The sequence below is a fragment of the Pelophylax lessonae genome, assembly GCF_965119305.1.
Source record: "Pelophylax lessonae genome assembly, chromosome: 5".
In the NCBI taxonomy this organism is placed as follows: Eukaryota; Metazoa; Chordata; class Amphibia; order Anura; family Ranidae; genus Pelophylax; species Pelophylax lessonae.
Genome location: NC_138772.1, coordinates 333,083,466 through 333,371,823, shown reverse-complemented (window position 1 = coordinate 333,371,823; position 288,358 = coordinate 333,083,466). Strand labels below are relative to the sequence as shown.

Genomic DNA, 288,358 nt, shown 5'->3' with positions numbered 1-288,358 from the left:
CGTTTTTGGCTGACGGCACCCCCGCCATCTGGGGTGGGAGGTTTCCCGTCGATGTGAGGCACCCACGCCATTGGGTACGGTAAGTACATTCTGTGTGGGGCCTCTGTCTGGGGCTGGCAGTCCTGTGTGTCTGTGGTATCCCCTAATGTCTGTGCGTTTTTGGGGCTCCCTTTCTCCCGGTCCCTGCGGGGGCTCTAACTCAGCTAGTTCGCTGTGTGGGTTTGTTTGTGGGGGTCCCTTTCCTATGTGACACATATGGTGTGTGTGGAGGTGCAGACACGTGCGGCGACCGCTGCGGGGTTAAAAACCACCGGTCCGCCATTTTAGGTGTGGGCAGCATGCTGGCTTCACTGTGGGCGCTTCTGCAGCGATGTGTGTAGTGTATTTTGGCGCCTTACGGCGCCATCTTGTGTGTGGCAACATGTTCTCCTGAGCACATGTCGGCGGCCATTTTCCCGGAGCCTCCCATTACTTTCTATGGGCAACTATGTTTCCTTAGTCTGAAGTCCTAGTTCAGCCTCCTGCGGTGACATCACTTTCTTTTTCTGTACAGAGGAGATCGGCAGGCGTGTGGTAACACTTGTGGGGTCTGTCTTTGCTGTTTTTTTGTTGGAATACCTCTGGCTGTCAGCTATTCCTGTTTGGGGGTCTGCTTGCAGAATCCTTCATAGCGGTGTACTGCGGGGGTTCACGGTGCGCTTAAAGGGCCAGTACCTTGAAAAAAAAAAAAGTTTTTTTTATTATGGAGTCCCAGGACAGCACATTTCCCCCAGCTTTGGTGGATGATTCAGGTTCCTCTGAATCTTCTGCTCTGCCTGCTCTGACTGCCGCACTTGCGACTTTAGCGTCCAAAGTGGATCTTTTGATGACTGAACGGGATACTAGAAAAAGGCCTAGGCTTTCTCTTTCTTCTGATTCTGACATGGTTGCCGTAGATAGTGTGCCCCTTGAAGGGTCTCGCTCTTCTCAGTCTGAGGGCGAGGCGGAGGTTGCAGCGGTGGATGATTCCCCCCCGGGACGGCCGAGGACCGCGCAACTATGGATGCGCTGATCATTGCCGTTAAGTTAACACTACATTTAGAGGATGAGCCCAATCCTCCGGGAAAACTGTCCTCTTTTGGTACCCACAGATCCTGTAAGGCGGCGCAGGTATTCCCTTGCCCCGCTGAGTTCCACGAAACTGTGAATGAACAATGGCGCAACTTGAAGCGCACTTTTGTGGTGCCAAAGAAGTTTCGACTCCTCTACCCCTTTGCGTCTCCTACGGATTTGCGCTGGTCTGTGGCTCCCAAAGTGGATCACACTGTGGCCAGATTGAACAGGGCCACTCTGGTACCCACCGAGGATTCTCCGGTGTTTAGGGATCCTACGGATAGGAGGCTGGAATCTCTTGCCCGACATTCCTACATGGTGGAGGGTTCCATGCTGAAACCTATTTTTGCCTCTGTCATGGTGGCTCAAGCCGTGGCGGATTGGACCAAGGTGCTCAGACGCACCCTCGTGGCTGATTCTGCCCCCCCTACTAGCTTGGAGATGGTGGACCAGATTTATCAAGGGATCATGTATTTGTGCGATGCGGCCTTGAATGAGGCCACATTAGCTGCGCGCTTATTTAATGTTGCAGTACTTAATCGCCGCTTGATTTGGTTGAAAAGCTGGTCGGCTGACCAGACATCCAGGAAGACGGTGTCTGACATCCCTTATGCTGGGTCTCGTCTTTTTGGAGAATCCCTGGATGAATTGGTAAAGGTGTCACTGGGGGCAAGAGCACCTTGGCTGCTCCGGATTCCGGACAGGTGGGTTCAGAAAATCATTTGATCAGGTTTACAACATCGAATTCCTTTCGCGACCAGAGGACAGATTCTTTCCCTCAACTCTTCATTTGACCCCAGATCGGTTGCAAGATCTTCATCGGGCGGTGCAGGATCTACTCGCCCAGGGGGTAATCGTCCCGGTGCCGCATCGGGACAGATTTCGGGGGTTTTACTCGAATCTGTTCATTGTGCCCAGAAAGGAGGGCAAGGTGCGTCTTAATTCTGGACTTAAAAGCTCTCAACCGCTTCGTGCGCGTTCAAAGGTTCCGCATGGAATCGCTCCGCTCGGTTGTGGCCTCCCTGAGTCCAGGAGACTTCCTGGCTTCTATCGACCTGAAGGATGTGTATTTACACATCCCCATTTTCGAGGGTCATCAGAGGTACCTCCGATTCGCTATCGCGGAGGAACACTATCAGTTTGTGACGTTGCCTTTCGGTCTCGCTTCGGCTCCAAGGGTGTTTACCGAAGTGCTGGCTCCTGTTCTGGGCCTGTTACGGGCACAGGGCATTGCGGTCTTGGGTTATCTGGACGATCTCCTGTTAAGATCGAGTGCCAGTCAGAGCCTGCTGCGCGATCTGTCCACTACGGTTCAGACGCTCCAGGAGTTCGGATGGACCATCAACGTTCAGAAGTCGACTTTGTCTCCTTTGGTTCTGCTCCTATATTTGGGAATGGTCTTGGACTCCGCCCAAGCGAAGGTGTTTCTGCCGGAGGACAAGCTCTGGACCCTGCAGAACGAGGTCAGGTCCCTCAGGGACAACGAATCCTCGTCACTCTGTATGCGGTCCCTGGGGTTGATGGTGTCAGCCTTCGAGGCGATACCATTTGCACAGTTTCACACACGGTCTCTCCAGGCGGAGATACTGGCCAGATGGGACAGGTTTCCTCAGTCCTTGGACCTGAGGGTGTCTCTGAATCGCCAAACCAGAGTGGATCTTCTGCGGTGGCTCCAGTCCCCGGCTGTAGCAGAGGGAAAATCCTTCCGGCTATTGCTGTGGATGGTAATTACCACGGATGCCAGCCTGTCGGGCTGGGGTGGCGTCCTGGGCAACCTGTCTGCCCAGGGCACTTGGTCGGTGGAGGAATCTTCTCTACCGATCAACATCTTGGAATTGCGAGCGATCAGGCTGTGCCTGCTCCATTGGTCGGATCGTCTTCAGGGCCGCCCTGTACGGGTGCAGACGGACAAGGCCACTGCGGTGGCTTACATCAATCACCAAGGGGGCACCAGGAGTGCCCGGGCGGCCCAGGAAGTGACCAGTATTCTGTCTTGGGCCGAAACTCACGTCCCGGCGATTTCGGCAGTTCACATTCCGGGTGTGGAGAACTGGCAGGCAGATTATCTGAGCCGCCAGACCCTGGACCAGGGGAAATGGTCCCTGCACCCAGAGGTGTTTCAGATGCTGTGTACGAAATGGGGATCCCCGGATGTAGATCTGTTCGCGTCCCGGCTAAACAACAAGGTGGGAAGGTTTGTGGCAAGAACGCGCGATCCTCTGGCGGACGTCTCGGATGCGCTGGTGGTGCCTTGACACCAGTATCGTCTGATATATGCCTTTCCCCCAATTCAGTTGTTGTCCAGGTTCCTGCGCAGGTTGGTCTCGGAACCGAAGTTGGTGATTCTGGTGGCCCCGGACTGGCCCCGCCGGTCCTGGTACGCGGACGTCATTCAACTGGCCGTCGAGCCTCCATGGTGGCTACCGTTGCGAGACGATCTACTGTCTCAGGGACTGATCTTCCATCCTGCTTTATAGTCGCTGGCTTTAATGGCATGGCTGTTGAAAGCCAGGTCCTGAGAGACAGGGGTCTCTCATCTGAGGGCATTCCTACTTTGCTCAAGGCTAGGAAAGCCTTGTCCGGTAAGATCTATTACCGTACCTGGAAGGCTTATTTTGCCTGGTGTGAATCCAGAGGCTTCTCTCCTCGTGTCTACTCGGTGGGGAGGGTGTTGGCATTCCTACAAACTGGTGTGGATCAGCGCCTGGCGTTGACCATGATTAAGGGCCAGCTGTCTGCGCTGGCCGTCCTTTTTCAGCGCCCCTTGGCGTCTAACTCTTTGATTCGCACCTTTATTCAAGGTGTGCGTCACTTGGCCCCTCCTCGGAGGGCGCCTCTACCTCCTTGTGACTTTTTTTTTAATTTGACAATTTTTATTGGGTTTTATTTTTTACAAATACAGACCAAGTAAACCATACAAAAAAAAAATACATACATCAGGATAAACAACAAGAAAAGAGAAAAAAAAAAAAAACCAACACCCCCCCCCCCCCGAAGTGTAAAAAAAAAAAAAAAAATTATTCATCATTATGCTCATTGTGAATCCAAACTCAGCATATCACACTTGTGGCAAATCCAAGCACACCCACAAAAAAAAAAAAACCCCACTAAAGAATAATCTAAACAAACGTGCACGTGTTCAAATAACCCCCCCATAGAAGGGGGTAATAAGTAAATTGAGAAGACCCTTCCTTGTGATTTAGTGCAAAATGTGTCTTTCCCCCTAATGGGAATATTGTGTATTTAGAGGCATAGCCAGACCTTGTAAGACCCCCTAGGATCTTACATAACGAAAAAAAAAAAAAAAACCCCCTTGAAAAATTGACAACATAAAAGGGTAAGGGTCGGGAGGGGAGGAGGGCACATACCCATGCAACGCAAAATCTACACCTCAATAGAATTGGAGTACACCTCTGACCCAGTGAAAGATACCCACGGCAGCCACCGAGCTCTAGTCACCTCCTCTGAATTTTTTAACGCCGATGTAATTTCCTCCATCTTATGAATCTCTTTAACTTTTTCGAACCACATTTTCAGAGAGGGAGTCTGAGTTTGTCTCCATAGAATAGGTATGCATGCCTTCGCAGCATTTAAGAGTCTAAGTGTCAGAGATTTTATATATTTTTTTGATGATCCCTTTGTAAGATGCAGAAGACATAGAGCGGGATCATCCTGTATCTCTACCTCTGTCAACTGTTTAATTATTACAGCGATTTTCATCCAAAATACCCTTATCAGGGGACATGACCAGAAGATATGGACCATAGTCCCTACTTCCGATCCACAACGCCAACAACTGTCCGTGTATTTCTCATCCATTTTATGTAGCACCTCAGGGACTCTATACCACCTAGTAAGTATTTTGTAGCCCATCTCCTGGATCTTACAATCCATAGATGTTTTATGAACTGTAGCCAAAATTTTGTTGACATGCCCAGGGATTAAGGATATCTCAAGCTCATGTTCCCACCTCTGTATAAACGAGAGGTGTTGATCTTCTTGCTCTTCTGACAACCATGTATAAAATAAAGATATCAAATGTTTGGGCGGGGCCTTCGAGATACATATCTCTTTCGAAGGGGGTTAATTTCCTAGGGACATACCCCCCTTTCTGATATGTCCTCAGGAAGTGTCTTAATTGAAAAATACTGAAATAATCCAGATCAACATCTGGCCATTCCGCAATCTCTTCCTGTGTAGGTATTTGCCCCTTCTTCCATATATCATATATACAAACTTTACTGACATGTGCCAAACTTCGTACCTTTGCGCTTACACATCCCGGAGGGAATTCAGGGTTCCCTAAGATCGGTATCAGTGGGGATGGGCTGGGGGATATCTTAGAGAAATGTTGAAACCTCCTTGGGACTTGAACTTGGTTCTGTCCGTTTTGCAACGTCCTCCCTTTGAAAACATCAGGGAAATTGCTTTGCCTCTGCTGTCCAAAAAGGTTGCTTATCTAGTGGCGATCACTTCTGCACGCAGAGTGTCGGAGTTGGCGGCCTTGTCTTGCCGCTCCCTTTACCTTTACCTGGTGGTTCATAGGGATAAGGGGGTCTTGCGACCCAACCAGTCCTTCCTTCCAAAGGTGGTTTCTGATTTTCACCTTAATGATGACATTGTTTTGCCTTCGCATTGTGCGAATCCTAAGCATCCTAAGGAGTTTGCCTTGCATTCCTTGGATGTTGTCAGGGCGATCAGGGTTTACCTGTCGTCCACTGAATCCTTTCGAAAGTCGGATTCTCTTTTTGTCCTTCCTGAGGGACCTCGGAAGGGTATGGCTGCGTCTGCGGCAACCATTTCAAAATGGATCAGACAGACGATTGTACAGGCCTATTCGATTAAGGAAAGGGTACCACCCTTCCCTGTCAAGGCGCACTCTACCAGAGCGGTGAGTGCATCCTGGGCCTTCCGGCATCAGGCTTCGGTGGTCCAGGTGTGCAAGGCTGCGACTTGGTCGTCAGTGCACACCTTTTCAAAATTCTACAAACTTGATGTTCTGGCATCGGCAGATGCCTCCTTTGGCCGCAACGTTCTGTGTGCGGCAGTACCTTAAGGGGGCCCTAGTTTTGCAGGTCCCTGGCTGTTGGGGTTGGTTTTCCCCCTTGTTTATTTGCTTTCCTGGGTTGTTGCTCCAGTTGAGCTTTTCTGTTGCCCGGAGGATACCTTCTGTTCACGTAAGGTTCCTTTCTCTGACGTGGGTGCTGCGTTGCCTTTGTGACGGTTACGTTTCCCACCCCTCATGTCTACACTGCTTTGGGACATCCCATTGGTGAAGACTGAATGAGTGGGCGGCGACTGTCAGAGGACGTAAGGGAAAACTGAATTTTTGGAAAATCTTACCGTAAAATTCCTTTCTCTGAGTCCTCTGACAGTCGCCGCCCCCCCCCCCCTCTATTTGGGGTTCTTTGGACTTTAACTGCTTGCTACCAAACTGAGTTGGGATGGCTGATAGCAGGGGGGTATTGGACCAGTGGGACAGCCCCCATAGGTGTGTTTATGTAAATGACTTTGTTTTTAACAAGTCTTATGCCTAGCTTGCTCCTATTGATAAGAGGTCAATACCCATTGGTGAAGACTTAATGAGTGGGCGGCGACTGTCATAGGACTCAGAGAAAGGAATTTTACGGTAAGATTTTACAAAAATTCAGTTTTTTTATATATTAAAATGTCTTCTGTCTACACTTGATTTGTGCCCTCTGTTTTGTATACCTTCTTGTCAGTTGAAGAATTTCCTTCTCATAGAGGAACTGCAGTGAAGGTGGTGGAAAATAATCTATTAACCCTGTATGACCTGGAGCACTCATTGTCATGCCTCCAATATACAGTTTATAATGTTTATTTGCCTGTAAAATTTGTCTTGGGCTCCACCCAGTGGTCAAAGTGTGCAATTCTTGTTTGGCTGTACTTTTCCTGTGGGTTACAGGAGTGCAGTTCATTCTGCATACATTTAATTAATTTGGAAGTAAACAGAAGAAATACTTTTTAGAGTGTTTAGATTTAGCTTGAAACACAATTACTTCTGGTACTACAAAAAATATTATAAACAACTTACAGGGAGACAGACAATGAGTACTAAATTTGCACAACATCTTTATGCCCAATGGGAAGAAAAAACTGTTTCAACATAAATCTGAACAATTAAAGCTGTAAAAAAAAAGTTTATAGATGATATTATGATAATTTTTGAAAGTGATGAGCCTAACAGAGTTCATGACAAAATTAAATAATAATAACAAGATCATAATGCTAACCTGGGGGATGAATAAGAAGGAGATAAACTTCCTGGGTTTGGAAATAGCTATAGAAGTCGGATAAGCACAAAGACTTTTTTTAATCAACAGATAGGAATGGCTATGTCCCCAATAACAGCTGCAGCAACCATGGCCCATCATTAAGACACTGACCCATATTAAAGGCAAATAAACATTTGGGCAGTGTGCTTCCTGATAAACTAAAATTGATCTACAGAACAGCACCAACACTGCAAAATCGTTTAGTGAAAAATTTAGTGGATCCACCTATGACCTATATCCATGGGCGGACTGAGAACCCTCAGGGCCCCCGGGCAAAATAAATCAAGGGGGCCCCACCCTTGCCCCGCCTCCAGACACACCCTTGCCCCGCCTCCAGACACACCATTGCCCCGCCTCCAGACACACCCACATCCCGCCCCCAGACACACCCTACACAATCTTTAGACACAAGGAACAAAAGTGCAATAATTTATGAACAAGTGCAATATAAATAACGAATGTAAAAACCAAACTGGTCAAAATAAATCACAAACCAAGACCAGTGCATTACAAAATCATAAATAAACAAAACCAGAGCATTACAAATCACAAACAGACAAAACCATAGCATTACAATGGTAAATTGCCAGGTCTAGGTGGGGTAGGGTTGCCAGGCTATATCCACCTACAAAGAACAAGGTAATTCTTTGAAAATAATGGCTTTTATGCTTGTGGAAGGTGCTATAGTTGTAGTAGGTTAAAAACAATATCAGAAGGAGGAAACAATTTAAATATCATGTAACCAATAAGGAGTACATAGCTAGAGATTTTCTTGTTCAATATTATTTATTGATTTTGACACTTGGAGTATATGAGACCATAGTAAGCTGACATCGGATGATACAACTACAATATTGCAAAACAATAAAAGATAGGATATGAGAAAGTTAAATGATCCAATGGATTGTGTCCAATGATTTAGGCATAAACAAGAGCCATCAGCCCTTAATGAAGGGCAACAGAAAACATTTTATATTTTATACCTAAACATCAGGTTTATCCATGATGTGTAGGTATAAACGTGATATTAGGCCAGAAGAATGTGGGTCATGCCTGTAAACTCGCTCAAATCGGGACATCTGGTCTAAAGGAGAACCTAGCTCAATACAGGAAGAGTAGAAATGTTAAATCTGCAAGTAAATGAAATTTAAAAACATGATTTCAAAACTGATGCAGTGGTCATTTTGTGCAACCTGATCAATTTTGTGGCCACCTAAGCATGAAAAGACAATGGGGAAGCTAGAGCTGGGTAGAACAAGGAATTTCTAAGTAATGACTACAGCGGGTTATGAGGTGAGATAAGCCCCACATTTAAAATATTTTATTTGGCCACAGTGAAGGTATAATTTATGCGTTACATTTCCCCTGTTTACTACAATATAAAGGCCACACAAAAAGGCTCCTGGTCAAAGAATAAATGTGTATAATACATATACAGTATATATAATATTTCTATAGGTTTTTAAGAAACCATAAAATATGTATCCAAACTTTTCCAGATATATCACAATAAAGATCCTACACGTCTGCAATTGTTGGGCAATGAGAAATTAAAAAAGCATTGGTGAGGAGGAAATAAAATCAAAGAACATAGCCAGAAGGTATTCAAATGGATCTATAAGTTACATACATTAATGCCAAAATGTTTAAATATGGAATTTGACCTGAATTGTTTAATTAATGATTTCTAGTAACCATATTGATGCTAGCATGTAATATGGAGCTAGAACACTAGATGGTAGTCGAATATAAGGGGACTAAATTAACATAAAACTGTACTAGGATTTTATGTTAATTTTATTTTACCAGAGTTCCTACTACAGATAATTTTATTAATGTTTTATTATGTATTCATGTAAATGGTTTATTAGTTTGATATGTGCAAGTAAGTAGAAAGTGTTGTCATAGTAACATAACAACAAACTGTGATGATAAGTAGTAGCCTTATGTCTCGTACACACGCAACGATTGTTGGCCGTGAATTTTCAGCCAACGTCCGATCGGCCGATTTTCGGCTTGTTAGTATGATGCTTCCGACAACCAACTGCGACTTTTTTGGCCGAACAAAATCTGGTTTGCATGCTATAAAATTTTTGTTGCCCGTCAACAGAACGGCCGATTGTTCGTCATTCAGTACAGATTTCGGCAGACAAAAATCAGATGAGCAAGACTGGGCATGCTCAGAGAAGAAAAAACACACGGAAAGCAAACCAGCACATGACATCACTTCTGAAGTTGGTTGTTGTTGGCCGAAAAAATTTGTGTGCAGTCTAGAGCACATTTCAACCAACACAACAACACTGGACAAAAGACGGCCGATCGTTTGTTGTGTACGAGGCATTTAGTCACTGTGCTCTAACCTCTGAAGAAGTGACGTGATTTTGATGCAACACATAGGGCGGACCCAGTGACATCATCATGCAATCCAGAAAGTGAGCAGGCACCAGGGAGGGGGGTTCTGGTTGCTGATCAACTCTTAAGGGGACATATACTTAAGCTGCTAAGTAGTTTACTCAGTGCTGCACTTGTTGCCAACAAATGACAGTGTTCGATACAATAACAATTGAACCATGTATGGCACCAATCTAGTTGGAATTGTCCATGTATACAGGAAGACCAGACAGTGTGAATACAAGTCTAATAATTATTAAAAGTGAATATAAAACTGAAAATAGTCCTGGAGGAGAGCCAAATAAATGGATGGATAAAATCAAAAGTCTTTAGCTGACACTGTATGGTGGAGGTGAGGCTGCCTCTAGAGTAGACTGGGAACCCGACCACTGAAACAACAAGAGGGGATAGGGAGAAAGAGGCGCCAAGCCGCCAATAGTGTAGCACCATTTATTAGGTAACTAACATTGAAAACATAAGTAATGCACTCACAAGATATCCAAGGCGACAGGCATAAGGCTTTCATGTACACTACAGCTGCTAAACTGAAGTTTAGGAACAGTTGGGTGTTTTTTTCAGCAGCCCCTGAACTCTCCTCTATATTATCTTATGTGTACATGTACATCCAGTCATTTATAGTAGTTTCAAATGAGGGCTCCAATTCCTCTCTAGCACTCTCTGCGGCAGATGCGGAGGTACCCACCTGTATACTCCTTATCCACAGAGCCTGAGCGACACACAAAAAAAAGAAAACAGGTCAGAGTGGGTACCTGGAAGAAGCCAGGACACGTGATCCGACAGCTCCTGTGTAAAGAAGTGCTCAACAATGGCTGGGAATTCAGGAAGCTGTGACATCACCTATAGGCTCCCATAGCCAATGCCGGGACATGGTCAACTAGAGCTCATACAAAATTGCAAATCAAAAACATACAAAATTTCACCCCCCCCTCCCATGATGTATGAGCATTATGTGTCAGTAAACCCCTCCCCCCCAAAAAAAAATCGAACACTAACCTGCATGCTTACCCCCTAAGTATAAATTCCCCCCTCTTCCCAGTAAAAATCTGCCCCCCCCTGCAAACGCAAATCCTCTTCCCCCCAATCTGAATCCACCCACCCAGCACAAATTGCCCCTCCCCCAAATCCTTCCTCCTAGCAAAATCCCCCCCCAACTTTCTTAGCATAAATAACCAACAATCATCCTTACTAGCTTAAACCCCCCCCCCCCCCCTCCTAGCGCAAATTTCCTCCCTCCTCTACCATGTCACTTCTTCTAGCAGAAACCCCCCAAATCCCCCCTCCAAATCCTCTTTCCTCATCCCCCCTTTCAATACAAATCCCCCCAAAAAAAACATACCTAGCACACACCTGTAATTTCCCCTCCTAGAACGTTTCTTATCCCCTGCAACCTGCCAAATTCCCCCGCCCCCCAATCTCCTTGAGGTGCCCTCCCCAGGGCAGCCTTCCCTTCTGCCCACCCCTTGTCCTGGCCCTTCCCATAGCCCAACGGTTTTCAGGGTGCTCCCTCCTCTCCCCTGCAGCCACCGTTTACTGATACAGGGTAAGCCAGAACTGCGAGATTATACGGCAGGACTGAACTAAAAAAAATGTAAGTGTACACATCTTTTTTTTACACAAAGAAGGAAGGATATGTAGCAAGAGGGTGGGGGAAACATCTTTAAACATAATTAGTGCTAAGCAGCAATTCCACTTTAACTTCTCTAATCGTGACAGTGCTCAGGCCTAGAAATTGGCTGCAGTGTCTGGGTACAAGCTCACATGCTCTCGCATACATAGAAGTGCTGGGTATTTAGGCCAGCTGTGGAGGAGCATGGGGGTGCTCCTAAGTTTTTTTGGGGGGATGCTCTTCTACTCTGTCACTGTGCCCTACAAGGACAAGTTAACAGTATATATCTAAGCTGAGATATGTGAGCTATCTAATGATGTTTGTAAGGAGATGACACGTGCCCTTTACTGACTTGGAGGACTAAAATTAAAAAATTCTTTCTGAGGTGCCATATGCAGTGGGGGCACAATAGGAAACACATCAGGTTAGAGACAGGCATGAGTATGGAAGTGTGCAGTCACCTAGAGTCAGGGTTTTAGAAAACCAGACCACACGAAGATGCAAGTAAAATAAAGCAGTTTATTAGAGCAACAACAATAAACGCACAACAAGAGTGAGGAGCAAAATCAGGAATAGCCGGTGTCAAGTCCAGAGCGGGTAGTCATCCAAGCCAGGATCTAGTCTATAAGGGTAGTCATCCAAGCCGGAGTCGAGTCCAGAGGCGGGAAGTCTGCCAATGCCGGGTCCTCTGCCGATGCCCAATCCTCTGCGGATGCCGGGTTGTCTGCTGATGCGGAATCGAGAGCCAGGAAATTCGTCAGCCAAGCCAGGTCATGCACGGAGGAACACAGAGAACAGAAGACTGCTAGCAGTGATGCGACTTGGAGCACAAACACAAGGGCAAAGGACTGCAAACCAACAGGTAATATATATTGTCAGGTGCGCAACACCATCACTGAGCGACACCCAGGCAGCAGGCAAGTGATGATGCAAACAGAGTGTAGCAATGTTTCCAGGCCTTGGGCTTGAGGTGGGTCTGCAATCAGTACCGGTAACACTTCCAACATATTTAAGTTGTGAACCGAGGTGTGAGAACTGAGACAATGACCATTCCGGCATCTTTATTTGTTTTGTTTATTCTATATATGGGGATGGGAGAAGGGAATGAGTGGGGGTTCTCCTCTGGCTTTTCTAGGTAAAATAAATAGAAAAAAAATTAAAGTGCCCCGTCCCCGTTAGTTTTCGTGCAGAAGCGAACGCATGCGTAAGTTGCGCCCACATTGCCCACATATGCAAATTATGTTTAAACCACACATGTGAGGTATTGGCGCAATTGTTAGAGTCAGAGCAATAATTTGAGCCCTAGATCTCCTCTATAACTCCAAACTGATAACCTGTAGAAATTTTTTAAATGTTGCCAATGGGGATTTTTAAGTACCAATGTTTGTCGCCATTCCACAAGCGTGCACAATTTTTAAGCAGGACATGTTGGGTACCTATTTACTCGGCGTAACATTATCTTTCACATTTTAGAAAGAATTTGGGCTAACTTTACTTTTTTTTTTTTTTTTCAAAAAAGTTAATTTTTTTCCCAAAATATAGCGCAAATATAGTGTTATAAAAAATATTGCAACAATCTCCATTTTATTCTCCTGGATCTCTGCTAAAAAAAATATATGATGTTTGGGGGTTTTAGGTAATTTTCTAGCAAAACAACCTGATTTTGACTTGTAAACAAGTGTCAGAAAAAGGCCCGGTCCAGAAGTGGTTAACCACTTGCCGACTGCGCTAGTTCTGGGAGGCTGTCATATGATGGCCTCCCCTGATTGCGCCCACCGCAGCATGATCTGTGATTGCAGTGTCCTCCGGACACTGCTGATTACAGATTGAGGTAAAGAGTCAATCAGCGGCTCTTTACCACGTGATCAGCTGTGTCCAATCACAGCGTGAGGAGAGGAGAGCTGATAACCGGCTTGTATAAAAGAGACATATATGGCACTTTTCCACTGCAAGTACTGGCTCGGCTCCACTTGGCCCTGCTTGGCTCGGTTTTCCACTGCATGGTACCGCATGGTACGGTGTTGGAGCGGTTCGGTACGGTTTGGTACGGTTTGCTTTTCCACTAATAGTAAGTGGGTGGGATAACAATGGTTCTCTGACCAATCAGTGGCTAGTAGTGACAAACAGTCAAGGCTGCATGCAAAGGATTGTGGGATATGGTACCGGTACGGCCCTCTTGGAACCACAACCGAGGTGGTACTGTTTAAGCAAGCCATGCCATTAGGTTCCATGTAGTGAAAAAGTGCTACCGTACCGAACCGTTCCAACACCGTACCATGCGGTACCATGCAGTGGAAAAGCGCAAAAGCAAGCCAAACCGCTCGGTTCCATGCAGTGAAAAAGCGCCAATACACTGATAATCAGGGCACTGATTATCAGTGTCCTGATTACCAGTGCAGTCCCAACTGTGCTGCCAATCTGTGCCCACCAGTGCTGCCAATCAGTGCTTTATCAGTGTCACCAATGAGTGCCACCTATCAGTGCCCATCTGTGTTGCCTATCAGTGCAGCCTTATCAGTGCCCATTGATGCCCAACAGTGCCACCTCATCAGTGCAGCCTCATCAGTGCGGTCTTTTATAGTTAATTTAGCAAAAAAAAAAACAGTGGTGATTAATAACCACCAAAAGAAAGCTCTATTTGTGTGAAAAAAAATTAAAAAAATTCCATATGGATACAGTTTTACATGACCGTGCAATAGTCATTCAAAGTGTGACAGTTCTAAAAGCTGAAAATTGGCCTGGGCAGGAAGAGAGTCAAAGTGCCCAGTAGGTAGGGGGTTAAAGGAAATTGAAAAACTTACTGTCTGAATCACTAGGTGAAAACAAAAGGCAAAAAGCTAATAATGAAGAGGTATTCCACCACATCTAGGAATTTGTGAGCTGCAATTTATTACATTTTTGTGTTTGGATTTAAAAAACGGTTAAGGGAAAGGAAATGCTCTATGGGAGGTCCGAGTTTAGGGATTAGTAGAAGAGGGATCAAGCAAGGAGAGGTTTATTACTGTCTAACTGTGCATAACTGTAATCTCTGTTACAGGGGCAGATCAGAGTTCACATTGGATAACTTTCCCATTCAGCAGAAATCACAAGACCAAATGCCTTCAGATGCATCCCCAGTGCTGAAGGGAGCACAAAGTATCACTTTCTCCATGGAAGGTAAGTATTTAAAGGGTTTGTTCACGTTTTTAGGAAAAATGAAAAGGGGAAACAACTTCAAGTATCCTGGCCATATTCCTGGAACCCTTTGCACTTAGTGTTGGTGATGCCCTTTGCTGCCAGTGTAGCCGTCTACTCTATACACTGTACACTGCAATACACACCCTCAGAGTGAGTATCCATCATAGTGTTTGCTTTGACCTTTGCATCCACATGACCAATGAGAAGCACTTCTTTCTTCTGGGACACCTTACCAGAAGTGCTTCTCATTGATCATCATGGTATGTGGCTGTGCTAACCAACAAGCACTTACAATTGCAAGCATTCTGACGGATACTCACTTCAGGGCTGCATGTTGTGTTACAGTGTACAAACCATGACGCCGGCAGAAAAGGGCATAACAGTCACTATGTGCATCCGAAGGGGTGGCCAAGATATCTGGCGTTAGATCACTTTTTCATTTTTCGTGAAAAGATGAACCTACCCCTTAAAGCGGAGTTCCACCCATTTTTAATACGTTGGATTACATAGATGTATGTAATCCCCTTTAAAACGACTTTTACCAATAGAAACTTTTTTTTTTTGCTAGTAAATACCTTATTTTCTTGTTTATTCCTCCTCTCCTCACTTCCGGGTCCGATCGGCGATGACGTCATTCAGCGATTCGCAGTGTGTGCTGGGATGTATTCCATGCCAGAAATCTCGCAGTATTACCCAGGAGCTGAGCTGTACTGTGTGTATTGAGGCCGTGAGGTGCCCCGCCTCCTCTCAGTGAGTTGTACTGTATGTATTGTATTCAGGCCGTTCTCTGCCCCGCCTCCGCCCCGCCTCCTCTCAGTGAGCGAGGACTGAAAGCATTATATCCTCACTGAGCTCTCTGAGAGGAGGCGGAGGCGGGGCAGAGCACGGCCTGAATACAATACATAAAGTACAACTCACTGAGAGGAGGCGGGGCGGGGCGGAGGCGGGGCGGAGGCGGGGCAGGTCACGGCCTCAATACACACAGTACAGCTCAGCTCCTGGGTAATACTGCGAGATTTCTGAAATGGAATACATCCCAGCACACACTGCGAATCGCCGAATGACGTCATCGCCGATCGGACCCGGAAGTGAGGAGAGGAGGAATAAACAAGAAAATAAGGTATTTACTAGCAAAAAAGTTTCCATTGATAAAAGTCGTTTTAAAGGGGATTACATACATCTAAAGTTACAAAAATGGGTGGAACTCCACTTTAAGCACTTCTAATACTCTAAAAAGGGCTGTTAATGAGACTTTGTTGTTAAAAATAGGCCGGACCTCCAGCGGTCCAAAACTTTCCTTGCACAGTGCTCCAATCAACAATACTGCTCAGGGAACACACATGGAGTACCCTGCAGGGGGTTTGCCAGACCATTGGAGAGTCAGATCAATACACTCTGTATGAGAACAGTGGTTCACTCCCCAGCATGCTGCCTGCATAGAATACCTTTTTACTGTCTTTATAATGAACACATACAGTAAATATGTTTTTAAATGCCCTATTTAAACAAGATTTGAATTGGGCTTTAACCATGTTGCAACCACCTTGTCCTATTCCGTGTACCGTGGACCAAAACCTTCCTTTATGAAAAAAAAAATTTGACACGGTGTTATTAATTCTTTTCTATTATAATCAAATATTCTACAACACACATTAACAATTTTTAGCTATAGCATTAACCTTCCCACACCTTTAATAGTAATAATAATAAAAAAAAAAAAGTAAAAAAAAACATTTTTAAGTATAAATAAATGAGACCCTAAACCATTACAGATTCTTTACTTCTATAGTGTAGTGAAAATGAACTCTTTGTGTAAAATAAAAATACTGCAAAAAGTACCCTGTCCCACATTTTTTTGCACTGTCCCTCGCTTCGGGTCTTTGGGTCGGAGGTGCGCAGGATCACCCAACTGATGACGGAACATGTCATCCCAGATGATCCAGCATTCTTCTTGTTGCATTGCGTGGGCATAGCCCCAAAAGGGTACAAACGCTCCGTGGTCAGACACCTCACGGATGCGGCAAAGTCCTGCATTAGCCTCTGCTGGAAAAGCTCATCCCCCCCCAACGATCTCACTCTGGCTACGCAGAGTCAAATGGATCAATGACTTGGAGGACCTGGTACTCACCGCACAGGGTAGAAGGGAACAGTACGCTAAAACATGGGCATGCTGGAACACGTTTATTCTGTCTGCTGAGGGTCAAGCCCTAGGAGTTTCCCCTGGATCGCCTACTGTCTGACTGGCGGTGGGGTCGCCCGCACGGGATGAATATGCCTTTCCCTCCCATCACCCTCTTGGGATCCACTCTCTGCACGCCAAGCGTCCTCCCCATTGCTTTGCTCTCCAAGGTATTTCCTGCTGCCTTCCCCCCCTTTTTTCTTTTCCTCTCCCCTGTTCTCCTTCTACATGTCACTACACATGTTTTCCTACATATGAACTTTGTGGTCCAGTGGCCGTGAGCACACCCCTTCATGTTACCATAAAGTTGATGATATGGATACCCATGATCTTTCCACACACGGTTCACATCTTCTGACAACTTCTACTTTGGGTTTTTCACTTCAGTCATGATGAATATACTGCGGTTATGATTCTTACATTACGGTTTTTGTATGGTTCTTGCTTATGCACTGTATTCGAACGTATCTTGTGCTATGTTCTGGATCTGTTTATACACTCTTTGTATTTTTCTCTTGAATTCAATAAAGAAATTTGAAAAAAAAATACTGCAAAAAGATATTTTATCAAATTTTTTTCACTTTGTCTCATGTGTATCATTAGATAAACAGAACACCATATGTGACAGAATTGAAATCCCTTAGAAACCGTATAGTTCATTCATATTTCAGATAAGAAGTGGTGTTTCTAGCATGATAAGTTCTGCGTCCTTTGAAGTTGGCCTTCTGTTTACAAGTGACACAATCATAAAAGGGTTTATTTGCCCCACTTGCTATCGTTTTTGTTAACAGACTGTAAAGCCGACGCAGCTTTTTATCATCTCTTCCTCTTTGTGAGGTCCTTTGATAAAACCTGTGAAGGAGTGATTAAGAACTAATGTGAAGATAAATTGTCCCTATACTGTACAAGGCAAGCCAGCTACAACACCCAGAGTTCAGCTTCTAAGGCTGGCCATAGACTGAGTGATTTTCTTTCCTACATGCACGGTGGGGGGGTTGAGGAAGGGAACACATTGGTTAATGCTAATGGCTATAACAGTTGCTGGCAATACTAGCATGTAAAAGACGGTAGGCTGGTTGTACCCAAGGTCATCAACTTGGGTACGTTTGCCCATGCAAAGTTCAAATCTTGGCCGGTTCCTGCTGAACCGGCCGAGATTCCAACCATCTATGGCTGGCTTAACTTCAAAATGTCTGTAGAGTTCTTCTACAATAATGATATGCTCAGTTGAAGGTATACAGCATGTTCATGTGTTTATTCATAAATAAAAGTTTTTTTTAATTTATTGGGCTTTCAGGAAATATTGTCATTTGATAACCGTCATGTATATAAATACTATTTTATTTCATAAGCGTTCATATTTATTTCCAGTGAAAGCCCTAAATTCTAGAGATGTTTTCATAGTTAGCAGTTGGCTTTGTGATCCTTTGTGGCTCTTTTGCGATAAGTGGACTGGTTGAACAATCACATTGCTTTTCTAACCCTACATGTCCTGGTTTCTGTATCACGCACTAAGGATTGCAGTTTGGAATCAGAACTATACAAGTTGAAAAAACAGCTCTGTTTTTTAGGGCCATGCAATTGGACTGCTAAACGGAGAATTTACTTCTAAATAAGGCAACACTTCCTTGCTTGGCAAAACATTGTAGAATCTCACCAGCTAAGGAGCAAGGACAGAACACCATTTCACTACTTTGTCCTGCCAGAGAGTAATGCTATAAGAGTGGGAAACTTTTCCCTCTGCTCTCTTAGCATTTCTGTTGCTGGAGAGCTGTCACCAGCAGAACAGGTAATGGACCATGGGATTAAAGCCCTATTCAAGGGCCAAAATCAGCCGGTACCGTAGATACTGGCCGACATTCGAACCCGTGTGTACAGGTTCTTGTTTGGCAGAAACTGATCTCACGACTAGCTTATGTCGATCAAGCTTGCTGAAAATGGCTGTAAGTTCTGGCAGCGGGCAGTCCCAGAACACAATAGCACAGCAGGGAGATAGCTGTACTAACATTGCATCGTTAGTACAGAGACCTTCTCGTGAGCGCCTGTTTTTGTGTGTACTTTAACTTGCCGACCGCATACTGTATATATACGGCGGCAGAGTGGCTGTCCCAGGCAAAACCACATATGCATATGTCATTTGCCTGGGAGGAGCTAGTGGGCGAGCGCGTGCCACCGGCCGCGCGCCTCCGTCCCCCCCTCGTCAGCGGGGAAGCCAATGGGTGTGTCAGGCGGCTCCGATTGCCGCCTGACACTCTCGATCGTTCCCCGCTGAGAGAGGAGGACGGTCAGCTGTTGTAAACACAGCCGACTGTCCTCCTCCCTGGGATGATCACAGAGCTCATGTGATCCTGCTATATAGGATCACATGTCTCTATGGTAATCTCAGAAGCCCAACCCCCTACAGTTAGAATCACTCCCCTAGGGTCACATTTAACCCCTTCCCTGCCAGTGTCATTATTACAGTAACAGTGCATATTTTTAGCACTGATTACTGTTGTAATGTCACTGGTACCCCCAAAAGTGTCAAAAATGTTAGTTAGGGGTCCGATCTGTCCGTCGTAATGTTGCAGTCCCAAAAAAAATTGCAGATCGCTGCCATTACTAGTAAAAAAAAAAACATTAAAAATGACAAATCTTTACCGTAGTTAGTAGACACGATAGCCTTTGCGCAAACCAATCAAAATACGCTTATTCCGATTTTTTTTTTTACCAAAAATATGTAGCAGAAAACAAATTGGCCTAAAATGTTAAAAAAATGATTTTTTAATTTTTTTTTTGAGAATGTCATATAGCAGAATGTGAGAAATAGTTTTATTTTTTTCAAAATTGTTTGTCACTCTTTTTTTTGTTTATAGCGCAAAAAAAAAAAAAACACAGTTGATCAAATACCACCAAAAGAAAGCTCTATTTGTGGGAAAAAAAGGACGCTAATTTTATTTGGGTACAGCATCGCACGACCGCGCAATTGTCCGATAAATTAACACAGTGCCGATCGCAAAATAGGGCCTGGTCATTAAGGGTGCAAATCCTTCCGGTCCAAAACTGGTTAAGCAGAATCAGTGCTGTAGGACAGTGGTTCTGGTACACTGCAGGCGGCCGTGCCGGCTTGAAAACGTGTTTGTTTATTCTTCGTTATATGCAAGTGCAGTTTTCAATAAATCCATGTTGTTTTAAAGATAATGCACTATTAGTCTGCTTCTCTCTGTTTGACCCCCCCCCCCCCCCCCCCCCTGTGAGGACCCAATTTCCTTTGATTGGTATCGGTGGTGGAGCAAATGAGAGGACTGACCTTCCATACTGCCCTTCTGGAGTTACTATGGGAACTACATCGTAGGCAACATATATACACACGTTTAAAGTCTAATATAGATGTCATTTCTGGTAAGGAGCCATTCACTATATTTTCTTCACAAGCAGAAGGTGTATATGGAAAGGAAGGGATGATACACTGAGGATACAGGCCGTTGATTCACCTTGACTGCCAATTATTGGTATCTTTTTTGTAAGGAGCCATCCACAGTGCATGCCCCACCCTGTCCTTGGGTGAAAATACAAGTTTTTTGGACACATTGAGGCTCGGTTCACACTGATGCGATGCGGGAAGGCTGCGAATTCGCAGCCTGTTCCCGCATCGCACACGCACCCCTGGCAGTTCACACTGCCATATGCGATCCGCTGGGGGTGTCAATGTAATCTTAACGACACCCCCAGTTTGATCGCATATCGCAGTGCGATCGTGCACTTCGCACAGGATCGGATCGCACAAGTGTGAACCGCTGTGCGATCCGATCCTGATGCGGCAGCAAAAATGCCTCCTGTGCGTGTTTGCTGCGGGTGCGATGCGAATTTAGCCATACAAACTGTATGGCTAAACTCGCACCGCACAGCTGATCGCATGTCATGTCGGAGCAGTGCGCTCCGACATGACATGCGAACCCCGCACACGCAGTAGTGTGAACCGGGGCTCACTCTTCACGTGAAATTTAATTTGAAGAAACCAATGGACTTGTGTCCGAAAGGACTTTCTTTCCCTATTTGTGCAAACTTTGTGGAAAGTTTTTGCCATTTGTTTCTTCTAAGTGTAGGATATCTACACTTTATGGGGTGTTACACTAATTGTCACCAAACACAGCTTTTGTGATAGTAGTTTTTTCTTTGGTGGATTTAAAGTTATTTACACCTTGCTATTTCTTATATAGCATTTTCTTTTTTGTCACTTGCACAAATTTCTGGAGAGTGCGCTTATTTTATTCCCATTTATTGCATTCTCTAGTTCTTAGAGTTTAAGTGCTGTCTCCCCAACACACAGGTTAGCGCACTCATAATACACACTATTTGCGCCATTTAGTGATGCCTGTTTTAGAAGAACAGAATTCGTCACTCTCCCCAGGTCACAAAGAGGCCATTCAATATTGTAATGTTCTACAGGTTTCAATGATATGGAATATTACTTGCTTTCGTGTAAAATTCAAAATATTTCTCTCTCTATATAAAGTTATTGGAGTTAAAAAAAAAGAAAATCTGCTTAGCCACCTGAATTATGTGGGCACACAGTTCCAGTCAAAATACAAGCACCCTCAACCAGAGGTATGGCTGCATCTTGGGCAGCTGATTCAAGTGTTATACAAAGAGAATACATGCAAGGAGGCAACCCGGCCATCCTTTATGCGGAGTTCCAGACATTTTTTATTTTTTACAAATAACCCCCGTGACAGTCACCCCTCGTGCTTTAAAAAATTGGCAATCCTCAAAGTTGTGCTATTTTTGTTCTTTGTGCAGAATTATTTACTTACTGTTTTGCCCTGATTCACAATGCGCCCAACGTGACTGTGGGCATTTGAAGCCTGCTGGGACCCTCTTCGTGGATTGGGTGCATCATGTCTACCCAGCATGCACCTTCTGATCTTGTGCATATGCAGTGGCAACGAAGCGTGCCCCACTGTGTCAGCCAGGTTTCCATTCCCAATTGAAAAATGGTGCCTATGTCCGCATGACGTTATTTCTGGTTTTGAAATGCTAGTGATGCTAGCTGCAGGGGGATTCCCATTGACTCCTATGGTAGGATTGATGACACTACTATCCCAGGAGCCAATGGTAAAGCAGAAAGGACATATCTCGTAGGATGGAAGTACTGCTTTAAAAAAAATTAAAGTCAGCAGCTACAAATACTCCCGTCTAGAGATTCAGTGATGTCCTCAACAGGGCCAATTCTTCAATCGGCTTCGGATGCAGGCGCCAGCATCTCAAGTAAGGGAAACAGGCAGTGAACCCTTGCAGCTTCCTAGCTTCTTTCCTATTACAAATACGCATGTCGCAGCCCCTCTTGTGAATGGTCCGAGGGGGTAAAAGGTTCACATATATAAATAAAAAACTCTGGTCACACAAAGGTTAAAGAAACTGCAAAAGATAAAACAGGCCAGAAAATAAGCCCTGTGACCTACTGACATGTTTTCACAAAGGTTTGGGCTGTACACAACCTTACGCTGTGCTATCCTCAAAAATTAAAACAGAATGGACTTAAGAGAAATTAAGTGAACGGGAGACACCTGTTACAAAATAAAACTTTAATCTGTGCATGTCAGCAAAGTGGATGTGACACCAACTTGTAGAACACAATATGCTCAATGTTGAGCTCAGTCCGTATTTTGTTTTTTCTTTTTCTTTTGTTTATCCGTAGGTTTTGTCTTTTTGTTTATCTGTACTTTTCCTGCTTCTTCTGCGTCACTGTTCTCATCCTTGTCCTCAGGGACTTTCCTTCTCTTCTTGGTACATTCATCCTTCTCTGGAAATCAAATATTTATAGCAGAGTCAAACAAAAGCAGAATATTTTACAGAAATAAATTCCAGAGACACGTACTGCTCGTCGTCTTTCGATCTCTGGAAAATAATTAAACTTAAATGGCAAGCAAACCCTGCAGTAACTGATTCAGCAAGTACTGGTGTACAGGTGAGCGGAATGACTCTCCACATCTTTCACCTGTGCCCTTAACCTTCAATCCTCCAAAAGATCATGCTGGTCTGATTTATGCTAACCTATCCCCCCTTTCCTAATCTTTCCTCATTGTAGATATCGCCTCCAACCAGAAAAGAGGTTCTGAATATGGATTTCCTGCTGGTGAAATACTCTTTATTTCGCCAGCATGAAACGCTGAGTGTTTTGAAAAGGAAGAGGAGTAATTTCTATTTAAAAAGAACCAATGTTTTGGCCATGCTGTGCAAATGTAATAGGTTCACCCAACTTTCCCCTCTCCAGCTTCACATACAGGTATTAAAGAAAAAAAAAATACGTCCCATGGAAATGGTTTAATTTTTTTTTGTATATTTGCACAGGCAAACATTCGATCTTCATTCAAATAGTGCCAAGAGATGAAGATGATATAATTTATTGACACATACAATTTACATGATGGGTTCATTTTCATGATCTCAATTGCAGATCTGTCATATGGAAAAAGTATGCCCGCCATTTAGTGAAACCAGAATCCAATGTTCTAAATTAGGTGTCAATGATTAGAGCCTCCCTACGGAGTATGTTGGTAGAACCAGTCTTCTTTAACCACTTAAGCCCCGGAAGATTTTACCCCCATTCCGACCAGGGGGTATTTTGCGATTCGGCACTGCGTGACTTTAACGGAAAATTGCGCGGTCGTGCGATGCTGTACCTAAACGAATTTGGCGTCCTTTTTTTCCCCACAAACAGAGCTTTCTTTTGGTGGTATTTGGTCACCTGTGCGATTTTTTGATCACGCGCTATAAACAAAAAAAGAGCGTCAATTTTGCAAAAATAACATTATTTTTCACATTTTTTTTATATGAAATTCCCCCCCAAAAAAAATGTAAAAATCAAAATTTTTTAACATATTCGGCCAAAAAAAAAAAAAAAAAAAAAAAAAAAAAAAAATCGCAAAAAGCGTATTTTGATTGGTTTGCGCAAAAGTTATCGCGTTTACTAACAAAGGGAAAGATTTTTGTCATTTTTTTTTTAACGCGTAATGGCGGCGATCTGCGATTTTTTTGCGGTACTGCGACATTGCGGCGGACAGATCGGACCCTTGACTGACATTTTTGACACTTTTGGGGTTACCAGTGACATTTCTACAGTAATCAGTGCTATATATATGCACTGTTACTGTAAAAATACACTGGTAGTGAAGGGGTTAACTTTATTTGGGAGGGAGGGGCTGTGTGTGTCCCTAGGGGCGTGCTTTCTACTGTGATTGGCTGTGGCTTCAGCTGTAAGGACACTGATCAAAGGATCTACATAGTAGATCCATGTGATCAGTGTCTTTGCAGCGAGGAGAATGACAGGCAGCTTGTTTACACAAGCTGCCTGACATTCTCCCTCTCCCCCGCCGATCGCCGAGTGGCCGGCGGACATCGGGTCCGCTGGTCACACGCGCGGGGGGGGGGGGGGGGGGGGGTCCGTGACCGCCCGGGGGCGCGTGCTCGCTCCCTAGACCCTCACAAGCAAGCAACGTAGCCCTACGTTTGTTTGCCTGTGAGGGGCTGACCGCCGACGTAGATAGTCGTGCGGCGGTCGGCAAGTGGTTAAACCTCTGAAACCTAGGATCTGGGGTAGGGATGCACCGAATAATCGGCGGCCGAACATTATTCGGCCGAAAATAGAAAAAATAGCACTTTCGGTGTTCGGCCGAATAAGTCAAAAGGCCGAATAATTTTGTGCCGAATAATAGGGCTGAACGATAGTCGATATGATATTGACTATCGTTCTGTGGCTGTAGGCGATATTCATATCGCCGAGGTCACGATATTTACAGGGGGAAGGGACTCGGAGGAGGACAGGAGGACTCACAGACTTCCGTGTTAGGCAGGGGAAGCCGGGACACTTCAGCGGTGAGCATACATACATTACTCACTCGTGCACTGCAGCCCGCCCCACACATTCAGTGAGTCTTACTCTCCTCCCTAGTTTTTTCAATGGCACATTCAGGAAGCCAATCACGCCGTGATTAGCTGCACAGCGAACCAATCACGCGTGCCTGCACACCTGATTGGTTCCGCTGTGCCGCTACTCACAGCGTGATTGGCTTCCTGAATGTGCCATTGAAAAAACTAGGGAGGAGAGTAAGACTCACTGAATGTGTGGGGCGGGCTGCAGTGCACGAGTGAGTAATGTATGTATGCGGCTGTGCTCCTTTCCAGGCTCCTACTAGTCCACCTCCAGCCTCCTACTACTACCACTATGAGAGACTGCCTGTCACTGTATAATCTGATCGAGTCCACACTGACACTGACTGACTGTCACTGAGTAATTGATGTTACCACATTAACCCTGACCTGCCCAGTGCCCTGAATCTGCAATTAAAATTTACAAGGCTGCCTGCATGCTTCCTGATTTCCATTCCCAGCATCCTTCCCAATCCCTACAGTGTCACTAACATTAACCCTATGGTACAAGGCTGCAGTGTGCACTGAATCCCATTCCCTACAGTAACATTTAGGGAGAGAGACATGAGAGGACAAGAGAGAGAGAGTGAGAGAGAGTGAGAGGACAAGAGAGAGAGAGAGTGAGAGGACAAGAGAGAGAGAGAGAGAGAGAGAGACACGAGAGGACAAGAGAGAGGACAAAAAATTGGCAAAATAAATGGAAAAAATGCAAAACACCGCGTTCGGTATTCGGCCTTCGGCCAAACATTTTATTATTATTCGGCTTCGGCCAAGAATTTCATTTCGGTGCATCCCTAATCTGGGGTCATCATGCCAAGCTCAAAAGAGATCTCAGAAAGCAAGCCGACTGCCTAGGAGTCTGGCAGGGAATTTAAAAAAATTGCCAAATGATTTGACATCAATCATTTCACTGTAAGGAAAATAATCCTAAAAGTGGCATAGATTTTTAAACAACTGCTAACTTATCCAGGACTAGCCAGCCCAGCAAATTCAACACAGGTGCCAACCTATTATTGCTAAAAAGTCTTCAAGAACCCCACATTTTCATTGTGGGGCATTCAGGTAACTCTTGCGACACTGAAAGCGGTGTCAAGAATAAGCCTTTACTGTCCAAAAAAAAAAAAAAAACCTTACAGCAAGATTACAGTTTGCTATTGAACATAACGTGTATAGGCAAAGATGAAGCCCTCTGGACTAATGTGCTGAAGCCTGATTAGTCAGAGTAGATAGAGTGGTTTTGTCACAGTAACAGTAGACATTTGCTGCAAACCAAGGGTATTTCATGTGAAGACCCTTCTAATAACTGAGGCATGGTGGTGGAAATAATATGGCTTGGTGTTGCTTTGCTGGCCTCAGTGCCTGGGTAGGTTGCGATCATGGAGTCAATCATACAGTCAGAATCATATGAAAGTGTGCTTCATGAGAATGTAAGGCCATCCTTTGACAAGTTGAACCAGCAATAAATCTTTCAACTCGCTAATCATCCAAAATCACACAAACAAATTCACCAAGGAATGGCTCAAAATAAAGATTATAGACTGCCCTAGACAAAGCCTTGATTTAATTCCCACTGAAATTTTGAAACGGCAGTTAATTCAAGGAACTCCACAAACAAATTGCAACTGAAGGAATTTTGTATGGGGAACAGGCCAAAAATGTGTAATATCAGACTGGAGGGCAGTTATACAAAATGCTGCGGTAATGCTACAGTAATATCTGCTACCGGCAACACCAGCTTCTTAGGCCAAAGGCAAACTTAGTTTTTACATGTTATACCATTAAAATCTATTAACGTTTTTGTTGAATAAAAGGCAAATTATTCAAGTATATCACCTTTATCTGTAGGCACTGTTTGAATAAAAAGGTAATGCTTGCCTGCTCAAATGTGTTGAAGTCATAAAATTCAATGAGGTGTACATTATTTTTCACACATCCTTATCTTCCCTTTGCCTTCCCCAATGTATCATTTAGCTGCACAGAGCAAAATGTAGTACTCGGTATTCCCTTAGATTATGGGGAGTATGTGACCCACTCCCCTTTCTTATATACAGAATCTCACAAAAGTGAGTACACCCCTCACATTTTTGTAAATATTTTATTATATCTTTTCATGCGAGAAAACTGAAGAAATTATACCTTGCTACAATGTAAAGTAGTGAGTGTACAGCTTGTATAATAGTGTAAATTTGCTGTCCCCTAAAAATAACTCAACACACAGACAATGTCTAAACCGCTGGTAACAAAAGTGAGTACACCCCCAAGTGAAAATGTCCAAATTGGGCCCAATTAGCCATTTCCCTCCCTGGAGTCATGTGACTCATTGTGTTACAAGGTCTCAGGTGTGAATGGGGAGCAGGCGTGTTAAATTTGGTGTTATTTTCACGCACTCATACTGGTCACTGGAAGTTCAACATGGCACCTCATGGCAAAGAACTCTCCGAGGTTCTGGAAAAAAATTTTTGCTCTACATAAAGGATGAACAAAACTATAAAAAGATTGCCAAGACCCTGAAACTGAGCTGACGCACAGTGGCCAAGACCATACAGTGATTTAACAGGACAGGTTCCGCTCAGAACAGGCCACGCCATGGTCAACCAAAGGAGCTGAGTGCACGTGCTCAGCGTCATATCCAGAGGTTGCCTTTGGGAAATAGTCATATGAGTGCTGCCAGCCTTACTGCAGAGGTTGAAGGGGTGGGGGTCAGCCTGTCAGTGCTCAGACCATACGCCGCACACTGCATCAAATTGGTCTGCAATGCTGTCATCCCAGAAGGAAGCCTCTTCTAAAGATGATGCACAAGAAGGGCCGCAAACAGTTTGCTGAAGACAAACAGACTAAGGGCATGGATTACTGGAACTATGTCCTGTGGTCTGATGAGACCAAGATAAACCTATTTGGTTCAGATGGTGTCGTGTGGTGGGAGTGTCATGGTCTGGGGCTGCATGGGACCTGCCGTCACTGGGGAGCTACAGTTCATTGAGGGAACCATGAATGCCAACATGTACTGTGACATACTGAAGCAGAGCATCATCCCCTCCCTTCGGAGACTGGGCCGCAGGGCAGTATTCCAACATGATAATGACCCCAAAACACACCTCCAAGACAAACACTGCCTTGCTAAAGAAGCTGAGAGTAAAGATAATGGACTGGCCAAGCATTTCTCCAGACCTAAACCCTATTGAGCAGTGATGGGGAACCTTGGCACCCCAGATGTTTTGGAACTATATTTCCCATGATGCTCAAATACGCTGCAGAGTGCATGAGCATCATGGGAAATGTAGTTACAAAACATATGGTTTGCCATCACTGCTATAGAGCATCTGTGGGGCATCCTCAAATGGAAGGTGGAGGAGCGCAAGATCTCTAATGTCCACCAGCTTCATGATGTCGTTATGGAGGGGTGGAAGAGGACTCCAGTTGCAACCTCACTACTTTACATTGTAGAAAAGTGTAATTTCTTCAGTGTCGTCACATGAAAAAGGAATAAAAAAATATTTACAAAAATGTGAGGGGTGTACTCCCTTTTGTGGGATACTGTATATGACCGTGCTGGTGCTACGCAACGAACCTAGAGCTGTCATAAGTATTCAAGAGGTAGTTGTAGAGGGGCACGGGGCCTGGGTTTAAGGGGTATCTAAACAAGGCCCCCAAAAACAGTTGTCATTTAATTCTGCTTGTTGTACCAGTTGAACAGTAAGGACTTTGATTTCTAAGGATTTTGCATTTTGCGCTCTTTTTGACCTATTACACATGAAAGTATTCAGCACTGAGTCAAGTCACGAGGCTGATGCTTAAACAGGACTTCATCTCTTCATTTAGCTGCCAGGAGAAAAGTGACAGGGGATAGAAGGGGAGAACAGGCGGTCCCCAGGTTACAAGCAAGATAAGGTCTGTAGGTTTGTTAAAAAATTTACCTGTTACAACTTGAAAACAAATTCAACTTAGGTGTAGCTCCAGCCGAAGAAGTATAAACGTTTTTTGGATAGTATATGGAAGTGTTGACACCCCTGTAACATTTGTTTTGCTATCTGTGCCCCTGTTCAGAAGATTTCACCTCATTTTCTGTCCCTGTGACTATTGGATTTTGAAAATGTTGGATTGTTGTGGAAACAAGGATTGGTGATAAAGCTTCACTGGAGACACCCATTTCCCATGATATCTCTTACAGGAGTGAATTTCCTTTCCTAGGGGGAGATTTCCTCTCACTTCCTGTGGTCTCCCTCCGTTTGCAAGTACGAGTCATATGTAACCCCCGGGGACCACCTGTATCTAAGGTTTTGTAAAATTTGCCATCTTCTGCCCTCTCCCGATAGCCCCACAGTTATGATATTCTAGTGCTGCGTGGGCTAGTACGAGTAGCCTCAGTTGTCACAGGCACTGGTCAAAAGTGCTGACTATGCCCACCATTTCGGCCCCCCGCTCCATTTATAGAAGCCGTACTACTGGTTCTCACAAATTCAAAGCGCTCTATGAATACAGGCAGCAGACCACCCATCCTTCAGTGCTTTTCATTGTGGGACACAAAAGTAGGGCTTGCAAGAATGGAGCAGTGAAGTGGGTGAAAAGGGCAAGCATAATCAGTGCCTTTGACAAGTGCCTGTGACTGGTGAAGCTGCTCTTTTTAATCCCCACAGCACTGGAAAAAAATCACAGCTGGGGCAGTAGGGGTATCCAGGGGTCAGAGGGTGGGGTATTTAAAGGGAAACAGCAGCCACCAGCATAGGACATTCTTCATTCACAATTAAACCTATACGAGGCAAAGCAATCCTCACCAGCAGCGGTATGTGTGCTTGGTTTTTCTTGATTATCGACTTGTTCTGGAAGCCACACAGAAAGGCAGGTAAGTCTGGCTGATGTACTAACTTCACAAAGTAACACTGGTGCTGAATTTACCTAAAAACAAAAAATATAATTAGTCACCTTTTAACACAATTTTCATCACATGGAACGTAGGGTAGGTTTATGGAAATACAGTGGGTACGGAAAGTATTCAGACCCCCTTAAATTTTTCACTCCTTGTTATATTGCAGCCATTTGCTAAAATCATTTAAGTTCATTCTTCTTCCTCATGAATGTACACATAGCACCCCATACTGACAGAAAAACACAGAATTGTTGACATTGTTGCAGTCTTTCACACCTGGATTTGGGGATTCTCTGCCATTCCTCCTTGCAGATCCTCTCCAGTTCTGTCAGGTTGGATGGTAAACGTTGGTGGACAGCCATTTTTAGGTCTCTCCAGAGATGCTCAATTGGGTTTAAGTCAGGGCTCTGGCTGGGCCATTCAAGAACAGTCACGGAGTTGTTGTGAAGCCACTCCTTCGTTATTTTAGCTGTGTGCTTAGGGTCATTGTCTTGTTGGAAGGTAAACCTTCGGCCCAGTCTGAGGTCCAGAGCACTCTGGAGAAGGTTTTTGTCCTGGATATCCCTGTACTTGGCCGCATTCATCTTTCCCTCGATTGCAACCAGTCGTCCTGTCCCTGCAGCTGAAAAACACCCCCACAGCATGATGCTGCCACCACCATGCTTCACTGTTGGGACTGTATTGGACAGGTGATGAGCAGTGCCTGGTTTTCTCCACACATACCGCTTAGAATTAAGGCCAAAAAGTTCTATTTTGGTCTCATCAGACTAGAGAATCTTATTTCTCACCATCTTGGAGTCCTTCAGGTGTTTTTTTAGCAAACTCCATGCAGGCTTTCATGTGTCTTACACTGAGGAGAGGCTTCCGTCGGGCCACTCTGCCATAAAGCCCCGACTGGTGGAGGGCTGCAGTGATGGTTGACTTTCTACAACTTTCTCCCATCTCCTGACTGCATCTCTGGAGCTCAGCCACATTGATCTCTGGGTTCTTCTTTACCTCTCTCACCAAGGCTCTTCTCCCCCGATAGCCGGACGGCCAGCTCTAGGAAGGGTTCTGGTGGTCCCAAACGTCTTCCATTTGAGGATTATGGAGGCCACTGTGCTCTTAGGAACCTTAAGTGCAGCAGAAATCTTTTTGTAACCTTGGCCAGATCTGTGCCTTGCCACAATTCTGTCTCTGAGCTCTTCAGGCAGTTCCTTTGACCTCATGATTCTCATTTGCTCTGACATGCATTGTGATCTGGAAGGTCTTATATAGACAGGTGTGTGGCTTTCCTAATCAAGTCCAATCAGTATAATCAAACACAGCTGGACTCAAATGAAGGTGTAGAACCATCTCAAGGATGATCAGAAGAAATGGAAAGCACCTGAGTTAAATATATGAGTGTCACAGCAAAGGGTCTGAATACTTAGGACCATGTGATATTTCAGTTTTTCTTTTTTAATAAATCTGCAACAATGTCAACAATTCTGTGTTTTTCTGTCAGTATGGGGTGCTATGTGTACATTCATGAGGAAGAAGAATGAACCTAAATGATTTTAGCAAATGGCTGCAATATAACAAAGAGTGAAAAATTTAAGGGGGTCTGAATACTTTCCGTACCCACTGTACATTACATGTTTGCATAACACTTCCCTGGTTTATACTTACTACAACTGTGACTGGACAGGCATGCATATCCATTGCTCTCAGTTTTTAAAAGGATTTTTAACTTTCTAGAACCCTTATGCGTAGTAAAATGAGGCAATTTCCACCTTTCACATCCCCCCAACACAACAGTTCACCTCTATACTATGAAATGTCAAGCTTAGAGAAATCTATCCTCGGTGTTTGGTAAATGTAACTGCCTGAACCACTGGGCTTTTGCTGCTCAGGACACAAAAAAAAAAAAAAATAGTGCAATTTCAAATATTATGCAAGAATGCATTTAGATTAGGGCTTGGTTCACACTGCCACGACCTGGAAGTTGCGTGACTTACACTGCGAATTTACCAGGCGACTTCCTGGCGACTTGAGTACACCCGTCAACGAGAAAAAAAAAAAAACAAACAATGCATCTGCGCTGGAGATGCTCTAATAAGTTTGAGAAAGTTGGTTGGGAATACAGGTTTGCCCTCTCTCCTCACCAAGGCCCCCACCTCCAACTCTACACCACAGAAGAGGGCATGTTCTGTGGAAGGTAGTGCTCCAATTAGTTGCTTGTGTGAGCTGGCAGCACTGGTTGACTTCTTCTGCCCAAGGAGACTGTTCCATGTGACAGGCAATTTCACTGCTCTTATTTGCTTTTCCTAGGACTAGGAGGCATGGAGAGCAGGTGAAACTACATTGAACACTGACTAGACTGTTCAACAAATTTAGTTACTCAAAACTCACCTTTTGTAAATTTAGCTTCCACAGCTTAACATAGCCATCACTTGAAGAAGATGCAAGCACATGGGAGCCTTCATGTTTAAAAGAATACAGACTCTTTACCCTGGTACAAAGGAAAGACCATTAAATAAGAAAAACAACAAAAACTCACCAACGTAATAGTTTGACATAAACACAAGATCTACTGTAACTGAACAACAATCAGAATAGCAAAACGAAGGCTTAGAAATCCAACTAACCTTGTCTCATGGGCCTTAAATTCACACAGACACTTCTGAGATTCCACATCATAAATTCTAATGTGTTCCTCATCTCCTGCTACAACCAGCAGAACATCCTGTTGATTTACAATAGAAGACATCCATAAATTGTATTACACTTTAATATCAGTGCTGAAAGCCTTCTCCAATCAAAGAAAACATTTCAACAGTCCTATAATTAAACATTTACCCAATCTAAAATAATGAACGCCAAACACTGCAAATAAACAGGCTGCAGACTGACAATTTAAATTTATAGCGGAAAAGAATTTTCTAACAAGGAAGAAAGTAAATAGGAAAAATTCCAAAACATTCACTTCCTTTTTTTGAAAACTGGAGTAGTCAGAATCTGGAACAGCTCTGCACGGCAACCAATCAACTTCTCCATTTCATTTTCAAAGCTTAATGTCTAAGGCTCAGTTCACATTATGCAATTCGGATGCGTTTTTACCTGCATAACATGCGAATTGAACCCGCTTTCAATGGAGCTGGATCACACATGTCTGGGGGCAGCCACAGACCATTTCAAAAAGGGATCCTGTGCGATTCTGGATCCGGTTTAGGTGCGAATTTAAGTAAAAATTCACACCTGAATCGGTGAACAAAACTGCAGCAGACTCCAGACTGCAAACCAGTCAGACATGTTTTTTTTTAAATCAGCACATGGAACAGTACTCATTATCAATCCAAAGTATCCTTTGGCTACTGCTTTATTTGAAATCTTCCATCCTTCAATCCCCCTCCTACCCTTGTTCTTCAGATGCTGCGCGAGTTTATAAAGCCAAGGGACCGGTGACACCTCCTCCATTCATAGAAGCTGTACTATAGCTTCCATGAATGGAGGAGGTAGACCTTTGATCTCTTCCCTCCATTCATAAACAGCTTTTAAGTTATGGCTCTATGGATTTAAAAAAAAAAAAAAAAAAGGTTTGGCTAAAACTTAGGCTTTAACTGAACAAGCTGAAAATAAAAGCAGACTGATTGCTATGCACAGCTGCTCCTCATTCAATCTGCCCCAGTTTTGACAAATGCCCCCCCCCCCACCCCCACTGCCTTTTGATAACAGAAAGTCATACCTATTGATTTAAAAGGAGGGGGAAGTAGTATCAGCGATCAATAAAAACATAGGGAAACTTGGTCTTTAGGAGAAGCACAAAAGCATTTAGGCCCAGTTCACACCATATAAGGTAATCTGAGCTCACAGTACCCTGCATTTTGATGGCCGCAAATGCATCCCCATAAGCTAGATGCGCAAGAATGCCATTAGTTATTAATGGCATCTGTGCAGGTCTGTGGAGGACAGCACGTTTCCATGCAGTATGGAAAAATGTGTACTTCCTGACCTGCAACGGGTGTGAACCAACTCCTAAACCGAAGGTGTATTTTTTGTATTTCGTTTTGCCTACATCATTTTGATAGAACAGAGAAGCGAGTTAAATGAAGGTGACAGAGACACAAAACATTTGGGTAAAACCGTCACATCTGCATAGTAAATATTTATTGCATCATTTTCAAAATAGACAAAAAATGGCAACAGTTTCAAGCAGTATACACAGGTCTTCTCCTAGCGTCACTGACAACCATTCCTCCCCAGCTGCATCAAAACACCAACCTCCACTGGAAACTATCTCCTTCCAGCAACCTCCGAATCCCCCACCTCGCCGAGCCACTGTATTGTATCCCCCCCCTGAGCCGCTAGATTATACGCCCCCCAAAGAATGATAGCCACAAGCGATAATGCCATGTACAATCCGGCAGGCTGTTTGTACTCAAGGTGATCAACTTGGTACATTTAGCCTTCTCATACAGGGTTTGAATCACAGCCGTTTCCTACTGAGCCAGTTAGTTGAGATTGGAACAGTCTACGGCCAGCTTAAACTCCACTGTTGCACATCAGACTCATTAAAACAGCTACACTATATTACCAAAAGCATTGGGACGCCTGCCTTTACTCGCACATGAACTTTAATGGCATCCCAGTCTTAGTCTGTAGGGTTCAATATTGAGTTGGCCCACCTTTTGCAGCTATAACAGCTTCAACTCTTCTGGTAAAGGCTGTGCACAAAGTTTAGGAGTGAGTCTATGGGAATGTTTGACCATTCTTTTGGAGGGGCATTTGTGAGGTCAGGGCCACTGATGTGGACGAGAAGGTCTGGCTTACAGTCTCTGCTCTAATTCCTCCCAAAGGTGTTCTATTGGGTGGAGGTCAGGACTCTGTGCAGGCCAGTCAAGTTCCTCCACCCCAAACCCGCTCATTCATGTCTTTATAGACCTTGCTTTGTGCACTGGTCCAAATCATTTAGTGGAGGGGGGATTATGGTGAGGGGTTGTTTTTCAGGGGTTGAGCTTGGCCCCTTAGTTCCAGTGAAGGGAACTCTTAAGGCATCAGCATACCAAGACATTTTGTACAATTTTATGCTGCCAATTTTGTGGGAACAGTTTGGGGATGGCCCCCTCCTGTTCCAACATGACTGCTCCAGTGCACAAAGCATGAAGACATGGGATGGGCGAGTTTGGGGTCAGCCTTACAAGTCAGTCTCTTCATTTATTTTCGGTCTGTAACAAGGACTAGGTCTGCAGCATGACCTGCTCCTGATCAGGAACTCTTTCTATGGAACAATGTGTTCACCCAGCAGGTCTTTGAAAGGTTCATGGACACGACATACCATTTATAGAGATCAGACCTCTGTTATAAGAGCAATACATAATAACAAAGCAGTATTTTTTAACTACACTACAGGGCTAGGAATACAAAGACTTGTTGCCAGGATGTGTTACGATCTAATTTACACTGCCTGTAAAATACCCAAAACTGCACTTGGATCCATCATGATATCCTGTTGTTTACAAAGGTGGACATATTTACAACCCTTGATTCTGTTTGTGTTATACAAGTATTTGGACGCGCTGTGCTAAAAAAAGAAAAAATTTCCATTTGATGTTTCCAGATGAGACATTGCATGTGTCTGCAGCTATATACTCATTTTATATTGTAAAAAAAAAAAACAAAAAAAAAAAAAAAAAAAAAAACACAATACTGTAATTCAACACTGACTACAAGTTACACAATACTGAAAGAAATTTGTGTGAATATTCTGGGAAAAAAAAAAAATGTATAATCAGACTCCTAATATAAAATGTAACCAATCCAACTAATGTAGCTGTAACTCAATGCAAGTATGTCAAAATAAATATATACATTATATTGAAAAGACATTGATTTTAAAAATAGTTGTCAACTATTTTCATAATCAATTAGTTGGTCACCCGATTAGTAGGCCTGCATACAGATTGCATTACAGTATTTGTTTAAATATCTGGAAATACAATGAAGCACACATACAGCCCAGTACACCATTCATACAGTGCCTTGCGAAAGTATTCGACCCCCCTTGAACTTTGACCTTTTGCCACATTTCAGGCTTCAAACAAAGATATAAAACTGTAATTTTTTGTGAAGAATCAACAACAAGTGTGACAATCATGAAGTGGAACGAAATTTATTGGATATTTCAAACTTTAATAAAAAACTGAAAAATCGGGCGTGCAAAATTATTCAGCACCCTTAATTTAATACTTTGTAGCGCCACCTTTTGCTGCGATTACAGCTGTAAGTCGCTTGGGGTATGTGTCTATCAGTTTTGCACATCGAGAGACTGAAATTTTTGCCCATTCCTCCTTGCAAAACAGCTTGAGCTCAGTGAGGTTGGATGGAGAGCGTTTGTGAACAACAGTTTTCAGTTCTTTCCACAGATTCTCGATTGGATTCAGGTCTGGACTTTGACTTGGCCATTCTAACACCTGGATATTATTTGTGAACCATTCCATTGTAGATTTTGCTTTATGTTTTGGATCATTGTCTTGTTGGAAGACAAATCTCCGTCCCAGTCTCAGGTCTTTTGCAGACTCCATCAGGTTTTCTTCCAGAATGGTCCTGTATTTGGCTCCATCCATCTTCCCATCAATTTTAACCATCTTCCCTGTCCCTGCTGAAGAAAAGCAGGCCCAAACCATGATGCTGCCACCACCATATTTGACAGTGAGGATGGTGTGTTCAGGGTGATGAGCTGTGTTGCTTTTACGCCAAACATAACGTTTTGCATTGTTGCCAAAAAGTTTGATTTTGGTTTCATCTGACCAGAGCACCTTCTTCCACATGTTTGGTGAGTCCCCCAGGTGGCTTGTGGCAAACTTTAGACGACACTTTTTATGGATATCTTTAAGAAATGGCTTTCTTGCCACTCTTCCATAAAGGCCAAATTTGTGCAGTATACGACTGATTGTTGTCCTATGGACAGAGTCTCCCACCTCAGCTGTAGATCTCTGCATTTCATCCAGAGTGATCATGGGCCTCTTGGCTGCATCTCTGATCAGTCCTCTCCTTGTATGAGCTGAAAGTTTAGTCCTCTCCTTGTATGAGCTGAAAGTTTAGAGGGACGGCCAGGTCTTCGTAGATATGCAGTGTTCTGATACTCCTTCCATTTCAATATTATCGCTTGCACAGTGCTCCTTGGGATGTTTAAAGCTTGGGAAATCTTTTTGTATCCGGCTTTAAACTTCTCCACAACTGTATCCCGGACCTGCCTGGTGTTCCTTGTTCTTCATAATGCTCTCTGCGCTTTAAACGGACCTCTGAGACTATCACAGTGCAGGTGCATTTATACGGAGACTTAATTACACACAGCTGGATTCTATTTATCATCATTAGTCATTTAGGTCAAGGTTGGATCATTCAGAGATCCTCACTGAATTTCTGGAGAGAGTTTGCTGCACTGAAAGTAAAGGGGCTGAATAATTTTGCACGCCCATTTTTTCAGTTTTTTTATTTGTTAAAGTTTGAAATATCCAATAAATTTCGTTCCACTTCATGACTGTGTCCCACTTGTTGATTCTTCACAAAAAAATACAGTTTTCTATCTTTATGTTTGAAGCCTGAAATGTGGCAAAAGGTCGCAAAGTTCAAGGGGGCCGAATACTTTCGCAAGGCACTGTACATGTCAGAAGACCCTGCAGCACATACAGCTCAGTACACCATACATGTCAGTAAGTGCCTGAGAACTTGTGAATGTGTGAGGAGCAGTGCCTCATAGGAAATGTAGTCCTGGGCAGGAATTGAGTGGTCCTAAAAAGGTAGAAGTTTTTTTTACCTTGCTATAGGGCACTCTATACTATAATTTGCAGTTTGCTATTGGGGCACTCTAAAGGCAGGAGGAGCCAGAAGAATTGGTGGGGGGACCCCAGAAGAGGAGAATCAGGGCTGATCTGTGCAAAACCATTGCACAGAGCCAGTAAGTAAAACATTTTTGGTGTTTGTTGATCTGCCCAACAACAAAGAGGCCAGAAAAAAAACCAAATGATGCAAAACGCAAATCGTAGCAAAATGCACAGCAAAAAGCACTGCAGAAACAGATCAAAAGCAAACTGCACAGGGGTGAACAGAGCCTTATGCTGCCCATACACATTGATTTGCATATACCATATGCATTAGCGTATAACACGCACCTCAATTTTAGGAGAGAAATTTCAGGCAAAAAGCTTACATTTAAAATAAGCAGCTTTGAACTCAGAACGTTTTTTTATTTAAAATGACATCTCACCAGTGTCCAGCAATGCAGCCTCACCAGCGCCATTGACACTATCTCCTTGACACTATCCAAATCAATTTAAAAAGGCCAGGAAGCAGTGCCGAGAGCAGAAGGGGGCGGGCCGGGCCAAGGAGAAGGGAGGACGAGCTATCGCTGTCATCGAAAGTCCTGGCGCCTATGATAGACATCACACGTCTGGGGATAGGAGACGGGACTTCCTATGACAGCTTGTCCTTCCTTCTCCTCGGCCCGGCCCGCCCCCTTCTGCCTCTCGGCGCTGCTTCCTGGTCTTTTTTTTTTATATATCGGCGTATAACACGCACTGTTGTTTCTTCCTCCGTTTTTAGGAGGAAAAAGTGTGTTATACGCCAATTAAAACGGTATATATATATATATATATATATATATATATATATATATATATATATATATATATATATATATATATATTTATTTTATTTATTTTATTTTTTTTCCCCCACATATGAAAAATCTTTGTACATTTGCTGAATGAAAAAGAGTGTCGTTTAAAATCTTTACTTGCTTTTAACATGGTTTTAAAGTGAATGTCATTTCTGAATGAAAATCAAATACACTGTCTGAAAATTCCTTTGACCAAGAAGTTTTCTATTCAAAAACCACAGTCCATTTGACCCCACCAACCATTAGAAAATTGAAATAAAAGTTTTTAAAATGAAAATGTTTTTTTGAAAAAAGACATTGTTTTTATATCGCCAGCATAAGTGACAGAAGGCGCAGGTAGCTTTTATCAGGCCAACTGCCTATGACAAGGGAGTCTGTCATATATCCATATATTACAGTTCTGTCAGAAAATCGTCAAAAAAGTGTCTTAATTTTTTTTTTCTTTACATAAAATGTTTTTTTTTTAATCTCTGAGTCTGATGATATTTGCCAGATTGAACCTCTAATAGTATATACAGTATATATCTTCTGTCTGTTGTTCTCAGAGTGGATTAGAGATTTTGCTCCCTAACCATATAGTTGGTTATTTAGATTTACCACTGCATATATTTAGGAAAAATTACCTTTTTCTTAAAACTTTACATATTAACTAAATTATATACCACACTTTTTTTTTTTTTTTTTAAGGTTATTATCCAAATAATCAAAATAATAATTGGCCAACTAATCAAATTATAAAAATAATCGTTAGTTGTAGCCCTAATATATTATATATATATATATATATATATATATATATATATATATATATATATATATATATATATATATAAAATCTGCATAGCTGTCTATCCAGTGAAACTGCATATACAATGGGTATAGAAAAAAAAAATTTACCCCCTTTTAAAATAATCACATTTTGTTACTTTGCAGCCTGCAATTAAGACCAACACGGTTTATGTTTTATCCAGCTGTATTTACTAGTGAAACCTATAACATCCAATCTGCAGCTCTGAAATTTTCTGAAAATTCAATGCAATATGGCTACCTGGGGGTGTTCTGTACACAGACGCTACCGGAGAAAACACTGCGTTTTAGCCTACAAGTGATAAGGAATCAGTTGGGGGATAAAACCCTGAAATATGGAGTTTAGATGTATATCCCAATTTAGGGGAATCAATTTAGGACTTTACTTACTGTAATAAATCGCACAGAAGAGATCCTCTTGGAATTGCTGATTGTGCCAATAATTGAAGCGGTTTCAAGTTTGAACACATCCACTTTGTTCTGTACAACTACTATATATTTTTCTCCACTGGGGGACCACTGAACTATATGTGCATCTGTAAGCAAGGAATTAGATTGATACATCATGGGATCTTAAAAATATAGAACAGAATTTTAAATATGTCAACTTACTTTGCTTTATATTTTTGATAAATGCAGATCGACCTTCAACAAGGTTCCAGGTCCTAACAAAGAAATGAAAAAAAAAAAGATTTTGCCCATGTAAGTCACTTATAAAAATGATAGACTATGCTGAATAGCAAAATTTGGCAGTCAGCCCATTGATCTAACCAAAGAGTCCAAAACACACAAGGAAATCGATTCATAAATCTGGTCATATCACCTAAATGAAAAGCAGCCTTATGTAATCAATATTAAACAATGTGTTGCAATTCATGTACAGTAAAACCTTAGATTGCAAGCCAATTCGTTCAGGATTAGTTTTGTTCATCTCTAGTCCACATTATTGCCCACCTGTTGCTTTCTTCATTTAACCCTTTCCCTGCTAGGCCCTGAAATAAACCTTAAACCTCAGGTGGCCAGACTGTTTTTGCTATTTTTCACTTACAGTTTTCAGAGTTTGTAAAAGACACCCCAAACTATAAATTTTCAGAAAGCATAAGACTAGAAGGTAGACTAAAAAGCTGGTGTTACTGATTTTGTAGGTCCTGTCATAGTTGTGCAAATGTTTATCGAATACAATATTTCCAATAAAGATTTAGATTCAGGCCTCATTCACATGGCCACAAAGGCCATACAGCATCAAGGAGAAACGTTTTTCTAAACCTGGGAGTCACAAGCGCTTTGTGTACAACCATGGTCAGCAGCCTGTACAAGCCAATGAAAAGCTGACAGAAGCCATGGCGGTACGCAGGCAACTGCACATCTGACCGGTATAGATGAGCGGTCTAGTTTGTATCCAGAATGTGTGGTCATGAGTAAAGCTGCAGTGTCTGCCAATCTGTCATTGATTCATACAGGCTGCTTTACATGGCTGTAAGCAAACACCTGTGACTCCTGGGTACAGAAATAGCGTGTTTGTGTGTGAATAAGGTCTGGGCTTATTCACACAGGTGATGTGGCCAGTACAGCGTGATAGCATGGTTTAGGCAGCTGCAGCCGCTGGGAGTGTGTGCACAGGTAGCCTATGTTACTGTACAGGGATGTAGCAGCTGTACAGACACAGTCACAGGTCCAAATTTGACAGGCACATTCACCCGCAAACAAAGGCAGGGCAACCATTAAAGCCTTTTTTTTTTTTTTTAAATAAACATGTTACACTTACCTGCTCTGTGCAGTGGTTTGCACAGAGCAGCCTATGTCGTCCTCTTCTTGGGTCCCATGCTAGTGCTCCTGGTTCTTACCTCCTGCCAGGTGCCCCCACAGCAAGCATCTTGTTGTGGGGGCAACCAAACAGAACGCACTCCCGACTTGCGGCTGTGTGTCTATTCACGCACACAGCCGTTGCTCGGGTCCGCCCCCCTCCATCACCCGATTGGCCCACTGGCTGTGACTGACAGCAGTGGGAGCCAATAGCTCCTGCTGCTGCCAAAAGCCAATCAGGAGCAGGAGTCCACGGAGAAGCAAGGCTCTCATGGACATCGCTGGTTTGAAAGGGGGCCTTAGGTAAGTATCAGGAGGTTTTTTTTTCTTTTTAAAGTGGTTGTAAAGGCACAGGGTTGTTTTTTTTTTTTTTGTTTTGTTTTTTAAAAAAACCTTGTGCCTTTACAACCACTTGAACTATGTCATATTAACCAACAATATCGGCACACAACAGCACTTACAGGTGCCTGCACCTAAGGTCCCTCTTCAATGTCTGCACCTGGGTACACAGAGTGCACCGGACCCCACTTCGCACTGGCCACTAAGGCTACACATCATAGTAAGGAGTTTCAGTTCTGTGGCTAAAAAGAACTAAAAGCAGACACAGCCAGGCAGCAAGCATTTGCATAAGAACGCCAACAATGGCAACTTCCATACTCCTCTCTGTACATGTATTTAACATCTTCCCAGCATGTTACCTGTGCCAGGAGGGCATCAATTAAATTCCTTTCAGTTTCAGGCTTCAGAGATCACTTTGGTCTCCTGGAGACCACTGTACAGTCCAGCTGGACACCCTGTCTGACTGATCTGTAGCCACTCTGAGTGGTGACAGATCATGTGATCAACAGGATTAACAAATCATGGGGGGGGGGGGGGGGGATTTACTACTGGTGCAATTGTGCATAGAAACCAATCTGCGTTTAGATTTTATTGCCAAGGTGAACAGTTACTATGTGCACTAGTTTTAGTAAATCTCCCCCACGGTGATCAAAGGTATGTGCGTGCCCAGCACATAATGCTTAATGCTATCCTAGACCAAAAAAAAGAAAAAAGCATTTAACCCTTGCATTAACAGGGGATAGCCCCACTGGAAAGGTAACAAACTTCCCTGTAGCACAGCTTTAAATTGGTTACTATGCACAGCTGCTCAAAATCCTGGCTTTTCTAGACCCATCATCCCAGGAAGCCGTAGGGTGTTTTCTACATTAAGTCTTTAGATTGAAAATTTTTAACTTAATTTGGAGCACACAGAATCTGGCACAACTGTGTATAGTAACCAATCAACTTCCAGGTTTTTTTTACTATGAAAAACCATAGTATAACAGCCAAAAAAAAAAAATGAGCAAGTGCCTTATTTTCAAAGAGACAACCAACTCAGACTTTTAAAGAACAGCAAATACTAGAAGATTTTTATCAAGTTAATCTGTTTCAAGTAGTTATGCAAAAAAAAAAAAATAAATAAAAACAGCAAAACATTAATTCAATATGTTGGTGATCAGAGAGAAACTTTGTAAGATTACAGCTTTTTCACATAAAACAACACTGTAACAGCTATACCTTAAAGTCTTGTCTGTCCCCACGGACAACGCTATTTTCCCAGAAGGATGGATTGAAAGAGACAGGACTTGACCTCTGTAGAAAGATCAAACAAAAGTTTTCACTTGACTCAGCACTTTATCTCCTGCTATGGCCATTTTGATAACTTCCCACTCTCCTTGTTGGATTTGACACTAGAATAATGTTCCCTTTATTAGAACAGATAAGTCAGAATGTTGTGTTTTATTAATGCCATTAATTTTGTAGCTTACATAGTATTTTATAATACTTCAAAGTAAACAATGTTTATAGTAAAAATTTAGTAAACATGGTGGGGACCAGTTGCAAAAACTTGTATCACACAGGGGACTTTTTGTCCCCCTGTGTGATGTAAAGTTTTAATGAGAAAAATATCAGTGCGATGTTTGGATCAGAAATTAAAATGTCTCCATTTGGCTACCACACTCTTCTAGTGTATGTGTGCATCTCTGCCCTGACACTGTGCGTGCTCTCCATTTGATGTGAGCTTTATAGTAGTATTAAACCCTCAGTAAATTTTAGCTCAATGCATTGAGCACAATAAAAAAGGAGCAACCCTAAAACAAAACCTGGGGGCAGCAGTTACAGGACCATCCTTAACTGAAACACAGGCAAGGATTAACTCTTTCGCTGCACCAAAGTAGGTCATACATCCGAGGAAGCAGTAGGGATGATTACACGCACTCCAGCCTCGCTGCAGCTGAGCTACCTGCTGGGCTAACAACAAAAGAAAGGAGCATGCATACCACACACGTGATGCAACTGCGTACCATCTTATTTGAGGTCATACAACCCATTTCTTTTTTTGAAAACAGTGAGTTTTATTGAAAGTTTGGTACAATACAAAAATAAAATATACACTGAAATTTTTTCCTTGTTCTCATTTTGCAAAAGGTACAAAAAATTAACCAATAGAGCATAGGAAAACTGTACATACAACCCATTTATATTTGAAAGAAAGGCAGAGGAGAGGCAGGGATGGATAACCTGAACACATCACTTACTTATGTGCTTTAAAAGTCTGTTGACACTCCCACTTCTTAGTATTCCACACACAAATCAATCCATCTTCAGCTCCACTTAACAGATGTGTATTGCCATAGAACTCCAAACATGTAACGGTGCCTGAATAAACAATATAAAACTGGTTAAAGGGAACCTGTTAGTGTGGCCATTACCTGGAACAGCTATGACTCTTATTTAGTGGTGCAGGAAACCATTGCCCAACTCCTGTTCTCCACTCCAAGTTGTGCTAAATCTGGAACAGGCATGTACGATACTGCAGTGAGCAAAAAAAAAAAAAAACACTACAAGAGTTGGGCACTGGCAACCTCTGCTGTGATGGATATAAGCAGCCCTGACGGGTATTTGCCATGTGAGAGAATGAATTTTAAAATGCAAAATATTTTAAGAGTAGTAATTCTTTTAACACCAAGTTCTCTTAAATGATATGCAGTCTGCGTTTGTATCTATGCGCCCTTTATGCAAGTAGTGGCACATACCTGTATACAGCTGCCCAAAACCTTTTCATGTCTATGAGTGGCTGTACACAGCTCCAGGGTCCCCTGGGCACCAAAGTATGTCAAAGTGTTAATGCTGTAGGAAGGAACACGCTGTGTGTAAGAGCCCTATGAGCGTAGCAACTATAGCATTAACAAAATACTGAGCATCCGACAATGTGCTTTACACATACATACTCCAAATCGTGTGCCTGTCAAATGAATTTTCCGTAGCCTCTTGTTAAATACTTGTGCAGATATCGGCTATCTTTGCAAAGTTGTTTTTCCTGTATGCTGTTGAGCTCATTGTGCACCCTCTTGCAGACTGTAAAAGAGGGAAAGCTCCCACGTGCACATATTATACATGCAAGAAGAACATCCCAAGGGGAAAAGAGGCAATTCTGCCATGCAGTTCTGACAATGCTTACTAATTGGTATTGTAAATGGATTTAGTCTTCAGATTGTACATGCCCTGTGTTCTATGTTTATTGCTCTGTGTCTTCTCAGGCTGCAGGTGATCCATTTGCATGTTGTGTGTGTTCTGTTAATAGTTTGACAGTGCGTGTGTTCTGACTGTACAGTCAGAGTACTCCAGTGGGGCCCAGCATAAGGGACAGAGATGCGTCTGCACTGAAAAAATCTAGCTAGCAGAACCAGGGAGGAAAAGCAATGAGCAGGAGAGCAAATAAGAAGGTATTTGTTTATTTGTGACAGGAAACTGGAGGATCTTATCTCTCTTTATGTTGTACCAGATGTTTCAAGCACTAAAGCAGCTGGTAGTCCTATATGGTCTGCATCCTTAGTACAATCTGATTGTAAAATCGTTTTGCATCTACTACCAACTAGATAGTGAAAGGGCTTGTCTGACTGAATACAAATTGAATGCAATGTTTAGGTGGGTAATCAGAATAGATAGTTTTGATAAATCTTTAGAAGACTGTCATACTGCTTAATCATGATGTGTTATGTATGGCCATAAATGGGCAGATCTAACAGAACTAGTCAATCCCAGAGAAGCCTATATAAATGTACTGATTTCCTAGCAACCCACAGAGCAGTGCTCAGGTTCCATAAACGGTGCAGGGGAATCAAAGTGCTGTAGAAAATATGATTTTTTTTCTTTTTTTTTAAGCAAACAATCTTTCCCTTAGAATCTACAAAGGTTAGTGTAATACATCTTGCGCTCTCCCTCCATCGAATCTACAAAACCCCACTTTATTCTGTTCCTCTCTAAATGTACTGGTTATCTTCCACCAAATAATTACACACCTCTTCTCACCCTATAATACAGCTTCTCTGAGAAATCCTAAGAGTCGTAAAAAAAAAAAAAAAAAAAAAAAAAAAAAAAAGAAGAAGTAATGAAAACCCAAACATACAATCCCATTTACACAATACTATACCCGCAGTTTATCCAGAGGAAGGCGAAAAAACCCCAGCAAAGCATGATCCAATTTGCTACAGCAGGGGAAAAAAATTCCTTCCTGATCCCCCGAGAGGCAATGTGATATTCCCTGGATCAACTTTACCTCTAAATATTAGTACCTGCTTATATTAAGTCCACCCAGGAAAGAATCCAGGCCCTTTTTTTAAAACAATCTACTGAGGTGGCCAGAACCACCTCTGGAGGGAGTCTATTCCACATTTTCACAGCTCTTACAGTGAAGAAACCTTTCCGTATTTGGAGACGAAATCGGTTTTCCTCTAGACGTAAAGAGTGCCCCCAAGTCCTCTGTGTTGACCTTAAAGTGAATTCAACACCAAGTTCACTATATGGACCCCTTATGTATTTATACATGTTGATCATATCCCCCTTAATCTCCTCTTCTCAAGAGAGAATAAAATCATTTCCTCTAATCTTTTCTCATAGCTGAGCTCCTCCATGCCCCTTATCAGTTTGGTTGCCCTTCTCTGCACTTTCTCCAGGTGTCCGATATCCTTTTTAATAACTGGTGCCCAAAATTGAAGAGCATATTCCAGATGAGGTCTTACGAATAATTTGTACAGGGGCAAAATGATATCTCTCTCTCTGGAGTCCATGTCTCTCTTAATACAAGAAAGGACTTTGCTTGCTTTGGAAACCGCAGCTTGGCATTGCGTGCCATTATACCAGAACACCCAGATCCTTCTCCACTATGGATTCCCCCAGTTCTTCTTTTAAGGTGTTCAACCACTTTCTTGCATATTTTCACAGTAAAAGTTTATGTGTATCCTACACAGTTCACGTCATATCCAGTCTATTTCTGGCGTTATCTCATGGTACATACCGTTGTGGTGTAGCAAAGCTCCATGCTCCACCTTTTTCTTCATATCATAAATTTGAATGGTTTCATCTTTGCTTCCAGAGGCAACAAATCTTTTATTCACAGCAACCACAGATAGGGAAGCAGTGTGAGCATGGTTTGTGAAGTCAGCAGTGGCCGTCCATTGCTAAAAGGCAGAAAAGAACATTGTAAACGAATAATTAGTATAGACAAAGGCACCATACTACAGCCAATAAGTCACAGTGCTTTAGTACCATAAAACCACAGCTATAAAATAACAAAATTGACAATTTCTGTCACACATTTCACAGAGCCTGCCTACTAAACTACAGAGGTGCAGAGAAGTTCTGCAGGAAGTTGAGGAAAGAGATGGCCAGCAGACAGAGAACTCATAACATGAAAGGAAAATTTGCAAAAAAGCCTATATTGTATTGTCAAACAGAACTTTTGCTTTTATTGCAATGTTGATGTTATCAAATGAAAGGCTATGATGTGACCATAGAGCTCCTTTAATGACATTTTTTTAAAGTGTTTAGGCACACTTTAAGCCCCACGGCTCTCTTGTCCTTGGAGGACTTCAGCCCTGTGACTGGTGTTCTTTGGACACAGCTAACCACAGGTCAAGGAAAGTGGACAATCACAGCAGTCCTTTACCATGTGATTAGCTGTGTCCAAACACATGTAAACAAAAGGCATTCCTTTCCTCACACACTTTCACTGTGTGTGGAAAGGAGAGACGATAAATCGGCAAGGTTGACAGGGCACATTTACACTTATCAGGGCACCAATCATCAGTGCCGCCTATCAGTGCCTCCTCATCAGGGCAGCAAATCAGTGCCCATTAGTGCAGCCTCACCAGTGCCACCTATCAGTGCAGCCCAAGAGTGCCCACCAGTGCAGTCTCATTAGCACACGCACAACAGTGAGGAAACATTTTTTTGCAAACTTTTGTAACAGAGACTAAGAAAAACTTTTTTTTTCCATTTGTTTAGGAAAAAAAAAAAACTCACACTTGAGCGCCCTTTCGTGGACTTGGGACTGCAAAGTCACTTTCAGGTCGCACCTAAATAACACCAAAAGAAAGCTCTCTGTTTTAAAAAAATTGATTCAAATTTTCATATGGGTAGTGTCACATTACACTGTCACAACTGTCATTCAAAATAGGATAGCTCTGAATGCTGAATATTGGCCTGGGCAGGAAAGGGGTGAAGGTGCTAGGTATTGAAGTGGTTAAACAATGTTTACAAAATCTGACACTAGGGAAGATGAGGGTCTTGTCTGAAGCTTACAATCCTACCAGATGTCAGAGGTAAGAATGCCTTGAGCTTAAGGCGGAGTTCCACCCTAAAATATAACTTCCGTCCATCTTCTTGCTCCGGGTCACCTGAAAAACAAATGGATAATCGCAATTTTTATTTTTTTTACTTACCTTGTTTAGAAGATAATATACTTACCTTACTTCCTCTTCCTCCCTCGGCGGCCACGGCGATTCGTCACTTCCTGGCTTGCAATGATTCCTGGGAGCTGAACGTCATCGCTCCCAGGAATCAATGCGACTGCACCGGCCCCGACGTCAGTTCCGGTGTAGGCGCCGTCATACCTTGCTAAACAGCTTCTGGGCATGCCCAGAAGGTGTGGAGGGATGACGCTGCAGCCCCGGAAGTGATGGCGGGGCCGGTGCAGGGCATTCTGGGAGAAGAGGACGCAGAAGAGGATCGCGCTGGCTTCAGCTGCCCACACCTGAGATGGCAGCGCTGGACAATACATTTTCAAGGTAAGTATTTCTTCTAAAAGGTAAGTGCAACCCGGGACAGATCAGAGGCCAGCCATTGTGGAATGTACTAGCCCTGACTGTCCTGGGGGTATTTTTTTGGGTTTTAGGTGGAACTCTGCTTTAAGCTACACTATAGAAAGCCCTAGGTGAGGCAATAAAGCACAGCAGCATGCTCGCCATTACAACATAGTGATAGAGCAGAACAATGATTACAAGTGTGAATTCTCAGTAAGTAGATCACTGGCCATGCCGGCTGCAATCCCATAACGATTCGTATGCCTAGTATATAAGAACAAGCCCCTGTCCATGCTGTCCGCATACCTCTGATGCTGGCTGTACTTGGTAACCGAACAGTATTTGCTCATAGCAGCCGCACACAATCTCTATCCGATCCTCCATGCTGAACACACCGGAAACACGTGTAGACAAAACACAGCTTGCCGACCCTTCCGGGGTCCTCCAGTAGCAGGTTAGGCGTCCAAAGGAGATGCCAGTTCGGTCTCGCCCTTTCTTTTTTCGCGGCAAGACAAATTCTTGTCTTTTTTTTTTCTTATTTCTAGTGTTATTTCAGACAGGTTAAGTGAAGTACGAATCAGTACTTTGTAGCTGTACAGTACAGGTTGAGCAGGCATCACGAGGACAGCTATTCCTGATATTTGCACAGTGACATAGTATACAAGCAGAAGGGTGGAGGCTAGATTGGAGAGGGGCGGGGTGGTCACATGGCTTACCAGTGTCATCACTTTCCCACATGATTACAAGAAGGAGGGAGCACTGCCATGCTTGTGTGGGAAATCCATGAATAAACGCCTCCGGAAAGGCTGCTGTGTTACAGGGAGCAGGATGTGCATAAGGTGTGAGGAGAGCACATGGGGTCACCCTGTGTTATAGGAGGTCACACTAGAGAAGTGTTTCTAAACCTTTTTTCAGTCAAGGCACCCCTTAAAATATGAACAATATTAAAGCACCCCATTCTAAAATGTAAACAACAATTCTAATAGCTTAAGGCTGCATTCACATGTCAGCTTATAATCGCGGGCAGAACCGCCGCGGTTCCGCCCGCGATTCGGAGATTTATTGCAAATCGCGGGACGCCTAGCGTTGCCCGTTGATTTGCAATAGCCCCCCAAACGCCGAGCGATGTTGCCGCGATTTACGCCTGCCGAATCGCGGCAACATCGCGCAAACAAAATCGCGGGACGCAATACGCTCCAAAGAAGCTCTTGTACTTTTTTGGAGCGTATTGCGTCCCGCGATTTTGTTTGCGCGATGTTGCCGCGATTCGGCGGGCGTAAATCGCGGCAACATCGCTCGGCGTTTGGGGGGCTATTGCAAATCAACGGGCAACGCTAGGCGTCCCGCGATTTGCAATAAATCTCCGAATCGCGGGCGGAACCGCGGCGGTTCTGCCCGCGATTATAAGCTGACATGTGAATGCAGCCTTACAGAATGCAGCAACATCCACACGTAGGACACTCCACGTTAGAGGGGATTTATTCTTCCAAAGCAAATTAGAGCTGCAACTAACGATTAATTTGTCTGTCGACGAATCTATCGATTATTTTTACGATTAGTCGACTAATCTAACGATTATTTAAATTTTTTCTTTTTTTGCTTAATTGTTTTTTTGATTAGCTAATTAATCCTGTAATTAATACAGACCCCCTCAGTAAGCCCCCCTCTCAGTACAGACCCCACAGTAAGCCCTCCCACCTAGTACAGACCACTTAGTAAGCCCCCCTCCCAGTGCAGACCCCTCAGTAAGCCCTCCCACCTAGTACAGACCACTTAGTAAGCCCCCCTCCCATTGCAGACCCCTCAGTAAGCCCTCCCACCTAGTACAGCTGGCAGACCCCATGAACCCCAATAACAGATCCTATACACCCCCAGCTGGCAGACCCCATGTACCCCAATGACAGATCCCATGTACCACCAGCTAGCGGACCCCATGAACCCCAATCAATGACAGACCCCATGTACCCCAATGACAGATCCCATGTACCACCAGCTAGCAGACCCCATGAACCCCAATGAGAGACCCCATGTACCCCAATGACAGATCCCATGTACCACCAGCTAGCAGACCCCATGTACCCCAATGACAGATCCCATGTACCACCAGCTAGCAGACCCCATGAACCCCAATCAATGACAGACCCCATGTACCCCAATGACAGATCCCATGTACCACCAGCTAGCAGACCCCATGAACCCCAATGACAGATCCCATGTACCACCAGCTAGCAGACCCCATGAACCCCAAAGACAGATCCCATGTACCACCAGCTAGCAGACCCCATGAACCCCAATCAATGACAGACCCCATGTACCCCAATGACAGATCCCATGTACCACCAGCTAGCAGACCCCATGAACCCCAATGACAGATCCTATACACCCCCAGCAGGCAGACTCCATGAATCCCCAACAACAGATCCCACACACCCCCCAGCTGGCAGACCCCCATGTACCCCCCACTGACAGGTCCAATAGACTCTAATGACAGGTCCCATGTCCCCCCCAGTATTAGATCCCATGTCTCCCATGCACCCCAATTCCAATCCCAGCATATGACTCCGGACACTCACTTAGTAAATGCCTCTCCCAGGTCTATGACCACCGCGGTCTTCTCTCCCTGCGGTCTTCTCTCCCCACGTCCCCAGCCCCTCGTACGGCGGCATCTCCTCCTCCCCGGGTCCGGTGTTCTGCTGCGGCGCACTGATTTCTCCCGGCCGGAAGCGGCGCTGCGGCCGGCCAGGGGGCGTGTGACGTCACACGTTGACGCTTCGACGCCTTTCACGCACGTCGACGATTTTTTGTAGTCGACTACGTCGACGCGTCGTGGCAGCCCTAAAGCAAATACACTTGTGTACACTGGTACTGACTAGTATACCTATGTTTCTCTTCTCCCTCAATTTCTCTCAATCAGCTAATGTCACCCCAGTGCTGAGGGAGAGGGGGCATAGGAGGGTCAAGCAAGGATGCTATGGGGGTAACGGACATCCTCCTTATTAACTGATGACGTCATTGGTTGTTAGGATGCCGGTGTCTAGAAAGTTGTATGGTGCATAATAAAAACCTGTGGCTTTGTGTAATTAAAAGGTAGGCTTGATCCACCTGTTATATATATAGTGCAGCGCTAAAGTGGAAAAAAATCGAAGAAAAAGGAGGTTGGGCGCCTAATAGCAGGGGACTTTTAGATTTGGGTGCCAAGTATTTATACTTGGCACCCAAATCTAAAAGTCCCCCGCTATTAGGCGCCCAAACTCCTTTTTCTTCAATATTCATGTTGGGACGTGGTGCTCTTACTCTACAATTACTTTGATGAGCTGGTCTTCCCCTCTTCTTCGCAAAGTGGAAAAAATGGTGCACAAATAAATATACATATATACAGTGCTTTGCGAAAGTATTCGCCCCCCTTGAACTTTTCAACCTTTTGCCACATTTCAGGCTTCAAACATAAAGATATAAAACTGTAATTTTTTGTGAAGAATCAACAACAAGTGGGACACAATCATGAAGTGGAATGAAATGTATTGGATATTTCAAACTTTTTTAACAAATAAAAAACTGAAAAATTGGGCATGCAAAATTATTCAGCCCCCTTAAGTTAATACTTTGGTGCATCACCTTTTGCTGCGATTACAGCTGTAAGTCGCTTGGGGTATGTCTCTATCAGTTTTGCACATCAAGAGACTGAAATTTTTGCCCATTCCTCCTTGCAAAACAGCTCAAGCTCGGTGAGGTTGGATGGAGAGCGTTTGCGAACAGCATTTTTCAGTTCTTTCCACAGATTCTCGATTGGATTCAGGTCTGGACTTTGACTTGGCCATTCTAACACCTGGATATGTTTATTTGTGAACCATTCCATTGTAGATTTTGCTTTATATTTTGGATCATTGTCTTGTTGGAAGACAAATCTCTGTCCCAGTCTCAGGTCTTTTGCCGACTCCATCAGGTTTTCTGTATTTGGCTCCATCCATCTTCCCATCAATTTTAACCATCTTCCCTGTCCCTGCTGAAGAAAAGCAGGCCCAAACCATGATGCTGCCACCACCATGTTTGACAGTGGGGATGGTGTGTTCAGGGTGATGAGCTGTGTTGCTTTTACGCCAAACATAACATTTTGCATTGTTGCCAAAAAGTTCGATTTTGGTTTCATCTGACCAGAGCACCTTCTTCCACATGTTTGGTGTGTCTCCCAGGTGGCTTGTGGCAAACTTTAAACGACACTTTTTATGGATATCATTAGGAAATGGCTTTCTTCTTGCCACTCTTCCATAAAGGCCAGATTTGTGCAGTATACGACTCATTGTTGTACTATGGACAGTAGAGCTGCACAATTAATCGTTAAAAAATCGCGATCTCGATTCACCCCCCTGACGATCTTAAAACTGCAAAAACTGCATGTCCTCGATTCTTACTGAGCCGTTTTCTGCTCACTCACAGCTGTAAAAAAAAAAAAAAAAAAAAAGTCTTCGGCAAATGTTTATCAACAATATTAAAGCTGCTAGATAAGTATAAACAAAATGCTTTACAAAGTATCTTTTCGTTCTTTAGATCAAAGTAATGAACTTCCGGCTGTAAGGGAAAGCAGTTTAACCTCTTAGGTCCGGTGTTCCGTGAGAATTACCTACCCGTGAGAAAAACCTACCCCCGTCACTTCCGGTTCACGGCAGTCTGTGTAACGCGAGTAGTTACATTAAAACAGCTGTGCTGCACTATGAGTCATCTCCGCTCCTGTCCCGGTCACTTCCCTGCTCTCGGCTACTAAATATAAAAGCGGCGGCGGCTGTATGAAAAGATAAATCACGGAGCCGCCAGCCGCTTTTATATTTACTAACCAAGATCAGGGAAGTGACCGGGACAGGAGCGGAGATTACTCATAGTGCAGCACAGCTATTTTATGTCACCGCCGCGTCGGTAGGTTTTTTAACGGACACCGAGATCGTTTCAGACTAGTGCGCATGCGCACTAGTCTGATCCTCAGCTCTTCCATTAGGTATCCGGGGCTGTGAGCATGCGCACTGCTGCGCTGCTCAGCTGTTCCTGGCCGGAAGTGACGAGGGGTAGGTTTTTCTCACGGGGTAGGTAATTCTCACGTTACACCGGTTCACACTTATGCGATGCGGGAAGGCTGCGAATCCGCAGCCTGTTCCCGCATCGCACACGCACCCCCAGCAGTTCACACTGCCATATGCGATACGCTGGGGGTATCAATGTAATCTTAACGACACCCCCAGTTTGATCGCATATCGCAGTGCGATCTTGCAGTTCACACAGGATCGGATCGCACAAGTGTGAACCGCTGTGCGATCCGATCCTGATGCGGCTGCCAAAAAGGGTCCTGTGCGAGTTTGCTGCGGGTGCGAATTTAGCCATACAAAGTGTATGGCTAAACTCGCACCGCACAGCCGATCGCATGCAATGAAGGAGCAGTGCGCTCTGACATTACATGCGAACCCCGCACTCGCATAAGTGTGAACCGGGGCTTAAAGTATTTTTTGCTAGAAAATTACTTAGAACCCCCAAACATTATATATATTTTTTTAGCAGAGACTCTAGAGAATAAAATGGCGATCATTGGAATCTTTTATGTCACACGGTATTTGTGCAGAAGTCTTTCAAACGCAGTTTTTTGGGGAAAAAATACAAGTTAGCCCAATTGTTTTTTTATATATATAATGTAAAAGATGATGTTGCGCCGAGAATCGTGAGAGAATCGCGATCTTTATTCTAAGCAAAAAAAATCGTGATTCTCATTTTAGCCAGAATCGTGCAGCTCTAATGGACAGAGTCTCCCACCTCAGCTGTAGATCTCTGCAGTTCATCCAGAGTGATCATGGGCCTCTTGGCTGCATCTTTGATCAGTCTTCTCCTTGTATGAGCTGAAAGTTTAGAGGGACGGCCAGGTCTTCGTAGATTTGCAATGGTCTGATACTCCTTCCATTTCAATATTATCGCTTGCACAGTGCTCCTTGGGATGTTTAAAGCTTCGGAAATCTTTTTGTATCCAAATCCGGCTTTAAACTTCTCCACAATAGTATCTCGGACCTGCCTGGTGTGTTCCTTGTTGTTCATGATGCTCTCTGCGCTTTAAACGGACCTCTGAGACTATCAGTGCAGGTGCATTTAGTGCCGGTTCACATTAGTGCGATCACAGAGATCGCATGTAATTCGGAGCGTACTGCTCCTAAATTACATCTCTTTGCGGTGCAAATTTCAGCCATACAGTTTGTATGGCTGAATTCGCACCGCAATCGCACTAAACACGCACATGACCCTTTTTTTTATCCGCAGCAGAATCGGATCGCATGGTGGTTCACACTAGTGCAATCCGATTCTGTGCGAACTTGCAGATCGCACTGCGATATGCGATCTCAACTGGGGGTGTCGTTAACTTTTAATTGACACCCCCTGCGTATCGCATATGGCAGTTTGAACTGCCAGTGGTGCGGATGCAATGCAGGAACACACTACATATTCGCAGCGTTCCCGCATCGCAGAAGTGTGAGTCGGAACTTATACGGAGACTTGATTACACACAGGTGGATTCTATTTATCATCATTAGTCATTTAGGTCAACATTGGATCATTCAGAGATCCTCACTGAACTTCTGGAGAGAGTTTGCTGCACTGAAAGTAAAGGGGCTGAATAATTTTGCACGCCCAATTTTTCAGTTTTTTATTTGTTAACAAAGTTTGATATATCCAATAAATTTCATTCCACTTCATGATTGTGTCCCACTTGTTGTTGATTCTTGATTCTTGATTGATTACAGTTTTATATCTTTATGTTTGAAGCCTGAAATGTGGCAAAGTTCAAGGGGGCCGAATACTTTCGCAAGGCACTGTATATGCATGATAATTCAAAAATAATTATTCAAGAAAGAACAAAAAATGTCCAATAAGTCCATAAAGGTGAAAATTGTGACTTAAAATAGAAGAAAAATCCCACACAGGAAAATGTTGACTTGAAAAGGTGATAGATCCCACACCACAAGAATACAAATGTGCTCACCAGATGGTATGGACCCAAAATACTGTACAGCAAATGGGTCATACGGGTAAATGTATAGATGTCCTCGGTACCGAATGATAGGAACCTCTACAGCGTCTCTGGATCACAGATGTTGGTAAATGTCTGTCACGGAACCATGAACCAGACGTACAACAACAGATAAGTGAAAATAAGAAAGCTTTATTGAAAAACAAGCTGTAAAGCAAAAGTCCAAACGGTAGGCGAAACTGATGCAGAGTCCTTTGCGAAGCCAGGGGTCTGGAACCAGCAGGGTAGTCAGACGAAGCCAGGATCAGGGACCAGCAGGGTAGTCAGACGAAGCCAGGATCAGGAACCAGCAGGGTAGTCAGACGAAGCCAGGAACAGGAACCAGAAGCAGCAGCAGTCTAGAAGCATGTGAACACAGGAGGACCAAGCAGGGAACTGAAGCCACAGACCTCCTATATATATGAGCTAGGCATCCAGCTCCTCCCAGTGGGAAGGAGGAGCCGCAGGGTGGGAGGCTACAAGAAACCCAGAAACCAAGATGGCCGCCAGCACATGTCAAACGAAGGAGAACAGCAAGAAGGTAAGACCATGACAGTACCTCCCCCTCAAGGGCCCCTCCTCCGCGGAGTAAAGAACGGTTTCTGAGGGAAGCGTGCGTGGAAGGCTCGGAGCAAGGCAGGAGCATGGACATCTGCGGAGGGAACCCAGGAACGCTCCTCTGGACCATAACCACGCCAATGAACCAAAAACTGCACCCGACCGCGGACCAGGCGTGAGTCCAGGATATTGCTCACCTCATACTCCTCACGATTGCCCACTCGGACCGGACGAGGCCGAGGAACCGAGGAAGTGAAACGATTACACACCAGTGGCTTCAACAGGGAGACATGAAACACGTTGGAGATCCGCATGCCAGGAGGAAGCGCAAGGGCATAGGCTACCGGGTTTACCCTGCGAAGCACTCGGAAGGGACCAACAAAGCGAGGCGCCAGCTTGGGAGTGGGCACTCGAAGGTTGAGGTTGCGGGTGGACAACCATACACGGTCTCCGGCCTGGTAGGAAGGAGCAGGCGCTCGTCTGCGATCAGCCTGGAGTCTCTGGCGCTGCGCAGAGACCTCAAGGGACCTCTGGATCTGTACCCAAGAAGCACGTAGGACGGAAAGGTGATCCTCCACAGCCGGAATATCCTGGGGAGAGAATACCTCCGGTAACACGGCGGGTTGGAACCCATAGTTGGCCATGAAGGGAGACGTCCCAGAGGAAGAGTTCACCGCCGTGTTCCTGGCAAACTCAGCCCAAGGCAGGAGGTCAACCCAATTGTCTTGGTGATCGGAGACATAGCAACGAAGGAATTGCTCCAAGGCCTGATTGGATCGTTCTGCGGCCCCATTGGACTGAGGGTGGTAGGCCGAGGAGAAGGAGAGATGAATCCCCAACTGGGAGCAAAAGGCGCGCCAGAACCTGGACACAAACTGACTCCCCCGATCCGACACAATCTCCTTGGGCAAACCGTGCAACCGGAAGACCTCCCTGGCAAAAATCGTGGCCAACTCCTGTGCAGAGGGTAACTTCTTGAGAGGAACACAGTGGCACATCTTGGAAAACCGATCCACAATCATGAGAATGACCGTATGGCCTCGGGATGCAGGGAGGTCCACAATGAAATCCATCCCCAGGTGTGACCATGGGCGCTCCCCGGTGGCTAAGGGTTGCAGAAGGCCCAACGGAAGGTGCCGAGGAGACTTACTCTGGGCACAAACGGAGCATGCCGCTACATATGCGGCGATGTCGGAACGTAGGGAAGGCCACCAGAACAGACGTGAAACAGCCCAGGACAGCTGATTCTTTCCAGGATGCCCTGCGGTCTTGGAGTTATGGTAGGTTCGCAACAACCGAGTGCGCAACTCCTCAGGCACAAAACATCTGCCGTTGGGTCTCCCAGAGGGAGCACCAGATTGAGCCGCCAAAATCTGCTCACCCAGGGGAGAGGTCAGGCTGGTGCGAATGGCGGACAGGATCTGATTCGGAGGTATGACCGAAGTCGGAATCGACTCCTCCCTGGACAGGTCGGAGTACTGCCGTGATAAGGCATCCGTCCTGATGTTCTTGGAACCGGGTAGGTAGGAAACCACGTAATTAAAACGTGACAAGAACAGAGCCCATCTGGCCTGACGTGGTGTCAATCTCTTGGCCTCAGAGAGGTAGGTCAGATTCTTGTGGTCCGTCAGGATGAGGACCGGAACCACCGAACCCTCGAGCAAGTGCCTCCATTCTTTAAGAGCCTGCACGATGGCCAATAACTCCCTGTCACCAATCTGGTAGTTGCACTCCGCGGAAGACAGTTTCCGGGAGTAAAACCCACAAGGAAGCAGAGGACCCTCTGGTGTTCTACGCTGAGACAGAAGGGCGCCTACTCCCGTCTCAGACGCGTCCACCTCGAGGACAAAGGGCAACCCAGGGTTGGGATGCGACAGAATCGGAGCTGAAACAAAGGCGGACTTTAGAGCCTCAAAAGCTCGGATGGCCTCGGGCGGCCAGACCTGGGAATTACTGCCCTTCCTGGTCAGATCCGTGAGAGGCTTGGCTAGCATGGAAAAGTCCCTGATGAACTTCCGATAATAATTGGCGAAGCCCAAAAAGCGCTGCAGGGAGCGAAGACCACTGGGCTGGGGCCACTGTAAGACAGCCGAAACCTTCTCAGGATCCATGGAGAACCCCTCAGCGGAAATGATGTAACCTAAGAAGGTTACCTGGGATCGGTGAAATTCGCATTTCTCAAGCTTACCGAACAGCTTGTTCTCTCGTAACCGTTGCAACACTCGTTTGACATCCAGAATGTGGGTCTCCATGGACTCAGAATATACCAAGATGTCATCCAAATAGACCACCACACACTGCTGCAACAGGTCACGGAAAACATCGTTGATGAATTCCTGAAAGACTGCGGGCGCATTGCACAGCCCAAAGGGCATAACCAAGGATTCATAATGACCGGTCCTGGTGTTAAACGCGGTCTTCCACTCATCGCCCGCCTTGATCCTTACGAGGTTATATGCCGCCCTCAGGTCGAGTTTGGTAAAGACCGTGGCCCCTTTAAGACGATCGAACAGCTCGGAAATCAAGGGTATCGGGTAAGCGTTCTTGATCGTGATGCGATTGAGACCCCTGTAATCGATGCAAGGCCTCAACTCACCGCCCTTCTTTTTCACAAAGAAAAATCCAGCCCCTGCCGGGGACAAGGATTTGCGAATGTGTCCGCGTGAAAGCGCCTCCCTCACGTACTCCTCCATGGCCTCATTCTCCGCTACCGACAGTGGATAGACTTTGCCACGAGGAGGAACGGCACCAGATTGTAACTCGATGGCACAATCGTATGGGCGGTGCGGAGGTAGGGCAACCGCGCGCACCTTATCGAATACATCCCGGTACTCCTCGTATTCAGGGGGCAACAGAGAGTCCGAGGAAGTACACAGCAACTTGACAGGCCCATGGATGCAACTAGCCCCACACTGCGGTGACCACGAGAGGATCTCGGCCGATCTCCAATCGAAAATCGGATTATGCTTCTGGAGCCAGGGGTACCCCAAGACCACCGAGTAGTGTGGAGACGAAATAACCTGGAAGCAGACCGACTCTCTGTGGACGGCACCAATGGCTAACCCCACTGGAAGGGTCTCATGAGTCACGTGTGGCGGCAGAAGGGGTCTGCCGTCTATCGCCTCAAGAGCCAGAGGAGAACCTCGAGCCTGCAGAGGAATGGAATTGGCGGCAGCGAACACACTATCAATGAACAAACCACCAGCACCAGAGTCCACCAACGCCTGGGTCGTCACCGAGCCCCCGACCCAGGAGAGGACAACAGTGATCAGTGGTTTGTCAACACGGGAAACCGGGGACGAGGAGACTCCACCCAAGATCTGCCCCCGACAGGATCTCAGGTGCGAGCGTTTCCCGGACGGTTCGGACATGCCAACCGAAAATGCCCACCGAGACCACAGTACATGCATCGGCCCTCGCGTCTCCGGAGTACCCTCTCCCCCTCGGACAGGCGAGCAAACCCCAGCTGCATGGGTTCACCCCCAGACAAGTCATCCCCAGGAGGCGTGGGAGGAGAGGGAGGCACGGGTGGGACAACAAAGGTAGGCGCCAATCTGTTAGGAGGCCTCCGCAGACTCTCCTTAAAGGAAGGTCTCTCCCTGAGTCTGGTGTCAATCAAAATCAGGAAAGAAATAAGAGACTCGAGCTCCACTGGCAGGTCCTTAGCTGCAACCTCATCCTTCAAGGCATCCGAGAGACCATGAGAGAAAGCAGCGACCAGAGCCTCATTATTCCAGCCCACCTCTGCTGCCAGGGTACGAAACTCAATGGCGTATTCAGCTACGGATCGTGAACCCTGTCTGATGGACATAAGGAGCTTCGCAGCAGAGGCAGCACGAGCCGGCACATCGAATACCTTCCGAAGAGAAGCAACAAAACCGGAAAACTCGGCAACCACCGGATTGTTGTTCTCCCATAAAGGGCTGGCCCAGGCCAAGGCCTTGTCCGAGAGCAGCGAGATTAAGAAGCCCACCTTTGATCTCTCAGTAGGAAAGGCATGTGGCAGCAACTCGAAATAAATGCCCACCTGGTTAAGGAAACCTCGGCACTGAGTTGGCTCTCCCCCAAAGCGCTGTGGAAGGGGGGCAGAACCGGACATACCCCGAAACACCGCAGGCGCAACAACAGGTGTCGGGGTAGACTCTGGCGCAACAACCGGAGCGGCAGTAGGAGCGGGCCCAGGAGCGACAACCGACCCATCGGCAACGGGAGCGAAATGAGCCGTGCGTTCAAGCAGGGTTTGCAACGCCACGGCGAACTGACCCAACAGGTGATCCTGCTGATCAAGTCTGGCAACCAGCGTGGGTAGCGAGGATGGCCCTGTACCATCAGAATTCATGGCTTGGTCCTAATGTCACGGAACCATGAACCAGACGTACAACAACAGATAAGTGAAAATAAGAAAGCTTTATTGAAAAACAAGCTGTAAAGCAAAAGTCCAAACGGTAGGCGAAACTGATGCAGAGTCCTTTGCGAAGCCAGGGGTCTGGAACCAGCAGGGTAGTCAGACGAAGCCAGGATCAGGGACCAGCAGGGTAGTCAGACGAAGCCAGGATCAGGAACCAGCAGGGTATTCAGACGAAGCCAGGAACAGGAACCAGAAGCAGCAGCAGTCTAGAAGCATGTGAACACAGGAGGACCAAGCAGGGAACTGAAGCCACAGACCTCCTATATATATGAGCTAGGCATCCAGCTCCTCCCAGTGGGAAGGAGGAGCCGCAGGGTGGGAGGCTACAAGAAACCCAGAAACCAAGATGGCCGCCAGCACATGTCAAACGAAGGAGAACAGCAAGAAGGTAAGACCATGACAATGTCCTCAGACTGCTCCACATGGAAATGCCTAGGAATCCCCACTCATGGAAGTATATGGAGGGATAAACCAGAAAGACACCATAGCATAATACCGTATGGGCAATTTATTGGAAAGTAAAAGAATTGCACTTACAATATATCAGATGGTAAGAAGCATTCATTAAAAATAGGCACTCATGATATCATATTGTTAGCAGCACGCAACAATATACTTAAGCACTTGGGCTCACAAGACTACCTGAATGTATCAGATGTTAAGATTGCTGTAAATCATAACCACACATTTGAAAGCTTGTTAGCAATTAACCAAGGTTCCTGCAAAACTTTCGATGATAGATGGACTATGTGGAAACACTCAACTGGTAAATCTACATGAACTAACGTAAGGTATGTCATTATGCCTGTTTTCATGCCCTGACTCAACCCGGCAGGGACCCGATGCCCCTCCTCTCTTCACAGCATGTACCCAGTTGGGGTGCGGGGGGAGAGGAGTGTTGGGAAACAGGCCTGGATCTCGCCATTTTCGGTGTTCTCAACCCAATACTGACATATGTTCTAAGTGGTATAGTATACTTGCACTCTCCTGTGTACTTGTTGTTTACTCTTGTTTGTACTTTGAAAATTCCAATAAAATTATTGAACTAACAAGAGTGACAAAAGCTTATAAGTATCAACTCAACACACTGTGTTTAGTTGACCGGCAGGGGCAAGGGCAAACAATCATCACAGACAGTGAACCTGGAACATTTTATATTTTTTTATAGCTTCTCTAGCACTGGAGATGGAGAATGGCTTGTTTTCGAAGATTGTCCATTTTGAATTTTCACACTAAAGTGTCTAGGGGTAAACCCTCAACCAAATACTAAAAGTGTATCTAGACAACTGAAGGCAAGCCACGGTAGAGGAAGGAACATCCTTGAAAGAACAAATCATAAATGGAAGCTTAAAACCTTGAGTAAATATTGGATCACTAAAAAAAATAAATACAAACAAGCCTGACCTCATGTGCCTTGAGTTGTACCAGTTCCAACCTTTCTCATGATTCTGATTCACAGACAAGTGTGTGTGTTTTTTTTGGTATTGTGTTTGTGTATATTTGTGATCCAATAAAGATTTACTTAAGGTTTAAGCTTCAGTTGACTATTTACTCTTTCAAGGATTTTCCTTCCTCTAATGGTGGCTCGGCTTGGCTTTGGTCACACGTGTAATCGTGGTAGAGTGCAGGTAACATTTCCTGTAAAGTGACTGAGTGACGAGAGCTTATAATGCCACTCTAGCATCAACTCAACACATTGTGTTGAGTTGACTGGCAGTGGCAGGGGCAAATAATCATCTCAGTGAACCTGGAACATTTCATATTTTTTTTTTAGCTTTTCTAGCACTGGAGATGGAGAATGGCTTGTTTTCGAAGATTATCCATTTTGAAGTTTCACACTAAAGTGTCTCTAGGGGTTAACCCCCAACCAAATAAATACTAAAAGTATATCTAGAAAACTGAAGGCAAGCCATGGTAGAGCAGGGACATCCTTGAAAGAATAAATCGTAAATGGAAGCTTAAAACTTGAGTAAATCTTTATTGGATCACTAATACACACACTAGAAAAAAAAAAACGAACACACACCTCACCTGACCTCATGTGCCTTACGTTGTGCCAGTGCCAACCTTTCTTATGATTCTGATTCACTGACGTGTGTGTGTGTTTTTTTTCTTTTTTTATTATTGTGTTTGTGTATATATTTGTGATCCCATAAAGATGTACTCAAAGTTAAAAGCTTCAGTTGATGATTTACTCTGTCAAGGATTTTCCTTTCTCTAATGGTGGCTTGGCATCAGTTACAGGTGTAATTGTGGTGGAGTTCAGGTAACGTTTTCTGTAAAGTGACTGTGTGACGAGAGCTTAAAACGCCGCTCTAGCATCAACTCACTTGAGTGGACTGGCAGTGGCAGGGGCAAGCAATCATCACAGTGAACCTGGAAGTTCTGCAACACTGTGTTCCAGGTTCACTGTGATGTTTGCCAGTCAGGAAGTGCTTTGTTTTGTAGATGTTGTTTACAGGTTATAGCACATCTGAAATTTATTGCACGGCGTATAGGATTTAAGTCTTTTGTGGGGAAGGCCATTTTGGCAAGAATATTATAGCTGGTAAGCTTGGCCTCTATCTTGGCTTTAAAATAGAACTATAGGCAAAACTTTTTTTTATTTTGGATAGAGTAAGGGAAGGTTATTATTACACCTGTAAGGCTTATTTTTTCCATCTTTGCCCCATTGCGAAGATTTACCTTCACTTCCTGTCCCAAACAGAAAGTGAGTGGATATCCCAACACAAAATTAGTTTTTTGTTTTTTTGTTTTTTTTAACCTTTAGACCCCATTCACACCAGCGCGACTTGTCAGGCAACTTGTCAGCCTGACAAGTCGCGCTCCCACGCGGTCCATTGACCGCTACAGGAACCGTTCTAATAGGAGCGACACAAGTCGCTCCGACTTAGAAAAAGGGTCCTGTACTACTTCGGGGCAACCTCGGAGCGACTTGCATAGACTTCCATTATGTGAAGTCCCTGCAAGTCGCTCCGAAGTCGTGGTGCACGGGACTGCACAAGTCGCCCCCGAAGTAGTAAGGAGTCGTGGCGCCTCAGTGTGAACCGGCTCTTAATGATAATGGTAAACACAGCACAAATAGAGAGGGAGGATCTCTCCAATGGGGACACAGACAGCAATAAACACTGACAAATGTTCTAATCCATCTCCACTCTATTCAAAACCAAAAAAAAGTTTTGCCTTTAGTTGTACTTTAATTTAAGGTTTAGACATTTATGTTAATGTTTACATTTTAATATTTTCTTTAATGAAGAAGTAAACTGCACTACTACAACAGTTTGATGCCATAGTATTTACTGTTCTAAATAAATACTGCTGTCTGCTATGTTCACTGTTCAGACTTTGCTATATGCAGAAAAATGTGTCCTTTTGCAGATGAAAATAAAAATGGTCCTTCAATTTCTCACGGCTTGAATTTTGATGAAAACCATTGGGCACTGGGCAGTAATTGTGATGCATTTCGGAATTGAATCGAAACATTCACATGATAATCGTAATGGAATCGTGAGACCAGTGAAGATGCGCACCCCTAGTCAATAGAAAGGTAAAGATGCCCCAAAAAATCAGATTGTGGAAATCAGACAGGAACCGGATTGCATGGGTTTGAACACCCATACGCTCCGATTCCAGTGCGGACCAAAAAAGGACCTGCATTATTTTGGTCCGAATGCGATGAAAATTCAGCCATACAAACTGTATGGCTGAATTCCCATCGCGCAGGCATTGCATGTGATCTGCACAGCAATGTGGTGCAAATCACATGCGATGTCCGTCATTACATATGTGTGAACCCAGCTGGAAAGTTGAGTGGAAGGAGAAAGTGTGGTAGAAAAAGGTGCACAAGCAACAGGGATAACCGCAGCCTTGAGAGGATGGTGTAGCAAAGTCTATTCAAGAATTTGGGGGAGATTCACAAGGAGTGGACAACAGCTGATATCAGTGCTTCAAGAGCCACCACACACAGACCTATCCAGGACATGGGCTACAACTGTCGTATTCCTTGTGTCAAGACACTCCCAAACAAAAGACAACGTTGAAAAGCATCTTACCTGGGCTAAGGAGAAAAAGAACTGGACTGTTGCTCAGTGGTCCATAGTCCTCTTTTCGGATGAAAGTAAATTTTGCATTTAATTTGGGAATCAAGGCCTAGAGTCTGGAGAAAGGGCTGAGAGGCACAGAATCCAAGTTGCATGAGGTCCAGTGTGATGTTTCCACAGTCAGTGATGATTTGGGGAGCCATGTCATCTGTTGGTGTTGGTCCACTGTGAGTCCAAAGTCAGCGCAGCCCTCTACCAGGAAATTCTAGAGCACTGCATGCTTCCCTCTTCTGACCAGCTTTATGGAGATGCTGATTTTATTTTCCAGCAGGACTTGGCACCTGCCAAAAGTACCAATGCCTGGTTTAATGATCATGGTATTACTGTGCTTCATTGACCAGCAAACTTGCATGACCTAAACCTCATAGAGAACCTGTGGGGTATTGTCAAGAGGAAGATGAGAGACACCTGACCCAACAATGCAGACGAGCTGAAGGCTGCTATCAAAGCAACCAGGGCTACCATAACACCTCAGCAGTGCCACAGGCTGATTGCCTCAATGCCACGACGCATTGATGCAGTAATTCATGTAAAACTAGCCCTGACCAAGTATTGAGTGCATATTATACTGCACATTGACATCATTTTCAGTAAGCCAACATTTCTGTATTAAAAATCCTTTTTAAATTGGTCTTATGTAATATTCTAATTTTCTGAGATTCTGAATTTTGTGTTTTCACTAGCTGTAAGCCATAATCATCAAAATTAAAAGAAATGCTTGAAATATATCACCCTGTGTGTGTTGAATCTATATAATACATTAGTTACACTTTTTTAATTAAATTACTGAAATAAATTAACTTTTTGATCATATTTAAATTTTTTGAGATGCACCTGTATATTCTCCAAATTATTGCATACACATTCACCACCTAATCCCTCTGTAATCTATTTTTAATGAAAATGTCTCTTAGGCTCCATTCACACTTGTACGACTCCAAAGTTGTGTGACTTTTGATGCAACTTTGTGAATGATCAGGAAGCTGTGTAGAGAGCTATTCCAGTCCATTTTTTCTGCGCAGCTGAGCCTGCAGAGGAGATTGAGGACTCTCAAAAGTGAGATATCAGAGGTCTGATATTTCACCAAAGCCCCCCAACAGAAATGCAAAAAAAAATGGTTAAAAATAAAATAATAAAAATAATAAACTACTGACACCATCCACTGCTCTACTGACATCATCCTCTGCCCTACTGACAAAGCCCACTGCTCTACTGACTGACACCAACCTCTGCTCTACTGACACTGTCCCCTTTTAAGGTAGGCTGAGGTAGAGGGCTGAGGACCATGTGGCAATGAGGCTCTGTTTCCATCCCACGTAATGGAAACCACAGTCTGTAACTTACCCCTTCTGTCAATACTGATCACTGTGCAATCTGTTATACCTTCCCCCCCCCCCCCTCATTATACTGAACATCGGAACATTCTGTAATCTGTGACTATCCCTCCACCCCTGACAATTTCATTATGATCCCCCCTCTATTCCCTCCGTACTAGATACCCTGCAAGCTGTGATTCCTCTCCAGGCTGCATGCCCTGCAATGTGTAACCCCCACCTTTAATACTGATCACCCTGTAATCTGTCACTCACCCTCTGCTCCACTCTACTGGACACCTTAGATTCCTGGAATCCTGTTTTTCTTAAATTTGGCCTTGGACCATTATTTGGCCTACTGACACTAACAATGCAACACTATTCCTCCCACTGACACCAATTATGGGGCACTATTCCTCCCACTGACACCATTGATGAGGCGCTATTCCTTCCACTGACACCAATGATGAGGCACTATTCCTCCCACCGACACCATTGATGGGGACACTATTCGTTCCACTGGCACCAATGATAGAGCACTATTCCTCCTACTGACACCAATGATGGCGCACTATTTCTCTCGCTGATACCAACAATTGGGGCACTATTCCTCCCATTGATACCAACAATGGAACACTGTTTCTCTTGCTGATACCAATGATGGGGCATTTTTCCTACCACTAATCACAGGCCCTAGGTAATTTGCACTCATGCTGCTCACCAATCCTGATCATTTTTACTGCCTGCTTGCTCTGTACAAAATGAGCAAGGGTTGACTGGGTGAAAATGCGCCAAGCAGAATGTGGTAAAGTAAATGTAGCAAAGTGCTGTCCTTTCGCTCCCTCCATTCTAGCCTTCTATGTACAGAATAAGCTAGGGTAAGTGAAAGGATAACAAGCAGAATGCTGGGCAAAGTCTTGCCCTCCTTGCACCCACTCCATTCTAACTTGCTCTGTGCAGAAACGCTAGACTGGAGTGGATCTAAAGCAGGGGTGTCAAACTCAATTTAGTCGCGGGCTGTATCAGCAGTATGGTTGCCCTCAAAGAGCCAGTTTTTCTGGGGTGTTCTACAAACAAAGTGTAAGGTTCAGGAGTGTATTATGTACAGAATGCAGGGTTTAGGGGTGCGCTACATACAAAGTGCAAAATTCAGGGGTGTGCTGTGCACAGAGTGCAGGGTGTGCAACAACTCCTCCCCACCTGGCCTGGCTCTAGTACCTCCCTGTGTAGGTGGCTCTACCTCGCCTTGCAGATTCCGGAGATTTGTCTCCACTGTGTATGCGTGCAGGGATCCGTTAGATCCGAGGGCTGCTGAGAGAAAAGCTGTCCCTTGTAAACACAGAAGGCTTCCAAGGTTTACAAGTAACAGAGGGGATCGTGAGCGTAGGGTGTGACCTGAGGGTGGCTGAATGGAGTTCCACAACGTTTCAGCAGCAAAACGGGATGCCATTGCCACATGACAAGGCCTGGAGGGCCGGAATCGGCCCGCAGCCTTGTGTTTGACATATGTCATCTAGAGGATGCCAAGCAGAATATGGTAAAGTAATAGAGACAAAGAGCTGACCTTCTTACATCCCATCCACTTTAGACTGTTCTGTATAGGACAAGCTAGAATTAAACTGTTTGTAACTCCCCCCCCCAAAAAATAAAAAGGACCCTGTTACCTTAAAGCATGTATGCAGCCCAGTGCTTGTGCTGTGTAATATGGCCCCCTGTATCACCTAAAAAACCTGGTTGATATTGCCTGTTTCTGCTCTTCCCGCTGTAAACTGACCATGGTTTATCATGGCTGCTGAGCCCTGACACTGTGGTCAGTTTATGTGCCTCTGTCATCCATAGCTCTCCTGTGTCCTCTCCTCTATCCTCTCCCCTCTCCCCTCCCTGCCTGTCAGCTCCGCTCGCTCCCTGATCCCCCCCTCCTACTGCTTTCATAACAGTTTAATGTAGCTACAATGAGCTCTGTTAGTTAACAATATGTGCCCCACTGTATGTCCTTTATAAAAAAAAAAAAAAAAGCAGATATCTACCTTATTTCAGAGCGCCTCCCAGCGCTCATGTGACCAGACGCCTCGCTCCTCCTCTCCTCCCGGCTGACGTCAGCTGCAGCTACCAGACGAGGGGAGGAGAGAGGCGGCCGGTCAGGTGAGCGCCTGGAGGTGCTCTGAAAATAGGGTAGTTATCGGCCTTTTTTTAACAAAGGACATACAGTGTGGCACATATTGTTACCTAACAGAGCGGATTGTAGTACAACTACAAGTGGCTTTAAAACCACTTTAAGTAAATAAGGACTGCCAAGCAGAATGTGGTAAAGCAATAGAGGCAAGATGCTTTTCTTATACCCACTCCAGAATGCGGTGAGATAAAACAGGCAATCAGGCACTACCACGCATACATGGGATATCACCACCATATTGCTTGCAACATTGCAATTATACATTATCGCCAACTTATAAAGCTTGTATAACACTGTGCATGTGTAGGGATATGGGTATACAATACTGTGCATGTGTGGGGACATTTTCTGGCCTGCATATAGCAGTTCAGTTTTGAGCAACAGTTCTTTTTTTGTTTATAGAGCAAAAAATATAATTCCACTAAAAGAAAGCTCTATTTGTGGGGGAGAAAAAACATAATTTTATTTGGGTACAGTGCCGCACTACCGTGCAATTGTTAGTTAAAGCAACGCAGTGCCATATCACAAAATATGGCCTGGTCTTTAAGGGGGGTAAAACCTTCTGAAGTGGTTAAGGAGGGATATAATCACCATGTATGAATACAAAAGTGGCCTATATAGTGAACTTGGTGCAAATGTTTTGATTGTTTTCACTTTAAGGCCCCTTTCACACTTATGCAACGTGATTTTACCGCGATTTTGCCGCGATTTTGCCGCGATTTTGAAAGCAATGGCTATGGCTCAAAACACAATCAAATCGTGGCAAAGTAGTGCAGTAACTACTTTGAAGTTGGTGCATCCCCTCTCTCTCCTTATAGGCTCACTGACTTTGCTTGACAGCAGTGGGAGCCAATTGCGCCGCGCTGCTGTCTCAGCCAATGAGGAGGGGAGTCCCAGACAGCTGAGTCACTCGTGCAACATCGCTGCATCTAGATGGACCTCAGGTAAGTTATAGGGGGGTTGAGGGGTGCTGATGCACACAGAGAAGGCTTTTTATCTTAATGCATAGAATGCATTAGCATAAAAACCTTCTGCCTTTACAACCACTTTAAAGTCTTTGCAAAGGACATGGGGGGAGGGCTTCTCTGTTCTGCACCTCAACCCCAAGAACAACCTCAGCCTCTTAGAGAACTTATGACCTCAGGCATGAAACGGGAAAAGTAACAACTTCCTTTATGTCAATTTACTCCCTTAAAATCCTGAGACCACAGGTTCAGAGAATAAATGGCACAGTGTAATAAACAACAATGTGTAAAGATTGCAACTTTAAACTTTTAAGTAAAGTTCCCCCTTAATGTGTGCTAATATTTTACACTTTGAATTGTGGGATAAAGAAGTGAGGGAGTCCTTGCAGTGTAGATATCCGGCATCTTCAGCTAGGTCAACAAGGGCCCTAAGGTTTTTCTGTACAATTATGCCCAGCATCAAGGGGTAACTTATGCAAAGTGTTTCCTCTAGAAGCTGTCATGTAATGAGATTGGATAAATATATCTGCATGCAATGTCCTTGTTATGTGTGCACAGGATGGGCTTCCACCCACTCACCAATCCCGATGATACCAAGGCTCCAAGGATAGGGGTGTCCCTGAAAACAAGCTCCAGAAGCATCTGCAGCCAGACTAAAGATGGCTAGCCGACAACCTGATGATTCATGGACTGAGTGATATTTGAACAGGTCCCCACACTGCAGGGAAGAGACACAAATAACCGCTCAAAGGCTGTCAGCTGAACAAAGGATGCAGGGTAGGCTGTAGTAATCCTAAATTACTGGGTGCTCGCCGAAGGTCCGCAACCTTGAAAGTCCATGTATAGAAAGAGAAGCGGCACTTCCAGTAGTAGGAAATTATTGCAATGATTAAGCACATGGTGTGAAACGCGTCTGCTGATCCAGTTTGTCCTGTATGCTTTGATGTTGGACCTTTGATTTTGTAATAAATCGTTTTTCTACTACTGGAAGTGCCACTTCTCTTTCTATACAGGTCCCCACACTGCCAGTCGGACTACATGTCCCAATCCTCCATTCCTCCTCTTCTGATCGGTTTCCATCCAGTGTCCAATCAGGAGCTGGCATTGGTGGGCCGGCTACACAAGCACTGCTCTCCGGTGTAACAGCGTGACGAGGAGAGGGAGGAGGGAGAGAAAGAGCCCACAGCTGCTCCGGTCTCTCTCAGAGTGGCTGTCCATGCGGGGGGGGGGGGGGGGATTTGGCAGCCGCTACAATAATAACACCAGAGAGTGTTGATCCAGGAAATATCCGATTGCCTTAGGGGATTAGGAAGGATTTTTTTCCCCAGTTGGAGAAAAGTTCATGTTTCTTGCATATATAAACGTGAGTGGCAACATTTGCATATGTATAGCAGTGTACCCTGTCTTTTGAAATGCATGATTATGGGCAAAAACATGAAGTATCTGTGGCTTTCAGGCACCACAACTACAGCTTTTATTTACTCTGCATACCCATGTGCCATTAAGACTCAAGCACATGGAGCTTAAGATGCTAGATGCGTAAAGCGTATGCATGTTGTTGCTTTCCAAAGGGCAGAATACATTAATTTAATTCTCTGTCCAGGAGAATGCATTTGAGCTCAAACTCTATACACGCTATAATGTGCATAAGCGTGCATGCAATACGCAGCTTTTTTTTTTTCAGTCTGTGCAGTGTTGGCCGTTCATTGGGGGCGCAGGGGCGTCACCCCCCCCCATCCATGCGCCCGCCCCCCTAATCTACATGCAGGGCGCTGGATGCATGGATTCCAATGGGGTTTTTTTTTTTTTTTAAGCACCTCATTAGAGCCAGAGGTTCTAATAGGCTTCAAAAAAGGGTGGGCCCAGGGCGCAGAGCACTGTGCCCTGACCCCACCCAATTGTGTGACAATATTGAATGAATATTCGCTATTGCCACACTGATTCTCCTCCCAGCCAATTGGGAAGCAGGTCCTGAGATCTGTTTCCTGATTGGCCGAAAGGAGGAGGCATGCTATTTGCCAAGAAGGGGCGAGGAGACGGCCGCCGAGAAGGGACATGAAGGAGCCTGAGGGGGAAGTCTCCGCCTGTCATTCCGGGGGAACAAGGTAAGTAAACTGACTGACTGATGGCAGGGGGACGGGCGGGGGAGAGATGTGGTGGTGCAGGCTGGAGTAATATGGGAGGGAGCATGTCTGTCTGCTGCCCCCCCCCCCCCCGACTGATGGAGCACCAGCCGCCACTGAATTTGTGTTCATTTTTTTTTTAATGGACTGGCTGATTTCGTATGCTGCAAATGCTAGTCGCCTGGCTGTAATGCAGAGCTTCTGACCTCAATAATTTGATTCACCTTCAGAAACACATATTGTATACACTGAGAAGGCTTCTCACTTGTTTCTACCTGATCTACATGTATGTATAAGTCAAATGACTCAGAAAATACTAAAGCCAGAGGGCAAGCAGGCAGGTAACTAACATTTTCTGAAGTCATCTGAAGTGACAGATCTCATATTTCTTTTGCAGAACATTTACTGTAAACTGACATTTATAGAGGAACATGAGTCTGGAGAGCTTCCAGCAGCAAAAAGAAAGCTTGGCAAGTTCTAAAGAAATGAACACTTTATTGTCAACATTTAAAAACTTTACAATAAAAATGTTTGTCTTTATTTTTACACAATCTTTAAATAGTAAGTGTGGAAAGCAAAAGGTAATTTGAAAGGCTTTACTGCCAAAACCTAGAATTACATATTAACATTAATCTTTAGAAGGCAAACGCAGAATGTTAATTTGTACACATTCCCTAAAAGTATTAACCTACTAAATCACTGTCGGTAAGACACCTGAATAAGTTTGTTGTTTTGCATTAGATTAATTGAATTCCTAATGTTAAGATTTGCAGTTACGCTTGTAAGCAGGATTGTGTTTACGCTGAGTTAATACAAGCTCTGCATATTTTCGTTACAAGGCAATTAATGAAACCTCTTACAGCCCATTCAGACTGGCGCGATCCGACTTCAAGGGGCGACCTGCAGGGACTTCACATAATGGAAGTCTATGCAAGTCGCTCCCAGGTCACCCCAAAGTAGTACAGGACCCCTTTTCTAAGTCGGAGCGACTTGTGTCGCTCCTATTAGAACGGGTCCTGTACTACTCAATGGCGACCGTCTGACCGCGACTTGTCAGGCGACTTGGTCGCCTGACAAGTCGCGCTAGTCTATACATTTTTTGTTTTGTATCAAACAGAAAAGCACACTATTAGCTATTGGTAAAGTTTGCACTTTCAGTTAACTTTAATGCAGATGATCACATTTATTCAACTTTTTTAATGATGATGAATATATGCAAGTTTGTTTCTATTACTTATTTTATAACCACATATAAAACACACAAAAGAATGGAGCTCTGTAATTATTTATAGCTCTGGTCTGCAGCACCAGTAAAGGGGCGACCACACAGGGCTATTTTTGACTCTTGTCTCAACAAGTTCCCCAGCCCATGCTAAAGCTGGATACACACTATCCAACTTTTGTGGTTAGATTTCCTTCAGATTTACCTTTTCTATGTAGTGCAAGGGCCTGCCAGATTGCATACAAATTGAAAGTGTTTAGGTTTGACCTCATATTATATGGTTTTGGTAAGTCTAAAGGAAAAAGTCTTCAGAAAATCTTATAGTGTGTATGGCCCATTAGGAAGATGTAACAACGCTTTATCCAACAGCAGAAAGCCACAGCAAAAGGACTGGGAAAGCTATGGAGGCTGGACAAGGGTGAGAAGGTACTGCAGCCAGGAGAAATTGCAATGAGCTTCAGTCAAGTTGAACTGAGACCAGCCAGGCCAATTTGTTGCCCTTAAAGCCGATTTACAGAGATAGGACACATGAATAGGGCACTGGGGTGGAGCTAATCCCTGAAATGGTGTTGACAAAAGGCTTGCAACAAACCCAAGGAAGAGTTCTTGTCAGCTTTCGCAATTTTTACCATCTTCCCAGTGAAGTCATGGGCACATATGCTGATAGGAAAAGTGAATACTGCTACCCCCATCAGAGCTGATTTGGTGGGGGGAGTCAAAAATCAGATTCCAATAGAGGACCCGAAGAACACCCTATTACTCCTAAATGAAAGGAGAGGACCCAAGCATAACTCTCTTGAGATGGTTGGAAATATTCTACAAGAATGAGAATGATTTTGATGTGGGGTGCACAAAAAGTACCCAGCACTGAATTCGCCATCAGGGAGACAAGCGATTTAGGGAAAGATCTCAGATTCCCCTGGGTGATTTGGAAGACTTCCAAGAAGATGAGAACATCCAAGAGTCATGGAGTCCATATGCCTCTGCCATAATGGTGGTCCGGAAGAAGAACAGTTCCCTGAGGATGTGCATTGATTACTGTACCCTCAACAGGATTACTATTCCTGACAATAGACTTCCACACAGATAGAGGATGCTCTACAATGCCTGTCAGGGACAAAGTGATTCAATTTGTTGGACCTAAGAAGTGGATATCATCAGATTTCCATGCACGGCCGTCATCTAAGCATTGGGGTTCTACAAAATTTGACCGGATTCCTCAAGCTCTTTCGGGAGCTCCTGGGACCTTCCAGTGACTGATGGAAGTGGGAGACATGAACTTGACTTAGGTGCTGGTATACTTGAACAACATAATAGTCTTTAAAAAAAAAACCTCAAATCGCATGAAGAGTGCTTAGATAGGGTCTTGAAGAGACTTCATAATGAGGGGTTAAAGCAGTCAGTTTTATTAGCCTTCTGTGACCTATCTTTGGCAAATCGTGTCTGTAAAAAGAGTGGCCTTGACCCCATGAAATTGGAAGCGGTCACCCAGCCCAGGGCCTTGCAACATGAGTGAACTGAGATAATTCCTGGGATTCTGCTCCTATTATCGAAGGTTTGTGGAGGGATTTGCCAAAATAGTCTGATCCCTCAATGAACTGCTGCAATGTGAAAATGAGGGAGATGAATTGGAATTGTCAATACCCGTTAGGTCAAGAAGCTCAGAAACTTTTGAAAATGTATACAGGATGAATAAATCGATCAGTGTGATCAGGTCTTTCTCCAACTCAAGAGGAGTTTGATCAATGCCCCTGTTCTGGCCTACACAGACCCAGCTTGATCCTACGAATTACATGTTGTATTAGGAACATAATGGACACCTACGACCTGTTGCCTATGCAAGCCAGAGCCTTACCCCAGCAGAAATAAACTACCCCATGCACAAGCTAGTGTTCCTTGCCTTAAAGTGGGCGATGGGGAACAAGTTGTAAGATTATCTGTATGGTGCAGACTTCAAGGTTAAGACTTATAATAATCTGCTCATGTATATACTCACCATGGCCAGCTGGACTCCACAGGATATCCATGGTTGGCTGCTCTATCTGGCTTCCACTTTCTCCACAGATACTTAAAGTATCTCCCAAGAGTTGGAAATACAGAGTCCCTATGATCCTGAGGTTCCCCAGAAGAGGGGACTCAACTGACATCAGAAAGAGTCAAAGCCTTATGTCAAGAGATTGAGCATCATGTCAAGGGAGCGACCAGGGCTGAAGGGGCTGGCGTCACTGAGGTATGGGTCACCAAACTCTACTGTAACCACACCCAAATGAGAGAAGGAGGCCTGCCTACTCTATTGAAGAAAGACCTGAGTAAGGGTCAAGCAGAAGACACTCTATGTAATCTGACCTTGTAAGCTCTGGAAAGCAGTCGTCTGGAACTTTTGCTAGTGAATTCCCAGAAGGAAGAGCAACTAGTCCACAAGGATTGGGATGAACTACAGCTACATGATGGGGTGGTCTACTGAAGGGGCCCCTCTGACAATTCCGAAGACAGGTGGCATTGTTTTTCTCCCGGAAAAACACTAGGAAACCAGTTCTAGCCATGTACGCAGACTGATGTTGAGAGTGTACTAACACTCCTGTATACACTACTTTCAGAGAAAGACATTGCACTTCAGAGCTGTCCCAATGATTCATCTTCAAAGTCAAGGACCAATGGATTTGGTGTGCATTGACTTTTTGTGGCTAGTACCCAATTCAAGTGGACAGGGAAATGTCCCTGTGGTGACACACCATTTCAACTGCTATGCCTAGGCTTTCCCTCAAAAAACAAACAAGCATCCACAGTGACTAAGGCATTGATCGAGAAGTTCTGCGTCCACTACGGTCTGCCCCAGTTCATTCACTCTGGTCAGGGCAGAGTTTAAAAGCCATTTTATTAAGCAATTTCTGAATCTTTTGGGTGTTAGGAAGTCCAGAATGACCCCCAATTACCCACAAGGTAATCCACAGCCTAAGAGGTTCAACTGCATTCTTCTTGACAAGCTTGGGACTCTGAAAGTGGAAAAGAAGCAACACTAGAGAAGGAACATCTCTGCTGTCATACCTGCATATAACAGCATGGAGAAGGATGCCAATGGTTATTCCCCAAATATGCTCATGTTTGACAAAGAGGCCCACCTTCCCATGGACTTAGCACTTTTCACCTCTTTTGACCAGATGTCTGTTACATCCCACTGAGAGAATGTGCATTCTCTTAGGAAAGGCCCAAAAACAGCTTACAAAAAGGTCCAGGCTGCATCTGATATCCTAGGTCAATGGAGCAAAAGGAACTTTGACCTGATATTAGGACCTACAGTTGGGAGATTAAGTGCTTGAGGGAAATTTGGGCATTTCCAAAAGTATGCGGCTAGAATCACCTACTACCCCAGAGTGAGGCTGTTCAAATGTCTCAGCTGAGTGAACCATCCTCTACAAGGGCAACATCCTTGAGACAAAGTCCAGTAACCCACTTAGAAGGTAGTCTTTTCTACCTGCTGAAGCAGAGGAGAATGACAGTGAAGAGGAAGAGGAAGAGTTCTGCAGGGCTGGATGTGGCCATCTAAGCCAATGGATGTTGCTCCATCTACTTCTACTACCAAGACTTATTCAGGGACATCCGTGGCTCGTTTAAGGAAGAAAGAAAGGAGAAGTCTTCCATTCTGCAAATCGAAGAGCAATAAGCCCATGATCCCTGAATAAGGGTCATCGGAGCCCAAGGAACAGAAAACCAGAACAGAAAACAGAAGACTATGATTCTTTAGGGCAAAGTTCAGACATAACTTGGAAGGAGTTTCCAATGTTTGCTCCAGTGGCGGAGCCAGAGGGTTAGCTGGGGTGGCAATTGACACCCCAGAAAAAGTCCCTGCCACCCCTGTTGCCACCCCGATCCTGGACAGGTGCATGGCTGGCAGCGGAGGAATCACAGGCAGTGGTGGGATCAACCGGCTGATCCCTCTAAGCTGGCGGCCAGGGTCAGGGAGCAGCAGAGCAGTGCGTCCCGAGGCCGAGCCCGCCCATTCTGTGACAATAGCGAATGAAAATTCGCTATTGTCACATGGATCCTCCTCCGGCCAATCAGGGAGCGGGTCCTCCCGCTTCCTGATTGGCCGAATGGCAAACGCCGTGCCATTGGTCGAGGAGGCGCCGGCGGGAGGACTGAGAAGATGCAGGGAGCCGCGGACCGATGAGAAGCTGCTGTGATGACCGTCCGTCCGTGAGGTAAGTAAGCCGGTCTCACAGGGGGGGGGACGGACGCTGGCACTCTGCAATGATTGCGGGCAAATGCTGTGGCTGTGGCACTCTGCAATAATCATTGGGGGCATTGCTGTCTCACTCTGCAATAATCATTGGGGGCATTGCTGTCTCACTCTGCAATAATCATTGGGGGCAAGGCTGTGGCACTCTGCAATAATCATTGGGGGCATTGCTGTCTCACCCTGCAATAATAATTGGGGGCATTACTGTCTCACTCTGCAATAATAATTGGGGGCATTACTGTGGCACTCTGCAATAATCATTGGGGGCATTGCTGTGGCACTCTGCAATAATCATTGGGGGCATTGCTGTGGCACTCTGCAATAATCATTGGGGGCAAGGCTGTGGCACTCTGCAATAATCATTGGGGGCATTACTGTCTCATTCTGCAATAATAATTGGGGGCATTACTGTGGCACTCTGCAATAATCATTGGGGGCAAGGCTGTGGCACTCTGCAATAATCATTGGGGGCATTGCTGTCTCACTCTGCAATAATAATTGGGGGCATTACTGTGGCACTCTGCAATAATCATTGGGGGCAAGGCTGTGGCACTCTGCAATAATCATTGGGGGCAAGGCTGTGGCACTCTGCAATAATCATTGGGGGCAAGGCTGTGGCACTCTGCAATAATCATTGGGGGCATTGCTGTGGCACTCTGCAATAATCATTGGGGGCATTGCTGTGGCACTCTGCAATAATCATTGGGGGCATTGCTGTCTCACTCTGCAATAATAATCGGGGGCATTACTGTGGCACTCTGCAATAATCATTGGGGGCAAGGCTGTGGCACTCTGCAATAATCATTGGGGGCAAGGCTGTGGCACTCTGCAATAATCATTGGGGGCAAGGCTGTGGCACTCTGCAATAATCATTGGGGGCAAGGCTGTGGCACTCTGCAATAATCATTGGGGGCATTGCTGTGGCACTCTGCAATAATCATTGGGGGCATTGCTGTGGCACTCTGCAATAATCATTGGGGGCAAACCTGTATCCTGTCTGTATCCTCTGATCGCCACCTGTATCCTGTCTGTATCCTCTGATCACCACCACCTGTATCCTGTCTTTACTAGTAATGGCAGCGATCAGCGATTATTAGAGGGACTGCGACATTGCGGTGGACGAATCTGACACTAAATTACACTTTGTATATTGACCCCCCAAAATAATACCTAGCCACCCCTTTGCCACCCCTGTTTTAAAAGTCTAGCTCCGCCACTGGTTTGCTCCTTTTGTAAAGCAATGCCACAAAATGAGCCTAACCTTCAGGGTGGAATGTTTGTTATTTCTAAAGTGAAGGTAATGTTGTACCATGTTTACTGAGTCCCTTTGATTCTTTAAGGGACCAAAGACGTTTAGTGAGGGGGCGTGCAGCCCCAGTTTGCAGCGCCAGCAGAGAAGCTGCCACACAGACCGGGCTGTCAGTGACTGCATCCGCTAACACACACAGTCAGCCCTGCAGCTGTTCTCTCTCTCCTTCCCAGTGAGGGAAAAAAAGAAATGGCCACCATGAGCCGTAGTAGAGCCCCCTACCTTCCTAAGACCTCAGAGAACATTGATCAGCCGCTGTGTGGCCTGGAAGGAAAGAAGACTGCTGGGAAGTACATGCGACTATGGGAAATGTAGTCCCCAGAATACGTCTTTCTATTAAGCTAAAGATGGAATGGAACTGCAAGTCCCATTAATAAAGGATCTGGAGAAGGAGGAAAAGGAAGGAGAAGCCTGGGGGTCAGGACAATCATGTGAAGGACTGTGAGAGTGGACCATCTGAGTGGGCTACTGTGCTAGAGATAGACACTGCTGCCATGTTTACACAGAGGTCACAGCTGTGAGTGATTGCCACGGACACCTCCTGAGTGCCTGCCAAAATCGAGCTGCCCACTTTGAGAGGGACAGTGTCACCTCTTTTTAAGATACTGTTTGGATAGTGCTCCAACGGAACTTTGGGCCCTATTGATTACTGAAACACTGGCCAGTATGAGGGTTTGGACAGACTAACAGACCTTTCCTTTCCAGTAATGTCCTTAGTTAGGATCCCCCTAGCTTTAGAGTTCAGGGGCAGAGACATAGGTTTCTTCAATTTTTTAGGGTGGTATAGAAAATTAGGGGGCAGGATCTGGTCCCAGTCTGAGATGGCTGCTTAGTCTTTCAGCTCCGACACCTTGTGGTCCTGCTTTTACCCTGCCAGACAAGACCTACCTCCTAAACATGGAAAGAACTCCTGCTCACCCGGAGACCAAGGGACACAATTAAGTGGTAAAATACAAGGGTTATTCCGGTCGCAGCTGCAGCGCGATGCCATGTCTGCCTCACAGGCCTCCTCAAAGGGGATCCCGCTCGCCAAGCAGAAGCCCGATTCATCCAAGGGACTGCAGCCCGGCTACCTCAGGTACCCCAACAGCACCTGCCCTGAGTCTACATAATCTCTGAGGGGTAGCTGCTGACATTTAAAACACCCTGTCAGCAGCTATATCAGATCTTCGAACGGACATACGAGCCTTATCTAACAGAGTGGGGGAGGTGGAAAAGACAACAGCACGTCATGATGCCTCACTATGCCATGTACAGCAGGTCACTGAATCTCATGCAATTCATCTTGAGGGAACTCCAGCGCCACCAAAAAGACCTTGACAAATGGGGACGACTTCATAACCTAAGGATAAGGGGTCTACCTGAAGCTATAGAGCCCAACTACTTATCCCAGAATGTGGTATCTATTATTAATGACCCCCTGGAATGCCTGCAAGATAAACCTAAAGAGATGGAACATATACACAGAGCGTTGAACCCCAGAGGCAGGGACACAAACCCTCCTATGGATGTTGTCTGCTGCCTTGTTAACTTTCTCTTAATAGAAGAAAAACTAAAGAAAGCACAAAATAGAAACTGACTCCTACACCAAGGCCTGGAAGTGAAAATGTTCCAGGATCTCTCCAATATCACCCTACAGCGCAGAAGGGAACTAAGACCCCTGCTGGATCTCCTTTGCTCCAGAACCATCACATACTGATGGAAATTTAATTTTTGCCTCTCCGCTTCAGCCCAAGACCGCACAGCCAATTTAAGGGTTCTGGAGGACCTGGAACACTTCTGCAACACCCTTGACCTACCAATGATTGACCTGCCCAATTGGTATAGTGACTTTCGTCTTCCACCACTGAGAAACGCAATCTCTAGGTAAGACATCCGGGAAGCTAGCAGACAGGGTTCTGGATGTCGTCGCTCCCTGCAACCAGGTTCTCCCCCACCAGACGCTCAAGGAGCTCCATGAAATGGCAGCCCAACAGCCTCCCCTGCCCACCGCAGGGCCTGTCACACATCCTGAAAGGCCGACAACAGCCCACATTGCTTTACATGGAACAAGGTCAGCAAGATCCTCTAGCTGGTTATCAGATCTCTCACAGACACTTGCATTTACTTTAACTTACCTCCACTACTTCTTTACCCCCATACGATATACGCTGTACTTTACCAACATTTATTTTTTCCCCCCTGTCCTAAAGATTACCAAAAGAGACTTCCTATCATTGCCACACCTCTATGATGCCTTGCAGCCTTCAACCAGAACTCTTCCAAGCTTGACTCCCTTCCCCCTTGATACACAAATCTCTCCATCGATGGGAAAGGGGAGAGGAAGGAAAGGGGGGTTAAAAAAAAAAAAAAAAGGAATAACGAAACACACCCACCTCTGTACTATTCTCTCCTATAGAGTCAATTGGGGCAATTTATTTCTTCAATACTTCTACCTTGTAAAATGACCAGTTAGACGTGGACCTTATCTGCCCCAACTACTCATCTTACTGCCGGCGTTCAATTTCTGGATCTCTAAATGCTTAATCCTGCCTGAATTCCTGATACTCGAGGTGTCACAAGTTAGCCTATAGTTTTTTCTGTATATTCTTACCTCCTTGCTGCAGTGCTTCTGTTTTGCCTCCCTTCACATGTGGTGTTTGGGCTTCTCTGTTTCCTATGGGTGTCGCCTGCTCCACTGTGGGTTATATCCTGTTCCTGTCAATTACTTCCTGGGTCACCTCCCTGTTTGCTTTCCTATATATACACATGCTCAGTGCACTCTTCCTTGCTTGAGCAACTTCGCTGTTCTCTGAGCTCCCATCCGTGTATCCCTTGGCTATTGTATCTGATCTCCTGTGTACCGACCCGGCTTTGTTTCTCCGTCTACGTTTGTCTGCTGCCTGTCCTGACCTCGGCTTGTCTCTTGGATCTCCTTATAGTCTCCTGTTTACCCTGCACACGCCAGCGGTCTCCACATTCTCAGCTGGGCCTACCTGGGGGCCGCGACCTGGTTCCAGTCTGCTGCAAGTCCATCCCCACCATCAGGGGCCCTGGTGAAGAACTAGGCTGGGGCTTAGACTCCGCGCCCTGGGGAATCCTGAGCTGGGGATCTATAAGCGCTCACTACCACAGACCCGTTGACACAAGGTCTCTTCCCAAGCCCTAAGAACAGCGTTACCTACGCCACCTTACACTCAGACAAAAAACTGTCACCATTTCACTTAGTCAACACCTAACTACTATATCCATGTGACCGACTGACCTTGGCTCTTTAAACAAGTTCATCCAACAATGGTTTGTCCAAAGTATCTGGTTATTTTTTTTGTATCTAGGTCTATCGCTTCCCCCTGCTATTTGATCCTGCCTCCTTATATTGCGATTTTAACCTCCACCTCACCCTCCTGATTGCCTCTCCCATATCTCGGAGAAAATGAGGAGGAAAGCACTGGTTTTTATTACACGCAGATAAACTACCTACCCACCACAGATCTTATCAACTTTCTGAGGCCCCACTACCCTCACATGTATTATAGCTCCTTCCCCACTCTTAACATACCCTCTAGCCTCCCCCATGTCATATAACCTCCTCCTCTAGCCACATGCAAGTATACAGTACTGTAAATCTGGTATTGTTTTTTCCCTTTATAAACCACCCCCCCCCCTTTTTTTTTTTATTTATTTTTTTGTATGACCAGCTAGAATGAAGCCTTTCTGCTATACTATGCTAAAGGCCATAAGCCTTCGTGCTGACCTCTCCACACTCTACTCTTATTGGTTGAATGTTCAAGTTTCTGGTTCTGATTTATAAGTGATAAAGGAGGCCTCAAGGGGATATGTGTTGTAGCAACATTCTCCTTCCCTTTCTTTTTACGTACTCACTCCCAACATTTTTTTCTAATGTATCCTATTCCAACCACTGTACCCAATAATAATAATACCTTCAAACATGAAACCTCTATAAATCACTCATGCATCCAACCTAATCTTGATACTCATCACCCTCCAAAGATGAAAATTAATACCCAACTAACTCCCATTGGAACCCTTATTTCATGGTTTTGATTGAATGCTCTCCTTCTCAAGTTTTTCACACATGTATCTGTCTCTCATAGATCAGCCGCGGAGCTGATCTGTGTCTTACTGTTTGCATATGTTTTTTACCTTTTGCTGCTGTAGGTCTGCTGGCACCTGTGGTTCCACAAGCCTGCGCTCTGCTCTTGCTGCACTGACTTAGCAGCTATGGGTGTCGCCCGCTCCACCTGATGATTAATATACCCTCCTTTCTGCTACTTCCTGTCCAGCCTCCCATGTGTCTCCCTATTTAAAACCCAGTCAGACCAGTTTCTGGTTGCTTGAGCAACACTTGTTCTTGAGCCCCTTCCGTGCTATCATTCCTACCTCACTTCTCGTGGCCTGATCTCTTGTGTACCGACTCGGCTAGTTCTCCTGATTATGTTCGTCTGCCTAAACTTGTACTGGAAGCTGGGAGACCCTAGATTGATGGCCCCGGCCTCCTCCTCGCTACTCACACTGGCCAAAGGAGTCCTGACTGCCGCCGGCCATCTTCTCTCCTTGATCGGGATGGGATCAGACATCTTTACTGCTGCGGGCTCCTTCGGTGCATCAGGTGGCCACTTCCCGGCCCCCACTACCTGTATGCATCCTTTATCTGGCAATCGGGTTCCCGGTGATGCAAGAGCTGAACCACTGCCAGGTTGCATGGCTGTTATGGATGATATGTTTCTTTAAATGCAACTCTATGGTGCATCTCTGTTGTACTACTTCCTGTGTTGTGTTTCCTTTTCCTGTTGGTTTTACTTCAGTAAAGCATGGCTTCTGTACAGTAATGGCTTGTGCTGTCTCCTTCCATATATCACATCAAACATGGTGTCAGAAGATTTCTGGATCCATACTCCTTCTACACATTTGATGCTGAGAGCCTGCTAGCCTTGATGTGAGTGTTCTTAGACCTGATTGTGCTTTCTAACACTTGCAGTCCTGTCCTGGATACTGAGTATTTGCAGCAAGGAGAACAGCATCATGGCAGCTAACAGCATTCCACTGCCTGAGACAATGAGGGTGAGTGGAGATGTCAGCAGTAACTGGGACAATTTCAGGGCTGAATTTGAGGACTACTCCCTAGCCACAGGGATGAATGAGAAGCCTGCAGCAGTGCAAGCAGCCACACTGAGGAGGGTGATGGGCAGTGAATGCCTCCATGTGTACAAGCATAATCTGAACCTCACAGAGGAGGAAAAGAGTGACACCAAAACTATTCTGAATGCATTGGAAGCTTTCTTCAGACCCTCTAGAAATGTAATTTATGAAAGATATATATTTGGCTGCTGTGAGCAAGAAGACTGTGAATCAATAGACAGGTTTGTCACACGGCTAAGAGAAAAAGCTGCAAGCTGTGAGTATGGCTCTCTGAGAGATGAACTTATTCGTGATAAAATAGTTTTGGGTATCACCAGTGAAAGCACACGTCGCCACCTGCTGAGGAAACATGATTTAGATCTACATACAGCAATTGAGATATGTCGCACTGCAGAAATTACTGACAAACATATGAAAGCTATGGAGCAGGATAAACTGGTTGACAATATCCATGCAGCCTCTAAACAACAGCAAAACTTCAGAAACCACCAGCATAAGTTTCAGCACAAGGGTCACCTACACAACTCACCTGGGAGGAAGCCTGCATCATGCAAGTATTGCGGCAATGTGCATGTACAAAAGAAAGAAAAGTGTCCTGCATATGGGAAAATTTGTACTGCATGTGGTAAACCAAATCACTTTGCAAGGGTGTGTCTCTCCAGTAAAATGGAAGCAAGGAAGCTGCACATAATTGAGCAAATATCCGATCCGGAGGACGCACACCTGCTTAGCACTGATATGGTTTACTCCTCAGAATGCATTGGTGCTGTAAACACAAAGGGCAAAAAATGGTTTGTAAACCTCAGATTAAACAATATAATCCAACCATGCCAGCTGGACTCGGGTGCAACGTGTGATGTCATGAGTATAAAGGACAAAATGAAACTGGCACCCAGAACACCCCTTCAGCCTAGTAGCACCAAACTAAAATTGTATTCAGGGGAACTAATGGAATCATTGGGGCTATTCCAAACAGAATGCAGCATACGTGATTGTATACACAAACTGAACTTTGAGATTGTAGACGCGGATCAGCAACCTCTATTATCGGGTTCAACATGTGAGCGCCTTGGACTGATGCTGTTCACCATTCCTGCTGAGCTACATAATGTGGATAAGCAGCCTGCAAAATCTCTGACTAGGCCACTGACAAAACAGCAAATTCTTCACGCCTACAGTGATGTGTTTGAGGGCCCGATAGTCTCTGTTCCAGGAGAGGTTCGTTTTGAACTGGATCCTACCATTCAACCTGTACAATGTGCCCCTCGCAATGTGCCTATCGCCATTAAGCCACAGGTTAAAGCTCAACTAGATAAATATGAAGCTGAAGGACATCTAACTTCAGTATCAGAGCCTACAGATTGGATCAGTAACATGGTCGTTATCAGAAAGCCTGAGAAGATCAGAATATGCATTGATCCCAAGTTTCTGAATATGGCCCTGAAACGGTCACACTACTTAATGCCAACGCTCGATGATATTTTGCACAAACTTCCTAAAGCGCGTGTCTTCACACTTGTTGATGCTAGAGATGCCTTTTTGCAGTGCAAACTGGATGAAAGGAGTAGCTACATGACCACGTTCTGGACTCCTTGGGGCAGAAAGAGATGGCTCAAACTACCATTTGGAGTCTCTGTAGCACCTGAGGTATACCAGCGAAAGCAGCATGAACTATTAGGTGGTCTTCATGGAATTGAGCCAATAGCTGATGACATTCTTATAGTTGGCTGCGGTAATACTGATAAGGAGGCTGAGCATGACCATGATGAAAAGTTAATAGCGCTACTGGATCGTTGTCGGCAGGTGATGCTGAGGCTTAGTGTAAAGAAATTGCAGTTCAAGGTGGGAGAAGTTCGTTTCCATGGACATATCCTGTCTTCACAAGGCTTAAAAGCTGACCCGGATAAGATTAAAGCCATTGTGGACATGCCACTGCCTGCTGATGCCAAAGCGGTACAGAGATTTATTGGCTTTGTTACATACCTGGCAAAATTCCTCCCACACTTATCTGAGGTGTGTGAGCCATTACGACGACTTCTGGACAAAGATGCAGTTTGGCACTGGCTTCCCAAGCATGACCAGGCAGTAGAGGACATAAAACGCTTGGTCACCTCTGCCCCAGTGTTAAAATACTATGATGTCACAAAGCCTGTTACGATACAAAGTGACTCCAGTAAAAATGGTCTAGGTTGTTGCCTTTTGCAGAAAGGTCAACCAGTTGCATATGCATCCAGAGCTCTTTCATCAGCTGAGCAAAATTATGCTCAAATTGAGAAGGAATGTTTAAGCATTGTATTTGCTTGCCAGCGTTTCCATCATTATCTTTATGGAAGGGATTCAATTACAGCTGAAACTGATCACAAACCTCTGATAACCATATTCAAAAAGCCCCTTTTGTGTGCTCCCAAGCGTTTGCAGTGCATGATGCTTACATTGCAGCATTACAACCTCAATGTTGTCTACAAGCCAGGATGTGATATGTATATCAGCGATACCCTGAGCAGAGCTACGTCAGATGATGTGGCGCCTGGAGGTGAGCATGAGCATCGTACAATTTGTCTGCTGCAACGGGAACAAAATTTCTTTGCTGATATCAATCAAGCGGACTATCTTAATGTCACAGATCAGCGATTACATCAACTCATACAGCACACTGACAGTGATGCAACTTTACAAGCTTTGAAGTCTATTGTTTTGAGTGGGTGGCCGGATGTAAAAGAGGCAGTACCTGGAATTGTAAGGGAATATTGGTCCTTTAGAGATGAGATCAGCATACAAAATGGTATCTTGTACAAAGGTCCAAGAGTCATCGTGCCAAAGTCACTGAGAGCAGAAATGTTATTGCGCATACACTCCAGCCATATTGGTGGTGAAGCATGCTATCGACAAGCTCGTGATACCCTTTACTGGCCCAACATGCATGGTGAGATCAAAGACTTTGTCAGTAATTGTCCCACCTGCAATGAATATGCCCACTTACAACAAAAAGAAACCATGATGTCACATGAGATACCTACACGTCCGTGGCAGATTATCAGTATGGACTTATTCAACTACGCAGGCAAGGAATACCTGCTATTAGTTGATCATTATTCAGACTTCTGGGAAATAGACCTTCTTCCCGACTTATCCACGGAATCTACAATTAAGAGGTGCAAGGCACAGTTTGCACGTCATGGCCAACCAGATACAGTGATCTCCGACAATGGCCCTCAATTTGCAAGCCTACAATTCAGAAAATTTGCTACTGAATGGGAGTTTGAGCATGTTACCTCCTCACCCCGTCATCCACAGGCTAATGGCAAAGCAGAATCAGCTGTAAAGATTGTTAAAAATTTATGCAAGAAAGCACAAAGTGATGGTAAAGACCCATGGAAAGCCATTTTACATTGGAGAAACACTCCAACTGAAGGCATGGATAGTAGTCCGGCACAAAGACTTATGTCAAGGAGATTGAAGACCTCCTTACCAGTAGCAAATAGGCTGCTTGAACCCGCTGTCATACAAGGTGTCCCAGAAAAATTAAGGATTAAGAGACAAGTGTCTAAGGCACGATATGACACGTCGGCCAGAGATTTGCCAGAATTGAATCTGGGGGAACGAATCCGTATGAAGCCATTGCCTGGCGATCGTACAGGCCGTTGGAGAATAGGTACTTGTCTGCAAAAGGTGGCACCACGCTCCTATCTTGTGGACGTTGACGGTACTCGTTATCGCCGCAATCGAGTGGATTTGAGAGTGGCAGAGCAGCCTGAATCTCAGTATCCCGTTGGTAGTTCAGACTCACCCATTGACAGTGAGGAGTGTACAGAGGCACAGCCTCATACCAGCGGCAATGACAGTTCTGGGCAAGCAAGTATGCCTGACGACCGTCAAGCGCAGAGCATACCAGTACCTGATGAGAGAAGCCCAGTAAATTCAGAGAGGGCTAAAGGAATCCTTGCACAAGGGCCAGTCTTCACCCGTAGTGGTAGATGTTCAAAACCACCTATGAGACTTAACCTATAGAATGTGTTATTACTGTGTCTCTATCGAATTTCACATGTTCATTTATTAATACTAAAAGGGGGAGATGTTATGGATGATATGTTTCTTTAAATGCAACTCTATGGTGCATCTCTGTTGTACTACTTCCTGTGTTGTGTTTCCTTTTCCTGTTGGTTTTACTTCAGTAAAGCATGGCTTCTGTACAGTAATGGCTTGTGCTGTCTCCTTCCATATATCACATCAAACAATGGCCTGCAGCTGCATCAGTATTCTGAAGACTCCCCTCCAGGGGCCCTGATTCCATGACCGTCATGACTCGAGTGGTCCCTGTCTCCTGCAACACACACAACTGTCTGGGCTGACCCTCACTCTTCTCCGCCCGCAGCAGCAGATAGCCGCAGTGCCCGAACTGGCTCCACACTCGCATCCGCATGGTTACACTCACACACTGGGGACATACCAGGCCTAAGTGCTCCATGCCTACTCCAGTGCACAGCACCAGTCCTCCTTCGGGCACCATTTGCACTCCTGTATCCAACAGGACAGTCGCCTCCGGCTCTTTGGTCTGCTCCCGGGTCTGCCCAGCAGGTTCTCCGCCAATGGGTGGAATAGTTGCGGCTGCGCACTCTTGCTCTCCAGCAAAGTCCATAGTGCTTCTCCTTACACGTGTCTCCCTCTCAACCACACCTAAAGGGGGAAGTAATTTATAGACTTCCTTAGTCACTCCTGATTGGCTGGGCGTGACCGACGTCTCCACCCATACTCCTTGTTTGGTGGTGGCTCCTCCTGCTAGTTAGAAACCTTTAGCTTTCTGCTAAAAAAAGGTGCAGTAACCCCTTTCTGCTAAAAAAAGGTGCAGTAACCGCGCTCTCTCACCTCAGCCGACAAAGAAGTTGCTGCAAAGTGGACCATTTTGATCTAACACCTCCAATCACTCGGTTCTCACAGCTCCTCAAGCAGTCACCAGCTCTCTGCTCTGCCCTCCGTGCTCACTGGAGCACTGGGCTGTGGTCGGGAGAAGCCGGCTGAGGCTCTTAGGGGCTCACTGAGTGGCCAAACCAGGTCCTGGTCCAGGCATGTAGGCAGCTCTCCACTCCATTGTTAAATTCTTGCCGAAGCCTGGCCCAGCTCTGTGACATCAGCAGACAGAGGACTTCAGCCTGCTGTCTGCTGAAAATGGGTTACAGGAGTGCAGAACGAACTGCACTCCTGTGATCCACAGGAGAAGTACAGCCAATAAACTTTGGCTGTACTTCTCCTTTAATCTTATCAGATATCTGAATGGGTTTAGTCATTTTAGAAAGTTTCTGAGATTGGTGACGATATGCGATTGCGGTAACCTACGTTATGCGCATTGTGCTTAGTGTACCTCCACAGTGCACATGCTCTGCAACCACAACAGCCCACAACAACCCAAGTTATGTGCGTTACAAAAAATGCATATTTTTAGTTTCATTCAAGGACTTTGCAGGTCATACATTTTGAATGGACTGCTAATGTACCACAACACACCTCAACACACAATTAAAAAATATTTATATGCTATATATCTACTGTATATTTGTGCGCAGTAGCTCAGGGTCTGTGCCAGATGACTGTAATAATTAGGATATTGTTTAATGGCATTTTTTCTTTTTGTTTAAGGAGGGGGCCCTATAAAACTTTTGATATGGTGTAATAACTACAACCAAAATATCTGGTTTAGCTATACTAACCCTGGGAAGAATCACGGTTAAGCAATCATGAAGAATACAGTGCATTATAACCATTAATTGCTCAAAAAATGGTTTTCCTTACATTGTAGCTAGTAGCACTTATTCACATTCAACTGGATACGTTTTGGCATTTTGATGACTTTGTCAGTCAGTAGTTTTTTGAGTTACATTGACTTTCAGGAACATTTGCCAACATTTATAGCCACATGGGTAACTCAATCACCTTAATCATATCACTATAGTGTCCTATAATGTGTCAAGGCCATAGGTTATGTAGCAGGTTTTCCAGGCCTGTTACCTGATGTGGGTCTGCCATCGGTACCGGTTACCTCTCCAGCCCATGTGGGCTGAGGCCCTGGGTGTGAGCACTGAGACATAGACAACTCAGGCATCTTTGTTTTGTGGTTTTATTGTACAAAAGGGGATGGGAGAAGAAGGGAATGAGTGGGATACTCCTTGTAGGCATCAACTGTATACACTTGGGACTTTCTCCAGAAAATGTCTGTCAATGATGTCCTGACACCAGCCGACGCTACCCAGCGCTCACTGACGCTTAGTAACACACTGTAACTTGAAATAAGTGCTAGATCCCCGACTTTAAGTCCAGAAGATCCAGGACTGCAGAATAAAGAGGTTCTGACAGTGTTTGACTTGCAGAGTCCCTGACTTTACTCCCCAGCCTTGCACTGGCTTGTAGTAAACTGCTAAAGGTTCCTGTATGAATGCAATTCTCAACCAACACTCTGTACAATTCACGGCCCTACCGCAGGCTCCCCCTTTACACTTGTTACTCTTCAGGGTCCACTGCAGTGGCGTAGCATGGGGGGTGCAGGGGGGGCCGGCCGCACCGGGCGCAACATCTGGGGGGGGGGGCGCGCTCGCACTCGCAGCTCTGCCCTGCCTGGCTCACTCATTCTCTCACTGCAGTGCTGGCTGTGGCGGCGGCGCTGTGCGAATCCGATCCGAGCCGCCGGGTCGCCGCCCACTGTGAAGGGGGGGGTGGTGCCAGGCGTGCGGAGAGCGAGGGACCATCTGGGGGAGGGACAATGCACTGCAGCGGCCGCCCAGCGCAGCGCTGAGCGCGGGAGCCACACCAGACCAGCCCAGGCACGCAGCAGCAAGAAGAAGCTGGCAGCGGCGGCAGGTGACACAGGCCAGAGAGGAGAGAGCCAGTGGTGACAGACGCATGAGGAAAACCTAGGAGCCGGAGGACCTGGAGGAGAAGACATAGCCTGCTGTGATCGGGTGCACCTGCAAAAAAAAGGTAGGAGTCACGAGTGACACAGGACAGGAGTCAGGACTGACTGGACTGTGACTGGAGTTGTACTGGGCTAAGTGGGCTGGCTGTGTACAGTGCTAGTAGTAGTGACTAGACTGAGTCTGACTGACTGAGTGTCTGTGAGAACTGAAGAAGAACACTGAATAACTGTATGCATATGGGGGGGGGTGTGTCAGTGTAAGAGGGTCAGCATAGGTGTCAGTGTAGGTGTCAGTGTATGGGGGGGGGATCAGTGTGGGGGGGTCAGTGTATGTGGAAATGTAGGGGGGTCAGTATAGGTGTCAGTGTATGTGGCGGTCAGTGTAGGTGTCAGTGTATGGGGGGGGGATCAGTGTAGGGGGGTCAGTATAGGTGTCAGTGTATGTGGCGGTCAGTGTAGGGGGTCAGTATAGGTGGGTCAGTATAGGTGTCAGTGTATGTGGCGGTCAGTGTAGGTGTCAGTGTATGGGGGGGGGATCAGTGTAGGGGGGTCAGTATAGGTGTCAGTGTATGTGGCGGTCAGTGTAGGGGGTCAGTATAGGTGGGTCAGTATAGGTGTCAGTGTATGTGGCGGTCAGTGTAGGGGGTCAGTATAGGTGGGTCAGTATAGGTGTCAGTGTATGGGGGGGTCAGTATAGCTATTAGTGTAGGGGTCAGTGTAGTGGGGGTCAGTGTATGTGGAAATGTAGGGGGGAGTCAGTGTAGGGGTCAGTGTATGGGGGGGGTCAGTGTATGTGGGAATGTAAGGGGGTCAGTATAGGTGTCAGTGTAGCTGTCAGTGTACGGGGGGGTCAGTGTAGGTGTCAGTGTATGGGGGGGGTCAGTGTAGAGGAGGGTGTGTCAGTGTAGGGGGGTCAGCATAGGTGTCAGTGTAGGGTTCAGTGTAGGTGTCAGTGTATGGGGGGGGATCAGTGTAGGGGGGGTCAGTGTATGTGGAAATGTAGGGGTGTCAGTGTATGTGGCGGTCAGTGTAGGGGGGTCAGTATAGGTGTCAGTGTATAGGGGAGGTCAGTATAGGTGTCAGTGTATGGGGGGGTCAGTATAGCTATTAGCATAGGGGTCAGTGTAGTGGGGGGTCAGTGTATGTGGAAATGTAGGGGGGAGTCAGTGTAGGGGTCAGTGTATGGGGGGGTCAGTGTATGTGGGAATGTAAGGGGGTCAGTATAGGTGTCAGTGTAGCTGTCAGTGTACGGGGGGGGGGGGGGTCAGTGTAGGTGTCAGTGTATGGGGGGGGGGGTCAGTGTAGAGGAGGGTGTGTCAGTGTAGGGGGGTCAGAATAGGTGTCAGTGTAGGTGTCAGTGTATGGGGGGGATCAGTGTAGGGGGGGGTCAGTGTATGTAGAAATGTAGGGGGGTCAGTATATGTGTCAGTGTATGTGGCGGTCAGTGTAGGGGGGTCAGTATAGGTGTCAGTGTATGGGGGAGGTCAGTGTAGGGGGGGTCAGTATAGCTATTAGCATAGGGGTCAGTGTAGTGGGGGGTCAGTGTATGTGGAAATGTAGGGGGGAGTCAGTGTAGGGGTCAGTGTATGGGGGGGTCAGTGTATGTGGGAATGTAAGGGGGTCAGTATAGGTGTCAGTGTAGCTGTCAGTGTACGGGGGGGGGGGGGTCAGTGTAGGTGTCAGTGTATGGGGGGGGGGTCAGTGTAGAGGAGGGTGTGTCAGTGTAGGGGGGTCAGAATAGGTGTCAGTGTAGGTGTCAGTGTATGGGGGGGATCAGTGTAGGGGGGGGGTCAGTGTATGTAGAAATGTAGGGGGGTCAGTATATGTGTCAGTGTATGTGGCGGTCAGTGTAGGGGGGTCAGTATAGGTGTCAGTGTATGGGGGAGGTCAGTGTAGGGGGGGTCAGTATAGCTATTAGTGTAGGGGTCAGTGTAGGGGGTCAGTGTATGTGGAAATGTAGGGGGGAGTCAGTGTAGGGGTCAGTGTATTGGGGGTCAGTGTATGTGGGAATGTAAGGGGGTCAGTATAGGTGTCAGTGTAGCTGTCAGTGTATGGGGGTGGTCAGTGTAGGGGGTGTCAGTATAGGTGTTAGTGTAGGGGTCAGTGTATGGGGGGGTCAGTGTAGGGGGGTCTGTATAGGTGTCAGTGTACGGGGTGTTAGTGTATGGGGGGGTCAGTGTATAGAAATGTAAGGGGGAGTCAGTGTAGGGGTCAGTGTATGTGTCAGTGTAGTGGGGGTAAGTGAAGGGGGGGTCAGTGTAGGTGTCAGTGTATGGGGGGGAGTAGGTCTGTGTAGTGGTCTAGTAGGTTTGTGTAGGGGGCGCAAATTACTTGCCTTGCCCTGGGTGCTGACAGCCCACGCTACGCCACTGGTCCACTGACAATGTACCCCCTCTGTAACTTCAGGGTCCTCAACCTAGGCACCCCCTTTACTGCTAGCTGGCACTGGATAACAGAACCTTCTCCGGAGTGGTCTCCTCTAACACTTCAGGCAGACCCCCAGGGGCAATCCTCAGTACTCATGACCTGTGTAGGCTTTCCTGGGACTGAACCCCTCTCGCTCTCTGCTGGTTCTCGGCACACCGGATCCTCCTCAGCTCACTCAGCACTCTCTGGATTCTCAGGCGACACCCAGAGACATCCGCTTCCTCAGACAGGAGGGGAGACAGCCGTTCTCTCCCTCCTGGGACTCGGCTCCCGCCAAAGACACCTGCGTCACATGCTCCCCCAAACTTATACCCACTCCCAGAATTCCTTGCAGAATAATCTGCCTTCTGGGGTAGCTACAAGCCTGGATGTGTCCCCTGATTGGGCTTCCTCCACTGCCCTATGAGAAGCCTCTCACACGAGCCAGTGGGGAGACTTCCCCTTCAGCTCAACACATCTGGAACTCATGGCACCTTACTACAGAAATCATGGCCCTGCTGTTAGGCAGACAAGGCCCACTATACATTTACCTAGCACCTACCTGTAGAGTGCTACAGTTATAAATGCTGGGTACATGCTTTAAATGCTAAACATGATGATATCTAATTTAATGAAATCTGGTATAAAAAAAATACAGCTCAAAACAAAACAAATGGGATTGACTTGCAGCTGTATTTGTATACTGTACTAGGAAAGCATAAATGATGCACCATATTCACTAAAGATTTAACTTTTTTTCTAAATGTGCAAATTAAAATCAAGTGTTCTTTACATACAGAACTTGGATACCTCATGAATTTACAGCCCATTAAAGTCCACCCTAAAACGAAAATCCCTGCATCTATAGACATCCACGATCTAACATTAACCTATCCAGCCCTGTAAAGAAGAAATCAATATACATACATATACTTTTTTGAAGCCGATCTGATCTGGTCTCCAGCGGCAGAAGCTCTGCAGAGGACACGGCCGACAACTGCTGTGAAATGAATGTGCAAGTGACTTCATCCATAGACTTACTATGGGGCTTTCATTGTCAGATGTGTCCTCTTCTCCCGCCTCCACAGCGAAGCTGACAGCTTAGCGTGGGTTCGGGTCAGATCAGCTTAAAAAAAGATATGTATACTGATTTCTAGATAGGTTAGTGTTAAGCCCCGTACACACGTACCGATTGTCGGCCGCAAATATTCGGCCGCCGACCGATCGGCCGATTGTAGGCTTGTTAGTATGATGCTTCCGACAGCCGACAGTGCATTTTCGGCCGAACAGAATCTGGCGTGCAGACTTTAAAATTTTTGTTGGCCGTCACCAGAACGGCCGATTGTTCGCCAGTCAGTACAGAATTCGGCCGACAATCAGCAGATTTGCAAGACTGGGCATGCTCAGAAAAGAAAAAACACACGGAAAGTTAACCATCACATGACATCACTTCTGCAGTCGGCTGTTGTTGGGCGACAAAATTCGTGTGCAGTCTTTTGCAGTTTTCAACCGACAGGACAGCCCTGGACAAAAGACGGCCGATCGTTCGGCCGATGATCGCTACGTGTGTACGGGGCTTTAGATCGTGGAAGTCTGTAGATGCAAGAATTTTAGTGTTAGGGTGGACTTCTACTTTAAGAAAGATGAGGTTGTGCAACAACCCCCCCAGTGCTCTCCCTCCTTGTCCTCCACCTCACTTCTGAGCTACCTTCCCCCTCTTTCTCAACTCTCCCCTTCTATTCTTCCTTTCTCCTCCTTTTCTCTCTTTTTCCTCCACCTTTCAGCTCTTCTCGTCTGTAAGTGAACTTCCCAGCTTGAAACAATCTATCAGCCCATCATGCAGAGGCTGGACTTCAAACGCTCTCTTTGTTTATCCTGCACATTATCCTTTTCAAGGACTCTTATGCCTCGTAAACACGCATCGATTATTGGCCGGGAATCTTCGGCCAACGTCCGATCAGCCGATTTTCGGCTTGTTAGTATGATGCTTCCGACAACCGACTCCGACTTTTCGGCCGAAAAAAATCTGGTGTGCAGGCTATCAAATTTTTGTTGGCCGTCAACACAACGGCCGATTTTCCGTCAGTCAGTACAGATTTCGGCAGACAAAAATCTGAAGAGCAAGACTGGGCATGCTCAGAGAAGAAAAAACACACGGAAAGTAAACCAGCACATGACATCACTTCTGAAGTAGATTTTTGTTGGCCGAGAAAATTCGTGTGCAGTCTAGGCACATTCCAACCAACAAAACACCACTCTGGACAAAAGTCGGACGATCGGTCGGCCGATAATCGCTGCGTGTGTACGAGACATTAGAAACCTGTTTGTTAATCTCGGGGCAATTCTGACTGGAACCCTCGGTAACTAGCCTCTGTTTATAAGAATTATATCGGCTTCTGGATTCCATTTATCAACAATTTCCTGAATGTCCTCGAACTAACTCACACGAGTAGCCTTAATGACTTTTTATGCTTTGCTATTCTTGATGTTTTGTTACAAAGGGCTGTGTCCCTACCTTTGCATTATGTCACTATACTACCATTGAACCCCCCCCCCCCCCCCGCTTGAGGGGCAACTTTTCTCTGATGCATTATATTGAGACTTATTTGTTCTTTCTTTTACTAAGTCTTAAAAGATGAGATTGCTGCTGTTCCTTGATCTAACAAGTTTTTTGGCTTCTCCAAGCAAAACCTATTCCATCCTCCTCTTTGAATCATTTGCTGGATTTACCCCTGTGTGACCAGATGTGGCCAGACAAATAAATTAAAGGCATTGATGGTCTTTTAAATTTGTTATTTTCCCAGCTTGTTAAACTATTTTAATGAATACCTTTCCAACCCCATATAAATGTTTCTAAATTCTTCCCGGTCAGTTACCCATGCAGGGAGGGTCCTAATTAAAGTTCTTTCTCTGCCGAAGCAGCACACTAAAAAGATTGCTCTGATTTCCAGGAGTCGGCTAATCAGGGACACCACAGCTTGATTGGTAACTAATCTGATTGGTTATTGATTATGTGATCATCACAATTAGTTGATCATAGTGACCACGTGATCAGTAACTACTTGAAGGAGTAGTTACCCTGCTGTCTGTTACATTGCATCTTCTTTCCTCTCAAAGAAGTTACAGATGTGAGCAGAGAAGGAGATCTATGCGCGACAAGCAAACCTCTGGTAAAAAAAAAAAAAAAAAAAGGGAAAAATATTGTTTAATATAATTGTTGAAGTTGTTTAATTATTATTAATAGCAATCTAATATATGAGATTATATTAGGTTAGCTGCTTAGGTAGTAAGTGTTAGGTTCTTTAAATAATACATTTTTAGGGCTCATTCACACTGCATTACAACAGCAGGACATCTGAAGCGTCATCGCACTGACATGTCCGCTGACACCCGCTGCCATCCGCATCCGATCCTGTACGTGAAATCCGGACAGATGGAAACCCTATTTTCCATCCGTCCTGGGGATCGGATGGGATCGGATGAGAGCGGACAGGCGGTCCGCTCTCATCGGATTCCCCATAGGGAGCAGCGGGGCTCTGACACCTCCCTCTCCGCACAGATCCCTCCGATCCCCGCTGAGCAGAGAACAGTCCGCAACGGAAGGCGGACCGTGTGAAAGGGGCCTTAGGCGTTTCCATCCGTCCGGATTTCACGGACAGGATCGGATGCGGATGGCAGCGGGTGTCAGCGGACATGTCACCGCTGACATCTGCAGCTCCATAGGGCTGAATGGGGCATCCGATCAGATCCGCCTAAAAAACTGACAGGCGGATCTGATCTGAACGCCCGTGTGAAAGAGCCCTTAGGGGGTTTTTTTTCTGTCATCTGGGAATTCCAGCCAGTGAACTCCAAATGCAGTGTTATTATTGTTAATATCAGTAGTAGTAGTATTGGAGAGTACCTAATATCTAGAAATAGAAAGGATATTAGGTACGAATTTGGTTATTGACCATACAGCATTGACATATGTATAAAAACCTATCCCTATATGGGGCTTCTGTTTTCTGGATAAATCAGAGAAAACAATTTACAGAACATATATCTGAAATAATATTTATTATACAAAATAAATTACACATTAAACAAGCTAAAACTGCATTTTTTATACATTTTTTTCATTTCTCTGATTATTTTAAAAAATATAGTTAAAAGATAGTTAAAAAAAAACAACAAAAAACAAAACTACCGGTAATTACCAGATTAAAAAACCATATGGGCTAAAATGGTGTGCAAATCTTTTTTATATGCAAATTGTTTTTTCTGAGTAAACCAGTACATACCAAATCTTTTAAATTTCAGTTTGGTCACTGCTTTAATGAACCCTGGACACAAAAGCGTTAAGGTTGATGTAAAATCATCATCAATCAATCATTCATTAAATCATCAATCATTACAATCCCTTATAATTGTTAACATTTTAAAATTTGTAATAACAAAAGTCATTTTAAATCTTAAATCAACGTTCTTTTGTTCTCACACATTGTCCCTGTTTCTTGATTGCCCTTACTGTGTTGTCACCCTGTTACAAGCATTTCCAGTGGTAACAATAAGTGGCTGCACCAATATTTGTTGTGCAGGCATGCTCTATTGTTTAGCCCCGTACACACGTACCGATCGTCGGCCGACAGAACGTCCTACAAATGTTCGCGGCTGGTGTGTTTGTTGTTTGTCTGTTGAAAAGTGCTCAAAACTTGCCCAGGACATTTGTCTTCCGACAGAAAATGACGTCACTACGTTCCACGCACGTTCGCCGCTACAAAAGAGGAAGTGAGTGTTTGGCTGTGACCCTTCTGGGCATCTCGCGCTGATTTCGGTAGCATTTGTTTGGTTGACGACATTTCGCTATTTTCCGAGACATCGTTCGAGAATTTATTATGGCGACCGTGAATTCGTCCGTTGCTGTCGTTAGTGTTGGAGTTTTGGCTCTGAGACGACGTACGAGCAATAGGAAGAAGAAGCGGACCTCCTGGACGAAAAATTGGTTGCTTAACCGTGATCAATTTTCTCATATGTCCTTGCTGAGGGAGCTCCAGGAAAATAATCCTGATGACTTCAGGAATTATTTGAGGATGATGGATCCCATCTTTTACCGTCTTCTTGCCCTGGTGTCCCCCTATATTCTGAAGCAGGATACTTGTATGCGGCTTGCAATTACTCCTGAGCAAAGGTTAATTGCGACTTTGAGGTATCTTGCAACAGGGAGAAGCCTGCAGGATCTGAAGTTCACCACAGGCATCTCCCCCCAAGCTCTTGGTATCATCATCCCTGAGACCTGCTCTGCCATCATCAAGGTCTTGCAGAAGGACTATATCAAGGTATGTTTGATTTTTTACATTACATGTATTAGTAGTTTCACCCGAATTATGTTGTTTTTGGATGTACAGCAATTGACACAGGCCATTATTTGTAAACTACCCTCTGTCCGCATGCACATAGTAGTAAAGATGTAGATTATCTTTAACCATTTGTAAAATTACCCACTAACCACCCCACCATTCTCTCCTATGTGTCCCTAAACGCATTGCCTGTTAACAGTATGTCGAATTTTTCAAATTTTATTGCTTTCCCTCAAACAATTATTCCTTGGCCAATGTTTTAGTACCTAGTTAATGATTTATCTAAAATACATCAGTCCATCCATTCCCACCTATGATTCTGTATGTTTATGTAATGATGTTAAAACCTTCACTGACCACAAGCCCTTATTGATGTATAAATGCCCAGTTTTACTTACCCATCCCCCACCCACATGCTAAATCTCAAAGTCAGCATATACCAAAGCTCAAGTTCAGAGGTCTTCAAACTATGGCCCTCCAGTTGTTCACGAACTTCAATTTCCATCATGCCTAGTCATGTCTGTGAATGTCAGAGAATTACAAGGCCTCATGGGATGTGTAGTTCTGCAACAGCTGGAGGGCCGTAGTTTGTGAATCTCAGCTCTAGCTGGTGAGTATAATGGGCCATACACACTAGAAGATTGTCAGAACAATTTATCCTTCCGATTTACCAAAACCAAATAATATGAGGTCCAACAAACACTTTCAAATCCTATGCAATCTGGTAGGCCCTTGCACTACATAGAAAAGGTAAATCTGCACGAAAAAGTCTTCAGAGAATCTTCTAGTGTGTATGGCCCTTTACAATATAAGAACACTAGGAGGTTGAAAATAAATGTATGTAGATGTTACATCCCCATATCCAAACCTTTGCCTTCCTGTTGTTTATTTTTTTTAGCAAGTTGCATAAGCATTTAACAGACAACTGTGTGTGTAATTAATAATGTGATGTGCTCAAGCACTAATTTTTTTTTTTGTTATTTTTTCCCCACAGTTTCCTTCAAACGCAGAGCAATGGCTGGAGATTTCTGATCAATTTCTGGAGAAGTGGAATTTTCCCAATTGTGGGGGTGCTATTGATGGGAAGCACGTCCGCATTGTCCCCCCTCCGAATTCCGGCACATTTTTTTATAATTATAAAGGTTTTTTTAGTATAGTCATGCTAGCCATAGTTAATGCAAACTATGAGTTTATTTTTTTGGATATTGGCAAAAATGGCCGCAATTCGGATGGGGGAGTTATTGATCAGACGGAGTTCGCTCGTCGTCTAAAGAACGGCACTCTGAACCTGCCATCCAGGGAGCAAACTGTTGAGGGTATGAGCTTTGTGTTTATCGCAGATGAGGCTTTTGCGCTTGGGGAGCATCTCATGAAGCCCTACCCTCAGAGGAACCTCACCCCAGACCAAAGGATTTACAACTACCGGTTGTCCAGAGCTCGCAGAGTTGTGGAGAATGCCTTCGGGATAATGGCCAACCGGTTCCGGATATTCCTGACGTCCATAAACCTGGCACTGTACAAAGTGGATAATGTGGTCTTGTGTTGCTGCATTTTGCACAACTTCCTACGCAGGAATGCACAAAATTATGTATTGCAGCAACTGGATACTGACCCTGCTATGCCAGGTACAAGTGGAGAGGCCCAACCTTCTAACCAAGTGGAGTCCATGACGTCAATGGAAGTTGGACGGTCAGCATTGGCATCACACAGGGCCCGTCAGATCCGCCAGGAATATCTGGACTATTTCGTGGGGAGAGGAGCTGTGTCCTGGCAGCAATCACTGTCACACACCCATTAATCTTGTTAAAGATTGGACACACAAGATAAATGTCAGAGATATATTATTTTTCAACACATAAAAAAAAAATTGCAATGATTCAGTATTGTGTATTCTAATCATTTGGGCACATATGCCAAACACAATTATTTGGGTTAATCATGTGTTATATATGTGTGACTTTGGAAGGGTTAATACATTCATCAGTGTGTTTCTTTACTGTAGTCTCTCACCAGCTGATCCAAAGTGATGATGGCCATGTGTTATTTTTGAGCCAGTGGTGTAAATACAAGGGCCTTCTGCACCCCACAAAATTTACACAAACCCTGTCACATTGAGAACTAGGTCACACCCATGGTTCATCTAATGTCACCTTACATTGGTGGTTCTTGTCCAGAAGTTGCCCATAGTATATATTTAATATAATACATTAGGGTATTAACAACGTACCTACACCTGTTATGTTGTGTTCATTTATGACATCCTTCTCACTGCCCACCAATGTTAGGATATGTCAGTGTTATGTGAAACTTGATCATTGTTCATCTCAAAGTGTTATATATATAAGTAATGGAAAGTGAACTAGAGCAACGAACAAGCAATACACTATAGATTACACTGATCTCCCTACACTGCCAATATCAATGCCATATTGAATCCTAGGACTGCTAGTACCTTGAGTGTTGAGTCACACTTATGCAATGTGGGAAGTCTGCGACTTTGCATCCTTCCTGCGTCGCATAAGGGTGACCCACCACTTACTTTTTCCACAGGATTGTATTACACAAGTCTGAAGAACTGTGCCATCCAATCCTGATACATCAGAAATAAAGGGTCATGTGCGACTTGTGTGCGTGTTCAGTGTGAATGTAGCCATACAAAGTGTATGTCTCAATTCGCACTACACTCGCACAAAAGTCGCTCATAATGATGCATTTATTCAGCTGCATCAGGATAGGATTGCACAGTCGTTCACACTTGTATGATCCAATCCTGTATGAAATGTCAGATCGCACTGTGATATGCGTATAAACGGTTGGGATCTTTAACATTTCATTGACACCTCCAGCAACTCGCATATGGCAGTGTCCAAAATGCTTTCATTAACATGTAAATGTGGGAATAGGACAGCCATCATACATGTAATGCTTCTTTACACAGCTTTAGATCTCGACCCCCCCAACGAAAGTCAAATAAAGAATGGAACACACATTGTTGAATGTACAACATTTTTTTTTCCAAACATTCACAGGGTTAGGGTTAGGGTTAGGGTGTTTTCAAGTTTTTTTCCCAAACGTGGGTACACTCTTAACAACTGAGTGCCATCAAGATATCATAAAATATTAAAAAACTTTTGTAAGAAAAGGAACCAATAAAAACATAAAAAAAAACGTTTTAAAATTTGGCAATCATGTCGACAAAATCTCGCATTTTTGATTGCAATGCCGTTGCTGTTTCCTTGATTTGCTCGAGGTCTGAGCAACATTGGAGTGCCTCACGGGTTAGTTTTGCTAAAGTGCAAGTAGGTAAATCATGATCTGTAAAAAAATATACAACTGAGTCAATGTGAATCACCTACATGAGGTCATAATAGAGAAACATTTGGTGTCCAGGTTATTTTTAATTACTCTCGAGTTAATACCTACCCTGTTCTTATGCTCTTTTGCCCTAGGCTCTTCTTCTTCCTCCTGTCCTCCTCTGATCCTGTTGCTGATGATTCTGCCGGTCTCCTGAGCTTACTATATATTCATTAGGGGTGTGAACGCATGATGACGTCATTGTGAGGGCATAGTCGTAATGTATATATATTAAGCTGCAGAGACCAGAGACGGGCAGAATGCACGGCAACAGCATCAGATGAGGACAGGAGGAAGAAGCAGAACCTAAGGCCAAAGAGCAGACAACATAAGAGCAGAAGATTGCACAGCAGAAGAGTGGAGAGGAGAAGATCCAAAGAGCAGAGTGGAGAAGACCGGATGAAGATATTTAAGAACATTTCATAAACGTCTCCTGTCGTTATTCACATACACTTCCATTTATGTGGTTAATGTGTAGGGGTACTATGTACCCCATACCCATTCACACAGTGATTGGTGTCCGGGATCTGGGGGCCACCCTTTGTTGAAGGTTGCTTCCAAAGTCCTAGGAACCCCCTGGCCGCATGACCCCCCAAAACCACCAGACAGGGTTGTGGGGATGAGGCTCTTGTCCTCCTCTACATGGGAGTAAGGTGCTTTTGGGTGTGCGGTGCAGAGGCCCCCTGGCCCAAAGCAACAAAACCCCCCCATGTTGAGGGCATGTGTCCTGCTGTGGTCCAGGGGGTGTTTGGTCCGCTTGCTCGTTCTCTTTCCTGGCCTGACAAGCTGCATGCTTGTATAAGGGTCTGGTAGGGGTTTTGGGGGTAACCCACGCTGTCTTTTTGTTGTGGGCATACCCTCAAACTCAATACCACACACAAAAGGCCTGGTTGTGAACTTGGGGGGACACCCACGGTGGGTTCTTCAATTTTTTGGTGTAGTTCCCCCTCAAAAATCTTCACAACGCAAGTGGCCCCGCAAGTCAGAGCATCCTGATCCGACTTACGGTGCGACTTCCATTCAAATAAAGAGGCTCCCATAGGGAACTAGTGTTGTAAATTGGAGGCTAAAAATAACACTGATAAAAATCATTCTGAAAAAACCTACGTGGGCACACAATTGGCTCTTGGACACTTGGTCCTGGTTCCTCCACAGTTTCGGAAGTGGCTTCCACGCTGCTTGCCAAGTTGCCAGGAGATCGGGGTTCTGACATGGCTGGGGATGCCACATCCTGGCATGATGCAACATCTGCAATGTAAATTTGTAAGGGAATACAAGAATATAAGGTTAAACAATCTTTGCAAATACACATATTTCTATGATCCCACTACACAAAAATCTGGGACTACCAACCTTCTTGTTGTTCTGGTGTCTGGTCACTTGTTGGCTCCACCAGAATCACCTCAGGCATAATGTCTTCATCTACATAATACAAAACATTGGCCATATCATAAAAGTCACAAGAGGTACATTTGTTAGGACATGGTGCCCTGCTTGATAGCTCTTTCAGTAACAAATATGAAGACATGTACATGGTTATCTACGAAAAATATGGTACATTAATGTTTGACAGTGCATAGGAACCAATTACCTTTAGTCGAATCTGTGCCACCATCTGGGCCCATGTCCTCCTCTTCTTCCACAACTGCCGATGGAGCTGCCAAACTTCTCCTCCTCCTTTCCCATTGTTTGGCACGGAGTTTACGTTTTTCTCCTATTTAAAGGTTTGAATAATAATCTGTGATTAATAGGAATGTTTGCTGAGAAGATTCGTGCAGGAAAGAACGTTCGTTGCAACACAATACATATATTTTTAACTATGGCTTCCTGACTTTTAATGTCATATACTAAAACATCAACAATAGATCGATCTAATCACGACATGACAACTAAAATGAGTAATCTAACTTTTTACATAGACATTATAATCTAGACATGTTAATACAACATACACCAAATTATAAAAAACATATTGCATGATTAAAAATAAAAAAAAAAAATAAAACTTACTTTTTTTCAAAATCCTATGGATTTGGGAAAGCTGATCCTGCTCACGGTGTTTCAGGTCAGACCACCGTTTCCGAATCTGATCTTTCGATCGCTCCACACCGAATTTTTTTACCAAACAGGCCACCACCTTATCCATGATGCCATCTTTCCTGGCATTGGGCCGATCGTAATTTGCCAACTTGCCATCATAGTCCATTTTTTCTAAAATGGAGACCATCTCCACCATTTCTGGCTTTGACATGGGTGTAGCCCTTGATTTTCTGGTGGCCCAATCACTTCGGCCCACACTAATTGAGCTCCCAGATTGTTGAGACATTATTCTTGATTACAAGATTTTTCCACTGCTTCAGGTGTGAGTGTCGCATGTAGGCCTGATCTTCGGCACGTACACACCCCTGCACAAGCCCGCCACTGGAGGAGGAGTTGACGCCTGCGCTGTATTTAAAGGACGCAAGTTAGTTCGGCCGACGATTCGCTAGCGGACATATCGAGGGTTGGAGCACGATCGAGCGGCGAATCACGACTTTTCCCCACAAACAAAGGTACGACTCTTTTAATAGAAAGTGTGTGTTTTGGGCCCTATACAGCTTTTATTAGGAATATCTTTATTATGTGCCAAAATACATGCTCTTTTAATATGTTTTGTGTTGTGTTGTGTCTTGCAGGCATATACTGTCCTGCAATATGGTGGACAATTACACCACCCACAACTTTCTCATCAGTTTCATTGATGAGTACAGGCAACTGCCGTGTTTGTGGCAAGTCAAGTCGGCAGAATATAAAAATAAGAAACTAAAAAAACAGGCCATGGAACATTTGGTGGCCTTCTACAAGCCCGTCTTTCCTGGGGCAAATTTTAATTATATACGCAAAAAAATAAACAGCATTCGCACTGCCTACAGGCGGGAGGTAAAGAAAATAGAAGATTCCACCCAGTCTGGAGCAGGTGCACGGAATGTACATGTACCACGGCTGTGGTACTTTGATAACCTGCGGTTCCTGGCAGACACCTTGGAATCCAGGCCGTCAATTTCTACGCTGCCTTCGACTTCGGCAGAGGGCTCAGTGTCTGTAGATCCAAGCCAGGATGAGGATTTCCTGGAGGAGAGTTTTACTCAGGTATGGCATTTCACAATATATTGTCTGCTAAAATGTAATCATGTAACAAAATTATAAGCTAAACCATAATTGACCCTTTATGTAAACGGGCATAGCAAGGGGTTGGCATGACAGGCAACCGCCAGGGGCGCAGGCCAAGGGGGGTGGGTCACAAAAACATTGGCATTGTTTTAGTGTTTATTTTAACAATCCACTCAGCCTGCACACCCCAGAACCCCCAGTTTGCAGGCGGATTCATGCAGGTGTAAAACATTGAGAGCTGCTTTATGCAGGTGTAAAACATTGAGAGCAGCTGAGCCAAAAGACCAGGAGACTGAGACTGCCTCTCACTGCATCCCCAGCACACCTCTGGTCTTACAAACACTGCTGCATCCCCAGCACACCTCTGGTCTTACAAACACTGCTGCATCCCCAGCACACCTCTGGTCCTAACAAACACTGCTGTAGCCTCAGCATTCCTCTGGCTCAACCTTTTTTAATACAAAACTAACAGCTCCTGCAAATGATCCATCCATCCTTGCTTCCATGTCTCTGGTCTCTCACTCTGGGTCAGCAAGCCAGGTGGCTTCCTTATTCCTGTTTCCCTGCACTGCTTCACCCTCAATGCCCTACATCAAGCCCTCTGCAAGTTCAGGCCCCTCTCTCTCTGCAACCCCCTCCTCTCTCTCTCACACCCCCTCTTTCTCTCCCTCTCTCTAGCTCTCAACCCTCTCTTTCTTTTTCACACCTGAGACAATGATTGCCCACTAGAGAGCTCTACACTGGGCAAACAAGGGGCAAATTAGAAACTTTTAATGCCCTTTAATTTTTTTTTTGGGGGGTGGGTTACAGTTTTACATTGATCTTGGGGGGGGGGGGGGGGTTGTTGCCAAATACAGCTCCTCAACAAGGGCACTGGAGACCCTAGATACGCCACTGTATGTAAAGTCTGCTATTTGTTCACAATAATATAACAAACATGACTTTTTATATACACTATAACATTCTAATCAATTGTTCATTTCATCAACAGGGAAGTGTCACTGAGGAGGAGCCAGGTTGCAGCCAGGAGCCTGGGGAGCCTGCGGAGCCTGAGGAGCCTGTGGAACTATTTCCACCACCACCTCCTCCTGCCAAACGGAGGCAAAAGAGGAAGCACGTGGATGATATCACAGACGAATTTATCCAGGAGGCCACCATAGCCCTACGTCGGAAACCGGAGGCCAATGAGTCCTTCGGCAACATGACGGCAAAAATTTTGGATAAGGTGGACCTCAGGCAGTGTCAGTATGCCAGAAAAATTATCCTCGATGTGCTGCAAAAGGCTGAAAACGGGATCCTTAATGAGCACAGCCATGCATGCCAGGAGCACCCGTGCCCTCCACCTCCACCTCCACAACACCCACCACCTCGCCAAATGCCACATGGCCAGTGGCAATATGGCCAGCAGGATCCAAACCTGCCCTCATGGCAACCTGAGTTACCAGCAACTTTAATTTTTGTAACCCCCTATTATTTATTTTACCCCTGTTTGCCAGTTTCTAGTTTAATTTTGTCCAAATGGACCTTTTTTATGTTTAGTTATACGGAAAGTATTGATGTTTTCTTTGTTTTTTTTTGCTGAGATACAAAAAATAAAGAAAATGAAAATAAAAAATGGCCTATCTGAATTTGTTAACATGTTTAATATTGTGCATAACCTGAAAAATATGTTTTAGACATTAATTCATACAAGAATAAAGGGTCATATCAATAGTTAGATCTTTGCTGTTTACAAAATAATAATGGTGAAGAGTTCAAGTTATTTAATTATAAAATTTGATAGAACAGATAGAATAGACAAACATTATCTTCTTCATAACAGAACACATGCCTTTTGATTAGAAAAGTATGGCATTATGAGCAGCATCTTCCTTCTTCTCACATTTATCAAGATGAGCATGTGCTCCGCATTTCACCTATTTCTTGGACTGCCGCGAGCCGAAAGTTCTTTCTGAATAAAATGATGAGTTTACTAGAGAAAATTCTTCCGGGAACTCATTTGGTTTGATCATGCGTGTTGGGATTTGTAGCTGTGTGTCGGCCGAATTCTGTACTGACAGGCGAACAATCGTCCGTTCTGGTGTCCGCAGACAAAAATTTTCATGTTTGCAAGAAAGACTTTTGTCCGCGGACTGTGCGCAGACAGCTGTCGGAGGCACCATACTAACACGCGTACAATCGGCAGATCTTTCGTCCGCCGACGTTTGTATGACGACGATCGGTACGTGTGTACGGGCCTTAAGTCACCATCACAAAGTCCATCCTAAGCAACAACATGCAGTTATCTCTAAAGCACATACATGTAGACAGGATGCGGCTGCACAGAACCTGGAGGAAGTTAACAACTTTTTAAAAGTAAAAACATGGTAGGTGTTTATGGTACATAGTGCTGTAGCAAACCTAATTAGAGGTTGGATCTATTCCTAATGCCTCGTACACATGCAACGATTATCGGCCGACCGATCGTCTGACTTTTGTCCAGAGTGGTGTTTTGTTGGTTGGAATGTGCCTAGACTGCACACGAATTTTCTTGGCCAACAAAAATCTACTTCAGAAGTGATGTCATGTGCTGGTTTACTTTCCGTGTGTTTTTTCTTCTCTGAGCATGCCCAGTCTTGCTCATCAGATTTATGTCTGCCGAAATCTGTACTGACTGACGGAAAATCGGCCGTTGTGTTGACGGCCAACAAAAATTTTATAGCCTGCACACCAGATTTTTTTCGGCCGAAAAGTCGGAGTCGGTTGTCGGAAGCATCATACTAACAAGCCGAAAATCGGCCGATCGGACGTTGGCCGAAAATTCACGGCCAATTATTGACGCGCGTGTACGGGGTTTAAGACTGGTACACACGATGTGATTATCGGACAAATGATAGCCTGTTGTTTTTTTTTTTTTTTGGATGCTAGTCTCCATATTGAAAAGGAATAAAGATAGAAAGTATTCTCATGCTCGGTGCCCAGTGACAGCGGCCATCATCCCTGATCAATATATACAAAAAGAGTTCCCCTTAGTGGTATGGGACTATAAATGCCGCTAGACACTGTATACTATATAAAAAATAACTTTATTGATACAGAAAAACATATAGTGAAAACACAATATTGTGAAAAACACAAATACACATACAGGGCATTAAAATTGCATGCATTTGACAGACCGAATACCGAACCAAGATATGGACACTCAGGTACATAGGGCAAACATGGAACCGGAACCGACCCTACGCGTTTCGGGCGTGGAAGCCCTTCCTCAGGGGTCACCCAAAGTTACCAGATAGAGCACCTATTATATCTAAAAAAGTAAAGCGATTTAGTAAATTGTAAAGCAGATATCTGTGTAGTTGCATATCGCCTAGTATATCTAGGGAAACAAAATTGCTTCGATATATTTTCAAACAGACATTTGTACAACTATATATTCACAGGCCGACAATTGTGAACTCTGTCTTCTAATATCAGAGCAATGAGGATCGACCTACCCTTTGTGTCCAACCAGTGGATTGGATCGATCTGTCGGATAAAAACGGTATTGCTACCGTGTGGAGGGATGCCCAAGTTTTCCCAAAGCCCGTACAGGGCATAGAACTCCGTGAGAATATCGAGAGTATAGTAGCAGTAGCTGCCCGGAGGGACCGACAGGGCACCACGATGACCAGTCAGTAGTGGCTCAACATGGACCGCTCACATGTAGGAGAGTATAAACATTTGTGATACCTAATGCAAAGAATATAAGAGTACAACACCAGAGTTGGAATAACTAGGAATAATAGTTCCCTGTGAATTTGTCCTAGACCCCTTTAAAGACCATGAAGATATTCACCTTGAGTATATGAAGTGAATGTGACCAAAGGGTCAAATAAAGTAGATATGGTATCGATCTTATGTTGGCGTAGTCGGCATTATAAAGGTGGTCTGAAAGATATTAAGGGGGGGGGGGGGGTTTTGTTATAGAGGCCATGAAAGCCCCAATAAATTGCAAAAGTGCAAATAAGAAAAAAAGAGAGGGAAGTGTAGTGAAATCAGCATCCCAGGTTCATGCAAAGAAACCAAGAGATCCATACACAACATATAATAGTGCAAACAAGAAAATAAAGTGCAAACAAAGTGCGTGAAATTCAGATGCATATGACATGTGCATAATGGAGGGCATGGACGTGCAAGTGCCTGAATTTGTTCTTAATATGCAGCATAACAGTGTGCTGTATTGTCACATTAATATGACTTACCGATAGGCAAAAAGAAAATTGACACAGGCTGTCCACATTAATGCATGTCATAAGCATATGGCCAAATAAACGTGGGCAATCCAGGTTTGAATCCCTGGCAATATGCATACATGGCCCCCTACACCTACAGGTGAAGCATACCACATAGCTGTGTGATAGTATGAGGAAGAGAGTGATGAATTATAGGTATGAGAAAAAACATGTGTAGAGAAGTGCCGAAAGAAAGGATGTGTGGTGAATGGGGAATTACATACTGAGTAATAATACAGGACATAGAGCAAATAATGCAGGTCAACAACATGCAGGAATACAATAAGAACCATAGTGATGAGAAACCAGGTTAGTGAGCCAGCGACATGCAGTAAAGAGAGTTCTGACACTTACCATCCCTGGGTATTCATGGGCTTGGCATCCTCTGCGGATAGCCATAAGCCCAGACTATTTAAGGATCATCGTATGACGCCGGCGCCTGCGCAGTGGCGACATATGACGTCAGTGCGAGCGGTCCTGGGAGCCTATCTGGTCATCCGCCCGGAGAGCGCGGGCCCCGCCCATCCCGGAAGGAGAGGCCGGGTCCGCATTCCACGGGCACCGACGCGGGAAACCAGCTACTCAGGAAGAGAGCTGGAGTGAGCGGGGAGCCAGAACAACTAGCGCCCCCTACCCGCGCCGGGGGAGCCTGCAACCAACAAGGCAGCAGGAGTAAAGCCAGCGAACCGCTGGTGAACACAAAGGAATGAACAGGAGGAAATGGGAGAAGGAAAGGAGATAGGAAAAAAGAAAGAAAGAAAAAGAAAAGAAAGAAAAGGAAAAGAACATAGGTGGGCAGGGAGGAAAAGACCCCAAAGGAGAAAATGTAAAAAATAATAATGTACTTGTCCATCGCAGTAGCACCGTATTGGTCTCTCAATTACATGTTACAGCCAATGTACAGAGACTACGCAGGGCTAATATACATAACTAGGAGCATGTTTATCCACCATATCCTGGCCAGAAGGGACCATAAAACCATCGTATAGGATAATATTGAACCCTGCATATAATTAAGTCAAACCATGTCAGTTCATACACAGAAAATACATAGCATATTATATGAATATATTATAATACATATGAAATATATAGTAGAAATTTTGGATAAGCCAAAATTAAGTCAAACCATGTCAGTTCATACACAGAAATGTATTTTCTGTGTATGAACTGACATGGTTTGACTTAATTTTGGCTTATCCAAAATTTCTACTATATATTTCATATGTATTATAATATATTCATATAATATGCTATGTATTTTCTGTGTATGAACTGACATGGTTTGACTTAATTATATGCAGGGTTCAATATTATCCTATACGATGGTTTTATGGTTCCTTCTGGCCAGGATATGGTGGATAAACATGCTCCTAGTTATGTATATTAGCCCTGCGTAGTCTCTGTACATTGGCTGTAACATGTAATTGAGAGACCAATACGGTGCTACTGCGATGGACAAGTACATTATTATTTTTTACATTTTCTCCTTTGGGGTCTTTTCCTCCCTGCCCACCTATGTTCTTTTCCTTTTCTTTCTTTTCTTTTTCTTTCTTTCTTTTTTCCTATCTCCTTTCCTTCTCCCATTTCCTCCTGTTCATTCCTTTGTGTTCACCAGCGGTTCGCTGGCTTTACTCCTGCTGCCTTGTTGGTTGCAGGCTCCCCCGGCGCGGGTAGGGGGCGCTAGTTGTTCTGGCTCCCCGCTCACTCCAGCTCTCTTCCTGAGTAGCTGGTTTCCCGCGTCGGTGCCCGTGGAACGCGGACCCGGCCTCTCCTTCCGGGATGGGCGGGGCCCGCGCTCTCCGGGCGGATGACCAGATAGGCTCCCAGGACCGCTCGCACTGACGTCATATGTCGCCACTGCGCAGGCGCCGGCGTCATACGATGATCCTTAAATAGTCTGGGCTTATGGCTATCCGCAGAGGATGCCAAGCCCATGAATACCCAGGGATGGTAAGTGTCAGAACTCTCTTTACTGCATGTCGCTGGCTCACTAACCTGGTTTCTCATCACTATGGTTCTTATTGTATTCCTGCATGTTGTTGACCTGCATTATTTGCTCTATGTCCTGTATTATTACTCAGTATGTAATTCCCCATTCACCACACATCCTTTCTTTCGGCACTTCTCTACACATGTTTTTTCTCATACCTATAATTCATCACTCTCTTCCTCATACTATCACACAGCTATGTGGTATGCTTCACCTGTAGGTGTAGGGGGCCATGTATGCATATTGCCAGGGATTCAAACCTGGATTGCCCACGTTTATTTGGCCATATGCTTATGACATGCATTAATGTGGACAGCCTGTGTCAATTTTCTTTTTGCCTATCGGTAAGTCATATTAATGTGACAATACAGCACACTGTTATGCTGCATATTAAGAACAAATTCAGGCACTTGCACGTCCATGCCCTCCATTATGCGCATGTCATATGCATCTGAATTTCACGCACTTTGTTTGCACTTTATTTTCTTGTTTGCACTATTATATGTTGTGTATGGATCTCTTGGTTTCTTTGCATGAACCTGGGATGCTGATTTCACTACACTTCCCTCTCTTTTTTTCTTATTTGCACTTTTGCAATTTATTGGGGCTTTCATGGCCTCTATAACAAAACCCCCCCCCCCCCCTTAATATCTTTCAGACCACCTTTATAATGCCGACTACGCCAACATAAGATCGATACCATATCTACTTTATTTGACCCTTTGGTCACATTCACTTCATATACTCAAGGTGAATATCTTCATGGTCTTTAAAGGGGTCTAGGACAAATTCACAGGGAACTATTATTCCTAGTTATTCCAACTCTGGTGTTGTACTCTTATATTCTTTGCATTAGGTATCACAAATGTTTATACTCTCCTACATGTGAGCGGTCCATGTTGAGCCACTACTGACTGGTCATCGTGGTGCCCTGTCGGTCCCTCCGGGCAGCTACTGCTACTATACTCTCGATATTCTCACGGAGTTCTATGCCCTGTACGGGCTTTGGGAAAACTTGGGCATCCCTCCACACGGTAGCAATACCGTTTTTATCCGACAGATCGATCCAATCCACTGGTTGGACACAAAGGGTAGGTCGATCCTCATTGCTCTGATATTAGAAGACAGAGTTCACAATTGTCGGCCTGTGAATATATAGTTGTACAAATGTCTGTTTGAAAATATATCGAAGCAATTTTGTTTCCCTAGATATACTAGGCGATATGCAACTACACAGATATCTGCTTTACAATTTACTAAATCGCTTTACTTTTTTAGATATAATAGGTGCTCTATCTGGTAACTTTGGGTGACCCCTGAGGAAGGGCTTCCACGCCCGAAACGCGTAGGGTCGGTTCCGGTTCCATGTTTGCCCTATGTACCTGAGTGTCCATATCTTGGTTCGGTATTCGGTCTGTCAAATGCATGCAATTTTAATGCCCTGTATGTGTATTTGTGTTTTTCACAATATTGTGTTTTCACTATATGTTTTTCTGTATCAATAAAGTTATTTTTTATATAGTATACAGTGTCTAGCGGCATTTATAGTCCCATACCACTAAGGGGAACTCTTTTTGTATATATTGAAAAGGAATAGGTTACTAAAGTACGAAAATTCTTGTAGGACAGAATACAAATTCAGAAAGTGACGTAATGTATTTGTATTGTATTTTTCGCATTAAAACTGTACTGATTATATGAAAGTCGTACCATCTGGTATTGTACAAGAAAAATTTTCGTGTTTGTCCCTTCGGAAGATTTCAGGCGACCGCTGTGTACTAACAATCAGATTATTGTACAATTGCTTCAAAAGCAGTATTTTTTGTACGATATTCTGATCATGTGTACGGGGCCTAAAGTAGAACTTCAGTATTTTTTTTTTATTACGCATTGGATCCCCCCCATGGTATATTACAATGTATGTATATATAAGTGCTCCTTTCTTGCATGGGCAAGAATGAGGTTGCACGCATGCCCACAAATGTGCTGAGGGTTCTGCCAGGCTTCTGGACCCATATCTGCACACACCTTGGTTAACATGGGAGAGCATACAGGGACATCGCATTGAAGCTCAGCATGTGTTCAAATGCGCAGCAGGGCTCTGCAAGATCCTGAAGGCCAAAATAGACAAACACGACACAGACGTATCTGCGCACGTGCGATACATTCAAAAATGGTGCTGGTGGAGGGAGCAGAGCCAAGATCAAGGGGACTGAAGTTCCTCTTTAAGTCCTCATATTCTTTTAAATTTTGTTTGTTCCACTGGATTTTATGCCATGGGTCCGTTAACAGTGACAAATTGTCCTTTTTGCTCCCAAAACAGTGTCACACCGACATTTGGGGCACCACTGGCCTAAAACTTAGTGCAACTAAAACAGGTAACAAAATGTTCTTGTTGCTAAGGTTTTGTTGCCAGATGGTTGAATATAGCATTCTGACTTTGACTTTTATTATGTAATTAATTTGAGGCTAATGATAACAATAAGCACATTATTTGTTAACTTAGTTTTTGTGATAGACTGGCTCGGCTTAGACACACCCGATAGATTAAAAATGTGGTACAAAGTTCTTAAATAGGCTGGAATGTGTCCTGCAGTTCCACTTACATCCTATTATGAGTCAGGAGTTGGCACAATCTCCATAGTTTGTGTTTCGATCATATGACATATTTAAGAGTAGATGTACTGTATGTGTTAGGTTTAAGTGGTTGGATTATTTTCTGCTAAATTACCATCATTGAATATGATTGTGGTTTCAAAATAAGGACAATGGAAATAGGAGACACCTTGTTTACCTATAAATGAAGCAAAACTAAAGTAAATATACTTACCTAAACTGTCAGACACCATGAAGAAGGTTCTCTAGTGCCTGCAAGCAGTGCTTTAAGTGGCCCAAAAGAGGTGCCGGTACTCTATTATAGCCTATAAATTTTATCACCCCCCCCATCAGGGTCCCCACAGAGCACCCCCCCTGGCCTGGGCTGGGACTCCGGAGCAGGGGGACTCACTGGTGGTGACTGGTTTGGCTCTGGAGTGGTAAATATTCTTGGGGGGGGGGGGGCAATTGAGGGCGCAGATGTCCAAAATGAGCGTATTGGTACGCTAATGGCGCTTTTCCACTGCATGGAACCATACCGGTTCGGCACGCTTTTGTGCTTTTCCACTGCGGTACCGCATGGTATAGGGTCGGAACGGTTCGGTACGGTACGGTATAGGTTTGCTTTTCCACTGCATGGAACCGAACGGTACGGTACGGTACGGCTCTGAAAAAACAGTACCTACTAGATTGTGGTTCCAACAGGTACCAAACTGGTACCATATCCCACAATCCTTTGCATGCAGTCACTACTAGCCACTGATTGGTCAGAGAATCACACCCACCCCGTTGTTATCCCACCCACTTAACTTTAGTACTACTTTAGTGGAAAAGCAAACCTATACCGTACCGTACCGAACCGTTCCGACACTATACCATGCGGTACCGCAGTGGAAAAGCAAACCGGGCCAAGCAGGGCCGAGTAGAGCCGAGCCGGTACTAGCCGGTACTTGCAGTGGAAAAGTGCCATCAGGTGCACAGAGAGGTGGCGGTATGCTCAAGAGCCAAATTTGGACGTGGCGGTACTGAGTACCAGTGCATACCGACCCACTTAAAGCACTGCCTGCAAGCCAGTTTTTCACTTCAGCTTCCTGAGACTCCCAAATACCAGGACTTTATGGCAAGTATTGGGCCACCACCTTCTGTCTTTTAAAACCTACTATTGCTCTTTTGGTGTCATGTGCAGCTTCACTGACCAATAGAAAGACTAAAGAGAAGGAAGAAGACAGGATTAGGCTTGCAACCCAGCTTGCTATTTATGATTTACATGCCAGGATGGTGTGGGATTTGGATGACCTAGGAAGCTAAAGAAGAGCACACCACAAGTGTTGTTCAGTTTGTTTTATTAGTCACAATAGTATCAGCAACTAGACATTGCATTTTGAAAGTGACACAGGCAAGTGTCAGGCTTTTCTGAGGCACATAGGCTTTTTGTAGCAGAAACCCCTACAATTCAACAAGGTGAAGGTTGGAATGTCTAATAAAAAATACTGTAACTGTGCAATTAATATTTGAAATATTTATGGCATGCAGGAGTGCTACAAAATATGTGCAATTTGCAACTCTTTGGAGATAAGCTTAGAGGTATACATAGTAAAAGCCACATCACAGTATAACACTCTATGCCAAATTGTGCTACAACAGTTTCAGTCATCAAAATTGATTACATATTCAGGCTTTGTATATATACTCTGTAAGGTCTTTAATGTCTTTCCTTCATACAACATGTAAACACTTTATTATGGTTATATTTTTTCACCATTATAAATTAATTAGGATTTACAGCATTTAAATAAATATTTGCAGATAACCAATAATTATCACAGTCATTTTAATAAAACCAGTCCTTTTATCACACAATACTTGATTACTGAGTGCAACACACAGTTTGGATTCTATAGAAGGAAAAGCTTGATTCTAGTGCATGATTGGAATATGTGTAAAGCTTTAAAATTTCACAGTAGCATAAAACTGTAGCAGGACTGAAAAAGAGAACAAAACGAAATGGCCTAATCAACTGAAATGTAATGTGGTGCAATAACCATGGTATGTCCCAACGGTTCACTTCAATTGTAACTGTTACTGTAACAAAACAACTGTTATTTGTTTTAAATGATAAACAGTGAAGACCAATTTGACTGGTATCAATGACTGGCAGCAACTAAAGATTGCCAATTTTGCCTTGCAGTCAATACAATTATGGGCAACACAACATAGCAGTGGTATGCATCAAATCTTGGCAACAAGATGTTTGGGTCTTATAGCCCAAATCCAGCCTTTCATTTAAATTGTGGATAGAGCCTGTCAGGTCTCCATATAGAAAAGATTCTGTCACTGACCCCACTGTTGAGATTGAAGCCACATCCTGTCAGAGCAGGGGCATCTCTTTAAAGCGGTTCCTCAGTTCAAAGACAGCAGCTACAAAAACTGACCTTTAATAAACAGATACCTATCCCAGGATCCGATGCTGTCCTTACTCAATCGGTTTCTTTGCCGAGCTTTGGTCTGGGTGCCACTGGCATCCTACGACTCCCCGCCCCTCCATTCGGGAGAACACAAGAGCTCTGCGGGAGGGATTCCCCCTTCAACACTGACTGGGTTGATGGGGCAATGGAGCAATTTTTTTCTTGCATAAAAAAGAGAGGTTTCAGGAAAGAAAAAAAATCACATAATCTATGGCCTGCCCTAGAACGTATAGCATGTTTTTTATTGTTGTCTGTACCCTCTTGGCCCGGTAAGGCCTGAATCCCCTTTTTTGGTATGGGAATCACAGGTACAGGAAGTAAAGGGAAATCTCCCCAGTGAGGTCACAGAAATGCAAAAAGTGTTTGTAAACCCTAACAATGAGCTCCTCTTATTCAATCCACTCGGGGCTGTTAAATATACTGTTGGATACATTTTATTATATAGGTTTTAAAATAATAGTAAAAAAATACCTGTTGATATTGTCAAAGGTTCAGAACTGTTCTATGTTCTTTATTATCAGCTAATGTTATTGCAAAGAGACTATTTAGCCCTCTCTGTTCTTATCTTGGACTACAAGTCAATTAGTCCATATGTTGTGGATAGGAAGACTGGGAGTGGACTGAAGTCACTCAGTCTAAACAATGCTGTGTGTTGTCAGCATACTATATACAATTAGGATCTTGGAGCATTTCTGGCAGATCGGATCTTCAGTGGGATAAAATATGAGAAAATGTGCATGTATATGCTCCGATGTCCGCCGGTCACCCGCGATCTCCCGGTGGAGAGGGAGATAGGCAGGCGGCTAATGTAAACAAAGCCGCCTGTCATTCTCCCTGATCTAACTGCAGAGACTACAAGATCCTGCTATGTAGGATCGTATGTCTCTGTGGTTACATCACTAGCCACGCCCCTTTACAGTTAGAATCAGGCCCCTAGGGACACACTTAACCCCTTGATCAGTAAAAAAATTAAACCCTTTCCTGCCAGTGTCATTTTTACAGTAACAGTGCATATGTATAGCACTGATTACTGTAGTAATGTCACTGGTACCCCCAAAAGTGTCAAAAATGTTAGTCAGGGGTCCGATCTGTCTGCCGCAATGTCGCAGTCATGCAAAAAAATTTGCAGATCGCCGCCATTACTAGTTAAATAAAAAACAATAAAAATGACATAAATCTTTCCCTTAGTTAGTAAACGCAATAACGTATGCGCAAACCAATCAAAATATGCTTATTGCAATTTTTTTTTACCAAACATATGTAGCAGAAAACAAATTGGCCTAAAATGTTAAAAAATTTTGATTTTTACATTTTTGGGGGGAATTTCATATAAAAATTTCATTGAAAAATATTATTTTTTCAAAATTGTCGCTCTTTTTTTGTTTATAGCGGAAAAAGTAAAAAATCGCACAGGTGATCAAATACCACCAAAAGAAAGCTCTATTTGTGGGGAAAAAAGGACGTCAATTTCATTTGGGTATAGCGCCTCACGACCGCGCAATTGTATGTTAAAGTCACGCAGTGCCGAATCACAAAATAGGCCCTGGTCTTTGAGCAGGAAAATCCTTGGGGGCTTAAGTGGATAAACCTAACACTATGTATGACAGCTGTGTGGCTGCATTACAGCAATGCTGCAAATCTAATTCAGTGCAAATTGTGTGGTTAGTTCTGAGTTACCTATCATACAATGAGTGAACATCATACAACCAGTGAATGCAAAGATCAGCTAAATGCTACTGATAATTGTGAGTATCACACTGGCTGTTTAAATACTGGATTCCCATGAAGCAGATTTAAAGAGTTGCGTAAAACCCTGTTTATAAGAATAGAGAAGTATAGAGAAGCAGAACCAACATTTATTTAGAGGCATAAAATTATGCCTGACTGCAAAGTCAAATAGTTGACAACATAACTGTCCATGCTTTTAACCCTGAACACAGTTTGAAAATAACACACATAAGGCCTCATAACGGTAATACTAATAAGCAATTTACAGATGCTGGGGGGTATAGTCACACTGTGTATACAGTTGGTAAATAATATCAGTGTCATGCCATGTTTTAATATTCTTCCTGATTTAGGCTGGGTTCACATTGGATGCGGGTTTCCCCACATCCAATTCGGATGACTGGAGAGTGTGACTGGCTCTCAATGACACAGGGGTCCTGTGCGTCTTTGGCTCAATTTCAGGTCTGAATTCACGCAAAAATTCGGGCCTAATTTGTCTCTGAAATGGAGAACAGGGACGCACCGAACCCCTGCTGTGAGCCGCATCCGTATTAAATGTGAACCCAGACTTATGTGTCTTTTTTGAGGCTGTTTCTATTTGCATCCATGGTTTAAAATTCTGTAGTACGACAAGTACAAGATGAACAACATATGGACAATAGGTTGCAGGGTCTGCTCCCACTATATATACAGTATAAGATCATAATGTATAAGATAATAATAAACTTTTTTTTTTTTTAAATAGAGTGTAAGGCTGGATTTACACATATGCAAATTCGATGCAGGTTTCCCCGCATCCAATTTGCATGACATACGAGTGTGACTGGCCTGTTCACACAGGTCCAGGGGGGCAGCCGAGTGGATTTCAAAAGGGTCCTCTGTGTGTTTGGTCCGAATCAGGTGTGAATTCAGGCAAAAATTCGGACCTAAATCGCACCTGAATCGGTGAACAGACACACACCGGACCCCAGGCATGAACCCGAGGCCGCACATATGTGAACCCGGCCTCACTGAGCAGAATCTGGATATGTCTACATATATCTGCAGGAGCCTCCTAAACTTTCCTGCCATTGCCAAATATCGGGCTGTTCTAACAGGTCTAGCCAGTCACTGCACTATGCACACTTTTTCCGCACCTGCCTCTTGGGACAGGCCTTTTGGCTTGCACCAGAGGAATTTTTTATTCCGGCTGGAAGGCCTGCCTTGGTTCCTCACATGGCACCATAGCACTTTCCCCACTTCCCCTCCCCCACTTTTTGTTTTGTTTGTCTCTTTTTCTTTGTAGTTTGTCACCTGCACTATCACCTTTGTCTTCTTTATTTTGCACGACTTGTAGGGTGTGGGTCCTCGGGCCCTACCTTAAGTCTTGGGAGGGGGTGGATATGGCCTTTTGGCTAAGTCCGCCCTCTCTCATGGGGTCTCCCTTCGGGGGAGCCCCACTTAGTACTCGGTGGGGGCTGTTTCGGCAGTCCCCCTGAAGAACGGGGTCGGTCTGGTTTCGGCCAGACAGACCATGAGTACCTTAATCCCTGTCAGGAGTCTTGCGCCTCGGGGGATCGAGGTTTGGGTCCTACCTCTTCGGAGGGAAGACCACTAGTTTCGCACACCCTGTGCACTTTTTGTGTTCTCACTTTGTGTGTGTGCACTTTTTTATGCACCGGGTGGAGTCTTTTGAGTGTGTTGCACACGCTACGGGCTTAAAAAAAAAAAAAAAAAAAAAAAAAAAAAAAGTCAGACTGGCCCGTGGCAAGAAGGTTTGGGAGCGTGCTACAGGTATGTTCGAAGTATAAGTATGTACCTGTAGCTGTTTACCCCCAAACACTAGTGACAACATCTCTTTAGAATAAAGTATACTCATAATAATTTATCTGTATTCGTCATAAATGTGCAGTTGATAAAATATATCAACATACCTATAGTACATAAATTATTCAAAAATAACGGTTATTTACATATGGATATCTTTTACTATTGTTTTAAGGAGGAAACTGCAATAACGCGTCACTCTGCCTCCTTTTTTTTTTTTTTTTGGAAGTTTGCAAGTAATTCCAATGCTAGCATTAGTCCTCTTGCACACTGTTGCCTGAAAATGCTCAGTGTGGTTTTTTTTTTTTTTTTTTTTTACTGATCTGAATGTAGCCTATTGTGTTCAAAGTGCCTGTACACACAATGCGTTGAGTATAGGTCTGTAAAAAATTTAAATACAGAGATCTGAGTTGCAAGTCAGTATTTTTGCATGTATATGCACAAATACATGTATATGCCACATTTCCTTCATTAAAATAAAGCTATAAGAAATTTTAAGCATGTGTGTGCATACTAGCAAACACGCACAAGTGGTATATAGTCCATTCTCGCATTTTTTGGGAATGTCTGGTCATACATCAGTACAGTACAGTGTGCAAGGGGCCTTAATGGCGCTTTCCTACTGCATGGAACTGAACGGTTCGGCTCGCTTTTGTGCTTTTCCACTGCTGGTACCGCATGGTACGGTGTAGGAACGGTTCGGTACGGTACGGTACGGCAGCGCTTTTCCACTGCATGGAACCGAACGGTGCGGCTCTCAACAGTACCACCTCGATTGTGGTTCCAACAGGTACCATATCCCACAATCCTTTGCATGCAGTCACTACTAGCCACTGATTGGTCAGAGAATCCCACCCACCCCGTTGTTATCCCACCCACTTAACTTTAGTACTACTTTAGTGGAAAAGCAAACCATACCAAACCGTACCGAACCGTTCCAACACCGTACCATGCGGTACCAACAGTGGAAAAGCAAACCGGGCCGAGTAGAGCCGAGCCGATACTTGCAGTGGAAAAGTGCCATAATTCTGTGTATTGTCTTCCTTGTTTAAACCCAAAACATGATACAGTTTTGATCTTGCAGTTTCCATTTCATCGTTACATTGTAATCACTGAGTATGGGGTACAGTAAACCCCCGCTCCATCGCAGTTCAGTTTTTGCGGTCCCGGTATATTGCGTTTTTTTTTTTGTAATGTTATTTTACTATATAAATCAATAAAAATGAAATATTTTTGTGTTTTTCCATAGCTCTTGCTATGTCTCTCAGTATCTTTTATGTGTTTAAATGAGTTTCTATTGTTTTAAAAGTGTGTTTAAAGACCTTAAAATGCTTTTACACGTACAGTGACAGTAAAATAAACATGACTACAATGCATTTTAATAGGGTTTTTCTATTTCGCGGATTTTCACTTTTCGCGGCTGGGTCCGGAATGTAACCCACGCAATGGAGGGGGGTTTATGTATATCTTTTATGTTGATGTTAATCAATTTCTGATTCCTTGTTACAATGCCTACTAACCTCTAAAATAAAAAAAATAGTAAAAGTGCATTCAATGATATGAGCACTGAATGAAAATGTATGCATTATTTTTAAGAAATATTAAAAGCACTTCCACCTCCATGGCAAGAGTCTTTATGATACTGTAATGTGCTTGCATGAACATTTTAGTATAAGTATAATTTAGTAAGTAATAATTTACATAATGCCCTAATAAATCTTTGCTAATAAAATACCTAGTAAATATTTCTGTCCATTCTCATAAATTAAATATATTCTCTTTCAGCAGCAATATCAGTGCATATGGTACTACAACAGTGCAACTTTGAATCGATTTTGTCATCCCATGAATGTCTTTTGTACAAAGCTAAGATGGAAATATTGTCCAGACAAGATACTGGTACTTCTTAAAATGTATGCCACTTTTCTATTTTCGCAAGGCAAACTCATTTCTGGAATGTTAAGGGAATGCAATAAACTAAGAATTGGAGTGACAAAAATCAGAAGAGCTTAGGTACTATTAGATGACGATTCAGGTGCATTGGTTGGAAAATATCAGAATCACTTTGCCTTACCAAACACAAACTACTGTACCATTTTTATTTGTCTTACTTTTATCTTCAGTAGTATCAGTTAAGAAAAAAAAATTATAAAAAATATATAAACGTATAAAATATATAAGGAAACAAACAGCTGCACTGTTTTTAAACCTACACTTATTAAGTGTGGTTACATTATCATGTTAAAATCTATTTTCCTGTGGCTAAAACTAGTACATTATTTTAATGAGTAAGGGACTCAATTTGTGTGCTTAAACAACATTTTGAAAAAATGAATGCCCCTCAATAGAAGCCACTGACATCACTGAGGCTTAAAGTATATTTCCACTTTTGCAGTCAAATTTGAGAAAACCCCATTGTATTTTTTTTTATGTGATCCCATTCAAACAGCATACCATTTTTCAGTATTTTTCAGGAGAAGGCCTCATTGCTGACTTTTTTTTAACAATCTGAGAGTGAATATGTCCTAAAGACAGGCTGAGTCAACTTATGCCTCGTACACACGCAACGATTGTTGGCCGTGAATTTTCGGCCAACGTCCGATCGGCCTATTTTCGGCTTGTTAGTATGATGCTTCCGACAACCAACTGCGACTTTTAGACCGAACAAAATCTGGTGTGCATGCTATAAAATTTTTGTTGGCCGTCAACAGAACGGCCGATTTTCCGTCAGTCAGTACAGATTTCGGCAGACAAAAATCAGATGAGCAAGACTGGGCATGCTCAGAGAAGAAAAAACACACGGAAAGTAAACCAGCACATGACATCACTTCTGAAGTTGGTTGTTGTTGGCCGAGAAAATTCGTGTGCAGTCAAGAGCACATTTCAACCAACACAACAACACTGGACAAAAGACGGCCGATCGGTCGGCCGATAATCGTTGCGTGTGTACGAGGCTTTAGGACAGGCTAGGACATCTAAAAAAGATAAGCTGCATTTTTTTTTTTTTTTTTTTAAGTTATGCTATGTTAATGAGAACATGTAGCAAATATAAAATAGGTGTTATCCCAATTTGGCTAAGAAAGAAGAAATATACTTTAAATTGAGACCCTTCATAAACATCAAATAAATGGATTAGGATACTTTCTGGCAACAAGAATTTTATCTTGTATTAGTGACTAGAAAACATCCTAGTGAACCAATGTATTTTCTCATGCAGGGAAAAGCAACAGGTTCTCTTTAACCGCATCTCGACTATCAGCTTATACATATGTTCTTCTTCTTCCAGGAGTGACCAGAGTGAGCCCTGCATACGTTCCAGGGGAGGTCCCCCACTCCATGGGGGAGCACCGGCTGACAGAGCAGTCAATAGCCAAGAGTCATCAATGTCATGTGGTGCAAGGAGCACGTTACATGCGCCACATACCTGAAAATACCAGGTCATTTTCTTCATTCCCGGAGATCAAACAGAGCATCGGTAGGGGAAAGAGAAGGCAAGTATAAGCTTCTGGTGAAGCTCAAGTTAAGTTTAACCTATTTTTAGCAGCATTAAAGCCACCATATTTTTTAGGAAAAATACCAATCACCCATTGGAGATAAAACAAGTTATGCCAACTCCCTCAGCAAATAACTTCTTCAGGACTATGATAGTATTGTTTATTAATCTCAAAAGGAGATTTTTTGGCAAATCCATGAGTGAACAACTGACATGTGATTCCAGGCAGTGTTTCTACTCTTTCTTGCCAACTACAAGCCTTTTTTGTTGACCAGTGGAGGGATGGCCTCTAGTACACAGCGTAGTTATATAACTGTCTAACATGAGTCTGCATATCTGTTGAAGTGCAGAGTGCATACATAGTTCATGCAGGCCTTGACCAACAGACAAGATACGCATCAGTTTATCCCTAGCACACACCATGAACGATAAAGCCTTACAGCTCAGATCCGAGCCTCTGTACTAACAATTCGATGTTGGTACTGTGATCTTCCTGCTGTACTATTGTGTTCTGACATTGACTGGGAGAACTGATCGGGAGCCGGTTGGCTGCTGGTTTTCTAGCATGGGGCTGGCTTCTGTTGGACCGGCTGCCATACACATGGGCCGAATTTCGGCCGGTTTTTATTGAACTGGCCGATGTCCTCCTACATTCGGGCTGTGTGCACTAGGCTTAAGGCTCTGAAGCAAACGCCCTGTGCTCTCTCCCAATGGTAATTCTGGTTCCTTGATGTGGGAGGAGCAATGTGGATGGAGCTGAAATCATTTAAGTTATGCCCTTATGGGCAAATCACAAAAATTTGTCAAATTGCTAGACTCACTGTTTTAATGTCATTAGCTAGCCTTTGATATAATGAACTGTTTGTTTGCTTTTGACCTTATATTTGTCTTTTTTTTTCTTATTTACGACAACTTTGAAACTGGCACATGTGTTATATATGCCTATGTTGTTACCTGGTTCTTTACAGTGATACAGAACAAGATTAATCATATTAAAAGATGAAACATACAAATACAATAAAATAAAGGGGTTGATTTAATAAAACTAGAGAGTGGAAAATCTGGTGCAGCTGTGCATGGTTGCCAATCAGCTTCTAACTTCAGCTTGTTCAGTTAAGCTTTGGCAAAAAAAAAAAAAAAAAATGGAAGCTGATTGGGTTCTATGCAGAGCTGCACCAGATTTAGTAAATCGACCCCCGTGTTTTAATGTTACAGTGTTTCTTTGATAGAAGCACTGTATAGACCAGTGATGGTGAACCTTGGCACCCCAGATGGTTTGGAACTACATTTCCCATGATGCTCATCTACACTGCAGAATACATGAGCATCATGGGAAATGCAGTGCCAAAACATCTAGGGTGCCAAGGTTCACCATCACTGGTATAGACTATAGAGCATTTGACAGCTTCTGCTACTTTTCATATGCAGCAGTAAACATATGCAGTTTATCAGTCTGTGAGCTCAGGTACAGCAAAATAAGAATTTTGCGGCACCGGGCAAGCGTTTATCACCCTTCACGTGGAGAACAGTGTTATAGCCATGGGTGTTTTTTTTCTTTTTTTTTTTTAAATCAAAATCTGGGACACAGTGGGGTTGATTTACTAAAAGCAAACTGACTTTTTGCTTTGCAGGGGAAACTTCCCCAGAGTTTAGTGAATTTTGCACATTTTCACATTGCAAAAAATATCCATTGATATGCACGAAAAATAAAAAAAAAACTGCATTTTTGCTTACACATGTTGGATAATGGAAGCCAACAGAGCTTTTCACTAAGCTCTGAGAAAAATCCTGTTGCACAGTGCACCTTTCTTTGCAAAGTGAACAGTCTATTTGCTTTAAGTAAGTCAACCGCAGTGACTTAGACAGCAAAGTTTGCAATATGACTTTTACTAAGTGCAATGGACTATAAATTTTGCAAAACAAAAATTCAATAGGTTATATATTTTTTTTTTCAACATTTGTTATATATGGTATAATTTCTATAGACAAAGGTGTGGGTGAGGATGTTAAACAACTCCCAAGAGGAGTTTATAATGCCTGTAAGAATTACAGTCTGTAGAATAGATGCTTTCCAGTCTGTTGGTCATCATAAGCCTGATACACACTATGAGATTTTTTTTTTCATCAACCTAGCCAGTTGAACTAAAAAAAAACCTGTCAGCTTCAGTTGGAGCCGCTGTACCAACAATCCAACATTAGTACAGCGATCTCCCCCGCTGAGCTGTTGTGTTCTGACAGGGGGATGCCCTCCCACGCCAGAACACTCCAATCAGTGCTCTCTGCCATTGGCTGAGAGCGCTGATTGGGAGCTGGTTGGCTGCTGGTTTACCAGCATGCATGTCCGACAGAAACTGGCCTGTACATCCGACTTCTGTCGGATCGACTGGCATACACACGGTTCGAATGTCGGATGGTTTTTATTGAACTGGCCGAAGTCACCCGACATTCGGCCCATGTGTGAACACTCCATTGCTATGCTTCTTTTGTAGGTCCTGTTTGCATACATAAAGTCTAACTACTAATATGTTCCTCTTCTGTGTGCAGGCAGACACCATATGACACAAATATCGGTATAATATAGATGCAATCCATTTCATAAGAACTGCATCTAATAGCAGCATAATGTAATCATAGCTTCTTAACACCAGTAGAAAAGATAATGGTACAAGCATTGTGAATAATAAATCCTTCACGAATGCTTAAAAGGATGATTCTTAATGGTATCTGCTTCTTGACTTCAAATTGCCTTTTAAGGACAGCGGTTAAGAGATAGTTGTGTACTCTCTGTGTCTTATCCATATTAGAGGATTTTTATCAATTCTTTTTTCCCGCAGAATGTACTTCTTAGAGGTACCAGTCAGGCTGCACAGTAACCTCACTCTGATTAAGTGTTCGCTCTCGTATCTTCATTTCTAGGCATTCCAGTGTCGGAGGATAAGATTTCAATTCAAACTTGTTGGCATAAATACTATTGGCATTATTTAACCACGGCAAGTCCCCTGTTCCATAGATGCAGATATCCCGAACATAATGGCCTGAAAGATAAGGAATAAGAGCTTTAAAACATGTTTTCATTTCCTGATGTATCACAGTAACATATCTTAATTGTTTGAAAGATGTTTGACATTTAGAATAGAGTTAAGTTTTAGCAAGTTATTTGCCATTCGTTTCTTCAAAGTTTGCTCCAGCTAGGTTTAGAGCCGGTTCACACTGAGGCGCGACCCGACTTGCGGGGGCGACCTGTGAAGTCGCGGTGCGCAGCTCGTGTGATGATTTGGGGAGCCATGTCATCTGCTGGTGTTGATCAACTGTGTTTTATCAAGTCCAAAGTCAGTGCAGCCCTCTACCAGGAAATTCTAGAGCACTTCATGCTTCCCTCTGCTGACCAGCTTTATGGAGATGCTGAATTCATTTTCCAGCAGGACTTGGCACCTGCCCACACTGCCAAATGTACCAATACCTGGTTTATTGATCATAGTATCACTGTGCTTGATTGACAAGCAAACTAGCCTGACCTAAACCCCTTAGAAAATGTGTGGGGTGTTTTGTAAGAGGAAGATGAGAGACACCAGACCCAACAATGCAGACGAGCTAAAGGCTGCTATCAAAGCAACCTGGGCTTCCATAACACCTCACCAGTGCCACAGGCTGATCACCTCCATGCCACGCCACACTGATGCAGTAATTCATGCAAAAGGATCCCCAACCAAGTGCATACTATACTGTACATGGACATACTTTTCAGTAAGCCAACATTTCTGTATTCAAAATAATTTTTTTATTGGTCTTATGTAATATTCTAATTTTATGATATACTGAATTTTAGGTTTTCACTAGCTGTAAGCCATAATCTTCAAAATTAAAATAAATAAATGCTTGAAAAAAACATATAGATAATGAATCTATGTAAAATATATGAGTTTTCATTTTTCAATTGAATTACTGAGATTATGAGATGCACCTGTATATAGAGAAATGCAAATCTTCAACCAAGATAACAAACTATGAAAGTCAAAGAAAAGGGAAACAGGTGCGTTGCGTTAAACTCTACAGGGTGGGGGCTTGGCCTGATGGCGGACCGAGAAGCACACTAGTTCCTGAGCCCCGCGCTTCATCTTCACATCCTGCACCAATTGACCTCAGGTTGGTACCATCTGACTCCCTGGGACTCAGGGCTCACACTACTTACCTGCTATGGTGAAAACCGGCCGTCACAAATCGGCTAAGTCGGCCGGCGCGATGTACCGGTTCCTCAGCCAAAATGACGCCTGTGACCCTCCTTCCTCTTTGGCCGTAACGGCCTCCCTGCTCCCGCCAGGCTCGCAGGAGGACTTCTTCTGCTCCACGGCTCCTGGTCTTCCTGACGCCCTGCGGTCTCCTGCTAGTGAGGAGGAGGTTTTACTGTCTCCGGAGGGACAAGGTGAGCCTGCACTTCCCCCTGCTGAACCCACGCTGGGCCAAATTATGTCTGCTATACGGGATGTCCAAAATCTGCGTGATCGCACAGGGGCTACTGAAGAACATATTAGCACTATGGAAGACGCCATAACTCTGCTTACTGTTACTGTGCGGGAAACTTTCAACAAACTCATGGCGCATCGCACCAAAATAGATGATCTCGAAACAAGATCCCGCCGCAATAATTTTTACGCTTTGTGGGGTTCCCTGAGCGCTCTGAGGGGAATGTCGCTGAACACTTTCTGATCTCCTGGTTATGAAAAACATTGGGCCATGATGTTGTTCCTCCTGCTTTTGAACAGGGGCACCACACCCCCCCTCGCCCTCCTTCTGTGGGTTCCCCTCCACACTCCATGGTTGCTCGCATCCTCAACTTCCAGGATAAAGTGGCTATATTGCGAGCTGCATGCCTGCAGGGTGAATTGCACTACAATGGTCAAGTTATTCGCATCTTCCCTGACTTTTCAGCTGATGTTCAAAAGCAAAGGGCTTCCTTCACCTCTGTTAAGGCTAGACTTCGGGATCAAGAAGTTCAATATTCCATGTTATACCCAGCTAAGCTCAAGGTCATCAACGCTAATAAATCCCACTTTTTCACCTGTCCTGCTGATGCCTCCACCTGGCTGAATGACACCTTTGGAAGCACACAACGTTCCAGACAGCGTTGATCATCATAGCCCTCACTGTTGCTACCCTGCCTTGTGCACCTGCACATTCCCTTTCCAACCATCATGATTCTTCCACAGAACTGGGCCCCGGCCTGTCCTGCTTGTCTTGTCCGTCCTTCATGCCTGATCTGGGCACGGTCTACCCGGGTCGTTAGTTTTGACCCCTGTCCCTGTTGGGACATTTATCCCTACTGTCCTCCATTCTGACAACTTTTGGGAGTCCTTGTGTATGTTCACACTACACTCAACTCTCCTGCACCATGGATGATCTTCTTCTCCTGAAGAGGTTCACATGAGATGCCTGACTTTTCATCTTTCTTCGCCCCCTACCCTCTGTTGATGTTCGCATCTTAGGGTTTGTTGACTGCTGTTTTCTCTGTTTGGGATATAAGTAGGGTTGAGCGGACACCTAGATGTCCGTGTTCGACGGGTTCGGCCGAACTTTAAAAAAAAGTCCGGGTCCGTGTCCCGGACTTTTACCGAACTTTTCCCGGACACCGAACCCCATTGAAGTCAATGGGGACCCGAACTTTAAGGCACTAAAATGGCTCTAAAACACCAATGGAAAGGGCTAGAGTGCTGCAAATGGCAGCAAAACGTAGTTAAGAGCATGGCAAGTGCTCTGCAAACAAATGTGGATAGGGAAATAACTTAAAACAACAAAAAAAAACAGAAAAATAAAACAATGTTCTTCATCTCTGAAGGACGAGGCCCATATGGAGTAGGAGGGAGGTTGAGGTGGTGGTGGATGTGGCGGTGTCATAGGCGTGCGCACAGGGTGTGCCTGGTGTACCTGGGCACACCCTAATCACCTAGGGCACATAGCATTATCGCTCTGTTTGCCAGTGAGGAGATGGGAAAGATCTCCCTCGCACCTGCTCTGCTCTATTTCTCTTTGCCAGCAGGGAGAGTAATGTATCGGGGCCATGTACATGTAGGCAAACACATGCATGTGTATTTCAACTTTGGGGTGCACACCCTAATGCAATAGGCTGCGCACACCTATGGGCGGTGTAGGTGGAAGCGGCGGTGGAGGAGGACCAGGGCCGGATTAAGAGCATCATGGTCTTGGTGCTGAGGATTTTGAAGGGCCTTAAGGGCCGTGCCTTGGCATGCACCCAGAGGAGGAAGGGTGCAGCCATGCATGCCTAATTCAACATGGGATGCTGTCTCTGAAGCCCATAAACACATCCATGCATCGGCAACTGTCCCTCCTTGTCCGGCCTTCGCGCTGTGTGGGGAGGTTCTGAGGGTGCTGCCTGGGGAAGCGAGCATAGAAGCCAGACTTCTGTGTTTACAAGTGACAGAAGAGCGGTCACAGTGAATATGGCCAACCCGGGGCCTATATAAAAGGTAGGGGCCTGCATGGAGCTGCAGCTCCAATAGCCCCTACGTTAATCTGGCCCTGAGGAGGAGGACGAGGTAGCCAACACTGCTTCTTTTCACAAATTTTAAATGAGGGTACACCCCAAAATAGTGAGAAAGAGCAAAAATGGAACAATGGCTGGGTAAGGTCGGTATCCATTGCTATTCTGCACAAGGTACGGAAAAGTCCCGTGGGATCCATGCATGGTTCATTTTAATGAACGTGAGCTTGTCCACATTGTCTCTGGACAGGCGGCTGCGCTTGTCTGTTATAACACCCCCAGCCGTGCTAAATACCCGTTCAGATAATACACTGGCTGCAGGGCACGCCAGCACCTCCAAGGCGTAAAGGGCAAGCTCAGGCCATGTGCCCAATTTGGAGACCCAGAAGTTGAAGGGGGCAGACCCCTCATTCACTACATGTAGGCGTGTGCACACATACTGCTCCACCATGTTGGTAAAATGCTGCCTCCTGCTAAGACGTTCCATATGAGCTGCTGGTGCTGCTGTTTGTTGTGGCGTGCTGACAAAGCTTTTCCACATTTCGGCCATGCTAACCCTGCCTTCTGAGGTGCTGGCGGTGCCCTGGTTGAGTTGGCGACCTCCTCCTCCTCTGCCTTGTGCTTCCACTGTGGCCCCGCTGTCAGATGGGAATGCCAGCAGCATCGCGTCTACCAGCGTGCGCTTGTACTCGCGCATCTTGCGATCGCGCTCCAGTGAGTGAATTAAGGACGGTACGTTGTCCTTGTAACAGGGATCCAGCAGCGTGGCCACCCAGTAATCAGCACAAGTTAGAATGTGGGCAACTCGGCGGTCGTTGTGGAGACACTGCAGCATGTAATCGCTCATGTGTGCCAGGCTGCCCAGAGGCGACGAAAGGCTGTCCACTGTGGGAGGTGTATCGTCCGTGTCTTCTGTATCCCCCAAGCCACGCACCAGTGATGGCCATGAGCTGGCCTGGGTGCCACCCTGCTGTGAACATGGTTCCATCTCCTCCTCCAGCTCCTCCTCCTCCTCATCCTCCAGAACTGTGCCCCTGCTGGACAATTGTGTCCCTGGCGTTTGTGTGTGCAGGAACCCACCCTCGGAGCCCCTTGCGAATGACTGCCCTGAAAGCCTTTGAAATGTTACCTCTTCATCCTCCTCCTCCTTCTCATCCTGTGCCACATCCTCTTCCATCATCGCCCGAATTGTTTTTTCAAGGAGGCATAGAAGTGGGATAGTTAAGCTGAGAACGGCGTCATTGCCACTGGCCATGTTGGTGGAGTACTCAAAACAGCGCAACAAGGCACAATATATGCAAATGTCAAATATGCAAACTATGCCGCAATTTAATGTTTTTTACACCAAAAGGGTGTGTATTGAATAGCGGAATAGGATAAAAAACTGTGTATCTCACACGTACAAACACAGACTAGGCCCGATTAAATTTTTTCCTACCCTAAAGGGAGGATGAGGAAGAGGAATATGGAACAGGCAGCACCCTCAAATCTTCAGAAGTATGAGATGAACCCCAAAAACTTGGAAAGGTGGATCTCACACGTACCGACACAGACTATTCCGCAATTTAATTGAGCCCCAAAGGTTTTTATTGAATAGCGGAATAGGAAATATGATCAAAAAAAAGTGTATGTTTTTCACACGTACAGAAGCACACTAGGCCCCAATTACTATTGTTTGTACACCTAAAAGGATGGATGAGGAAGAGGAGGAGGAGGAGTATAGAACAGGCAGCACCCTCAAAGCTTCAGAAGTATGAGATGAACCCCAAAAACTTGGAAAGGTGGATCTCACACGTACCGACACAGACTATTCCGCAATTTAATTGAGCCCCAAAGGTTTTTATTGAATAGCGGAATAGGAAATATGATCAAAAAAAAGTGTATGTTTTTCACACGTACAGAAGCACACTAGGCCCCAATTACTATTGTTTGTACACCTAAAAGGATGGATGAGGAAGAGGAGGAGGAGGAGTATAGAACAGGCAGCACCCTCAAAGCTTCAGAAGTATGAGATGAACCCCAAAAACTTGGAAAGGTGGATCTCACACGTACCGACACAGACTATTCCGCAATTTAATTGAGCCCCAAAGGTTTTTATTGAATAACGGAATAGGAAATATGATCAAAAAAAAGTGTATGTTTTTCACACGTACAGAAGCACACTAGGCCCCAATTACTATTGTTTGTACACCTAAAAGGATGGATGAGGAGGAGGAGGAGGAGTATAGAACAGGCAGCACCCTCAAAGCTTCAGAAGTATGAGATTGTGTTCACTGTACCCCACAAAGATTGTGTTCACTGTACCCCACAAAGATTGTGTTCACTGTACCCCACAAAGGTTTTGTTCACTGCACCCCACAAAGATTGTGTTCACTGTACCCCACAAAGGTTTTGTTCACTGCACCCCACAAAGATTGTGTTCACTGTACCCCACAAAGATTGTGTTCACTGCACCCCAAAAGGATTGTCTTCTCTGCACCCCACAAAGATTGTGTTCACTGTACCCCACAAAGGTTTTGTTCACTGCACCCCACAAAGATTGTGTTCACTGTACCCCACAAAGGTTTTGTTCACTGCACCCCACAAAGATTGTGTTCACTGTACCCCACAAAGATTGTGTTCACTGCACTCCAAAAGGATTGTCTTCACTGCACCCCACAAAGATTGTGTTCACTGTACCCCACAAAGGTTTTGTTCACTGCACCCCACAAAGATTGTGTTCACTGTACCCCCCAAAGATTTTGTTCACTGCACCCCACAAGGATTGTCTTCACTGCACCCCACAAGGATTGTCTTCACTGCACCCCACAAAGATTGTGTTCACTGTACCCCACAAAGATTTTGTTCACTGTACCCCACAAAGATTTTGTTCACTGCACTCCAAAAGGATTGTCTTCACTGCACCCCACAAAGGTTTTGTTCACTGCACCCCACAAAGATTGTGTTCACTGTACCCCCCAAAGATTCTGTTCACTGCACCCCACAAAGATTGTGTTCACTGCACTCCAAAAGGATTGTCTTCACTGCACCCCACAAAGATTGTGTTCACTGTACCCCACAAAGGTTTTGTTCACTGCACCCCACAAAGATTGTGTTCACTGTACCCCCCAAAGGTTTTGTTCACTGCACCCCACAAAGATTGTGTTCACTGTACCCCCCAAAGATTTTGTTCACTGCACCCCACAAGGATTGTCTTCACTGCACCCCACAAGGATTTTCTTCACTGCACCCCACAAAGATTGTGTTCACTGTACCCCACAAAGATTTTGTTCACTGCACCCCACAAAGATTGTGTTCACTGTACCCCACAAAGATTTTGTTCACTGCACTCCAAAAGGATTGTCTTCACTGCACCCCACAAAGATTGTGTTCACTGTACCCCACAAAGGTTTTGTTCACTGCACCCCACAAAGATTGTGTTCACTGTACCCCACAAAGGTTTTGTTCACTGCACCCCACAAAGATTGTGTTCACTGTACCCCACAAAGATTGTGTTCACTGTACCCCACAAAGGTTTTGTTCACTGCACCCCACAAAGATTGTGTTCACTGTACCCCACAAAGGTTGTGTTCACTGCACCCCACAAAGGTTTTGTTCACTGCACCCCACAAAGATTGTGTTCACTGTACCCCACAAAGGTTTTGTTCACTGCACCCCACAAAGATTGTGTTCACTGTACCCCACAAAGATTGTGTTCACTGCACCCCAAAAGGATTGTCTTCTCTGCACCCCACAAAGATTGTGTTCACTGTACCCCACAAAGGTTTTGTTCACTGCACCCCACAAAGATTGTGTTCACTGTACCCCACAAAGGTTTTGTTCACTGCACCCCACAAAGATTGTGTTCACTGTACCCCACAAAGATTGTGTTCACTGCACTCCAAAAGGATTGTCTTCACTGCACCCCACAAAGATTGTGTTCACTGTACCCCACAAAGGTTTTGTTCACTGCACCCCACAAAGATTGTGTTCACTGTACCCCACAAAGGTTTTGTTCACTGCACCCCACAAAGATTGTGTTCACTGAACCCCCCAAAGATTTTGTTCACTGCACCCCACAAGGATTGTCTTCACTGCACCCCACAAGGATTGTCTTCACTGCACCCCACAAAGATTTTGTTCACTGCACCCCACAAAGATTGTGTTCACTGTACCCCACAAAGATTTTGTTCACTGCACTCCAAAAGGATTGTCTTCACTGCACCCCACAAAGATTGTGTTCACTGTACCCCACAAAGGTTTTGTTCACTGCACCCCACAAAGATTGTGTTCACTGTACCCCACAAAGGTTTTGTTCACTGCACCCCACAAAGATTGTGTTCACTGTACCCCACAAAGATTGTGTTCACTGTACCCCACAAAGGTTTTGTTCACTGCACCCCACAAAGATTGTGTTCACTGTACCCCACAAAGGTTGTGTTCACTGCACCCCACAAAGGTTTTGTTCACTGCACCCCACAAAGATTGTGTTCACTGTACCCCACAAAGGTTTTGTTCACTGCACCCCACAAAGATTGTGTTCACTGTACCCCACAAAGATTGTGTTCACTGCACCCCAAAAGGATTGTCTTCTCTGCACCCCACAAAGATTGTGTTCACTGTACCCCACAAAGGTTTTGTTCACTGCACCCCTCAAAGATTGTGTTCACTGTACCCCACAAAGGTTTTGTTCACTGCACCCCACAAAGATTGTGTTCACTGTACCCCACAAAGATTGTGTTCACTGCACTCCAAAAGGATTGTCTTCACTGCACCCCACAAAGATTGTGTTCTCTGTACCCCACAAAGGTTTTGTTCACTGCACCCCACAAAGATTGTGTTCACTGTACCCCCCAAAGATTTTGTTCACTGCACCCCACAAGGATTGTCTTCACTGCACCCCACAAGGATTGTCTTCACTGCACCCCACAAAGATTGTGTTCACTGTACCCCACAAAGATTTTGTTCACTGTACCCCACAAAGATTTTGTTCACTGCACTCCAAAAGGATTGTCTTCACTGCACCCCACAAAGATTGTGTTCACTGTACCCCACAAAGGTTTTGTTCACTGCACCCCACAAAGATTGTGTTCACTGTACCCCCCAAAGATTTTGTTCACTGCACCCCACAAGGATTGTCTTCACTGCACCCCACAAGGATTGTCTTCACTGCACCCCACAAAGATTGTGTTCACTGCACCCCACAAAGGTTTTGTTCACTGCACCCCACAAAGATTGTGTTCACTGCACCCCACAAAGATTGTGTTCACTGTACCCCACAAAGGTTTTGTTCACTGCACCCCACAAAGATTGTGTTCACTGTACCCCACAAAGATTGTGTTCACTGCACTCCAAAAGGATTGTCTTCACTGCACCCCACAAAGATTGTGTTCACTGTACCCCACAAAGGTTTTGTTCACTGCACCCCACAAAGATTGTGTTCACTGTACCCCACAAAGGTTTTGTTCACTGCACCCCACAAAGATTGTGTTCACTGTACCCCCCAAAGATTTTGTTCACTGCACCCCACAAGGATTGTCTTCACTGCACCCCACAAGGATTGTCTTCACTGCACCCCACAAAGATTGTGTTCACTGTACCCCACAAAGATTTTGTTCACTGCACCCCACAAAGATTGTGTTCACTGTACCCCACAAAGATTTTGTTCACTGCACTCCAAAAGGATTGTCTTCACTGCACCCCACAAAGATTGTGTTCACTGTACCCCACAAAGGTTTTGTTCACTGCACCCCACAAAGATTGTGTTCACTGTACCCCACAAAGGTTTTGTTCACTGCACCCCACAAAGATTGTGTTCACTGTACCCCACAAAGATTGTGTTCACTGTACCCCACAAAGGTTTTGTTCACTGCACCCCACAAAGATTGTGTTCACTGTACCCCACAAAGGTTGTGTTCACTGCACCCCACAAAGGTTTTGTTCACTGCACCCCACAAAGATTGTGTTCACTGTACCCCACAAAGGTTTTGTTCACTGCACCCCACAAAGATTGTGTTCACTGTACCCCACAAAGATTGTGTTCACTGCACTCCAAAAGGATTGTCTTCACTGCACCCCACAAAGATTGTGTTCACTGTACCCCACAAAGGTTTTGTTCACTGCACCCCACAAAGATTGTGTTCACTGTACCCCACAAAGGTTTTGTTCACTGCACCCCACAAAGATTGTGTTCACTGTACCCCCCAAAGATTTTGTTCACTGCACCCCACAAGGATTGTCTTCACTGCACCCCACAAGGATTGTCTTCACTGCACCCCACAAAGATTGTGTTCACTGCACCCCACAAAGATTGTGTTCACTGCACCCCACAAAGGTTTTGTTCACTGCACCCCACAAAGATTGTGTTCACTGTACCCCCCCAAAGATTTTGTTCACTGCACCCCACAAGGATTGTCTTCTCTGCACCCCACAAAGATTGTGTTCACTGTACCCCCCAAAGATTTTGTTCACTGCACCCCACAAGGATTGTCTTCACTGCACCCCACAAGGATTGTCTTCACTGCACCCCACAAAGATTGTGTTCACTGTACCCCCACAAAGGTTTTGTTCACTGCACCCCACAAAGATTGTGTTCACTGTACCCCCCAAAGATTTTGTTCACTGCACTCCAAAAGGATTGTGTTCACTGCACCCCAAAAAGATTGTGTTCACTGCAGCCCACACACAGAAAAATGGATGTGGATCACTGACACCTGCCTATCTCCTATCCCACACCACACAGCAATATCGATTGTAGTTTGTAGAACACACTTTCCCTAAAATTCAGCAGACTCTGTCCCTAACAGGATTGAGAAGAGATCGTAGATCAGGAGAACTAAGTGCAGACCCCACCCCACACAGCAATATCGATTGTAGTTTGTAGAACACACTGACCCTATAATTCAGCAGACTCTATCCCTAAAATGCCTACAACTCGCCCTGCCTAAACACTCCGACCTGTCCCTCAATTCTATCCGGACACAAATGGTTTTTTCCTGCCTATCTTTCCCTAATCAGCAGCCAGCACGTTGATGTGTGCTCTGTCCCTGATCTAAGCAGCATAATGACGCCGCTGCGGCTGCCTCGAACTTATAAAGACTTGGTCACATGCTTCAGACGGCCAATCACAGCTACTGAGACATTTGCAGGCATGGCTGGGATGGCTTAAGGCACACCAGTTAAACGATTGTTGATTGGCTGTTGAAAGCCCGCCATGAAAAGAGCGCCAAAGCATGCAAAACCAGGAAATAAAACGACCGAACACGGATTTTTACCCGAATATACAGTAAAGTGTCCGTGTTCGGGTAACAAAAATCCAATTATTCGGTACGAACACGAATAATACAGTCCGTGTTCGCTCAACACTAGATATAAGCTCTCTATAATTGGGATGGAAGAGCGGGGGGGGGTTGGGATTTTTGTTTTTCATTACTATATCTTTAATGTTTTCTATTGTTTGCTGGTGCTCCTGCTGTGTCTCCTCCATTATGGTCACTTTGCTATGCCTCCTGTGGAATGTCTGGCGCCCCTTGGGTGTCAGACATTCATTTCTATGATGCGTTTAGTGTTAACATGGCTGCTTGATTAAAAGTTTTTTCATGGAATGTTAGAGGGTTGAATTCTCCCCACAAGCGGTCCCTGGTCTTCTCCTTCCTTAAGCAGTATAGGCCTCACATCATTTGTCTTCAGGAGACCCACCTGGTGGCACCTAAACATTTGGCTTTAAAGAGAGCTTGGATAGCTTGTTCCTTCCATACCTTTCATATCCCATACTCCAGATGGGACTCCATTTTACTAGCCAAATCACTCCCAGTGGAGGTTATTCAGGTAAAAACAGACCCTGAGGGCAGGTTTGCCCTCTTTTCAGATTGGATGCACAGTTTTAAATTTAGTCTGTTTGTACATTCTCCCACCCTTCTCGGCTGAGATTCTTACTAAGGTCACCTCATACGTCCTTGACCTACCTACTGGCCCAGTCCTGTATATTGATGACTATAATGCTGTCATTGTTCCTCATATGGACCGCTTGCGGGGGGGAGGGGCGGATTTTTTAGTCTCTCTTAGATTGGGTTCAGGTATGTAGTCTCACTGATGTGTGGAGGTGGAGGCATCCAGATGCCAATCAGTTTACATGCCATTCTGATTATTTTCATGTCATGTCCCGTATTGACATGGTTTTTGCTAACCCCTCTACCCTCCCACTCATCACTGATACCACTTTCCTCCCTCGGGGGGGTTTCGGATCACGCCCCACTGATGGTGGAACTGTCTATGCTTACTGGTTGGTTGACCCAAGAGTCCTCTGTGCGTGTGCTAAAGGCATCGTATTGGGTATTGGGCTACCAACCTACACACTACGAACTTCCTTACAGTGTGGGAGGCGTTTAAACCTTCCACCCAAGACATTTTTATGTCCATTACAGGCACACTTAGGAAAAATAATAAGATCTGTACTGAGAAGCTTGAAACTGCCATGCTAAAAGGGGAGGCTGCTTATTCTGCCCACCCTACCCCTCATACTCATGGTCTCTGGTTACATGCATGTAGAACTTACCAACTTCGCCTTCTAAACCTTATGCAGAAACGTATGTTATATACCTCTCAAAAATAGTTTGAACATGGCAATAAGGCCGGGTGCCTACTGGCCTACCTGGCAAGGCCAGAGTTCTCTCCTATCTCTGTCCCGAGAATTTGTCTTTCTCCGACTGAGGTGTTGGACACTTCCCATACTATCCTGGATGCCTTTGTCTCCTTTTTTATACATCTACTGCTCAATCTGATGACAATTTAATATCTGCATATCTGATTGGTATTGTAGCTGGCCAGCTAGAACCTGTCCTAGGTTGCTAATATGACCTACATGCATATACAGCTAGACCTGTTAATAATCTCAATACAGTGCATATGTTTATATGTGAGAGACAAAAGCAGAGTTATTTACTGTGATTTCATGTTTGGATGTCACATAACAGTTGTACGTTGTGTTCACAGAAGCAAAAGGAAATGTGCCTGTAAAGATTCATTTGTATGCATGTAAGGTAAGCTCAGACACAGCAGAGTTGAAACCAGAAAGCACAGAGTTAAACTTTATTACCCATAAGGAGTTTGTGGCCAATCACAGCCAATCTCACACTCAGCAACAGTCTTGGCCAATTACAGCCAGCCTTACACTCGTTTTTTTTCTCTGAAGCCTCATGCTTCAGCCAGCCTTCTCATTTTCCACTACAGAGCAAGAGAACTGAATAGACACACAGATCCACAGAGCAGTTTTATGGAAGCAAGTGGCCAAAAATAGGTAATTAACAGTTATACATGTTCCTGTTGTTAGTAATGTGATTAGAGCTGTATACTGAACTAGTTATGTGTTCACTTGTAGTTCCACCAAACAAACAAACAAACAAGCAAACTATCAAACTTCAAAAGTTATATCGAATTCAAACTATCCAACAAACCCAAACAACTCTAATAACTCAAAACCAAACCCAAGCAAACAAACTCAAACAGCAATAGAGAGAGAAATATATCCACCATTTGTTCTACTGTATTCAGCACATGTTGTACATGGACTGTCTGCTGCAAAAGTGTCACTGTTATCTATGAAGAAAAGTTGAAGTTAATAAAGAAGATATCTTAAGCGTTTGGTGTGCTCTTTAAACCTACTGCTTTCCATAGAACGGTATTGGAGGAATTTATAGAGTAACAGACAGTCTGCGATTCCTAGAGAGAGAAAGAGACGCATGGTGGGAGGCCAAAGTCCAGAGCTAGAGTGCCTGCACCGCTACCCACGGAGAGACCACGTACTGCAGCCAGCTGGTTTCCCGCCACTAGGCCCAAAGCCTGCAGCACAAAGCATCGCAAGTCAGAGCAGATCATCGCAAGTCAGAGCAGAGCATCACAAGTCAGCGCAGAGCATCGCAAGTCAGCGCAAAGCATCGCAAGTCTGCATGGAGCATCAGATCAAGAAAAGACAAGTCTCCTTTAAGACTGATATTTGTTCCAGCAATCTACAGATCGCAGTATCCTGCTCTTCAGAATAAGGTCAGAACTTTCCTTTATTACTTATCATTGCAATAGGCTTGACAAGAAAGAGACATATTCGTGTTCAGGAATAAAAGGACTGTAAGTAAAAAACAAGGGGCAGTTGTAGTACACGGACTCTAAAGTATTTAAAGTGAATGTCATTTTTTACTGCCTGCACCTATTGCTATTGCACTTAAAGTGAACGTCATTTTTATTGCCTGCACCTATTGCTATTGCATTTAAAGTGAAAGTCATTTTTATTGCCTGTACCTATTGCTATTGCATTTAAAGTGAAAGTCTTCTTAATATTCTTATTGAGTGTTATAGCATTTAGAGTAAAAATGTCTAAGTCTAGTATTGCTATGCCACTGTTAGAGGATACAAGAATAGATAAGTTAGAAAGTGAAGAGCAAGGGAACCTGTCTGAGGTAAAAGAGTCAGATGCAGTATTAGTCTTGCCCCAAACTGATATATCCCAACCAGGTGAACTAAGACGTTCAGAACGTATCAGAAAACCGACCGCAAAGATGCTGGAAAATTTGGAGCAAGAAGCAGCATTAAAAGGAAAAAAGTTCACCAGAATGTATGATAAGTGGAAATTATACATTTAAAGATGTTCGTAGAAGGCTAAAGCAAGAAAGTATAAAAGGAAACTTGAGTGATATTGTAGAGACGATAGAAGAATCTGGATCAGAGCTCATGGCAGCATATGTCAATCTGCGGTCATCCACGACACCTTCCCAGGATATTGTAAGGAACATGGACACGTGTACTGCAGTCACTAAAGATTTAGTAAAGCTCATGAGAGAACTATCATCTGAAGCTAACTATGATGAAGCTAAGGCAAGAAAGAGAATGAACGAGCTCTTTATGAGAGACTATGCTAGGTCCTTAGGGGGAACCACAATCTCAAGTGGGACTTCCTTCACTAGCAGAAGTGTTAGTAACATATCAGAGTCCTCAAGTACCTTAATAGCCAAAAGAAAGGAACTGGTCGAACAACTTGCTGTCAAGAAAGCAGAAATTGAGATGGAATCTGCCATTGAGGCACAGCGCCTACGAAAAGCTGAAATGGAAGCTAAAATGTAAAGTCTGGAAAGGCTGAAAGAAGTCAAGATTATAGAAGCCAGACTGAGAGTACACGAAGAGGACCTGAATAGTAATCATAAGTCCAAATCTGTACTAAGTGAAGATGCAGACTCCTACTTCCTTTCATACGCCCAGGAGAATGAAAGGAAATCACCAGTAATTAGTGAAGAAAAAAGTCAGTGCCCTTCTATGCCTGCTCAGAAAGACAAAAAGAGAGACTTACCTAATTCAGAACAAGGTGAGAAAATAAAACTAGATGATCCTATTCCTAGATGTCACTGCAATGATCAGGAAAATGTTGCAACTATTGTCCCAGCAAGACGACAGAGAACAGTCCCAGCAAGACTGCCCGTTCCAGAACCTGCTGTATTTTCAGGAGACATACTGAAGTTCATAGAGTGGAAGGCGAGTTTTGAAATGATCATTGAGCACTATTGCTCCAGGCCAGTTGACAAGTTATTCTACCTTCAGAAATATGTTGGTGGAGAAGCAAAGAAAGCTCTTGAAGGTAACTTCTATAGAACAGACGAAGAAGCCTACAAGCAAACTTGGGAAAAGTTAAATGCAAGATATGGTCATCCTTTCTTAGTACAAACAGCCTTTAGGGAGAAATTGAATAACTGGCCTAAGATAGGTCCTAAAGAACATTTCAAACTCCATGATTATGGTGACTTCCTGCAAGCATGCAGCAATGCCATCCCACATGTACGAGGACTAGAAGTACTGAACGACTCTCTGGAAAACCATAGGATGCTAGCTAAACTACCTGAAGAAGTGGCTTCTAGGTGGAATCACTATGTGACTGAACAGTTAGATCTAAATAAGGACTTCCCAAGTTTTGAAAAGTTCTCTGAGTTTGTCAATAAGGAAGCACGAATAGCATGTAACCCAGTAACAGCATCTTATGCCTTAAAATCCTTAGAAGAAAGGCCTGCGAGAGATATAAGACGTTCAAGAGCAGCTAGCTTTGCAACCAACACAGCAGTTAAAGGTCTAGATACCTACGAGAGCAAGTTCAAAGTCACTACTGGGATCAGTAGAGAGACAGAACTGACAAATCCTCAGACTACCTTTAAAGAGGAAGTAAAGTAAAAAAAAAAAACGAGAAAAAAAAGCCCTGTAAAGAGAAAGGCATAATGAGCTAGTATGCATCGCATACTAGCTCATTATGTAGTACTTACCTTAAAACAAAGCCCCCGCCATGCCGCCACCTCAGCGACAGGACGGCGACATGTCCTGCCGTCCCGCTTCCGGGTTCGCGTCCTCCGGCCATCTGATTGGCCGGAGGTGCGATTACATCACTCCCGCGCATGCGCGCGGGAGCCGCCGTTCACGGCACTGAGCTCTGAAGGAACGGCACGGGTGGCCATTCCCTCAGAGCGCCTGCGCCGATGACGTCATCGGCAGTTTGCGCTGTAAATATCTCCTAAACGGTGCAAGTTTGGGAGATATTTATAGCACCTATAGGTAAGCCTTAATATAGGCTAACCTATAGGTAAAAGTTATACAAGAGGGTTTACAACCTCTTTAAGTGTATGTTCTGTGGAGAGAACCACTCCATACACAAGTGCCAACAATTGAAAGAGAAGTCCTCAAATGAAAAGAAAAAATTTGTACTTGATAATCAACTGTTTTGGATGCCTAAGAAAAGGACATATTACTAAGGAGTGTAAGAAAAGGGCCACATGTAGTGTTTGCAAAGGACGCCATCCTACACCACTACATGAAGAACGTCCAAAGAAGGATGAATCCTCCATACCTAAAGATGCTGAGGAAGAAAAGAAAGTATCAATATTCTCTTGCAGAGTAAGGGAAGGAGAAAGCAACGGCACATCAATGGTCGTACCAGTGTGCATTTCAAATCCTAAAAGGAGGAATAAGAAGGTATATGCCTATGCACTATTGGATGCCCAAAGCAATGTTACCTTCATTGATCAAGAAATCTGCAAGAAATTACAAGTGGCTACAGAACCAGTGAAGCTCAAACTCACCACAATGAAGGGGAGAGATACATTAGTGAATAGTCAAAGAGTCAAAGAATTGAGAGTTAGAGGACTTCATTCAAACCTCACATTAAATCTACCTCCAGCCCATACGAAAGACGATATACCTCTAGATCGAGATCGCATACCTACCTGTGAAACAGCCAATAAATGGGAACACCTATCTGTCATATCACATGAAATGTCCCCGCTGAAGGAGTTTGGTGTTGGACTGTTGATAGGCTACGATTGTCCCGAAGCTTTGGTACCACGAGAGGTAATCACAGGAGGAAAGGGTGAACCCTACGCTGTTCGAACTGATCTAGGATGGGGTGTTGTTGGAGGAAAACAGCAGATTGCAAACTCAAGACAGGTGACAGGATTGTGTCATCGAATATCCGTCCAAGAGTTACCAACTGTAAGTTCAGCAAAAGTAATCAAGATCCTTGAGTCTGACTTTGCAGACATAAGTTCTGAAGAAAAGAGTGTATCTCAAGAAGACATAAAGTTCGTACACACTCTAGAAGAAAGTATTCAGCAGAATCAACAAGGTTATCTTGAAATGCCCTTACCCTTTAGAGAACGACCTTGTCTGCCAAATAACAGAAATCTTGCCCTAGCAAGATTGAAATGCCTGAAGAAAAAGATGGGAAGAGATCCCAAATTCAAGCAAGATTATTTAAAATTCATGGAAGGCATCCTTGAAGAAGGACATGCAGAGAAGGTGAATAACCAACCTAAAGAAGGAGAAGTGTGGTACATCCCACATCAAGGTGTTTACCACCCAAAGAAACCAGATAAGATTAGAGTAGTATTTGATTGCTCAGCAAAGTATGATGGTGTTGCATTGAACGATCATCTACTAAAATACTAAAAAGACCAGGCCTTACAAACACTCTGCCTGGAGTACTCTGTAGATTCAGAAAGTATCCCGTAGCTGTCATGTGTGACGTTGAAAAGATGTTCCACCAGTTTCATGTGTTTAATGAAGATAGAGACTTCCTGAGGTTTCTATGGTGGGAGGACGGAGATACAGATACAGAGCCAGCAGAATACAGAATGAAAGTACACTTGTTTGGAGCAGCATCGTCTCCAGGTTGCGCCAATTATGGTATGAAGTACCTGGCCAACAAAAATGAAGAGGATTGCCCATCAGCATCAAATTTTCTTAAGAAAAACTTCTATGTAGATGATGGTCTTATAAGTCTAGAGTCCACAGAATCTGCAATCAAACTAGAAAAAGAAAGCCAAGAGTTATGCGCATGAGGAAATCTGCGCCTTCATAAATTCATCTCAAACAACAGAGAGGTACTGGAATCCATCAGTGACTCTGAACGTGCATCAACAATGAAGGATGTAGATCTCAATTATGATCATCTTCCAGTTCAAAATGTACTTGGATTGGGATGGAATGTAGAGAATGATGAGTTCTTCTTTGAAGTATCCTTTGAAGAGAAAGTTGCAACTAGACGTACCATTCTTTCTGCAGTGGCTTCTATATATGATCCATTGGGATTCTTGGCCCCAGTGATCCTCAAAGCAAAAGAAATACTACAAGAATTATGCAGAAGGAAGTTAGGATGGGATGAACCCATACCTGAAGATTTGAGGCCAAGGTGGGAGGCTTGGATAAGAGACTTGCAGAATTTAAGAGAAGTTCGGATACCCAGATGTTTTGTACCTCATGATTTCGGAGAGTACAAGAAAACAGAACTTCATCACTTTTCAGACGCCAGTAGTTATGGTTATGGTCAGTGCTCCTACATCAGAGTGATAGGAGAAGGAAAAATACACTGTGCCCTGGTTATGGGAAAGACCAGAGTCGCACCTACCAGTATTCAGACAATACCAAGACTTGAACTGACAGCAGCTGTTGTTTCAGCATCAGTAAGCAAGTTTCTGAGAGAAGAATTAAAATATATATATATATATATATATATATATAAAAATAGATGAAGAATACTTTTGGACAGACTCACGAGTTGTCCTAGGATACATAAATAACGAAGCTCGAAGATTCCATGTCTTTGTCGCCAACAGAGTTCAGAAAATTCGGGAAATAACAAATCCGGAACATTGGCATCACATTGATACAAAGCATAACCCAGCAGATCATGCTTCAAGAGGCCTGAATGTAACAGAATTGAGAAATTCAAATTGGTTCACTGGTCCAGAGTTCCTTTGGGAAAAGGAGATCATACCCAGTGAAGGTTACACCGAATTGTCCATGGGTGATCCAGAAGTAAAAGTTGTACAAACATTGAGCACTGCTGCCAAGTGTCAAGATGACATACTTGGAAGTTGAGAACCTGATGGAAAATTCCCCAAATTCATGTTCAAATCCTACTATAGAGAACATAGAATTATAGGTAATTTTGGTAGGAGTGTAGCTGGCCAGCTAGAACCTGTCCTAGGTTGCTAATATGACCTACATGCATATACAGCTAGACCTGTTAATAATCTCAATACAGTGCATATGTTTATATGTGAGAGACAAAAGCAGAGTTATTTACTGTGATTTCATGTTTGGATGTCACATAACAGTTGTATGTTGTGTTCACAGAAGCAAAAGGAAATGTGCCTGTAAAGATTCATTTGTATGCATGTAAGGTAAGCTCAGACACAGCAGAGTTGAAACCAGAAAGCACAGAGTTAAACTTTATTACCCATAAGGAGTTTGTGGCCAATCACAGCCAATCTCACACTCAGCAACAGTCTTGGCCAATTACAGCCAGTCTTACACTCATTTTTTTTCTGCCAGACAGACAGTCTGGTTAGACTGAAGTCAGAGAAATCCAATTCTTCTAATGCCACAGCGCATAAGGCACTTTGTAGTGCTGCGCCTGCCACAGGTATCTCCCTTCCCTCCCTGACTGGACAGTGTAGTGAGGATCTGGATGCACCCCTCACGAGGGAAGAGATTGAACAGGCCATAGGACAAATTCCACAGCATTAGACCCCTGGTTTGGATGGGTTCCCCACTGAGTGGTATCATACCTTTCGTCACGACCTGAGTCCCCACCTCCTGCGCACCTTAGAGATGGCCCTGGAGGCGGGTTCTCTCCAACCCTCTATGCAAGAGGCTCTGATTGTCCTTATCCTTAGGCTACGTAAGGACCCTCTAGAGTGTGACTCATATAGACCCATATCATTGATTAATGTGGATGTGAAGATACTTTCTAAAGTACTTGCTAATCACCTGAACAAAATAATTCCCTCCCTGGTTCAGGACAACCAGGGTGGGTTCATACCTGGCCGTTCCACCCGCATGAATATCCCATGCCCACTCCTCTACACGGGTAATTGTCTCCTTAGACACCTGTAAGGCATTTGACAGTGTGGAATGGCCTTACTTGTTCCGAGTACTGCAGATGTATGGTTTTGGACCCCGACTGATTGCCTGGATCCAGCTTCTGTACACTGACCCAGTACCTAAGGTTAAGGTGAATGTCTCAATCTCTCCGAAGTTATCTGTCTCCGGGGGTACAAGACAGGGATGCCCCCTGTCCCCTCTCCTTTTTGCATTGGCCATTGAAACCCTGGCCATTAGTATCTGCTCTGCCTCGGATATTCATGGCCTGGTTGTTGGTACTATAGAGGAGAGGATATCCCTATATGCTGATGATACCCTTGTCTATTTGGCCAATCTCTCTGGCTCCCTGTGTGCCCTCCTGAGGGAGATGGAGGACTTTGGTAGATTTTCGGGCTTTCGGATCAATTGGTCCAAATCAAATCTTTTCCCCTTAGACCCAGGAGCTGAACAGGTAATTTACTTGGGTTCTCAACTTCAGGTTACTCATTCATTTCGCTAACTGGGCGTGATAGTACAGTCCCCTCTACATTCCTATGGGACTAATAATCTATGCCCTCTCATTCAAAGACTCCAGCAGCGCACAGCTCAGTGGATGGATCTTCCACTGAACCTTGTGGGCAGGGTAATATGATAAAGATGATTTTTCTCCCAAAGCTTTTGTATGTGCTAGCTAATCTATGTGCTAGCTAGCTTTCTGTGGCATAAACAATCCCCAAGAATAACACTGGAAACTTTGAAACTACCCACTCATCTGGCTGGCCTTGCTTTCCTAGTTTCTACCTCTACTACTTGGCTTCCCAACTAGTGGTGGTCCATGATTGGCTACACCCTTCTTCTCATAACGCTTGCACTACGACTGAGGCTGCTATTGCCACGTCTCTCGAATCACTACACAACATCATATACCGCAGGCAACTCCCATGGGGCCCGGGCACAGTAATGCTACAGACTACTTTATGCCTATTCCAGATAGTGGTACTACGTTTCTCCTAGGAAGCTTGGACTTCCTCTCCCAATAACCCACTCTGGAACAATCCAATGCTTGCTGAATTATTGCACATCCCGCATTGCCACTTTTGGATAACTAGAGGTATTAAATATCTCAATCATTTGTATACTGCACAAGGTCTCAAGTCCTTTCATCAACTTCGAGAGGAGTTTGAACTCCCCTCGTCATCCTATTTTTTTTATTTCCAGATCAGGCATGCCCTGAGAGTCCAGTTTGGCTCCCTTACGACTCCTCTACATATGGCTGCTCTGGAAAAATTACTTAGTGACCCCAGTAATGCTAAGCTGATTTCTCAATATTACTCCTTCTTAGTGACTGACTCTAACTTCAGATTTGCGAGGGCGCAGGCCTGCTGGACGGCCCTAGGTGTGCATCTCACTGAGGATGACTGGACTGAGTTCTCCGAAATTTACCAAAGGTCCGCCCTGGCCTCCAATGACCGACTTATTCAGATTAAAGTATTCCATCACAGCCACTTCACCCCTAGTCGACTGCATAAGCTGGGTTTACCCCCCACTCCTGAATGTTATAGGGGTTGTGGGAGCGACAGCTGATTTCCTTCATTGTTTTTGGTCCTGTCCACTGGTCTCTGTGTTTTGGTCTGAGCTTGACTCCTTTTTATCTACTGTCCTCGGAGTTCCTAATATTTTACATCCAAAAAACTGTTTACTGGGCATATTTGGGGACTTGATAGTCTCCAAGCATACGAAACAGTTACTACGCAGCTCTGAAGAAGGGGGCTTGACCCCCGAAACGCGTTAGCGGTCCTGATTGAAGGACATGTTCCAGTTCACATATGGTGGATGCTTGTAACACGATTTTATCATCTTTATGTCTGCGAGTGTGCATTTGGCATTTTATTAAAATTTTGCAAACAGTGACCACGGGTAATACACCAGGTGTTTGCGCCTCCTTCTCTTTTTTTTTCCATGTACCCATGTTGGAGTTCCCTGCCTGAGGAGAGCAGCACACCAGTCTTCCCCTTCAGGGTGAGCGCTAGGCTGAATTTTGTACTTCTACGCTAGAAAGACTATCCTCCTGAGCTGGAAGGGGACCACAGGGCCTGCTGCCGCCACTTGGCTCCAGCTGGTCAACGGTTGCCTTCCTCTGTACAAACTTACTTTTGAATTGAGAAACCGTCCTCACTTATTTGGCAAAATTTGGGGCAGCTGGATATCCAGCCCACTTACTTTGACTCCTCCAAATCTATGGGAGCCATAGTCTTTGTTATCCTGATTACTGCCATTACCTTCCGTTATGTGATGATAGCTTTTCTTTTGTCATACTATGTACTGCTGTTCTCTATATGCTGATGTCTGAATGTATACATATATGTATTACATCTTCTATGTATACTATGGGAGGGTGGCCCAGGAGCATTAGCACTTGTTGAACTTGTTCTGGTCACGTTGTCACTATTTTATTCTACAGGGTGACTATTAATTAAGTGAGTTGCTGCTCCCACTCATACAAGCAGTCATAAAACTTGCCACATGAATTAAAATAAATAAATACAGTGGTACGCTACTCCAAATGGTGAACAATATCATATACAATAATTACGGACGTAAAATATCCAAACATAAGTTAAGTGTACAAACATAAAATTATTTATATGAAAAATTGTGAAAAACAAAAAATCCATAAATGTAATAGAAATAAGTTCAATGGGTGAGGTAAAGTCATTGATAATTGTAGGTGAAAAAAAAAATCAATAATAATTTGTAGACGTGGACAATTTATATTCTTCAAATGATGATTGTAATTGTGCAAAGTAATAATAAAATTCAGTGAGGAAGTGCTATAATTCTTTCACCAATATATAAATAAACACCCCTGTGTGAAGTGGCCGTTCACCTCCAGCACACAGATAGTGTGCAGCATATGAGTAATAAGATATTCCTCCTGCGACTCTTTGGAAATCTTCTGGGTTCTTATAAGGGACTCCAGCATGTTATCAAGCATATTAATCCATGACCATAAAGAATAAAACATTGCCTCATAGTGTAGTAGGTTAATGCAGTTTTATTATACATGAAATTGATCCAATAGATGCACTCACATTTGGTAGATAAAAAGTATGCAGATCGCAGTATCTTTCCCCCCCGGCCACACGGCTTCCTGATCCTCGGATCAAAACCTGATCAGCTGGGAATTACGTCACAGGCTCCTCCTACGTGTTGCGTCACTGGTCACGTGACTTCACCAGGGCTCACGTGACCAGTGACGCAACAAGTAGGAGGAGCCAGTGAAAGGATTATGGCACTTCCTAACTGAATTTTTTTATTACTTTGCACAATTATAATCATCATTTGAAGAATTTAAATTGTACATGTCTACCAGTATTATTGATTTTATTTCACCTACAATTATCAATGACTTTATCTCGCCCATTGAACTTATTTCTATTACATTTATGGATTTTTAGTTTTTCACAATTATTCATATAAACATTTTTTGTTTGTACACTTCACTTGATTGATTAGATATTTTTTTTTTTTCAAATATTTTATTTTGGAAAAGGAACCACAGTTGAGAAACAAGCTGAAACACGTTCCATACAGATATTTGTAACTGAAATTGCATAACACAGAAAGGGAAACAATAACATCACACCGAAATACACTGGAGGACCCGGTATATTCCAATAACCAACCCTGGATTCGGGGAAGGTGCGGGCACCTCCACCTTAAGCCATGAATGACCAGGCCCCACACAACTATGCGAGGAAACCGTATTATATGAGAAGGGAAGAACCGTTCCCAACCGCCGCTCCCTACTTTTTTCTAATAGAAAGAAAAGGAAAAAGAGAACGGGGTCCCAGACGGGACCACAAACAAAGACAACAAGACGGGATAATAGAGGAAGGGGGACAGGAGGGGGGGGAAGGGGGGTGAGAGGGCCAGATGGGGAAACTCCCCGCATGGACGAACCCACGGGCACACCCGGAGCAATAATCAACCGCAAATCAGAGACCTGCCCTTGTCGGATAGCACAAAGGCATTCCAGAAACCCCAAATCTGAGTATATCGTTCCCTGCGATGCTGCCTCGTGAGGGTGAGGTCCTCCATCCTGTTTATGTCCTCCATCCTGCGCATACAGTCCCCAATAGTCGGCACTCTTGTCGTCTTCCAAAGTACCGGAATGCAAGCCTTCGCGGCGCTCAGAACATGAGGGATAATTGATTTTTTGCACTTCGAGATAGGCATAGGGGAAACCTGGAGCAGGAAGAATTCCGGGGTATCCGGAATCTCCTGATCCGACAGTTCCCCCAAAAGGGCCCGGACGGCCCGCCAGAAGGGGCGTATTCGGGGACAGGACCAAAAGACATGGAGCATGGTGCCCACTTCACCCTGGCATCGCCAGCAGAGGTTCGACGTGCCGGGGAAGAATTTGCTCAAAAGAGAGGGGACCCGATACCACCGGCCAGAGAATTTTATAATTTAACTCCTGCAATTTCGCGCAGGTCGGAGTCTTCAAAGCCAGGGTATACACCTTGAGGCGCTGCGCCGGAGTAAGGTGCAGCCGTAGATCCCGTTCCCACTTGACCAGCCCCGGCAGGACATAGTCGTCCCCCGGAGAGATCAGCAGGCTGTACGATTTAGACAGCGTGCCCGGTAGGTTCCCGCTCCCCACGCAGTATTCCTCAAACGGAGTGAGATCTCTGGAGAAAGAAGATGGATCCGGCAGGGAGCGAAGATAGTGGTGTACCTGGGCTGCATGCCAGAACCCCAGTACAAAGGGGCCACTAGGCGACATCAGCTCCTCTATCGTTGGCCACCGAGACCCCCTGAGGAAGTGAGTGGCCTGGGAAACGCCCCGGGACATCAGTCCGCGAAATGCCGCTTCCTTCAGTCCCGGGGAGAACTCCAGGTTCCCCAGAACCGGGTAAAGCGGGGACGTCTGCGTGGAAATGGAGGGATGGGATAAAGCGCGACGAACTGTCGCAAGCGTCACGCCTATCGTCGGGTGTTCTCGAAGGTCCCGTGGCAGGTCCCCCCTGATCCATGGTAGACCCTCCAGGGAAGCGACCGATTGCCCCCGCTCCAACTGCACCCACAATTTGCCTTCGCTATGTCTCCTCCAGTCAATCAGCCGGCCTAGGTGGACCGCTAGATGATACTTAGCTACGTCCGGGAGGGCCAGGCCCCCCAAGTGTTTCGGTAAAGTCAGCTGGGCACGAGATAGCCTAGGCCTCCCGTGAGCCCAGATGAATCTCAAAAAAACACTGTGGATTTGAGTAAAGAAAGAGGTCGGGATCCGCACCGGCAAAGCGTGTAGTAGGTACAAGATCTTAGGGAGGATCATCATTTTTATTAAATTGCACCGTCCGAACCAGGAATGGAGACCGACATTCCAGGTCTGGAGCAGACCACGAATACGGGCCAGGAGGGGAGGGAAATTCAACTCGTATATCTTGGACAAGTCCGATGAAATCTGGGTCCCGAGGTATGTCAGGGCACCCTGAGTCCACTTGAAGGGCAGCGTAGAGGACAAGTGCGCCAAGAGGGGGGCTGGGACGCCCACCCCCAAAGCCTCGGATTTATGAAAGTTCACCTTCATATTGGAGCACCGGCCATACTGGTCCAGTTCCCTCATTAGATTGGGTGCCGAGATCGCCGGGTTCGAAATGGAGAAGAGCATATCGTCGGCGTAGGCCGACACCTTACACTCCAAGTCCCCAATCCGAATGCCCGAGATGTCCGGATTGGCCCGCACTCTGCCCAAGAGCGGCTCTAGAGAGAGCGCGAACAGCAACGGGGACAGGGGACATCCCTGCCGGGTGCCATTAGAAATGTGAAAAGGGCTAGAAAGTATCCCGTTGCACTTCACTTGGGCCGACGGGCAGGAGTAAATGTGCCCTATCCAGGACATCAACTTGTCACCGAAGCCCATCGCCCGCAATGTGGAAAGCATGAACCGCCAGTTGACGCGATCAAATGCTTTCTCCGCATCTGTATTAAGTAGAACGCAGGGTGTGCCCGACGTCCGGGCTGCGTGGATAAGGCTCAGGACCTTGGAGGTGTTGTCCCTCGCCTCCCGAGAGGGAATAAAGCCTACTTGATCCAAATGGGCCAAATGCGGCATATGTTGGCAGAGGCGATTGGCCAGAATTTTTGTAAACACCTTTAGATCCACATTCAGCAGGGAAATGGGCCTGTAGCTACCACAGCAAGAGGGGTCCTTTCCGTCCTTGGGCAGAACTGAAATATGAGCCCTAAGCGTGTCGGGGGGGAAGGATGACTCCCCTCTGCCCAGCGAATTGAGCCAAGCCACCCAGTGAGGCCCAAGTACTTCCATGTAAGTGGAGTAGTAAGGGAGGGTGAAGCCATCAGGACCCGGGGCCTTCCCCGCCTGCAACGCACCCACCGCCGCCTGAAGCTCCAGCATGGTAATAGGGGCCTCCAGCTCCTCTCTGGCCTCAGCCCCCAGGGACGGGAGGTCCACCGAGGCCAGGTAGTCCTCCACAACGGGCGAGTCTCCCCCAAGGTCCGGGAGGTTGTACAGGGAGGCATAGAAGTTCCGAAATTCGCCCGCGATCTGCTCGGGCAACGTAACCGCCCCCCCCCCGACGGGGGCTGAATACGGGGTACATAAGACGCAAGCTTTTGCGCCTTGACCGAGGCTGCCAGCAGCCTCCCGCATTTGTTCCCCTCCATATAAAAGGCATGGCGTGCCCTCTGGAGGTCCGCCTTGGCCCTGGAAAACATAAGGTCCTGCGCCTGACAACGCAGTGCAAATAGTTCCTGTTCCTCCGTCTCGTCTAGACGTTGCTTATGGGAGGTTTCCAACTTGTGGATCGCCTCCAAGAGGCGCTGTAACTGTTGCGATCTCTGCTTCTTGAGCCGAGCCCCATGCTTCATAAACACCCCGCGAATGACCGCCTTATGGGCCTCCCATATAATCCCCCTGTCGCAGTCTTCCGCTGTGTTGGTGCGAAAGAACTCAGTAAGTTCCTTCAGGACGTCCGTCCGGACTTCCTCGTTGTTGAGGAGAGAGTCGCTTAGACGCCAGAAGCGCGTCCTTCCCCGTGTCCCTTCAGATAGTCTATACACAAGTGAGATTGGCGCGTGGTCGGAGAAGGTCATCGTGTCGATCGTGGAGTCCAGCACCGCGTGAAGCTGTCCGTGCGGGATCAGGAAATAGTCGATTCTGGAGTACAGCCTGTGGGGTGGTGAGAAGAAGGAGTAGTCCCGCTCCCCGCTGTGCAGCATCCTCCATACGTCGATAAGTTGCGAATCATGAAGAGCCCGAAGAATCCGCTTCCGGGAAGCGTGGGACACCGAAGAGCTGCCGGAGGAGGTGTCTAACCCCGGGGACAGCGGGACGTTGAAGTCACCGCCCAAGATCAACTGTCCCATCTGAAAGGAGGCCAGTCGTTTGAGGACCCGGGCGATGAACACGTCCTGTCCGTCGTTCGGTGCATAGACGCTCGCGAGCGTCACCACAGTCTCCCCAACAGTACCTCGCAAGAACACGTAGCGACCATTGGGGTCCAGCAGGGAGTCCTGGCAGGTCCAGGGCATCCTAGCAGCCACAAGAATGGATACCCCCCTCGACTTGGCAGCCGCATGCGTGGAGTGATATGAATTGGGGTAGAATCTATTAGTCAGTCTCTGAATACGGTCCGTACGAAAGTGCGTTTCCTGGAGAAACGCGATATCAGCTCGCCGGCGATACAGGTCGTTCAAAAGGACCTTGCGCTTCTCCGGTACATTGAGCCCCTTGGCATTAAGGGAGACCACATTGAGCTCGTCCATGGCAAGGGGAGAGGGAAGGAGGGAACAACACCAAGGGAGCGGGGGGGGGGGGTCAGGGAGGAGAAGGGTCCAACAATAGGAAAAGGCAACGGGAGACAGACAGAAAAGAGAAAGAGAGGAAATGAAAAGAGAGAGGGGTCGGGATAAGAACCACCCCCCTCTAGCTAAAGGCAGCTAAGCCACCAGGCACTTAGAGACCCGTAGGGGCACACAAGTGCAGGCCTATGTGGGGAAGTGGGTAGATCAGGCACGGTTCGAACCGCTGTCTCCGGCCCCCACCCAGCCCAACACCAGGAGATGGCAACGTGGAGAGGGAGACAGAGGCAGTAAAACAGTCAAGGGGGCCGTCAGGGAGGCCTCTGATAAACAGCACATGGAGAGACCACCGGAGACAGCCCCGAAGCAAGGCATCCCAGAGGGCCGCTCCAGGACCGCAGACATTCAAATCAGCAGCAAAAAAAAAAAAAAGGGGAAAAAAAAAAAAACCACAAAAAACAAAACTTAAATGTAAACTCTAAGTGCATTATAAGGAGCATGAACAATAACATCCCCCCGCCCCCCCCCACAAACCACAGACACGTAGAAACCCATCGTCCACCAAAGTCCACCATCTCCCCCCGCCCCCCCCACACACCCCACCCCGCCTAGCCGATTAAAGCATACTTCCACATTCCCCCCATAGCCAGGAACCCTGAGTAATACGGCGCAGCCCGCGGCCGCCGTGCGGACCCCGGACACCATCCCAGCACCCAGCTCCCCCACCCGCCGCCCCCCCCGTCCATCAGAGACAGTATCCACCGCAGGTGGAGGGGTCCCGGGATCCCACGGGAACCCCCCCCCACAGAGGACCTCAGCCTAGGGTCACGAGGCAGCAGGCGGGCCAGAGCAGGCAGCAGGAGAACAGTCCAGATGAGGGGGATGGGATACCCCCAGGCTCCCGTTACAACCGGTCCGCGGAGCGCACCACAGGCCACAGGGCTCCGTCAGTTCATGGTAGGGGAAGCCACCATGAGGCGGTGGGGCAGTGTGGGCGCTCGGGCAAGAAACGCCTCGTGGATAATCCGAAGAGGGGGGCCAGTACACAGCACCAGTGGGGCAGTGGGAAGTCAATGCAGGTCGGGCACCAGCAGCACGTGGAAGGGAAGGAGGGGACAGGGGCCAAAACGGGGGGGGGGGGGGGGAAAGTGCTCACACAGCTCACCGTTCCGTAGTGGAAGAAGCTCAGTCCTCCCTGGGAGCCTCCGAGGCACTCGAGCGCTGCCGCTGTCGCTGTGGTCGAGGAGGAAGAGGTGCATCACCGCCAGCGGGGCTCCTGCCCCGGCGATCCGACGGGCGCGGGAGGAGATACCAGCCAGTCCGGGACCTGCACCGGCTGCACCCCCAAGAAGGCAAAGAGGGCTGGTAAATCCGAGGGGGAGCGTAAGGTGAACGAGGTGTTAGACTTCCGGACAGTCAAGGCTAGCGGGTATCCCCATCGGTAGGTGGCTCCCTCCCTGCGAGTCAGGTCCAGGACAGGGCGAAGCAGCGCCCTCCGGTACAATGTGGCCCTCGAGAGGTCCGGGAGGATCCGGATCTGTGCACCGTCAAAGTCCACTGTGCGCGCCTCCCAGGCCTTCCGTATCACCAGTTCCCGGTGCGAATATCGGTGGAAACGGCATACAACGTCCCGTGGGCGTTCCGGATCCGGTGACCGGGGGCCCAGGGCCCGGTGGATTCGATCGAACTCCAGGTTCGGGGGGAGAGAATCACCCAACAGAGTGCCAAGGATCGCCGTCACGGATGCCGCCAAGTCCTCCAGTCCTGTAGCTTCAGGAATCCCTTTAAGGCGGACATTGTTCCGCCGACTGCGGTCCTCCATGTCCTCCATGTGAAGTTGCATGGCCATGGCAGTGTCCCTGTGTGCAGCCTGGGTCCGCTCCACAGCCAGAAGGCGAGCATCCATAGCGGACAACGCCGCTTCTCCGGAGGACACCCTGTCCGCCACCTGTTGCACCTCCTTCCGCACTTGTTGCATCTCCCGCCGGTGCGCGGCCTCCAGGCGGCCGACAATAGATTCAATGTCCCGTGTGCTAGGCAGAGAGCGTAAGATAGTCCGCAATTCCTCATCCATGCCCAGCGATGGAGCCATGCCGGTCGGCAGTGGGCGGAAGGCTGCTGGAGTGGTCAGAGCTGTATCTGCAGAGGACGCAGGGGAGGCCGCCATGTCATTCCCGCCAGACGGCCCAGGGCTCTCCACCGCCGCCATATTGCCCACGGGAGAAGAGGGCTGGGAAGCCGCAAAAAAGCGCTGAATCTCCCCCGAGGGACGCGACTTCGTCGATGTCCCGGCTCCTCCAGAGGTCCCCTTAGTTTTCCTCTTCTTGGGCGTCCGCATATCTCACTGCCAAGGCTGATTTCAGTCGGGCTGGGGAGGAAAGGCACGGAGCTCAGCAAAAAGACGTCCTCAGCCGGCCATGTCCAGACCACGCCCCCCGATTGATTAGATATTTTACGTCAGTAATTATTGTATATGATATTGTTCACCATTTGGAGGAGCGCACCACTGTATTTATTTATTTTTTTTAAACTATAAGTGCCGGGTCACACTTGTGCGATGCGGGAAGGCTGCAAATTCGCAGCCTGTTCCCGCATCGTAAACGCACATCTGGCAGTTCACACTGCCATATGCGATACACTGGGGGTGTCAATGAAATGTTAACGACACCCCCAGTTTGATCACATATCGCAGTGCGATCTGACAGTTCGCACAGGATCGGATCGCACAAGTGTGAACCACTGTGCGATCCGATCCTGATGCGGCTGAAAAAAAGGGTCATGTGCGAGTTTTGTGCGGGTGCAGTGCGAATTTAGCCATACAAAGTGTATGGCTGAATTCGCACTGCACATCCGATCGCATGTAATGAAGGAGCAGTGCGCTCCGATATTACATGCGATCGCCACACACGCTATGGTGTGAACCGGCACTGAAAGTCAGCTCATGCATGATGAAAGATAACTTTCTCAGTATTTTAGTTTAACAGAGGGATACTATGTAGAAAAAAAATTGAGCTTTCCTTTCCCCTGTGTCTTTACATATATCATAGCCTGAGCTAATCAAAGATAAAGAGAAGGCCCTGCAAATAGAATAATTAAAAAAAGGTAAGTCTTCATCTTTTAATTACATACCCAATAAGTTAATGACAAGCAATTTACATACTGTATATGATTTTTCTAATAAAAGCAGGACATGTTGAATCTTCTTGGGTTACAGGATACCATAACTGTGCTCCAGTTGCATCAATAATAAAAGCTTGCCAAATAAAATAGGTGGGGTAAGTAAAATCAGTGTTGAAATAAGACAGTGTGGATAAGCAGGACTTGACAGGAATCCAGTCTTTAGTCCAAAACAAAAGAGATTAGGAAAAGTTGAGATGCAGGATTAGTAGTAAAGTGTTATTCTGGTAATGCATGATCATAACTATCTTAAAGTAATACTACACAGAGGAGTGTAAATTGTCATAATTCATTCACAAAAATCATATATATATATAATGCTACTGTTTTTTATTTTTATTTTTTATAAATCCACTAAGTACCCTATTCCTGCAGCACTGTTGTGTGGTCACATGATCTTTCCCCTCTTCTGTGACATCTGCAAGGAAAGATCTTTGGGAGGATGCTTCTATTACCCTGCTGGTGTATGCTCTCTACAGAGTATGTGTCTGACCAGCCCTGGTTGGTGCTGTGCCAGTCACATGACTAAAAAACAGTTTCAGAAGAGCAATTCAAAATAAACTATTAATATCAAATAACTGTTTTACTACAGTTTTACAGCCCCCAATAAATCCTTATAGAACATCAGTATTTTTTTTGAGCAATAATATAGTGTAGGGAGAGTCAAAGACACTATCTTTCACATTGTTTAGACGGAATCTGCATCCAAGGCTCTTTTTTTTTTTTTTTACTTTACAGGTATTAGCAATTACATTTGATATATTTAATACTGATTTATTTTTAAACTAAGCTTTTTGTTAATTTCTTAGTGAGCGTAGTTCCCTTCTCCCTCTGATGATGGCGAGTCACTCTCTATTACAGCGGTGCATCTCCCACTCTCAGTTGAAGCCCTATTGGAGGAAACTCGTCAGCAGGGGAGACGTGCCGTCACGACGTCACTCGTGGTCCGTGCTGCAGCCGGACCCGAGCTGCTTTAGAAATTTCTCTGCTCAGAGTGTCTATTCATCGCCTAAGCGCCGGTTCACATACACGCGACGCTACTTCCCGGGGCGACCTCCGAGATCGCGGTGCGAGCAGCGCGCCGCGACCTCGGAGCGGCCGCCACGGACTTCATAACATTGAAGTCTATGGCGGTCGCCTCCTGGTCGCCCCAAAGAAGCTCCGGACCCTTTTTCTAAGTCGGAGCGACTTGTGTCGCTCCTATTAGAACGGGTCCGCAGCTTCCCTATGGGAGGCGACCTGCGGCGACCTGTGAGGCGACCAGGTCGCCTCACAGGTTGCCTTAGTGTGAACGCCTTAGTGTGAACGGGGGCTACTGTTCACCGTGTACATGTAAGTGTAAATCTTTATGAAAATAAACTTAATCAAAGGTAATGCACCATTAGCCTCTTTCATACATTTTATGTGAATCGGAGAAACACCGCTGTAATAGAGAGTGACTCGCCATCATCAGAGGGAGAAGGGAACTACGCTCCGGCTTCAGATCTTTATCAGCCATTGTTGAGCCTGTTTTTTTACCAAATCTGGTAAGAGGCGTGATTTGTCTTTTTGCACCAGTGTTTGTGCACGTTTGGAGGTGGATTACATCAGGGTATACAGGTTATACCAGCGAGAATTTACTCACCGCACTTACCTTTTATCCGCCGGGTAAGGAGGAATTTCACCAGGTGGAGGGACATTCCATTCATTTTTGTGTTGGCTTTTTGGATTGGACTTTCACTATATATTTATAATTTTTTATATAATCTATATATTTGTATATTTTTATATATATTTAATTCAATTTTTTATATCAGTATACACCTTGTGGGAAGTTTTTTCATGTGTATCAGCACTGGATAATTTTTATCACCTTGAGTTGTATATATCACTGTTATATGCGAATTGCATCACTTTTTGAGTTGTGTTAACTCTTTTTTAGTTAAAGGTAACACCATACTGCACATCCGTGAGTATATCATATGGTAAAATATATGTATTTATATATAGATATATGTGTTTATATTTATATGGACATATGTATTTATTTTACTCTTTTAGCCCGCTTTTTTTATGAATATGAATTTTTATATATTGTTTATGGTATTTTAACTATGTGTATTTTTTGTTATTATTTTTTGTGTTTTTTCTGAGATATGGTTGGAGTTCCCTGTTTATTTGCTTTCTGCCGCAAGATGGCGCCCTAGTTTCCTGTGGCTCAGTGTGACCATCTGTATATGTTGGCACATTTAGCTCTTTTGGGCTTATACAAGTTTTCTCTTTTATTACCCCACTGTCAAATATGAAATAGTAATGTCTGTTTTATGCTGTGCGGTAATTTTTGGTTCTGCGCGCTGATATACGTGGGAGCCGCATACTACACACAGACATTCGGGGTTTTTTCTCATTTAGTTTAGTTCCGGTTCCGTGCGGTGACACGCACATGGACCGCATTGTGAAGTCTTGATGTTCCTGTTCCGGATGGTTACAAGCTAAGTGCTTGACTTCCGGGATTGGGACCCGCCCGTGGCTCTGCCTTTCCCTCCTTTTCTCAGCGTATAAATGATGGACGTTCACCGCAGGCCACATCCCCTGACGATGTCAGCATCTGACGAAACGCATAGGAGGAGCCTGCGGTGCGTTACGCTGAGTCCACGAGGGAGACGTTGTGGCCATTTTGTTGGCAGGAAACAATTTCCAGGGAAGCTCCGGTCCATGCTAGCCCTACATGCCTGATCTTATGCTACGAAATGTGAGTTGCCACTTGTTACCTTTCATTTAATAAAGTTGACTGTACAATATCACGCTATGGGAGCTGTCCCCTTCCTTTACATGTGACATCTTATGATTGGGAGTGAAGCGATCAGTGAACGTGTTGATACTTGGTAACCGGTGGATATCATACAGGCTGTATTTGATCTCTGTCATGGGGGTCAAATCATTTTGGTAAGAGGCCAACTTATATTGTGGTGGTGGTTCTCTTCACGCATGGTGATTTAAGTTTGAAGTGACCTGAGGAGCACCCTGCTTTTTCCTGCTTGAATCTACATCATACAGATTTGGACTGTCTGTCTTTTTAAAGGACTGCGCAGTTCTCCTATCTTTCAGCACTAGCGCTACACCTGTTTGTTTTAAACACCATACACCCATGAGAAGGTTTTCAGCTTTTTAATTATAGGTTTTGGGTGGGTAATCAATTAAAACTTATTTTGCAGGTATAGAGTTTTGTGTTGGCATAACATAACTGTGTTTGCACTGCACCGAGATAAATGTTTTCGCCTGCAGACTGCATAAAGTGACTCATGCAGGTCTTATTCCCCAGACGCTAGCATACTATAAACACATCTGTAGGGTCTCTCACAAAGGAATACTTTAATGTTCCCTTGATGTCTAAACTGCTATGGAGATAAAACAAAAGATTTTGCAGAGCATAAACTGAATTATTTTTCCCTTATTATTTATCTTCTACTGCTTACTTCTTTAATAAATACGTATGATGCAAGAGAAAATTCCACACAAAAACATATGATTTCATAAAATATTAATATAACATTTATTACAAGTAGTCCCTAAAGAGTTTTTAGAGGAACAGGAAAATTTAAATGATAAAAGTGCAGCCAAATTTTTTTTATTATTAGTTTGTATAGAGTGAGCAAGCGTTAGGATTTTACTGCCTATTAGCTCTTTGCTAGGGTCGTTTACTCTCACTTATTGTCATGGGGACAACCAATAGAAAAAGACAGGAAACAAGGGAAAATCTACAACTGGGAAGGAGACTGCAATCAAAAGCTGACAGGGTTCTAGATTTCCCTTACTCTACTTATTCTAAAAAAGTATTCTTATTTCTGCATGAGACCCCGTTACAGATTTCCTCTATAACTTTCTCTTATTCCCTGTCTGTTAACATTTTCGCCATGATGACAGTAAGTAAGAAGAAATCCCTATTGGCCCACCATACACGTTATAACCTCCCTTAGATCTACCCAGGGCTTTTTTTTCTCAGAGAATAGGTGCAGGAACTTTTGGACTTACCCCTTGTCTCCACCCCTACCTACCTCCGTGAACTGTTCCTTGGTTCCACCCACTACCCACCTCCCAGTACCATCCCTTTTAGAAAATACAGAACAAAGTAACATTTGTAATACTAAGTAATTTGTATGGAATTTGTTAATGATAACAAAAAAGCAGTAAAATAGATCCCATGCAGCCAACAACAATAGATACCCAGGAACAATAGATCCAGCCGGAAACAATGGGCCCTCAGCAGCAACAACAGATCTCCCATCAGCCAGCTTCAATAGACTGCTGCCTAAACAGTAGATCCCTCCCACCAACAATTGACCCCTCAGCAACATAAGACACACCCCAGCAATAATAGACCCCCCTGCAAAACAAGATCTCTTCCAGAGACAATAGATCCCCCAGCAGCCACACTAGATCTCCCCAGCAGCAATAAATCCTCCTGCAGGAATAGATCCCCTCCAGAAACAATAGGTTCCTCAGCAGCCAGAATCAATAGACAGTGTAGCACAACCAAGCACTCCTTGCCATTACATACATTCAGTGCTGGAGGTGCCAGAACTGCGTTCCCCCGCGTTCCCGCTGAAAAAAAGCACTGGATCTACCAACAATTTTATAATGCAAGGTCCTCATATTACAAATTTTGATAAATCTAAAGTTGGTTATTCAGAGTTTGTATGATCAGATTGTAATATGTATGGTGACCGTAACAATGACCCAGAACAGTAGAACTGGTCATTCTTCACTCTATCCAAAACCAAAACAGTTTTGGATGGACAACATAGATTATGGACAACAACCATATGGATAATGGACAACATCAATTAGTAACATTTATCCTCCACTAATACTGTATGAAAGAGCAGAGACTAATGCTATTGGATTAAACATTTATTTCCTGTTTAATCCTATTTCCACAGATTGGCATACCCCTTTAAAGTTTCATTGCTACAGCATTGTTAAAGTAACGGGTACATCTGTAAGAAAAACCCAACACCGGCTGATACTCCCCTTCCCTGCACTTTTCTTCATATCTTTGCCAGAAAGCTAAGGCCCTTTTCACACTAGCGGACCATTCAGATCCGCCTGTCAGTTTTTCAGGCGGATCTGAATGGATGCCCCATGTATCTCTATGGGGCATCAGATGCCAGCGGAGACATGTCCGCTGACATCCGATCCGATCCAGTCCGTCAAATCTGGACGGATGGAAACCCTATTTTCCATCCATCCAGCAGATCGGATCGGATGAGAACGGCCAGGCGGTCTGTTCCCATCCGATTCCCCCATAGAGAAGAGCGGGGACCTGACAGCTCTGTCTCCGCACACAGCGCAGAGACAGAGCTGCCATCTGCCTGCTCAGCGGGGGATCGGCGGATCAATCCCTGCTGAGAAAAACGGAGTCTGCCGACGGACTCCCATGTGTGAAAGGGGCCTAAGTGTTAACACTGTGTAAGCTCCATGCTACATAGGGTTGAATTTAAAGCAGAGCTCCACCCAAAAGAGGAAGCTCCACTTGTTTGCTTTCTCCCCCCGTGGCCACATTTGGCCCCTTTCGGGGGGGAGAGGGTACCTGTTTTTGACCACTTACGGGTGACCTCGCCATGGCGCGGTTGCCTGGGAAGTCCAGGCCCCTTCTCCTTCCTCTGCCGCCTGGCCATTTACAAAACGTAGCGAGCTTCACACATGCGCAGCAAGGCTCCACTGCCAGTTTCCCTTACAAGGAATGGCGGCGGCAGCACCTGAGAGCCGATCAAAAAATTAGCTGGGGTGCCGACATCACAGGATCCCTGAACAAATAAGTGTCCTAATAATAAAAGAAAGCAGCTACAGTATTTGTAGCTGCTGACTTTAAATGTTTTTGTGGGGAGGCTGGAGCTCCACCTTGAAGGCGGAAATGATTTCCTACTTTTGGCCAGTTGACAGTGTTCAAACCGAAATACTCAGGCCTCAGCACTGCATCCTTGGAGGAGGTCACATGTTCTTTCATAGGACAAGTATTTACCAAAAGCTACAAAAACACAGATGGTACTCTACCCAAGATGGCAACAGGCTATGTATGTACATTTCAACCACATTTAGATCAGAGGCGTACTTGGGCACTTGTGTATCTCAAGGAAAACAATGACAATCATCTGGTAAAGTCCTTCCCCATTGATTGCTTTGTCCCCTAAAAATGGCCATACACCATTTAGCTTCAAAAGTTTAATTTTCAGGAAAGTTTGTTAGATTTTCTAATGATTAGTGGGGTCAAATCAGCATTCATTTTCTTCACCAGCGAAATTAGAAAAGTAAAAGGAGCAGGATGGGAAATTTTTCTCAAACAAGAGTAATTTCAAATGTGAATATGGCTTTCGCTCAGGAAATACAGTAAATATTGCAATAAAAACTGTTAATATGTCTAGGATTCTATTCAAATAGAAGATCTGGATGAAATTTTAAGAGCTTTCAAACAAATGTAATTGATGCCATGATGGCAAGAATGCTCTGAATAAGGATTTTTTATAATTTCTGTACTTATGTGATATGAAATAAATCTAACTGTATATGGCCAGCTTAAAGTTGGTGTAAACCCCTGAAATGAAAAAGATGAACAAAGCATATCCTTATATAGTGTGCACTTGACTCAACCCAAAGCACCAAGTGTGATTTCTGTCTGCTCTGTCATTCCTCTGTTATCTGCATGAGTCACTTCAGACAGTCTATTACCTTTGATAATGTCATCTCTGACGAAACGCGTCGGGTCACGGCGCGCTGACGTCACCCTCACCAAGCGTCCAGGAAGTACAGGTGAGCGGAGCCGTCCGGCTGGCGGCTGCTACTTTTCTCCTTTGGCGATTGTACACCTGTCTGTTTGTAAGTGTTACTCTTTTATTAAATACATGTTTGTGGGATTTTATGCTATGGCGTCCCCTTTTGTATTTTATGGTTGAAATCCCTCCACAACATCTCGAGTCCCCAGTGGCTGTTACAGGAGATCTGGTCATCGATCCTTTACATCAGCTTGTTATCATCTCTGCTCACTTATACCTCTATCTGGTAAGGGTATTTTGAGTTGCTATTGACCACACAGTGCTTGCATGGTTGGGACCCTTTGTGGATTATATATGAGCTTCAAAGTTGGTTTTCTGGTAAGCTGCATTCCTATCGGTGGAGGTGTCTGGATCTACCATTTAAGCTGTCACTTCTCTTATTCTTGGTAAGAAGTACCTTATAGGTTTGCTTCGGTGGTGGAGTTTTCACCTTTCTCACACCTATATACAGTATTCACATTTTATATGAGCACTTTTTTATCACTGGAGGCTCGGTGATCTTTATTTACATAGAGTGCTATTTCATCAATTGGTATTTTGGTTTTACGCTATGGCGTTTATATTTTTATTTTCACATACAACTACACATACAACTACTACACTGAGGGGATAGTTTTTGAGATTGTGAGGTCTATCGTGTTTAGCCCCTGCCGAACATCTGGAGTCGCTGTTATCATTTGGCACGAATTTTACCGGTTTCTGGTAAGCGTTTCATCTACACGGTAACCCCCAAGTCACGTTTTCAATATTTGATTGATTCACTGACTTTTTTGGACTATCAATTCATTTATTTATTTTCACTGTTTGATATATTTCATTATATATGTTTTGATTATCCTTTAGCGCAACTTATATATATTATTAGTCTATTACCACACCAAGTGATTCCAGGAGACGGCCCTGCCCCTACTCCAGCGCACAGCTGGTGATTGACAGCCCCAGTTGTGCATGTTTCCCCATGAGACTAAGTAAAGATAGTTTGTTCCCCCCTCTCAGGTCTCAGAGTACACTAAGCTCTCCTTTCTGAGCTGTGCGGTGTGTGACATCAGATCCCCACCCCCTGCCTTCTGGAGTGGGTGGGTGAAATCATTTATATTTTATTATATCATTTGATGCACTATCATACTTATTTCATAGATCAGATGCTAAAGTAGTAATGAAAAGAAAGGAAAAAAGAAAGGAAAAAGTTACCATGACAACCGCCATGATCATTCATGTCTCTCCACTTAATTGCTCTGAGGTCACCTTCCCATTGCGCATCTGGCATCGATCCCGGTACATCTAAAATTGAAAACATTACATTAAATCGATCAGTTCAAAAGCAGATTGGCAGAAGTGCTTCCAGCATGAGTGTAATAGATGTTTGCGAATGACCTTTTATTATTCATTATACGTTCCTTGTATAACAACATTTCATAAATTATAAGAGAGAAAAATAAGCAATATTTAGCTTAATTTAATTATAAAATGTAAATGGTAAGCAATAGCTCAGTAGTTATTTCAGCTCATACTTGGCATCTTCACCAGCTAACCTTAGTATTCAATAGTGACTCAAACAGTAATCACTCATTGACAGTCTTTGCAAATAAAATCATAAAACTCTTTAACTTTTATTATTTTTTTAACCTGACCACCAGTTTAAAGGTGCTCCCTGGGTAACTTGTGTATGAGAGAAACAAAAGGTACAATTGCTATCTGATGGGCCACAATTAGTGTCTTCTTGCTGCCAGCCAAAAAAGCATGGGATGAGGTGCTGGAAAGGTATGCAAAGTTCATAGGCAGCACATAGAAAAACACTATGGTAATCCAAGGAGGTTGCAGATACAATAGACGATGGATGTAAGCTTGGTTTATTGGTTAAAATCAGGAACACAAAGTGCATACCACACCGGGCCCAAAGTCAGGCAGGGGCTCTGTCCTGGATGGAAAGGCCGGATTGGGGATGATAATGTGCCAATTGCCACGATGTGCTGGAAAGAATGGCTGTGGAATAGCCTCGCTGGAACCAGCCGGCACGAAGATAGGCCGTCACTGCGGCGCACAGAGCCCTTGTGCGGTATCCGGAAGAAGAACCGCTCACCTAGCAGAAATCAGTGTGTAACGCAAGCATCCCCTGTTGCCGTGACTATGCGTTTTGTGCACATGCGCTTTATCAAGTCTCTTGCGCTGGCTGGTTCCGGCGAGGCTCTCCCACAGCCATTCTTTCCAACACATCGTGGCAATTGGCACATTATCATTCCTAATCCGGCCTTTCCATCCTGGACAGTGCCCCTGCCTGACTCGGGACCCAGTGTGGTATGTACTTTGTGTTCCTGATTTTAACCAATAAACCAAGCTTTCATCCATCGCCTACTGTATCTGCATCCTCTTTGGATTACCATAGTGTTTTTCTATGAGCTGCCTATGAATGTTGTATAGCTATGAAGTGAATGCAGTTGTTATTCCATTCAAAATTACATGGTTTTTGTGTAAGTACCCAACTCTTATCCTGTAATCCTATGCCAGTAGATCTCAAACAGAGAGAGAGAAGGGATTTCACCAGAGATGTATAGTAACTAAGTAGATCTACTTCACTACTGTACTTAAGTACCGAAAGGCGGTATCTGTACTTTCCTAGAGTAGAATTTTTTTCTCCTACTTCCACTTTTACTTCACTACATTTTTTTGATGATTTCAATACTTCTACTCTGATATTTTTTTTTTTGTGCTGCATAGTTACTCGTTACTATTATAAAAATTACCACTGCCAGAACAGTAGGTGGCAGGTCTCATGAAGCTCAAAACATGTGTATTATCAGCGCATACGAAAATAAATGCTACTGTATGTATAAATAAAAGCTGCATTTGAAATAATAAAAAACAATATGATGTTTGAACTTTTGACTTCTTTCTTTAATAACTACATAACACAGTACTTGTACTTTTACTTTCAGTACTAGAGTAGCAATTTTTTTTTCAAAACTACTGGTACTTTTACTTTCAGTACTTGAGTAGCAACATTTTTAAAAAAAACTACTTGCAATACTTAAGTACAAAAAATGTTGAATACTTTAGTACTTCTACTCAAGTAACTTTTTGATCAAGCACTTCCACTTCTACTCAAGTCACTTTTTGATCGAGCACTTGTACTTTTACTCAAGTATGGGTTTCGAGTACTTTATACAACTCTGGATTTCACTAGGGGCTAATCAGGTTCTGCTGCATGCACATGTCCTAACATAGACCATGCACATAAGGTAAGAAAGTAGAATAAGCAGAAAGATGACCTGACTGATGACCTCATCAGTCTCCTGCTATTTCATAACCGTTAAATCAGCAGGCTGGGAGTAGAGAGAGGACATCAATAAATGCTGTCTATAACTCTAACTGAGAACATTGTCTCATTTACCGGGCCGTGCTGTGTGCCAGGCCAGCTGTTTAAACTTCAGGACCTGAATGGACAGAAACACACCCACTGGCAGGTAAAACAGCTCCCATATACACTGTATTGTCAAAAGTATTGGGAAGCCTGCCTATACACGCACATGAAATTGAATGGCATCCTAGTCTTAGTCCGTAGGCTTCAATATTGAGTAGATCCACCCTTTGCAGCTATAACCGCTTCAACTCTTTTGGGAAGGTTGTCCACAAAGTTTAGTAGTGTGTCTATGGGAATGTTTGACCATTCTTCCAGAAGCGCATTTGTGAGGTCAGGCACTGATGTTGATGAGAAGGCCTGGTGCGCAGTCTCTGCTCTAATTCATCTCAAAGGTGTTCTATCGGGTTGAGGTCAGTCACGTCAAGTTTCTCCACCCCAAACTTGCTCATTCATGTCTTTAAGGATCTTGCCTTGTGCACTTCCTGTTCTCGAGACAACTCAAAAATATTGGATTTTCTATCACCTTCTGTGGTGGAGAGAAGGGTCACCGGACTCAATATTAAGGTGAATCTGCCATGTGGTGACACAGCAATTACAAAACAAACATGGCTTCGTTCTGACCCTTCCACATTCTATTTAAAACAGAAAAATATGTTTTTGCCCTCCACTTTGTAGTACTCTTACTTGCAGGGGAGGGCTGGGATCCTTCGGTCTAGGAGACAAGCACAAACAACTAGACCTGTAATGCTAGGGACAGATTTGTGTGGGCTAAAGAAAGTGTACCTTGCAAAATGAAAATGCAACATGGTGACATGGTAATTTGTAGGCATGGTAAATGGTAGGTGTTCCTAAAGGATATGGATTATTGTAATCTACCTTTTAACATTTTCCAGCATCAGCTTCCTTGGCATTTAGTCATATGATATCTCAGAGCCGCAAAGGAAATCTGTACTGCCGGTTGTAGTTATTTCAGGTCTGAACAGGGATCAGGTAAATATGTAATGCCTAGCATGTGTTACTGACTGAAGGTCTTGCTGTGAACATTGTCTAAATAGTAAAGTATCTCTACTCAGGGCCACCAGCCCAACCTATTCATGTATATTGGCCTAGGGGGGCAAACGCCCACCTGTCCCCAGCACACTCCCCAGTGTTCTTGCTAAACCTGACTTAGATCTAAACACTTTCTCTCCTTTTAATTGTATTTCTATAAAAATGTTATCCTGTTGAGTTTATATGATTGTATGTTGAAACAATTATTATTTTTTTTCCTTTATTGGCATCGAGCGGACATTTTCATCTTAGCACTTTACAGACACCTTAGAAACATTTATAATCGACCTTGTCCTCAAAGAAGTTTACAATCTAATCCCTATTAAAATCATTCATGCATACTGTAGGGCAAAGTTGCATAGAACCCAGGTAAAGTACAAAGAAAAAAGAGTTTTTTGGTGCAAAGCACCAGTTCCCTGGGCTCAGAGAGGTGTAGTAACTAGTCTACCTTATTAGGGTCTTTCTACTGTTTCTGGAGCTGTGGACTCGGCAACCCAGGATAATGCTGCAACCTTGCTTGCCCTTTAACGACCAGGGAAGTCCGGAAACGCGTTTCGAGGCTTAGCCTCTTCCTCAGAGGCTCTGAGAAAGAGGCTAAGCTTCGAAACGCGTTAGCCATTACGAATTCAAGGGACAACTTACCCTCGGATCACACGACTGAGGACTGCGTTCCTTATGTGATAGGCTTTTAACCAAGAACTCGTTTGTGAGTATTTTTAATCTTTCTTCTTTCAAATAAACCAATCAAAGGATAATGCACTAGGCCCATGCGCCCCTGTGTTTGTTTGTGGTTTAAAGTACAAAGAAACCAGTGGAAGGACACGATAACTGCATGTAGATGGTATCTTTAGAAGGGATCACAGCTAGGAACCCAATGCAAGGTAAAAGTTCTATCAACCCAACCTCCATGCTGCCTATGATCTTTGCTATATTCTTAATTTTGCAAATTACATACCATTATATCTTCCCCTCTACTGTCTGTGTTATGGGAGTAACTGTTCAGCAGTAGCTGCACAGAAAAAGTATTAGACACAATTATTTTCACCTGTCCCTAATGAATCCTTAATAGGAATATATAGAGAACAAAGTAGGAACAAGTGTTCCTTAGGCCCCTTTCACACTATCCCTCCGTCAGACGGATTCCGTTTTTCTCAGCGGGGGATCGAGCCGCATGGGGGGACCGTTTAGATCCGCCAAAAAAAAACGGACAGGCGGATCTGAATGGTCCGCCTGTGTGAAAGGGGCCTTATACCCAAGCTTAAAGCAAAGCAATGGGATGGGTGATCTACTGCAGCAGTTCTGGACACTTTTACAATTCAGTGGAGGATGAATTTCCAAAGATTTACAAAAGGACAATATGTTTGCCAGTCAGTTGTAACTATGGTGTTCAGTGCCAGAAAATAATTATTGAGGCATCTGAGCTTGTATGACTCACATATCTAAAATATTGCCTTACTGCAATCTCATCCATTTGTGTACATTTTCTAATTGTTCCATATTCTTAAAATAGAAGCTCTTCTTGTACTTGGTAAAGGTGATATGACAAAACAGGTGAACCAAATGATCTCTTCCCACGCACATTTGTGAAATATAATTACCTAAATCCTGGTTTCCCAAACTGATGCAACAAAAGATTTATTATCCTCGCATATTACTTCATTTAGCCAATCATTTTAAAAATAAGAAGCCCTACAAATATCCAAGATAGAAATGTGAAATGATCTGATTCCAACTTAAAAGGGGGAATCCAGTAAAAAAAAAAAAAAATTAACAATTTCAAGGAAATATAATGGCTAACCCTTTTTTTCAGTGCCTCCAAGCTAAATAATAGCTATACCATGCAAAATAGGATTACATTTTCTAAACCTACAATTATAAGTGGAGTCTGCAATGAAAGAGGACTTCGCTCTGTGTGAAATTTACATCCTAGCTAAACACCAACTTATTGTACATCCAGAGCTTGTGTACATTTTCTAATTGTTCCAAATTCTTAAAATAGAATCTTTTTGTACTTGGTAAAGGTGATATGACAATGCAGGTGAACCTCTTCCCACGCACATTTGTGAAATTTAATTACCAAATGATGTTTTCCCGAACTAATGCAACAAAGGATTTATTATCCTCGCATATAACTTCATTTAGCCAATCATTTTAATATATATTTTACAAATATTTAACATGGAAATTTGAAATCTTCCAATTTCTACTTAAAGGGGGAAACCGAAAAAAAAAAAAATAGCAAATATGATAGCGAATACTTTTCATGTTTCCCATAGCGATGCCACAAAAATGTATGTACTAGCTAAACACCACCCATTTACATCCAGTGGTTGAAACAAAGGGGTTGATTTACTAAAGGCAAATAGGCTGTGCACTTTGCAAAGTGCAGTTGCCCTCTGTAAGGGCAGTTGTTTCAGAGCTTAGTAAATGAGGTAAAGCCTCACTTTGCAAACAGTACCCAATCACGTGCAAAAAAAAAAAAAAAAAAAAAAAAAACAAGAATTTTTGCTTGCACATGATTGGATGGTGGAAGTCAGCAGAGCTTCTGCTCATTTACTAAGCTCTGGAGCAACTGCAATTGCAGAGTACAACTGCACTTTTCAAAGTGCACAGTCTTTTTGCCTTTAGTAAATCAACTGCAAAATGTCATCAGAACTGAAGATACAAATGATGAGAGACAAGTACATTTTTTGCATTTCTGTCTCTTTTTGACAACACCTGAAAGTGATGTGTAAATAAACTATTGTGAAAAAAGTGAACCACCTATTAGTAGGGAGTTCAGCAATCCAATTTGGGGTTTCCTGATTACCAACTATGTAATCTACTTGATCCCACTGGAAACTTTTTTTTTTATATTGAGGAGGCCAGCGATGGTAACCCCTGTTCTTCTCGTATGACAGCCTCAATTAAACCCCTTCACGCCAACGTAACGCAAAAATGCGGCCTTCGGCTTCAAGGGGTTGTACTTTCTCATAATAACAACTGATGTGGCTAATCAGGCGCCTGGCTGTTATTACAAGCAGTGGGAGGGGACATTCCCCCTCCCTCCCGCTGCTCTGCCTGGGTCTCCTGTTCCTCCGGGAGACCCGAGCGACCAGCCGACACATCTGCCGGCTGGCCGGAGACCCGAACAAAGCCGGAGTCGGCTTTGATTGGGTCTCGGATCTAGTAAGCCGAAAACTATGTCTTAACATCACTTCCTGCTTACTGGAGTCTTAAAGGTGATTTTGGGGTTTGAATACTTTCAAGCGCAGAGGAGGCATTTGGGGTCTTATAGAACCCAGATCCCTCCATAAAGCCACAAACCTCTGCACCTTTCCGTTGAGCCGGAAAGCCAACAGATCCACCTTGGGGATGCCCCACCGGAGACACGACTGATGAAAACACCTCCGGATGAAGAGACCACTTCCCTCGGTCCAACGTCTGCCAGCTAAGGTAATCCGCCTGCCAGTTTTCCACCCCAGGAATTTGCATGGCGGAGGGGGCTAGAACTAACTGTTCTGCCCACCTTAGAATGTCGGCTACCTCCAGAGCCGCCAGAACACTTCTTGTGCCCCCCTAGTGACTGACATAAGCTATTACCGTGGCATTGTCCGATTAAATACGCACTGGTTAATCTGGAAACCGGAGGGTCCACCACCGGTGGAACAATCCACTTCTTAACCACTTGCCGACCGCCCCCGACTATATACGGCGGCGGTCAGCCCCTCCCAGGCAAAGTGACGTACCGGTACGTCACTAGCCTGGGAGCGAATAAGGGGCGCGTTACTGCATTAGAAGCCAGCGCGTGTGACCGGCGGACCCGGTGTCCGCCGGTCACTCGCGATCGTCAAGTAGAGAGGGAGAAAGGCAGGCGGCTAATGTAAACAAAGCCACCTGTCACTCTCCCCTGTGTAAAAGCACAGATCACTCGGCCCTGCTATGTAGGACCGTTGATCTGTGCTGTTACACACAAAGCCACATCCAATCACAGTAAGAAACACGCCCCTAGGGACACACTTAACCCTTCCCTCTCCAATAAAGTTGCAGTAACAGTGCATATGTATAGCACTGATCACTGTAGTAATGTCACTGGTACCCCCAAAAGTGTAAAAAATGTCAGTCAAGGGTCCGATCTGTCCGCCTCAATGTCGCAGTACCGCAAAAAAAAAAAAAAAATCGCCATTATTTGTTAAAAAAAAAAAAAAACAATAAAAATGACAAAAATCTTTCCCTTAGTTAGTAAACGCAATAACTTTTGCGGAAACCAATCAAAATACGCTTTTTTTAATTTTTTTTACCAAACATAGGTAGCATAAAACAAATTGGCCGAAAATGTTAAAAAATTTTGATTTTTACATTTTTTGGGGGGAATTTCATATAAAAAAATTTGAAAAATATTGTTATTTTTGCAAAATTGTCGCTTTTTTTTTGTTTATAGCGCATGATCAAAAAATCGCACAGGTGATCAAATACCACCAAAAGAAAGCTCTGTTTGTGGGAAAAAAAGGACGCCAAAATCGTTTAGGTACAGCATCGCACGACCGCGCAATTGTCCGTTAAAATCACGCAGTGCCGAATCGCAAAATACCCCCTGGTCAGGAAGGGGGTAAAATCTTCCGGGGCTTAAGTGGTTAAAACTTTAAATTCCCTTTAAATTTAATAAAGAATAATCTAATAACATGAATTATGTTACCAAAGAAAGAACTGGAATAAATCAGCTGTCTTCTCAATAAGAAACTGGGCCCTGGAGATGAATCTGTTTACCCAAATTGAAGTGCGATACTGGAAATCTCAGCAGTATAATGATGTCTTCCATGAAATATGAACGCAATGTCTCAGAAACGCTGACCCAAATATTTATAAACATTTGGCTATCCTAGTTTTTTTCAGCTTGGTTTTATAGGGCTCAGTGTCCTCACTACAGATATACAACACATCTGCATAAGGTTTCACATCTTGTTTTATACTAGCAACTTTACTCCCTTTTCCTGTTTCTTCAGTTTTATAACTGCAAACATGAGCAAATGAAATCTATTTACTATAAAATAACCACTTAAGCTCTGGAAGGTTTTACCCCCTTGCTAACCAGGCCATTTTTTGCGATACGCCACTGCGTTACTTTAACCACTTAAGCCCCGGAAGATTTTACCCCCTTCCTGACCAGGGGGTATTTTGCGATTCGGCACTGCGTGACTTTAACGGACAATTGTGCGGTCGTGTTTTATGCTACATATGTTTGGTAAAAAAAAAATTACAAAAAGCGTATTTTGATTGGTTTGCGCAAAAGTTATTGCGTTTACTAACAAAGGGAAATATTTTTGTCATTTTTGTTGTTTTTTTTTAAAGAGTAATGGCGGCGATCTGCGATTTTTTTTTGCGGGACTGCGACATTGCGGCGGACAGATCGGACCCTTGACTGACATTTTTGGGGTTACCAGTGACATTACTGCAGTAATCAGTGCTATACATATGCACTGTTACTGTAAAAATTACACTGGCAGGGAAGGAGTTAACTGTATTGGAGAGGGAGGGGTTAAGTGTGTCCTAGGGGTGTGTTTCTAACTGTGATTGGACATGGCTACTGGTGTAAGAATAGAGATCAACGGTCCTACATAGTAGAACCGTCTGATCTCCATTTTTACACAGGGGAGAATGACAGGCGGCTTGTTTACATTAGCCGCCTGCCTTTCTCCCTTCCCGGCCAGCGATCACTTAGCTGACACTTTTTGGGGATCAGTGACATTATTACAGTGATCAGGGCTAAAAAAAAAATATGCACTGTCACAGTACTAATGACACTGGCAGGGAAGGGATTAACATCAGGGGCGATCATAGATTTAAAGCGGAGTTCCGGCCTCAAAATCGATTTTGGGCCATCCGCTTGCTAAAGGGAACCTGAAAAAGAAATGGATACTGGCGATTTTTTTTTTTTGGTCACTTACCTTATTATTGAAGAAAATATACTCACCTTCCTTCCACTTCATCCCTCTGCAGCCGTGGCCCGTGCCGTCACTTCCGGTTTGCGCTGAACGTCATCGCTCCCAGGAATCAATGCGCCTGCACCGGCCCCACTCGTCACTTCCAGTGCGGGCACGGCATTCACTGCTAAACAGCTTCTGGCTATGCCCAGAAGCTGTGAAGGGATGCTGCGCCTGCACCGGAAGTGACGAGCGGGGCCGGTGCAGTGCATTGTGGGACTCCGACGTCACAAAGAGGACACGAAGAGGGACGCTGCGGCTTCAGCTGCCCACACCTGAGATGGCAGCGCTGGAGAAGAAATTTTCTAGGTAAGTATTTCTTCTTACAGGTAAGTGCGACCCGGGACAGTTCAGAGGCTATCCATTATGGAATGTACTAGCCCTGACTGTCACAGGGGTATTTTTAGCTCAAATTGACCCCCGAGGCCGGAACTCCACTTTAACTGTGAGCCTAGGAAGTGCTTACATACAGTAGGGGAGGTGCTTTGACTAGTTGAAGGCAGAGATCTGTGTTCCTGCTACTGCTTAGCAGAAACACAGGATTGATGCCTTCCCTTCTGACAGAACAACAATCTGCCTTGTCATTCTGCCTCTACCGTGTGTAATCGGCAGGTGGCGGCAAACATTGAGTCTGCGGTACCCGCTGCTTGGCTCAAGCTGTGTAGACTTACAGCAATAGTGGGTGGCTGGTGGCGCGCGAGCCCCAGATCCAGAAGTATCAGATGATGTACTAGGTACGTGATCTGTCGCAGAGCGGCCTCCCTGCCGCAGTATATGTACGGTGGGGGGTCTGCAAGTGGTTAGGATTCTTGAATGATATTATAGGTCATGTAATTCATATATTTATAACATATTTTATCCGTATACAAAGTATTATTTAAAAAACAAAACAAAAAACAGGACCATTAGGAAGAAGCATTACAGAAGCAGCAATTATTAGTGACAGACTGTTAAGTGCCTGCATTTACTGGATGCCACACAATAATGATATTTGAGTGCTGAGTGGAATTATTCATAAATTGCATAATTAAAAATAAAACATTCTTCTCAACAACCAGGAATAACTTTTAATTGTGTGTCAATCAATTACAGCCTTCTGCCTGTTTTTTAACATGATGTACTCAGTGTCATGTATGCAGAACCATATTTTTCTATTCCTCTCTTCATCTTTGAGTATGCGCAATCTAGTGGCCAGTTAGTATCACTTTGCCGAATGTCATGTGACATAAATTAGTATCTTGACCCTGTGTTGCTTCCATCCCTTGAATGATGACGGGATGGGAAACTGGACCCCCTTTTTCTAGCCTAGCCGTTCTCAAATTTTTTACCCTAGAGCAGCGATGGCGAACCTTGGCACCCCAGATGTTTTGGAACATGCAAAGTGCATGAGCATCATGGGAAATGTAGTTCCAAACACCAGGGGTGCCAGGGTTCGCCATCACTGCCCTAGAGGAACCCTTGAAACAATTCTCAAGCCTTATGGAACCCCTGCTAAAACCATTTAATCGGGGTAAGTGGGGAAAAATGCCACTTACAGTGGTGGCTGGCCCTGGAACTATGCAGGCACCTTCAAACAGGTCAATCAGCTACAGCTCAAGGAACCCCTAGAAAAATGTGGTGGAATGCTCAGGGTTCTAAAAACTCTAATGGAGAATGATTGTTCTATTCTATACTCAGGAAAGACATAATCCTCAATTTTTCCCTTGTGGTATCATAAGTAGTAAGCTTATTGACTTCTGCCAACATCCAGCTTTTACTACACCTGCCAGCCATATGTGAACAGCCAGTTGCACTTTAGAGCTATTAACTACACAGCCTGGCCAGTGACCTGCTCACTACTTAAGATATCTTTAGTTTGCCAAATTAGAGGAGCATAAAAAATTTATGCTAGAGCAGGGTGGATACGGAGAATTCTTCCATGCAGTCCTCTCCAGGTCCTTTGGTCACTGACTGCCACATCGTCTGTGTAGCAGAGGTGCAACTACAGGAGTCACAGTTGCAAGCTGGCCCCATGCTCAAGGGGGCCTGTGCAGCCCCCCCCCTGTACACCTGAATAGGAGGGGCAGCAGGGGCAGCATAAAGGAACTGATCCTCTCCATTTTCCTCCTGCAGCCACTGAATGCCTGTGGGAGGGAGAAGATGAGAAGCATCAGTTCTTCTCTGTGCTGCCCCTGCTACCCCTCTTATCTAGCTTCTTCTCTTTTCTTTTGCCCTTGGGCTCCTGTGTGCTCCCCTGCCCTCCCTCGTTTCCCATGCAGCTCTGCCAGGTAGGATTCTTATCCATCATGCCATATCATTAGGGAGGTGTGTGATTGGCCCAAATTTGTTGTGCAGAAAAACAATGACCCCAAACATATAGCCAATATCTGTCAGGGTTCTGGCGGCAAGCCTGACGTGCAGAGGGTAGCCTCGTATGGACCAGAGAGCGGAACACAGACAAGTCACCTTGGTAGTAGATACAGGCTAGCCAGAGGTGCGGAATCTAAGTGCCAACTGGTTTTCACCAGAGCCTCTGATGGTGAGGATGGATTTTGCTGTGTGTATAGCACCAGGTTGCGGTCCTCAGGGTCGCCCCACCAGGGGTGAACAAGTCCAGATCTGATGGTGGATAAGCAGACAAGGGTAATGCAGGAGAATGGTCACAGAACAAGGTCAGCACGAGCAGCAGACAAGCGAGGTGAGAGGCAAGGCAGGAGGTCAATCAAGAATAAATCAGGATACAGCAGGTTTCAGGATCAGGAGCACAGGGGAAGCTGCAAACAAGACAGCAAAGCATGAATGAACTTGCTACCCTTAAATAGGCCATTTGGGTGCCAATCGCAATGGCTATTGCATGCGCATCGCCCATTCGCCGCTAAACGGGAAGACACGCGTTCACGCATGTGCACTCTATTGCGCCTCTGCAGTGTCACAGAGGAATGACTAGTGCGTTCCTGACAATGTCATTAAAGGGGAGTTACATTACGCTTATCTGATTAGCTTATCTTATCTCCGGTGCCACAATTGACACCTTTCAGGGGGAGGGGGAGCAGGTACCTGTTTTTGTCCTCACTTTCGTTGAAGTTTGGCCCCCTCCTCCTCCCTCCTACTTCCCCTGCTGCTGTGCCAGTATGAGAGTGCACCGCACATGTTCAGTAGGGAACCGGCTGTGAAGCTACAAGGCTTCACTGCCGGGTTCCCTTACCGGCAATGGAGGCGGCAGCACTCGACATCCAATAGAAACATCGGCTGGGGTCCCGACATTGCTGGATTCCAGGACAGGTAAGTGTCCTAATATTAAAAGTCAGCAGCGACAGTATGTGTCGCTGCTGACTTTTCATTTTTGGAGGGGGGTGCAGAATTCCACTTTAAGAACTATCTTCAGCGTAAAGAAGAACATGGAGTCCTGGAAGTGATGGTTTGGCCCTCACAAAGCCCTGATCTCAACATCATCAAGTCTGTCTGGGATTACATGAAGAGACAGAAGGATTTGAGGCAGCCTACATCCACAGAAGATCTGTGGTTAGTTCTCCAGGATTTTTGGAACAACCTACTTGTTGAGTTTTTTTTAAAACTGTATGCAAGTATACCTGGAAGAATTGTCCATAAGACACTTATAGAATGTATACGCCTAACAGAGAAGAGACAACTGGGTGATGTTCTAGAATTATTTACTTCTTTTGACTCCTCCAATGCCATTACTAAATTCATTACTCTGCAATTACAAATAGTCATGAAAATTCCATCTTTTGTGTTGTGTTGATAATGGGAAGATAAATACAATAGGGGACATGTAGGAATTATATGACTAATTTAATGACTAAATAAATGCTCAAAGCCACAAGCTACGTGCTGTTGGTGTGACTACTAAAAGCCTTTCATTTTACAGGAAACAGGTCCTTTACACCCCATAGTACTTAATAATTTTTTTTTTGGTTTCTCTTTCAACTGAATTAAGTTACTAAACAGTTTCCTGCAGGTCATATCTGATTTTATCCTTTAATCTAATAACAGAGCTTCTGCAAAACAAGTTTCAAAGCAATTGAATCTTCAACTGTACAGATGCACTACACTCCAAACAGACCTTATATTAAAGTGGAAGTGCAGCCAAAAACTGACTGAATCCACTGGTAGCCCCATTCTAATACTAACCTATCTAACTGCAAAAATCGCTATACATACCTTTTGTGCAGCTGTTCTGGTCAGGTCTCCAGCGACGGATGCTGTGTAGAAGAGGCAGCCGATGACGGTTGGGAAGTGACGTAACCCATAGACTTACAATGGGGCTTCCGTTGTCGGCTGCCTCTCCTGCATATGCCTACACACAGAAACTCCTGCCGACAGATCAGCGTAGGACTGGATCGGTGCAAAACAGGTATGTATAGCTATTTTTGCGGGATTAGATAGATTAGTCTTATCATGTGGCTGTCAGTAGATAGCTGAAAGCGGAGTTCCGGGCACAGAAAAAATCTTTCAGTGAACATACCCCCGGGACAGTCAGGGCTAGTACATTCCACAATGGCTAGCCTCTGATCTGTCCCGGTTCGCACTTACCTGCAAGAAGAAATACTTACTTATAAAATTTCTTCCACAGCGTTTCCATCTCTCTTGTGGGCAGCTGAAGCCGGCGCGATCCTCTTCTGCGTCTTCTTCCGCGTCCTCTTCTCCCAGAATGCGCCTGCACCGGCCCCTCTCGTCACTTCCGGTGCGACGCCGCATTCCTCCACAGCTTCTGGGCATGCCCAGAAGCTGTTTAGCAGGGAATGCGGCGTCGCCTCGGAAGTGACGAGCGGGGCCGGTGCCGTCGCATTGATTCCTGGGAGCGATGACGTTCAGCTCCCAGGAATCATTGCAAGCCAAGAAGTGACGGCGGAGCCGCGGCGCAGAGGGAGGAAGTGAAGAATAGGTGAGTATATTCGATCTCCAATTACAAGGTGAGTAAAAAAAAAAAAAAAAAAACCTAACTATCCAATTCCTTTTCAGGTGAAGGAGAACAAGCGGATGGGCACAAAAAAAAAAGATCCATTTTGTGCCCGGAACTCCGCTTGAACTTCTACTTTAAGGGTCCTTTCACACAGACTTTCCGATCAGGTCCACCTGTCAGTTTTTCAGGCGGACCCGATCGGATGCTCAATGCACCGCTATGGAGCAGAGGGTGTCAGCGGCGACATGTCCGCTGACGCCCGCTGCCATCCGATCTGATCCTGCCCGTGAAATACAGACAGATGGAAACCCTATTTTCCATCTGTCTGGGGGATCGGATAGGATCAGATGAAAGCGGACAGGCGGTCCGTTTTCATCCGATCTCCTATAGAGGAGAGCGGGGCTATGACAGCTCCTTCTCAGCACACAGAGCGGAGACTGAGCTGTCATCCGCCTGCTCAGCGGGGATCGGCGGATCGATCACCAATGAGCAAAATGGAGTACGCCAGGTGGAGAGCCCGTGTGAAAGGACCCTAACACATTCCCAAAATTTTGTGTCTGCAAAGACCAGGGATCACAAAGTCATAAATGCGATGTTGCTGGGGTACATCAATGACTAACATTCAAACAAAGAAACCTCCAATCTGCTACTTCTATGGAATTTCGCAACCCAAACAGTTATGATATTTTTGTACAATGTTACTATTGGGTCTCCTTCACAGTGGCAGTTCCATTTGTCACCATTCTGAAAAGTGATAAGCAGTGATAGTGGGTAACACTCCTGTTTTTCCTGCCCCCCTCCATAGTTGCCAACATTTCAAATACATTTTCAGGGACACTTTTTCAGTGGCATACCTAGCACATCTGACACACCAGGTTGATAAATTATTTTTACATCCCCCCCCCGACCAAGAAAAAAGAAAAGGTCAGAAGGAATAAAGTGGTACGCCGTGTGATTTGTGGGTGTGGTCAAACTGCGCTGACAAAGGGAGAGGCTTAGTAGGGCATAGTTGAAAAAAACTGCCTAACTCAGCAAACATATGCCAAGTCCTTTTACCCACAAAATATACAAAGTATTAAATGTAAACACAGTGGGGGAAATTGCTCAAAACTGGAGCAGGTAGAATTTGCAGCAGCTGTGCATGTCGACCAATCAGCTTCTATTTTCAGCGTGTTCAAAAAGCTATGAGCTAATTCGTGCCACTCCAGATTCTGTCTACTCCAGTTTTGATAAATTATCCTAAGGGGCCGCTCACACTAGAGCAGTGACTGGAGTTTTTCCACACTTAAAGAACCTGTGCCATGTTCGCACTACAACGCAGCCCGCCGGTGCGGTGCAGTAAGGTGTGATAAAATGCTGCCTTTTATTGTACTTCACTGGATGGCACCACACGTCACAGCAGAGCAACGCACAGCACTGTTGTGCAGTGACATGAATGAAGTGCCACTTTGCAGACTTCAAATAAAGTTCCCAGAAAAATGGGAGCTGTGTGATGTGGTAAAAAGGGCATTACGCCTCCCTCTGCCGCTCATCACTGCAGCTCAAAATGGACAGCTGCCCGTTTCCAAAAATCACTCGAATTTAGTGCGCAGGAAAGTGCAGGAGTCAGGTGGGAATATTGCACAGACACTTTTGAGATAACAACCAAAATTACCCCCACCTCCCAGTACAAATTACTCACCGATTCCCCTAAAATCCCTAAATCCCCCCATCCCAACATGCCCTCTTAGTACAGACCCCCTCCAGTGCATACCCATTAGCAGGGTTTTTTTTTCTCAGAGAATTATGCCTCGTACACACGCAACGATTATCGGCCGACCGATCGGCCGTCTTTTGTCCAGAGTTGTGTTTTGTTGGTTGAAATGTGCCTAGACTGCACACGAATTTTCTCGGCCAACAAAAATCAACTTCAGAAGTGATGTCATGTGCTGGTTTACTTTCCGTGTGTTTTTTCTTCTCTGAGCATGCCCAGTCTTGCTCATCAGATTTTTGTCTGCCGAAATCTGTACTGACTGACGGAAAATCGGCCGTTGTGTTGACGGCCAACAAAAATTTTATAGCCTGCACACCAGATTTTATTTGGCCGAAAAGTCAGAGTCGGTTGTCGAAAGCATCATACTAACAAGCCGAAAATCGGACGATCGGACGTTGGCCGAAAATTCCCGGCCAACTATCGACGCGTGTGTACGGGGCATAAGTGTTGAACTACCCTCTCCCAAGTCACCCCTTGTCTCTGTCCCTACCCACCTCCAAGCACCGTCCCTTGTTTCACCCCATACCCATCTCCCAGTACAACCTATTTTAGAGAAAACAACCAAGTATAATTTTGTGGTGCTAAGTAATCTTTATGGAATTTGGTAATTATAATAACAAAAGCAGTATAATGGATCCCTTGCAGCCAGCAACAATAGCGCCCCCCCCCCCAAGCAAAAATATATTACCTCCAACAATACAGATCAACAATAGACCACGTGCAACAAAATACCGCCTCGCAACAACAGATCCCTCACTCAACAATAGATCCCCATGCAACAATGGATCCTCCAGAAGCCAGCATTAATAGACCCTCCAGCAGGCATCAACAATAGACCCTTCCTTCAACAGTAGATCCCTCCAAGCAACAACTGGCCCAGTAGCAACATAATACCACCCAGCAACAATAGATCCCCAGGAGCTAGCATCATTGGACCCTTTAGCACATCTCACTACCCACTGGCATTGCATACATTCAGTACTGAAGGTGCCGGAACTGCATTCCCCCGGATTCCCACTCAATGGCCCTGCCCTTTAGTACAGACTCCCCTCCCAGCACAGACCTACCCCCCCCCCCCAGCACAAACCCCTCAGTACAGACTCTCTCCCTCTAGCACAGACCACTCTGCATAGAGTGACCCCCCAACACAAACCCTTCAGTGCCGACCGACTCCCCAGCACAGACACCTCCGTATAGACCCCCCCAACACAGTCCAACCCCCCCAGCAAAGACCCCTCAGTACAGACCAGCCCCCAGAACAGAACAACCCCCCCCCAGCACAGACTCCTTCTTGGAATAAAAGACTTCTCCTAGCACAGACCTCTCTTATAAAACCAACCCTACCAACAGAACAGACCCTTAAGTATCCTCAGAACACAATCCCCACCCCTCAATACAGACATAGCCCCCCCCCCCCCCTAGTACAGACCTTATGGTATAAAAGCCCCCCAGTACAGAGCCCTCAGTAGTAGAACCCCCCCCCCCTCCCTTGTACAGAGGCAATGCAAATAAACTTTTGTGCCTCCTCTAGCACTCTGATAAGTACAGTCTCTTAGACTCACCTGTGCTCCAATGTCATTGAGGCAGAAGGCAATGTTGAAAAGGGAGCAGAAATGGGGGATAGCCGAGACTGTCCAGCAGGAGTGCTCCCCCACACTATTATCATAGGGCATCCTAAACACCCAGCAGTGCCTGCATCCCGGAAAAGTGTGCGCCCAGCTGCGGGTACAATGTGAGCAGGTCGGCGACAGGGGTGGGGTCTGCTTCAGTCAGTTTTCTGGTTTAATCTGAGTGAAGGGGGCAGAAGAAGGGGTTCCATTCAAGACTGAGCACAGAGTGAAAAAACGGGAGGAGCCGTGTTCTAAAAAGAGAGGGGAGGAGTCTGGATACTGTACTAACAGTGCCCTGATGCCGGGACATAAGGCACAGACATCTCGCGGCACATGTCTGAAAAATCAGGACTGTCCCAGCAAATCTGGGACTGCTGCTAACTATGCCTTTGTCACCCATGTTACCGTTTGGGCTTGCAAGTTCAGTGTAAGTCATAGATTGGAGGTTTTGTGTTTAAATGAATGCTTACAATAAAGCGGAACTATCGAGCATCACAAACTTAAAACGTTAATTCATTTTTAATATTCAAAGTGTTGAGAAATCACTTTGAAAAAAGCCCCTGGCATTTTTAGCTGCGGCCATTTTGAGTAAGGGCAGATGATTCATGTAGCATTTACTTTAAAAAAAAAAAGTTAAAACAAGTAAATATAATATACCTTTCTATCTATTTACTAATGCAAATGGATTAAAAATAGTTAATGTGTATTAAGAGGGTTTACTTCTGCTTTAACCGGTTGCCGACCGCCGCACGACTATATACTGCGGCGGTCAGCCCCGGCCAGGCAGAGTGACGTATCGGTACGTCACTCGCCTGTCACTGACTTGCGAGCCTATCGCGGGCGGGCGCGCGCCCGCCGAGGCGCGCGCCCGCCGCGGCTCGTTCACAGGCAAGTCAGTGCGTGTGACCGGCGGACTCGATGTCCGCCAGTCACACTGCGATCGCTCCTGTGAAGGGAGAAAGACAGAGCAGCTTGTGTAAACAAGCTGCCTGTCAGTTCTCCCTGTGTAAAAGTAAAGATCTGACCGTTCTACTATGTAGAACGGTGGATCTTTGCTTTTACACCAATAGGAATGTCCCTACACAGTAGAAAGCACGCCCCTAGGACACACTTAACCCCTCCCTGTCCAATAAAGTTAACCCCTTCCCTGCCAGTGTCATTTTTGCAGTAACAGTGCATATGTATAGCACTGATTACTGCAGTAATGTCACTGGTAACCCCAAAAGTGTCAAAAATGTCAGTCAAGGGTCCGATCTGTCCGCCGCAATGTCGCAGTACCGAAAAAAAAATCGCAGATCGCCGCCATTACGCGTTAAAAAAAAAAACACCAAAAATGACAAAAATCTTTCTCTTTGTTAGTAAACGCGATAACTTTTGCGCAAACCAATCAAAATACGCTTTTTGCGATTTTTTTTACCAAACATAGGTAGCATAAAAGAAATTGGCCGAAAAATTTTAAAAAATTTTGATTTTTACTTTTTTTTTTGGGGAATTTCATATAAAAAAATGTGAAAAATATTGTTATTTTTGCAAAATTTACGCTCTTTTTTTGTTTATAGCGCGTGATCAAAAAATCGCACAGGTGATCAAATACCACCAAAAGAAAGCTCTGTTTGTGGGAAAAAAAGGACGTCAAATTCGTTTAGGTACAGCGTCGCACGACCGCGCAATTGTCCGTTAAAGTCACGCAGTAAAAAAATCGCAAAAAAACCCCTGGTCCTTTAGCAGCCAAATCCTCCGGGGCTTAAGTGGTTAATGCTGGTGTGATAGCACTACTCTCCATATATAGACCATAAAGAGCGCTGATGAAATTAAAAAAAAAAAATAAATAAATAAAAAAAGGAAGGGCAAAAATCCTTGTGTAACATCTATGCATATTCACACCATTTCTTGTCTATATATAGGAGGCTAGGTTACCTAAATTAGCAGAAGATAAATTGTTAGCTCTAGAGAGACCAATAACACAAGAAGAAATGAACGTAGCGTTAAAAGATATAGCAACAGGAAGGAGCCCAGGGCCAGATGGTTACTCTGATAGATATTGTAGGAAATTTAAAGAACAACTTGTACCAAAACTTTGTTTATATACACTATATTACCAAAAGTATTGGGACACCTGCCTTTACACGCACAAGAACTTTAATGGCATCCCAGCCTGAAGCCTCGTACACACGATCAGATTATCGGACACATTTTCTTTAGTTTTTTTTGCATGCTAGTCTCATACGGAAAGTAAAGAGGTTACTTTCATATGAAAATTCTCATATGACAGAATTCAACTTCAGAAGTCGTGCTCTTATGATTTTTTTTCAGACGAAAACGGTGCTAATTAAACGAAAATCGGACGTTGAGTTCACGTACCATAAAAATTTTATAGCCTGCACATCCAGTTTTTGTCGAAAATCTGGAATCGGCTGTCGAAAGCACTAACAATCTGAAAATTGGCAGATCGTTCGTCGGACGAAATTTTACTTATCGTGTGTACGGGCCTTTAAGCTGGATACACACTCACAGTTTTCTTTAGATTTTTTCCTTTTAGATTTACCAAAACCTTATAATATAAGGTCAGACCCAAACACTTTAAATTTGTATGCAATCAGGCAGGCCCTTGCACTACATAGTTGAAGGTAAATCTAAAGGAAATCTACCAACAAAAGTTGTATAGTGTGTATCCAGCTTTAGTTCATAGGGTTCAAAATTGAGTTGGCCCACCCTTTGCAGCTATAACAGCTTCCACTCTTCTGGGATGAGTGTCCACAAAATTTAGGAGTGTGTCTATGGGAATGTTTGACCATTCTTCCAGAAGCGCATTTGTGAGGTCAGGCACTGATGTGGAGGAGAAGGCCTGGCTCACAGCCTCTGCTCTAAATAATCCCAATGGTGTTCTATCGGGTTGAGGTCAGGACTCTGTGCAGGCCAGTCAAGTTCCTCCACCCCAAACTCGCTCATTCATGTTTTTATGCTTTTTTTTTTTTCAGCCGGCGGCTGGCATTTTCATGAAAGTGGTCCGAGTGGCTCATTAGCCACTGGATCGCTTTCAGAAGCAGAGGGAGCGGACATCCCCGTCCTGCCATTCACCGGTGTCTCTTCGGCTTAGCGGTTTTACCGCACACCTGAGAAACGTTCCGACAGTGCGGCAAGCTGGTCACAGAGGTGGACAGAGACCAGATCTTCTTTGATTACCTCTATGCCCTTGGAGGACTGAAGCAACCAAAAAAGAGAAAAAAAATAAAAAAAGTGCATTACAAATCATCCAAGCATTTCACAGGTGTTTGGAACCCACTACCACCCAGGCCAGGCGTGGTACTGCGGCCGGCCAGCCTCTGAAGCCAGCTGTCATTCCAGTTGAGCTGACATACCAAGCTTGTGTCACCCATGCCTGGTTCTGTTGGGGAGGGGGGTCAGGTCTCAGCCAGTGGGAGGGGGGAATCGGGAACAATTCACACACATATTAATTGGGGGGGGGGGCTTGCAGGACACACGCACACGCTCCGCACCTTACCCCGGGCCGCTTCTCTATCATGCACCCACGCAGTTCACTTGCATGTTTTCGCATGCCACCCCTCCCCCCCCACCCCCCGTTGTTCTCTTCCTTCCTGTCTCCACGCCATGGGTTCTGCCCATTGATGAGACCCACCTTCCATACGCATTCACGGTTACTCAACTGTCAAACCGCATGCACGCACACTGCTGCCAAGGTCATGCCATCTCCGGTTCATACCTCAATCCTGGCTTTTCGTCCCCCTTAGTCATAGGTCGCCCCCCCTCGCACATAGGGCTGGCGGTCGTAGGTGTTATTACTTTGTTGAGTCAGTTTCTCATGTCATCTCACGTCCATAGCATCAACCACAGTTTTGCTTACCCACAGGTAGTTCGCTTGAACATTACCAGACGTTCAACCAAAGCCTAAGACCCCTCAAGAGTCATTAAGGTATGCTGTTCCATCACAATGAGAACCCCCTCTTTGTTAACTGGCGTGGGGGGGGGGTGGTGGTCAGGAGCTTAGGCAGGTCACTTCATAGTTATCGCGAGACCAACACCCATCCTCACATGGAGGTATTTTCGCTCATCGACCCAAATCATAGCTAGCGTCTCGCTGTTTCGGCCAGGGTAGTCAGGGCATCACCTTGCCAGAGGCCTACATCCCGCCATCATTCATGGCACAGCTTAGGTCTAAATCATAGATAGCGCCTCTACCAGCCGCTGGGTTTAGCAGGGCCTCACGTCCCTTGTTTTCTCCTAATTGTCTCTCGGGTTAAAAGGGAAAAAAAAGCACCAGTTATTGCTCTGTCGTATGAGTTTTTTTATCCCCTTTTTTCTTTAATATCATCCTAGCATGTCTCACGGGTCAGATCAAGGGGATGACTTCTCCCTGTCCAGCACACCAGCCAGGCCACCCACTTCGGTTTCTGTTCCCGCCGCAGGAGGTAGCCAAGTTCCGTCAAGTCCTGGTTCCATGAGGTCATGGACCATCCCCAAGATGCCGCTGAGTTAAGACGGAGGGGAATTCCATTTCCGGCCCCAGCCAGGAAGGCTGAGTTGTACAGGAACTTGGTGTCCAACACAGTCGACTCGCAAACGAGGTCTGACACACAGGACAGTGTCAAGGATGCTTTAGCCGGAATCCAGGCCACTATGGTGTCCATTCTGGCATCCGTCAGTAGCTTGAGTCAGAGGTTGGAGAAGTTAGAATCCCCAGCACTGTTCTCTGCAGCTTACCAGTTTCTCTACCCTCTCAGGTCATCGGCTTGTCAGCCCCCCAGGGCGTCATCGCAGGTATTCCAACTCCTTCAGGCTCCATATCAAACATCATTACACCAGCGCACATGGTCCCTCCCAACATAAGGAAAGATATTTTGGAAGGGAAGGACGTGTCACTGTTAATTGCGTCCCAAGACATAGTCGAGAGCAACACCTACAACTATGGTGACCCATCAGTGGTAATGAAGGCCAAAGACCCCAGACTGAACAGGAAGCCCTTCCATTCCCGAGTTTGTCTTGGCCTTCTATCTATTTAGGGACGTGGTCTGCTTTAACTTCCCACATTGCAGAGAAGAACTGGACTTGTATTTGCACAAGTTGGTGGACCTGGGGCACAAGTACGGTGGCACCACCTTTTACGATTATCACCGCTCATTTTCGGCCAAGGCGGCAGCTACCTCAATTCAACATCAGGGTAGACTCGGGTCAGTTGGTTACCGAGTTGTTTTGTCGCCACTTCGCCGGGCTCCTGCCACTGGCTTGTGCAAATTGTGCTTCAAACTCCCATTCCTCCAACTTGTGCACCGTCGAACCCAAGTCCCCTGCCGCCTGTGAGGTTACCCCGGGCTCCAGCAAACCTGATCAGAGGGCATCCCAAGACAAATTGGGGAGACTGATCGTGTTCCTGGGCATGGTGCAGGTATGCAACAACTTCAACGCGGGGGGCTGCAGTTTCAGCGCCTGCAGGTTGTTGCATATCTGCTCCATCTGCTTCCGGGCACACGCTAAGTCTATGTGCCCCAATCGCCTTTTCCCCAGAAGCTGACTGACCGAGGTGCAGCTTGATTCCCTGGCCTTCTTCCTTAAATCCCATCCCTCTCCTGACTTAGTCAAATTCTTAGTCTCAGGCTTCACGAGAGGGTTCCATACGGGTCTGGTGGCGCTGCTGTCAGGCACAATCGAGTGCAAAAACTTACAATCAGCCTCTGCCGACCCAGCCGTAGTCGACACTCTGTTGCAAATGGAAGTGGACAAAGGTTTCATGTTAGGGCCTTTTTGCACCCCTCCTTTCTCCTGCTGGCGAACCAACCCGTTTGGGGTAGCCACCGGGAAATTTAATAATAAAAAACGTTTAATCATAGCTCCTCATTCCATCACCACACCCAGCCTCAATTCACTTATTCCCTCCGAAGAATTTTCGTTGCAGTATGCCACGGTGGATCACGCCATTCAGTCTATCCTGAAGGCTGGGAAAGCGGCTTGGCTCGGGAAAACAGACATTTCCAATGACTTCAAGTTGCTGCCCATACACCTGTCGCTGTGGCATCTGCACGATGTGAAATGGAAGGGACTTTATTATTTTGCTGTTCACCTGACCTTTGGGGCTAAGAGCAGCCCCAATATTTTAGACCCGTTTGCAGAGACTCTGTGCTGGCTTCTACTAAACATCTGTTGCTGTCCAGTCGTCATCCATTATCTAGATGATTTTCTGACAGTTGAAAGTCCACACATCCACTCCGCTCAGCTTGGTAAAAATGGTGGCAAATTTTTCAGCTTTGGGGGTTCAGGTAGCTGAGGACAAAACAATGGGTCCCTCCACCAAACTGACCTTCCTAGGCGTTTGCCTGGTCTCGGTAGCCATGCAGGCGAGCCTGCCCCCGGACAAAGTCCAGAGGATCAAGGCAGAGATTGAGTTGTTCCTCGTTAGGCCTCTTGCACACGATACTCCTGTTTGGGCATCTTGCAGCTTAAAAATGCTCAGTACAGCTCTTTGAGCTAAAATACAGCCCATTAATTGTAATGTGCCTATGCACACAGGCGCTTAAACAAGCGCTGTGTATTCTTCAGTAAGAACAAAATAGAAAAATCTGCATTTTTGGTCAGTAATTTAAGCCTCAATACTCGCGAATACACGCGAATACACGCGAATACACGCGAATACACTCAAATACTCGCAAATACATACAAGAAAAAAGGTCTGGAAAAAAGTAGATGCTCAAACAGGAGTATTGTGTGCAAGAGGCCAAAAGGAGATGCTGAAACAGGAGTTTCGTGTGCAAGAGGCCTTAGATGTTCCGCATCTCGGAAAAACCTCTAATCTCTCCTGGGTTCTCTGAACTTCGCCATGAGAATCATTCCCCAAGGCCGTGCATTTGTCTCCAGGATCCTCAGTCTGCTTCCTGGCCTCCCGCGTGACGGGAGCGCCATCTTGTTGGATGGGCAGGCCAGGGCAGACTTGCCTATGTGGAGACAGTTCCTGGAACGGGGTTAACATGCTCATCCCGCCTTTTTCAGATAGCTCCCCGGTCTCATGGACCGATGCAGCAGCTCATTCGGGGTTCGCAGCCATTTGTAGGGTCAACTGGTTCATAGACATTTGGCCACCCGAGACTGCTAATTTGCCATCTTTTAACCGTACCTCTGCCCTTTTTGAGATTTATACCTTTGTGGCAGCACCCAGGTGTGGGGACACCGGTGGGGAGGTCAGACAGTGAAATGCTTCACTGACAACATGGCGGCTTGCGACATCATCAACAGGGGCCAATCCTCATTCCTCACCATCATGAGCCTACTTAGGAGACTTACTTGGCTCACCGCCACACTACATTTTCACCTAATTTGTGAGCATGTACCAGGTTCCCACAACGCAGCAGCTGATGCCCTTTCTCGTTGCAAATTGCAGGTTTTCTTCCAGTTGCACCCCACAGCCACGAGAATTCCTGACATACCACCTCGGTTTCAAGATCTCGTCCTGAATTAGCCGAGCTCATGGCTCATGGGAGCATGCTAGCTCAATCAGCACTCTCGGCCAACACTAGGCGCTCGTACGATCAGGCTCTGACCATCTTCATCAGGTTCATCATTGAGTTCCGCATCTCAGATCCATTTTCGTTAGACACCATGGGGGTGTTCACCTCTTTTTGCCACTTAAATCTGAAGCTCGCCCACAGCACGGTCAAGCTTTATCTTGCAGGGGTGCAGTTTCCTGTTATCAACGCACACCCCAGTCACAGTGCCTTCATGTCTTCCAGGCCAATTAAGAATGTCTTAAAAGGCATCCTTCGCTTGGAGGGCTGCAAGCCCGCGAGATGTCAACTGATCAACAGCATTAGGTTCAGGGCCTTGTCCGACATGTTGGACACATGGCCGTTTGAAACAGGGACAAACAGTGTCATCAAGAGCGCCATATACCTAGCCTTCTATGGATTCTTGCGTCCCAGCAAGTTCACGGTGGGGAGGTTAAACAGGGCCTCCAACTTGCTGAGGGTGGCAGATTTGATCAAGGTGGGGGATCACTTCGTCCTGACACTACACCAGTCCAAAACTAACCAGTTGGGTCCACCGGTTGACATTCCCCTGTACCCTACAGGCAATCAGTGGTGCCCAGTCCGGGTTCTGGACCAGATTCTTCTGTCCTTGACAGGTCGAGGCCTAGAAGCTCCCCTTCTGAGTCTTCACGGCTTGCCACTCACCACCTCTAGGTTCATAGGGTATGTGAGAACTCTGATGTCTAAGATAGGTTGCGACCCTGTAGCATTCACGGGTGATTCCTTTCGCATAGGGGCAGCTTCGGTTGAGTCTAGTTATAACATACCCGTACATATCATCAAAACAATGGGCCAGTGGAAGTCCTCACAACTTGTACATTCTCCAGCCTGAGAATGAACTTAGACAAGCTTTCAGAGAACTGACCACGTAGCACAATAGCCTTCGCTTCTTTCCGTTTTTCATGAGTATGTGTGTATTAACCGGTTGCCGACCGCCGCACGACTATATACTGCGGCGGTCAGCCCCGGCCAGGCAGAGTGACGTATCGGTACGTCACTCGCCTGTCACTGACTTGCGAGCCTATAGCGAGCGGGCGCGCGCCCGCCGAGGCGCGCGCCCGCCGCGGCTCGTTCACAGGCAAGTCAGTGCGTGTGACCGGCGGACTCGATGTCCGCCGGCCACACTACGATCGCTCCTGTGAAGGGAGAAAGACAGAGCAGCTTGTGTAAACAAGCTGCCTGTCAGTTCTCCCTGTGTAAAAGTAAAGATCTGACCGTTCTACTATGTAGAACGGTTGATCTTTGCTTTTACACCAATAGCAATGTCCCTACACAGTAGAAAGCACGCCCCTAGGACACACTTAACCCCTCCCTTCCCAATAAAGTTAACCCCTTCCCTGCCAGTGTCATTTTTGCAGTAACAGTGCATATGTATAGCACTGATTACTGCAGTAATGTCACTGGTAACCCCAAAAGTGTCAAAAATGTCAGTCAAGGGTCCGATCTGTCCGCCGCAATGTCGCAGTACCGAAAAAAAAATCGCAGATCGCCGCCATTACGCGTTAAAAAAAAAAACACCAAAAATGACAAAAATCTTTCTCTTTGTTAGTAAACGCGATAACTTTTGCGCAAACCAATCAAAATACGCTTTTTGCGATTTTTTTTACCAAACATAGGTAGCATAAAACAAATTGGCCGAAAAATGTTAAAAAATTTTGATTTTTACTTTTTTTTTGGGGGAATTTCATATAAAAAAATGTGAAAAATACTGTTATTTTTGCAAAATTTACGCTCTTTTTTTGTTTATAGCGCGTGATCAAAAAAATCGCACAGGTGATCAAATACCACCAAAAGAAAGCTCTGTTTGTGGGAAAAAAAGGACGTCAAATTCGTTTAGGTACAGCGTCGCACGACCGCGCAATTGTCCGTTAAAGTCACGCAGTAAAAAATCGCAAAAAAACCCCTGGTCCTTTAGCAGCCAAATCCTCCGGGGCTTAAGTGGTTAAAGGTTGTTTTGGTTAAGCGTATACTTTTGCCCTCTATATTTACAGGCCTGCCCGAACCACGGTTTCAGCACGCTACAACCGTACTTTGTTAATGGTATAAATTCGCTCTTTCATTGGTTCCCTGACCACAGATGGGCAGGCAGAGCCTGCAGTTGTGGGAGGGGAGGAGCCGGCATATTTAAGGACAGGCCGCCCTCCTCGCTGGGCGGACGTCGCTGGGTACCCATCCCACCACTCCCTTTTTCAATAATTCCATCTTGGTGGGCCCTCTTTATTTACAGGCCTGCCCGAACCACGGTTTTGGCACGCTACAACCGTACTTTGTTAATGGTATAAATTCGCTCTTTCATTGGTTCCCTGACCACAATTATTATGTGTTCAGTTTTAAAGGGATGAGGAGGCAACCCTAAACTACAGATAGCTCGGCGCGAGAGCTAGAGCAATAATTCTAGCACTAGACCTCCTCTGTAACTCTTAACAGGTAACCTGTAAAAATGTTTAAGTGCGTTATTTTAAAGTGAAACATCATATTTTACAAAAAAATTGGGGTATACCGGTATATTGTGTTTTTTTTTTTTTTAATTTAAGGTAAAGTGTATTTTTCCAAAAAAATAGCTTTTGAGAAACCGCTGTGAAATTATAGTGTGACATAAAGAATTGCAATGGTCGCCATTTTATTCCCTAGGGTCTCTGCTAAAACAAAAATATATAATGTTTGGGGGGTTATAAATAATTTTCTAGCAAAAGATACGTAAAGGTATAAACAAAATTTCCAGAAAATGCCTGGTCTTCAAGTGGTTAAAGCAGGTAGAAAACCTAGCTCTTGCTCCCCCCCGATCCAGCCAGGGGAGTCATAGATTCACACTTTTGTTGCTGTTGTGGGTTGTGCTGACTCGAGCATTATCACAACACACCATATGGCAAAGGTATGTGTTTAGCCTTCTAATAAATTTAATTGGCTTTATGCTGTTTAACTCCATCTGCAGTATGTTAGCATAAGCATACAATGAGCAAACTTTTGTGACGTATAAGAAAAGTGTACTCCCAGCACACCACACGGAAAGTTAGAAATACTGTGTGCTAAATAAATCGATCTTTCTACAGTTGTTTTTTTCACAGATATGGTGCCTATATTTGCTGTAACACATCTGCGGAATGTGATGTCTAAAGCTTTAGTCTCTAGAAAATCAAATATCGTATTCAGAATTGTTTCATGTTTAACCACTTGCCAACTGCCAGCAGTACACATACTGCAGCAAGTTGGCTCTGCCCCGCGAAACGACGTAACTGTACGCCGCTTAGTGGGACCGCTAGCAGGGGTGCGTGCGCCCATTCGCAGGTCCGGCGGCCGCGATTGCCCCTGGGCACCCGCGATCGCTCCCCGTGAAGACAGAACGGCGGTTCTGTCAGTTATGAACACAGGGATCCTGTGTTCCTCCTATCTAGGAACACAGGTCTCTGCTCATTCAGTAAATACATCCCCCCCACAGTTAGAAAGCACCCCCTAGGGACATATTTACCCCCTGAGATCACCCCTGGTGTTAACCCCTTCCCTGCCAGTGTCATTAGTACAGCAACAGTGCATGTTTTTGCTGTAGTAATGTCACTGGTCCCCCCAAAAGTGTCAAAAAAATGTCAGTTAGGTGTCCAATTTGTCCGCCGCAATGTCGCAGTACCGCTAAAAATTGCTGACTGCTGCCATTACTGGTAAACAAATAAATAAAATAAATCTTTCCCCTAGTTTGTAGACGCAATAACTTTTGCACAAACTATTTAAAATACACTTATTGGGATTTTTTTTTGTTGCCCAAATTATGTAGCAGAATACAAGTTGGTCTAAAATGAAGAAAAAATTTGATTTTTATTTTTTTTTGGGGGGGGGGGGGGTATTCTATAGCAGTTAGTAAAAAATATTGTTTTTTTTTTTAGAATTGTCGCTCTTTTTTTGTTTCGTTTATAGCACAAAAAAAAAAAAAAAAAAAAAATCGCACAGGTGATCAAATACCACCAAAAGAAAGCTCTTTTTGTGGGAAAAAAAGGACATCAATTGTATTTGGGTACAGCATCGCATGACCGCGCAATTGTCAGTTAAAATAACACAGTGCCGAATCGCAAAAAATGGCCTGGTCATTAGGGGGGCAAATCCTTCCGGTCCAGAAGTGGTTAAGATAATGAAGTGATGCGTATTGTGTTTCTGTTCAGACAGGTGTTTTTTGGTGATATTGTCCTGTAAATATTTCTTTTTTTCTACTTTTGACCAGTGTTCATTTTAAAACTAGTGTTACTATGTCTAAAAGATAGTCCTCTTTTTATTGATACGAAAGACTCTTTCACACCTAGTGCTGGGGGTGGCAAAAACAGGCAGCTGAGCTGCGGTTTTAACGCCCACTGCAATTTTAATAATACAACCTGATAGGACTGTACATAAGCCACAGCAATTTTTTCTTGGGCTGCAAAGTTTGACAGGCGGCGGGAAATTTGAATCACAGGCAGAATTGGCGCGATTCTGCCCGCAATTCCAAATTGCGGCAAAACGCGGGATGCGTTTACGATGCCATTACTTCCTAATGGCACCCCAATTGTGGTGTGATTTTGCAATTGCAGGAAATTGCAACGCTGTCGCCCCAAAGAAGCTTCTGCTCCTTTTTGAGCAACAAGCTTCAAGCGTTGCGACTTTACCGTGATTGCAGCGCAATTTATCGCAAAATCACACGAAGATTGGGATGCCATTAGGAAGTAATGGCATCGCAAACACATCCTGCGTTTTCCCCTGATTTGGAATTGTAGGCAGAATCGCAGCTATTTAAATTGCCTAGGTGTGAATGGAGCCCGAGGATATATTTATAAACCAGTGAATGTGACATTCATTAAACATTCTCTGTAGGTGTATCCTCCTGGTGCAGATGCTTTCAATTATAGTAATTAATTCACCTGCAGTGAATCAATTACCATAATTTTTGTTTTTACTTGCAAAGACTGCTTCATCTAATATTAGTGATGGGCTCAGACATGTTCAGATTAAGCCCGCTAGGGAGCCGTCGCTGCACACCACCAATCATAGGCAGTGGGGCATTTCCCGATCCGTAACTGCACCTACACACGCTGTCTATGATTGGCGGTGTGCAGTGACAGCTTCCTGGCGGGCTCAATCCGAACACGCCTGAGCCCATTGCTATCTTATATCATATGTAGATCAAAGGTCACCCCGCTGGTCTACACATGAATAAAACAGTTAGCCCTGGTGCGATTTGTCATGCAATTTGACAGTTCAAAAATGCATGACAAGTCGCACCCCATTTACAGCAATGGAACGGTTCAAATCGTGTCAACTCAAGTCGTAGCGACTTTGAAAAAGGTTCTTGCACTACTTTTCTATGATTTCATTGCGATTTGCATTGACTTCTAAATGAAGTTGCAAGCCGCACTGAAATCGCATACCAAAATTGACAGCTTTGAAATCGCACTGGAGTAGTGCAATTTTAAAGCCGCACTGGTGTGAACCAGGGCTAAATATGATGAAATTATGATGTTGTTATCACATTGCTCAATGAAGCTTTGCTTCTTCACACTGCTGGGACACCGTTCAGAAGCTTTGTTTTACATAGCAACAGCTATTGTTCCTTGATATACATCTGACCATGCAGGGCCAGGACAAGGGGTGGGCAGGAGGGGAAGCTGTCCTGGGCGCAATGGTTTATTGCAGGGATGTGGGCGCTCTGACTCTAACCCTAAGGGAAGGAGGAGGGCGCAGTTTGGCATCTTTGCCCTAGGCACTGGATGACTTTGTCTCGGCACTGTGACCACGACATGTCAAACATTGCTTAACTGTATTTGTCTGCCTCATTCCATTATGTCTGTAGTCTGGTAATGCTGGGACATATTTGCTACTGATGCCTCTCACATACAGAAAGACTGTGCCACACCCTTATGAGGAAGCTACGACAAAAATCAATAGCACTCGCGTGGCACCTGCTTTAACTAGGTTCTCCTTGACCTCTGTATTCAAACCTGCTTTGAATTTTTTTTTATTTTTTTTATTGATAATTCTGAAGTTATATCTGCTGCTGTGGTACAGATCACATAATGATGTTCACTATAGCAGCTGGGATATGCTAGCAATAGCGGCTGTGTAGAACTGCAGCAGGGGTAAATGAACAAGGCATACAGCAAAAGACCATTTTTACATTTACATTTTTAGGTCATACACCATACGTCCAAAACTCATCTGGTCACCTCCTTAGAATTCCTCCAAAGTCTTAGGGCATATATACAGCTCTGCATTGTGTGAACGTGCTTGTTACAACTTGAGATGAGCTCGGGCACGTTCGAGTTCGCACTCGAGTTCCTATGTGCCCGATCCCGCCAGGAATCCGACACTGCAATCCACTAATTACAGGCAGTGAGACATTTCCCAGTCTTTGCAGCTGCGGATCGGGAAATATCTCAGTGACTGTGATTTGCGGAGGGCAGTGTCGGCTTCCTGGCAGGATCGGGCACATGGGAACACGCCCGAGCTCATCTCTAGTAACAAGCATTGTCTTTCATTTTAACCACTTCCATCTCTGCCTGCCCAGGCCAATTTTCAGCTTTCAGCGCTGTCGCACTTTGAATGACAATTGCACGGTCATGCAACACTGTACCCATACGTTTTTTTATCACTTTTTTGAGACAGATAGAGCTTTTTTTGGTGGTATTTATTCACCACTGAATTTTTATTTTTTTTTGCTAAACAAATGAAAAAAGATCAAAAATTTTGCAAAAAAAAAAAAAAGTTTTTCTTAGTTTCTGTTTCAAAATTTTGTACATAAGTAATTTTTCTCCTTCACTGATGTGCGCTGATGAGGCTGCACTGAGGAGCACTGATGGGACTGCACTGATAATCAATACACTGATTATCAGCACAGACTCTACCTATACCTCTACTCTATTCTACTCTACTCACACGCGGTCAGTGTGAAAAGAGGAATGCCGATAACCGGCACTTTTTATTTACTTTGATCAGCTATGATTGGACACAGCTGATCACATGGTAAAGAGCCTACCTGTTTGCTTGTTCATAGTTATTTAAATTTAAACTTTAGTTCCACCTTAATGCAATACATGTTAACATGCAAAATAACCCAGGTTTCTGCACCACAAAAATGTAAATAGATCTTTATACTTCTGCCAGATCTAAACTTTGCAAAATCGCCACCATTGCAATCCTCAGTGGTTGGTCCTGGATGGTTCTTTGCTTCTTCTATGCATAAAATTTTTAATATGGGTGCGGCACTACTCATCGAACACTTAGGCCCCTTTCACACAGGCGGACCGTTTAGATCCGCCTGTCAGTTTTTTTGGCGGATCTGAACGGTCACCCCATGCATCTCTATGGGGCATCGGATGTCAGTGGAGACATGTCTGCTGACATCCGATCCGATCCGTCAAATCTGGACGGATGGAAACCCTATTTTCCATCCGTCCAGCAGATGGGATCAGATGGGATCGGATGAGAACGGACAGACGGTCCGTTCCCATCCGATTACCCCATAGAGATGCATGGGGACCTGACAGCTCTGTCTCCACACACAGCGCGGAATCACAGCTGTCATCCTCCTGCTCAGTGGGGGATCGGCGGATCGATCCCCGCTGTGGAAAACGGAGTCCGTCTGACGTGTGTGAAAGGGCCCTAAACGTTATAATAACAATGCAATCAATAACTGTACAAATCACTTACTGTGCAAAACAAAACAAAATGCTATGTGCCAAAAAAATAAATAATAAAACTTGATTGTATATGACAATACATTTCAATAAAGTGCTCATGTGCAAAAGTAAAGTGCAATGATATATTTAAGTGCCGACTCCATGCTCCACTTTACACACCGTACTCACCGGCTATCCATGGCCCCTTAACCAAAAGTGGCTCTTTACATGCTTGTTTGTATCCCTTCAGGCTCTATCTCTCCCCTCATTAGCAGTATGCAAGTACCAATGGTTCTCTTCCCAGGTACTGGGCTTCCAGTACAGAAGTATATGAAACAGATTAAGAATGCTCCTAATAGTGCACTATTGCTTCATTATTAAAACTTTAAAGCCATTTAAAAACACCTACAACTGTAGTGTGCTTGACAAATGCATGCTACAATTGCATAACAGTATGTCCTGGACGCTCTTGCGTTCCACGGACAGGAAACAAGCAACTGAATGTGATGTAGGTTACACAAGATAACCGGCCAAACATGTTTCGTCATCAGGAGTGGTCTTGGATGGTTCTTTGCTTCATCTTTGCATCATTGCATGCATGGAAAAATCTCATCTACTGTTGGAACATTTAAAACAAATTGATACAGTGCACTTTAGGGTAACCTACAATATGTGACAAGTCAAAGATGTGAATAAAACAAACAAATTCACAGACATTATAACAATCTCCAAATGAATGCATGCTACTAAAAATGTCCAGACAGTATCATTTGCAGCAACGTGTAGATTTCTAGATACAGTAGTTACTCTGTATCAAACCCACCCAGCTTGAAAATACCTCCTATGTATGTCACACCTTGCAATCATTACACATCAGAACACAGCACCCGTTGTCTGGTGATTTTCCATCTCTATTCAAACAGGGAACATACCAGAAAATAATGACCTCTATATTTCAAGAAGGTCAGAAAATCTTACAACGGTCATACACTATCTTCTGATCTTGAGATGTTCTCTATACCCAGTAACCACCACTAAGTAATAGGAAGATTTCACAGCCCCCTAGTAATACTTCCTTCCAGCTTTAAAGGCTAAGATTACCATTTTAGGAAAACATAATAAAAGTACATAATTTTTGCAGAAAAAATGTGCATTTATATTTTTTCCAGAAGGAGCCTGCAAAATCCTGCAGACACCTATTCCAGCTTTCTTGCCCATACTTCTGTTAGAAAGATGAGGGAAAAAAGAAATAAACTACGAGGGTGCCCGTTAACACCCTCGCAGTACATTGAGAACTACAAGCTGCCTGCTGTGGAGGATGATGGGACTTGTAGTGTCTTCATTCACAGATTCCTGTGAATAAATAATGCGGCTGTGTGGGGTGGACAGGGGGGAGAGAGGTGAGGGGGGTAAGTGGGGCATAAGCTGGAATATGTTACATGTTACACCCTGATTGAGTTCCAAAGGTGAACTTAGCCTTTAAAACATCTCCTCTTCAAAATCCACAAATTGTAAACCATACCAAATAGATAACTCCACATAGTGTAAAACCACACAGTGTAAAACCACACAGACTTAAACTACATAAAAACGATAGCAACCCACTTGGATCAGTGCTTCCAGTTACACAGATTAAAAGGCCCAGTCACACCACTTGCATGAAGGGAACATGCTGCCATCTACAGATGCATTCATTGTTAATGGCACCTCCACGCATCTAGCAAATACGCCACCAAAACGTATGGTACCCCAAAATTATGTGTTTTGGTGTGATTAAAAAAAAATTGTGCCATAGTTTATGCACATTCCAAGCACATGTGGCAGCCTATTTAAATAAATGGGCTGTCGAAAACACGCCATGCAGGAGCACGTAAAAAGCGCGTGCACGCATTTAAGTGTGAACTTTATAATGAACCATCAGAGAAAACCAATGCGTGATATAGCTCTGCCTTCCCTCGCATTTTGTCACAACAGGACTTTGTAAAGCTACAAATTATTTTGTCTGGACATTTTTTTTGACACACATTCATTTAGAAAACAAGATATGTTTCTGTTTTTTTTTAAATTTATTTTATTAACATGTCATTGACTTGGAGGAGCTAGGTGCTGGGACTGGTAACCTAAAGGATATTAATATTTAACCCTTCCCGGCATCTCTTTAAATGGGCAGGACGGACTTCCCGATCATGTGCACATTATGATTGGCTGTCACAGTGGCTACATGGTCGGGAGCCCATCCAGCAGGGGAGCTGAGAGTATGCAGTGAGCATTCTAATAATAAAAAAAGAATAGCGCACACATGCAAAAGAAATGACTATCAAATATGGAGACAATCCATAAATAAAAATGGGGATTTGGTCCCACCATATGGCCATATCGTGCTCAAGCCCACCACTACGTCAAAGTACCCCATTATCAGTGGGTCCTACACTATCCATAAAAAAGGGGTGAATCCAGTCTCTCTAACCCTTGGAGACAACACTCCTTGCTGGGAGAGATGTGCAACTGCACTACAAGGGACTCCTCCTATATCTACTTGATAGTGGACTCTGATAGAGTACAGGTGTGTGTGGGGGGTGGGGTGCTCAACCCCAGAAGTCTGATCAGACCGAATACATAATAAACAAGCAAAAGAGAGGCTGGATTCACCCCTTTTTTATGGATAGTGTAGGACCCACTGATAATGGGGTACTTTGACGTAGTGGTGGGCTTGAGCACGATATGGCCATATGGTGGGACCAAATCCCCATTTTTATTTATGGTTTGTCTCCATATTTGATAGTCATTTCTTTTGCATGTGTGCGCTATTCTTTTTTAATATACATGTCGCTTGGTTCATAGCTGCACTGGCTTTAGCATTCTAATAACACAGACAGGTTTGCCATCAGGAGGGTATAGCCCATACAAGTGTAAGAGGCCTGGGATTTCTGAGGGGCCCAGTTCCTCAGGACGCCTGGGCCCCAAGTTGGCACCTCCCCTTTGTTCTTTTCCTCCCCCACTAGTCCCGACTCCCATTGGTGCCACCTGCTCTGCTACACAGGCTCTTGATACCCAGCCAGTGGCATGGTATAGCGTGTGGGGGGGGGGGGGGGGGGGTGTCAGCCGATGCCCTCAAGGGGCGCAGAAATTAGTGCCTGCCCCCCAGAACACCCGTGGTTCAATCCACCTGCTCCTCTCCTCCCCCCGCTTCGATAGCTGTTGAGACGCCTTGTCTTCCTGACCATCCCTGGGCTCAGTGTACAGTGACAGGTGGCTCGGGAGATGCGGCTGTCCTGGACGGAGGGGATCCCCACACTACTCCATCCTCTCCAGCATGCCTGAGCTTCTTACACACATCCCTTCTCCTGCCCCCCTCTCTCCCTGCCTCCCTCTCTCCCTGCTCCCCCTCTCTACCTCTGCCCACTCTCTGTCCCTGCCCCCTCTCTCTCCGTGCCCCCCTCTCTCTCCCTGACCTCTCACCTTTCTGTGTCCCTCGCCCCCCTCTCTCTCCCTGACCTCTCACCTTTCTATGTCCCTCGCCCCCCTCTCTCTCCCTGCCCTCTCTCCTCTCTTTCTCCCTCTGCCCCCCTCTTTCCCTCTCTCTCTCACTCTCTCTCTCCCTGCCCTATCTCCTCTCTCTCTCTTAAAGGGATATTAAACCCCAAAGCAAACATTATATTGCAGCTTACCAATTATTAGATGAGGTGGCTGCAATCATTTTCTTTTAAGGTTTTCTTTGATTTTTTTTTTCACCTGGTGATCCTGATAGTAAGCTGTCTTGGAGACTGCTGTCTAAAGGTGTCTCTGTTGCTCCTTCATCCAGAGTGGAGGCACTCTAATACTGGAGGTGTGATACTGACCATATCACCAGGGGAAAACAGAAAATAAAAAGCCAAATACAGCCACCACATCTAAGTATTGGTAAGCTGTAAATTGTATTCCTCTCCATTCACAGTGTATTTGGTTGGAGGGCCAGTGGGTGGACAGTGGGGAATGTTGGTGGTTGGGCGGGGGGGGGGGGGGGGGCCCAGTATTAAAGCTGTGTAATTGGCCCTAAAATTTCTGATGACTGCCCTGAACACAGAAACCTTGGCCGTCCACAAATGCATATGTGTGGCGTATGGGCATTAAAGCCCACCTTCTTTGCTGCCGAACATATAATTTACGTGGTTGGCAAAAGGTTAAAATCTTATCAATACCTTATGTTAATTTATTTATTTACATCTATAATAATCTATTCACCAATATGTCCACTGTCTCTCTCACTGGTACTGACCTGGTGTTACAATAAACAGATTATTACTATTGTTATTATTAAACAGGATTTATAACAACATGAGGGCAGAAAATATAAAGCAATACAGGAGGAATCTGAGGGCCCTGCTTGTTAGAGCTTACAATCTAGTTATTATTATCATCAGGGCTGCTGTTAGAAATCACGGGGCCCCCTACAGCCTACCTGGCAGGGCCCCCCCTGAATATGTAAAGACAATATTTTCACTAAAAATACATGCGGACACAAGCATAACAGAGAACCTGTGTGAATTTGCCCTTTTAAATAGTTTTTTACATTATTAAAATTTAAAAAAAAAAAAAATTTAAATGTTAAAAATGTTTACAATTATTTTATTTTACTTTTTTATTTTAATTTTTTATTAGATTGTTTTTTTTTTTTTTTTTACAATTTGTTATTTTTTTTACAGGACAGGGAAGCCTGCAGGAGGGAGGGAGGGGGGATGGCACAGTGAAAGGGGGACACACGGGGGAAGGTGGATCAGAAACAGGCAGAACGAGGAGGGGGATTGGTGTCGGAGAAGCAATTACAAGAATGATGTCCTGTGCCTCTCCTTGCAGCAGGTGAAAGCTGGCAGAAGGGGGAAAAACTGGCTTTCAGCTGCTGCAGAGAGCCGCACAGGGCTTTCTTCTGTAACTGCCCCTCCGCCTGACCACACCGATTCCCCATGCTAGTGGGGCCCCTCTGTGTGCCCGTGCCCCCTACAGGAGGACTGGTGGTCCCCCCCCTATCAGCTGCCCTGATTATCATACTGGATTTATATAGTGCCAAGGATTTGCGCAGTGCTTTACAATATAAAGGGAGATAATACAATTCTAAAACAGCTACAGTGGGTACGGAAAGTATTCAGACCCCCTTAAATTTTTCACTCTTTGTTATATTGCAGCCATTTGCTAAAAACATTCTTCTTCCTCATGAATGTACACATAGCACCCCATACTGACAGAAAAACACAGAATTGTTGACATTGTTGCAGATTTATTAAAAAAGAAAAACTGAAATATCACATGGTCCTAAGTATTCAGACCCTTTGCTCAGTATTTAATAGAAGCCCCCTTTTGATCTAATACAGCCAGGAGTCTTTTTGGGAAAGATGCAACAAGTCTTTCACACCTGGATTTGGGGATCCTCTGCCATTCCTCCTTGCAGATCCTCTCCAGTTCTGTCAGGTTGGATGGTAAACTTTGGTGGACAGCCATTTTTAGGTCTCTCCAGAGATGCTCAATTGGGTTTAAGTCAGGGCTCTGGCTGGGCCATTCAAGAACAGTCACGGAGTTGTTGTGAAGCCACTCCTTCGTTACTTTAGCTGTGTGCTTAGGGTCATTGTCTTGTTGGAAGGTAAACCTTCGGCCCAGTCTGAGGTCCAGAGCACTCTGGAGAAGCTTTTTGTCCAGGATATCCCTGTACTTGGCCGCATTCATCTTTCCCTCGATTGCAACCAGTCATCCTGTCCCTGCAGCTGAAAAACACCCCCACAGCATGATGCTGCCACCACCATGCTTCACTATTGGGACTGTATTGGACAGGTGATGAGCAGTGCCTGGTTTTCTCCACACATACCGCTTAGAATTAAGGCCAAAAAGTTCTATTTTGGTCTCATCAGACCAGAGAATCTTATTTCTCACCATCTTGGAGTCCTTCAGGTGTTTTTTAGCAAACTCCATGCGGGCTTTCATGTGTCTTACACTGAGGAGAGGCTTCCGTCGGGCCACTCTGCCATAAAGCCCCGACTGGTGGAGGGCTGCAGTGATGGTTGACTTTCTACAACTTTCTCCCATCTCCTGACTGCATCTCTGGAGCTCAGCCACAGTGATCTTTGGGTTCTTCTTTACCTCTCTCACCAAGGCTCTTCTCCCCCGATAGCTCAGTTTGGCCGGACGGCCAGCTCTAGGAAGGGTTCTGGTCGTCCCAAACGTCTTCCATTTGAGGATTATGGAGGCCACTGTGCTCTTAGGAACCTTAAGTGCAGCAGAAATCTTTTTGTAACCTTGGCCAGATCTGTGCCTTGCCACAATTCTGTCTCTGAGCTCTTCAAGCAGTTCCTTTGACCTCATGATTCTCATTTGCTCTGACATGCATTGTGATCTGGAAGGTCTTATATAGACAGGTATGTGGCTTTCCTAATCAAGTCCAATCAGTATAATCAAACACAGCTGGACTCAAATGAAGGTGTAGAACCATCTCAAGGATGATCAGAAGAAATGGAAAGCACCTGAGTTAAATATATGAGTGTCACAGCAAAGGGTCTGAATACTTAGGACCATGTGATATTTCAGTTTTTCTTTTTTAATAAATCTGCAACAATGTCAACAATTCTGTGTTTTTCTGTCAGTATGGGGTGCTATGTATACATTCATGAGGAAGAAGAATGAACCTAAATGATTTTAGCAAATGGCTGCAATATAACAAAGAGTGAAAAATTTAAGGGGGTCTGAATGCTTTCCGTACCCACTGTAAATACAGAATAGGAGGGCCCTGCTCATGGAGTTTACAATCTAAAGGGAGCGTGAGAAGATAGCTGCGGGGATGATCTCAAAGTGGTGGCTAAAGTACAGTTTTTAGGTGGACGTGGGGTAGGCTTCCCTGAATAAATACATTTTCAGGGATAAAGGCAGATAGGGTAGGAGGAGCTAACTGGACATACTGGGGTAGGAAGTTCCAGAGAATAGGAGAGGTTCCGAAGAAGTCCTGGAGGCGAGCATGATAGGAGATAACAAAGGAGCTAGAGAGCAAGAGGTCTTTGGAGGAGCATGATAGAAGGTAACAATGGAGCTAGAGAGCAAGAGGTCTTTGGAGGAGCGGGATAGAAGGTAACAACGGAGCTAGACAGCAAGAGGTCTTTGGAGGAGCGTGATATGAAGTAACAATGGAGCTAGAGAGCAGGTCTTTGGAGGAGTTAACAATTTGGGCAATATCACGAGATAAGGTTAGTGATGTAACTGTGTAGGGTTAGTAAATACAATATAAAGGTTGACTACACTAAATAGAGTTCAGTAAATGAGGTGGGAGAGGAACTGACAAGTCATATAAATTTGGCATAGGGCCTGTTATTGGTAGACTGAAAGAATGAGACACAGATGTGGGTGACATTTACACAATACATGCTTCTCACTTCCTCTACTGAACTCTGCCAAGTGAACTGTTGGGGAAAATGAAAGATGAAAGCTGAAGCTAATTGCACTATCACTCAGTCCTGGTTTATATAGGAGTGTGCTAATTGATTCTGTTGGAACAAAAAGTCATTAAATGTTTATATTTGGATTCTTCAGAAATGATTCATTTAAAGAAACAAGTTGCAAACATCCTACTAAACTCATGCCTTTAGCCATTACGCTGATGAAAATGTGCCTGGAGCTAAGCCTAGTTACAAGAAGAGATCTGTCATCCACGGGAAGTTGGTTTTAAGTAAAATGTATCTGGTGGTAACAATTGCCTCGTTTCCACTGAGCGGAACGGTTCGGGTCGGTACAGTTTGGGAGGTTTAGAATGGTCCGGTCTATTCAGGTGAGCGTTTCCACTGCAAGTCGGGCCACCAGGGACCATGCGGGGTTTACACCAAACGAGGTGTTTGTTTTGCTCTTTCATTTGACGTGAGCATTGACATTTTCCTGTCCGCCAATCAGTGGAATCTATTGTGTGACGCCAGTAGCTCCGCCCTAACCGTACCGTACCATTTCCTATGGCCCTACATCTGAAGCAGGACCAGGAATGGTGCGGTTTGGTTCGGTTGTATGGGCCACTTTCATAATGGAAACACCCAAAATAGCGTACCGTACCGAACCGACCCGAACCGATCCGCTCAGTGGAAACGAGGCATTAGTGTGTTAGTCTCATGTATAGCAGCATATGCCTCTCACATGTCATCCCAATGAAATCCACTCAATGCATTGTTGGAGGAAATGTGTGATGAGAAATGTAGCAGATGACCAGTAAGATAGATAACAGCCGTCACAGATAAAATTAGTAGAAGGCGCTAAATACGTCTCAACTGGAAGTTTTTTTTTTTTTTTTTTTTCTCTGGGTTATTATGCACCTAAAAAGATTATTGTCTTTTGGACTATTATGTGCTAATAAATTCCTTCATCCACACAAGGTGGATATGGGGAATTTCCCCCCGCTAGGCCATTGCACCTGCGAATGTCACAACACGCTGATCAGCGGCTGCCGCCAGTGATCGAGAAAAGATTCCCAGCATGTCCTTTTGACAGAAGTCAATCAAAAGATCAACGTACGTCGAGCAGAAGTTTGTTATGTCGAGCATTTGGCCAGTCCCTGCTGAAGTGGCTGCATTTCAGTTAGTATATGGCCAGCTTAATCACTTAAGCTCTGGAAGATTTTACTCCCTTCATGACCAGGCCATTTTTTGCTATACAGAACTGCACTACTTTAACTTATAATTGCGCAGTCATGCAAAGCTGTGCCCAAATTAAATTTATATAACTTTTTTTTCACACAAATAGTTTTTTTATTTTTTTTTGGTGGTATTTGAGCCCCACTGGGTTTTTCATATTATATTATATAAACGAAAAAAAAAGACTGTAAAGGAAATAAAAAAAATTATTTTTTTTGCTTTTTGCTATAAAACATACCCAATAAATAAAAAAAAAAAAATCTAATTTCTTTATTAAAATTTAGGACAAAATGTATTCTGCTACATATTTTGGTTAATAAAAGCTCCTAATAAATGTAAAACAAATTGGTTTGTGTAAGTGCTGGTTCACATTGAAGCGGCACGACTTCGGGGGATGACCTGTGAAGTCGCGTGCACCTCGACTTCGGCGCGACTTGCAGGGACTTCACATAATGGAAGTCTATGCAAGTCGCTCCGAGGTTGCCCCAAAGTAGTACAGGACCCTTTTTCTAAGTCGTAGCGACTTGTTTCTCTCCTATTAGAACGGGTCCTGTACTACTCAATGGACCGCGACCGACTGCAACTTGTCAGGCTGACAAGTCTCGGCAGTGTGAATGGGCTTTGAAGGTTATAGTGTTTACAAACTATGGTACATATACATAAATATTTTTATTTAAATTTTTTTAAATACTAGTAATGGCTGTGATCAGCGGCTTATAGTTGGACTGTGATAGTGCTGCAGGCAACCTGACACTAACTGACACTTTGAGGACACTGACATCACCAGTGACACCAATACAGAGATCAGTACTAAAAATATGTTGTACACTGTCATTGTACTAATGACATTGGCTGGCAAAAAGGTTAATATATAGGGGCAATCAAGGTTAATTGTGTGCCTAGCAAGTGTTAACCACTTGCCGACCGCCGCAAGTACATATACTGCGGCGGTCAGCCCCTCACAGGCAAAGTGACGTATGGGTACGTCACTAGCCTGTGAGGCTCTGGGGAGCGAGCGCACGTCGCCAGAGGCGCGCTCCTGCTCCCGCGCGGTCATGGACCCCCTCGCACGTGTGACCGGCGGACCCGATCGTCCGCCGGTCACTCGCGATCTTCGGTGGAGAGGGAGAAAGGCAGGCGGCTAGTGTAAACAAGCCACCTGTCATTCTCCCCTGTGTAGGAATAGTGATCATGTGGTTCTACTATGTAGAACCGTTGATCACTGTTCCTACACCTCAAGCCACAGCCAATCACAGTTAGAATCACGCCCCTAGGGACACACATAACCCCTCCCTCTCAAAAAAAGTTAACCCCTTCACTGCCAGTGTAATTTTACAGTAACAGTGAATATTTATAGCACTGATTACTGTAGAAATGTCACTGGTAACCCAAAAAGTGTCAAAAATGTGAGTCAAGGGTCCGATCTGTCCGCCGCAATGTCGCAGTCCCGCAAAAAAAAAAAATCGCAGATCGCCGCCATTACGCGTTAAAAAAAAACAACAAAAATTACAAAAATCTTTCCCTTAGTTAGTAAATGCAATAACTTCTGCGCAAACCAATCAAAATACGCTTTTTGCAATTTTTTTTTACCAAAAATATGTAGCATAAAACAAATTGGCCTAAAATGTTAAAAAATGTTGATTTTTACTTTTTTTTTGGGGAATTTCATATAAAAAAATGTGAAAAATATTGTTATTTTTGCAAAATTGACGCTCTTTTTTTGTTTATAGCGCATGATCAAAAAATCGCACAGGTGATCAAATACCACCAAAAGAAAGCTCTGTTTGTGGATAAAAAAGGACACCAAATTCGTTTAGGTACAGCATCGCCTGACCGCGCAATTGTCCGTTAAAGTCAAGCAGTGCCGAATCGCAAAATAGGCCCTGGTCAGGAAGGGGGTAAAATCTTCCGGGGCTTAAGTGGTTAAAGTGTTTGCTGAGTGCTGCTTTGTACTACAGATTGATTTTTTTTTATTTTCCTTGTAAAAGTAACAAAGTGTTCGCTCCCACTGTATAGAGCTCTGTGTTGTTTATCAACACAGAGCTCTGGGCTGTGACTTGACACAGCCAATTAGCAGGTCCCGGCCATGAATCATTGGCAGGGATATGTTTTTCGAGCTCCCGCTGTGTCAAATCCCAATCCCGGAAACAGGCAGTGACGTACCATTGTTTACTTTGTGTGGAAATACTTGGTGTTCCTGCTAGTCCCTCTGCTTTCCTATTAAAAAATGACAACACTAGGCATCGGAGCACAGTGTGGTCAGCTTTCTGGCTGTGCTGGGAACTCTGCTCTCCTCCAATGATTAGACTTGCACAGCCATTTACTGGGAAGACCAGTGTGGGCGGCACAGTGGTGTAGTGGTTAGCACTTTCGCCTAGCAGTAAAAGGGTCACTGGTTTGAATCCCAAACATGACACTACCTGCCTGGAGTTTGCATGTTCTCCCTGTGCCTGCGTGGGTTTCCTCCGGGTGCTCCAGTTTCCTCCGGGTACTCCAGTTTCCTCCCACACTCCAAAGACATGCTGGTAGGTAAATTGGATCCTGTATAAACTGGCCTTACTATGTGTATTTAAGAATGTGATTTAGGGACCTTAGATTGTCAGCTCCTTGAGGGCAGGGACTGATGTGAACGTACAATGTATATGTAAAGCGTTGTGTAAATTGACAGCACTATATAAGTACCTGAAATAAATAAAGACCAGCATACTGCTGTTTCTCCTCCCCCAGCTCTCTAAGCTCCTAATGAAACTGAAAATAGAAGTTTTGTGAGCACAAAAAAGGGGAAAAAGGTACTTATATATTTTTTTTTTCTATATGTATATGCAAATGTTTTGCCTTTCATTTCTATTTTAAACTGAATAGGTTGTTTTACAAGGTGGGGGTTCACATATACTTTAAGTACAAATAAGTGACATGAACTGTGACCTTGTAAGGGTCTTAGACATAAGGGTATCTTATGTATCTGTTATTTATCACAAATTCTGAATGAGTAGTACATTTTCAGCAAACTGAGAACTGCATTGCTATAGATTTATAGACCACACCCTTCTGGGGAAGCTAAGGCTAAATTCGTTACAGCGCGTGTGGTGCCTTCTGTTTCCTGGATCCTCCTTCAGCCACTTTTTCAAACCTGCTGTACATATTTTTTGTTTTAATGGTAAAGCTGAGGCAGAGAGATAGAGACAGGAAGATACTACCGTGTTTCCATGAAAATAAACCCAGGTCTTATATTCATTTCGACTAGAAAAAATGAATTAGGACTAATTTTGGGGGGTGTCTTATTTGTCCTCTGTCTTCTCATCCCCTCTCCCTCCCTGTCAGCTCAGGAATCAGCATCTCTGTAATCCCCAAAATAAACTTTAATTAAAGTCCTTGTAAAATCATTTAATCCGCTCTAAAAATGGATTATATAATGTCCAGTGTGTGTCTTTGTAGAAAATACCTTATGTTCAGCGTCACTGGGCGCTCACATGACCTGCCGAAGCTCTTCTTTCCGAGCACTGCCGATGGAGATGCTGAGATCCCAACTGACGTCAGCCCTGCTTCGAGCACTGCAGAGGGAGGAGCTGTTGACGTCAGCTGGGAGGAGGGGGAGAGCTGTGGCAGGTCACATGAGCACCCAACGGCGCCGTAAATATGGTATTTTCTACAATCATGTTATATAAAAGGCACACTGGACATTATATAATCCTTTTATAGCATGGATTACATAATTTTACAAGGATTTTAACTAGGGTTTATTTTCAGGGTAAGGCTTTTATTGCAGCCATCCTGGAAAACAGAGATAGGTCTTATTTTCGGGATAGGTCTTATTTTCTGGGAAACACGGTATACACAGCACAAGCTTCAGAAGTAAACTCATAATGTCCATCTACTGATCCTGTATAGAGGTGTGTGTGCTTTTTCTGCAGAGGATTATGCAGAATACAAAAGATTGGCAGGGCTTTTTTGTTCAGGCATAGTCTTTTTTTCTCAACTCCAAGCAAAAATTAAAGAGGTTGTAAATTTTTTTTTTTTTTACAAGCTGAAAGAGAAACACATCGCATACTAGCTCATTATGAAATACTTACCTTAGAACGAGCCCCCGCCGTGCCGTCCGCTCCCCTCTATGACGGGCGACATGTCCAGTCGCCCGTCTTCCGGGATCGCGGCATCCAGCCATCTGATTGCGTGCGGGAGCCGACAGTAACGGCGCGGGTCTCTGAAGAAACAGCACCAGCGGCCGTTCCTTCAGAGCGCATGCGCCAGTGACGTCACTGGCTGCATGCAAGGTAAATATCTCCTAAACGGTACATGTTTAGGAGATATTTACAGTACCTATAGGTAAGCCTTATCATAGGCCTACCTATAGGTAAAAGTGTCAGAGGAGGGTTTACTTCTTCTTTAAGTTGAAGTGCATTGTGCATCAATTAGATTATTCTTCAGTCAGCCATCCTGCAATCTAATGGATCAAAGTCAGGGTTTTCTCTATTAGTAAAGCTAATTTCCTGCTCTGGGGACCAAGCATTTTCACTGCTTATCTTCTTGGGCACTGGTGCCCTCACCACGCCCATAAGTTCTCCTGCCTCTGGAGCCTATGAAAACGCTGGAAGAGTTGCCTTTCCCGTAGACCTGGCAGAAACTCAGGGAGTGCCTGTGCATGTACTGGATCCTAATGAAACATGACTGAACTGGAAAAGAGGTGTAAATGGAGAACCTTTTCTTCAACCAAGAGAAAGTTGGATTACATGGTCTAGTCTGGTAATTATTTTTTTATTTTATTTTAGGACACAGACTTGTGTGTCTTGTCTCCACCCCCACTCCTTCGTCACAGGATTTGATTGACAGCAGCAGGAGCCAATGGCTCCCATTGCTATCAATTTGCCCAGTAGGGAGTCACCGATTCCCTCGCCACCCCCATGAGTTCTCCTGTCTCTGGAGCCTATGAGAAAAGGACCCAGTCGCTGGAAGTGTTGCCTCCATCAATAACTGTCCACATTATACAGGCAGTGATGTTGACACCTGATTAGGACCCAAAGAAGAAAACAGAACAGCTTACTTCCTAAATTTAGTCAAAAAATAGACAATTTGGGCTATAATTCCTAATATAATTAGCAGTATAATTACTTCCTAAATTTAGGCCTAGGCCAGGATGATGTTTCCTTACCACTGCTGACACCCCCGCAGACCTTGAAGAGACTCGTGGCATGCCTGTGCATGTGCTGGATCTGAATAAAACATGGCAGTTCTGGAAAAGAGGCGTAAAACGAGAACTTTTGCTTCAAGCAAGACAACACTGGCCTCTATGGTCTAGTCAATTCAATTTTTTTTTAGGACATAGACAGTGCTTCTTGGCTTCACCCCCAATCCATCAAAGGATTTGATTGACTGCAGCAGGAGCCAATGGCTCCCATCGCCATCAATTTGCCCAGTGAGGAGGCAGAGAATATGGAAAGCGGCTGATCTTGTGCACATCGCTGGATCGAGACCGGGCTCAGGTAAGAGGGGGCTGGGAGGGATCCTACAGCACAGAAGGTTTTTTTTTTTTTACCGTAATGTATAGAATGCATTAAGGTTAAAAAAAAACCTTAAGGCTTTAGAACCACTTTAAATGTACTTCTTTTATATAGCCTACACCTGCCTTTGAAGCAGGTATTTAGAGAAGATGAGATTGATGATTGATTTGAATGTCAATTTATAGAAAATCATATTAACTTTATATTATAAGCTCTTATGAGCAGGGCCCCTCTATCCGTTTTGTCCTGAATTGTTTTGTAACTGTACTGTCTCCCTTTTTTGTAAAGCGCTCTGCTAACTGTTGGTGCTATTTAAATCCTGTATAATATTAATTTATAGCACATATACTAAAATTCAAATTTTTGCAAAAAATGCCCCCAATCGAGCCTCCTGACCCCAAACCTTTAGATGGTAAATTTGGCTGCCTGAGAATGTGTTTGTTGGTTGGAAGATTATCTGGTCCCCTCAGTTGCACATTAAAGTTTTTGTACAGGTCATGTTTTTTTTTTTTTTTTTATAATAACAAACATGTTATACTTACCTGCTCTGTGCAATTAGTTTTGCACGGAGCAGGCCAGATCCTCCTCTTCTCGGGTCCCTCTTCTATGATGCTGGCCCCTCCCTCCTATTTAGTGCCCCCACAGCAAGTAGCTTGCTATGGGAGCACCTGAGCTGAGTCACAGCTCCGTGTGTCCATTCACACACGGAGCTGCGACCTGGCCACGCCCCCTCCTTTTTCTGATTTGCTGAAACTATTTTGATTGACAGCAGCGGTAGGTAATCGCACTGTGCTGCTGTCTCAGCCAATGAGGAGGGGAGTCCCAGGCAGCTTAGGCACTCCTGCAACATTGCTGGATAAAGACGGGCTCAGGTAAGCATTAGGGGGACTGAGGGGAACTGCTGCACACAGGTTTTTTTTTATCTTAACCACTTAAGCCCCGAAAGATTATACCCCCTTCCTGACCAGGGGGTTTTTTGCGATTTTTTTTACTGCGTGAATTTAACCGACAATTGCGCGGTCGTGCGAAGCTGTACTTAAACGAATTTCACGTCCTTTTTTTCCCACAAACAGAGCTTTCTTTTGGTGGTATTTGATCACCTGTGCGATTTTTTGATCATGCGCTATAAACAAAAAAAGGAGCGTAAATTTTGCAAAAATAACAATATTTTTCAAATTTTTTTATATGAAATGTAAAAATCTACATTTTTTAACATTTTCGGCCAATTTGTTTTATGCTACATATGTTTGGTAAAAAAAAAAAAAAAAAAAAAATCGCAAAAAGCGTATTTTGATTGGTTTGCGCAAAAGTTAATCGCGTTTACTAACAAAGGGAAAGATTTTTGTCGTTTTTGGTGTTTTTTTTTTAACGAGTAATGGCGGCGATCTGCGATTTTTTTTTGCGGGACTACGACATTGCGGCGGACAGATCGGACCCTTGACTGACATTTTTGACACTTTTGGGGTTACCAGTGACATTACTGCAGTAATCAGTGCTATACATATGCACTGTTACTGTAAAAATGACACTGGCAGGGAAGGGGTTAACTGTATTGGAGAGGGAGGGGTTAAGTGTGTCCTAGGGGCGTGTTTCTAACTGTGATGGGACATGTCTACTATTGTAAAAACAGATACAGTATAATCCTACAAACCTGCTCCATCCTACTGAAATTCATAGGCAAACACCACATACACTCAAACCCTGCATGCCAATCTTATCAGTAGCATTCTATAACCAGGACTTCAGACACAAGACGTCTTGCTGTTTATTATGGGTTATAAGTTGACATTGTAGTGCTTGACTTTGTCTAAAAAGCCAAAGTCAAATGCCAAACTGATCTGCTGTATATACTGTACTATGTTTCCAGGAGCTGTAAAGTTTAATAGAGCAGTAAAAAAAGGAAAAGAAGTACATATATCTTTGGAAAATTCTCCCGACAACCTATGTTCTGTTCTAGAGATGACGGTAACTTTTGCATTTGTAGGCTAAATATACAGTTGAATGTTTCAATGTGAACTGTTTTACCAACCTTAAGGGCCATACACACTATAAGATTTTCTGAAGACTTTTTCCTTCAGATTTACCTTTTCTATGTAGTGCAAGAGCCTGCCAGATTGCATACAAATTGAAAGTGTTTAGGTTTGACCTCATATTATATGGTTTTGGTAAATCTAAAGGAAAAAGTCTTCAGAAAATCTTAGTGTGTATGGCCCATTAGTATTTGTAATTCTGTTGGGCTACTCTGGCCAATTGCATACTTCCATCACACTACACAGACAGGTCAGTGATATTATTTTTTCCTTTTTTTTTCCTTTTCCTTTTTTTTTCTATTGTGTGCACATACAAAATACATATTTTTTTATACTAAAATGCACCTAAAATTCCAAAACATTATATATTTTCTGACAACTCTTATAAAATAAAATGATGGCAGCATTGTTTATCAAACCTTTATTTTTTAGCAAAAAAAATAATAATTTGAGTGTGCACAACTACACTATAACACCCAATTTTTGGTCAAATATAAAAGATGAAGTTGCATTGAGTAAATAGATACCAAATATGTCAACCCTCAAAATTGTGTGCACCTGTGAAATGGTAAAAAACTACAATACTCAAAAAAATTGACAATAGGCAATGCTTTAAAGGCCTTTACAGCTCATCAATTTAGAGCTACAGTAACTGTGAATGATGGCTTAGTATTATTGCTCTCAATCCAGCATGCGTGAGGAATACCTAATGTGTGTGGCACAACTGAGGTTTCTGTACATGTGCACACTCAATCGTGCGTTTGCATCCATGTGTACGTGGGGGCTTTTAATTTATTTTACCTTTTTTACTTGATTAAAACTTTTTAGTTTTAGAAATTGTAATCCTTACTTAATTGCTAGCACCAGGAGACTGGAAACCCGCTATGTACTAGCATACTGCAGCAGAAAGATTGTGGTTAGGAGATGTCAGGGGTCTATTAACATCACCTGTGTACTCTATTGAAGTTAGCTGCTCCCCTATTGGATTGGCTGGAGTTTGACAGAACCAGGAAGTGTTAAGAGCTGACTGCTTCCAGGTTCATACTACAGAGAGAGATAAGTGAATGGACATATTCTGACCTCCTGTCGATTATCCTCCTGACACCGGACATGGATTGGCAGGTCAACCCAGGACACATGGTGGGGGGAACCATACAGTAAAGAAGAAGTGATCTGAAAGTCACTTCCACAAGAAAGCTGGCAACAGGATCTAAAAAAGGGAATCCATCAGCCTCAATGTTCACATGCCAGTGCTGATGACCCCTTAATAGTTACAGCAGCAGCAGTGAAAGCATTAAAATTGTCAGCTCACTGGACTATTAAAGTGTAGCTCCAGTAAACTCTATACCTTACAAGAATTTTAGCAATTTTTTAGATTTATTCCTTTCTCTTTCTGAAAAAAAACTGCAGATTTATTCCCCATTAAATCCTCAAATCATGTCGCCATTGGAGGTTAGCCTTTATTATGACCATCTGACCAAAGTAAGTGTTGCCCTGAAAAAAAGCTGCAATTTCTGGATCTCCATACGTACATACATATGCCTGAAATATGTATTTAAGAACAGCAGAAAGCCAATCACAAACACTGGAAATACGATTCCTGGAGGCATTCTGTATACCAAGGTTATATTGAACACCCGCAAGCTGCCATATTAAAAGGAAGGGACATATCATATTTTAACATTTTTATCAAATAAGAGCTGCTGCAGATTGAAAGAGCATTTTTAATACATTAAATTACACAATGGTAGGGATAGCAATTGTTATATTAATTTTCTACAAAGTGGCATTTTCCATTGCACTGCCGAGGTCCTTTTTGAGCTCTTATCCTCTAGCAAACTGTCTAAATACCTTCACCTACATCAGCTACTCATATATAGTAATATTTGCTTTGCAAACGTGTTTGGTGAACACAAAGTCAATTTATACCCTCTGTGGCTATTGAAGAACATATTTATATAAAAGTTTTTGTGCCTGGGGTTCAGCTTTCATGAAACACAGCCTTGGAGGAGTCTATCTCAGGTTAACAGAGCAACTGGCTGTTGATAAGATGATTGTAAATATTAACCAGTTCTGGACCGGAAGGTTTTGCCCCCTTAATGACCAGGCCATTTTTTGCTATTCAGCACTGCGTTACTTTAACGGACAATTGCCAATAAGCGTATTTTGATTGGTTTGCGACAAAGTTATCGCGTCTACAAACTAGGGGAAATATTTGTCATTTTTTAATTTTTTTTTTTTTTTTTTACTAGCAATGGCGGCGATCTGCGATTTTTAGCGGGACTGCGACATTGCGGCGGATAGATCGGACACCTAACTGACATTTGCGACACTTTTGGGGTGGACCAGTGACATTACTACAGTAATCAGTGCTAAAAATATGCACTGTTATTGTATTAATGACACTGACAGGGAAGGGGTTAACCTAGGGGTGATCAAAGGCTTAAGTGTGAGCCTAGGGGAGTGTTTTCTAACTGTGGGGAGAGGGACTTGTGAAATGATCATAGAGACATAGAAGGATCACAGGCGCTCTGTGATCATTTCAGAGAGAACAATGGTCAGCTGTGTTTACAAAAGCTGAGCGACCTTTTCTCTCTGCGGGGAGCGATTATGGGTGCCCTGCGGAAACCAGTGCCGCCGGTCCCGTGGATTGGCATCCCCGCTGCCTAGTGGGGGTGGGAGCGCACCGCCGACGGCGCACGCTAGCCCCCAAGAGCGCTCCCACGGATCGCCGCACAGGTATGCCGATTCGCGCAGCCGAGCCAGCCTGCCGCAGTATATATATGCAGTGGGCGGTTAGCAAGTTGATAAAGCAATGCTATGCATTCAAATGAGAAACTGTAAAGCAAACAGCCTCCAGTGAAAACTTCTGGTTTTAAATGTAATGATCATACAATTACAAAAAAAGGTGAAGCATTTTAAAAGAATACAATTTTTTCAATGGGGCAGCAGAAAGTTGAGAACCATCCTGCAATTTCTCTGTCATTTTGATATTTCTTTGTAGTATTTTTGTAGTCATTTTTTAAATACAAGATTAATAAGGGAAAATATATATCTTAATTCTCAAATCTCTGTGTTGCCCCTTTTTCCGAGTGTCAACATTTGTGTTGCTTCCGATTTGTGATTCCTGTGAATTCTTGATTTTTCTACAGCTGTCATACCTGCCCCCCCCCCCCCCCCCCGGCCAAAGAATAAAAAAGACTAGAGACCTGTAATAGTCGATAGGGATACCCTCAACAAAGAGGAGCGGAAATTGTCCTTCCACCTACAATGACCACCAATGTTAGGCCCCTTTCACACAGGGAGTCCATCAGGTGGACTCCATTTTTCTCAGCGGGAGATCGATCCACCGATCCCCCGATGAGAAGGCGGATGACAGTTGTGTCTCCGCGCTGTGTGCGGAGACACACCTGTCAGATCCCCATTCTTCTCTATGGGGGAATCGGATGGGAACGGACCATCTGTCGGATGTCAGCGAGCATGTCTCCGCTGACATCCTATGTCCCATAGAGATGCATGGGGCGTCCGTTCAGATCTGCCAAAAAAACTGACAGGCGGATCTGAACGAACTCCCTGTGTGAAAGGGGCCTAAGGGGTTACTTCTACACTAAGCTTAATGTTAGGGAACATCACCTGCATTTTCTATTTTATTATCATTGCCTAGTAGAACTATAGGCAAAACTTTTTTTTATTTTAGAGTAAGGGAGGATTATAACCCCTGTAAAGTTTATTTTTGCCATCTTTGTCCCATTGTGTAGATTTACCTTCACTTCTAGTCCGATAGCCAAAAAGGAAGCGAGAGGTAATCTGTGTAAATTAAAGGAGTTGTAAAGTCAGAAGGTTTTTTATCTTAATGCATTCTATGCAATGAGATAAAAAGCCTTCGGTGTGTAGCAGCCTCCCCAGCACCCCCTAATACTTACCTGAGGTTCATCTTTGTCCAGCGATGTCCACGAATCCCTCGGCCATCCGGGACTCTCCCTTCTGATTGGCTGAGACACTGCAGTGGTGCCATTGGTTCCCGTGGCTGTCAATCAAAGTCAGTCAGCCAATCAGGAGAGAGAGGGGGCAGGGCTGAATGGCAGCTACATGTCTCAGTGGACACACGGAACTGCAGCTTGGCTCAGGCACCCCCATAGCAAGCTGCTTGCTGTGGGGGCCCTCGACTGAAGGTAGGGGCAAGGAGCAGCAAAGAGGGACCTGAGAAGAGGAGGATCGGGGCTGCCCGGTGCAAAACCACTTCACAGGGCAGGTAAGTATGACATGTTTGTTATTAAAAAAAACATAAGACTTTACAATCACTTTAAGGGAACCCATTGGTGCCCCCCAAGTTACATAGTAGGTGGGGTTGAATAAAGACAATAGTCCATCCAGTTCAACCTGTGTGGTGTGTGTGGACGTAATCATTTCCCATACCCCTGAATGTTTTGTTCTTGGAGATGTATGTCCAAGAGTCTTTTAAAAGTAGCCATACTCCCTGCAGTTACCACCATTTGTGGCAGGGAATTCCACAGTCTTGTAGCCCTTACTGTAAAGAACCCCCTGTGTAGCCTGAGGTTAAATCGCATCTCCTCTAACGCATTGAATGACCTCGTGTCTTGATGCATTCCTTGCGACTGAATAGTTTTTTTTTTTTTTTTTACCAGAACTAGTCTCCATTAGAAGATTCCCCCTCTATTAGTTTTCGAGGGACAACCCAAAATTTGGGATTTTCTATTAATTTCACAATGACAATGGTAAACAGGACAAATAGAAAGGATGAATCTCTGTGAACTGTAAATTATTTTAAGGGTTTCTCCATAGTAAAAAGGTTGAAAAAGGCTAGAAGCTGTGAGATTTTTATTATAGGACAGGGATCACCAAACTACGGCCTGCCAACTGTTGCGGAACTACACATCCCATGAGGCATTGTAAAAAGCTGACATTCACAGACATGACTGGGCATGATGGGAATTGTAGTTACTGAACAACTGGAGAGCCATAGTTTGGAGACCCCTGTTATAGGACATACACTCTCCACCTATAGTACTATCAATCTGCTTTTACCATTTAGTAATTTTGATTTGGTAACTGTCCAGTGGACTATAGCCAAACCTTGCAAGTTTATCTCTTGCTGTCTTTGCCCCATTGGGGACATTTTTCTGTTCACATTCTGTCCTGGGTACAAACTAGGGATAGACCGATTATCAGCAAGGCCGATATATTGGGGGCCAATATGCACTTTTTCCAGATATATTGGTATCTGCCTCGGAACTGGCCGATATTGCTGATATTTTTGTGACGTCATTCTGCCTTCTTAGGCCGCCTCCCTCGCCTTGGATAGCCTCGTCTGGAGTCGGGACTAGTCTCGCGGGAGTGTATCAAAGCCATACACCCACCCACAGCAGCCCGGTGCCAGCCACCCACACCCACAGGCCCTGTACCAGCCAGCCACAGGCACTGTACCAGCGAGCCAGCCAGCCACCCACAGGCCCTGTACCAGCCAGCCACCCAAAGGCCCAGTACAGCCAGCCCCAGGCACTGTACCAGCCAGCCAGCCACAGCCTCTGTGCCAGCTACTCAACCACCCACCCACCACAGGGTGGCAGCCAGCTACCCACCACAGCATGACAGACAGCCAGCCATCCACAGACAGGGTGCCAGCCAGCCACAGGCCCTGTACCAGCCAGCCGCCCACAGGCCCTGTACCAGCCAGCCGCCCACAGGCCCTATACCAGCCAGCCACCCACAGCCCCTGTGCCAGCCACCCACCTACCACAGGGTGCCAGCCACCCACAGACAGGGTGCCAGCCACCCAAAGGGTGCCAGACAGCCAGCCACCCACCAAAGGGTGCCAGCCAGCCAGCCATCCACCACATGTTGCCAGACAGACAGCCACTCACCACAGGGTGCCAGACAGCCAGCCACCCCACCACAGGGTGCCAGACAGCCAGCCACCCCACCACAGGGTGTCAGCCAGCCACCCACCATAGGGTGCCAGCCAGCCACCCATGCGAGCCACCCACCACAGGGTGCCAGCCAGCCACCCATGCAAGCCACCCACCACAGGGTGCCAGCCAGCCACGCACCACAGGGTGCCAGCAAGCCAGCCATTAAGCATTAAACAAAAATTAACATGTTCAGTACCAGATTTGTGTCAAAAATTGTCTTTATTTTTCAAAACTTTAAATGTACAAAATATCGGCCCATATTGGCCGATACCGATACGTTGTGACCAAAATATCGGTATAGGCCCTGAAAAAACATATGGGTCTATCCCTAGTACAAACCAGGAAATAAAATGAAATCTTTACAAAGTGATTGGAATTCCCCTCTAAAGCTGGATACACACTATCCAACTTTGGTGGTTAGATTTCCTTCAGATTTACCTTTTCTATGTAGTGCTAGGGCCTGCCAGATTGCATACAAATTGAAAGTGTGTAAGTTTGACCTCATATTATATGGTTTTGGTAAGTCTAAAGGAAAAAAAGTCTTCAGAAAATCTTATAGTGTGTATGGCCGTTTAGATAGGTGTCACAAGAACAGGTGTGACCAGTAAAGGGTTTACTTCACTTCTTGGTATGAAGTGTGGATTTCCCCATACAGTACTTGGAAATGTTCAGCTGAACAAATAGAGAGAGGAAACCGTTGGGGAGCAAAGCCTACCTTACCCAACAGACAGACAATAAAATCTTAACGGAAATTCTAAAACTTTCCTACTCTGCCCTGCCTATTACAGTATGCAAAGAACAATGAAGACGAGTATATGGCATTATAAAACAAGGGCTATTGATCTATTTATGAGGAAAGCTGCCCACAACCAGAAGGTGCATGGTACTGACCTCCGCTAAGAACACCTGCTGCATTGCAGACTTCTCCTGTATAGAATAAATAAAAGTGTAACGTTACTAAAATGTTTAGTGTTATCTATTAACCACTTAAGCCCCGGAAGATTTTACCCCCTTCCTGACCAGGGGGTATTTTGCGATTTGGCACTGCGTGACTTTAACGGACAATTGCGCGGTCGTGCGACGCTGTACCTAAACGAATTTGACATCCTTTTTTTCCCACAAACAGAGCTTTCTTTTGGTGGTATTTGATCACCTGTGCGATTTTTTGATCATGCGCTATAAACAAAAAAAGAGCGTCAATTTTGCAAAAATAACAATATTTTTCACATTTTTTTATATGAAATTCCCCCCAAAAAATGTAAAAATCAAATTTTTTTAACATTTTAGGCCAATCTGTTTTATGCTACATATTTTTGGTAAAAAAAATCGCAAAAAGCATATTTTGATTGGTTTGCGCAAAAGTTATTGCGTTTACTAACAAAGGGAAAGATTTTTGTCATTTTTGTTGTTTTTTTTTTAACGCGTAATGGCGGCGATCTGCGATTTTCTTTTGCGGGACTGCGACATTGCGGCGGACAGATCGGACCCTTGACTGACATTTTTGACACTTTTGGGGTTACCAGTGACATTACTACAGTAATCAGTGCTATACATATGCACTGTTACTGTAAAGTGACACTGGTAGTGAAGGGGTTAACTTTATTTGAGAGGGAGGGGTGGTGTGTGTCCCTAGGGGCGTGATTCTTACTGTGATTGGCTGTGGCTTGAGGTGTAGGAACAGTGATCAACGGTCCTACATAGTAGAACCATATGATCACTGTTCTTACACAGGGGAGAATGACAGGCGGCTTGTTTACATCAGCCGCCTGCCTTTCTCCCGCTGTCACGGACAATCGTGAGTGCCCTGCGGACATCGGGTCCGCCGGGCACACGTGCGGGGGGGGGGGTCCGTGACCGAGCGGGAGCGGGAGCGCGCCTCCGGCGGCACGCGCTCGCTCCCCAGAGCCTCACAGGCTAGTGACGTACCCATACGTCACTTTGCCTGTGAGGGGCTGACCGCCGCAGTATATGTACTTGCGGCGGTTGGCAAGTAGTTAAAGTTATTGAAGCTCTACAAAACTTCCTATATTTTGGTGGCACTCATAAGTTGGCAAAGGTTGAAGCCTTTTTCTGGAGAAACTGTACTAAATATTCATACTGATAAAGCCTGCGTCACGCTGGACTGCAAATACTCTTCTGGTTCAGTGAGTCATTTCCTCATTGCCTGAATCAGAAACAAGAAGAGCCATATGAGTATTTACTCCACTCTTTATTTTGTTCCTCTTGTTAGCTATCCCTAGTGTAACATGAGCAGTACGGTCTAAAAAAGACATAATATTTTCCCATACAATTAACCATCAACCCATCCCTGCATGCCAAGGTACTAGGTGTAATCCTGGACTCTCAGACCCACATCCAATCACTTTCCAAAGCTTGCCGCCTTAACCTCCGCAACACCTCCAGAACGCGCTGTCACGGAACCATGAACCAGACGTACAACAACAGATAAGTGAAAATAAGAAGGCTTTATTGAAAATCAAGCTGTAAAGCAAAAGTCCAAACGGATGGAAAAACCGAAGCAGAGTCTTTGCGAAGCCAGAGGTCAGGAGCCAGGAGGGTAGTCAGACGAAGCCGGGATCGGGAACCAGCAGGGTAGTCAGACGAAGCCAGGATCAGGAACCAGCAGGGTAGTCAGACGAAGCCAGGATCAGGAACCAGCAGGGTAGTCAGACGAAGCCAGGATCAGGAACCAGCAGGGTAGTCAGACGAAGCCAGGATCAGGAACCAGAAGCAGCAGCAGTCTTAGAAGCATGTGAACACAGGAGGACCAAGCAAGGAACTGAAGCCACAGACCTCCTATATATATGATCTAGGCATCCAGCTCCTCCCAGTGGGAAGGAGGAGCCGCAGAGTGGGAGGCTACAAGAAACCCAGAAACCAAGATGGCCGCCAGCACATGTCAAACGAAGGAGAACAGCAAGAAGGTAAGACCATGACACGCGCCCCTTCCTAACCAATGACACCACAAAGCTCAGTGCACTCCCTAGTTATCTCTCGCCTCAACTACTTCAACTCCCTTCTCATTGACTTACCTTTATATAAGCTATCCTCTCTTCAGTCCATCATGAATGCTGCTGCCAGACTCATCCACCTTACAAACCGCTCAGCGTCTGCTACCCCTCTATAGGCTCTATGCCAATCCTTCCATTGGCTGCTACTCATCCAATGAATTGAATTCAAAATACTAACAATAACTGACAAAGCCATCTACAACTCTGCCACCAGCTACATCACTAACCTAGTCTCAGAATACCAACCAAATTGTTCTCTTTGTTACTCCCAAGACCTCCTACTCTCCAGCTCCCTTGTCACCTCCTCCCATGCTCTCCTCTAGGACTTCTCTTGAGCCTCTCTCATTCTATGGAATAAACTACCCCAATCTGTCTGACTATCTCCTACTCTATCCACTTTTATCCCTGTAAACCCTCCTCTTCAGAGAAGCCTATCCTGCGCCCCTCCCCAAGTACAACTGTACTTTTATTTTCTCCATCAGCCCATCCCCCACAGTTATTACCTTTTGTATCACTTGACCCTCCCTTCTAGATTGAAATCTCTAATGAGCAGGGCCTATAGATTCTTCCTGTATTGAATTGTATTGTAACTGTACTGTCTGCCCTCATGTTGTAAAGCACTGTGCAAACTGTGGGTGCTTTAAAAATCCTGTATAGTAATAATAATAATAATAAATATTCACCCTTTGATCTGTAGCACATTAGTAATGAAAAGTGTAGACCTCAGAGAGATGACCTTTCAATGTCTATCATAAGGAAACCTTGGCACCCCAGATGTTTTGGAACTACATTTCCCATGATCCTCATGCACTCTGCAGTGTAGTGGAGCATCATGGGAAATGTAGTTCCAAAACATCTGGGGTGCCAAGGTTCGCCACCAGTGGTCTATCAGTACACTTCCTATAGATGTATAAGCTGTCTAGTTGAGGTCTAAGCAGCTGACTGCACCTAGATACAGTATCTAGGATGTAGCAATATAAACCAAGCCAGAATTTTCTATGTGCATCTGCCATTTGAAACAATAATAAAAATAATACTTGTGGCCCCTATTCATTACTGTGGGTAGGATGAGGGGCGGCATTTTAGGGGGAAAAAAATATTATTCAGTTGCATTTTAAATTATATTTTGGGGAACAAAAGGACAAACAAATATAATGCATATTCAGTGTTGGGGGTAACTAGTTACAAAGTAACTAATTACAGTAACTACATTACTTTTTTTGGTAACTAAGTAAAGTAACTAGTTACAATACTAATATTGGTAACTACACTACTTTACTAGGCTATAGGAACGCGCTTTCCTGCGTTACCCAAGCCGTGTGATACAATCGTTATTTCGAAGAATAGAGAGGGATGAAGTTTATGACTTTTTGTTGCACTTTATGTTTTATTCTGTTTTTTTCAGGTTTTGTTCTCATGTTTCCCAAAGCCTGTGTTTATACAATAAACTCTATGCAGAAAGAGTGTCATGTATCTTCTTCTACACGGTCAATTAAAGAGGTTGTAAACCGAGAAAAAATTTTTTTCTCTTCTTTACATCCTGAAAGAGAAACACATAATGAGCTAGTATGCATCGCATAGTAGCTCATTATGAAATACTTACCTTAGAACGAGCCCCCGCCGTGCCGTCCGCTTACCTGTATGACGGGCGACATGTATAGTCGCCCGTCTTCCGGGATCGCGGCATCCGGCCATCTGATTGGCCGGAGCCGCGGTGACGTCAGTCCCGCGCACGCGCGCGGGAGCCGACGGTCACGGCACGGGGCTCTGAAGGAACGGCACGATCTGCCGTTCCTTCAGAGCGCATGCGCCAGTGACGTCACTGGCTGCATTAAAGGTAAATATCTCCTAAACGGTGCATGTTTAGGAGATATTTACAGTACCTATAGGTAAGCCTTAATATAGGCTTACCTATAGGTACAACTTCCTGAGGAGGGTTTACTTCCTCTTTAAGAAAGAGGAAAGTAAAGTAATAAGTAGTGAAGTTACTTTTCAAATGCAGTAACTAGTAAAGTAATCTCATTACAATTTACAGAAGTAACTAGTAACTAGTTACATTTTTTGAGTAACTACCCCAACACTGTGCATATTATACACCAACTGCCCATCATGAAGATTATTTTAATGTCATATGACTATTCAGATACCAGTTATTAGGTTATGGATTTACCAGCAGCGAGCCAGTCATGGTGAGAAATTAACATTTGGTTCGATTTCTGCAAACTCTAGTCTTAAATATTACCTTTCACCCCATTAGCCTGGGTTAGTTAATATACAACTTCAAGAGAAAATGAAAATATTTTGAGGCTGACTATGTTATATATCTCTGCCAGTATGCAGGTATGTGTTCAGAGACACCCACATTCTTCTTGCAATAAGATTTTTTTTAGCGCTGTGTTAATATATATTCGATACGGGAACCCTGCGAATCCACTGCGGGTTCCCGCATCGCATTCAAATCGCAGGCAGTTCACACGGCCATATGCGAATCGCTGGGGGTGTCAATACAAGGTTAACGACACCTCCAGATCAGTTCTCATATCTCAGTGCGAACTGTCAGTTCGGACATTAACCACTTAAGCCCGGAAGATTTTACCCCCTTCATGACCAGGGGGTTTTTTGCGATTTTTTACTGCATGACTTTAACGAACAATTGCGCGGTCGTGCAACGCTGTACCTAAACTAATTTGACGTCCTTTGTTTCCCCACAAACAGAGCTTTATTTTGGTGGTATTTGATCACCTGTGCGATTTTTTGATCATGCGCTATAAACAAAAAAAGAGCGTAAATTTTGCAAAAATAACAATATTTTGCACATTTTTTATATGAAATTCCCCCCAAAAAAATGTAAAAATCAAAATTTTTTAACATTTTCGGCCAATTTGTTTTCTGCTACCTATGTTTGGTTAAAAAAAAAAAAAAAAAAAAAAAAAAAAAAAAGAAATCGCAAAAAGCGTATTTTGATTGGTGTGCGCAAAAGTTATCGCGTTTACTAATAAAGGGAAAGATTTTTGTCATTTTTGGCCATTTTTTTTGCGGGACTGCGACATTGCGGCGGACAGATCGGACCCTTGACTGACATTTTTGACACTTTTGGGGTTACCAGTGACATTACTGCAGGACTATCAGTGCTATACATATGCACTGTTACTGTAAAAATGACACTGGCAGGGAAGGGGTTAACTGTATTGGAGAGGGAGGGGTTAAGTGTGTCCTAGGGGCGTGCTTCTAACTGTGATGGGACATGGCTACTAGTATAAAAACAGAGATCAACGGTCCTACATAGTAGATTTGCATCACACAGACATCGCATGTGATTTTCAGAGCAGTGCGCTCCGAATCACGTGCAATGTCTGTCATCGCACTGGTGTGAACTGGGACATGAGTCTAGGTTTACGCTAGTGCAGCTGCGACTTGATTTTCAATGCAGTTTTTTAGTGTAGAATTTTAATGCTTCATGATTTTTTTGTAGAAGGGAAATTGATTTATTACACAAAACCCTGCTAAAAACGCACTAAAAACACATGCGTTTTACAAAAATCATGCTGCAACTGCACCAAAGTACCTTTTCCAAAAACGTGCTGCACTGCATTGATATTAACAGGCAACATTCTTCAGGCGATTCTGTGCAAATGAAGTCGAATCTGTAATCACACTAGTGTGAACCAGGTCTGAAGGTCCAAGACCTCCCTATTTCTTCTGCCATATAAGGATTCAATATGATTGCAGTTATTAAATTACAATCCCTTTTTGTATACATTTGTACAGCATACGCATATAAATATTAATAAATAGCTACAACTACTCAGCTTTGTATTAAACACAAGGAGATTTTTTTTGGGGAGGTATGCGGTCTATAGCAAGGAATATTCTCTCCGCCAGGAAATATAAATATTTTTTAACCAATACGCCAAATAGCCCATTCAGACTGGCGCGACATGACTTTGTGGGGCGACCTGTGAAGTCGCGACTTCCGCGCGACTTGCAAGGACTTCATATAATTGAAGTTAATTGAAGTCAATGCAAGTCGCCTCCAGGTCGCCCCAAAGTAGTAAATGCCCCTTTTTCTAAGTCAGAGCGACTTGTGTCGCTCCTATTAGAACGGGTCCTGTACTATTCAATGGCGACCGACCGACCGCGACTTGTCAGGCGACCAAGTCGCCTGACAAGTCGCGCTAGTCTGAATGGACTCTAAAAATGAATTTGAAGCAAAACTGTTACAGCTGGTTTAATTTTGTTATCCTTGGTTTCAACCTCCCATCTCATCACATGATATTTAAATTTTAGAATAATATCTTTCTGTTTCCGTTCCATAACTTATTTTATACCGAATGATTTCATCACCAAGTCTCTGTGCTTCTCTGTCTAATGGAGGCAGATCATGGCTGGTAGACGTACATTTTACTGGAGCGTCTCCTCTGCACAGAATCACGTACAGGTACATGATTCTGCACTTTGAGGTCTGGGGCGCACATGCGCGCCTCCGGCAACCCGCTCCTGCTGTGATTGGACACAGCGGGAGCCAATTAGCGGGTCCAGTGGACGGGATGTCCGCCAGGACCCGTCAATCATTCGAGGCAAAGGCAGAATGTTGATCTGCCTATGTAAACTAGGCAGATCGCCATTCGATGACAAGGGAAGACAGAGATCCTGTGTTTCTGCTAAGCAGGAACACAGATCTCTGTTTTCCCACAGTACAGGCAACCCCCATGCAGTTAGCCATAATGTTAACCCCTTCCCTGCCAGTGTCATTAGTACAGTGACAGCGCATATTTTTAGCGCTGATCACTGTATTCGTGTCACTGGTTCTGAAAAAGTGTCACTTCGTGTCCAATATGTCCGTCGCAATGTCACAGTCCTGCTATAAGTCGATGATCGCCGCCATTACTAGTAAAAGTAAATAAATAAATGAAAATTCCATAAATATATCCCATCGTTTGTAGATGCTATAACTTTTGCGCAAACCAATCAATATACACTTATTTTTTTTTTTACCAAAAATATGTACAGTACAGTAGAAGAATACATATTGGCCTAAATTGATGAAGAAATTAGATCTTTCACATTTCTTTATTGGATGCGTTTTATAGCAGAAGGTAAAAATATTGTCAGTTAAAGTAACAGTGCCGTATCAGAAAAAATGGCCTGGTCGTGAAGTGGGGGTAAACCTTCCAGAGGTGATGTGGTTAAAATGCCTTGATGTTAGTCTGAAAAAGCGGTCCTTCCTAGGCTGGCTGCATTTGCTTACAGATCATCCACTTGTGATGCTGATATTCCATGATCGAAAGAAGCAAAATACAATGAATGAAAGGGTAGAAGCAGAAATCATAAGGCTGGGGAGGAAAGAGCTATGTAATACTGTATGTTCGCTAACCCAGAATAAAGATAAAAGATAAACACCACAATGGGTATACTGGCGCAAAGAAAAATGAGGGATACCAATAGTTACTACCATCTAGGGTGAATAAAGGGTCTATAATGCATATATACATATAGAGTCCATAAAGTCCATAGGTATATACAAAAAAAGTCCTTAAACACTGAAGGCTGCTCTGTCACAAGCGAGAAGTAAACTTGCAGAGTACTGTGGAGAAAAGACAGGTGCCACTCTAAGTGTAGTAAGACACGTTTAATGTTGTAAATCAATTCACACCATGTACTCACAAGAGTAGGTGAAAAACAGCAGTGGGTGATATAAAGACTGTTCCGTCCAGGCGGTGGGTTCATCCGGATGCCTCAGGCTATCTCGAGCGGTCTGCTACAGTTGTCCGCTGTAGCCGATGGAAGTCGGCGTTTCCTGAACACTGGGGACACGGTAGAGAAGCTTCCGGCGGCACTCACCCGGCTGTGACGTATGAACGTGATGACGTAGGCGACGCGTTGTCGGAGCATGAGCTCCTTCCTCAGGCCTCTCTCGAGATAGCCTGAGGCATCCGGATTAACCCACCGCCTGGACGGAACAGTCTTTATATCACCCACTGCTGTTTTTCACCTACTCTTGTGAGTACATGGTGTGAATTGATTTACAACATTAAACGTGTCTTACTACACTTAGAGTGGCGCCTGTCTTTTCTCCACAGAACCCAGAATAAAGGCAGGCTCTATCGGACTTGCCAATATCCCTTAAAGCCAAATTTATATAGTTTATATCAAATATATAGCTTTATTAAAATTGTCAGGAAATGACCCTGCCTGGATCCTGCCTTCTAACACGTTTCACCCAACATATTAATCTTTATAAATAAGTGCAGGTGATGGGTAAAACGCATTCGTTGGAAGGATCCATGCTGTTTATGTCCTGACCATCTGGCTCAATAAAGCTGGGAAGGCTGAATATTAATGTTTGGTGGTGCTCCTTTATTGGGCCGTGGTTGGTGAGTGGGAACAAAAACTGGAGTTGAAACCCTCAAGTAGAGACTGAGGGGGTCCCTGATCAGTATTACTTTTCCCTACTGTACAAGCTCTGACTGAAGGTATCTGGAGCTTACATATCTTTTTTTGCTACTGTTGGCTGAACAGAATGGTGAAGGAATAAAGAACAAGTACATGAAGCTCGGGAAGGGAGCACTAAAGTAAAGCTGTTGGCTTGCATTGAACAGGTTCATCTTACATAGGAGCTTCACCCAATAGGGGAAGTTCCACTTATCCTTCTCATTCACATTTTGACAGGAACCCACTCCTCCACTACTGGTTGGATCACTGCAGCAATCCAAGCAGAATGTCAGCCCCTCCCTCTGCTGCAGCCTTCTGGGAAACATCTAAAGTCCCAGAAGACAGTGGGACCATTCACAAAGTGTAGCACGGCTTGTGTATGTACAGTGGAAACCCGGTTTTCCTTAGTTAGGATGCTGGCGCCTGGACTGGAAGCTGATTAAAGAATTGGCTCGGGTGAAGACAGTGCTGGATCCCCAGACAGGTAAGTGTCCTTATATTAAAATTTAGCAGCTACAGTATTTGTAGCTGCTGACTTTTATTTTTTTAACTGGAGACTAGAGCTCCTCTTTAAAGCAGAGTTCCACCCTGGGAATACTTTTTTTTTTAAATAAAAATACCCCCGGGACAGTCAGGGCTAGTACATTCCACAATGGCTAGCCTCTGATCTGTCCCGGGTTGCACTTACCTTTTAGGAGAAATACTTACCTTGAAAAAGTATTGTCCAGCGGTGCCATCTCAGGTGTGGGCAGCTTGAAGCCAGCGCGATCCTCTTCTGCGTCCTCTTCAGTCCCACGATGCACTGCACCGGCCCCGCCGTCACTTCCGGTGCGCGCGCGTCATCCCTCCACAGCTTCTGGGCATGCCCAGAAGCTGTTTAGAAGGGAATGACGCGCGCGCCCCGAAACTGACTTCGGGCCGGTGCAGGCGCATTGATTCCTGGGAGCGATGACGTTCAGCTCCCAGGAATCATTGCAAAGCCAGGAAGTGACAAATCGCCGCGGCCGCCGAGGGGAGGAAGAAGGAAGTAAGGTAAGTATATTTTCTTCTATACGAGGTAAGTAAAAAAAAAAAAAAATGCGATTATCCATTTGTTTTTCAGGTGACCCGGAGCGAGAAGATGGAGGTAAGTATAAATTTAGGGTGGAACTCCACTTTAAGGATTCAGTTTGAAATTTTTGTCTCAAAGACAGAAGCACAGTAAACCATGCAGACATGATCTAACTGTACTTATCACCAATGACAGCTAGTGGCACCATAAGCATGAAGAATCAGCATGGCAGAATGATCGATCAAGACAGGGCAGAAGATGATCAGCGCAGGCAGGTTCTTCCACCTTCAAAAGTTGAACCATTTTGATTGGTACAGGTTTTCTGACTGGACTGAATGATGATTTCCCTCTGAAGAATAGTTGACTGATGAGCATCTTCCTGGTCCCATAGATACAAGGTCATCACCAGCCTGGAAAACTGCCACGTCATTTTTATGGCTCACTTTGCCATCAAGGCAAGATATACAATTGTGTTCAAAATTATTCAACCCCCACTGAAATTGATTGTTTTGGCCAGTTTGACATTGATTTTGATCATTCAGTTTTCCGGTTTACAATTAAATCAAAGAGGCACGTGTAGGTCAGACAAATATAACATAACATTTATAATGAAATAACCACAAATGTCTTTTCTGTGCTCACATCATTATCAGTTTTATTCAACCTCCAAGTGACATTCAATCTTAGTACAACATCCTTTTACAGTTATAACAGCTTTTAAACGTGAAGCATAGCTTGACACAAGTGTCTTGCAGCGATCAACGGGTATCTTCGCCCATTCGTCATGGGCAAAAGCCTCCAGTTCAGTCACATTCTTAGGCTTGTGCACTGCAACTGCTTTCTTTAAGTCCCACCAGAGGTTCTCAATCGGATTTAAGTCTGATGACTGTGATGGCCACTCCAAAATGTTCCAGCCTTTAATCTGCAACCATGCTCTAGTGGACTTGGAGGTATGCTTGGGATCATTGTCCTGTTGAAAGGTCCAACGTCTCCCAAGCCTCAGGTTTGTGACGGACTGCATCACATTGTCATCCAATATCTCCTGGTACTGAAGAGAATTCATGGTACCTTGCACACGCTGAAGCTTCCCTGTACCTGCAGAAGCAAAACAGCCCCAAAGCATGATTGACCCCCCACCATGCTTCACAGTAGGCAAGGTGTTCTTTTCTTCATAGGCCTTGTTCTTCCTCCTCCAAACATAGCGTTGATCCATGGGCCCAAACAGTTCTAATTTTGTTTCATCAGTCCACAGAACACTATCCCAAAACTTCTGTGGTTTGTCCACATGACTTTTGGCATACTGCAGTCGACTCTTCTTATTCTTTGGAGACAGCAAGCCTGGGAGTTCTGACATGGAGGCCTTCATTACGCAGTGTGCGCCGTATTGTCTGAGCAGAAACTTCAGTACCCACATCTGACAAATCTTTTCTCAGTTCCTCAGCAGTCACACGGGGACTTTTCTCCACTCTACGCTTCAGGTAGCGCACAGCAGTCGAAGTCAGCATCTTCTTTCTGCCACGACCAGGTAGCGTTTCAACAGTGCCCTTTGCCTTGAATTTGCGAATGATGCTTCCTATGGTGTCTCTTGGTATGTTTAACATCTTTGCAATCTTCTTATAGCCATTGCCCTTTCTGTGAAGAGTAATCACCTCTTCTCTTGTCTTCCTGGATCATTCTCCTGACTTCACCATGTTTGTAACCACACCAGTAAATGTCTAGAAGGAGCTGAGTAGTCACGGTCATTTTAAAGCTGCCTAATTGGTGCTTATTAGGCTTTATTGCTGCTCCCTGACATCCACAGGTGTTTTCAATACCTGATTGAAAACACTTCAATGAACCTCTGTTCTTCAGAGTGGTAGTCTTTAACCACTTGCCGACCGCCGCACGACTATCTACGTCGGCGGTCAGCCCCTCACAGGCAAACTAACGTAGGGCTACGTTGCTTGCTTGTGAGGGTCTAGGGAGCGAGCGCGCGCCCCCCGGGGCACGCTCCCGCTCCCGCGTGGTCACGGACCCCCCCGCGCGTGTGACCAGCGGACCCGATGTCCGCCGGTCACTCGGCGATCGGCGGGGGAGAGGGAGAATGTCAGGCAGCTTGTGTAAACAAACTGCCTGTCATTCTCTTCGCTGCAAAGACACTGATAAAACGGATCTGGTATGTAGATCCGTTGATCAGTGTCTTTACAGCTAGAGCCACAGCCAATCACAGTAGAAACCACGCCCCTAGGGACACACACAGCCCCTCCCTTCCAAATAAAGTTAACCCCTTCACTACCAGTGTATTTTTACAGTAACAGTGCATATATATAGCACTGATTACTGTAGAAATGTCACTGGTAACCCCAAAAGTGTCAAAAATGTCAGTCAAGGGTCCGATCTGTCCGCCGCAATGTCGCAGTACCGCAAAAAAAAAATCGCAGATCGCCGCCATTACGCGTTAAAAAAAAAAACAACAAAAATGACAAAAATCTTTCCCTTTGTTAGTAAACGCGATAACTTTTGCGCAAACCAATCAAAATACGCTTTTTGCGATTTTTTTTACCAAACATAGGTAGCATAAAATAAATTGGCCGAAAATTTTTAAAAATTTTGATTTTTACATTTTTTTTTGGGGGAATTTCATATAAAAAAATGTGAAAAATATTGCTATTTTTGCAAAATTGACGCTCTTTTTTTGTTTATAGCGCGTGATCAAAAAATCGCACAGGTGATCAAATACCACCAAAAGAAAGCTCTGTTTGTGGGAAAAAAAGGACGTCAAATTCGTTTAGGTACAGCGTCGCACGACCGCGCAATTGTGCGTTAAATTCACGCAGTGCCGAATCGCAAAATACCCCCTGGTCGGAATGGGGGTAAAATCTTCCGGGGCTTAAGTGGTTAAGGGGTTGAATAATTGTGTCAATGAAGAATTCACAAAATAAACATTTACTACTGTATTACAAAACCAATTGATGTCATTTTAGTTGCATATGGTTCTTTAAGAAGTCCTTGTAGGATTTCATTCTGAATACAATTACAAATGTACACTAAATTCCGTAAAACCCTTTACAGCATTGGGGGTTGAATAATTTTGAACACAACTGTAGGTTCTTCACTCAGACTTGGTCTAATGACTATTTATGAAGAACACTTCATCATTTAGTCATTGGTGACACATTCTGGTAGTATTGTAACAGATCCACAGGAATATTCATGGAAAACTGCAGAAGTTGTCGGATTACAGAAGAAAATACAGAGGGCATCCCTTCTCTAGAGATGACATGGAGCCCATTCACTTCTGGAAATGGATTGCTTGCCAAGTTAAATAACCGATTAGCCATGTTTCTGCCTGGGCTACAACATACTCTCTATTTCCTCCTGGCAATCTCATCACAATCTTTGTCATCTGAAATAACTACTTAAAATGTCATATTAAGCCCCGTCACAGTTTTAGTACTATTCATTTCTCAGTAGTTTATAATCACATGATTTCAAACTAAAATAAAAGATTGCAAAATCGTATTTATATCCCATACATATAAACCAGACATTCTTGTTTCGGTACAAATAATCAGCTTAGTAAAACTTTGCTTTTGTGCTGTATGAGTCAGGCTGTGAATGGGATGTTTTCTTGTTTTATTGCTATATGCCTACAAAACCGTGAATGCTGAGCTTTAATCACTTAAGCCCCGGAAGATTTTACCCCCTTCCTGACCAAGGCCTATTTTGCGATTCGGCACTGCATGAATTTAACGGACAATTGCGTGGTCGTGCGACGCTGTACTGGAATGAATTTGACGTCCTTTTTTTCCCCATAAACAGAGCTTTCTTTTGGTGGTATTTGATCACCTGTGCGATTTTTTGATCATGCGCTATAAACAAAAAAAGAGCGACAATTTTGCAAAAATAACAATATTTTTCACATTTTTTTATATGAAATTCCCCCCCCAAAAAATGTAAAAATCTAAATTTTTAAACATTTTAGGCCAATTTGTTTTCTGCTACATATGTTAAAAAAAAAAAAAAAAAAAAAAAAAAAAAAAAAATCGCAAAAAGCATATTTTGATTGTTTTGCGCAAAAGTTATCGCGTTTACTAACTAAGGGAAAGATTTTTGTCATTTTTATTTTTTTTTTAGCGATTTTTTTTGCGGGACTGCGACACTGTGGCGGACAGATCGGACCATTGACTGACATTTTTGACACTTTTGGGGATACCAGTGACATTACTACAGTAATCAGTGCTATACATATGCACTGTTACTGTAAAAATGGCACTGGCAGGGAAGGGGTTAACTTTATTGGAGAGGGAGGGGTTAAGTGTGTCCCTAGGGGTGTCATTCTAACTGTGATTGGATGTGGCTGTGTGTGTAACAGCAGAGATCAACGGTCCTACATAGCAGGACCGTATGATCTGTGCTGTTACACAGGGGAGATTGACAGGCGGCTTTGTTTACATTAGCCGCCTGTTCTCCCGGTGTAACCGACGATCGCGAGTGACCGGCGGACATCGGACCCGCCGGTCACTCGCGCGGGGGGGGGGCTGTGAGCTCGCTGCCTAGAGCCTCACAGGTAAGCGACGTAGTACTACGTCCCTTTGCTTGTGAGGGGCTGACCGCCACAGTGAATAGTCTTGCGGCGGTCGGCAAGCGGTTAAAGTAGAAAACCCTCTCAATTAACATTAAAGTTTAAATAAAAATTTCTATTTTCCCATGCAGTGGGGCTTTGTTCGCACTGCATGAGTTAACTGCTCATTTTGTTCAGGGGCACAAGGAAATTTATACTTATCCATTCCTTCAATCCTCTGGAAAACGGCGCTCCCCCCACATCTGGCGGAGGAGTGTTCCTGCCGTCCTCACGTCCAGAGCCAGTCTATGGGCGTGATGACGTCAGGGACAGTCCATGCACGAGGCAGTTAGCGGGCGGGGCGGGGGGGGGGGGCTGGAGAAGCGGTGGGGACCAGCTTTGCGCTCAGAGGATTGGCGGATTAGGTAAGTACAGTATGCTCTCCTCATCCCTAGACAAAAACAAGCAAAACCATGCAGTGCAGGCACAGCCCCACTGTTTTTCCCCAGAGTTCTTCTTCAACTATTTTTATTCCTTATACTGCTAGAATTAGTAAATAGATAAATAGATAGAAAGGTCAATTTTAGATTTAACCCCCCCTTTTTTTTTTTTTTGATTATTAACATTTCTCCAGTTTTTTGGCCTAGATCAAAATAATGTCATATGCAGGAAGAGGAATCATCACTCCAGGTGAGACAGGGAAATCAAACCCGCCGAAGGTAATCGTAACAGCTGCTAGCCTGACTCCCCATTGCAATACATGGAAAAACTCAGAATAGACAGCCACACATCGTAATACCAATCGTGAAGTTCTTTATTGTAGTGTAGACAGATAAAACCACTGGAATCCATGGATATAGTGGTTAACGCGTTTCACCCAGCTTTGTGCTTAAACATAACCAAAACAATGTCATACATCCCAGGAAGCTACATTTTTTCTTTCATCTGGAGAAGGGATGGAGGGGCTTTCTTAGCTAAGCACACCCTACTGCCTGCATCCCTAAACTAGGGGCAGATTGATTCCAGGAAGTACATGCTGCATGAATAACTGCCCTTACTCAAGATGGCCATGGTTAGAAATGATAGGGTGCTGTTTTTCAAAGGAATTCCTCAACAAAATAAAGCATGGAGACATGTATTAATGGGTGAGTTTGGTTTGAATATTAAAAATGAGTTTTCGGTTTGTGGTACCCACATGTAGTTTAGCTGCTCTCTAAAATGGTAAGTGCGGTGTCCCTTTTTTTTTTTTTTTTTTAGAGCAGTACAATAATCCTGTACAATACAGTATTCAAATTTCCAGTTTTGAAGGTGGTGAGATGAACATTTTCTGTGGGTATTAAAAGGCCCGAAACTCAAAAGATAATTTCTGTTGCTGACCACGCACATGCACTATTTCACATACAGTATCTCACAAAAGTGAGTACACCCCTCACATTTTGTAAATATTTTATTATATCTTGTAGCAATATTTCCAGGCATTGGGCCTGATGTGGATCTGCCATGGTTACCGTTACCACCAACAGCACATTTAAGCTTGTTGCCCAAGTGTGAGATCTGAGACAATTAACAGTCCGGCATCTTTGGTTTTACGTTTTATTGTAGGAACTTGGACGGGAGAAGGGAATGAGTGGGATACTCCTCTGGCTCAACTAGGTACAAATCTGGGACACTTGAGAAAAATGCCGCCTAGCGCTGTCTTGGCGCCAGCTGAATGCCGACCAGCGCTTGTAAACCTGACTTGCGATCTGTAAACTAAAACTTGACTTCTGATGCTCCTCACAGCTCAAAAGTCCTGCTCCCTGTAGTCTTCTCTGACTGAGGTAGCCACTAGCAATGACACTGCAATGCTTAACACTTTACACTTCAGGGCCCAACCGCTGGCACCCCCTTTACTCTTCAGGGTAATCTCTGGCACCCCATTTCTATATTTCTGTACCAGCTAGCTAGCTTCTGGATCTCTCTGACCTTCTCCGGAGTGGTCCCCTCTGCTAGGCAGACCCCCAGGGGCAGTTTGAAGTACTTACAGTGGGTACGGAAAGTATTCAGACCTACTTAAATTTGTCACTCTTTGTTATATTGCAGCCATTTGCTAAAATCATTTAAGTTCATTCTTCTTCCTCATGAATGTACACATAGCACCCCATACTGACAGAAAAACACAGAATTGTTGACATTGTTGCAGATTTATTAAAAAAGAAAAACTGAAATATCACATGGTCCTAAGTATTCAGACCCTTTGCTTTGACACTCATATATTTAACTCAGGTTCTTTCCATTTCTTCTGATCATCCTTGAGATGGTTCTACACCTTCATTTGAGTCCAGCTGTGTTTGATTATACTGATTGGACTTGATTAGGAAAGCCACACACCTTTCTATATAAGACCTTCCAGATCACAATGCATGTCAGAGCAAATGAGAATCATGAGGTCAAAGGAACTGCCTGAAGAGCTCAGAGACAGAATTGTGGCAAGGCACAGATCTGGCCAAGGTTACAAAAAGATTTCTGCTGCACTTAAGGTTCCTAAGAGCACAGTGGCCTCCATAATCCTCAAATGGAAGACGTTTGGGACGACCAGAACCCTTCCTAGAGCTGGCCATCCGGCCAAACTGAGCTATCGGGGGAGAAGAGCCTTGGTGAGAAAGGTAAAGAAGAACCCAAAGATCACTGTGGCTGAGCTCCAGAGATGCAGTCAGGAGATGGGAGAAAGTTGTAGAAAGTCAACCATCACTGCAGCCCTCCACCAGTCGGGGCTTTATGGCAGAGTGGCCCGACGGAAGCCTCTCCTCAGTGTAAGACACATGAAAGCCCGCATGGAGTTTGCTAAAAAAACACCTGAAGGACTCCAAGATGGTGAGAAATAAGATTCTCTGGTCTGATGAGACCAAAATAGAACTTTTTGGCCTTAATTCTAAGCGGTATGTGTGGAGAAAACCAGGCACTGCTCATCACCTGTCCAATACAGTCCCAACAGTGAAGCATGGTGGTGGCAGCATCATGCTGTGGGGGTGTTTTTCAGCTGCAGGGACAGGACGACTGGTTGCAATCGAGGGAAAGATAAATGCGGCCAAGTACAGGGATATCCTGGACAAAAACCTTCTCCAGAGTGCTCTGGACCTCAGACTGGGACGAAGGTTTACCTTCCAACAAGACAATGACCCTAAGCACAAGCTAAAATAACGAAGGAGTGGCTTCACAACAACTCCGTGACTGTTCTTGAATGGCCCAGCCGGAGCCCTGACTTAAACCCAATTGAGCATCTCTGGAGAGACCTAAAAATGGCTGTCCACCAACGTTTACCATCCAACCGGACAGAACTGGAGAGGATCTGCAAGGAGGAATGGCAGAGGATCCCCAAATCCAGGTGTGAAAGACTTGTTGCATCTTTCCCAAAAAGACTCCTGGCTGTATTAGATCAAAAGGGGGCTTCTACTAAATACTGAGCAAAGGGTCTGAATACTTCGGACCATGAGATATTTCAGTTTTTCTTTTTTAATAAATCTGCAACAATGTCAACAATTCTGTGTTTTTCTGTCAGTATGGGGTGCTATGTGTACATTCATGAGGAAGAAGAATGAACTTAAATGATTTTAGCAAATGGCTGCAATATAACAAAGAGTGAAAAATTTAAGGGGGTCTGAATACTTTCCGTACCCACTGTATTGTACCAGCAAAGACAGATAATGGCACTGGCAGACACCAATGGTCATGAGTCACATCATGTTCACTGTAGTGTAACACCGTTATCCTAAACAGGGTTGCTAATAAATGTAGCTGTGCTAGGTGGTAGCTAGCCTGGCTGATTTGTAGTCTCTATGATCATTGATTTTCTCCTAATCCTGGTTTAGCTGTGTTTCTCCCTTTTGTCAGTGGGTGGCACTGTTATCTTTGGCATTAGTGTGATGAATTACAGTCGGTTATGAATATGTATGCTTCTCTCAGCCAGTCATACTGGTAGCTTAGCATGCTGGGAGAGGCTATTTATTTGTAGGAAGTCAGGTGATCTGGTCCTTTGCCACCACGACCCTTGTCTGGGTGGGTGTGTGAGGAACAGCTGCTGCTGGGTAGGCCTGAAGCCTGAGGCCTAACCATGTGCTCAGCGCTCTGTATAGGAGAGCCTGCACACTGCCTGGAAGCATGAAGGAAAGGATGAAGACCTGAAATGATGTACCAGGGGTGACTCTGCCATGAGCCGGGGAACCATGGAGAGCCTGGGAAAGCATCAAGATGGAATCATCTACAGAGTTCCTGCACCTTCCGTGAGTTGCATATTGTTGCTATAGGAAACAACTTATGCTACAAAGTACAGATTGCTAGTTTCAGCTTAAAGGTTCTTTTTCTGTACTGCTGTCTACCTTCTCTACATTTTTGCCTAAGGCGTCTGCCAATCTGCTGTTTGACTAAAAAGGTGTCCTGTGCCCTACCCCTCTCTCCCACATTTTTCCTGTTGTGAGAAGTAAACTTCTTTTTGTTCAAGCAATAAAAGTGACTGGCCCCCTCTGCCTTTGGTCTATTTAAAGCGGTAATAAAGTCGGCTTTGCATCTTTTACCTACAGGTCAGTTTTTAACCACTTGCCGACCGATCACGTTGACCGTACTGCGGTAAAGTGGCTCGATACCATCCAGCGACGTAGACCTACGTAGCTGGCCTCCTCCCCCTGTAGGCGGCGCTCGCGCGCCGCCGGAAGCTCGCTCCCGCTGTATTCAGTCACAGCGGGAGTCGGGCCAGGGGAGGAGCGGCGGCGATCGCCGCTGCTCTTCCCCGATCGTCGGGGAATCTAGTTTGGAGATCCGCCCGCTTGTGTAAACAGAGCGGGCAGATCTCCTAAGTGACAAGGAGTGACAGATTGCAGTGTTCAGCATAGCTGAAAATGCGATCTGTCCTTGTGTCACTCAGTCACCTCCGCCAACACACGTCAGTAAGCACCAGGCATACATTAACCCCTTCCCTACCAGTGTCATTTTTACAATAACAGTGCATATTTATAGCACTGATTACTATAGAAATGTCACTGGTACCCTCAAAAGGGTCAAAAATGTCAGTCAAGGGTCCGATCTGTCCGCCACAATGTCGCAGTCCCGCAAAAAAAAAAAAAAATCGCAGATCGCCGCCATTACGCGTTAAAAAAAAAAAAAACACCAAAAATGACAGAAATCTTTCCCTTAGTTAGTAAACGCAATAACTTTTGCGCAAACCAATCAAAATATGCTTATTGTGATTTTTTTTTTTTACCAAACATAGGTAGCAGAAAACAAATTGGCCAAAAATTTTAAAAAATTTAGATTTTTACATTTTTGGGGGGGGGGGGGAATTTCATATAAAAAAAATGTGAAAATATTGTTATTTTTTTAAAATAAACGCTCTTTTTTTGTTTATAGCGCAAAAAGTAAAAATCGCACAGGTGATCAAATACCACCAAAAGAAAGCTCTGTTTGTGGGAAAAAAAGGACGTAAATTTCGTATGGGTACAGCGTCGCACGACCGCGCAATCATCAGTTAAATTCGCACAGCGCCGAATCGCAAAAAGTGGCCTGGACGTAAGACAGCAAAATCCTCCGGTGGTAAAGTGGTTAATAAAGCTTACCTGTAGGTAAGGCATTTAGTCCATTGAGAGACCTGTGCATGAGAGTGACGTCATTGCAGCTTGGCCATTCAAGCAGCCAGAGTCCATTAACCCAGAGGGAAGTCCGAGCAAAGATGGAAGCTCTGCAAGCCAGTGTTAATTTTGTCGACTAAAACGTTTTCGTCGACTAACACAATTCAGATGACTAAAATACGACTAAAACTAAAATGGCATTTTAGTCTTAAGACTAAAATACGACTAAAACTAAAATGGCATTTTAGTCAAAAGACTATAACTAAAACTAAATTGAAACTTGCTGCCAAAAATTAACACTGGTGCATGCTCAAAGCATAAATAATAACATATTAGATTTTTCATTCCAGGACCAGCAGTAGTATATAATGAGTTTGGAAATTGTAGAGAAATGCTTAAATAATGCATTACAAATTACAATTGAACTACACCCATTTGATTATAGATGACTAAAATGAGTTTTAGTCGACTAAAATGTAGGGCGTTTTAGTCGACTAAAATATACTGGAGTTTTAGTCGACTAAATCAGGGCCAGATTAACGTAGGGGCTATTGGAGCTGCAGCTCCAGGCCCCTACCTTAATATAGGCCCCGGGTTGGCCATATTCACTGTTACCGCTCTTCTGTCACTTGTAAACACAGAAGTCTGGCTTCTATGCTCGCTTCCCCAGGCAGCTCCCTAAGAACCTCCCCACACAGCACGAAGGCCGGACAAGGAGGGACAATTGCTGATGCATGGATGTGTTTATGGGCTTCAGAGACAGCATCCCATGTGGAATTAGGCATGCATGGCTGCACCCTTCCTCCTCTGGGTGCATGCCAAGCCACGGCCCTTAAGGCCCTTCAAAATCCTCAGCACCAAGCCCATGATGCTCTTAATCCGGCCCTGGACTAAATACGACTAAAACTAAAACACTTGCAGAAGACTAAAATAGGACTAAAACTAAAATGCCATTTTAGTCCTAAGACTAAGACTAAAACTAAATTGAAATTTGCTGCCAAAATTAACACTGCTGCAAGCATTGACAGTGTGCCGCTGGATGGTTTTGTTTTACAGGTAAGTCTTTCATATTGTGCTATTATGCCATTACATTGCAGGGGGCCTGGAAGCCTTTTTTTGATGCTGTTATACCCAATATTTAGTTTCTTCACAATGTCCACTCTATGCAGTTTAACTACTCAAATTCCCGCAAAGCTTGCAACCTACCGCAGAAAATCTTTAGTTATAGGAAAACTGCTCGCCCAGAAAAAAGAAATAAGCACTCATTCCCATGCAGTGCTATTCATATACACTATTCAATACACAAGGCTTTATGTGGCAACAATGAGCAAAGTCCTTTTCAGAACATGTGACAGTTTACAGTATTTCGTTTTAGGTCACTAGTAGAGCTGCACGATTAATCATTAAAAAAAAAAAAAAAAATCGCAATCTCGATTCACCCCCCCCCCCCCATCTTAAAACAGCATGTCCTCGATTCTTACAGAGCCCTTCTCTGCTCACTCACAGGTGTTAAAAAAAAAAAAAAAGGACCTCGCAGTCCGTCTGTGAGGGCAATATACCCTCTTAAAGACTAAGGGCTCTTTCACACACTATGTCCTTCAAACAGACTCCGATTTTCTCAAAGGGGGATCGATCCGCCGATACCCCGATGAGCAGAAGGATGTGCGGAGACACAGCTGTCCGTTCCCCATGCATCTCTATGGGGGAAATCGTCGGTCCGTTCTCATCCGATCCCATCTCATCCCATCCGCTGGACGGATGGAAAATAGGGTTTCCATCCGTCCAGATGTGACGGATCGGATCGGGTCGGATGTCAGCGGACATGTCTCCGCTGACATCCGATGCCCCATAGGAATGCATGGGGGGACCGTTCAGATCCGCCAAAAAAAAAACGAACAGGCGGATCTGAACGGTCCGCCTGTGTGAAAGGGGCCTAAGCCTTTTTCTGACACTTGTTTCTTACAAGTTAAAATCAGTATTTTTTGCTACAAAATTACTTAGAACCCCCCACATTATTTGTTTTTTTTAACAGAGACCCTAGAGAATAAAATGGCGATCGTTGTAATCTTTTATGTCACACTGTATTTGCACAGAAATTGTTCAAACGCGGTTTTTTGGGAAAACTTTAATGAGTTTAAAAAAAACGAATCAGTAAAGTTAGCCCAATTTTTTTTATATAATGTGAAAGAGGATGTTAAGCCGAGAATAGTCATCTTTATTCTAAGCAAAAACATTGTGATTCTCATTTTTATCCAGAATCGTGCAGCTCTAGTAACTAGAAGTCTGCTGAATGATGAGACCAGGGGAGGCAGAGACAAAGGGGAGAAGTGGCAGCAGAGAGGTACAGGATCTGTAGGAGTTCTGTCCTCTCTGCTGCTGACTGCTTAGACAGAGGGCAGAGATGAGCCTCTCCACGGCTGCATAAGGGGGGTACTGAGGTGAAAGGGCCACATGAAATGGTCTGGAGGTCCGGATTCGGCCAGCAGGTCTTGTGTTTGACACATGTGCTCTACATGATTCTTCATTAGGTCCACATGCCAGCAGACAAAATCCCAACGTTCTATGCTCCTTCTTACTTCTCCATACTGTCACTGGGTATTAAATATCCTAAAATAATGGGCGGCAGTGTTGCCAACCATCAGTTTTTTACTGACAGCCAGTAAAAAATTGGCACTTTTCTCTTGCCAGTAGAAGGCAGTGACAAGAAAAGGTTGCCAGTTAAAATTATGACTGTGACGCTAGGCTCAGAACTGTGCATGCACGGTTCCAGTCCGGAGTCGGCCGAGATCACCCAAGTGCCTGCTAGAGTGTGTTTGGGCAGCGCCGGCAGGGGGGGGGGGGGGGGGAGGTCTGGCGAAGGCGGTGCCTGAGTGTGTTGTGTGATGTCATGGTGCAAGGGAGCCGAGAGGAGTAGCCTGAGCCTCATGTGTGGGTCTGCGGGACGGGAGCAAGGCAAGCCGCGAGCAGGACTGTCAGTGCTGTTTGGACTGGAGTGGACTGAAGGGACCACCTGGTGTGGAATGAGACAGTGTGACTCAGGAGGGGATGTGTCCTGTCATTGAGGTGTCATCATCATTGTGCTACTGTAGACTGCTGTCAATGTCACTGTCAGAGTCATGTGTGTGTGCCTGACCATCAGTGGCGGCCCGTCCATTGGGGCAGCCAGTCAGCCGTCCATCCCAGGAGGGGGGAGGAGGGTGGTAGGTTTGATTGTCGGCCGGCCGTCCCGCCAAATTTTTATTCACCAGCCGCCACTGCTGACCATTCTAATTTCTTGCCCTCTTTTCTCTGAGCTACTTACTATATTGAAAATAAAGCAATATGTTTTTTACCTTATTATCTACCTTAACCACTTCAGCTCCAGAAGGTTTACCCCCCTTCACGACCAGGCCATTTTTGGTGATATGGCGCTGCGTTTCTTAAACTGACTATTGCACGGTCGTGCGATGCTGTACACAATAAAGTTGATGTCCTTTTTTTTTTTATACCACAAATAGAACTTTCTTTTGGTGGTATTTGATGACCTCTGAATTTATACAGCTTTTTGAGCTGTCAGAAAAAAGGGGTTGGAGAGCTGAAGTTACACTCTGCAGAGCTCAATGAGGTGAGTTCTGAGAGCTGATTGGCGGGAGAAACCCTCCACACAACAAACAGAAACAGAACTGGTGCTTTCAATCAGCTAGAGTTCCCTTCCCTGTCACCTTTTTTTCTCTTGGTGTCAGGAAAACTTGTCAGAAGTGATTCAGCCTGATAGCAGAGGAAGGAAGCAGCAGACAGAAATTACACTTAAGGCCCGTACACACGTACCGATCGTCGGCATACAAACGTCGGTGGACGAAGGATCTGCCGATTGTATGCGTGTTAGTATGGTGCCTCCGACAGATGTCTGCGCACAATCCGCGGACAAAAGTCTTTCTTGCAAACATGAAAATATTTGTATGCCGACACCAGAACGGACGATTGTTCGCCTGTCAGTACACAATTCGGCCGACAGACCGCAGATTTGCAAGACTGGGCATGCTCAGAAAATAGAAAACACAGGGAAAGTTAACCATTACATGACATCACTTCTGCAGTCGGCGGACAAAATTCTTGTGCTGTCCTTGTGCTGTCTTTGCACTTTTCAGCAGACACCGACATCCCGGGGAGAAAAGAGGAACATTTGTAAGCCGACCATCGGTACGTGTGTACGGGGCTTTAGTGCTTTTAATTGAAACACGTACACACTACAGAGAGACATGCTTTGTTCATGTTTCATGTCTGAGGTTTACAACCACTTTAAAAAAAAATGCTCCTAAAGCCACATACTGCACACACATTTAGGTATGTCAAGTGTTTGGGCATTAATGGATTTAATTGGCCAGAATATTAATTTATTCTGGCCCCTTAAATGCATTATGCCTCAAATGCACATAAACCTGTCTAGCGTTTTATTTAGACGTGTTAAAGCTTCTTTTTTTGCTCAAAGGCTCATATTCAGAACGCGCTGATTTTTTTTTTGTTTTTTTTTTAGCCTGCAAATGCTCCTCTTCTAATATGACTGTAAATGCCTATTTATGAATGGACACCTAGGCTAACATATACACCTAGGGTAACATATACACCTAAGCCAACATATACACCTAGGTGTATATGTTAGCCTAGGCGTATATGTTGGCTTAGGTGTATATGTTGGCCTAGGTGTCTATATTAGCCTAACATGTACACCTAGGGTAACACATAGGTGAATTACAGGTTGAAAAAAAAAAAAAAAAAAAAAAAAAAGTCAAAGCCCAGTGAGCATGAGGCCTTACATGTATTAGATTACAAAAAAATAAATAAAAATAAAAAGTAGGTTTTGGGAACTATGAGGCTTTAACCACTTAAGCCCCGGAAGATTTTACCCCCTTCCTGACCAGGGGGTATTTTGCGATTCGGCACTGCGTGTCTTTAACGGACAACTGCGCGGTCGTGCGACGCTGTACCTAAACAAATTTGATGTCCTTTTTTGTCCCCACAAACAGAGCTTTCTTTTGGTGGTATTTGATCACCTGTACGATTTTTTGATCATGCGCTATAAACAAAAAAAGTGTGTCAATTTTGCAAAAATAATATTTTTCACATTTTTTTATATGAAATTCCCCAAAAAAAATGTAAAAATCAAAATTTTTTACCATTTTCAGCCAATTTGTTTTATGCTACATATGTTTGGTAAAAAAAAAAAAAAAAAAAAAAAAAAAAGCGTATTTTGATTGGTTTGCGCAAAAGTTATCGCGTTTACTAACAAAGGGAAAGATTTTTGTCATTTTTGTTGTTTTTTTTTTAACGCGTAATGGCGGCGATCTGCGATTTTTTTTGCGGGACTGCGACATTGGGGCGGACAGATCGGACCCTTGACTGCAATTTTTGACACTTTTGGGGTTACCAGTGACATTACTACAGTAATCAGTGCTATACATATGCACTGTTACTGTAAAATGACACTGTTAGTGAAGGGGTTAACTTTTTTTAAGAGGGAGGGGTGGTGTGTGTCCCTAGGGGCGTGATTCTAACTGTGATTGGCTGTAGCTTGAGCTGTAGGAACAGTGATCAACGGTCCTACATAGTAGAACCGTATGATCCCTATTCCTACACAGGGGAGAATGACAGGCGGCTTGTTTACATCAGCCGCCTGCCTTTCTCCCGCTGTCACGGACGATCGTGAGTGCCCGGCGGACATCGGGTCCGCCGGGCACACGCGCGGGGGGGGGGTCCGTGACCGAGCGGGAGCGCGCCTCCGGTGGCGCGCGCTCGCTTCCCAGAGCCTCACAGGCTAGTGACGTACCGATACGTCACTTTGCCTGTGAGGGGCCGACCGCCGCAGTATATGTACCTGCGGCGGTCGGCAAGTGGTTAAAGTGGTTGTAAACTCTCCTATAGTACTTTTCTACATTCAAAGCATACTGCATTAACTTACAAATAACTCTGTGTTGTATTCCCCACAGCTACACTGTTTGTGAGAAATCCACCTCTGTCCCCTGCAGTTCCGTCATTTGCGCATGCGCCTTTCTGCTCCAATTCACAGCATACTCAGTGGGCTGTCAAACCCTTCACAAAGGTGCCATGCCAACGTCATCAGCACTCAGCGGCATCCATTTTAATCTTGCGAGAGTTCAAGCATTTGCAGGCCGTGCAAACACCGGGTCTGGCCAGCAAGATAAGACGTACCGCACATGCGTGGGATTATAGCAGGAAGGGCGGAAATTAGGGATCGACCGATTATCGGCCACACATATATATGGGGTGGGCCGATATGCACTTACCCCGATATATTGGAATCGGCCCCTGAGGTTACCAATATTGTCGATATATTTAGGGAAAGTGCTTGTACCGTGGTGATGCCTGCAGCTAGAGGCATCACCCTGGTACCGGTGTCCATAGCCGACGGTCGGCACTCTTGTAATGACAACCGATCCGGCGGAGAAGCCGCTCGGCTGTCATTACAGGGAGGGGACGTTCCCCCCCCCCTCCCACCTCCTTCCGCGGCTCGCCCGGGTCTCCCGTCCCAACCCAGGCATCCTACCTCTACTGCCGCCACCGCCAAAGAGAAGACCCGGGTCTCCATGTAGAAAACCGGGTACTCGGCGCCGAATTAAAATAACGGACAGCATTGAAAACAGCCAAATTTGGGGTTTTGAATGCTTTTGGGTGCCGAGGAGGGGTTTGGGGTCTTCTAGACCCCCAGATCCCTTCACAAGGAGTACCTTTAGAAAAATAAAAAACATTTTTTTTTTTACATGTCCGAAAATATCGGCAGATATTGGCCGATACTGATATCCGATGACCAAAGTATCGGCATTAAAAAACGATATCGGCCGATCACTAGCGGAAATATACACTGCTCTGGGACAGGATACCAGGAGCGGACATGGCGTGGGCTGTTGCTGGGAGACAGAGAAGGTAGGAATAATGTACATAAAACCTGACATGAAAAGGAGAAATTACGTGACAATGTGCTTTGTAATATTTGCAAATATTGATTCAATGATAAATGTGGCTTAGTTTACTTCCTCTTTAAATGTGAACACAGGAAATGCTCTTTTAAAGCGGTGCAGGAGCAAATGTAACTGAAATCTGGTTCTTAGTATACACCTGACCATGATAGTCACATCAGTATAAAATTATCTTTAAGGTGGTTGTAAACCCCCAGGTAGTTTTTGTACCTATAGGCAGAGTTGTATAAAGTACTCGAAACCCATACTTGAGTAAAAGTACAAGTGCTCGATCAAAAAGTGACTTGAGTAGAAGTGGAAGTGCTCAATCAAAAAGTGACTTGAGTAGAAGTACTAAAGTATTCAACATTTTTTGTACTTAAGTATTGCAAGTAGTTTTTTTTAAAATTTTGCTACTCAAGTACTGAAAGTAAAAGTACCAGTAGTTTTGAAAAAAAAATTGCTACTCAAGTACTGAAAGTAAAAATACAAGTACTGTGTTATGTAGTTATTAAAGAAAGAAGTCAAAAGTTTGAACATCATATTGTTTTTTATTATTTCAAATGCAGTTTTTATTTATACATACAGTAGCTTTTATTTTCGTATGCGCTGATAATACACATGTTTTGAGCTTCATGAAACCTGCCATCTACTGTTCTGGCAGTGGTAATATTTATAATAGTAACGAGTAACCATGCAGCACAAAAAAAAATATCAGAGTAGAAGTATTGAAATCATCAAAAAAATGTAGTGAAGTAAAAGTGGAAGTAGGAGAAAAAAATTCTACTCTAGGAAAGTACAGATACCGCCTTTCGGTACTTAAAGTGGAGTACCACCCTAAATTTATACTTACCTCCATCTTCTCGCTCCGGGTCACCTGAAAAACAAATGGATAATCGCAATTTTTTTTTTTACTTACCTTGTATAGAAGAAAATATACTCCCCTTACTTCCTTCTTCCTCCCCTTGGTGGCCACGGCGATTCGTCACTTCCTGGGTTTGCAATGATTCCTGGGAGCTGAACGTCATCGCTCCCAGGAATCAATGCGCCTGCACCGGCCCCGCCGTCACTTCCAGTGCGCGCGCGTCATTCCCTTCTAAACAGCTTCTGGGCATGCCCAGAAGCTGTGGAGGGATGACGCGCGCGCACCAGAAGTGACGGCGGGGCCGGTGCAGTGCATCGTGGGACCGAAGAAGACGGAAGAGGACGCAGAAGAGGATCGCGCTGGCTTCAAGCTGCCCACACCTGAGATGGCAGCGCTGGACAATACTTTTTCAAGGTAAGTATTTTTCCTAAAAAGGTAAGTGCAAACCGGGACAGATCAGAGGCTAGCCATTGTGGAATGTACTAGCCCCGACTGTCCCGGGGGTATTTTTATAAAAAAATGTATTCCCAGGGTGGAACTCCGCTTTAAGTACAGTAGTGAAGTAGTTCTACTTAGTTACTATACATCTCTGCCTATAGGTAGGTCTATAATAAGGCTTACCTATAGGTCCTCTAAATATCTCCTAAACATGCACCGTTTAGGAGATTTTTACATTGCATGCAGCCGATGACGTCATCGGCGCATGCGCTCTGAAGGAACGGCCACCCGTGCTGTTCCTTTAGAGTCCTGTGCCGTGAACGGCGGCTTCAGAGCGCATGCGCGGGAGTGACATCATCGTGGCTCCGGAAAATCAGATGACCAGATGACGCAAACCCAGAAGTAAGAGGGCTGACCATGTTGGCCGTGTTACCGGTGAGCGGGCGGCACTGCAGGGCTTCGTTCTAAGGTAAGTATTTCATATTGAGCTAGTATGCGATGCATAGTAGCTCAATATGCCTTGTCTTTCAGGTTTTTTTTTTTTATCTGAGGTTTACCACCTTTCTAAGACGGTTGAAAACCGCTGCAGTAAAAAAAAAAAAAAAAAAAGAAAACTTTCACCTGTAAGACAATTGCATAATGTGCTAGTATGCATCATTATGAAATACGCACTGTAGAACAAAGTCCTCCAGCAGCTCACTGTCACAAGCAGTCACTGCCTGTCACTGTCTCACTGACAGAGCTTCCATTTTTCCCCAGTCTTCCTTCAGGTTTTGTGGACTCTGACTGTGTGAGAGTCCGGAGCAGCGATGACATCACTCCCCGCACATGCAGGCGAGAACCCTCGATTCCGGCACGGTGCTCCGGGGACGTCACCTGCTGCACCCTGTGCGAAAACTTACTAAAACCAATACATGTTTAGGAGATATTCATTTTACCTACAGGTAAGTCTTATCTGTAGGTAAAAAATCACAAAGCAGACTTTACTACAACTTAAGCCCCGGAAGATTTTACCCCCTCCTGACCAGGGCCCATTTTGTGATTCGGCACTGCGTGAATTTAACGGACAATTGCACGGTCGTGCGACGCTGTACCCAAATGAAATGGACGTCCTTTTTTTCCCACAAACAGAGCTTTCTTTTGGTGGTATTTGATCACCTGTGCGATCTTTTTTTTTTTATCATGCGCTATAAACAAAAAAAGAGCGACAATTTTGCAAAAACAACAATATTTTTCACATTTTTTTTATATGAAATCCCCCCCCCCCCCAAAAAAAAATGTAAAAATCTAAATTTTTTAACATTTTAGGCCAATTTGTTTTCTGCTAGATATGTTTGGTTAAAAAAAAAAAAAAAAAAAAAAAAAAAAAAATCGCAAAAAGCGTATTTTGATTGGTTTGCGCAAAAGTTATTGCGTTTACTAACTAAGGGAAAGATTTTTGTCATTTTTATTGTTTTTTTTTTTTAACGAGTAATGGCGGCGATCTGCAATTTTTTTTTTTGGCGGGACTGTGACATTGTGGCGGACAGATCGGACCCTTGACTGACATTTTTGACACTTTTGGGGGGTACCAGGGACATTACTACAGTAATCAGTGCTATACATATGCACTGTTACTGTAAAAATTACACTGGGAGGGAAGGGGTTAACTTTATTAGAGAGGGAGGGGTTAAGTGTGTCCCTAGGGGCGTGTTTCTAACTGTCATTGGATGTGGCTGTGTGTGTAACAGCACAGATCAACGGTCCTACATAGCAGGACCGTATGATCTGTGCTTTTACACAAGGGAGAATGACAGGCGGCTGTGTTTACATTAGCCGCCTGCCTTTCTCCCTCTCCACCCGACGATCGCGAGTCCGCCGGTCACACGCGCAGGCTTCTTAGGGTACGAGCGGGGGCGGGAGCGCGCCTCTGGCGGCGCGCGCTCGCCCCCTATTGGCTCCCAGGCTAGTGACGTACCGGTACGTGACTTTGCCTGGGAGGGGCTGACCGCCGCCGTAGATAGTCGGGCGGCGGTCGGCAAGTGGTTAAAGTCATTGTAAACCCTCACCTTGTAAAACAACCCATATAGTTTAAAATAAAAATGAAAGGCAAAACATTTGTGTATAGATAAAAAAAAAAAAAATGTCATATACCTTTTCCTTTTTATATAAAAGATTGCATTCCCTCTGTTCTCAGCTGCATAATAGCTGAGGGAGGAGAAACAGCAGCACACTAATCTCAGTGAAAGGCTGTGTGTGTGTGTGTGTGTGTGGGGGGGGGGTGTCAGGATAAGTCTGATCATTGGAGGAGATCAGGCTGAGTTCCCAGCACAGCTAGAGAACTTACCACGGTTGCTCTCATGCCTAGTGTGGTCATTTTTTAATAGGAAAGCCGTGGGAAAGACAGTGAAATTGTGAATTTCACACAAAGGAAGCAATACAAAGTGAACAGGATACTTTTTTTTATACAAGTACATGGTACAGTGGGCACATATCAGGAAGCTAAAGTGTTGGATTTACATTACATTCTTTTTTTTTTTTTTATAAAATATTTTATTGGGTTTTCAATGTGTACAATAATCACATACATACTCTTTAAACCCGGGTTCAGACTGCTGCGGTAAGAGACACTGCATATAATTCGAATTGGAATCGGAGCACATGTGGTGTCCCTAGGGTGCGATTTGTGCCAAGAATTTGTATAGCCTTAATCGCACGTATCGAACTGGTGCAGCACCCTTTTTTTGTCCGCACCAGAATCAAATCGCATGGGTGTTCACACCCATGCAATCCGATTCTGCAAATCGTGCTGCGTATGGCAAACTGTTTGGGTGTCGTTAAAGCGGAGTTCCGGGCACAAAAACGATTTTTTTTTGTGCCCCTCCGCTAGGTAGAGCTCACCTGAAAAGGAATTGGATAGTTATTTTTATTTTTTTTGTTTACTCACCTTTTTATTGAAGATCGTAAATACTCACCTCTGACTGCTTCCTCCCTCGGAGCCGCGGCTCACCCCGTCACTTCCTGCCTCGCGATGATTCCTGGGAGCTAAACGTCATAGCTCCCAGGAATCAATGCGATGGCACCGGCCCCGCTCGTCATTTCCGGGCGACGCCGCATTCCCCTGCTAAACAGCTTCTAGGGAATGCCAAGAAGCTGTTTAGGAATGCGGCGCCGCACCGGAAGTGACGAGAGGGGCCGGTGCAGTGCATTCTGGGACACGAAGACGCGGAAGAAGACAGAGAAGAGGACCGCGCCGGCTTCAGCTGCCCACAACTGAGATGGAAACGCTGTGGAAGAAATTTTCTAAGTAATCCCTGTACACACTATCAGATTATCTGAAGACTTTTGTCTTCAGATTTACCTTTTCTATGTAGTGCAAGGGCCTGCCGGATTGCATACAACTTGAAAGTGTTTAGGTTTGACCTCATATTATATGGTTTTGGTAAGTCTGCAGACAAAAGTCTTCAGATAATCTGATAGTGTGTACAGGGCATAAGTATTTCTTCTAAAAGGTAAGTGCGAACCGGGACAGATCAGAGGCTAGCCATTGTGGAATGTACTAGCCCTGACTGTCCCGGGGGTATGTTCAGTAAAAAATCATTTCTGTGCCCGGAACTCCGCTTTAACTTAATATACACTCCGCAATCATTTCACATGGATGGGTTGCGATGTAGATGCAGTGCAGAATTCGGACCGCATCTAGTGTGAACCCAGGCTGAGAGTAGTAATTCTCTGCAATTCCTCCAGCAATCCTTTACAGATCCCCGGTCAAAAAATATATAGAGCATGATGAAACAAAGTCACAAAATGCTAATCACCATGGATCTTCTGGAAAGTTAATTATTTCCATATTATGGAGTCAGGCAACTTTCTTCTGTATTTTGACCTCGTTTTCAATCTCCCCTGATGTTTAAACATTACTTGTGAATCATTAGTAATTTAGCATGTTTCCTATCGCAAATCCTGATTTCCTGTCATTGATTTGTAGCTGAAATACAGTGGCTAATATTTAACCCCTTGCAAGAGAAAATAGTTTTCACCCCTGAACAGTCAGGGTTTTATTAGTAGATGAGCTATTGTCCGAATATTATTCTGTATCTCTTGCCCCGGCTACAGGAACAGCGGGGGCCCCATTGTTTGAAATGGCTCATACTGATTGCGGTACTAGGAACAATATAGTATCTTATCAATATCCTGAGAACAAACAGGGGCCTAATGTGTAAAATAAATGCTGTTCACTATTTATACCTTTATTTACGTGATCTCTAGTTTTTGGAGGATGTAAGAATAATAAAAGCCGCTTGCCAAAAAGTAATTAGATATCATTGTCTTACATCCTATTAACCAGTTCTGGACCAGAAGGATTTGCCCCTTTCACACCTGTCCGCTCCGTTGGTGGACTTCGTTTTTCTCAGCGGGGATCGAACCGCTAATCCCCGCTGTGCAGGCAGAGGACAGCTCCGTCATCGCTCTGTGTGCGGAGATGGAGGTGTCAGATCCCCGCTGTCCTCTATGGGGAGATCGGATGAGAACGGACCACCTGTCCGTTCTAATCCGATCCAACAGACAGATGGAAAATAGGGTTTCCATCCGTCTGGATTTGATGGACAGGATCGGATCGGATGTCAGCGGACATATCTCCGCTGACCCATAGAGATGCATTGGGCATCCATTCAGATCCGCCTGAAAAACTGACAGGCGAATCTGAACAGGGTCCGTATGCGTGAAAGGGGCCTAAATGACCAGGCCATTTTTCGCAATTCGGCATTGCGTTCATTTAACAGAAAATTGTGCAGTCGTGTGACACTGTACCAAAATCAAATGAATGTCCTTTTTTCCCCACAAATAGAGCTTTCTTTTGGTGGTATTTGATCACCTGTGCGATTTTTACTTTTTGCGCTATAAACAAAAAAGGAGCGACAATTCTGAAAAAAACAAAAAAAAAAAAACAATATTTTTCACATTCTGCTATACAACATTCCCCAAAAAAAAAAAAAGTAAAAATCAAAGGCCAATTTGTATTCTGCTACATATTTTCGGTAAAAAAAAATCCAATAAGCGTATTTTGATTGGTTTGCGCAAAAGTTATTGCATCTACAAACTAGGGGAAAGATTTATGTCATTTTTATTTATTTATTTTTACTAGTAATGGCGGCGATCTGTGATTTTTAGCGGGACTGCGACATTGCAGCGGACAGATTGGACCCCAAACTGACATTTTTGACACTTTTGGGGGGGGGGGGGGCAGTGACATTACTACAGTAATCAGTGCTAAAAATATGCACTGTTACTGTAATAATGACATTGGCAGGGAAGGGGTTAACCCAGGGGTGATCAAACGGTTAAGTGTGAGCCTAGGTGGGTGTTTGCTAACTGTGGGGGGAGGGGCTTGTTAAATTACCATAGAGACCTGTGAGCCTATACAGAAGGCTTACAGGCGCTCTGATCATTTCAGAAAGAACGGTCAGCTGTGTTTACAACAGCTGACCGTCCTCTCTCAGAGGGGAGCAATCGCCGCAGACGGTCCTGTGGATCAGCATCCCCGCTGCCTGGTGGGGATGTCGGGCTACGTTGGTTCACGCAGAAGGGCCAACCTGCCGCAGTAAATGTGCGGCGGGCGGTCTGGAAGCAGTTAAAGCGTTACTAAACCCACAACAGTAAAATCAGTCTGTATATGCAGAACTTAAGTGGTTATTCCTCTGCATTGTGTAAAAAAGGCTGTTCAAACCTGTCTTCTCTGATCCTCTCCTTCTTCCACTGACTCCAAAAAAATAACCTGATACAGTATCTCACAAAAGTGAGTACACCCTTCACATTTTTGTAAATATTTTATTATATCTTTTCATGTGACAACACTGAAGAAATGACACTTTGCTACAATGTAAAGTAGTGAGTGTGGTCTGGAGACATGTTTGGCCAGTCCATCACCTTTACCCTCAGCTTCTTTAGCAAGACAATGGTCGTCTTGGAGGTGTGTTTGGGGTCGTTATGTTGGAATACTGCCCTGCGCCCAGTCTCCGAAGGGAGGGGATCATGCTCTGCTTCAGTATGTCACAGTACATGTTGGCATTCATGGTTCTCTCCATGAATTGTACCTCCCCCGTGTCGGCAGCACTCATGCAGCCCCAGACCATGACTTTCCCACCACCATGCTTGACTGTAGGCAAAACACACTTGTCTTTGTACTCCTCACCTGGTTACCGCCACACATGCTTGACACCATCTGAACCAAATAAGTTTATCTTAGTCTCAGACCATTGCAGCCCAATTTTATCCAGTGTGCGGCGTATGGTCTGAACACTGACAGGCTGACCCCCCCCCCTTCAACCTCTGCAGCAATGCTGGCAGCACTCATAGGTTTATTTCCCAAAGACAACCTCTGGATATGACGCTGAGCACATATTTACAGAGTCTATGGAGTCAGTCTGCACATGCTCAGTTTGGGTGAATTGCTAGATTTTTTTTTTTCTTGGTAGAGTGCATGTGATCAGCACAGGGCCAATCGGCACTGTCCAGACAGGGAGTCAGGGGTCTTGCATCCTTATAGGACAGAGGGTCAGGGGTCCTGAAGCCTGATATGACGATCGTGGGAGAAATGAAAATTACTCCTACAAGCTTTCACCAGACACTGATACAAGTCACAAGACTTCTATACACTGCTAATGAGAAAAGGTATTTATCAGTTTATATTTACTAAAATATATGCATTTCCATGTTGTGTGTACTGTGGGAGACCAGATATAGTAAAATGCAGGCTCTTGGGTTCAGTAACACTTTAAAGGTTAGAGAAATGCAAAAGTGATGTGCTTGAAAGGCCCTTTGGTCAGAGATTTGAGGAAGGCTGTAGAATGGGGATGAGGAACTGATTCATTGCAAACTTTCTCGGTTAGAAATTCATGGCCGCTGGAACACATTGTTGTAAAGCACAGAGATTTGCATAACCTTTATTGGCACCCTTACACATCTCGCAAACGCTGGTGCGTTCGCAGCCACCAAAACGCATGCAGTTTGGTGCAGCATGATTTTAAAAGTCTCGTCTGCAGTATTTTAACACTTTCTGCTGCATTTAGCAGACCACTGAAATGAATGGACTTTTCAGCGAGTACCTGTTTTTGACAAGTATCCTGTCCAGTGGCGGCTGGTACATATGGGGCGAAGGGGCGCTGCCCCCACTATCCATGCGTCCGGCCCCCTAATCTACATGCGGGGCACCGGATGCATGGATTTCAATGGGGCTTTTTTTTTTTTAACCATGTGACTAGAGCCAGAGGCTCTCACAGGCTAAAAAAAAAGTGGTCTTGGGGCGCAGTGCTCAGTTGTGTGACAATAGTGAATGAAAATTCGCTATTGTCACATGGATCCTCCTCCTGGCCAATCAGGAAGCGGGTCTTGAGACCCGTTTCCCAATTGGCCAAAAAAGAGAAGCCATGTCATTGGGCATGGAGGAGGAGGAGGGAGGAGACGCAGAAGACAGGGGAAAGAAGCCGAAGCCGCTGCAGATATCCAGGCAGGGTGAGTGAGCGGGGGGTCCTGTCTAGCTGTGGTCTGGGGGCCTGTGTGGTCTGGGGGGGGGGGGCATGGTGCGGTCTGTGTGGCCTGGTGTGGTCTGGGGGGGGGGGCATGGTGCGGTCCGTCTGACGCCCCCCCCCCGAATCAGAGCACCAGCCTCCACTGATCCTGTCCCCACTTTAGTCGGACCTCGCTGTGGCGAGGTACGTCAGCAGTTCAGTCCCCCCTCCTCCTCTCTCCTTCTTCCCCTACTGCCAGGCCAGTAACAGAGTGCAATATGCTCTGTGCATGCGCAGTAGGGAACCGGCTGTAATGCCACAAGGCTTCACTGCCGGGTTCCCTTATCAGCAATGGTGGTGGCAGCACCCAACAGCCGGTGGAAACATTAGCTGGGTACCGACATCACTGGATTCCAGGACAGGTAAGTGTCCTAATATTATAAGTCAACGGTTACCGTATTTTAGCTGCTGACTTTTAATTTTTGGAGTTGTTGTGGGGAGGCAGAACTCTGCTTTAAAGTGTTACTAAACCCACAACAGTAAAATCAGTTTGTCTATGCAGTAAAGCATGCTTGTTATACTAACTGTGGAGCCTAAGGGGTTAGTTAAACGCATTGTGTAAAAACAAAAAACTAATAAAACCTGCGCTCAATAAATTGTGGCTATAAAAATGAACAAAAGTGGAATAGCAGCTAGCACAGGTTAATAAATAAACCTAATACAAAATATACAAATAAAGTGCAGCGCTAACAAATTGATAGACATGATCATAAAGTGGAAAAGTCATGTGAAGACTTTATGAATGTCCAAAAGAAATTGTTGATAAACCATAATCATAAAGTGCATAATATAATTTCCGTGAAATGTCCATTAAAAGTTGTGCAAAAATATATAAAACATGATGAAAAAACAAACAGGCTCCATTCAGAGAAGCACCACAAATCCCAGCATGTGTGAAAAGGATGACCTTCCCCAATCCTTAACCACTTAAGCCCCGGAAGATTTTACCCCCCTCCTGACCAGGGCCTACTTTGCGATTCGGCACTGCGTGCCTTTAACGGACAATTGCGCGGTCGTGCGACGCTGTACCTAAATTGATGTCCTTTTTTCCCACAAACAGAGCTTTCTTTTGGTGGTATTTGATCACCTGTGCGATTTTTTGATCATGCGCTGTAAACAAAAAAAGAGCGTCAATTTTGTAAAAATAACAATATTTTTCACGTTTTTATATGAAATTCCCCCAAAAAAATATGTAAAAATCAAAATTTTTTATATTTTAAAGCCAATTTGTTTTATGCTACATATGTTTGGTAAAAAAAAAAAAAAAAGCAAAAAGCGTATTTTGATTGGTTTGCGCAAAAGTTATTGCGTTTACTAACAAAGGGAAAGATTTTTGTAATTTTTTTTTTTAACGAGTAATGGCGGCGATCTGTGATTTTTTTTGCGGGACTGCGACATTGCGGCGGACAGATCGGACCCTTGACTGACATTTTTGACACTTTTGGGGTTACCAGTGACATTACTGCAGTAATCAGTGCTATACATATGCACTGTTACTGTAAAAATGACACTGGCAGTGAAGGAGTTAACTGTATTGGAGAGGGAGGGGTTAAGTGTGTCCTAGGGGCTTGTTTCTAACTGTGATTGGGTGTGGCTACTAGTGTAAGAACAGAGATCAACGGTCCTACATAGTAGAACCGTCTGATCTCCATTCTTACACAGGGGAGAATGACAGGCGGCTTTGTTTACATTAGCCGCCTGCCTTTCTTCCAGTGTCACGGACGATCGCGAGTGCCCAGCGGACTTTGGGTCCAACGGGCACACGCGCGGGGGGGCTCCGTGACCGCACGGGAGCGCGCCTCTGGCGGGGTGCGCTCGCTCCCTAGAAGCCTCACAGGCTAGCGATGTAGACCTACGTCGCTTTACCTGTGAGGGGCTGACCGCCGCAGTAAATAGTCGTGGGGTGGTCGGCAAGTGGTTAATAAGTGCGATCACCAACACTAATCAAAGGAAGAATGGCCGCTTACCAGAACCAGGTGGCCTCCAACTTAATGGAAAAGCCTAAAAAGCTTGATCAGGTAACTGTCCAAGGCATATGAAGGCATTGATATTATTCATTCAAATGGATATCCACACAGTATAGGCTCTGATTCCATTTTGATGACCTTAATTAAAGTGGAGTTCCGGCCTCAAATACCTTTTTTAACTAAAAATGTACTGCATAGGAAAGGGAAAGCACTGATGGGAGCCTGCGTCTCTCAGCCAATACAGTTTACAGATAGAGTCCGGGGGCTGGGGCTTTAACAGGAAGGCGGAACTCCAAAGAAAGTGGAAGTTCAGGTGGGTACACGTTCCTTCCTCGCATTTCCATTCTGTTTTAATACGTTGACAAAAATTGGATTTGATTTTTCATCATAGTGTTCTTTAATTGACCTAATTTGAATTTTTGTTTTGTTTAGAAAACATGCAGCTGCCAAACTATAAGCGCCGGTTCACATTACCGCGACGCTACTTGCAGGGGCGACCGCCACGGACTTCATAACATTGAAGTCTATGGCGGTCGCCTCCTGGTCGCCCCAAAGAAGCTCCGGACCCTTTTTCTAGGTCGGAGCGACTTGTGTCGCTCCTATTAAAACGGGTCCGCAGCTTCCCTATGGGAGGCGACCTGCGGGGCGACCAGGTCGCCTCACAGGTCGCCCCAGTGTGAACCGGCACTTACTGAAATATTTTCGTCAACTAAATTATGACTAGTGTTTGCTCTTTACATGCAATTGGATATTATCTTTGTATTTTGTAGGTGGTAATAGAAAATGTTCATTAAGATCTGTTCAATTTACTTTTTAAAGGGTCACCCAAAAGTGATATGTTTAAACAGCTGAAGCCTGGTAGACTGAGGCAATCCCTGGTTCTTATATATTCTAGATCAAGGTTTCTCAACCAGGACTCAGTGGAACTCTAAAGTTCCTCCAGAGGTTGCTAGGGGTTCCTTGAGCAACGGGCAATTTCTGCCTCTCAGATAAAGCCCCGTACACACGCACAGATTGTTGGCCGACTGATCGGCCGTTTTTTGTCGTCCAGTGTTTGTTGGTTGAAATGTGCTCTAGACTTGCACTGGACTTTTGTTGGCCAACAAAAACCAACTTCAAAAGTGATGTCATGTGATGGTTTTCTTTCCGTGTGTTTCGTCTTCTCTGAGCATGCCCAGTCTTGCTCATCTGATTTTTGTCTGCCGAAATCTGTACTGACTGACGAACAATCAGCCGTTCTGTTGGCCAACAAAAATTTTATAGCCTGCACACCAGATTTTTTTCGGCTGAAAAGTTGCAGTTGGTTGTCGGAAGCATCATACTAACAAGCCTACAATCGGCCAATTGGACGTTGGCCAACAATTTACGGCCAACAATCTGTGCGTGTGTACGGGGCTTAAGTTTCCAATGACACCATTGTTCCTTTTAGCTATCTGTAAGGGGTAATTTTTCTGTAAGGGGTAATTTTTTCCAACGATGACAAGAGTAAGGAGCATTCTTCCCACTGACCGTCACACTAATGTGTCATGAGTTGTAGATTTTTCATTTTTAGCAGGGGTTCCCCGAGACCCGAAATTTATTTCAAGGGTTCTTCTGTGTTAAAACGGTTGAGAAAGGCTGATCTAGATACTCCAACAAAAAAAATGTCCCTGCTACAGTTCTCAACTGTTCCTATACAAGTTTACTGTTTCTTGCTACCTTTGATTGTTCCATCATCTCTAGTTTTATATACCATAAAAAGCAGCGCTAAAGTGTACTAAAAAGGTTTTGAATAAACAGCAACACAAAAAAACATAAAATTATACTCCATCCAGTGCGAACACAAATGAAAAAAATATATAAACAATCATAAAAATATATATATGAGGAAATATATACAGTTATATATGAGGAATGATATACTGTATCTCACAAAAGTGAGTACACCCCTCACATTTTTGTAAATATTTTATTATATCTTTTCATGTGACAACACTGAAGAAATTACACTTTGCTACAACATAAAGTAGTGTACAGCTTGTATAACAGTGTAAATTAGCTGTCCCCTCAAAATAACTCAACACACAGCTATTAATGTCTAAACCTCTGGCAACAAAAGTGGGAATGTCCAAATTGGGCCCAAAGTGTCAATATTTTGTGTGGTCACCATTTTTTTCCAGCACTGCTTTAACCCACTTGGGCATGGAGTTCACCAGAGCTTCACAGGTTGCCACTGGAGTCCTCTTCCACTCCTCCATAATGACATCATGGAGCTGGTGGATGTTAGAGACCTTGCGCTCCTCAAACCCCTGTTTGAGGGTGCCCCACAGATACTCAATAGAGTTTAGGTCTGGAGACATGCTTGGCCAGTCCATCACCTTTACCCTCAGCTTCTTTAGCAAGACAGTGGTCATCTTGGAGGTGTGTTTGGAGTCGTTATGTTGGAATACTGCCCTGCGACCCAGTCTCCAAAGGGAGGGGATCATGCTCTGCTTTAGAATGTTACAGTACATGTTGGCATTCATGGTTCCCTCAATGAACTGTAGCTCTCCAGTGTGAGCAGCACTTATGCAGCCCCAGACTATGACACTTCCACCACCATGCTTGACTGTAGGTAAGACACACTTGTCTTTGTACTCCTCACCTGGTTACCGCCACACACTCTTGACACCATCTGAACCAAATAAGTTTATCTTGGTCTTATCAGACCACAGGACATGGTTCTTGTAATCCATGTCCTTAGTCTCCTTGTCTTCAGAAAATGGTTTGCGGCTTTCTTGTGCATCGTCTTTAGAAGAGGCTTCCTTCTGGGATGACAGCCATGCAGACCAATTTTATGCAGTGTGCAGCGTATGGTCTGAGCACTGACAGGCCCCCCCACTCCTTCAACCTCTGCAGCAATGCTGGCAGCACTCATACGTTTATTTCCCAAAGAAAACCTCTGGATATGACACTGAGCACGTGCTTCTTCTTCTTTGGGCGACCATGGTGAGGCCTGTTCTGAGTGGAACCTGTCCTGTTAAACTGCTGTAGGGTCTTGGCCTCCGTGCTGCAGCTCAGTTTCTTGGCAATCTTCTTATAGCCTAGGCCATATTTATATAGAGCAACAATTCATTTTTCAGATCCTCAGAGAGTTCTTTGCCATGAGGTGCCATGTTGAACTTCCAGTGACCAGTATGAGTATGGGAGCGATAACACCAAATTTAACACACCTGCTCCTCATTCAAACCCCGAGACCTTGTAACACAAACGAGTCAAATGATGACGGCGAGGGAAAATTGTACCCAATTTGGACATTTTACTTAGGGGTGTACTCACTTTTGTTGCCAGCAGTTTAGACATTAATCGCTGTGTGTTGAGTTATTTTGAGGGGACAGCAAATTTACACTGTTATACAAGCTGTACACTCACTACTTTACATTGTAGCCAAGTGTCATTTCTTCAGAGCTGGTTCACACTGGGGCGACTTGTCAGGCGGCCTGGTCGCCTGACAAGTCGCCGTGGGTCGCCTGCCATAGATTAGCACAGGACCCGTTCTAATAGGAGTGACGCAAGTCGCTCCGGCTTGGAAAAAGGGTCCTGTGCTACTTTGGGGCGACCTGGAGCGACCTGCATTGACTTCAATGATATGAAGTCCGTGCATGCCGCTCCGAGGTCGCGGTGCGAGCTGCGCACCGCGACTTCACAGGTCGCCCCGACAAGTCGGGTCGCGCCTATGTGAACCGGCTCAGTGTTGTCACATGAAAAGATATCATAAAATATTTACAAAAATGTGAGGGGTGTACTCACTTTTGTGAGATACTGTATGTGAACAAAAGTCCAATAAAGTGAAGAAATCTTTAATAAAGTGCAAACGAAAATCTGAATAGGGATCACCGCCACGGGGACCCTTCAACACACGCCTCTTACCAGATCAATATGACCACAAATTATAATGGTCAGATAGGCTCAGGCAGACAGATGGATGATCTTCAAAAGAAGATGTTGATAACAGGCATTGGATCTCATGTGAACTCGGAAATAAATTAATACAAGAGCTCCCATAGTGAAGTCCATTAAATAAAATGCGATTTTTATTAACAAGATGCCTACAATTACCTTAAGCAAGTTGATAAAATCGCATATAATGTGTTGTTCCAGCAAGCTATCAGTTTGGAAATGCCGCTCTCTCACTCGTGGTTCGGCATGCGTGATGATGTCACCTCAAAGCCACTCCCTTTGAGGTCAACTTGAAGCCACTCCCTAAAGGGAGTGGCTTCGAGGTGACATCACGCATGCCAAACCGCGAGTGAGAGAGCGGCGATAAAGTCTTAGTCCGTAGGGTTCAATATTGAGTTGGCCCACCCTTTGCAGCTATACCAGCTTCAACTCTTCTGGGAAGGCTGTCCACATGGTTTAGGACCCCAAACTTGCTCATCCATGTCTTTATGGACCTTGCTTTGTGCACAGGCGCAGTCATGTTGGAACAGGAAGGGGCCATCCCCAAACTGTTCCCACAAAGTTGGAAGCATGAAATTGTCGAAAAATGTCTTGGTATGCTGACGCCTTAAGAGTTCCCTTCACTGGGACTAAGGGGCCAAACCCAACCCCTGAAAAACAACCCCACTCCATAATCCCCCCTCCACCAAATGATTTGGAACAGTGCACAAAGAAAGGTCCATTAAGACATAAATGAGCGAGTTTGGGGTGGAGAAAATTGACTGGCCTGCACAGAGTCCTGACCTCAACCCAATAGAACACATTTAGGATGAATTTGAGAGGAGACTGCAATCCAGGCCTTCTCGTCCACATCAGTTCCTGACCTCACAGATGCGCTTCTGGAAGAATGTTCAAACATTCCCATAGACACATTCCTAAACCTTGTGGACAGTCTTCCCAGAAGAGTTGAAGCTGTTACTGCTGCAAAGGGTGGGCCAACTCAACATTGAACTCTACGGACTAAGACTTGGATACGATTAACATTCATATGCGGGTAAAGGCAGGCATCCCAATACTTTTGACAATATAATGTTGTATTAATGTGAGTTAGGAACCTTAGATTGTAAGTTCCTTGAGGGCAGGAACTGATGTGAATGTGTAAAGCGCTGTGCAAATTGACAGTGTAATACAATTAGCTGTAATAATAACCCTTTAAAGCATGAGTGTCCAACCTTTTGGCTTCTCTGGGCCACACTGAGTGTAGAGAAATTTTCACGGGCCGCATATAAAATATATACTATAGTTAAGGTATACAAGTAATAAAACGCCGCCGCGCCCCCCCCCCCCCAGCACTAATTTAACACAACTAGAGGATGATCCCTTCCGAGGCAGCCACTGCCTACAGTTATCTGGAAGCCGCTGTGGCTGTGCCCCCGACACGCCTTCCTTCCTCCCCAGCAAAAAAAAAATTGGCAAGGGGCAGTGGGCCGCATTGCCTATGGTTACGGGCCGCAGGTTGGACATGCCTGCTTTAAAGTATACCTGTACTTTTGTACAGATATCCTTTTAACCACTTAAGCCCTGGAAGATTTTACCCCCTTCCTGACCAGGGTTTTTTTTGCGATTTTTTTACTGCGTGAATTTAACGGACAATTGCGCGGTCGTGCGACGCTGTACCTAAACGAATTTGACGTCCTTTTTTTCCCACAAACAGAGCTTTCTTTTGGTGGTATTTGATCACCTGTGCGATTTTTTGATCATGCGCTATAAACAAAAAAAGAGCGTAAATTTTGCAAAAATAACAATATTTTTCTCATTTTTTTTTATATGAAATTCCCAAAAAAAAAATGTAAAAATCTAAATTTAACATTTTTTTCGGCCAATTTGTTTTATGCTACATATGTTTGGTAAAAAAAAAAAAAAAAAAAAAAATATCGCAAAAGCGTATTTTGATTGGTTTGCGCAAAAGTTATCGCGTTTACTAACAAAGGGAAAGATTTTTGTCATTTTTGTTTTTTTAACGTGTGATGGCGGCGATCTGCGATTTTTTTTTTGCGGGACTACGACATTGGGGCGGACAGATTGGATCCTTGACTGACATTTTTGACACTTTTGGGGTTACCAGTGACATTACTGCAGTAATCAGTGCTATACATATGCACTGTTACTGTAAAATGACCCTGGTAGTGAAGGGGTTAACTTTATTTGAGAGGGAGGGGCTGTGTGTGTGTGTCCCTAGGGGCGTGATTCTAACTGTGATTGGCTGTGGCTTAAGGTGTAAGAACAATGATCAACGGTCCTACATAGTAGAACCGTATGATCATTGTTTCTACACAGGGGAGAATGACAGGCGGCTTGTTTACACTAGCCGCCTGCCTTTCTCCCGCTGTCACGGACGGACCGGACTGGGTCCGCCGCTCACACGCGGGGGTCCGTGATCGCGCGTGAGCGCGCCTCCGGCGGCATGCGCTCGCTCCCCAGAGCCTCACAGGCTAGTGACATACCGGTACGTCACTTTGCCTGTGAGGGGCTGATCGCCGCAGTATATGTACTTGCGGCGGTCGGCAAGTGGTTAATGCTATAGAGAAGATGTCTATGAGGTATCTGAAGGATAGACTTCCTCTCCATAGAAAGCTTGGGAGAGTCTGCAGCAGCTACTCGCTACCATTCCTCTTTGGTCTTTGGCCGCTGCTGGTTATATAACTCCTGCACATGTGAACAGGAGTAACACCGTCCTTGAATTCTGGCTTTGTTCCCAACATTTAACAGATGCCAGCAGTGTACACGCAAAAAAAGTACAATTGCTGGGAGCAAGAGGGAGTCATTTCTTGGCAGAGAGACTTTGCATGTCTCTTCTGCCAAAAACGCTATCTCCTAACAATTTTTTTTTTTTTTTGGAGTTTAGTCCTGCTTTAAAGGAAAACTTTACAAAAAAGATACCTTCATGGAAGTAATCCCAGACATCTCAAGTCTCCCACATTTCGCCCTGCACTCACAGACACCCACGAGCACAGGGCGATATCCCGGCAGGGCTGAGGATGGCAGTGTCAGAGGCGAGCTCAGCTGTCATGACTGAGAACGCAGCCGCTATTTAGGTCCGGCTCACAGGCGGAGTGATATCAAGTGCACTCTGTCTGTGGGAGGAGGAGCCATACAGAGGAAGCACGTGGCTCTGCTCTCTACTGCACCAGTGTGCTTCCTTTCACATCAGCAGACCGATCGGGCTTCAGATTTGGCTCTGAAGAAGAGGGTTCTCCCTCAAAACGCGTCAGCCAGGCAATTGCGCACGCCAGGATGTCATCCAGCAGCATAGGAGTAACCTGGAGGCAATTGATCTCAATTTCTTTCATGTATATATCTTAGGTTTGTGAGTACCATGTATGCCACCTTTTTGGATTTTAATAAACTTTTTTAGTGATAATACACGAGGATGCTGCGCCCTTCTCATTGTTTTTCAGTATAATTGGATACCCTTGGTCCTGAAGGGGAAGCAAGACCGCAAGTTTTGTGCAAAAAGACCATTCAGATCACTCACCTCGCATATCACTTGAGCGCAGAAGAGATACAGTTTTGGACCGATCGGGTCCGCCTGTCTGTTTTTCAGACACACCCGATCAGACCATCCATTGTTCTCTGTGGGGCGGCAGATGTTGGTGCACATGTGTCCGCTGTCACCTGTTGGAAAATCCGGTCCACTAAAAACAGATGGGGAAACGTTCGTCATCCATATCCCGGATCGGATGACAATTGGATGGAAATCGACATGCAGTCCGTTTCCATCCGAGCTCCCCATAGAGAACAGCGGGCTGTGTCCATGTCTGCTCTGCATAGCGGAGCGGACACAGACCTGTCATCCATCTGCTGAGCGGGGATCAGCGGAGAGATCCCCCGCTGAGCAGGCAGATCCGCTTGGATGGATTCTGCCCCTTCTTCACAGAAAAGGATAGTAAACCTAAACAAATTCCTTTTTTTTTTTTTTTCCCCCCATTTAAAGCTAAACTTCACTCTCTTAATTAACATTGACCATTTTTAATTCTTATGCTGCCAGCTAGATAGGAAAGTATGATATTTACTTGTTTTAAACTTTTTTTTTTTTTTTAAACATTTTTTCAGTTACTTCCTGGTTTCCAGGCCTAGGTAAATGATGTCATATATCCCATGAGTCTTCAGGAGGGGAGAAGGGATTTTCTCAGATACATACACCCTCCTGTCTGCATGCCTGGGCTAAGGGCAGATGGATTCCATAAGGTAAATGCTACATTATAGGCCCTTACTCAAGATAAACAAAGGCAAAAATGCTAGTGGGAGGTTTTTTTAAGTGATTTCTCTGCAAAATAAAGCATGGAGACATGGATGGATAGGGCAATTTGGTTTGAATATTAAAAATGAATTAAAAGCATTTTTTGGTTTGTGGTGTTCAGATGCAGTATAGTCCCGGTTCACACTGGTGAGACATGTCGCATTAATTTCAAAATCAATGTTTCCCTATGAGAGCCGTATTAACTGATTCAACTTGCATCACTCCGACTTTTGAAAAGATTCCTGCAGGTGTGATTTCGGACCATAGAATATAATAGAAGTTGCATCCAAGTCGAATCACCATCTTAACTGATCTGACTTGTGACATGCAACATATGCTCACAGGTCCTTGGGTCTGGTATGGATTTTGAGTGGCATTTTTTTTTGCCACGGGGTCCTCCCCAAAATCAATACCAGACCCTTAGAGCCCATTCAGACTAGCGCGACTTGTCAGCCTGACAAGTCGCGGTAGGTCGCGGTCCATTGAGTAGTACAGGACCCGTTCTAATAGGAGCGACACAAGTTGCTCCGACTTAGAAAAAGGGTCCTGTACTACTTTAGGGCGACCTGGGAGCGACTTGCATAGACTTCCATTATGTAAAGTCCCTGCAAGTCGCGCCGAAGTCGCGGTGCACGTGACTTCACGTCGCCCCCCCGAAGTCGGATCGCCCCAGTGTGAACCGGCTCTTATCCAAGCATGCAGTCAGGCAGGCCAGGAAGGGTGGGGGCAAGCGAGTGCCCCCCCTCTCCTGAACCATACTAGGCCACGTGCCCTCAACATGAGGGGTGTTTTGGGGCAGGGGGGCTCTGCCCCCATCCCAAAGCACCTTGTTGATTGGGGCAAGGGCCTCTTCCCCACAACCCTTCACATACAGAGCGGAGACGGAGCTGCCATCCGCCTGCTCAGCAGGGAATGACGGATCGATCCCCCGCTGAGCAGAACGGACTCCCTTTGCGGATGCGGGCCATGTGAAAGGACCCTAAAGGTTCAACCACTTAAGCCCTGGAAGATTTTACCCCCTTCCTGACCAGGGCTTTTTTTGCGATTCGGCACTGTGTGACTTTAACGGACAATTGCACGGTCGTGCGACACTGTACCTAAACGAATTTGACGTCCTTTTTTTCCTACAAACAGAGCTTTGTTTTGGTGGTATTTGATCACCTGTGCAATTTTTACTTTTTGCGCTATAAACAAAAAAAGCGTCAATTTTGCAAAAATAACAATATTTTTCACATTTTTTTTATATGAAATTCCCCAAAAAAAAAAAAATGTAAAAATCAAAATTTTTTAACATTTGTGGCCAATTTGTTTTAGGCTACATATATGTTTGGAAAAAAAAAAAAAAAAAAAAAAAAAAAAATCGCAAAAAGCGTCTTTTGATTGGTTTGCGCAAAAGTTATCGCGTTTACTAACTAAGGGAAAGATTTTTGTCATTTTTGTTGTTTTTTTTTAACGAGTAATGGCGGCGATCTGCGATTTTTTTTGCGGTACTGCGACATTGCGGCGGACAGATCAGACCCTTGACTGACATTTTTGACACTTTTGGGGTTACCAGTGACATTACTGCAGTATTCAGTGCTATACATATGCACTGTTACTGCAAAATGACACTGGCAGGGAAGGGGTTAACTTTATTGGGGAAGGAGGGGTTAAGTGTGTCCCTAGGGGCGTGCTTCTAACTGTGATTGGACATGGCTACTGGTGTAGGAACAATGATCAACGGTCCTACATAGTAGAACCGTATGATCACCATTCCTACAAAGGGGAGAATGACAGGCGGCTTGTTTACATTAGCCCCCTGCCTTTCTCCCTTTGCACCGACGATCGCCGAGTGATCGGCGGACATCGGGTCCGCCAGTCACAAGCACGAACTTGCTAGGGAACGAGCCGCGGCGGGAGCGCGCCTCCGCGGGCGCGCACTCGCTCGGCCGCTATTGGCAGTGAGTGACAGGCTAGTGACGTATATAGTCGTGCGGCGGTCGGCAACCGGTTAATATTGCAAGCTCTATTTGCATACCAGGATTCAACCTGTGGACCTTTTTTATTTAGGAAAACGAATGCAGCCACCACATCGAAGGATTGGTAAGCTGAAATATATTACATTTTGGGTTTCATACCGCTTTAAGTCTTTTTTGAATCATTGATTTGGAACATAGATATAATGCATTCTTATTCTACCCTTTACTGGATGTCAACTCATTTTGGGTCTGGGACTCAAAAGTAGCATAGCCAGACACAGCAAAGCATTCAGGGTTTTCAGCTGGCCAGCAATGGCAGATCAAGTCTTTTTTTTTTTTTGTGACAGGTGCACTTTGATGCCCTTTTGTACGAGTATTTGACTTTAGTTCCCTGTGAAACAGATGGCTGCAGTCCCACATACTGACATGCTTCCATTTCACATTATATTGCCAAAGCACAAATGGTGTTGACAACATAACACACTATACAGAAATAGTAAAAAAAAAAAATGTCAGTTTGTGTTTACTTTCAACACAGCGGAAGCATGCTACTTAAGAGCTGGTTCACACATATGCGATGACAGACATCGCATGTGATTCGCAGCACACTGCTCTGCAAATCGCATGCGATGTCTGTGCGATGCGAATTCAGCCATACAGATTGTATGGCTGAATTCGCATCCCATTCGGACCAAACTCGCACATGACCCTTTTTTGGGTCCGCACCAGAATCTGATCGCATGGGTGTTTACCTTATGCGATCAATTCATGTCCGAAATGACAGTTCGCACTGCGATATGTGAACTGATCTGGGGGTGTCGTTAATAGTGATCGACCAATAGTTTTTTTTTAAAGCTGATATCGATATTTTGGCCATTGAATATCGGTATTGGCCAATATTTTTGTACATTTAAAAAAAAAATGTTTTTTTTTTCTTGACAGGTAATGTTGTGGAGGGATCTGGGGGACTAAAAGACCCCAAACCCCTCCTTTTCACTTAAAAGCATTCAAAACGCCAAGTTTGGCTGTTTTGAATGCTGTCCTTTTTTTGAATTTGGTGCCGAGTACCCGGAAGTGATGTCATGACATCACTTCCGGGTTTTTACATGGAGACCCAATCAGAGCCGAATGCGGGTTTTCGGCGGCCGTGCAGGATGGTTGCCCGGTCTCCCGGTGGGACAGAAGACCCAGGCGAGGTGGGGAAAGCTGCGGGAGGCGCGTCCCCTCCCGCTCCTTGTAATGACAGCCGAGCTGCTTCTTAGCCGCATCGGTTTTCATTACTAGACAGCCGACCGTCGGCTGTGGATGCCTTTAGCTGCAGCCATCACCCCGGTACAAGCACTTTCCCGAAATATCGGCAATATCGGTAACCGCCGGGACCGATTGCGATATATCGGGGAAAGTGCATATCGGCCCCCGATATATCGGCATTGCCGATAATCGGTCGATCCCTAGTCGTTAACTTCGTATTGATACCCCCAGCGGTTCGCATATGGCAGTGTGAACTGCCTGCGAGTTGAGTGCAATGCGGGAACCCAGGGTGGATTTGCAGGGATCCTGCATCGCATATATGTTACATACTAGTTAAAAAGACACAAGTCCATCTGGCTCAACCAATAAAAAACATAAAACAAGAAAACCCAACCATATAATCCCATATACACAATCCTATACCCGTAGTTGATCCAGAGGAAGGCGAACAAACCCCAACAAAGCAGGGGTAACAAATTCCGGGACTTATTGTAGGACACTGTTACATACCTGGAATTCTATTCAGTGTCACCCAATAGTGTTCGTCGGGGCTGTAAGTGTCCTTTGACCATTTCAGTAGATCTATAGCTCTCTGGTCTTCCAGGATGAACTTGGTAAACTCCCTGGTCAGTGCAACATACGCAGTGCCAAAATAAATAGTGATATTGTGCGGAGGAGGGGGCTTCAAGGTGTTAGTCCTTAGTACAGAGGAATGCACGATATCCTCGCGGTGGACGTATTTAGTCCGAGGGATGGCATGACCAGGGGGCAGCACCCCAGGCGTGATATTTTTCCCTTTAAATTTTTTCAAATGCTCTACGATCTCCTTGTTTGTCTTTAAAGGGAAATCCTGTCCACAGGCATTGATGACATATTTCCATCGCACTTTTGATTTCAGCAAATCTTTCATGCAGTTCAGATCCGCCTGGAGTCTCGATATCCCGGCATACACCACGGGCTCCATTTTCGAGGCGAAAAACGCATTAGGAAAGCAATCCACTAAATCACTTACCGCCTGCAAGTAATCCGCGCTCGCCTTCTCATCCACATGGATGCAGTATATGTTTTGGGGCATGTAGACGGCCCTGAACAGCCTCTCGAACGTGTCAAATTCTTTATGTACGGTCATCATATAAGCTAAAGGAAAGGCTGCCTCTTCATCCGAGAGGGGGTCTGTGATGTAATGATTTTGTCTTTTATATTCTTGACAGTTTGAAGTGCGGTACAAGCTAGTCAGCGTGGGGTCAAAGGGAGATTTCCTCCCATTAAAAAAGGAGTCACAAGCTTCCAGCAGTAGGATTCTTTCTTCAGTGGCATTATACCGGTGAAAAGCTCTCCAATTTAACAGCTTGCTGTTATAGTACAACAACAGGAGCGTCACGCTTAGCACAGGGATTGGGAACATGTATCGCACCCAAGAAGTCATTATTAAATAAATACAACCATGGAAAAAGAAAAATGAGAAAAAAAATAAATAAATTATACCTCCAGGCAAAGGATTTTCTCATCTGCTGTCAGTGCCCAGATTCCCGAGCAGATCATTGTGGCTTTGGGAAGAGAGCGAAAAGCATTTGTCGCCTTCCTGGCGATGTGTTTGTGTCATCTCGGTGTGGTTCAGCAGCACCAGCCCTCGTTGTCTCCCTTTCTTCATATGAAATTTCTGCAAGCTGCATGAGGCACTGATGACCTTCTGTTCACTTGAGTATTTGCATATGAAACACTCAAAGCACTGATTGGTTAAGGCTCTGGCAACCAGCTGCATGTCACCGACTGCGATAATCTGTCCTTTCCTATTCTCCTTGCCTAGATTTCAGCAGCCAGACCCAGGCTCTCTCCCTCTTCGCCGGGAGCAGATTAGTGTCATGTGGATTTCCACTTTTGTAGTCCAGTTTGAGAAAAAAAAAAAAAAAAAAGAAGCAGCCTTGTTATGTGTTTCCATTCCCATAACACGCCTATAAATATTTAAAAAAATAAATAAAAAATATTTATCTTTTATGCCCGGTACACACGATGAGATTATCAGAAGAATGATCGTCTGTTTTGTTTTTGCACGCATGCTTGTCTCAATTTAAAATAAATAAAAAGATTATAAATTAACCACTTCAGTCTCGGAAGGTTTTGTCGCCTTAACCACTTGCCGACCAGTCACTGGGACTGTACTGTGGCAAAGTGGCTCGATTCCATCCAGCGACGTAGACCTACGTCGCTGGACTCCTCCCCCTGTAGGCGGCGCTCGCGCCCCGCCTGAGTCACAGCAGGAGTCGGGCCAGGGGAGGAGCGGCGGCGATCGCCGCTGCTCTTCCCCGATCGTCGGGGGAATCGAGTTTGGAGATCCGCCTGCTTGTGTAAACAGAGCGGGCGGATCTCCTAAGTGACAAACAGTGACAGATTGCAGGGTTCAGCATAGCTGAACATGCGATCTGTCCCTGTGTCACTCAGTCACCTCCCCCCACACACATTAGTAAGCACCAGGCATACATTAACCCCTCCCTCTCCAATAAAATGAACCCCTTCCTTGCCAGTGTCATTTTTACAGTAACAGTGCATATTTATAGCACTGATTACTGTAGTAATGTCACTGGTACCCCCAAAAGTGTCAAAAATGTCAGTCAAGGGTCCGATCTGTCCGCCGCAATGTCGCAGTCCTGCAAAAAAAAAAAAAAAAAAAAAAAAAAAAAATCGCAGATCGCCGCCATTACTCGTTGAAAAAAAAACCACCAAAAATGACAAATCTTTCCCTTAGTTAGTAAACGCAATAACTTTTGCGCAAACCAATCAAAATATGCATATATGCATTGTGATTTTTTTTTACCAAACAGAAAACAAATTGGCCAAAAATTTGAAAGAAATTTAGATTTTTACACTTTTTTGGGGGGTACGTCGTCGCACGACCGCGCAATTGTCAGTTAAAGTCGCACAGCGCCGAATCGCAAAAAGTGGCCTGGACATAAGACAGCAAAATCCTCCGGTGGTAAAGTGGTTAATGACTAGGTTCAATAATTTATGCATATAAGCGTGCAGGGCTTTTTTCCTCAGAGAATAGGTGCAGGAACTCCCACTTTCGGAGTTACCCCTTGTATCTGCCCCCTACCTACCTCCGAGCACCGTTCCTAGGTCCCACCCCCTACCCACCTCACAGTACTGCCCCTTTTAGAGAATACAGAATCAAGTATCATTTGTGGTACTAAGTCATTTGTATGGAATTTGTTAATAACAAGAAAAGCAGTAAACAAACAACAAAGGACCCCCCAGAAACAATAGATCCCACCAGGAACAATGGACCAGCCACAACAAAATACCCACCAGACAACAATAGACCCTCAGCAGCAACAGCAGATCTCCCCACAGACAGCATCAATAGACCCTCCAGCAGCCATTTACAATAGACAGTTCCCTCAACAGTAGATTCCACTCAGCAACAACTGACCCCCCCAAGCAACATAAGACCAACCCCAGCAACAATAGACCCCCTCTGTAAAAATAGATCCCTTCCGGAGACAATAGGTCCCCCAGGAGCAACAGTAGACCTCCCCAGCAACAATAACCCCCCCCCCCGCAAAAATATATCACCTCCAGCAACAATAGATCCCCCACCAGCCAGCATCAAAAGACACCCATAGCAAAGCCCAGCACCCCTTGCCATTACATACATTCAGTGCTGGTAGGTGCCGGAACTGTGTTCCCCCACGTTCCCGCTGCAAAAAAGCCCTGTAAGCGTGTAAACTAGGGATCGACCAATTATCGGCAAAGCAGATATATCGAGAGCCGATATGCACTTTCCCCGATATAGCGGAATCGGCCCCGGAGGTTACTGATATTGCCGATATTTCGGAAAGTGCTTGTTCCCGGAGTGATGCCTGCAGCTAGAGGCATCACCCCGGTATCAGCGTCCATAGCCGACGGTCGGCTGTCTTGTAATGACACTCGATGCAGCTGAGAAGCCGCTCGTCTGTCATTACAAGGAGCGGGAGGGGGCGTCCTTCCACGGCTCGCCCGGGTCTCCCGTCCCACCGGGAGACTCAGGCAACCAGCCTGCACGGCCGCCAAAGAACCGATCAAAGCCGCATTCGGCTCTGATTGGGTCTCCATGTAAAAACCCGCAAGTCATGTCATGACATCACTTCTGGGTACTGGCGCCAGATTTAAAAAAAAAAAAAAAAAACAGCATTCAAAACAGCCAAACTTTGCGTTTTGAATGCTTTTAAGTGCAGAGGAGGAGTTTGGGGTCTTTTAGACCCCCAGATTCCTCCACAAGAGTACCTGTGGAGTAAAAAAAGCATTTTTTTTAAATGTACAAAAATATCGACCGATACGCGAAGATCAAAATATCGGTATTGGCAATAAAAAATAAATATCGGTCGATCACTAGTGTAAACGCATATATACCACTTTTGGACCAGAAGATTTTGCCCCCTTAATGACCAGGCCATTTTATGCGACTCGGCACTGCGTTACTTTAATGGACAATTGCGCGGTCGTGCGACGCTGTACCTAAATAAAACTGATGTCCTTTTTTCCTACAAATAAAGCTTTCGTTTGGTGGTATTTGATAACCTCTGTGATTCTTATTTATTGCGCTGTAAACAAAAAATAAAAAAAGAAGAGCGACAATTTTTGGCAAAAAAAAACAAACAAAAAACAATATTTTCACTTTCTGCTATATAACATTCCCCCCCCAAAAAAAAAAAAAAAAAAAAAAAATTGAAGTCACATTTTTTCATCCTCTTAGACCAAGTTTTATTCTGTTACATATTTTTTGTAAAGAAAATCCCAATAAGTGTATTTTGATTGGTTTGCCCAAAAGTTATCGCATCTACAAACTAGGGGAAAGATTTAGGTCATTTTTATTTATTTATATTTTTTACTAGTAATGGCGGCGATCTGCGATTTTTAGCGGGACTGCGACATTGCGGCGGACAGATCAGACCCCTAACTGACATTTTTGGGGGGGACCAGTGACATTACTACAGTAATCAGTGCTAAAAATATGCACTGTTACTATAATAATGACACTGGCAGGGAAGGGGTTAACTCTGGGCAATCAAAGGGTTAAGTGTGAGCCTAGGTGAGTGTTTTCTAACTGTGTGGGGGGGGGATGGACTTTTGGAATCAACACAGAGACCTGTCACAGACATGTACACACACACACACACGTAAATACATATTCGCCAGCACACCAAGGCTCTTGCAAAAGCAGTCCAAAACTTTATTGAAGTTACGATCAAATCAAAAATAGTGCAACGTTTCGGAGCCGCACAGGACCCCTTCGTCAGGCATGTGATACAGTGCAGGTTGTGAGCAGGGAATATATAGAGACATACCACCAATAGAGACAGTGCATAACGATGACACCCACATGTGATTCAATCATTCTCCCGCCTATTGCACGTAGTAAACAGCATCTAATATCAGAAATCATTGTTGCGAACACAAAACATCTCTATTGGTGGTATGTCTCTATATATTCCCTGCTCACAACCTGCACTGTATCACATGCCTGACGAAGGGGTCCTGTGCGGCTCCGAAACTTTGCACTATTTTTGATTTGATCGTAACTTCAATAAAGTTTTGGACTGCTTTTGCAAGAGCCTTGGTGTGATGGCGAATATGTATTTACTTGTAACTAATCCAGTTGCCAACTGGTGATCGCTTCAGCACCCAGTACACACGAGCCTACAAACCAGGAAGGTGTGCGATAGGAATATGAACTATATGTACACACACACAGATATGCAAGCACACGTACTTACACCCATCCCCATGTACACACACAGACATGTACACACAGACATGCAAACACACGTACTCACACCCACCCCCATGTACACACACAGACATGCAAACACAGACATGCAAACACACGTACTCACACCCACCCCCATGTACACCCACAGACATGTACACACAGACATGCAAACACACGTACTCACACCCACCCCCATGTACACCCACAGACATGTACACACAGACATGCAAACACACGTACTCACACCCACCCCCATGTACACACACAGACATGTACACACACATACTCACACCCACCCCCATGTACACACACAGACATGTACACACAGACATGCAAACACACGTACTCACACCCACCCCCATGTACACCCACAGACATGTACACACAGACATGCAAACACACGTACTCACACCCACCCCCATGTACACACACAGACATGCAAGCACACGTACTCACAGGGCCGGTGCTAGACTATTTTACGCCCTAGGCAAGACCAGCTACTTGCGCCCCCCCCCAAAAAAAAAAAAAAGGGAAGGGGTTAAAAACTCCTCTATGTCATACCCAGTGACCTTGATCCAATGGTTCCTCCATGTTATGCTTTCATACCCAGTGACCCCCCGTATTCCTCCATGTCACACTCAGGGACCCTAATGTCCCTCCATGTCACACCCAGGGACTTTGATGTTTTTCCATGTCACACCCTTGGACCCCAATATTCCTCCATGTCATGCTGTCATACCCACTGACCCTGATATTCCTCCATGTCACACCCAGGGACCCCCGTGTTCCTCCATGTCATGCTGTCATACTCAGTGACCCCAATGTTCCTCTATGTCAGACCCTGATGTTTTTTTCATGTCACATTTGGGGATCCTGATGTTCCCCCATGGCACACCCAGGGACCCCAATTCCTCATGGCACACCTGGTGACCCCGAACTCTTGTTACACCCGGTGACCCCTATCCTCCATGTCACACCTGGTGACTCTGATTCCCCATGGCACACCTGGTGACACCGATTCCCTTTCATACCAGTGATGCTCCTTGTAACACCCAGGGACCCCGATCCCCTGTTCTGGGGACACTATTTGGGTGGTATGAAGAGAGTGGCCCCCACTCTGCCCTCCTTCACAGTGATCCTGCTGATTCCTTCTCCCAGGACGCTCCTCTCCTGGACCACAGTGCTCACCACAGCTCCAACCGGCTCCTGGTGGAGGGAAAAGCAGCAGTCAGAGAGCTCCGCATGTCCTTCATCACCAATCTCCTCAGACCATTCTGGTGCCTCATCGCTTCTGCCCCAGTAAAGGTTCCGCCCTCCAGTGCCGAGCTCCGGCTCAGGTTCAGCTCTCCTCCGCTCCCTGCTTAATACCAACCCAAGGAAATGAATGGCTGCCAACCAGCTCAGTGCAGAGAGTCACTCTCTGCCTGGGGTTAAGGCCATTCATCTCCAGCTGAAGAGGATCATCATGCAGGCAGCACTCTGGTGGGCTCCATTCCTGCCTCTTGGGGCCCCTCCAACAGTGGTGGAAATCAAGGGCCTGATAGTTCCACCACTGCCCAAGACACCTGGCATCTTTCTCTGTCCCTTTTCCTCCCCTACTGCCACCTCTCCCCTCAGCTCACAATAATCATTCATGATGGAGAGAGAGTGCCGACTCCTGGCTGCGCCCCTAGGTGGCAATGCGCCCTAGGCGGCTGCCTAGTTTGCCTAGTGTAAGCACCGGCCCTGCGTACTCACACCCATCCCCATGTACACACACAGACATGTACACACAGACATGCAAACACACGTACTCACACACAGACATGCAAACACACGTACTCACACACAGACATGCAAACACACGTACTCACACCCACCCCCATGTACACACACAGACATGCAAGCACACGTACTCACACCCATCCCCATGTACACACACAGACATGTACACACAGACATGCAAACACACGTACTCACACACAGACATGCAAACACACGTACTCACACCCACCCCCATGTACACACACAGACATGCAAACACACGTACTCACACCCACCCCCATGTACACACACAGACATGCAAACACATGTACTCACATCCACCCCCATGTACTCACACAGACATGCAAACACACATACTCATACCCACCCCCATGTACACACACAGACATGCAAACACATGTACTCACACCCACCCCCATGTACACACACAGACATGCAAGCACACATACTCACACCCATCCCCATGTACACACACAGACATGCAAGCACACGTACTCACACCCATCCCCATGTACACACACACAGACATGCAAACACATGTACTCACACCCACATGCAAGCACATGTACTCACACCCACCCCCATGTACACACACACAGACATGCAAACACACATACTCACACCCACCCCCATGTACTCACACAGACATGCAAACACATGTACTCACACCCACCCCCATGTACACACACAGACATGCAAGCACACATACTCACACCCATCCCCATGTACACACACAGACATGCAAGCACATGTACTCACACCCATCCCCATGTACACACACACAGACATGCAAACACATGTACTCACAGAGACATGTACACACACAGACATGCAAAACGCATGTACTCACACCCACCCCCATGTACACACACAGACGTGTACACACACAGGCACATACACACATGTAAACAACCACCCCCCTTTCACTTGTACAATAGCCCTTACTTGTAAGGTGGTCTTCCTATGCCCAGCTCGTTTCCACAGGAGCTGCAGTCCGAGAACCAGTACAGGCAGCACACACGAGGAGTGCAAATGCAGGAAGCAGCCAGAGGTGGCAGCAAAGAGCCCAAAGTGAGTTGAATGACACAGAGACGCAGCAGCCGACTCACACTCAGAAAGCCAGGGCAGTCATGGAGCACCTCTGCACCCACTACGCCTTTTCCCATCCTTGCCAGGTGGCCGGGCCCGTCCAGACGCTCGGGCCCCTTACAAGTGTATGGGCTGTACCCCCCTGATGGCGGCCCTGAGTGGTTAATAAAAGGTTTAACAAAACTTTTCATAGGACAAAATAAAAAAAATGGGAAGTGATGTAATGGGTTGTAGGGTATTCCTATTGTATTTTCAGACAACACAACTGTAATAATTAAGGGCCAGTTCACACACTAGAAACGCAGTTCGGATGCATTCTGGATGCTTTTCTGCATGTGTGTTTTTGATGCATTTTGATGTGTTCCGGTGCTTTTTAGGTTGGATGCTTTTCTGTATGTGTTTTTTTTATGCATTTTTGTTGCGTTTTAAAGCGTAAAAAAGACTTTAAAGCCTCAAAAACGCACCCAAAATACATCAAAAACCCACATGCAGAAAATAATCTAGAACGCATCCGGACTGTGTTTCTATGGTGTGAACTGGCCCTTAGGCTGGGTTCACGCTTGTGTAGATCACATGCGATGTCTGTGCGATACAAATTCAGCCATGCAAACTGCATGGCTGAAATCGCATTGCATTCGCACCAAAATGGTGCAGGACCCTTTTTTGGTCTGCACTGGAATTTGATCGGATGGGTGTTCACACCTATGCGATCTGATTCCTGCACCGTTTTTCAGTTCGCACTGCGATCTGCCAACTGATCTGGAGGTGTCATTACCTTTACATTGACATCCCCAGCGGTTCACAGATGTCAATGTGATTCAGGTGTGATGCGGGAGCTGGCACTAAATCGCAGGATTTCCCACATCACACCAGTGTGAACCCGGACTTAAAAAAGCACTGGAACGCTTTAAAAACGCATGAAAAACACACGCAGAAAAGCATCCAGAACGCATCCAGGCTGCGTTTCTATGGTGTGAACTGGCTCACACTTGTACGTTAACAGACAGTGCATGTAAAATGCACCGCATTGCTGTGCAGATCACATGCGATGGTTCTGTGATACGAATTCAGCCATGCAAACTGTATGGCTGAAATCGCATTCGCACCAAAATGGTACAGGATCCTTTTTTTGGTCTGCACTGGAATTAACTTTACATTAACCCCCCCAGCGATTCGCAGATGTCAGTGTGAACCAGTGTGTGATTCAGGTGCGATGCAGGAACCGGCACTAAATCGAAGGTTTCCCGTATCGCACCAGTGTGAACCGGCACTAAGGACCAGTTCACACCTTAGAAATGCAGCCCGGATGCGTTCTGGATGCTTTTCTGCATATGTGTATTTTTAGTGCATTTTTGATGCGTTCCAGTGCTTTTTAAGTCCCAGTTCCCACTGGTGTGATGTAGGAATACCTGAAATTTAGTTCCGGTTCCCACATCCCATCTGAATCACTCACACAGTGGTTCACACTGACATCTGCGAACCACTGGGAGTGTCAATGTATAGTTAACCACTTTACCACCGGAGCATTTTGCTGTCTTACGTCTGGGCCACTTTTTGCGATTCGGCACTGTGCGAATTTAACTGACAATTGCGCCGCAATCATGCGACACCGTACCCAAACGAAATTTACGTCCTTTTTTTCCCCACAAACAGAGCTTTCTTTTGGTGGTGTTTGATCACCTGTGCGATTTTTACTTTTTGCGCTATAAACAAAAAAAGAGCGTTCATTTTGAAAAAAATAACAATATTTTTAACATTTTTTTAATATGAAATTCCCCCCAAAAAAGATGTAAAAACCAAATTTTTTTTAAGATTTTTGGCCAATTTGTTTTCTGCTACCCATGTTTGGTAAAAAAAAAAAAAAAAAAAAAAAATCGCAATAAGCGTATTTTGATTGGTTTGCGCAAAAGTTATTGCGTTTACTAACTAAGGGAAAGATTTATGTCATTTTTGGTGTTTTTTTTTTAACGCGTAATGGCGGCGATCTGCGATTTTTTTTGCGGGACTGCGACATTGCGGCGGACAGATCGGACCCTTGACTGACATTTTTGACACTTTTGGGGGTACCAGTGACATTACTGCAGTAACCAGTGCTATAAATATGCACTGTTACTGTAAAAATGACACTGGCAGGGAAGGGGTTAATTTTATTGGAGAGGGAGGGGTTAATGTATGCCTGGTGCTTACTGACGTGTGGGGGGAGGTGACTGAGTGAGCCAGGGACAGATTGGATGTTCAGCTATGCTGAACACTGCAATCTGCACTCCCTGTCACTTAGGAGATCCGCCCGCTCTGTTTACACAGGCGGGCGGATCTCCAAACTGGATTCCCCGACAATCGAGGCAGAGCAGCCCCTGGCCCGACTCCCGCTGTGAATGAAAACAGCGGGAGTGCGCCTCCTACAGGGGGAGGAGTCTAGCGACGTAGGTCTACGTCGCTAGACGATAACGAGCCACTGTGCCGCAGTAGCAGCACAGTGGCTAGTGTTAAAGTGGTTAATGACACCCCCAGATCGGTTCGCAGATCGCAGTGCGAACTGTCAAATGGTGCAGGAATCGGATCACATAGGTGTGAATACCCATGCTATCGGATTCCAGTGCAGACCAAAAAAAGCACCATTTTGGAGCGAATGCAATGCGACTGTATGGCTGAATTTGCATTGCACAGATATCTCATGTGATCTGCATAGCAATTCGGTGCGAATCACGTGCAATGTCTGAGATCACACAAGTGTGAACCCAGCCTAAGAGCCAGTTCACACCATAGACAAGCAGTCAGAATGCGGTATGGATGCTTTTCTGTATGTGTGTTTTTCATGCGTTTTTTATACCTTCCAGTGCTTTGAGGATGTGTGTTCCAGTACATTTTTGGTGCGTTCCACTTTTGCATTTTTTGATGAGTTTTAGGGCCAGTTCTTACCATAGAAGCGCATTTCAGATGCAGTCCGGATGCTTTTATGCTTGTGTGTTTTTGATGCGTCTTAGATGCGTTTTTTATGCATTTTTTGATGCAGTCCAGTGCATTTTCCCCCACTTTTTTTTCTTAACCTCGAGGCTGGGTTCACATTTATGCAATGCCAGACATGCATGTAATTTGCACCGCATTGCTGTGCACATCACATGCGATGTCTGTGGAATGCAAATTCGTATGGCTGAAATTGCATCGCATTTGCACCAAAATGGTACAGGATCCTTTTATTGGTCCGCACTGAAATCAGATTGGGGTGTTCTCCGAACCAATCTGGGGGGTGAACCTAACTTACATTGACACCCGCAGCGGTTCGCAGAGAGCAGTGTAAACTGCCTGTGAGTCAGGTGCGATGCAGGAGCCCCCACAGGAATCCCTGTGGTTCCCGCATTGCATAAGTGTGAACCCAGCCTAGCCTAAATAAGAACATCTGTATTCCAGTGCATTTTTTTATACGCTTTACCGCGTTCACGTACAGTCCAGGAAAAACGCAGCATGTTCTACTTTTTTTTCTGGAACTGGAACGCACTGGAAACTGACTGCACTGGTGTGAACTGTGACATTGGAAACCAAATAACCTACTATCAATGCGTTTTTGATGCAGAAAAAAAAAAAAAAAAAAAATGCACTGGACTACATGTGGTGTGAACTGGCCCTAAACGAAAATCTTACGGTCTGGTATCGTATGAGAAAAATATTCGCACTTGTCCCATCGGATAATTTCTCATGAATTGTTATGATCGGCTCTCCAAAGCTGTGTACTAATTATCAGATTATCTTCCAATCGCTTCAAAGCGGTATTTTTCATACAATTTTCTGATTGTGTGTAGGGGCCATTAGGCTGGGCTCACACATGACTGCTGCAAACTGTATGTCCGTTTACACTGTGAATAAAAAAAGCATTTGTTCAGGTGCGTTTTTGATGCGACTTTACAAAGCTCAGGACCTGATTTTTGCCACAGCTGCAATTTCAGTGCTGGCCATTGCACACTGTAGTAAAGGATATCAACTCCTGTAGTAGAAGAGCAATCTGTACTGAAATCCAGAACACAGCTAAACACATATGCGATTCAGATGTGTTCCCATAGAACTCAATGAGCCTGGAATTCGCACCTGAAGCACACTGCAGTGCTCAGAAAACGCAGAGGACTCTTTTAAAAGTCGCACTGCAGGTGCACTGCATATATGTGAACAGCTTCAATTGACATCAATGTTATTTCACATCTCATGCGAACCAGATGCGGTTCAAAAACGCATCCAGTATATGTGAACCGAGCCTTATGGCCCGCAGTCACGATCAGAAACCATACAAAAAATACTGCTTTCGAAGCGATCGCACGATAATCTGATCGTTAGTACACATATTTCTAGAGCTGATCACGCCAATTCATGCAAAATTGTCTGATGGGACAAACATGAAAATTTTGGGATTGTGCGATTTTCATTAAACCACTTGCTGACCACCAGCAGTAGATATACTGCGGCAGGTCGACTCTGTGCCGCAAAATGGCATTACTGTACCCTTAGCAGGGGCGCACGTGCTAATTGGTCAGAGGGGGAGCCAATCAGCGGGTACGGTGGCCATGATTGCTGCCGGGCACCCGCGATCGCTCCCCGTGGAGACAGAACGGCTGCCTGCTGTTGTAAACACAGCAGACCGCTGTTCTTTTATGAAATGAACACAGGGATCCTGTGTTCCTCTTATTTAGGAACACAGGTCTCTGTGTTCATTCAGTAAATACATCCCCCATACAGTTAGAAAGCACCCTCTAGGGACACATTTAACCCTTTGATCGCCCCTGGTGTTAACCCCCCTCCCTGCCAGTGTCATTATTACAGAAACCAGTGCATATTTTTAGCACTGATTATTATTGTAGTAATGTCACTGGTCCCCCCAAAAGTGTAAAAAAACATAAAAAAAATTATATAAACTTTAGTAAATCTCCCCTTAAGCCCTCATTCACATTGAACGCGGTTATGAAATAGTGCGACTTCATTCAAACTCACACGATTTCAAAGCCACATTTCAGTCCGACTTTAGGGGCGGCTTGATAGACATCTGTGCAGGTTCATGCACAGATGTCTATTGAAGTCGCCCCCGAAATTGTCAAAAGTAGGGCAGGAACTACTTTTGAAAATCGGTACGGCGCCGCAAAGTTGGCTTCGCACCGATTGGGACTGTGCGGTTGCCTGCAATAGGCTGCAAATTTTTATGCGATTTGCCTGTCAAATCGCATCAACGTGGGCGGGGGCCTAGGCTCGGTTCACATATATGCATTGAGTGAAACGCAACAAATCCTGTGCCTTTTTCAAGACCGGATTGAAATCGCACGAACTGCAGCTGTTGTCAATGTTAAGTTAATGGCACCCCAAAACATTTCGCAAAATGCAGTGCATTTGACAGAATTGGATTGCATAGGTATGAACCTCCATGCAACCAGATTCCAGTGTGGGAAAAATGTGTATATATGTGATCCGAGCATTAGTTCTGCTTGCTGCAGCTTTAGTGCCCTGTTAAAAAAAAAAAAAAACGCATCAAAAACGTACCTTCCATTATAGTCAATGGAAAAACACCTAAAACACACCATGCTTTTTTATGTGTATTTTTTTGAGTCACATGTCAACTTTTTCCCCAGGTGGTCAGGGATGAAAATGCATGCAAAACACATGTAAAACGCATTATTTGTCGCATTCATTTTATTGTGTTTTACAATGCACTAATGTGAATGGGCTCTAAGGCTAGATTCACACCTGTGCATGTGCTTTTTATGCATTTTTGGTTTGTTTTTGCAGCATTTTTTCAAGTATTTCTTTATGCTTATTTTTTTTTTACACAGGAGGAGAGAAACAAAACCCTATAAAAATCACGCCAAAAACATACATGCGTTTTCCATGCGCTTCTATTGAAGTCTATAGACCCCAAAACGCACTTGTGAGTATAATCACGTGTAAACGCATGTACAGTGCATTGAAAAAGTATTCATACCGCTTGAAATTTTCCACATTTTGTCAAGCATTCAACCAAAAAACGTAAATGTATTTTATTTAGATTTTATGTGATAGACCAATTGTATAGACATAAATGTGAAGTGGAAGGAAAATGATAAATGGTTTTCAATATTTTTTTACAAATCAATATCTTAAAAGTGTGGTGTGCATTTGTATTCAGCCCCCTTTACTCTGATACCCCTAACCAAAAATCTAGTGAAATCAGTTGCCTTCAGAAGTCACCTAATTAGTAAATAGAGTCCACCTCTGTGTAATTTAATCTCAGTACGAATACAGCTGTTCTGTGAAGCTCTCAGAGGTTTGTTAGAGAACCTTAGGCCTCTTTCACACGGGCGTTCTGTATGTCCGTATATCACCCCATCCGTTTGCGGGTGATATACGGACATAATGCATGTCAATGGGATTGCGGATGTCAGGGGATGACCATCCGCTGACATCCGATTTGCCTCCTTTCAGTTCTGTTCCGTTTTTTGGAACGGAACAGAACCCTATTTTTTCTTCCGTTTAAAAAAACGGAAAGGACGCAAAATCGGATGTCAGCGGTGTCATCCGCTGACATCCGCAATCCCATAGACATACATTATGTCCATATATCATCCGCAAACGGATGGGATGATATGCGGACATACGGACCGGATGACACAAGTGTCATCCGCTCCGTGAAAAAAAAAAAAAGTGCCGGAGTGGATCGCAATACGGTCCGCTCCGTGTGAAAGAGGCCTTAGTGAACAATTAGCAAAGAACACACCAGACAGGTCAGGGATGAAGTTGTGGAGAAGTGTAAAGCAGGATTAGGTTATAAAAAAAACATCCCAAGCTTTGAACATCCCACGGAGCACTGTTCAATCCATCATCCGAAAATGGACAAAGTATGACACAACTTCAAACCTACCAAGACACGGCCGTCCACCTAAACTGACAGACCAGGCCAGAAGAGCTTTAATCAGAGAAGCAGCCAAGAGGCCCATGGTAACTCTGGAGGAGCTGCAGAGATCCACAGCTCAGGTGGGAGAATCTGTCCACAGGACAACTATTAGTCAAGAACTCCACAAATCTAGCCTGTATGGAAGAGTGGCAAGAAGAAAGCCATTGTTAACCACTTGCCTACAGTGCACTTTCACCCCCTTCCTGCCCAGACTGATTTTCAGCTTTCAGCGCTCTCACATTTTGAATGACAAATTACTCAGTCATGCAACACTGTACCCATAAAAAATTTGTGTCCTTTTTTTCACACAAATAGAGCTTTCTTTTGATGGTATTTAATCACTACTGGGTTTTTTATTTTTTGTGCTATAAATAAAAAAAGACAGAAAAATGCGTTTTTTCACAATATTTTCATTGTTTCTGTCACAAAATTTAGCAAATGAGTAATTTTTCTTCACAAATTTTGGCCAAAATTTATACTGCTACTTATCTTTGGTAAAAATAACCCAAATAAGTGTATATTATTTGGTCTTTGTGAAAGTTAGAGTCCACAAGTTATGGTGCTAATCATTGAAAATTGATCACACCTGATGTACTGAAGGCCTATCTCATTTCTTGAGATATACAAATACCCCCCAAATGACCCCTTTTTTAAAGTAAACATTCCAATGTATTTAATAAGGGGCATTGTGAGTTTTTTGAAGTTGTAATTTTTTCCCACAACTCTTTGCAAAATGAAGTTTTTTTTTTTTTTTACACAAATTGACGTATTAACAGGTTATTTCTCTCACACAGCATATGTATACTTGCAACTACACCCCAAAACACATTCTACTACTCCTCCTGAGTATGGCGATACCACATGTGTGAGACTTTTTCACAGCCTGGCCACATACAGAGGCCTAACATCCAAGTAGCACCGTCCGGCATTCTAGGAGCACAAATTGCACATATAATTTCCTGACAACCTATCGCACTTTTGAAGGCCCTGGAGCACCAGGACAATGGAAACCCCCATAAAATTACCCAATTTTGGAAAGCAAACAGCCCAACGTATAATTTTTGAGGCATAATGAGTCTTTTGAATATGTCATTTTTTTCCACAAGTTTTTGGAAAATGTGGAAAGAAAATGAAAACGCATTTTCTTTTTTTTTTTTTTACACAAAGCTGTCCATTTATGCAATATTTCTAACACAGCAAAAATTGCACCCCAAAATACATTCTGCTATTCCTCCTGAGTATGGCGATACCACATGTGTAACACCTTTACACAGCCTAGCCACATACAGAGGCCTAACATCCAAGTAGCACTTTACACAAAGTTGTCCATTTATCCACTTTAAGACTGGGCCTATTTTTGACACTTGGTGTTTACAAGCTAAAATCATTTTTTTTGCTAGAAAACTACTTAGAACCCCCAAAAATTCTATATATTTTTTTAGCAGAGACCCTAGAGAATAAAATGGAGATTGTTGCAATATTTTTTATCACACCATATTTGCGCAGCAGTCTTCCAAATGCAATATTTTTGAAAAAAATTCACTTTTTTGAACTAAAAAATAAGAAAACAGTAAATTTAGCCCAATTTTTTTCCATAATGTGAAAGATAATGTTACGCCATGTTACGCCGAGTAATTAGATACCCAACATGTCATGCTTCAAAATTGCGCATGCTCACAGAATGGCTCCAAACATTGGTACTTAAAAATCCTCATAGGCAACAGTTTAAAAATGTCTGCAGGTTACCAGCTTAGAGTTACAGAGGAGGTCTAGGGCTCAAATTATTGCTCTCGCTCTAACAATCGCGGAGATACCTCACATGTATGGTTTGAACACCGTTTACATATGTGGGCGGGACTCGCGTATGCGTTTGCTTCTGCGCGCGAGCTAACGGGGACAGGGCGCTTTAATTTTTTTTTTTTTCCTATTTTATTTATTTTTTTATTTTTACACAGTTTAAAAAAAAAAAAAAATAAATAAATGTTTTGATCATTTTTATTCCTATTACAAGGAATGTAAACATCCCTTGTAATAGAAATAGGCATGACAGGTCCTCTTTATTGTGAGATCTGGGGTCAAAAAGACCTCACACCTCACAACTACACTAAAAAAGAGAAAAAAAAATTGTTGAAAAAGAAAAAAAAAAAAAAAAAAAGCGGCCCTTTAAACCGGTTGCTAGTAGGGATGTAACGATATCGAAGATATCGCGATATCGTATCGTCGTGGTCGTCTCGATATCGTCGTGGTCGTGTCTCGATATCGTCGTGGTTGGGTTACAATATTAAAAGGACAGGTGTCCGTCAAAAAGCAAGAGGAATAAACACAGTCCCGTGGAACAAATCATTGTTAACTACATAGACCAGAGTTTAAGGATTTTTTTTACTGTTTTTTTTTTTTTTTTCTTGCAATGTAGATATTTTGATCTTTCTTATGAAAAACGTGAACATAAGCTAAATGATAGGTCAGTGTTTTTTTAAAGGCTTTTTGACTTACTATTTTATTTAAGTTTAAGTTATGTTCCTAAATACCAGTTTTAAAAGGCTGCCTTTATTTGCCTTGCCCATTTAAACCTGACTTAACTTGATCTTTGTTTGCACTTAAAGGGAATTGCCTATTGTTTGTTTACAATTGTTCTAGCTGCTTCTTAACTTGAACATTGCACAGAAGAATCAGTTATGCAACCAAATATTACTATACAGAATATTGATGTTCCTGACTACAACTTGCACTTTAAAAGCACTATGTGATCAGTGTTTTATGTTGTCATGGATCCATAAATACAACAATAAATTGCCTGTTGACTGGCAAAAGCAGAATAAATGTCGGTATTTTTTCGCTATTATCATCACAAACACTATCATGAGCTATTTAACAATACCATGAGCTTTTCCACAATATCGCAATAAATATCGTACCGTGAGGTCAATATCGAAATTGTATTGTACCTTGAGATTTTGATATCGTTACATCCCTAGTTGCTAGGCAACGACTTTTGACGTAGCTCCGGTCCTCCAAGACCATAGAGTCCAGTGAGGGCCATCTTGCCCTCACTCGACTTCCTGTCTCTGAGGATCCGGGACCGGATGGTTTTCCCCGCTGCCGGCGGGTCCGGTAAGCTGGGAAAACGTCTGGGACAGCGGCGGGAAGCACCTCTTCCTCTGCACCGTAAGGGTAATTTCGAGGTGAATCCGCCACTGGGCTATCTGCTGCCATAACCCCAGTATTTAGCTTTTAATGGCCGACGCATATAGTCGTTAGGTGGTCGGTAAGTGGTTGCATGTATATGGCAAACAGGTGACGATGACTGATGGGGTGACAGGTGACGATGACTGATGGGGTGACAGGTGACGATGACTGATGGGGTGACAGGTGACGATGACTGATGGGGTGACAGGTGACGATGATTGACGGGGTGACAGGTGACGATGATTGACGGGGCGACAAGTGACGATGATTGATAGGGTGACAGATGACGATCACTGATGGGGTGACAGGTGACGGTGATTGATGGGGTGACAGGTGACGGGCGAAGGTGCACGGCGGTACTGATGGCAGTCTCTGGTGACCGGTGAACTTTAGGCTATGTTCACATGTGAGCGTAGCGATCGCGGGCATAATCACTGCGATTCTGCCCGCAATCCAGAAATCATTGCAAATCGCGGGACGCCTGTGCGTTGCCCGTGATTTGCAATAGCACCCCAAACGCTGTGCGATGTTGCCGCGATTTCCGCCTGCCGAATCGCGGTAACATCACGCAAACAACGCATGACGCCCCAAAGAAGCTCTTGTACCTTTTTTGGGCATCATGCGTTGTTTGCGCGATGTTACCGCGATTCGGCAGGTGGAAATCGCGGCAACATCGCACAGCGTTTGGGGTGCTATTGCAAATCACGGACAACGCACAGGCGTCCCGCAATTTGCAATGATTTCCAGATCGCGGGCAGAATTGCGGTGATTCTGCTCGCGATCGCTACGCTCACATGTGAACGTAGCCTTATGGGTGTCAAATTTCTGGGCACTGATGAGGTGACTGTTGGGTGACAGGTGCAATGGGGGGGGGGGGCTGAGGACTGTGTGGGGACCTTTATTTGTGTGATTTTACCTTGACAGGTGTACAGAGCAGTAACTCACTGTTTCTGGCTCTGCTCTCCTCACACTGGAAACTGTGTGAGGGGAGAAGAGCTAGTAACCGTGAGTTACTGCTCTGTGTTTACATTTTGTGATCGGCTGTGAATGGATTCACAGCCGATCACATAGTAAACACTCACTGTCAGTGACTGTTTACTACTGCCGGTGACTAGCTGTGTTCCTAGGGAACACAGAGCCACCGACATGACCGCGCTGCGCGCTCCCGATCGCGCATGGGCGGTCATCTTCCGGGCTTTGCTATTGTGATCGGCTGTGTCATTGGAACACAGCCGATCACGTGGGAAACAGCCATGCCCATTGGCTGTTTCCCCCCTGCCGGTGACGGGGGGGTGTCCCGGGGAAACGCCGACACTGGCAGTGCAGGGCGGCACACACACGATCGCGCGCCTGCC

At 44.6% G+C, this 288,358-nt stretch overlaps 2 protein-coding genes across 2 annotated transcripts; both read right to left on the bottom strand.

The window, feature by feature from the left end:
* Nucleotides 1–22,241: 22,241 nt before the first annotated feature.
* On the bottom strand, nt 22,242–48,369 carry PAK1IP1 (PAK1 interacting protein 1). The gene is made up of 10 exons (XM_082259314.1): nt 48,213–48,369; nt 46,121–46,283; nt 43,362–43,482; nt 42,340–42,414; nt 39,592–39,644; nt 39,370–39,515; nt 32,144–32,241; nt 31,908–32,007; nt 29,443–29,563; nt 22,242–22,544 (listed from the first exon to the last, which is right to left on the bottom strand). The coding sequence occupies exons 1-10, from the start codon at nt 48,288–48,290 to the stop codon at nt 22,396–22,398; spliced, it is 1,104 nt and encodes a 367-aa protein (XP_082115440.1). The 5' UTR covers nt 48,291–48,369; the 3' UTR covers nt 22,242–22,395.
* A 76,002-nt stretch (nt 48,370–124,371) lies between these two features.
* Nucleotides 124,372–269,771, bottom strand: LOC309557101 (N-acetyllactosaminide beta-1,6-N-acetylglucosaminyl-transferase-like). Its single transcript, XM_082259722.1, has 3 exons — nt 268,828–269,771; nt 163,829–163,918; nt 124,372–125,004 (listed from the first exon to the last, which is right to left on the bottom strand). Exons 1-3 carry the CDS (start codon nt 269,741–269,743, stop codon nt 124,814–124,816), a joined length of 1,197 nt encoding a protein of 398 aa, XP_082115848.1. The 5' UTR covers nt 269,744–269,771; the 3' UTR covers nt 124,372–124,813.
* Between the last annotated feature and the right edge of the window lie 18,587 nt (nt 269,772–288,358).

What these genes read in the sequence shown, in the direction of transcription:
- PAK1IP1 (XM_082259314.1), bottom strand. Translation starts at nt 48,290, where the DNA reads ATGGAGGATCGGATAGAGATTGTGTGCGGCTGCTATGAGCAAATACTG. An exon ending in AGCTTTGCTACACCACAACG is followed by an intron (nt 43,483 to 46,120) that starts GTATGTACCATG and finishes TTGTTTATTCAG; the next exon opens with GCACCGTTACATGTTTGGAG. An exon ending in TATCAAAAATATAAAGCAAA is followed by an intron (nt 39,516 to 39,591) that starts GTAAGTTGACAT and finishes CCTTGCTTACAG; the next exon opens with ATGCACATATAGTTCAGTGG.
- LOC309557101 (XM_082259722.1), bottom strand. Translation starts at nt 269,743, where the DNA reads ATGACTTCTTGGGTGCGATACATGTTCCCAATCCCTGTGCTAAGCGTG. An exon ending in GACACTGAATAGAATTCCAG is followed by an intron (nt 163,919 to 268,827) that starts GTATGTAACAGT and finishes TTTCAATTTTAG; the next exon opens with ATGTACCGGGATCGATGCCA. An exon ending in TGATCATGGCGGTTGTCATG is followed by an intron (nt 125,005 to 163,828) that starts GTAACTTTTTCC and finishes CTTATCTTTCAG; the next exon opens with GCCATTATGTTCGGGATATC.